At 35.3% G+C, this 288358-nt stretch overlaps 5 protein-coding genes and 1 pseudogene across 12 annotated transcripts; 4 read left to right on the top strand and 2 right to left on the bottom strand.

The window, feature by feature from the left end:
- Positions 1–54661: 54661 nt before the first annotated feature.
- On the top strand, positions 54662–223200 carry LOC128015996 (voltage-dependent calcium channel subunit alpha-2/delta-2-like). 4 transcript variants are annotated; one of them, XM_052600286.1, is made up of 39 exons: positions 54662–55016; positions 66599–66680; positions 93221–93337; positions 133010–133069; positions 156559–156603; positions 163011–163146; positions 171496–171627; positions 171719–171776; positions 182098–182148; positions 183432–183531; positions 186641–186802; positions 189049–189159; positions 189435–189513; positions 192320–192369; positions 196299–196388; positions 201541–201606; positions 202457–202531; positions 202606–202680; positions 202818–202889; positions 205454–205525; positions 205622–205683; positions 206428–206504; positions 208209–208226; positions 210738–210798; positions 212806–212903; positions 213233–213323; positions 213480–213542; positions 213638–213741; positions 214486–214584; positions 215544–215638; positions 215721–215768; positions 215947–216018; positions 216106–216258; positions 216815–216867; positions 217108–217163; positions 217234–217357; positions 217444–217553; positions 217977–218059; positions 218331–223200. In XM_052600286.1, the coding sequence occupies exons 1-39, from the start codon at positions 54901–54903 to the stop codon at positions 218436–218438; spliced, it is 3324 nt and encodes a 1107-aa protein (XP_052456246.1). In that variant the 5' UTR covers positions 54662–54900; the 3' UTR covers positions 218439–223200. The 4 variants fall into 4 exon arrangements, with proteins under 4 accessions (XP_052456246.1, XP_052456245.1, XP_052456248.1 ...); XM_052600285.1 differs by having other exon boundaries at positions 163008–163146; XM_052600288.1 differs by lacking the exon at positions 208209–208226.
- Positions 223201–223973: 773 nt separating this feature from the next.
- Positions 223974–225121, bottom strand: LOC128015206 (putative protein-lysine deacylase ABHD14B; annotated as a pseudogene).
- A 3927-nt stretch (positions 225122–229048) lies between these two features.
- On the top strand, positions 229049–239692 carry LOC128015995 (hepatocyte growth factor-like protein). 2 transcript variants are annotated; one of them, XM_052600284.1, is made up of 18 exons: positions 229049–229192; positions 230167–230311; positions 232036–232151; positions 232297–232411; positions 233001–233137; positions 233226–233346; positions 233564–233682; positions 234577–234748; positions 235175–235305; positions 235887–235989; positions 236066–236202; positions 236674–236706; positions 236794–236908; positions 237021–237098; positions 237189–237335; positions 237560–237666; positions 238162–238301; positions 238940–239692. In XM_052600284.1, exons 1-18 carry the CDS (start codon positions 229138–229140, stop codon positions 239099–239101), a joined length of 2133 nt encoding a protein of 710 aa, XP_052456244.1. In that variant the 5' UTR covers positions 229049–229137; the 3' UTR covers positions 239102–239692. The 2 variants fall into 2 exon arrangements, with proteins under 2 accessions (XP_052456244.1, XP_052456243.1); XM_052600283.1 differs by having other exon boundaries at positions 237186–237335.
- Positions 239693–242746: 3054 nt separating this feature from the next.
- LOC128015994 (high mobility group protein HMGI-C) lies at positions 242747–248950 on the top strand. 2 transcript variants are annotated; one of them, XM_052600282.1, is made up of 8 exons: positions 242747–242866; positions 243078–243218; positions 245314–245475; positions 245682–245765; positions 245868–245915; positions 246397–246429; positions 247466–247565; positions 248045–248950. In XM_052600282.1, the coding sequence occupies exons 3-7, from the start codon at positions 245371–245373 to the stop codon at positions 247529–247531; spliced, it is 336 nt and encodes a 111-aa protein (XP_052456242.1). In that variant the 5' UTR covers positions 242747–242866; positions 243078–243218; positions 245314–245370; the 3' UTR covers positions 247532–247565; positions 248045–248950. The 2 variants fall into 2 exon arrangements, with proteins under 2 accessions (XP_052456242.1, XP_052456241.1); XM_052600281.1 differs by having other exon boundaries at positions 242749–242866; positions 243078–243237; positions 247466–248950.
- Positions 248951–249248: 298 nt separating this feature from the next.
- Positions 249249–257103, bottom strand: LOC128015993 (uncharacterized protein C3orf18 homolog). Its single transcript, XM_052600279.1, has 5 exons — positions 256760–257103; positions 252427–252812; positions 251694–251719; positions 251403–251529; positions 249249–250626 (listed from the first exon to the last, which is right to left on the bottom strand). Exons 2-5 carry the CDS (start codon positions 252697–252699, stop codon positions 250546–250548), a joined length of 507 nt encoding a protein of 168 aa, XP_052456239.1. The 5' UTR covers positions 252700–252812; positions 256760–257103; the 3' UTR covers positions 249249–250545.
- Positions 257104–261297: 4194 nt separating this feature from the next.
- On the top strand, positions 261298–287935 carry LOC128015992 (guanine nucleotide-binding protein G(I)/G(S)/G(T) subunit beta-1). 3 transcript variants are annotated; one of them, XM_052600276.1, is made up of 11 exons: positions 261298–261678; positions 275591–275698; positions 280631–280669; positions 280807–280913; positions 281312–281375; positions 282054–282216; positions 282717–282783; positions 283450–283651; positions 283783–283999; positions 284907–285050; positions 285623–287935. In XM_052600276.1, the coding sequence occupies exons 2-10, from the start codon at positions 275642–275644 to the stop codon at positions 285011–285013; spliced, it is 1023 nt and encodes a 340-aa protein (XP_052456236.1). In that variant the 5' UTR covers positions 261298–261678; positions 275591–275641; the 3' UTR covers positions 285014–285050; positions 285623–287935. The 3 variants fall into 3 exon arrangements, with proteins under 3 accessions (XP_052456236.1, XP_052456237.1, XP_052456238.1); XM_052600277.1 differs by having other exon boundaries at positions 261310–261678; positions 284907–285022; XM_052600278.1 differs by lacking the exon at positions 261298–261678 and adding an exon at positions 265418–265459.
- Positions 287936–288358: the final 423 nt, after the last annotated feature.

Raw genomic sequence — 288358 nt, 5'->3', positions numbered from 1 at the left:
ATGACAAAATTAAATCCTTATGTCAACAACAAATATAAATGTTATAATTTAGAAGTTAATTTAAAAACTGAATTATGTGCAATTTTATATGAATATATGAATATATTTTCCATACTATGGAAGTCAATGGCTACCGGCAACTGTTTGGTTACTAACATTCTTCAAAATATCTTCTTTTGTGCTCAACAGAAGAAAAACTTGTACAGGTCTGGAACAAGTGCTTTTTGTCATCTCCGTTTCGGTCAACATGTATTTTTTTGCCCTTCTTTGCTCTCTCTTCACCTGCTGAGCATCTGTACACAGAACATTGCCTTCTTCTCTGCTGTTTTTATTTATTCTCGGTGCCAGTCCAGTGACGGTGCGTCCGAGCCTCGCATTATCGGCGGAGGAGGCCGGCTTAATCTGGCAGCCCATCTTTTAATGCCTGTTCATAATTGAGATGGTTTTTCTGAACAGGTGATGTCTGTCAAGCGTGACGAATGGGATCTCTCTCACTCTCGCCGACTCTCTCTCCGCTCTTTTTCCAGCATTATTAAGCGACCTCTGCCATTTTCTTTCAGCAGGAAAAAAAAAAAAAAACCTAAATGGGAAATTAATGAAGATGGTGCCTGTCACAGGGAGAGGACTGGTTAATTGGTTGTTTCCACTTTTATTACAGATAGATGAAGTGTCTTACAGCTATCTCTTCAGCATCACTGTGACCCTGAGTGAGGAGTAAAACACTGATCCAATACCAGCAGACTTAGGGAGTTTATATTGTCAGGAAACTTTACATTGGTTGACTAGCATTGTCTTTTGTTTAAACTGGCTGGTTAGGATAGTTGGTGGCTAAGGATGATTGAAAATGAAAGATTTTCAGTGGCAACATCTCAACTGTCTACTGTGTGCGTGGGTTACTACAAACTAGTGTTAACTTTATTTGTTCAGGTGAGATGTGATTTTAAAAGCTGTGTTGCAGGCTTTGATCTCCATCAGGCTGAGATAAGGAGATTAAAGAAATGTCATCCTCTGGTAACCTTTTCGGGTTGTGTGCATTTAGACGACAGATGCTTTTGTAGAAAGCCCTTCAGATGCATTTGGGTATTAAACAGTCCGAAATGAGATGAGTTCATCTTGGACGCATTGTGATTACCATCTTGTCATGTGTGATTGTGATTCCTCGAGAGCATGTGCATCTCAGATTAGGCATAAAACACTCTTTATCATCTCAAGGTCACCCCATCAGAGCGGCTCGCTAAAAAATCTGCACCCCGCCAATCTTCGGCTGTCTGCTGTGCTCTCCATCCCATCTTCAGAGTCTGTTTATCTTCCTCCCTCTTTTCCATCACTGCTCTTTTGTTCATTTTACCCCCCTCCCCGAGTGCAAGTGTTCTAAACCAGAGAAGTCTGTGTGAAGCTCTGTGATTGGCTGCGTTGGGTGGCGGTGTTCACAATCGATTATGCCATGCCGCTCTCCGACTAACAGCTTCTGTGTGCCGTGTGCTCTTCTTTTATACCGCCATGCTGCCTGCACAAATCTGTAACCCCTCTGCCCTCCACCCCACTCACCCAATCTGCTCTTTTTCCAATGTCTTTTTCTTCCTCCTATTCTAGTCTTCCCACCATCAGTTCAGGTCTGGCCAAGTCACCTGATGCAGTCTCCTCTCTCTCTGTGTTTGTCTTAATCACCAGTTCTCCCCATAGGAAAGAGACAAATCACAAATGAGATCTCGTGTAATGTCTCGAATGCTTCTCCTAGACTGAAATGAGATTTAATGGAGCAAGAACATGAGCTCCAAATGGACCCCATTTACTTTAATACGTAGCATATAAAATAGATCTTAAAGTGCACAAGTCATAAATGTTTCTGTTATGCTAAAACATTAAATGTTAGCTTAGTTGCTTGATCATCATCATTTGATTTGGAAATATATATATTTATACCAGTAAAACGGATCAAATTAGGGCAAATACATTAAAGAGAATTACCAAAAATGCAGCCAGACTCTGTCAAAACGGTAATCAACGAATTTCCAGATAAAGCTTCTAAAAAACACATGCATAATTTTCAATGTCAACAGTCAGCATAAGCCAATTTAAATGCAAAACGTGCCCATTATAAGTGTTCGGAATAAGCAGCGTAGCAGAAATTCAAGCTCGTTCATGCACACACCATGACCAATAAAAATAAACTACAATAATGTGCTGACCTTCATGTTGAATTTCAGGATTGTAATGATATTAGAGCTTCATGTCATCTCCCTCTACAGGTGTAATTCACATTTTTATTAATTAGTGATCACCTTGTGATCTCTTGAATGTAAAGTTATACATTCGAACTCCGATATCTTATCGCACAAAAAACTTCAAACAAATTATTTCAAAGGGCCTTACAGCCTAAAACAGCAAAATAACCAAAACCCACAACGATCAATGCTTTTATTTTATTTTTAGCAAAAAACCCCTGTGTGTGGCTTTCTCACACTTAATTTATCAGCTATTAAATTATTACCCAGCCATTTCTCCCCAGTGATCTTCCATCATCTCTTCTTCAGCCACAGGGACAAAATGCCTCTGAAAACCATTATGAAAATAATACGTCTTTGTGTTTGAATTTTTTGGGGGGGGATTTTGTTCCTTTGTGTGGGTGTGTTTGTGCTGCACTTGTTGAGGTCAATGTGTATCGAGCAGAATTGCTGGGAGAACATGGGATGTTTCTCTTTTTTTCCATTTATTTATTGAAAGGTAGTGAAGCGTTCCCATAGAAGCAGTGAGATGAGAGCCAGACGGGGAACGCCTTTGTCTGCCTGGACACAATGTTCTGTCTCTGCCTCACTGTCTTTGACTCAGTTTCTCTAAGACAAACACACAAGTCAAATGTACCTTGTGAAAATGAGCTAACTCACCTCATTTGTTTCCTGTGTGTTACTCGCTGCTCTGTGTGTTATTAGGTTAGTCATATTCTACTAGAGTCTTAGTGCAGGGCGTTTATAGCTAAAAACTAGTTCCAAAATATTAGTTTGTCAGTTTTTGATGATGGTATCAATATTAGGTTTAAATTCTCAAAGTAACTTTAATACCACACAAAAAGCTATTGATTTAAATTAAATTGAGAAAATAATGAAACAATTGAATGACTAAATTACGTGTAATTTAATAATATTAATATTATATTGTTATATTTATGTTAAATATTTCTTTTTTTATTTGATAATTATTACTTTTTGTTTTGTAGATTTCTGTGGGATGGTGGATAATTGGGTGACGCAGAAAGATAAATCTATCTTTATTAATTATATTTATGCAACTTTCAGCATCATATATACAAACTAGCCGCAGTGGCATCCCTACAGACAGCGAGATGGGATGATCATCGACTGATAAGGCGAGCGGGGAGATTTCTTCAGGGGTTTGGGCCGGTGAGAGGCTGGGAATTGGACAGTTTGTGTGTGGAGTGTGTTGTCTTTTTTTGATTCTTCTAACTGAAGGATCCATGGGAAATGCTGGAAAAGGTCATCGGCGTCGGTAACAGCCAGCATGGATTCCTCTATTAAATTAACTCGCTAACTCTGTGAAACACTGACTTGATAGCTTTCTCAAGGTCAAAGTGCATCAGCATGTATTTCAGCGCTCTCAGGCTGCTATTGATTGGTGTAATGGGGTTATTGGAGATTAGACTGAGAGCTAATGCAAATAATCTTGGGAGATATTTGTGATGTTTTCTGGAGTAATATTGAAAATGTTATTTCTGTTTACTTGCGCTGGTATTTTACACACATTGTTATTTAGTAATGACAGGAATTATAGTGAAATATCCAAGCTAGGCTCTTGATGTGGCTCTTGATGCTGGAAATCAAAATGTGATGTAATCATGTAAACCAAGACTTGTTTTTGCATTGTGACTTTTCACCTGAGAATTTATAAAATATGCAAATTAGACTTTTTTTGTTTGATTTGTTTTGCATATTATATCAAAAGTTATTCCACTCTGATAAACAGTAGATGCCACAGATATTTTATTTCAGCTTTTATTTGTAGCTTTTATGTTTGTATTGTGATAAGTAGCTGGTCTACTTTAAAAAAATCTACATTACTGTTCAAAGCTTCAGAAAAATTTAAAATTCAATACTTTTATTCCTTAAGGGTGCTTTTAATTGATCAAAAGTGACAGAAAAGAGTTAAATATTTTAAGGAACTTTCTTTAGAACTTTCTATAAAAAAAAAAAAAAAAATCCTGAATAAAATAAATCGCAGTTTCAACACTGATGATAACAAGAAATGTTTCTCGAACAGCAAATCAGCATATTAGAAAGATTTCTATGGAGTAATGATGCTGAAAATTCATGCTTTGATCACAGGAATAAATTACAATTGATTATCTATTCAAATAAAAACAGTTATTTTAAATTGTAATATTTCACAATATTACTCTTTTAACATTGCATCTAAAATTAGGAGTGTGTGCATATGAGATATATCAACAAAATGTCACTTTTAAAAGTTGTAAAATGTAATTTTTAACCAAAGTCCAAATTGTTAAACGTTTCTAAAATCATTTGGGTTACACCTGTAATAGTGTACTGCAGCTAAATAATGGCTGCTTTTGCTCTCAGGATTACATTAAAAGGGTTTCTGTATTTGAACTTCATACAGTGTAAGCTTGAAAAGTTACATGATATGAATGTCTGATAATATTACCATAATTACTGGTTGATTTGATCCTGTAGGCTGCCTTTGTATTTGTGAGATCAAAACACTGCATCCATTTGCTATGAGCTAGATCCACCGGGACAGCAGCGGTGAGTAAGGTAGATTATAGCTGACAACTAATGCTATCATAATGCATGTGTCTGCTCATCACTTTGAACTCCTAGAACTCTCCATATCTCATTTCTCACCCTCTTTAGTCATTTAATGTGCAGACAGGCAGTCTGCATATTAGCACATGAAAGCAAAACACTGAGACTATTACAGACTCATACACTCCAATCTGCCTATTTATAAGAACCAAGAAGCACAGAACGATGACTCAATTTTTTTTATATATCAAATATAAAGTAGTTTACTAAAATGCTACTTAAATTCAGATTTGAAATGTATTTTTAAATCCCCCAATTAATTTTTAGGTAGTGTTGATAAAAGTAATCAACTTTGGGAAATGCATGTTGCATATTTATATTTTAAAAGAAACAGTTCACCCAAAAATGAACATTTGCTGAAAATGTGCTTATTCTCAGGACATCCTAGATGTAGATGAGTCTTTATCTTCATCAGAACAGATTTGGAGAAATGTTTACATTCCATCACTTGCTCCCCAATGGATGCTCTGCAGTGAATGGGTGCCGTCAGAATGAGAGCCCCAACAGCTGATAAATACATCACAATAATCCACACCACTCCAATCCATTGGTTAACATCTTGTGAAGTGGAAAGCTGCTCGCAATTAACAGGACAGTGCTGTGGTTCTATGGATGTTTGTCCGCTAGGTCATGTGACCGAAAACTGAAAGATTTATAGGCTATCATGTTGATAAAGTTAAAAAAGTCAAATGTTCATGACTTTTATTTGCACCATTAATGCAACATTTTGCCTGAAGAATGTGCATAAAATGTGCATGCATTTGCGTGAACTTTTCCAAAGATTACAACCAGATGGTTTTGTTTTTTAATTACTATTTTTTTAAAAGCCACATGTAACACTAGTTTAAAAACCTTTTTATACCAAACCGTTTAATTATAGTTGAGTAGGTAGTGCTTTCCCTTTGTCCAGGATGCATTAGAATAATCATCATTGTTAATTTGCATTAATTATATAGTTTGGGTAATTGAAAATACACAGCATGCATGCACAATTATTAAGAGGATCAAGTAAAAAAAGATTTCAATGAGGGTGAAAAAATTTAATAAATACTTCTAGGTACTGAATTAATTATATTATATTGTGTAATTCTGGACATATTTTAGCAAGTTTCATTGAGTTATGGGATTCTTTTAGGGTTATTTTTGCAGGCCAACCCAGAAGTGAGCATCACCCTGGTATCACTCGACACCAAATGTAATTTTTCATTTGGATTATCGCAGAAAATAAGCTCTTTGACCCCCAAACGTAATGCTTCTTACATGTTTTGTTTATTATGAATGAATACAACATTTATGAATCTTGAGCCTAAATACAGTCGTTAGAAGTATAAAGCTAAACATGGGCTATAAACGAACTACACCATGGTCACATGACTTGGTGTTGCTTCTGACAAACATTTAAACCTCTCTTGTCTTATATGTAGACCCTTGTTAGCAACCGCCTTTTACAAGACATGCAAAAGCTTTGCACTGCTGATGTATTTTATTTTGTAGAATAAAATGTGAAAATATATTGAGCTTGTGTTCACCACAGACAGCTTTCAGTGTGGACGGATACATTACAGCACCTGGTTAGCTCACATATGATGCCTTAAAATGCTGTCTAGGTAGGCCGCTCACTAGGATTCGAAGCAGAGCTTATGTGTTCAAACTCGAAAGCTCGATGACATGAGAGATGTGTCTGGTCTTTCACGGCCTCCACCTCTTCCTCTACCTTCTGCCACCCCTGTTTTTCGCAGTCTGCTTCTCCCCAGCTTGTGGAGAGGTAATCACAGTGTGTCAGTGTGCCCTGTTCTAATTGGCCTGTCACCCTCCATGTGCAGGCAGGGAGGGGACGGCCTTTGTGTGGCTGCCATAGCGACGGGCCGAGTTAATGAGAAGGAGAGGGCTTGTGACTAATGACACTGCTCTGTCCATCTGAGAGGAGAGCAACAACAGCACATACCTTCTCACACAGCAGACGGGTGCATCTTCAGTTTATGCTTTACATCTTTTACATGCACTGTGCTAATACCATGGTAGTCCTTTTAAATATGCATCATGTAAATACCATGCTATGCCATAAAACTAACATGGTTTCATTACCCGTCCAAGCTATAGTGATGGTATCAGATGGCCATACTGTGGAACCTTAAAATATGCCATGTTACTGAAATTCTTGTACCTTAAAAATTCCAATGTACTTCCAAGAAAACCATGGTACTACTATGGTACACACCTCTAGTGACTTGGTATCTTTTTTTTTTTTTTTAAGTTCATTAAATAAAAGTACCATGGTATTACCATATTTTAGACACTATCTTGATGGTTATACCAAGGAATTGCTTAAAATACATTATAGTACCATGTTTTTGGACATGTGCCGTGCAGCGTTATTTTAGTATAATTTTGTGCTTTTTTCATTTTTATAAGTTTTAGTTTTATTCCTTTTTGATATATTTCTATTTAGCTTAAGGTTTATTTTATAGTACATTCCTCTATTACCATGCTAACTTTAGGTAGTTTTTTTGTAAGTTCAGTAAGTACTATTACCATGGCATACCTTGAATACATTAGAGTACTATACTTTTGGGCATGTTTTTATATTTTTATATATTTTTTAGACATTATACAGTAGTTGTATTATTATTGTATTAATCAATATGTTTTAAGAGGAATTTAATATAGATTAAAAAAACGTTTATACTGATTTTGTTACGTGCAAAATGTGTAAAATGAGTTCGTTTTGTCTTTCATTTTAGTAATTATGAAAATTAATAATGAAATGAAACTGAAATAAAAAAGATTAAATTTCTCGTCTAATATTGATATTTTATTTCAGCTTGATTTAAATGAATAAAAAAAAAAAACACTAATAATAATATTGTGATAATACTATAGTATTCTGCCTCCATACTAATGTAAGCTAAGATATGAATATGGTATTGGCATTTCTTTCTAACATTTACAATTTAACATCAATGCCTTCTTGCCCCTTCAGCACATCGCAGCAGAGCTTCAGATGAATGTGGAATGACTTAATGTAACACAGATTGATAATCTCTGACTGCATGGCTAACTCTCATTATCTGTGGTACAGAGTTCACTGTAAGGAGACAGATGGTCATGCCGTGTCTTTACATAAGAGAAACCAACCGTACAGACAACAAGCATTGACAATAGATATTATCCTTGTCATTCATCTGCCTCTTTTCATTTCTCCTTTTAAAATTCCATTATGAACAATCCTGCTGCAGAATCTCAATTGAAATTTGACATTTGTTGTTGTTTGTTTTCAATTGAATTGTTCTGATGTTTCAGGTCTTAGTACATCTTTTCTGAGCCCTTGTTGTGTTTTTGTTATAGAGCATTCATAAGTTTCATTTAAAGAATTATGTGTGCTATATAAAAATCGATAACTTTTTCATAATATATATATATATATATATATATATATATATATATATATATATATATATATTTTTTTTTTTTTTTAGCACAGAATAAAGTATTATTATATATTATAAAGTATAGTATTCAGAATGTGTTGACTGTTCTGGCATTAATATATCGGCTCTTAAAGAAGTACTGTTCACAGATATCATGAACTCAAAAGAACAGCATTTATTTGAAATACAAATCTTTCGATACATTATAAATGTCTTTACTGTCACTTTTGATCAATTTAACGCATCCTTGCTAAATTAAAATGAACATACAGTACATGCAGAGACGAAGGTCAGGCTCGGTCAGGTCTCTCTCTCAAACACACACACACACACACACACACACACACACACACCACACACACACACACACACACACACACACCCGTCGCTCTGAATTACAGATATACCTGCATCATTTCTGGCAGTGATATATTTCAGAACTGACTAGGTGTGACTCCATTTCCACACAATTAAACTCATTCCCTTTTAATTACTGTCTCAATTTGATACCAAATGTCCCACAAATCAGAGTAGAGATTAACATGCTTGGAAAAACAAGTCAGAGTTGAGACCATGATTGAAATGTTTTTGTGGAAACATTCCTAATGTCCTTGATCTGCTCACACTGACAGTGACCCCTGTGTAGGGAACAGTATTTATCCTATTTGGTTGTTTTCAGAGTATTTACTGCATGTTGGAGTGTTTATTATATTTATAATATTGTTTGATTGTTTCCAGAGTATTTATACTGTCATTTGATTGTTAGTTTTCGTAGTTTTTTACAGAGTATTTATACTGTCATTTGATTGTTAGTTTTCATAGTTTTTTTTAACTGTGGAATATTTATTATGTTTTTAGTATTGATTGATTTATTGCTTTCAGCGTGTGATTTTTAAAGCTGCAGTCGGTAACTTTTGACGCTCTAGCAGTTAATAAACAGAACTGCTTGCGTCTTGCGGAAGAACATCGTAGCCGGAACTACTTCTCTCTGTTTATGTCTATGAAGAGTCACAAAGGTACTGGGTTACTCCGCCGCGGTATCCCGAAGCAATCTAAAATAGTCCGAATATAAACACTTATTATAGGTGCACCCTAGTGATTCAGGACAAGCCAAAAACACGGTTTGTAAAATGGATTCATGGTGTACTCACTTATTATATACATTTTTCTACATTTTGAACACAAACAAAGTTACGGACCGCAGCTCTGATTGGTTATTTTCTTACCGGGAGCGATGGAGTTTCTGCAAATGGCAGTAGGACCACTGGGAGGAGCCAGAGGAGCTTGAATTTTTCACAGATTATCTGTCTCATATTCTACTGTCAGGACATAATGACAGGTTTAATAAATATTTTTTACAAAAGTTCCCTACAGCACCTTTAAGTATTATGTTTGTAATATTGTTCGATTTTGCTTGTTTTGGAGTGTGTATTTATGCTTAGAATTATTTCATTGCTTTCAGAGTCATTTTAATGTTATTAATGTGGAGTTTAATTATGTTTCTGACTTCTATATCTGAGCCTGAGCAATATTTTTATAGTATGGTATAACTGATTGTTTTCACAGTATTTATTGGATTTTTAAGTGTTTATTATGTTTATAGTATTTTGTGATTGTTTTCAGAGAATTTATTGGATTTTGTTCTATTTATGTTAATAGTATAGTTCGATTGTTTCAGAGTAGTTGTAATGTTATTAAATGTGATTATTTTCTGACTTTCATTTCTGACACAAGGCAGAATTTGATTGTGTTGAAAGTGTTTTTTCTTAATTTTTGGCATTGCTTCGCATGGATTGAGCTTGCTTATTCTGCTTTCTGCGCATTCAGTTATCAGAATATAGACAGCCAAAGTGACTTTTTACCAAGTTACTGAAGCATCTGAGAACACTTTCAGCACACTTTGTGTTGCCAGACCCCCGTGTTATGCGCTGAGGGGAGTGGTAACCATGGTGAAAAAGAACATTGTCCCCATGACATCGTTCTACCTGACCGCAGTTGACAGTTTCAGTCAGCGTGTGACAAATTACCTGTCATTAGACCCTACGCAGCAAACAATACAGTCCTCGCCATGACATTAGTCAGCTAACAAACACGTAAATCCATCTGCAGCAACAGGATCCGGGCATATGCTCCAGAGAGATGTTGGTGCATAAAAGTGCTCTTGTAACTCGATGATAGAGCATGTGTGTCATTTGTCCACTCATACACCTGTTCACACACAGAGCTTTCTGGTGTGTCACAGATGCAGGCTCTGCCCTAACCCAAAGTAGCTGCAACACGACTTAACAGACTGGTTTCAGATGGGCATTTAAAGCTCCATCACGTCATATCTGGTGATTGAATAAAGTGGTTTTCAATTGCTGGGTAGTGACCCATGGGGTGTAGGTCTACAACATTTAATGTAAATAATAAAATGCATCTAACCATATACTTGTGCACAGCTTTAAATAGGCTTCTCATGTCTGTTGATGTCAGAGGTAATGCTCCAAGTCAGTTGTGTTTTTTGTGCCGTGAATTACTGTATTTGATCCATAAACCATAACATTGTCGGTTATTCATGTTTAACATTTTTAGCTAATAATTTAAATAATAATATCTATGACAAGTAAACCAAATTTAGGTGAGAACTACTGTAAATGATACAGTTGACCTTTAAACAGTCAAGCAAAATCAAATATTCTGTTGTGACAATGTTTGCATGTACGTGTGTGTATACAGTACATATATATATACTTAAGTGCTGGTTGATATACTGGTTCAAACAATTAACCAGCTTGAATTACGTATCCAGTATGAATTTAAAAGACTGCATCGTGAACTGAGCGTTAACTGTTAACTTAACCTGCAAACACTAGCTGGCAGCTTCAGATTATTGCCGTTTCACTTTCAAAGCACGTTAAAACATCACATTCTTACTTAAAGAGATTAAAGACTCCTGCTTCGATATTTGACCACTGTTATGATACTCGATTGCAGTGACAGTAAGTTCTTAATTTATGTCAGGAGTGCAGAATCAATCGGTAATGTATGATATTTTGAATAGAATAACAGCACCTATTCTTATTCAGTCATGTCTGCTGGGGTTTATTTGTTTTCACAATAGCTGCACTGAACAACACTCATTAGGGCTGATAATATAAAAGTGTGCATACTTGGAGAAATTTTGATATATTATGAAGGATGTGTCTTGGTTCTCTCGTAAATGGCAGCAGAGACTGATCTGGAAGAGAAGAAATCGATGAATAGGTTTGTTATTTTTGCTTTTTTGCACAGAAAGTATTCTCGTAGCTTCATAACATTAAGGTTGAACCTATTGATATCATACCATCTACTGTTTTAGTTCAGTACAGATACTGTATTTTTTATGTAGTAAAGTTACAAAAAGCTGAATAAAGACCGTTCTGTTTTTAATTTAAATTGTGAAATTACACAATTTAATTCAAATCATAAACTGCTCTTGCAGCTTTATATGCATAGTGATTAAAATGCAGTGGTTCTGAAACTGTTTCATGCATTCTGATTTATATGAAGGCCCAGTCAGGGGAAAAACATTTTAAACCGTCAAACTGCAAAAAAAAAAAAAAAAAAAAATTACAGATTTTTGGTCACACTGCCCAGCACTAATAAAAATATATATATATATATAAACATGTATAAAAATATATATATATTATATAGCACATTCTTATTGTGCAATTACAGTGTTAATTCGTTATTCTATAGTATGCAATTTATAGACAACGTGATGTTAATGTTATTATAAGTGCATTTTGTCACTGTTGCTAGGTAATTTGGTCTTATGGGATATGTTGCTGTATAAATGGAAAATTTAGCGGAATGGATTTGGTGCAGTCACTGTTTCAGTGAATTGGTGTGACCAAGCAAGCGGCCCACCGCTCAGCGACTGAATTATACAGTGTCATACACTCAATTTACCCTTAGAAAAATACACTTAACAAGGGACCCAGCCACACAAACACTCTCACTTGGGTACGCCACACGCAATCGGCTTTTCTTTTTAGTATGTTTCTGAGGTTCCTGCCATACTAATATCACATTCAGATGAGCTTCACAGAGCACTTTCTGTCTACAGTATTACTTCTGCTTAGTATTTAAGGGCACAGACCCACACAGCTTCATTATCAATCTTGCTTGGGCATTAAACAATTTCCTCCTGCTGCAATTCCACAAGCAATCACTCAGACCTGTGCTACTGACACAGCATTTGACTTTTTCAATCTGCATTTAATGTGCCAGCACTTAGAAAATAGAGGGAGAAAGAAAACTTTTCTTTTATTAAAACTGCAGTGTGTAATTTCTCTGCTTGCAGTACCAAACGCGACTGCAAATCATTCACTAAACATTTCAGCAGCTCTTACCGTTTCTGGGGTGTTTGGGTGGTTTGTGCTGCTAAAGTGTTTTCAATAGTTCTGTATGCATTTCTAAAGCTTCTAGGAACAACTCCATCAGTTTCTTCTCAAATGGCCTGAATGTGTTTGCCCCTTCATACGTCTCTTGTTCTTTAGCTGTTTGTTTGTGACTGTATGTATCAGCACCCAGCAGTGTATGTTTCCATGGCTGTGTGTATTTGTCCTCATCCATCTGTTTGGGTTCCTCTCCTCCTCATGCTAAGCGCTCTCATGTCTCTCTTTAATGCGATCTGCTCAGTATGAAATATTCATTGTCATCACATTGGCTGCGGATCATCAAGGTGTTCTGCCCCGGTCGCTAGCTGCTCCTCTCTGGTGGCATGGTGAACAGCTGGTGGAAATTAGACACCAGATTGTGTTACTTACACCAGCCAGTACCAGAGACGCTGATGGCTCCATAACCTGTCTGCAGTCTGTCAGATCTCAGGCTTTTGGGGTATGGCGGCCGACCGCAGACATAGCTGTGGGATTATTTGTTTGTTTTTGTTTGGTTTCTGTGGCGGTTTGACCTTAGCCTGTAAGAAAGCGGAGCAGCAGCTGTCTCTGTTAGAATGGGTTTGACGTGTCTGAAATTGTGACCTTCACTTGTAAAACAACTTCTTTTAATTAATTGCAATGATTTTTATGTGATATTGCAAAATCATGGTAAAGGAATAGTTTTAAATGATTCATTATTTATGCTTTATGACGTTCTGTCAACTTAAGAAAATAGTTTTATTGATGAATTTCAGGCAGCTCTTGTCCACGCAATAGAAGCGGGTGGGAGACCAGTTGCTGTAAAGCAATTAAAATAGTCCATAATACTTTATTTTTTAAATTAATTAATTATTGTTATTATTATTATTTTAGTTTTTTTTCCTACGAAAGCTTTGTATGGTGAATAGTTAAACATTTCAAATTACTATGCACTGAAAGTATACATTACATTAATGATGGGAAAGTACAAGTGATTTGACTGGTTTATGGTTTGCTGGTTTATGGATCTATGTATCATGTTTAGTTGGTTAGATCAGTTAGACCCTGCTAGTTGTCCTTTACTAGCGACTATCCTTAGCGGGGATGTCAAAGTATTTTCTATTTTATTAATATTAATATTTATTAATACTTTGAATGGCAGTCACTTGAGAAAGCTTTTTTTTTTTGCAGCAGAACTCGAATATACTAACCATACTATTCTGACACCTGTGATTGGACTTGTAAATTGCTTAATACTATGTACTCAAAATTACATTTTGATGTAAGAAATGACTGTTTATACTGTTTACAAAGATTAAATGTGAAGATAATGGAACTGATGCTAATACAGTGTGGTAAATCTTAGCAAATAAAGGCACCGGTGCTTGCTTTGCTGAGAGTGATAAATGATATTGAAACATTGCTGTTAGCAAGTGTGTGCCAGATCAAGTTCAGTCTCATTGGCAACACAATAGTGGCGTTCACTGCGGTGAATGCTGGGATTGACAGCTGTTGCCCTGTAAAGGGGAAAGCATTCGGTGCATCTAGCTGTGTTCAACAGCACAAGTTTTCTTTTCGACACCGTGGCCGTAACACATTTTGTAAGCATATTTTACAGTCATCAATCAACAGTATAATCTACATTGACAGTGTTGCTTGTGCTAAGGCATTTTTGGAGTTTGCTTTGATTTGATGAAGGCTGCAGTCAATTTAAAGTGGCCTGAGAACACAGACTGACAGTGGCAGACAGACAGAATTGTACTGAGAAAGAAATGTACAAGAAGAAGAGTTAAAAATACAGATTCTTAGGATAACAGGTAAAACACCACGATGATATGCAGTTTCTGCATTGTTTAATGCAGTGCTATACATTTGTTTATTATAATATAGATCTAGATTTGATTAGATTTGATTTAATATATATACGTATGCACACACACACACAGACACACACAATATATTTATATAAATATATTTTATTTTTATTTATATATTATGTAACAGTTATTTTACTGTTACTATCTTACTATTTTACTGTTTATATTAACATAAACACATACATAATTATATACATAAACATATTGTCAGTAATAAATTATTTTTATAAAAAATCACATAATTTAGTCTGAATAATATTTTAGAAAAAACATTTAACGTTTAGCCAAAATGAATTTTACGATTTGAATAATATTTAATCAGTTATTTTGTAATATATTTTGCCATTTGAAGTTTAAAATAAAATATTTTTTAATTAATTGCTGTTCACATATTTAGCATATACTTGAAAAAAAAAAAAAAAAAAAAACATATATATATATATATATATATATATATATATATATATTTTTTTTTTTTTTTTTTTACACATACTGTAGCTGTGTAATAAAAAAACACCCCGACAAGTAAAAAACCATCCACCCTTCTGTTATTAACTGGCAGGTTGTAAAAAGTGCTGTTACTTTTCCAAAGCGAAACCTAATAAATGAACACTTCTTCTTTGAGCTTGTCAGCCTCTCAACTGTTATTTCAACTGAAAGACGACACCATGCTAATGCTCTCTGAGAATATTACAAACGATGACCTTTAATAACCGCCTCTTACATTCAATCAGTTTTTAATTTTTCATCCTCAAAAGAGTTGGAATCGCAGACAGTCGTATTCCAGCCATCATAATGTGAGTAGGACTGTGATTGATGAGTTTTTTCTCAGACAGTGACAGCTAGCAGATTGTGATTCATTTTCTGACAGTGAGAATCTGCTAGAATCATCCTCCCCAAAACGGGTGTGGTTGACCGGATGCGGGCGCTGGAGCTCTCTGTGCTCTCTTTAACGCTCTCTTTAATGCATCTTTTCATTTGCTTGTGTCACGGCACCCGAGGCCCATGCCTCTGCTTGTTATGCAAATTACTGAAAACCATTCAGTCGTGCGTTCATATCATTTAAATGATTCTTTATTACGAGCTGGGGTTTTTAAGATGAAAACGAATTACCCTGTGACAATGACTTCCAATTTGTAGAAGCTTTAGTACAGTGAGATGAATTGAACGACCTCGACTCAATCGAAAATGGATAGTTCCCATTGTGCACGAGTTCTATTTTTGACACTGGAATAAAATCTTTATAAGCACGAGTGAAACGTGGAGAGAGAAGTGACTTCGTTGCACATCTTGAAACATTTGGTTTGATTCGGTGCATCTGCTTGGCGTGACTTGAAGTGGTCTTTTTTTTTGTCTTGTTTTTTTATGTCTGTCAATGCTGTAACTCAGACAAATAAACAAACAGATTTGTATGAGCTGCCGTCATAGAGCAGATGCATTAAAATTTACGGCTGCTCTCTGCCAGGTTAGTAATTGCTCTTTTTATGATGGTAATTATTTCCTCTAAGGAGCACACTGTTGCACAATGCAATTATACATGTGCCACTATCGGCGAGTGCTGGAGAGGGTAGGGGACCTTCATTTGTGTGTTTTTGAGAAATAGTTTGTATTGACGATGGAATGGAATGAGAGACAAAAGCCATTGACTCTTGGCTGCTCTTAAAATGGTCCAGGAAAACTATTAAACTACTAACCAAATAGTATTAAAGGGATAGTTCACATTTAGTTGCTGGTCTCCATTGACTTCCATAGTATGAAATAAATAAATAAAAACTCTAGACAAGTCAATGGCAACTGAAAGAGAACTATCCCTTTAATTAGTGGTGTTAGCTAAGTATACACAAAGTATACTCAACTGCAGATTAGCATGGACAGATGCGTTTGACATATGCACAACACTGCCCAGAGACTGTACTTTCAACTACAGAAAAGTTGAGCCAAAACATCCCAGAAATGGCTGCTGTCATCCTGACTCAATCTGGAGCTCAAACTGCACAGTAGTGATTCATCTGGAGCCAGAGTTGGTGAAGAAGTGATTCATTCAGTGCCCGAAACTGTCTAGTAGTGATTCATTTGGAGCCCAAATCTGAGCAGTAGTGATCATGAACTGGAGTTGCCCAAAGTCAAGCCCAAACTACAAAGACCCAATCACACAATCATGACACTACACACCATTTTTATAACATCAAATAATGGGGTGTATAATTCCCCCAGATTTACATTAAAGAGGAGATCTTAGATTAGAATTGAGACACTGTGTAGCAACACACACACACAAAATAAAAACACTATGCAACTATGTAAATAGCAGTACCAATAACATTTTATCAATAGATAGCAGCCCAGTCAAAAATTGCTCAGGACAACTTAACAACACACTCGTCTGGCCGGAGGAGAACTGGACCCCCGACTGAGCCTGGTTTCTCCCAAGTTTCTTTTTTCTCTCCATTCTTTCATCAGTGGCGTTTTGGTTCCTTGCCGCTGTCGCCTCTGTCTTGCTTAGTTGGGGACACTTCATTTCCAACGATATCGTCGACGTGATCGCACAGATAAACTGAACTAAACTGGAACAATGACATCACTGAATAACAATGATGAACTGCCTTTCACTGAAAATTGAGCGTTTACTATTGTTCTTTTCGCATTTACACACTATTTCCCATTTTTGATACTGTAAAGCTGCTTTGACACAATCTGTGGTTAGTACGGTTTGCTCACATGATCTGCATGTTGTGTCAGACTTCACAGTCACAGTGAAGCACACGACTGGAGTCACTCTACAGAATCTAAAGGGCTGAATTTAGTTTGAAAACATTTGTTGTCTGGATCCACTGGAGGTATGTCAGCTGAATTAATCACAAATTACATTTTTAAACACCATTTTACATTTTAAACACCAGCCAATAATCTCATGCTTCCTTAAACATCATTTCATGCTAATCAGAGAGTTAATGCAGTAGCAAAAACTTTCACTGTTATGGGAGCAAAATACAACACATCTGAAGTTACAGTTAGTGATTGTTTTCTACTCTACTATTGATTGCTTAATGACACATTACGCAAACAACAATTTCACAGAATATTGTCAATTATTTTAACAAAACCAATGATATTCACAAGATGGTCAGTTAATATATATTAGCATCCACACCCATTATATTTGTAGTAAAATCACTGTTGCACAACCTCTCATGGCTTATTGCTTTATGATATAACTCGAGATCATTAACAGTTTTTACTGTAAACTATCAGCGCTAATGCTAAAGTGAGCAGGTCTGTCATCTCAAATGTTGTGTGCGCTCATTGGTTTTTGTTGACAATCAGCAGCAGATTGTTATTGTGCCACTACTTTGTCAGTTCCGCCACCTCCTGCCTTCTCATCATTGTGATTGATTAGCTCAATTATCCTGCCTTCATCATGAATTTGGTCTGGTTGCTGTTGCAGCATGCTGGGAAACACTCATAAGTGGGTAAAGCAAACAGGTACTGGTAAGAGAGCAGCATTTAAAAGCACCAGCGTTCAGATTTAATCTGATTTCAACGATTCACTGCAAATGCTTTTTAAGAAATTATCTTGCATGGACAATATTTTATTTGAAAAGAAGATTGGATGTTTTATTTGGATAATCCATGTATTTTAACCTCAATAAATATATATTTATATTTTGCATGTTATTTTCTGTGTTGTGTGTGTGTATATGTATAATATATATATGGTTTTTCAAACAGGTGTCTTTCTGCCATTGGTGAGCCAATCACAGTCCCGCCCCCAAACTCGTGCTCTTTCCAATAGAGAGCGTAGAACCACAAAGACGATATCATACGGTTTGTGTTAGACAAGCCATGTCACAGATGAAAGAAAGTGCCAGTCTTTCCATAACTATGCAAAATCACACATCTACACTTTATTACCGCTTCAACCGTGGAAATGTCACTGCATGCTTATCATTCAGGTATGACTCCTCGACTGGGAATGTGATTCAAGGAAAATTGGCACTCTAAACATTGAGAGCAAAAGGTTGAAAATATCCTGAATGAAAGCGTCATCTATCCATGTTTTCAGGATGTGCAATATTTATTGTCAAGGCCAAATGCTTTGTATGTTTTTACTTTCAAGAGTTCTGCGCTCCTTATCTTCCTGGCTCGCTGAGAGCTTTAATGGCGGGTTTGTTTGTTTTTTTACCTAAAAATGTGCATGAAGGTAATGCATGTGTATTGTGCCTGGATGTTTGTGAAAGTGGGTTGCTGTTATTCTCTTTGTAGAAAGTAATAGCAGCCGTCTTTGCCATATGGTGAGTGCTTCACAGCTGTGACTTTGTCTTTCATATTCTGTCTGCTTGTGTGATCAAGGTTGTATCTGTGTTTTAAGCAGTTTATGTTAAAGCAACTTAATGCAGTATTTTTTTTTTTTTTTTTTTTTTGGTAGGGAGGAAAGAGGAGTGCAAGTAGCCCTTGTCTCAAATTCTGATTGAGTTGGGTTTAACCTTGAGTGACCGCAATCTGCTGCCACATGGTCACTGGTGTTTGATTCAGTGCATACTGGAGAAATATGCTAGATTGTTCCGAGCATGCAGTGCATACTAAATCCTGATTTGAAAATAAATGTTGCCAGTATATACTGTAGTGGTCACTAAAAAAAACATTCTTTGAATGTTCTGTAAAGATTCCTAGCATCCGGTGCATACTAAAGAGACATGCTTTGGACATTGGCTAAATGTTATATAGGCTGGTGCACTTAAATACTGCTTGATTTTTCTGTAAATGTTCTAAGCATGCAGTGCATACTAAAGGTTAGTGTTCCTGTAGCTCAATTGGTAGAGCACTGCATGTACTGTAAGTCGCTTAGGATAAAAGCGTCTGCTAAATGCATACATTTAATTTAATTAAAATGTAAAATTGTATTTGAATTTAAAGGGACGTGTGCTGAAAGTTGGCAATATGTATTTGTATATATTCCATGCTAAACAAACATTTTTTGAATGTTTCATAAATGTTCCTGTACTGAAATGCTTCCTAAAGGATCCTGATTTGAACATTGGCTGTATGTTGCTAGTACATAGTGTAGTGCACACTAAACTGTTAATGTTCCTAGCAGTCGATGCATACTAAAGAGGCATGCGTTGAGCATTGGCTAAATGTTTCTGTGTATTGCATGTCAAATAAATTATTCTTTTGCTGTTGTGTTCCAAAAAAATTTGTGCAAACTAAAAATACACGCTTTGAACATTTAGATACATGATTTCAGTATAAAGTCCAAGCGAAAACAACATTTTTTTTTCAGTGTTGTGTATGAATGTTCCTAGCATGCATTGCATACTAAGTTATATTTTCTAGTAAATAGAGCACACACCAAATAATCTTGTATTTGTACAGTAGCAAAACTTTTTTTCTCTAGTATGCTGTGCATGTGAAATAAATACTTGAATGGTCTGTGTAAATGTTCCAAACATGTAGTGCATAGACAAGCTTTGAACATTGGCTGAATTTTCCTAGTATATACTACATTCTAAACAAACATTCTTTGAATGCTCAGTTATTGTTCCTCAAATGCAGTGCATATTAAAGATATTAAACACTAGCTAAATGTTCCTGGTATTAGTATATATAGTGCATGTGATGCAAACTTTCTTTATACTTTCCGTAAATATTCTAATCATGCAGTGCAAGCTCGACATGCATGCTTTGAACACTGGCTTAAAGTTTATAGTATGTACTGTACACTAAACAAAAATTATTTGAATGTTGGGTAAATGCATTGCAATAAAAGGCATTGGCTAAATGTTTCTAGTGTATATAATGTGTGTGTGCTAAACATTCTTTGTATGCACCATAAGTGTTCCTATATAAGTGCACAATAAAAAAATCCAGATTTTTTCCAAATTTATAATGCATGCTAAAGAAACATGGTTCAAAATGTTCCTAGTATGCAGTGCACGCTGTTTTGATTCATGACTTTTCCTAAATGTTTGGTAAACATTTCCCATTTTCTGGGGACATGTACTGGGGTGTCAAACCAGCAACAGATACTCAACAAAGAGTGTCTGAAATAGGAAAAACCTTGAGTGAGGTTTGTGCCTGTGTGGGCTGTGTGTATATATTTGTTTGAAATAGTTCCATTAGTGGAGACTGTACTGTGGAGTCTGACAGGCTGAATTGATTTGTACTCAAAAGATAAAAGCACTTTTAGGAAATCTAAAATTAATGTTCCTCTTTTACAGGATATGGCATGAATTTTTTGCTATCTTTTTTTTCTATTTTGTATCACATTTTTGTGACAAGGATTATTTATTGTAATTTATTTTTTTTATTTTTATAATTGTGTTTTTCTTTTGTTTTTTTTTGTTTTTTACTGAGAATTTGCTGAATTTATTAAATTTATATTCTGCAAAATGTTAGTTATTCCAATCTTTCTCCGTACTGATTCTAAAATCACAATAATATATAATATAAACACACACACACACACACACACACACACACACACACATATATATATATATATATATATATATATATATATATATATATATATATATATATATATATATATATATATATATATATATATATATATTATTAAATGTTACTATAAATTGCAATAATGAAATAAGTTGAAGTATTCTTAAAGTTGTATTTTTTTTTTTTAGTGCATGTCTGGTAGTTTGGGAACAAAGTATTTCCAAATTGATCTAATTTAACTATGCATTCAATCAGGAAAATAAGCGATGATATGGTTCTTTTAACAGAGTCTATGATGTTTGGATTGAGATTGTATTTGTCATCACTCTCCAGTCTGGATTATTGCTGTTCATCTTCTATAAACCTGTCATGTCATCTTAGAAACATTGTCTTTAACAGTGGAAAAAACATCTTATCTGTTTTAGTGTGTGTATTATATTCAATCTCTCTCATGTGCTAGCTATCGTTCTCAGTCCAGATTATCATCCTGCGCCAGATCTGCTATCATAACCTTATTTTGTAAGATCCAGTCTTGCAGGTGAATCTCTTTCATCTGCAGCAGAGTGGTTTGGGAGCAGCTCACAGCTATATTTATCATTTCTGTCTCGTTTTGAACACTTGAAGACTTAGTTATCGTAATTCATCCTGAGATTTGCCAAGCACCTCCCAATTAACCCACCTCCCCTCTCCGGGTGACCTCATAAGTGACAGCGTTACACCCGCGCGCACGCCAGGGCCTCTGAAACACACACACACACACACACACACACACCATACACACGTCTGACAGTCTCAGAAACAAGGCGGGTGAGAAGTAGTCCTTACGACATGTGCACTAAGTCATATGATAGCTTTGTATGAGAAACAAATTTTAATTTATTTATTTGTGCAGCTCTTAAATCTCAAATTGTTGTATAAAGTTTGATAATGTTAGGGTTAGGCTATTTGAGATATTATTGACATACTATTGTAGTTTTTGTTAATGTATTCAAATTTATTTTTAAATATTATTTTATTATGCATCTTAAAATCACTAAATGCATGTTATATTTATACATATTTGCTAAATATTACTCTGCAAGTGTGAAAAGTCACTTTTAAGAAAGCTAGTTAACATTTATTCTGTTAACGTTATCTTTTATGGGTATAGGGTTTATCATTTTATTATTTTTATTATTTATTTTATTAATTTCCCCCCCATATTGTGTTATAGAAAATAAACCTGTTTTAGTTTATTCATTATAAATGACTTTTTTTTTTACAATTCCAATAATAAATAAAAAATTTGTTTTTTTTGTCATCATTTCTAGTTTTGAATAAAAATGTCTCAATTTAATGTGATTGTAAATGTCTAAATTTATTTTCAATGATACATTTTCCCTTTTTCGCTAAATCATGGCCATGATCCATACCAAATGCAAAATATTGTGCAGATTGTAAATTGAATGTGTTCTGCATTCATGCCATGTGCATTATCACATCGCTGTGAAAGTTATGTGCACTGCATGTCACGCATGTCTCATAATTCATATAAATGCCCTTACAGCTTTGATTTCGACCTCTGCTGTCCTACTGTATGTAAATTATACTGAAATATTTATATTCGACAGCAAAAGGGAGGCTAATGACAAAATAAAGATTCCCCTGTAGTTGAACCAAGGGACTGTTTGGTGTAGAAAAATGACACCAGATTTGACCCTTGCTAGTGCTCATATTCTGAATTAGAGATTGTAACAAACCCCTAACATCACCTTTGGTGTTCAGAATATATGTGCTGTTGTTCTTTAAGGACTTTTTTTTTCTTTGTCAAATTAAGAAAAATGAAGATAAAATATAGTAATTTAATAGTAAGCTTTTTATTTTATAGTGAAATATAAAAAATTTTGCAATCATTAAATTAATTAAAATTGAAATTGTAAAGCACCATAAAATATTTATATTATATTGTCTGTCTTGACATTTTTAGTTTATAATAATATTGCATTATTTATAATATAATATTTTAAATAGAATTCTGTAGTGCAAAATAAAAATATTAATATTAGATTGTATTAACAATATAACAATAAAATAAATAAAATTTGCATAATAATGTTTTAATATTGCATATTTTGTCCATGATTTTATTATTAACAATAATAATTAGTATTCTAATTTTACAGTTATAATTTAAAATAAAATTATTTAAGATTGTATTCTTTTTCTTATTTTAAATCTCATCAGAAACTCCTCAAATCGTGCAGACATAATTTAAAGTATTCCCACAGATCACCATCACCTACTTTCATAAAATGGAAAAGAGCAGCAGTGAACGTTCATCAGAACATCTCCTTTTGAGCTCATGTCTTTGTAGTGACATATTGGAAACACATTTTATTTTTTTGACTGATTTATCTCTGCATGGTATGTTTTGAATAAATGTACTGTACAGTATGTGCATGATTGAACCTGTCAGCAGTTCGTACCTGCAGCGCGTGTGTGTGTGTGAATACAGTGAGCAGTGGTGATGGATCAGACGGAGATAATGAGAGATTAATCACAGGGATGTGATAATCACAACTGTCTCTGTCTTTACAGTGCAGCAGGCGGACGCTGCTCTTATCAGCACGTCCCATTTTCTTAAGTCATCACCCCCTCCCTCCATCCATCCCATACCCCTAGAGCAAGATAAGAGAGATCGTGCAACATGGGTGGAGGAACAAATGGACAATAGATAGAGAGTGCATGGTACAAATAGAGAAAGAGAGAGAGGCGTACAGATGCTTGGCTGGCTTGTATTGAATTGCATCGACGGCTTTGAGGTGATAAGACAGAGGCGCGGGAAGGCCTAGTTAACATGAATCTTATGCTCCGGAGGTTGTCGACACGGTTACTGCTCAACTGCCCCCTCACATCCACCCAGTCCCACCCTTAGCGGCCGCCCAGGACCACCGTGTTGTTCCCGATAAACGCTGCGGCTCTAGTGTGAGGTGGCATGACGATGGCGTGCATCTGTGTTTGATAAAGCGCGGGTTGTACAGCAATTTGTTGCTGCCTCTGGTGTCAGAGGAAACAATTATTACACTCCCACCCCAGAAATAAGCCATGGGGGCAAAAACAGAAATCTTTCAATTTTAAAAACATACGAGCGATTAAGTGTTGTTTGTTGTTGTTATTGTGCCAGCACTTGAGCGCGATCACGGAGGGTATCATTAACGCTAATATGTAGTTTTAAAACACAAAGCTGATGAAATGTCTGCACTAAGCGGTTATTTATTTCTCTTGAGCTGGCAGGCATTGTAATACAATAAATGCTGCTGATGATAGAAAGTAGATTTGTTCATTTGGCTGAATTATCAGTATGGATGCCTCTAATGGTGGGATGCAGTACGTGATTGCAGTTAGGTGGAGCTGTAGAGTCTTAAAAAGTGATCAGTCCAAGAGCTCATCTAAAGAGTTTCATATGCCTACATGTTGAAAGCATATTTTGGGTTTAATTTTGCATGGCACAAAGGTGAAAGTATATATAAAAAAAAACAGAATTATAACATTTTTAATTTGAAATTTCAAAATGGACAAATAAGCAATTGGTAGTAAATGCACATTTTACAGGCTATGTAAAAAGTACACTTAAACTTAAGTAAACGGTTGTACTAACCCAGAATTGGGGTTGAATATTAAAGCTACCTAAAAACACCACACGCACGAAACACTATATAAGAGTTGCTTGTGTCTTGAGTTGAGTTAAACTGGTTCTAGATCAGTTCGCCGTCACAGAGTCCCACTGGCTCTCGAAGCAAACGGCCGAATCACCAGCAGGGATGCTGCCGCATTGTGGGCCGTAATTGTAATCCCAGAGCCAAAGAAAAGGCTTGTTATGTTTGTTAATTAAAACCGCAATCAAATTTCTCCTTTTAACCATCTGCAAAAGCAAATATGTGTGCAATTCAATCCAATCACACCTACAACACACAAACACCAGGGAGGAGAGAATGGAGGGGGGAAATTGTGTCACATGCTAGTCTATTGTGCAGTTGACTGTTCCCATTTGATCAAATGGTCTTTGTGTAACATTAGAGAGAAATTAGCTTCAAATGAACAAGAAAAGTAGTGAGCTCGTTAGTGTTTTTAGTATGCATTGTTTTGATGTTAACAGCTGTAAACCTAGCTATAAACATACCTACAGTTGAATTAATTTTAACTAATCTGCTTGGCAAGATTCTTTTCAATCTGTAGTTAACTTGAACGAAGAAGACAATAATGATAATGACAATGATAATGTATGCACATTTGTGTTGCCTTATGAATTGCATTGACGTATCCCATAAAACATTTACATCAAATTGGGTTTGCGTAGTTAAACTGATTTAAAATTACTTCTTTATATATATTTTCATAAAAAAAAAAAATTCAAGTAATTATTGTTATTATTGCTTTTAGTTTAACTAATTTTATAATTAACTCATTTTAATTACTAAACCTGATTTGGTCTCTTTTATACAACATTTTTGTTTTTATGCTTACGAGCATCACATTATCATTTATTACCAGTTGTGATTCGAGTCTTTCATGTCCATGTAGAAAGTTCAAAATGATTAACATTTGTTTTTAGTTTGAATTCTAACTAAAAGCTTAGATAGTAGCTGTTTATATACGCAGTGCATTATTTTGTAGAACAAAGCTTGTAGTGTTTGTGTGCATCTGCATGCAAGTGTGTGATTCCTCCAAGTGTATTTATTGATTGTGCTGGATTTGATTACATGCATATCAGTCAGCCTCACTGAGAAAACACACACACACACGCACACACACAGAGAGAGAGAGAGGACACCTGTCACCTTTGATAACCCTCACTCCAGTAGATGGCCTTTGTTTGCTGTCCTGCTAACCTTCACCTCCTTCCCTTCACAGGCGTGTTATATAACAGCATGTACACGAATGTGATGCTCCTGTTTGCATGATAAGTGACGGATGATCTGTACTGGTGTTTGTCCTGCTAGTTAATGTTATACATTAGAATCGAAATCTTTTAGAACAAACAAATCAGCTGCCTCAGGCAATGAGAAAACACAAGGAGGAAACTGATCTTATGTTCACAGCAAGTCCTGCAGAATTCACGCTAATGCTCATAGAATTCTTACATTCAAGATGCATATTCATATTTCATTCATCATTTTTGTCTAATTTCTTTAATAATATCTTGTTTAATTTCATTGAATTCTTTTCATTTTTTAAGTATTTGATGTGATATCAAGGTATTTAAGTTACATTTTGTGAAAACTAATCCCATTTTGATCAGTGGTTCTCAACCTGGGGCGCAGTGGCATTTCTCTTTGTGCTGTGTGATATACAGACCGAACGGCGGCTCAGAACATCTTACCGCTGCATGTGATACGCAAACTACAGCTCTCGGCTTTTATTATTGATGTGCAAATAAACTGTGTGGTCTGTCTGCACTCTTGGCACATTGATTACTATAACATCATACTTCTGCTTGAACACAGTTCAATAAATTCTAATTGTGGTCAAAATTAGTGTACAGTTTTATAATGGATGCTCACCATAGAACCGAGTTTTGGAGAAGTTTGTGAGGATCACTGGTGTTTACAAATGGGCATCAGACTCTCCAAACACAGACAAGAGTGCGTGTTCTTACAGAATAACTTTTCACTGATGACGTCGAGCTGCTTTCAGATTGCTGAGTTTCCACACATTCAGAATGTCTATTTTTTTTCTTTTGTATTTTTGTATTTTATGTTTGGGCAGGATTGAGCTTTATGTAGCCTTTTAAGTTGTAAAGAATATCTGCAGAGACATTTTTTTTGCAAAGTATGTTTGCAAAAAAGAACACTGAATGTTTAAATATATCTTGTATTTTCTTTGTTTAAATTTAATTAAGGGGATTTGGAAAGTAATATCATTATACAATGTTTTTTATTCATCCATCCACAATCTGTTGTTCCATCCATTCATCCATCAATTCATCCATCCATCATCCATCTGTCTCTATCCATCCATGAACTTTTGTTCCATCCATCCATCCATCCAACTGTTATCTGACATTCTATCTATCCATCCGTCCATCTCTATCTATCTATGCATCCATCCGTCCGTCTCTATCTTTCAATACATCCAAACAACCATTATATGACGTTCCATTAATCTGCCCGTCTCCATCCATCCATCCAACCAACCTTGATCTGTTGTTCCATCCATCCATCCATCCATGATCTGTTGTTCCATCCATCCATCCATCCAACCTTGATCTGTTGTTCCATCCATCCATCCATCCATGATGTGTTGTTCCATCTATGCAATCATGATATGTTGCGCCATCTATCAATCCATCCATCCAACCATGATCTGTTGTTCCATCCATCCATCCATCTATCCAACCATGATCTGTTGTTCCATCTATCCTATTATGATCTGCTGTTCCATCTATCAATCCATCCATCCAACCATGATCTGTTGTTCCATCCATTCATCCAACCATTGATCTGTTGTTCCATCTATCAATCCATCTATCCAATTATCTGTTGTTCAGTCTGTCAATTCATCCATCCATCCATGATCTGTTGTTCCATCTATCCTATTATGATCTGCTGCTCCATCTATCAATCCATCCATCCAACCATGATCTGTTGTTCCATTCATTCATCCAATCATTGATCTGTTGTTCCATCTATCAATCCATCCATCCAACCATGATCTGTTGTTCCATTCATTCATCCAACCATTGATCTGTTGTTCCATCTATCAATCCATCCATCCAACCATGATCTGTTGTTCCTTACATCCATCCATCCATCCTACCATGATATGTTGTTTCATCCATCCATCCATCCATCCAACCAACCATGATCTGTTAATCCATCCATCCATCCACAATCTGTTGTTTCATCCATCCATCCATCTAACCAACCAACCATGATCTGTTAATCCATCCATCCATCCATCCATCCACAATCTGTTGTTTCATCCATCCATCCATCCAACCAACCAACCATGATCTGTTAATCCATCTATCCATCCACAATCTGTTGTTCCATCTATCCATCTATCAATCCATCCACAATCTTTTGTTCCATCCATTCATCCACCGTCCATTCATTGTTCCTTTCTTGCTTCATTTTTTCCCTTTTTTTTTCTTTCTTCCTTCCCCTTTCCTCATCACTTGTGAAATGTAATAATGGCTCCTTCATCACTGTAAAAGACAAAGCGCTGCCCAAAAATCTTCCATACACTCTGCTGTCAGGTCTTTCAAGAATTCATATATTAAAAATTCAGTATAGCTTAGTACAGTTTGACCTCTAAAAATTGCACTGAATATATCAACAGCTACTTTGAATGCAGAATCGTAATTCATCTCTAGAACATCAGATATTCAAACGTCGTATCTAGTGTTCTCCACCTTACAATGACGGCTTTCATTATAGTACGAATTTCACTGCGTTGCTTGTTGCAACATCATTTTGTGTAAACAATCAACATTTTCACCTCCATTGCACTCTGTCCAGCATCTCCTACTCTCTTTTCAAAAAAAATTACAGGTTGTGTACTTGGTGTGCATGTGTCTGTGAATGTGTTAATGTGTGTGTCTGTGCATTAATGGCTCCAGTCGTGTCTATAGAACTGAAATGACAATGAGCTTTTGCAAACAGTTAATAGAACAAGTTCATGCAACAATAACACAGGATTGATTTTGCTTTGTTACTGAATGTTTGTGCATGCATTTAAGTGTGGACATACACATTGACTACAAATTATACAGCATTCATTCATGAGATTTACTTTAGTTTGTAATCTAACCTGCACAGATTGTATAGATTAAAATATCAGTTTCTAAAATTATAATGCATCAAACCAGGTAATAATTGTATATTTTGTAAATGGGAATGTTATGTTCACACATGTACAGGGCAATTCATTTGGCTGCTGTTGAGGTGCTGTGTGTTTCTTTATGATAAGGACTGGATGTGTGTGTGTGTGTGTGTGAGTTTTATCTCTTTTTCCCATAAGCAAAGATGGACTTGAAATGTTTAGAACAAAATTAAATGTGAATCATTAGTATACATTTTTTTTTTCCTTCATTGTAAAACTGGAACTTGTGATTGCCGGAATGTTATATTAAACTTTCAGGCATCACTGAATGGGATGCTAAATTGGAGATTACTACATTGTGCACAGTTCATAACTGTATTCATCATTAACTGATGTAATATGAACGTACAAATGTACTTGAACTACATAATGCAAGCTTTTTATTTTATTTTATTTTTTAAATGTGATGTCATTCAGTAACTTGAATTTCTACATAAATTATAAGGTGATCCATACTTCAAACTTCTGTTCACCAAGGCTGCAACTATATGATCAAAAATCTAGTAATATTTCCATTTGAATATATTTCAAAATCAATAACTTGAATGCCCATTTCTGCATGAATTATAAGGTGATTCATACTTAAAACATAACTGTACGAACATATCATTTCACCATACATTTATACAAATATTACACTATTGCATATATTTGTATACATTTATATTTTGCCATCTTTTTAGTAATTTAAGTCATTTATGTATTTATTATTCTGTAGATTTTTTTAATAACCATTAATAATTCTGTCAAAGTTATGTTCCATACATGGACTTTGTTTGTGTTTCTTTAATTTCCTGGACTCCTGTTTAGTTTTTTTCTTTGACCTAGTTTTCATTAGTTCCCCTTGATTAGTTTATTCTGTTCACCTGTGTCCTGTTCATTTAGTCATTAGTCCCCCTCTTGCTTTTGTATAAGTCCTCCATGTTTCTGTTCAGTTCTGGCCGGTTATTGTTTGTTTCAGTGTACACTGCGTTGTCTTCCTGGATTTCCTGTCTGCTCTTCTGTGGATTATTATTAACCCTCTGGGGTTCTTCATTTATGAGTCACACTCAGGACCTTCGGGTCAAAAATGACCCAGAGGGCGGGATTCAGGTATACTTTTTTTCAGTAAAATCAATCAAATGTATTTTTGTTCATATAATATTTTTTCTTTCTTTTTTGGTGTTTTGAGAGAATTTTATGATAATAATGAATTTTTATGCAATAATTATGATCCATTTTTTCCCATTGAATATAATAGAAAATTTATATATATATGTATTTTTATTTTTATTTTTATTAATGCTGTATTTTATTTTAAAGTACAGCCAAGGCCTATAGAAAACAATTTTTGAAATTAGATTGGTGCCATCTGGTGTGGTTACAAAATTAAGCATTTTTATCATGCAATAGCACATTTTTACCACTATAGAGAATGTACAGCTCTCTGTAGAAAGGGCTTGTGAATTCTAGTGATTTTTGCACATATTTGCCTATTTATTTCAGGTTGTGGATTTTAATATATAATCACAGATTCTCAAAGACTATTTTTGTCAAGTTTTTTTTTTTTTTTTTGTTTGGTTGATTTAAATGGTAATTTCAAGTGCCAGTTTTACTTTATAATACAGTCAAACCTGAACATTGCACTAGAAAGAGAACAAATGGAAAGCATTTTGTTACCCATTGTTTTAATTCTAACTTAATAAAAAGCATTACATTATTTAAATCATAACATATTTTTATTTACCTTTTATTATAAACATTTCCATTAAAATTATTTTTTGCAATTCAATGAACCAGTAACTCTTCAAAATTGCCAACAGCAATTATGAACAAAAAACAAAAATAACAGCAAACGTATAATCATTTTCAAACAGTACATGTAAATGGAAAATAGAAAAATAAAAAAGTGTTTTAAATATTATCATAACTAAATATTTACATATTATTATGTCCATATTATTTAATAAACAAATGCTGTGATTGGCTTTTTGTTTTCATAAACAAGTGCTGCAATACGCCTGAAGGTTACTAGGGAAGAATTCCATCCATTCCCACCCAATGTCTCCCCTTTATTTTATTTATTGATTTTATTTCACATATTCTCATATTTCTCTGTTACAGGCTCACCAGTCTAGTATTTCCTTGTGTGTGTGTGTGTGTGTCGTGTCAACAGATGCTGTGATTGGCTTCTTGATTTTATAAACAGGTGCTGCAATAGGCCTGGAGGATACTAGGGAAGAATTCCATCCTTTGACCTTACTCTGTTGTGCGTGCGTGCGTGCGCATGTGCTTGTGTGTGTGTTTGTGTGTGTGTGTGTGTTCAAGAGAGAGACATGGTGTGTGACTTTTGCATTTTGGATCCAATGTCTCCCCTTTATTTGATTCATTGATTTTATTTCACATATTCTCTCATTTCTCTGTACAGTTTCACCAGTCTCATATTCCCCTGTGTGTGTGTGTGTGTGTGTGTGTGTTTGTGTGTGTGTGTGAGTGTGTCTATTTTGCAACCTTGATGGCTTACAGCCTCATGCTTTCATTGCTGTGCACTTTATTTCTTACATTGATGAATAATTGCTTTTATTTCACACATTTCAAAATCAGCTTTTGCAATGACACACTTTCATTTGTGTGTGCGTGGTGTTTTTGTGTGTATAAGTGTGTGTGTGTGTGTGTGTGTGAATTTTTTTTGTTTATATTTTGCCATCTTTTTAGTAATTTAAGTCATTTATGTATTTATTATTCTGTAGATTTTTTTAATAACCATTAATAATTCTGTCAAAGTTATGTTCCATACATGGACTTTGTTTGTGTTTCTTTAATTTCCTGGACTCCTGTTTAGTTTTTTTCTTTGACCTAGTTTTCATTAGTTCCCCTTGATTAGTTTATTCTGTTCACCTGTGTCCTGTTCATTTAGTCATTAGTCCCCCTCTTGCTTTTGTATAAGTCCTCCATGTTTCTGTTCAGTTCTGGCCGGTTATTGTTTGTTTCAGTGTACACTGCGTTGTCTTCCTGGATTTCCTGTCTGCTCTTCTGTGGATTATTATTAAAGACTGTGTATTAGTTAACTCATGCATCGTGCACTTTATCTCCCATCAGCGAGTGTGATAAATTCATATTTTTTCAGTAAAATTCAATTTTTTTGTTTTAAATATAATATCTAACCATTAATTTTTTTTTCTATACCATATATATATATATATATATATATATATATATATATATATATATATATAGTTTTTTTTTAAATTGTAAATTAAACAGACAGTTGGAATGTTTTACAGCAATATTCTAGTCTTTCTACTTCAAAATTTCATGTTTAATTAAATGTTTCTTGCCGTTTCTTTGTTATTGGTTGTGAAATTTACTAAGTTTATGATGAGAGAGAATTGTGTGTGTGTTTGTCTGTGTTCTTTATCTCTTTGTTTATGTGTTTGTGTGTTTGTTTTATGTGTGTGCGCGCGTTGCGTGTGGTTTGATGTCAGTATTATTTAACCTTATGGCATATTATGGCTCGGCTATTAACCCCAGATTAACCTCAAACAGCAGAGGTCAGTGAGGAGAGAGAGATGACCGAAAGACTGCAGGGCAGCCGTCTTACATCCGCAGATTTCAGATTTATGAAATGTATATACTCTGTCTTTCTCCCTCATTATCTAAAATACTAATTCATAAGCCTTGTCTACCCAACTGCCATAAAACTTCGAGATCTCATATGTACAGGGACTAACTGAGCCGCAGAAATACAAACCAAACCATTGACAAAATGGTACTTAAAAAAAAATAATTTTTTTTGATTAGTTCACATAATGTAGAAACATATTCCCATATTTTATTAATTTTTAGTTTGGCAGGGAAAAGTGAGATTTACTCACTTTAACTAATAACCATAATCTGTATTTATTTAAAGTTCAGCACTTTTTATTTTTCGGAGTGAATCATTTTTTGTTGGTGTTTCTGTTGGTCTTTTTTGGCAGCTAAGCGTATTGTGGAGTACATCTTTGGCACACAAACACACACCCACTCATTTACCCTACTGTCCATAAATATAATCCATAAATTGGTTTAAAAATTATAACTCTAAATCCTGTTAACAGAGCCATTTGAGATTATTGTACCTAATGAACAGTTTCAACACAATCATGTTGACCAATCGGAAGGCATTCGTTGCCATTCTACTGCTGTAACTCAAACACTGTGTTTGTATGACCTTCACTAAATGTGCTTGATTCCACCGGGACTTTGAGAGAGTGCAGCGGGACATATTTATCCAGGAGTTTTAGCGTGCGACTCCAGAAGAGTTGGAGCAGGATTTGTTTTATTGTGGCCCCATGATGGAATTTCAGGAGAGGGAGGAGGCGGTAAAGCAGCCATGAAATTGGTGGTCGGATCAGATGTGAATCAGAGCGCAAGAGCGAAAGGAATAGAGAGGTAAGGAGAGGAGAGAGACCCTGTTGGCTGAAGGTGGGTCGGGATTAGAGGACTTCTGGGCTCTGGAGAGCCGCTTGAGAGCCAATTTTATTCTCTGGTAACTCGATCGAAGAGAAAGTCACTGGAGCCCTTTGTGTTTCGAGAGAGAGAGAGAGGGCAAGAGGGAAACACAACAGTTTAGGTGTTCAGATGATCAAAAACACAGTAAAAACTGGAAAAACTAGTGAAATATTATTACAATTTAAAATAACCTTTTGTTCTATCTGAAAAGTAAATAATGCTGTGATCAAAGCTGAATTTTCAGCATCATTACTCCAGTCTTCATGTCACACGATCAGCATTTATTTAAAAATAGAAATCTTTTATTAACATTAATTTATACATTTATTAACGGTCATTTTTGTTCAGATTGTGTCCTTGCTGAATCGAATTGTCAAAAAAAAAATCTTTGAACAGCAATGAGATTGAGGAATAACATTTATTTTTCCATCACATTTTTTCCCGTTTTCAGAATTAACTTTTCAATTTTGTAGTATTATGAACACTTAATAACAACAATAATAAACAACAATAACAAAAATTTACAATAACAACATTAATAATAATGAATAATAATTAAAGATTTTTGCAATGTTGGACAATTTTTCCTTTGCTAAGCTCCACCCACTCGGTTACTGTTGCTCGGTCAGACATGTTTTTAAGCTTCTTGGAACGAATTGGAGATTTTTGCAGACAGTGCTATGATTTTCAGTATAATCTGCATACAAATCTAAATGCACTGGACTGACGTTCTAAAGCATATTATCTGCTTTAACTTGCTTTAAGGAAATGTATTAAATTATGCACTAATGCAATTACAAAAATCAAAGGAAAAAGTCTCAGTTTGCGCTCCATTTAATCTGACTGCTGTTTAAAGGTGGATAAAAAAAGAAAACTTAAAAGTAATTGAAAAAATTAGAGCAATTAGAGACCTAGAACAGTAGAGGTTGAGACTCCGGTTCAATCTTATGCTTTTAGACCTAAAGATGTGCTCATTTACCATTAGCCTCTCGTGACCTCTTGAGCTGGACGACAGACGGTTACAGAACATTAACGTTTGTCTGAAGAAACTCCGTCTTCCTTTGAAGCAACTTCTCATCAGTCCACATCAGACTAGCAGCGGGATGTTACTGTTACCATGGCAGCTACAGAACACCTTGAGTTTATCACTGCCGTCTCTCACCTCCACAAACACTCAGACTCCATCAGTCTTACAGCTAGGACCTGCTGCAGTGCTTCACAGTTCAGAATGTTGATTATTAAAAGCTGTGCAGTGAAGACACAGACTTTGATGTGGTTCATTTTAGATAATAGCTTCATTCAGACAGTTCATTTCAGTGTACCAGTTAACAAAAGATTTGCTGATTCACTTTTTCAGTTGTGTTCGCAAAGTCATTTTAGACTTTGTTTTTGGCGATTCAGTTGGTTAATTTTAGTGAATACTTTACTGGTAAATAGTGTTAATAAAAGTCAGTTAGAATAGTTTATTTTAACAAAATAATAAGTCCTGGTGGTTTATTTCGAGGAATCAGTTCAACTAGGTTAGTGGTTATTGATTGCCAGCAGTTCTCTATGTATTTGAATGGACAGAACTGAGTTTGAGTTATCGCTTAGTAGTGCTCAGTAAGTTCGCTTGTGACTGGGCGGATAAATAGATTTGAATTCTCATCAATCATTAATCACACATTCGTTTAATCCAACACTCTCAGTAGAGTTCAATAAGTGAATCAGTTTACTGATCGGTTCACTTAAGTTTTTTACTTTTTTTTTTTTTTTTTTATATAAATGTCTATTACTAGAATTTTTTATTAACTTTTATTAAGTGCATTTAGTATAAATTGATTTCATAGTTTCATCAAGTTTTATGCTGTCACCAAATTGAAATAAGCATGGTTGTTAAGCCTACAAAAATGTTTTTTACTATTCATTTAATGATAATCTAAATGATATTATGCTCTGTATTAGCTTCAGAGCCACTGCTTTTTGTTAGTATCTTGTATGTGAAGTGGACTGCTTTTTCAAAAGCTTGTAATTGAACTCATTTTAACGATTCCTGTAGTTTGATCACTGATATGAGTGTGTGTGTGTGTGTGTGTGTGAGGTGGTTAGTCTGCAGTGTCACTTTACACTCTGCTGATTTAGGATTCGCTCTCATCAGAATTCTGCTCTTGTCAAGCATTAAAGTAGGAGAGAGAATTGACTGTCAGTCCTTAAAGGAACACTCCACCGTTTTTTGAAATAGGGCTTATTCACATTATTTCCTACATTTAGATAGGTGGGCAAATGCATTTTTTTGTCAGTGCATGCATTGTTTTAGTTTGACTGGGTCGGCGTTAGCTTAGCTTAGCACAATGAATGGAATCCTTTGTTGCCAGCTAGCATGGCCTGAGTAAAAGTGATCAAAAAAATAAAGAAAACCCACCTAATTACTTCTTGTGGACTGCGTATTCACAACGAGTACAAATAGCGATCCAGATTAACACTAGGCGATTTCCTAGGCGGATATTGGCTTGGGACTATATTATGGGGAAGCACAGGCGAAGCACTGCTGCTTAGGCGAAGCACTGCTACTTCGGCGCAGAGATATCACGCAACACATGAAATCCCACGACTTCCGTCAACATACCGGCGTGAATAGCAGCTGCCTGGCTATTTTCCTTACAGTACACGAATGGCGATGAACATGGCTGGTTTTGAGAGAGACGAAGAGGGTGACTTCTCAGACAGTCAAGAACCAGAACCATACCTGTTTGAACCAGAGTTTACAGAAGACGAGCTGCGTGCTTTGGAAATAGAACGACAGTAGGAGACTGCGGTCAAGCCAGCCGCACTTCAGAAAAACACCGTCAAGCCAGCCGCGAGTGAAATTTATATGCGCGTGTATTAGTTGCGATCGCTCAACAGCCTGAGGACGTGAGGATGAGAGCCAACATGAACTGGTGGTGTGAATGTGGGGGAATATGCCAATCTATGCCGACGGAAATAGAGTGTCTGTGCTGTAGAGAGTGGGACATGTTTTTGCCATTGATGACCAGGCTCAACACGTCAGATCAAGATGAGCGTGCCCGAAGTTGTGTCACATCTACAGAGGATTTCACGGCGCTGATCCATTCTGCAGTACTCGATTTTTTTTTCCGGTGTGACAAAGTGAACTGGAAAAAACGCCCCACGCCGAATGGACCAAATGGACAGCTGTCCACAGAGTAAGTGATTATTTTAATCATGACGCATGTATAGATCGACCCATATTATACCTGTATTCACATAGAGTTGATGTTTTCATGTGTTGCGTGATATCTCTGCGCCGAAGTAGCAGGGCTTTCTTCTGTGCTTCCCCATAATATAGTCCCAAGTCAATATCCGCCTAGGAAATCGCCTAGTGTTAATCTGGATCGCTATTTGTACTCGTTGTGAATACGCAGGCCACAAGAAGTAATTAGGTGGGTTTTTTTTATTTTTTTTGATCACTTTTACTCAGGCCATGCTAGCTGGCAACAAAGGATTCCATTCATTGTGCTAAGCTAAGCTAACGCCGACCCAGTCAAACTAAAACAATGCATGCACTGACAAAAAAATGCATTTGCCCACCTATCTAAATGTAGGAAATAATGTGAATAAGCCCTATTTCAAAAAACGGTGGAGTGTTCCTTTAATTGATAAACTCAAGCTCTCTCCCCTCCATGAGCAGTAGCAGCTGCCAATCAATAATCATTGAGCCTCTGCAGATGAGGGAATGTTTAGATACATATAAAATCCTCTGTGTGTGTGTGTTTGAGATGTATTTTCAGACATGCTGCCTGCAGTGAACACTAGGACAATCCCTGCTCCCTATGACTCAAGGGCAAATGTGTGGTGGTGTGTAAAGGGCAAACGAGTGTGTGGGATGTGCAGTGTCTGTCAAACATTGTTCTTGTGGATTTGTCTTTGAAAAGAAATTGTATGTACATCACATTTGTCACCTGTGATGGATGCAGAAAAAAATAGGGGGCCACTATATTTCTACGATGTCAAACACTAGGGTCTAATATACAGTATATGTACATTATATATTAGGGTCTATAGTTAATATAAATATTTTATATATATACATGTATGAATTACATATTCAACATTTTTAATTTATTTATTTTTTATAAATTTACTATATAAATATATTTATACGTAATATAAATATTTCACACACACACACACACACACAAATAATTACACATAAATATTCCACAAATATTATGCATGAAAAAGATAGATTTTTTTTTTTTTTTTTTTTGTGTTTATAGTTTTACAGTAACAAAACCGTGGTACAGGTGTCCCATAGCAGTATACACAGTCATCCATCATACAGTCCATCATACAGTTATACAATGATAGTTCAAGGGTTGAATGAAGGGTAATAGCACCAGTCCAAACAAAAATCAAGAAATAAAGACAATCAACATACTTTCTCAAGGAAATTCCAAAGAGGGGACCAAACACGCCAAAAGTCGTTAGACTTCCGGTGTAAATCACAGGTTAGTTTTTCTAAAGGTAGATATGTGGCAACTTGACTCAACCACATATTGATGGAAGGGACATGACAAGTGGACCACAACAAAAGTATACATTTTCTCGCCAAAAAGGCACAGAAATGTAACACACATTCTTGATCATGGTTGAGATGTAATTCAGCTTTACAGTTCAAGAGATAGATACTTGGGGATAAAGCAAAAGATTTACCAATAATCTTCTGAACAGCTTTATGTATCTCTTTCCAGTAAGTCTTGATCATATCACAGTCCCAGAACACATGCATGACCGTACCAATATTAGACTTACATTTGAAACACAGTTGGGAAGCATTAGGAAAGATCTTGTGGAGGCGAACCGGTGTTAAATAAGTCCTGTAAATGAACTTGAAGCTTTGCTCATGGTTTGATATTGATGCGCCTCTAAAGAAGATGCCAGAACAGGCCGAAACCCAGTCAACGTCACTGAGATTAGTTCCAAAATCTTTTTCCCATACTAGTTTCAGAGGATCTAAGGAGGAGGAACCGACAAAAAGATAGATTTATAATTGTCAAAAAATGCTCATTTAAATTTTTTGCTTTATTATTAATTTTTTTTAAATATGGCATCGCTACTAAATATATTGCACCAATTAAAATCATATATCCTTCATTAAAATACCATTAGTTTTGTAAAATTATCTAAATTACTCTGAAGTTCATCATATTTTTGCAAAATGTTATTTATTATTTAATATGAACTAAGTGCGCAAGTCATATGAACCACTTTTACAGTAATTCATAAGTGCTATTGTTGTTATGAAGATGGACACTCCAGTCCTGATTTATTTTTATTACAGTATATGAAAATTAGAGGCCTGGCCTGGTATTCTCCAAAAACACCTTGTGTGTTTCATGGAACAAAGAAAGTAAGAATGAGTCAATGAAGACATTTTTATCTAAGAATTTAGCATGTGACTTTATTTTTCATGTATAATTAAGCTATTTGAAGCAGTCACTCAGAGCATACAAATATTATTGCTGTGAGTTTTGCATCATCTGGCACCACTCACATGTGCTTTAAACATTTTTTTAAACTTTCGTTTTTTTTTTTTTTAAACCACACATTACACAAAATCTATGTGATGGCTTCAGTAGTCTGTTGTGTGTAATTTTGTAGATATGCTTTAATATGTAAATGTGTTTAGCAGAAGTGTTTATCTGAAGAGATTCAATGGTAAATCCTGGAAAATCTCAGCAGGGAGCCACGCTTTCTCTAAACAACCATCTTACCTCTGCATCTGAGGTGTGTGTGTGTGTGTGTGTGTGTGTGAGTGCGTGTGGGTGTGTGTGTTATGCCCACTCAATGACTTTAGCATAATTGTCTCCAAGGCTGCAGCACTTATTTCTTAGCAGACATTATCTGTCATCTAATTAGAGGGAAGATGATTGGGAATGCCGTGAATATACAGACTCTCACGTGCATTTATACAAGTCTCAACCAATCAAACATCAGTTACACACAGTTATCTCTGTTGGTGGTGTTTCAATTCGTCAATTTCTCAAAGATAATGAGACACAATAATTTGCTTAAAGCTAACATAAAAGCTGTTCACAACCAATTTTACTTCTGTATGCTTAAAAATAATGGTTCTTTATTGCCATTGATGGTTCCAAAAAGAGTCTTAAAGATCCACGTACATTTTCCATTCTTTATTCAAATGTTCTACACAAACGCACACAGGTTTCTATTTTTTTTGTGGAAACATTCCATAGATAGGTAATGGTTTTTATACTGCACAAAATGTATTTTCTATCCCCTTACCCTGAACATACCCCTCACACGAAACTTTCTGCTATTTCAGTTTTTTTTTTTTTTATTCTATATGATTTATAAACTTGTTTCCACATGGGGACCAAAAAAAATTGGCCACACAAGGTCAAAATGTGCTGGTATTACTTTTTTTTTTTTTTTTTTTTGCAATAACATACATCGGTTAATCGTTTAACATAAAAAAACGGTATTTAAGAGTATTTCAATGCATTTAAGAAAGTAAATATGGCCAATTTGATATTAGTAAATCGTATATTTCTAAAATAAGGAAACAAAGACTTTTTTATATTACAGTAAGTCCATGTTGTGAAGTGTGCATGCTAGAACATTTTGCTAGAGCATTGTGCTTTCATGCATTCTCACCATGGTCTAATTTGGTTAAATATATCACTGGATTCACCTTGGCATTCGTAATGCTATACTTTAATGATTTTAGTATAATATAGAGGCAAAAATCATCCTGGAATATGGTCATTTTCTTGGCCACTTTTACTCAGCACGACAAACCCAGCCTGTTCTCCAGAAATAAAAGCCACATGTGTATTTGGGAGAGACAGAGTGGTTTGGTGTATGTGTATGCTTTCATGTGTTTTGGCTTTAAAAAGCCTGCATGCAAGATGAGCATCGGTGTTTAATGTATGTTTGTGTGAGTTGATGAACACTGGTAATTGATGATGTGCTGCCAAAAAATGTCTGACATATTCCCAAAAGTAAAAAGATATTTTAGAGCAGATAAACGGAGAGGATTTTTGAAAGCGCTGGTCTGTTCGCATAGAGAGCCCATTAGTCTAAATGTACTGATGGACGCTTGCCACAAAGTCCAGCCTGATTCAGACCTCTTATGAAGCTGCCGCGCATTTAAAGGACACAAGGAAACATTTAATGGCTTTGCAAATAAACAAATGAGGAGTATAGGAGTATGAGTTTGTGGTTCAAAAAGATAGTTTTAGTAAATGACATCTTGTCATCTCAAACTGATGTGAAATATCATGTCAGGATGAAAATATGCCTTCAGAAAGATGAGGTAGATGTTTTACAGTTTATTTTAGCATTGCAAACCTTGTACTCAAGGTCAAGAAACTACACCATGCACCTTAGAAAGTTATTCTGAGGAATATAAATGATGCTGTCAAGACTGACAAGAACAAAATCTGATCAAACTGACTTTAACTTGTCCCTGACGAGTTCAAAAACACTTCAGAAACAAAAAAAATAAGAAAAAGTTAATCCCCAAATTCTCTCAGGCCAACCAAAATGTAGAAGAGTTTGTTTCATTTTCAGAACAGAGTTGGAGAAATGTAGCATTGTATCACTTGCTCACCAATGGATCCTCTACAGTGAATGGGTGCCGTCAGAATGAGATTACAACAGCTGATAAAAACATCACATTACTCCACACCACTCCAATCCATCAGTTAAAATCCTGGGAAGTGAAAAGCTGTGTGTGATGTGATGCAATGCAACATTTCTCCAAATGATTTTTCCCAAATCTGTTCTTAAAATGAAATAAACTCATCATATGTCATGGATGGTCTGTGAGTAAGTAAATACTCTGTTGATTCCATTTTTGAGTGAACTATTTCTTTAAGGAAGTACAAATGATGACAGGATTTTCATTATTGGCGAAACTGTCTCTTTAAAGCTCATGTGGATTATAACTAACTGTTGTTTAAGTCAGATCCCCATTAATTGCTGTACAGAAAAGTATGTTCAAGTAATAAACAGTGTTCATTATTGGTCTGTCTGCAGGCTGTAAAACAAACAGAAGCACAGTTGAACCGTTTCTGTGTTTACATATCTAATTAGACTGCAGATCCAGGTTTAATTATACAGATATATCAGTTGTGCAAATTGTTATTTGTGTGTCTGCTCCATGAGGTCTCTAGTGTCTCCTTGTCGGACACAGACACAGATCCACACATCACGGAGCGCACATGGTGTGTATAATGTGACCAGCTCAGTGTGGGTTAGCATGTGTGCCATGCGTTCCTGTGGGACTGAGAGATGCATCTGCAACAGTATCACTGGAAAACCAGACCTGCAAACACAGTATGACAGCGAAAGAGCTATCAGATGGTGTTTACATTTTTTTAAACTATAATAAGTCAATTAATGCACAACACTTCGATCCCTGAAGCAGATGGGCTACAGCAACAGAAGACAACACCTGTCAGCTAAGAACAGGAAACAGAGGCTACAATTTTGGGTGTGTCTCGATTTCTGCTGTAAAATTCAGATGGTAGGGTCACAATTTGGTGTAAAGAACATGAAAATATGGATCCATCCTACCTTGTCTACCGTGGTGTAATGGTGTGGGGGACATTTTCTTGGCACACTTTGGGCCCCTTAATACCAACTGAGTATCGTTTAAACTCCACAGCCTACCTGAGTATTGTTGCTGACCATGTCCATCCCTTTATGACTATAGTGTACCCATCCTCTGATGGCTACTTCCAGCAGGATAATGCACCATGTTAGAGAGCTCAAATCATCTCAGACTGGTTTCGTGAACATGAAAATTAGTTCACTTTACTCAAATGACCTCCACAGTCACCAGATCTCAATCCAGCTTTGGGATGTGGTTGAACGGGAGATTCCCATCATGGATGTGCAGCCGACAAATCTGCAGCTACTGCGTGATGCTATCATGTCAACATGGACCAACATTTCTGAGGAATGTTTTTAACACCTTGTTGAATCTATACCACGAAGTATAAAGGCAGTTCTGAAGGCAGAAAGGGGTCCAAACCGGTACTAGCAAGGTGTACCTAATAAAGTGGCCAGTGAGTGTGTGTGTGTAGGTATGTGTATATCTGTAAAAGGTTTTTGGTTTTAACTAGGTAAAATAAAAGTTATTGTTCAATTTAAGGCTGCAGTAGGGAACTTTTGACGCTCTAGCGGTTAATAAACAGAACTGCTTGCGTCTTGCGGAAGAAGATCGTAGCCGGAACTACTTCTCTCTGTTTATGTCTATGAAGAATCACAAAGGTACTGGGTTACTCCGCCGCGGTACCCCCGAAGCAATCTAAAATAGTCCGAATATAAACACTTATTATAGGTGCACCCTAGTGATTCAGGACAAGCCAAAAACACGGTTTGGAAAATGGATTCATGGTGTACTCCCTTATTATGTTCATTTTTCTACATTTTGAACACAAACAAAGTTACTGACCGCAGCTCTGATTGGTTGTTTCTTACCTGGAGCGCATGACTTTCTGCAAATGGCAATAGGAGCACTGGGAGGAGCTAGAGGAGCTTGATTTTTTTTTTCACAGATTATCTGTCTCATATTCTACTGTCAGGACATAATGACAGGTTTAATAAATATGTAAAAAAAATTTTTTACAAAAGTTCCCTACAGCACCTTTAATGTGTACTTGTTTCTTTGTGACATATACTAGCAATTTCTAAATAAAAATGGTTCCTATATTTTCGACAGTTTGTAATAACTACAATGACCAGCTAAGAAATATAGTTTGGAATGTTTACAGTTGACAAATTAATAAAGAAATCAACCAAGTCTGTTTTATGAAAACTGTTTTACTTATTTGACATGATGAACCCTTGATAAATGGCTTTTCAGACATGCTCTGCTGCTTAGTACCATGAACTCATTAGTTAACTCATAATTAAAACAGATTACATATGCATATAGATAAAGTCATCACCACGAAACGGCATGCCTTGGCTTTAGGGGCTTGCATATGGTTCCTCAGAGTTTCTCTTAAACAGATTTACCTCTTGAACTGCTTTCTTATTTGACTTTACCTCGTGAACTGGCCTTTTGTTCATTTCTTTCAGTGTTTGTTTTCTATGATAACTTTAGTATCTAACTGAACCCCAGCAACAGCATTGGAAAGTCTGCCTTAATACTAGAATCTGTACTATTAATAATACAGTTCAGCCCTAATTTTGACTCTTATAGTTGCTAAACAGTTAATTTGCAGTCACAGGTGTGTGTATGTCATATAATTTCATTAAAGCTTCAAACATGGCTTATCCAGTCAGGTTTCAAAGTCTATTTAAAGTCCATTTTCCTATAAAGTGAAGCCTGTGTGTGGTAGAATTAGACCTTATCTCTTAATCCCCTCATTAGGACATTATCAATGCTTTAATGCTACTGTAATTAATGGGCTGTTTAAAGTGACATCAAATGAGGAACCAGATGCAGTGGTCACTTTAAACCGTTAGCACATATGTGAGCATTCACATTACTGCAATTAACACACGTGCACTATAATGAGTGCACAGAACAGTCACACACTTTCATATCGACACGTGAGCATTCATATAAACAGTCTCTCTTACAGATCTACACCAAAATGTCTGTTAGTGTCCCATTTTCATTGTAGCCCTCCGAACACCGGCCAGCCCTCGGTTCGCAACGGTCTTCAATTAAAGCCAGCATGTGTTGCTCAGATCCTCCTCAGTAAATGTCCACTGACTCTTTTAAATGGCACTTTTCAATGCATCTGTTTGATGACTAGCATTACTCAAAGCAGAACTTCTTGTCGGCTTGAAACGGCTCTCCAAATGCACAAAGACTGTTTTGTTGAACTACAGTATATTGCTAGGAATTTTTTTAATGCCCTGGAGGCCAAATGTTTGGAATGATTCAAATTTTTTAACAGTTTTTGAAAGAAGCCTCTTTTACTCACCAAGGCTGAAACTATTTAATTAAAAATACAGTAAAATCAGTAATATTGTCAAATATTTGTACACTTTAAAATGACTGTTTTCTATGTTAATATGTTAATCTAATTTATTTCTGAAATGCAAACAAAAATTTCAGCATCATTACTTTTGTAGCATTATAAATGTCTTGACTGTTGCTTTTGATTAATTTCATGTTTCCTTGCTGAATAAAATGTCAATTAATTACAACTTTTTAAAATTATACTTAATCTACCATTTAAACCTTTAAGGTATCATGATTTCCATAAAAACATTAAACAACATTAACTTTTTTCAAAATTGATAATAATCATTAATGTTTCTTGAGCAGCAAATCATCATATTAGAATGATTTCTGAAGATCATGTGACACTGAAGACTTGAGGAATGATGCTGAAAATTAAATTTTGATCACAGGAATAAATTACATTTTCAGATATATTCCAACAGGAAACAGCTCTCTTAAATTGTAATAATATTTCACAATATTATGGGTTTACTGTGTTTTTGATCAAATAAATACAGCCTTTCTGAGAAAAACAACAAAACAAAAACAACAAAACAAAACTTAATTATTCCAAACTTTTTTTGCCACCACTGTATACCACAGTGATTCCTTTATATATTTAACTGTACTTTGCAGTACCATGCAAATAATATTATGTACAGGTTTGAGGGTATTTTGGACTGTGGGTGTCTCTCTTGTGTGTTTTGGGGGTCTAACCAATGTGTTCTAGCGCGGGACAGACTTAGTTCTGCTCTCCGCTGGAGACGGATGCGTTACAAGCTCAGGCCTGACATCACTGTAGGTGTTATTAAGATGGATGAAGATATAAACAAATGCAATCGGGTGTGTTTAACAGCATAACCCTGAAGCTCTGGACACTTTTGAAATCCTGAGATGCCGTATCTTGTTAGAGGTGTTTGCTAAGGCAGCAGCACTGCTGTTATTATTGCTCAGAGATTTGAAAAGTCGCCAAGTACATTTACGCTTACGCTTATGCATCTAGCAGACGCTTTTATCCAAAGCAATTTACAAAAGAAGAACAAAATCAATTTGTCAAAATGCCAGCAATATTTATAATATTCAGTCCTAGGTTTAGACAGCTAAATTAGGAAGCAAACTACAGCAGTTTGCAAGTGGTTGAAGCAAGTACACATACAAATATTAAACTTCATTGCATTGTCTTATTATCTGTTTAATATTATTAGCATTATGTCTTTGGACTTTATATTTCAAACTAAGAAAATATTCATATCATTAATATCACAAATGCATCATTTATTATATATGGTTGAAATAAAGAGATGCTATAATGTCTTATTTGGCTTCATAATATCAAAGAAACAGTTTGTAAAATTATTCATTTTAATAAATTTAATATGTCTAAACATTCAATATATAATATTGAATGTAAATGTGTGTGTGTGTGTGTGTGTGTGTATATATATATATATATATATATATATAATATGTAATGTGACCCTGGACCACAAAACCAGTCTTAAGTATCAGTATCAGAAAATGATCTTTACTTAATATCCTAATGATTTTTGGCATAAAAGTAAAAGCAGTAATTTTGTTCCACACAGCGTTTTTTTTTTTTTTTTTTTTTTTTTTTTTTTTTTTTGCTATTGCTACAAATTGACCCCAGTGACTTAAGACTGCTTTTGTGTCACATATATGTATCTGTACACATGCATTTTTAAATTTAATTAAAATTTTAAGATTTGTAAAAGTTATGTATTTAGAATGTGTATTGAATATAAAATATAGGATTTAATTTTCACATGTATTTATTTAGTCAAAATGCTAGTAGTATTTTATATATTATGGATATGTTATCACAGTAACTACTGTAGCTATTTAAGTCTGAGAATTTCCCCTTATGTGTTGGCTCTGTTCCATTTTTACCTCTTTTCATTTATCTTTCCTTTTGCTTTTCTCAATTAATCAGTTTTTCTTCCTGTCACACACACACACACACACACACACACACACACACACACACACACACCTCCTCTGCTGAGGCATGCATGAAAGAGGATTTCCTGAAGACCAAAGAGGGCCATTACCCAGGGGTCATTAGGTCTCAAGTAGAGCATGTCAGCGCTGTAACTCTATTTATGTATGTGTGTGTGTGTTCATAACATGTGAGTTCAGAAATGACTGTAGACTCTCCAATACAAATGCTCTTCTTTAAATTCAGTGTTTTAAATCGCCAAATAATGTTTGGTCTTAATAATTTTGACTTTAAATTTGTTCAGTCATTTTTCTTTTCTGTTTCAGCTGGTCAGACTTTGGTTGTCGTCTAATTCAAAAACAGCATTGCATTTGTTTTATTCTTGACATTTAAGGTGGTCTTTAGAATAATCGCCCCCCCCCCCCCCCCCCCAAAGTACATTTAGCCCCCGCTGGTTCCCGCCGGTTAAAATTCACAAGAAACAGCATTAAAAGCATACATATTTTCATTGCTCATGCAATATTCAGAGTAAAATGTCTTTTATAGTCACATGTCATCGTGGGAGTTAAAAACAGGATGGAGAGAAATCTTTCAAATGCACAAATCTTATCATAATAGAAATGAAAATTGTGAAATTGCATTTTTTCTTGTCGAACACATTTAAAAGCATTATTCAGAAGGGGCTACATTTCCCTAAAGAGGTACATTTGTGTTTCACAGACAAACTTTGTCATTTCAGTTCCATTCAAGCTTTCAACTTATTCTGCTTCACACATTTAGGATAAGATTGAGTTGTGAAATACAGCATGGCCTTTGTGTTTGCAGTTTTTCCCAGGTTTCCTCACACACAGTGCTCCACACAGAGAATAAAGCTAGTGTTTCTTCAAATGTTATTGCTCTGTTCTTTGCTGCCATCTTGATGCACATTAGTAAGCGTCTGTAACCGCCACATCCAGACTATAAACCAGAGATCCCAGTCCTGTCTTAATCAGTGCATGACAGATGTTCTGTAAGTCAAGAGAGCTCATTCAGTCCAAACAGTGATAAAAATGTCTTCAAGCCATCTCAGATCAGCTCCCTAGTGCACTTCCTCCAGCTCTAATGAATCTGACTGATGAAACATCACTGCTTTACGCCGTCTCTGAGGTCTAGCTGAATGTGTGTGTGTGTGTGTGTGTGTGTGTGGGTGTGACTCATCATCAGTTTAAGGCACTCTGGCATTTGAGCATAAAACTCCCAGAATGCCCTGCAGCTGGTGGGAAAGGTCTCTGCTAATGTTCGCCGTCTGAGAACAACACCGTTATCTTCTGTCAGCCGCCGATTAATCTTTATTGTAAATCAGATGATGCCCACGACATTTCATTGACTTGCCATTAGGTGTAATGACAGTGTATAAATTCAGATAGTTTATGTATCATATGCATATTTAAAGCACTACATGTACATAAATGCCAAGATTTTTCCATGCCAGGGAGTTTCAAACAATTGGAAATTATTTAGAGAGAAAAAAAGTGTTTTTAAAAGTGTGTTTAACATTACAATTTCATTTAATTTTTATTTTTGTATTTTGTATTTTTTTTAAGGTTGGAAGTGGTTGGAATTCATGAGATACATTGTGATTTACTATATATAAAAATATTTATTTATATATGTGTACTGTATTTAGAGCTACAGAATTTGACATTTACATTTTCATTTTTCTTTTTAAAGATTGGTTGGAAATCATGAAATACATTATGATTTAATATATAAACTGGTTAATATTATTTTTGAAAAAAAAAAATGTATTTATTTATTTATTTATTTATGTAATTGTTCAACAAGTGTTTGTATGTACTGGTAAATATTATTTATCATAATTTACTAAATAAATATTTATGTGTGCATTATTATTATACAAATTATTATATTTATTACATTATATTATTTATTCAACAAGTGTTATTTATAATAAATAGATGAAAGAATAGAAATGATTCAATATTTGGGCTGGATATGCACAGTAGGGTGGATTCTCTCCCCCAAATCATTTCCCTATTTCACAAAATGCATCACATTATGGAGTAAATGTGGGTTGTGTTTTTGCTTTGAAGTTAACTTTAAGTGTGGAAAACTATAGTAAGTGCTATTTTCATAGGTCCTTGTTTTCCCAGGCTTATAAATCAGCAAACATGACTCTGAGTGGTGTTGTAAAGCAGTGTTAAACAAAGACCAGCACTGAGTGTCTTTTTTTTCTCTTTCTTTTGTGCTGAACATAATACTGCACGGCCAGAGACAGGAGAACAAGTGGATAAAGATATGTTTGTTGGCCGCTGGAAGCCGCATGTCAATAGGGTAATTTAGTGTTAGTGAGAGAATATGTTGTGGCCTCATTCTATCTTAGAGGCAGAAGCCATACACTATGATTAATTTCTCTCCAAGGATGTCCTACTTGCGTGCCTGTGTGTGTGTGTGGCCGTGCATGCATGCATTTATGTATCCATGTATACATGAGTATGTGAGTTTCCCCCTCAGTGCTGCCTTCAGCATCTGCCTCTTTTGCTTGATCAGTATCTGATGGTTACTGACAGGCTTTTCACCACTCGCAGGCTCTCAGACCGGCTGGGATCGATTGAATTTGAGGCCATTCATCGTAGTGTTTTACTCTCGTCTCATTCCCGTATGTTGTGTCTCGTTGAGGAGCAGAACGATTGCTGGAGAACTGTGTTGTCTGTCTTTCTGCCTCCTGTAGGAAAGGACGATCCCAAATGTGATCTCTTTAACATCTCACTTCTTTTTCATAGACAGCATTCAGTTTAAATGGTGATTTTGAAATCAAATGAATTGTATTTATGTTCCTGGTCTTGTTGTAAACAGTTCATTGATGCATGCAGCTCAGAAATAATTTGTCTTCAAAATCTTACATAAATTATAATTGCAACTTGTTCTGCCTCTGAAAGAACTTTACTGTAGATTTTGGAAGATCTCCTAGGCCCATCAGCTTCAGGCATCAGGCAAGCCCTTTTTTATTGAACTTTCTGTTTTACTCAGAAATACTGCATGATTAATGGAAAAATTAACCCGAAAACATGATTTGGCTTTGTGGAAATATCAAATATGAATATTTAAATTTTTAAACTTTTTAAAATTAATTAAATAATTAAAAAAAAAGTTCTTCTTATTTTTCTTTAATACTATTTTATTTTCATTTTACAGTGAAATATGAAAAAAGTAACAATTATTTTTTTGGGGAAAAATATTAATACTAATTCTAATACTGAAAACTGTTATTATTCCTAAATTGTAAACAAACAAAAAAATACTATTGTAAAATAATAATTATAATAATAATTTAAAAATGTATTACTACTAACTAAACATTTAAAACAAACATTTTACTATTATGCAATATAATAATTATTATGATTATTATTATGTCATTAATATATTATCACACCATTTTTTTAATCAAAAACAGCTTTGAAAGAAATCAAAATCAAATTTTTTAAATCAGAAAAATCACAATTCTATAGATTTTTCCCCCAAGTTGCGCAGCCCTAGTCTTTGATATAATGACTCTAATTTCCTGCGTCTCAGATCTTTCTCCTGGGTAAGCAATCCCAGTTTTGTCTGATGTGTCTCCTCTAAGACTTTACGAGATCTCGAATGTCCCAAACTGTGGTCAAGTCTGCCATTGAAGTTTGGAGGTCTCAAGATGAACTTCTCTATTTCTAATGAAACTCTCATTAAAAGACCAAATAATCTTTGTGAAAAATAAATGGTGACACTACAGTCATACTGTATGTCAAAAGAAGGAGGAGCAGCCAAAAGACCCAAGCAACTACTCAGAAACCCCAACACCATGGAGGTGAGAAACACTCTCTAGTTTCTATTTTTATTTCTTTAGGCATTTTAGGGGGACATCTGAGAAGGCTGATCCTTAAACGAAACCGAGCTGTGAACACCATTTAGACCAGCCTCAGGGCTATGAGATTTAGGTCTAGGCTTTTCACTTTCTCTGTCTTTTCCTCGACACAATGTAAGACTCAATTAGGGAGAACAGCGATCTACAGCAATGCCAAACACACTCCATTGGTCTCCTCTATGCTCAGTTAAGCTGCTTGTGTGTCAGGCGCGTCTGCAGAGGAAGAGGGATCAGTGCCTGCTTCTCATTTTCAGCATTGGCCACTTCCCAGGAATCAATGCTTTTCTGATGGTTGGCTGGATTCAAGAAAGGGGGCAGTGGGGTCTCCTCATTACACTTTCACTAAGGGACTGATGCTTAATGTGTCTAAGCTGAAGGAGGCCTGCTCAACCCATTTACTCTGGTAAAAACAACATTTACACTCACAATTATACTGAGATTCAGTGGCAGTGTAATTTAAATAAACATATTACACATTTGGTTCAGGATGGTACAAATTCTGTAACCTATTCATCATTTATTCAGTATTTATTTCATTTACATGAAGTACAATGGTACTGTCATGTTTTTGACAAAGTAAAAAAGTAATACCCATTTTATGTTATTTTATTTGTTTTACTTTCATTTTATATTTTATAATTTTTTAACATTTTATACTTAAAAATGTAATATTTTATTTTACATATGTATATTTTTTACCGTTTATATGATAAATTTTTTACATTTTAATTTAATTTAAATGTATTTTAGTCTTTTATTTTGTATTTTATATTTTACACTTAATTTTTTTCATTATATATATGTGTGTGTATGTATAAAAAAAATTATTTAACATTTTTTAAATATATATTTTTTTAATAAAATGATTAGCATTCCTTTATTATTTTAAGTATTTTATCATTTTATTTTCTTTCATTAGTTTTGTTTCGGTTAATTAATTGTAAATCAGCGGTCAGTGTTATTTAAATGTGAAGATGAATACAGTGATGGCTCTACAGCTGAATTTACACAAAGTGTCAATACAATAAGCAGCTTTCTTTCACTTTAGGTCTTTCCCAAAACATTTTCTGTGCATCTTTCTCTCCTTACATGCCACATATCTGTTGTCATATTTTCTTGAATCACAGTGCATTTTCATTCAGTCTCTCTCTTCTGTCTGTCTTCTCCTTCACGCTTTCCTTTCAGCAGAGGTGTGATGTGCTTTTACAGCAACCCTGATGCATTGGACTCTAAAAAAAGATGCCATCATCATGCATTAGACAACCTAATAGTTTACACATCCATATGAATGCATTCTTATATCCAGCCAATCAGTTCTTCTCAATTCAGTGTCAATCCTGCTTCACGAAAGCTGTAAATAAAGGCAGACAATAGTTTTTAATGACTACAAAATTTGTATAAATCAAATAAACCTTAAAGACTATAATTATCTGTCATAATATCTGATCTATGTCTATGATTTTGAATCGTACTCTAATTAGGTGCCAAAAAATGAAGGAAAATTTCATTAGCATTTGTATTTGCACTTAACATTAAGATGAATTTATTTGAAGTATGATGCTTGATTTTTTTATTCTTCATTTTTTTTAGTGCCTAATTACTTATGGTAAGAGGAAAGCTATAATAATATATTAATTATAATGAATTAATGATTAGCTTACTATTGAATATTTAAATGCATGTTTTACAAATCCTTTCCATTTAGTGAATATCATAAATAAATGAATAAATATTTTGAGCATTATCAATAGTAATGATGCTTGATTTAGCCAATTTCAAAGTCATGTGTTTAATACACTTTATTTAATACATAACATGCATTTTACATCTCATAGTAATTGGCCGACATTAATTGAAGAAAAAATCATTAATCCTCATTATTACTGTTGCTTTTACTTCACATATAATTATTTTATAATTTAATTTTAATAATAGCTATTTATATGTAAGCACACTGTCATACAACCATTTAATATTAATATAGTACATGCCTTTAAATTACTAATAAAATTTATATATTCTTTATTCCCTAATCTAAACTCAAATACTTATCAAGAAATGCAACAGACAAATGTACAGTGACTATAATTTTAGTTGCAATATTTCTAGAGATTTTAAATTGTCATTGTCAGCCTCTTCGGATACAACTACTGCTTTCAAAATGGACAAAAGAGGTTTACTTTCTTTGAAATCTTTCGAACTTGTAAATGTATAATTATAAACACACGGCAAGGAGCAGAAATTGAATGGAAAGGAAGGCTGGCAAACTGAATCATGTTGCAATTATCCATCCTGCAAACACATTGGAAATAAGGATAAACTGAATGCAGGAGTGACTGTGTGTGTGTGTGTGTGTGTGTGTGTGTGAGGCTGACACTGTGTTTTGTCTGCTCTGATCAATACTGAGTCAAGGGCACCTGAGACAGCGTGTTTGAGGAAGAGGCAGTGTGTCGTTTGTCCCTTTCTGATCAAATTGTGCGATAACATCCTCGTGATGCAGCGGCCCTGAAGGACATCTGTGTTTCACGCTCTAACTAGTACAGACAACAAGAGAATAACCAACTCATGAATTAGGGAATTCCCACAAGATGGAATGATTTCAGGCTTTCTGCTCATTGAGCACAGAACACAAAGCCAGTGTGTGTGTGTGGATCCATCTATGCATTGATTAAATGAATTTAAATGTCATTGGATTATGTAACAGTATTGATGCTGCAGGATCTTTTCTCTTCACTGACTTCACTGTTCTTTATTTTTGCACAATGTCTTATGATCAACTGGTGTTTTAGTGATTTTTAGTGTTAATTGAGTTCCTTGCAAAAAAATTGTTTTCAACACTTAAAATATATAGTATATCTATTTTTCTTATCATCGATAGCATATCAAAATTTGCTTTGTGAAAAACTTTTAGACCATTATGCACATGAATTCTGGTACCATAGTTCTTAGTTCTTCTCAAAGTACCCTAGTATTACCACGTGAAACTATGATATTATAATGTTGTCAAGTCACCTTTATTTACAGTATATAGTGCTTTAAACAAAATACATTGTGTCAAAGCACTGAACAACATTCATTTGGAAAACAGTGTCTCAATAATGCAAAATGATAGTTAAAGGCAGTTCATCATTGAATTCAGTGATGTCATCTCTGTTCAGTTTTAATAGTGTCTGTGCATTTATTTGCAATCAAGTCAACGATATCGCTGTAGATGAAGTGACCCCAACTAAGCAAGCCAGAGGCGACAGCGGCAAGGAACCGAAACTCTATCGGTGACAGAATGGAGAAAAAAAACCTTGGGAGAAACCAGGCTCAGTTGGGGGGTCAGTTCTCCTCTGACCAGACGAAACCAGTAGTTCAATTCCAGGCTGCAGCAAAGTCAGATTGTGCAGAATAATCATCTGTTTCCTGTGGTCTTGTCCTGGTGCTCCTCTGAGACAAGGTCTTTACAGGGGACCTGTATCTGGGGCTCTAGTTGTCCTGGTCTCCGCTGTCTTTCAGGGATGTAGAGGTCCTTTCTAGGTGCTGATCCACCATCTGATCTGGATACGTACTGGATCCGGGCGACTGCAGTGACCCTCTGATCTGGATACAGACTGGATCTGGTGGCCATGATGACCTCGGAATAAGAGAGAAACAGACTAATATTAGCGTAGATGCCATTCTTCTAATGATGTAGCAAGTACATCGGGTGTTATGGGAAGTGTTCCCGGTTCCGGTTTACCTAATTAATGCAGCCTAAAAATCCTTTAACGGATTTGGATATTAAAACCATATTAGTATGTTATGTGTAAGTTGGTACATGAATATCACAATATGAACTGTCATCGATTCTCTTAGCTATCAATATAATTTTGGCTGATACCTCAAAACATGCCATGATATGATTATGATTACGATTTGATTGAACATTTAATTGAGTCTCTAAAAAAATGCTAATATTGTGTCCCAATTGGGAAATCATAATATCTATCTATCTATCTATCTATCTATCTATCTATCTATCTATCTATCTATCTATCTATCTATCTATCTATCTATCTATCTATCTATCTATCTATCTATCTATCTATCTATCTATCTATCTATATATATATCTATCTATCTATCTATATATTCCTCTATGATAGGGAAAAACAAATAAAGTTACTAGCACTTCATTTTTACACACTGTGCATCTGGATATGTTGCACACATATGTGGTTGTATCGAAGTGTGTATACAGTCTATGGTGTTTATGCACGGCTTTAGAAACAGAAAACGTAATAAATAAAAATATAAATAGATGAATACATCATTTTACATTTTTACAACGAATACTTTTTGTTAGTGTATACAACTCCCATTGCTTTCCTGCAGAGACCTATACTTGGATTTAGTGAGTATAGTTTGGATAACTACTACTAGACAAGATGGTCTTCCTTAGTCGCGCGCCCCCGTCTGTCACGCAGTGAAAGCGCGCTTCCCCCGTGTGTGTGTGTGTGTGTGTGTGTGAGAGAGAGAGAGAGAGCGAGCGCGCAAATAAGGCTCAGCAGCGGCAGCAGCATCAGCGCATCTGCGCGTCTCCGGACTGCCTTGCATCGCTCCAATCAATCCCTCAGCCCCGTTGCAGATTGAGATTTAATAGCGGCTTTGGATCTTAACGAGCCTTCTCTATCCTCGTCGACAGCTCGGCGTCTGCCTCCGTTGGCTTGACTACCGGTTCCGTTTATATCTACCCAGTTTCTTGAAATTTTAATGGAAAATGGCGATGTTGGCTCAGTCCTCCAGTCTGCTCTGCCTTCTCTCCGTTCAAACTGTGCTGCTCCTCAGCCTGTCCTCACCGGGAACGGCGACGCTCCTCTTTCCTCAGCACTACACGTAAGTAGCTCAGAAGCGCGAGCGCGGATCGAGGCGTCGAATGCGCGCGTTTCACAGCATCCCAGTTTCGCGAGACGCTCAAGATATCTCCGTTAACGCGTCATTCTGTTTTTATTTGTAATCGCCGTTCGTATTTGTAGTCCTAAGCAATTGTACATGACTGTTTACCATTTCCAAGGAGGTTAGTCGTTCAATTATTTATCGAAAGAGTCGTGACAGGAGCACGGCGATAGTTAGGGCTTCCGCGTAGATTGCTTGCTGTTTTTGCTGTCATGTTACCGAGTACGGATACGGTAACGACTGGAGTGTGTTCTGCACGTTTTAAAAAGCAGCTACTTTTTGACGAAGCGCATCGCTCAAACGAGGTTTTATTATTGTACTGGTTTCTATTAGAAGCAGGATTCCATCAGTATTTTTTTTTTTTTCAAGTAATTGGTCAAAAAGGTCTGGGAACCCTAAAACTTCTGTTTCTTTAAAACATATGCTAGTTTTAGTTTTGCCTATGCACTGAAAATACTTGTGTCTCAGGTTGAATTCAGATATGGAGAGCATGATGACTTTTTTTTTTTTTTGTATCAGTGACCTGTTTGATATTGATTATTGCATACATAGAAACTACCCATGATAACTGCCTGGAGGAAAATTTCTCTTTCATTTTTCTTTTGTTTAAACATCAGCTTTTCTCAAAATTAGACACAAGCAAGACAACTGTTGACATACAGTAAGAGAACAGAGCTATAATGAGGTTTACTCTGAATCTGATGCATTTATTTGTGTTAAGGTGAAACAGTGGTGATGTTAACGATTTCTCTTTCCTGTGTTTGTCAGTCAGTTCTCCCTTTTTTTCTTCCAAAAACAGCAGTCGATTTCTAATGCATTTAATCTGATATGATATGCAAGTATCCTCCCATTCATGAAGTTTAGAATTGGTGTACCGCAGCATACTATCAGTTGTTTTTGCTTTGGAGGCATGTAAAGCATCTTTTATTTATTTATTTATTTTTTTGCTGTGGACCAGCCGTTTTCTCTAGTGAGGGTGTTGGGCCCATGCCAGTTGTGCGCTCGCATGGGGCAGACGCTGGATTTGTCCACTGTGTGCCCACACATGCCAGTCCCCAGTGGATTATCTCGACTCCCATGCCGTATGAAATCACTGAATTTTGATGCTGTTTATGTAAGGTTTTACGTAATGTGAAATGAAGTTGTTTGTGATCTCATTACTGACATTTGCAGCTAAAACTTATATCTCTTTTTAGATGTATACATTCAGTGTTTTTTATTCAACTGGTGGGTTGCAGTCCAAAAATGGGTCACAAGTCCATTCAGATAGGGTTGCAGTTCTGCAAATAACTCTATGATCAGGCATAGTAAGGATAGTATAACAAATTAACTTTTAGTTATAAGAGGATAATTTTTGTTTTGTTTTAATGTCTTTGGTTGCTGACATCAAAGTACATTTTTATATGATAAAATTGTTGGTACAGTGGTACAATTTGACTACTCAGTTTAAAACAAAAAGTATCTTTTATCTGGGCATTATATCAGAATTTGATATAAATGTAATAAAGATGTATTGTTCCATGCTTGGCACGATAATAACTAACCTATATGTCTTCAAATAATTTCTGCCTTGCATAAGAAAAGTGTCGCAAATTTGAAAGGATTGTTTCACTTTGCAAACAGCGCAGCATATGTAATCTGTCAGCCTTGATAAGCGATGTCTATCAACCTGTCAGAATCACAGAGATGCTGCCAGAGAACAAATAGCCCATGTCTGGATAGTATTATGCACGGTTAATAACTGATAATCTTCATAATACACTGGTATAGACTGTCTTTTGCTCTCTCTGTTTGTGTGTTTTCTGCTTGCGGTGTTGTGGCCTGTAGTCACAGAGATTTGTAATGCTTATTTTACACATCGCTTTGAGCCTTGAGGCCTGCTCCTTTTTACCAAACCCAGTAAGCAAGCATGACCACCATGGAGAAGGATTTAACAAAAGAAAAAAAAATCTATCAATAACCAAAACTAAATCATGCTTACGTTTATCAAAGCCTATTCCATTCAGTGTTTCAATCGTGTAAAGGTGATAATAGGCAAGTGGTGATGTATCCTTTTTGTTTTTAATATCTTTTAACCACGGTTTTACTGGCATAAAAGAAAGTGTGTGTCATGTTGTATTTAAAGCATTGTTCCAAAATCTAGTGAGCTGCTTACATTGGCAGTCTTTTAAGGTGTCATGTGCACACTCCAGAGACAGGAGCTATTTTAAAAATCAATAATATAATGGACAACACAATCGAAATGTTGACTGTAAATGTATTGATAAAACGATTTTCATCAAATTAAATCTAATTCTAATTAATCTCCGTAAAACGTTCCACAGTTCTCAAGTATAAAGTTCATTGGTCAAGTATACTTCCTTATAAGCCCACGATACAGCTGTCTAGGTTATAAGTCAGCTCACTCGTTTCACAACAGAGCCTTTATGTCTTGGAAAAAGTCTGGTCTTTTAACTGATAAACATCAGCTATTGAGATAAATGTGTACCTTGTTATGTAAGTCATATAAAGGCCACAACAAAATTCTAGTTGATGATAATGTTTTAGGGTGTTTTATGTTACAGATTTGCATCATGGTGACACAGAATGAGTGAGAGGCATGCGCTCTCGTGGTACAGATTACCTCCAGTCACACGGCAGGCTGGTTAATGGCTAAATGACTCAGCATTTAAATAATTAATTTGGAGAGGAAAGTAACCTCTTCTTAGTGACAGAGTCTCTAGACAGAGTCTAACCGAGTCTCCTGTCTTCTTTCATCCGTTTTTTTCCATTTTATTTAGACGTAGCTTTGAGTTCATGGTTGACAAAGACTTGTGAATGTGGTTGTATGGTTAAATGTAACTTTAAAAAAGAAACGAGAATCCCTTTTATATTTGTTATTAAATTTGAAGGTCGTTAACAGGATCCAGTGAATACATATAAATATAAATGAAAAAATATAGTGATTAGTCTAAATTATTAATGTAATTAATTATGTTTTGTCACAAAACTCTTTGAATACCAAATTCAGCGGATTCTACTTCCTGTCATTCCAGTTCAACTTCCTGTGAGGGTATGGCCAATTTAATTTAAATTCCAATTTATGTATTATATGAAATTAGAAGTCAGTTCTTACAGTAAATTCTGAATTTAACCATATTTTTTATTATAAGTATTATTGTTATTAGTACATAATAAAGTGTAGAATTTGTTTTTTACTTTGTAATTGCTAGTAAATTTTACAGTTAACAGAAACAGCACACGTTAAATTAGACATGAATTTAAGCAGAAAGACTAAAATAATATTTTCTCTTACTAGAGTAATCTCTGTTTTATTTACAACTTAAAAATATTGCATATTGTATGTTATAAGATTATTCATGTAATTATGCAGATGGTGAAGCTTTTAAGCTTGGTTAAATCAAGACACAACTCCATGAGATTTAAAAAAAATAATATTTGTTTTAGCTGTCAATAATTAAGCTCTGTACAAGCTAAAATATTTCTCATAAAATGTTTAAAAATATAAAATAGTCTAAAAGTCTCAATGTTATTAATGTCAGTGTTATTGTGTAGTGCGCTCTCCGTGGTGCTGAAAGTCACAGTTCAACCACATTGACATGCATACTGGAAATTTGAGCTCTTTTTCTTCAGAGAGAAGGAGATATATACAAATAAAACTAAAAAAAAAAAAAAAAAAAAGCTTGTAATGATAAAATGTCAGCCATGCACAAAACATACTTTTTTCTGTTTTGAAATGGTGAGCGTTGTATGTAGAGTTTGTGTAAATTGGGTATGTTTATTACGGTGCCTAGTGGATTAGTAGTAGGCAGTAAAGTTTAATGTAAGTTATTTGGGTTATATATGATACTGAACACAATGAAATAACATGTAGAATCTACTAGTGGTAATGTGAGGATTACTTCCTGTCTAACATGCTTTAGGCAGCAGTTTTGTGATTGGTTTTCAGTCTTTGCTCTACCTAATCTGCTTTCTTTCTTTCATGTGCAGTGAATTTGAAACCTCACTTTGAGTTAGCACCTATCTGGATCTTACTGCTGGTTTTGTGGTATTTAACCTGGATATTCAGGCTGGTTAGTAAGACAACTTCAAAGACGAGAGATTTGTAAAGAGAAGTTGTAAAAAGCAATAGATGAGCCAGTGTGAGAGAGTTTTTTTTTTCAGCCATTTGAGAAAATTAACATTTACCAGTGCTGTGTTTTAACTGTATTTTACAGTTATTGATTATGTAGATGTGCTTTTTTTATTTCTTGGAAATTTTGTTTAATTTTCTGCAACATACTGTATTGAATGTTGTTTCAAATGGTCGCTGATTTCCAAGATAACATTATTATGAGCATATGGCTTATATATACTGTGTGTGTGTGTGTGTGTGTGTGTGCATATATATGTTGATATGTTTGACATGATATAATATTGTCAATACACACATGTTAAAGTCTTATATCTTATATAGTTATTTATTTTATCATTTACATTTATAGATATATGTGCGTGTATGTGTACATATTCATTACATACATAATATACATTTTATATTTATTATATGTAATAAAATATATAATATAATATGTAATGTATATATAATATAATAAAATATAAATATTTTATTATATTATGTCTATTATGTGTAAATTTTATATAATAATATAAATATAATAATAATAATAATAATAATAATAATAATAATAATAATAATAATAATAATGATGTACAGTAAAAGGTGAAAAAATCTACTAAAATCAACATCGTGGTTAGGCATTATATAAATGCGTTTGGATGATGGAGTCATAAAGCATGAGCTGGCACATTTTATAGCCTGTCTGAGCATAAAAGAGCAAGCATTCTAGATTCCTGCACATGCTGGAGGTGATGTCATTAGCGGTTAGCATCAGTACTTCCTCACTCAGAAAAACCTTTAATTCTCAAACTGTGACCTTTTTTCTGTTGACACGTTTCCTTCAGCAGTGCCATTGTCTCCTCAAACCATTTATTACCATCTTGTTAAACTCCTCTTATATCATTATGAGCTGTGCAATCTCATTTCTTTCTTCACTTCCTGTGTATCTGTCAGTATCAGATCGACAGATTACAGGAATCTCCCTCCGCAGTGGCTCGACCGCGTGTATGTGCATTAGGGGTTTCTGAGGTCACAGTACTTATAATAACAGGGTTTGGCTTAGTTCGGTTAATTACGTTTGAAAAGCATGAAATGTGAGAGGAAGCAATGAGTCAGAGACTGGTCTCGTGGAAAAACACATTTGGGAAAATTTTAAGGAAATTATGCCACTTTTTGATCCGGCGTGTTTTTTTTATGGTAAAATCTTTTAAGGTAAAAGCAAACCATATTGGAGATTTGTTCTTGCTTGAAAGATGCTGAATTGGCCACAGAGTGAATCACTTTGCTTTTTCCTTGAGCAAATTGAATCTCAGCTGCCAAAAGATATTTAACTTAACTGAATCAACTTCTAATGGATGTTTTGTAAGATGACACTAAACCAAAGTAGCCTTCAAACTGAATTGACTATAGGTAACTGCTTATTTCCTGATTATCACGATTACCATATCTCTTTGTTAGAATTATTGATTTGAACACACCCCTAATTTATAAGTACGCAAGGCAGCATGCATTAGACAATTTTTTGTCCATTGCTTTTAGGGGTGGATGATATAAGTTAAAATTCATACCTAACATTGCAAGCGCCATGCTTTACTAGAAATCTACTACTACACACGTGAACACACACACAAGTTTGTGCTATGGACAAAAGCTGTGTAGCAATGAAGAGATTGTGCTGCACTTTTATTTGTGATCAGAATTAGGTTTAAGATACAAGACAATAGATCCACTTGAGCACACTCAGAACAAAAATAAGATTCAAATAAATATATAAGTAAAAATTTGATTCATATACATAAAAATTAAGAAGGTTTAAATGAATTCAAGTTGCCAAGCCAACACTTGCAACACTTGCTCCGCCTTCTGGGTCTTCTGATTGGTCCACTGTTTAGGAACTGACATTGATGAGTAGTGCTGCGTGTAAAAATTTAAATTATTTTCTTGACACAGCAAAAAATCAATAAAGTGGTGTAACAGAAATGAGTCGAACCAGACAAATTAAAGAGTCTATCAAAGCTGTGCGTTGAAACACGAGCCGAATTCCTCAGGAAGTCATAAATCAGTTCTAGTGCCACAAGAACCAAGCAAGATGACCAACCAACTTGTTCACACAACAGCTTTCAACATTAACACCACTAGAACAATTATTGACAATTTTAATTTGCAGAAGAGATTGTCAAATTTGTTGTTCATAATTGAAATGCAACGCTGGACATCACATGGAAACCCATGAGTTAAACACTTCCATTGACTAGCAGACCCACCTAGCAGAACCAGGCTGAAGGGGGGGGGGGGGGGGGTGCTTTAAACCTCTGTCTTCACAGAACATCCCTTTGTCAGAGAATGGCAAAAAAACTGCTTTTGTACAGATATATGGACCAGAATGAACTCAAAAAGACTTATAAATGAATCAGTCCATCGCTTCACTCCATATTCATTTATGTGTAACCCACACATTTGATAACATCATATTTCACTTATTGTGTCTGTTTTTTTTATAACTATGGCATAGTTTAACGATTTGTAATTATGTTTGGTATGTCTGTGATCCAATCTGCTTGCTTGAATTAGTTCAGACAATAATTTATTTGTCCCATGTATCGGTGTCGTGTTATAGGAATCATGTCCAAAATTAGACCCTGCCAGAGCAGGAAAATTCGGACCACATGCTTGGTAAGATAAACATATGATTTATGATACCCCCCGAGCCAAGACAATATCTGATTGGTCAAGACAACATTTGAGGTGTGGCCAACAGGCCAGTTTAAAAACTGAGGACATCATAAAATCTCTGCTATTAGTCATGCCTGCTCTTAGCTTTTAGCTTGTAGCTTTGCTACCTAGCTTTAGCTTTTAGCTTCTAGCCATGCTGTTTAGTCATCACTGTTCTTTGAGCGCGGTTGCAGCGTGCTTCAGCCTGCACGCCTGCTGCTACTTAGCCATGATGAGAAGGAACACAACCTAGTCTCGTCAAACTTTATTTATTTTCTTTTCCGTTTGAGAGTTTCGTGTTCTGAGTTAAGTTTTGTAACGTCGAGTCTCCGATGCCTGACCTCGGGTGCCCGTTCAACTTCGACCAGCGCACACGACTCTGCACCTTCAGCCAACGCCCAACAACCACGGGCTTCCCAAGACGTCACTTCAGCCACTACTGAACTTCCAGCCAATCAGCGACACCGGGATAGCCCTTTCAACGGGAGTCCCTTTCACAGGAAACGAAGGCAATGTATCCCCAGATATTTGTTGTGCTGGTGTATCTAATATAATTTCAACCCCACTGAGGAACTCAATGCGAGCGATAATTAAGTGATTGATGGTTGCTCATGTCTATGCAATTTAACGTATTGCTGTAAACTTGGGATTCCATATTTCCATTCTCTTAAACTCATCTTTCCCTAACTTTATATATTCCTGCAACTTGTGTGAATGTGTGAGTGCGTGCGTTTATGTGTTAGATTAGTTTATATGTCTTAGATTTATCTAATAAAGCCTTATTCATATTGAAAAGAGAAGTATCTTGTGTTTTGTGCTTACAAGTTAATGTCTTAAACTGTCGATCTTGTTACTATGCTAATTGATAGTGTTTCACTATAGTTTGGATATTAGTATCCAGCGCAGATTTGATGTTAAATGGCTCGTTCACTGAATCGCAGGGCGTCTCAGTGATCAGCCGTGAAACAGTGATTCTGTTCAAATTCCCTTTAAAATCTTAAATGATTCCCTTTGAGCTAAATTGACCTGTTTCCGTTACAGTGGTTCGTTATGTGTTGTTTGGCACTCTAGAAGAAATGAAATGCTTGTGTGCTGTATGTACTTTGTTGTAAATCCTGTGTCTCATAAAACATGGTGAGTTGTCACTTGCCTTTGAGGAAAACAGTGCTTCAACCGCATTAGATGCCAGTTGTGGATTTTTGGAGGAGTGTTTTCTTTGTTGCCGTTGTGACTCATTCTTATGCTGATCTTTCTATCCTTGTTATTCAGATGAAACTGACATTTCATGTTGACATTTTTTTTTTCTGTCCTATCATTCAATGACAAATTACCATGTTGTTCAGCTGATGGTGGAGATAGATGGGAGAGGGTCATATTGTTACCGGCTTCTTTGGATTTGCAGTGAAACAGCTGTTATAGAGAGAATAAATATCTGAAATCAGTGCTCTGAAAGCACTGGACTATTTATGGGTGTTTTAAGGTTTACTCAGCACTGAAAGAAGTTATGATTGCGTTCATGCATGCCATTACTTTGGTCTCAGTCTGTGTTTCTTAGTGCTTTTTACTCAGCTCAGTGTACATTGAGATGTAGGTGCTAAAAGCCCCTAAAGCTTTTAGTGTCAATATGTGCATGTATTAGAAAAGTCTCTCCATTCATTGTGTATTCTTACGTGGGCATCCATTATCTTGTATCTTAAGTGCAAAATTGGAAACATATTCTTAAATTAATGCTTATGTCTATACTTAATATGATGCATGATTGTTCCCACAAGTTCAGACAGCAGTTTATAACATTATTCCAAAATTCAGCTATTTCATATAACTAATTTCATGTTTAGTTATTTTTGCGTCTTGGTTAAACCAACAACAACAAAAACAACAATCTTTATTTCTTCCTTTATCTTTTTTGTTGTTGTTGTTGAGTCTCAAACATTTTTCATTAGTTTGAAAACAGTTTTCTTGATGAACATTGATTTATTTATTCATTCATTTGCTTCCTTTTCACATTTTTTAATTGGTCTTTCCACTGGAATAACACTCTTTTTGTAATTTCCAAAAAGGGATATAATATAATATAATATAATTTTTTTTTGTAAATATGCAATACTCTTAAAGGTATTTTACAAGTTTAAGCTATGATAAAATAACATGAAAAAAAAAAAAAAAAAAAAAAAAAAAAAAATATATATATATATATATATATATATATATATAATATATTTTATATATTTTTATTTTTATTTTTTATTATTATTATTTAAATGATACAAATGATAACAAGTTTCATCCATATAAGTACGTACAACAAGATGCACATTTACAGTGCAGTTTGTGTTTGTGTCCTCGCATACAGAACGTTTCTGGCCTAAGACAGCATTTTCTTACTTTCCACTCTCTTTCCATCTCTCTTCTGCTGAATCTCATTGTGTTAAGAGCCTTAGGATCTGCAGGCAGATATATAGCTCTGATTTGGGGACGTTTGATTGCTTCATTCGGGTTTAGCCCAGTTAGTAAGTGTTGTTGCTGCTTAGGGAGGCACTTCTGTCAGAACCAGGCTTTCTTTATCATTCGGCTCCTTAAACATCCACTCTTACCTGCCAACAGCCGAGCAGCCCATTGCCATAGAGAGAGAGAAAGCGAGGATGAGAGTTTGGAAAGGTAGTGATTAAAGTCAAGATTAATCCAAACTGAGCCTATTTACTTTCTTAAAGTGACAGTTACCTCAAAATAAAGATCCTGTCGTCATGTACTCATGCAAATGTGCTGTTCTTATTCCTCCTAGGACATTCAAGATCACAAGATCAGAGTCTAAACAAAAACATGTATATTAATTGTTCATTATCACCCCCGAGTATGAAACAGACTGTCAGTTTTCTAATATAAAATCACTGTCAAATTCTAATAAGTCATAAAAGTCCTGCTGAGTGTCTGAAAATACTTTTTTTTGTCTATCTGTTTTGATTGAATGCCTTTGACTTCTTTTAATTTATATCTTTGATGTTACTTCACACAATTAATGCTAACAGTGTCAATGCCATTTATTTGCCAAATCCCAAATAAAATACCTTTATTAAGCACAATAATTGCATTAAGCACTGTACTTTTTCTGTTAATCTTAAAACACAGTGCAATGTAGTGCGAAATTAGGTAAAACAGGTAAAACAGCTGTAAAATGTTATTACAGTAATGTGCCATATTTTACTTTTTTTTTTTTTTTTTTAAGCATGATGGTGAAAGATACTTTCACTTTGTCAACCCCGGGACAGTTGGTGTCATTCCATTTTTATACGATTTATTTTAATTCCTTTTTTAATTCACTCCTTATTGCTGCCTGGTCAATGCTTGCAGGGTTGGAAAGAATAAGCAATGCGTTTCTAGTAACTGAGTTTTTAATAGTTTTTTAATTTAATTTTTTATGTTATCCTTCAAAGAAATTAAAAAAAATTCAGCATCGTTCTTGTCAGTACAGGCTCATCTCTGGTCCTTCATCACCCAGAAATATAGTAAAAATAGTTTATACAGCTCTTTTGAAGTCCCACAGGCAAACCACGAACCATTTAATTCATTTATTTAATTTATGAAAGAAGAAGCAACAGCTGTTTGGTGAGCGAATTGTTCTTTTGAGTCAGATCTTTATAGTGAATCAGTTGATCCAGTTCACAGAGTCACTGGTTCTCGATTCGGTTTCTCTTGTTCAACTGGATGTCAGTGTATTGGGAAAAACAGGAAAATTGACAGGGAATGTGCACTCTTAAGAAATAAAATGTTTGTTTTTAAAAGCATTGTATTATTAAATGCTAATGGAATAGCTGAGTTCATTCATTCTTCATTCTTATCAAGTAAATAAGACTTCTCAGTCAGAAACACACACATACACAGCATTTCTTTTGGAGCTATTCTCAGGCTGTGTATCACAGATAAGGGTTATTTATTACCCCGGGCCGTGGTTACAAATCTCTGACCATTAGGCACTAGCAGATAAAACTGTTATAGGGTTTGTGTGACACTGCTGAAATTCCCCTGTAATGTTCTCCATCAGTTTCCCGAACACTGAATATTAAAACACCTCATGACACCAGATGTGCTCTAGTAGATATTAAGCTTTTTATGAAGTTTCACACTGTCCGTAAACGCAAGTATATGAATATAGAGCAGTAATATAGTCCGTTTTCAGATCGCTCACTGGAGTAATTTAAACATAAGACCCAATGAAATGACTCTGAGCATGGTTTTATTTAATGCGTTGACCCATTTTAAAGCTAATCGACATGCACTTAAAGCAATGCAACTCCAATTTTGATTTCACTAAAGATTGTAAAGTTATCATTAGGAAGATTTTACTATATATATATATATATATATATATATATATATATATATATATGAGACATATGAGACATACAAGGTCGCAGTCAAAATAAAAGCACTTGTTTTAATTGAATTAAATTGGATTGAGTTGTTTTTATTAATTAACTAATAATATTTATTTTTTTTAACTCCCAGACAGCTGGGGAAAAAACAAGCACTGTCATTCTATTCTATTCTATTCTATTCTATTCTATTCTATTCTATTATGTTGCCATGCACACACTATATACTGTAAGACAGATAGTATGTGAATTGGGATTTAGCCATCGTGTGAAGGTAATCATTACAGATGTGATTAAGCAGTGCTCTCTGTGTCTAACAGGATGATGCACTGGGCAGGTCGCATAGAGAAGGAACTGGAGAAGGTGCTGCAGCTCGTCACTGGAGTCCAGCAAATGAAAGGAGTAAGTTGAACATCTTTAACTTGTTTTACACTGTACTGAAAAATATTGTGACGTTTCAGAGCTTTAGGACAAAGGCGTCTCTCTTCACTAAATCAGTGTGGAATCGACCATAATATTAACACTGTATTATTTACCTTTGTTGTGACGCCTTAGGAAGAAGCTTTAACTTGTTTATGATGTTATGATAACAGTGGTTGCATAAGATGATTACAGTAATAGCAGTGTTGTTTGTGGTCACTTCAATAGTGACATTTCATAACAATCATTTTCTGTTGACAGCGGTCAGATTCTTGAGAACCAAGCAATTATTCAACCAATAGATTCTGAAAGCCTGAAGTACTATATATTTAGTATTGTATACAGTATTTCACATGTATATTTCACTTGTTAAATTAGAATTCTGTATCATTTGTTGAATTGTGTGAAATAATTTGTTAATATTTAAATAGTCTGAGACCATGAAAATGCAGTTTTTAACACACACACACACTATATATATATATATATATATATATATATATATATATATATATATATATATATATATATATTATTAAATTATATCCACGCATATATATATATATATATATATATATATATATATATATATATATATAAACACATTTTTGAAGTAAATCATATCGCTGGCTATTTCTATTTTTAAGCGCTGGCAGTTTTTGTTTGTTAGCATTGAATATATTCTTCTGGCATACACAGCAGAGTACCTGATAGGGAAGCTAAACATTCTCAGTTATTTGCAAGGGAAAAAATATATATTTTAATTTGTCCAGTCGTATGTGTGTGTGTCTTTTAGAAAATCAGTTTGGGACACTGAATGCATACAAACCTGTGTTTGCACTCTCAGGAGCCGGAGATTGCTGAGTCTGTGGTCCGAGTGTGTGTGTGTGTGTGTGCAGTGAGTCTGTGAAAGCACATTTATCTCCGGCCCAAACAGGAGTCGTCACAGGGAGTGCTAAATGGCCCAGCATGTGCAGAAAAAGACATTTTCTAAATGGATGCCTCTCCCTATATGTGCATGTGATAGAAACCTTCCCTGGGCCACGGCAGCCCGCTAACAAGATTGCTTTCCTTTGTCACTCTCTCTTTCCTCGTCATGCCCAGTTTATTCCGATATTCTTTTCCAACCTTTCTGGAAAAAAAAATAAATCTTGCAAATGTATTCTAAGTTTTTTTTTTTTTTTTTTGCTTCTCAAAGTTATTTTGGTGAAAGTAAATAGAACGGACTGGCTGCATTCAGCGCACAACAATCTTAAATACAGATTGCTTGAAAAATTGTAAACAGGTGAGTTGGAAGTATTTGGAATGGAGAGAAGGAGACAAAATGGAGAAAGAACAAATCAGAAAGATCACTATGTTAATGCAAGCTGAACGTTAATACTTGACCATAACGGAAAGTCAGATAGCAGATGTTATTCAGACCTCTGGATAGATAAACTCAGTAAACATGGTTAGGACTACTGATAGAATCTGATGACATTTGGCCTTTTTGAGATCAGTATGGACTGATATCTTTACCTGTTTAGTTGAATGAACTTGAATTAAGTTTATTTTATTTTATTTTGGAGTTAATTATGAGTAAATATATTGTGTGGCAACACAATAAAAACGGGCAAACTTGAAAAACTGGAATTTTACTGGGAAAGTGACTATTGTATAATTTTTATTGTTAATATTTAAATGAAACCATGAAAATGATGTCTTTAATGATATCTTTAAAACATTATTTATAAATATATATTAAAATTTCAAATATATATATATATATATATATATATATATATATATATATATACATATATATATATATATATATATATATATGTATATATATATATACATATATATATATATATATATATATTTTTTTTTTTTGTATAGTGCTTTTCACGATGCAAATCATTGTAAAGCAGCTTTAACGAAAATGTAGTTTCTACATTATATTTAGTAATATTAGCAAATATATATTATATTATATTATATTATATTATATTATATTATATTATATTATATTATATTATATTATATTATATTATATTATATTATATTATTTTATATTATATTATTTTTTCATCTGGGGAAGGATGGATGTGGAAATATGCTCTGGGTGCTGAAAAAAATATATCATATTGCTTGTCATGGTTTAAAAAAAATAGTTAATTTTGTTAATTTGCTACCATATGAAGCAGATTTTGTTTTACTTGACAAAACAGTGTTACTGTGTGTGTGCTGGGAACTGAATAATTAAGATTAAAGAGATGCAGCTGACAAAAAGAGTTTTGGAACCCCTGAGATAAATGAACATCCTCTCTGCTGCATCACTTGCTTCCTCATTTACTTTGCTTCTTGAAATTAAATGGAATGGACATGGAAGCGCTGCTCCCTTTCTTTCTCTCTCTGTTTCTATTTCTGTCTGTCTCTGTGTCTTTAGTCATTGATTGTTAGATAAGCAGATGTACGACTTCCATCCCACACACACTCCTTAACAAACTACACTTAGTTCAGTAGTGCGGCTAAAAATAGAACACACTTGTGTGGCTGTTTCTGGGCTCGTCTTCAAGGTTATGACAGCTCAAGTTGGGCCAGTCATCTGCATATTTTATGCCTTGTCCTCAGTTTAGCTATTTCTTATTTAAATCTTCTTTTCTTCTTTTTTTTTTCACACAGAAGCCAACTGTGTGTGAGTGTTTGTTGGGTGTTTGAACACCTGGACTGTTGTGTGTTTTGTGTAAGAGACAGAAATAGACACTGAGTCAAGAAAAGCTTTAGAAAGTGCTGCTGAATGCACGCTACTCTCTGATTCAGATAGAAGTTTGAACTACATTTGCTTGTCCTGAAGTAAAAATACCATGGCTTTCAAGAAGAATAGCGTTAACATAGTGTCTTTCTAAAATGTGAGCAGTGCATCACACCACAACCAAACTAAATCACGTTACTCATCGAAGCTGGTAATTTGACATGCTGCACACTACTCTAATATATATATATTTAATCAAGTCCTGTTCATTTTATGTGATAAACAATAACATTTTGTTATTGAATAACTGTACACATAATAGTCATAGTTGTAGTGTAACATTAACATTAACAAAAGTCATAAAATCTGTAAAAAAAAAAAAGGAAAAAATAAAGAAATCAGTTACAAAATCTAAACCAGTTTTATTTTAGTATCTCTTACATTTTTTTTTTATTAATATTATGAATTAATTAAATATTAAGTATTCTTATATTTTTGTATAATATTGTTTTTGTATTAATATTTTCTGTTTTCGTTTTAATTTTAATGTTTTTCAAATGTTGTGTGCTTTTGTCATTTTTATAATTCTTTTAAAAAAATGTCTACATAATTTGTTTTATTTTTTATCTGTTATTCATTGTGAAAATTAGAAAAGTTGGCAGGTGTGTGCGTTTGTGTGTGTTTGTATGTGTGTGTGTGTGTGTGTGGGCGGTTTGTTCTCAGAGGTCTTTATAATCAGCTTCAGGCTTCAGCTGACACCAGCGCTTTGAAATCATCATGAATTGTTCACACACACCCAAGTATTCACACAAACACACACACTCTTGTGGACGTTGGTGTTTCATCAGGGACTGCAGATGTAATTGCTGATCGGTGGTTTGGTTTAATTAAGTTTCTAGTTTAATTGCACTTAGTACTGAAGTCAACATGAAATTAAATTTGGCTGAATGATTTAAACATTGATAGTAATCAGAAATGTTTCTTGAGCAGCAAATCATATTAGAAGGATTTCTGAAGGATCATGTGACACTGAAGACTGGAGTCATGATGATGAAAAGTCAGCTTTGCATCATAGGAATAAATGTTAAAATGTTTTAAGATGTAAAACATCTATTTACATTTTTTTTGTTTTGCTTTATTTTTGATCAAATAAATACAGAAATTAAATATTAAGATACTTTTCTTATATTAAACTATCAGTGTTCTGTTTTTTCTCGCACCCTGAGGCCAAAACAAAATAAAATCACATAGACCTCAAATATGCCAGGAGCACTTTTCTATCTTTCATTGATGAAACCCTAAAGCAAACCCGGTGAACCAGGTTCACCCGTCAGTGTGTATATGCCTGTCAGTGTGCACACCGTGTCTTTAAATGTAGAGTCCACAGTTTGCCGGGATTGTCTCTCTCTGTCTTTGTGTAGTTTTGCATTTAGGATTGTCTTGAAAGCATAATTGATTCAAATAAAATTCTGTCATCATTTACTCACCCTCATGGCAGAATTCACTAAACTAGTTGACATTGGTATTCACGTCATAACCCATGTGTGATGCAATATCACACATGAGATCTCTTTAATATCTCATTTGTTTTGCCTAGACTGCAATGAGATTACATAGAGAGCAAATGGAGAGTAAATCTTCTTTTCTAAGATGTTTCTCCTGAATCTCAAAGTGTATCACTTGCTCACTAATGGATCCTCTGCAGTGAATGGGTGCCGTTAGAATGAGAGTCAACCTGCATCTTTTCCCCACCTAAACTGTGAGCAAACGCAGGCAAGTTCCCGATAGGAATGAAAGGACACGGCAGCTTGCAGGGAATGCTGGGAAATCTGCGAGCATTCAGCTGAATTCAGATCAGCGTTCCGGTTCCTATTGTGTAGGCTTCTACTTGTGGAATCTTAGAATGCCCTCTCGATCCATTGTTATGCTCCTTAAGCCGCTCTGAAGCACCAGCCCACACCTCTTTTTTCTTGCTTTCTCCCTCATATTTGTTTATTCACTCTGACTTCTCTTGTTTCTCCAATGGATCGGTTCGGATACACTCCACATGGTCTGTCTTTTCTCTCCAGCATGCACACACTCTTAAAGCTGGCTTTGGTTCTGATCTGTGCCACTGGCCCTTCTCCCAGGTTTTGTTGTTTGATGGGATTTGTGCTTTGGCATTACAATTGCAACAACTCTCTATCACACACACCCACACCCACACACACACACACTCATTGACTTCCTGCAGTACATACAATAAAAATGATTGCATTTAGAAGCTATGCACATGTATGCCAGCTTATAAAAGCTAAATCAGACAGTTGCATGCACTTCCATCACTGTCAGATACAGAGCAGCCCACATGCACACATACTGTATGCAACAAAGGCAAAGAATGGCTTTTGGATGCCGTTAAAGTCCAGATGCAAAAATTAATGCATAAATGAATCTCACTCAAAACCAAAATTTCTTGCTTCAATAATAATAATTATTGATTTAATTATTGAATTAAGGATTTAATATATATGTTTGTTTAATATACATTTAAATTATATAAATTAATATTAGATATATTTTTATCATTTTTTAAATTTTGTTAAATTTTGTGAAATTCTTTGTGAGAAATTCTACTGAGTTGACCATGTGAGTGTGACTGTAGAGGAATGTGTATTTTTGTACATGTACAGCTGTATTAGATATACTAAGTGAGCGACATAACACTTGACATAGAGAGAACCGTGTAGCTTGTGTGTGTGTGTGTGTGTGTGTGTGCATGGGGTGGCCAGCAGGGCTTAAACAAAATCTATATTTTAACATGTTGAGATTCGGTAAATTTATCAAACTAAAATGAATAAAACTGTAAAGCTTTTGCAAGATAAAGAAAACTATTTTCTGCTGTCTCAGTTTTCGTTCCATGAACTTCGGATCACATTAAACCACCAACTTTTTTTCTTTTGTTTCGTTAATCTGTCAATCATTTAAGTGAAAAACATTCTGTTTAGGCCAATATAAGCTATTCCTTTTTAAGTTTTATTCTGTTTTCTCCATTCACAAGTGCTTCAGGTGCGCATGATCTGTTGAATCCATCTTACACTATCATTGGATAAGCTCTAATGCATTGTCATTGCGACTTACCTATGCTATGATGGATTTACAGCCGAGCGCGGCCATTTCACGTGTTGGATGCGTCAGCTTCACATTTGCAAATCTAAATTCCTGATTGGTTGACAGCAAATTTCAAATATTAAATGGAATGATAAAAATAACGTTATTGACCAGTTAATATCCATTTAAAATGTTCAATTCTGTTCGGGACTATAACATTTGATTTTGTGTCTGTTTCTGGTTCTGTTCCGGTCAAAATTTAGTTCATTTCCAGGTGTCGTTCCTTGAACCGGTTCAGAGCCCTGGTGGCTGGCACTAGCAGCTCATTTCACACACAGCCGAGACTTCAAAGGCAGCCCACATTAACCCGGTGTGGCAGAACCCTGCATGAAACCGCATTTCCCATCATGCCTTGCTTTCCATCTTCTCCCTTCACACCCGCATTCATATTGAAATGACCTGATGTGAGCCTCGTCTGTCGAAGATAAAACTTCAAACGAGTAAGGCACATGATCAGGTGTATAAAGTCCGCACCTCAGGTGTAAGACGACGCTCAGGTGTAGCATGAAAAGGAGGATCTGAATGGTTCTGGAATCAGTGTTGTTGATATTGGGAAACTGTGACATCAACATAGAAAGACACCGTGGTAAAGTCAAAGCAAAGAAACAGAGCTCAACCAGTTAATCTGACAGAGCGTTAAATAATTGTGAGAGGCCTGATGATGACTGTGTGACAATTAGGCTGATTATAATGATGGTAGTTAAGATGTTGATAGTCTTTACGATGACACCAGAAAGCTAATGATGGTCACTTAACTGTGTGCTAATGAAAATGATAAAACTTTGTAATATAATATGATACTGATGATGGTCTAATTATGGTGATAATGCATGTAGTCTAGATGTTCAACCATCTTAGAGTCATCTCAAACTAAATGTCTTGAATATCTTTTAAAGATTTGATGACATGTAGCTCACAAACTTTGCCAAATGCCGCAATCAGTGCATGTGTGGAAGCGCTGGATGATGTGCATATATTTAATTTTATTTTATACATTGCTATTTATTGTATTTTTATTTTAATTTATACATTTTATTTTAAATTGCTTTTTATTTTATTTTAGAAAATATTTTATGGAAATTAAATAATATTAAATTATGTAATAAATAAAGTAAACGGAGTAAAATCCACCTCGTATTTATTTACATCATTAAAATTATTTTTAATTTCCAACACCCAAAACATTTTAGAATTACTATTTTTTTTAACAAAATCAAATGATTTTATGTAATTTATTTAGTTTAAAATAATATGTATGTATTTTTTAATTTAATTTTATTTAATTTTATTTTGCACAGACAAATTTCTTTGGAAGTTTTTGGTGTTATGCATGTAATCTTTTAAAGAAACTAAAAAAATAATAAAACCTAGGTTAAAATTAATATGCGTGTCGAAAGAGATTGCAGAGTGAGAGACATAAATCCAGTGCATTTTAATGGCCATTATAAAATATTATTTAATTTCAGAAATATGTTGAAGACCTTGGTTAACATAAAATAACCAAACCATTATCTGCACTCTGTATCGTTTCTCACAGATACAGTCTCTCTTGTGACTAACGCTGGTTGATCTCAGCGGTGTTGGTGTAGTGTGCTATAGATTTGTCTTTCTACAGTATAAAGTGACTGTGTTTGGGGCTGAACTGCAGGGCTTTGGCTCTCGATGAATTATAAATCTCAATCTGGACTGGTCTGTTATGGCAGGGATAATGTTGTGTGTGTATGTGTGTGTGTGTGTGTAGCTGGACCAGTCTCAGGCAGGGATGAAGCCGTTTGTATTGGATAGGATATGCCCCAGAAAGCAGATGATATAAACGATGGACAAATCTCTGATTGAGCTGGATAATAGAGTTTATGTGTTTGGAAGCATGTGTGTTTGTATGTCACTGGGAATAAATATTAGTTATATGTTATTTAACATATGTTTTCTTTTAAACTCACAGCGACTTGCAGTGCAACTTGAAACAGGTTAGTTTGGTGTGGAGCAACATACCTGTAAGGTTAAGTGCACAATCATCAGGACAGAGATTTACAATAAATCTACCGGATATGTGACTTGATGTGGATTACCAGAAATTAATTTCATCCTCGGTTTGTAAAAATAATGTGTTTACACTAATGCACTTTCTGTGGGTGTCTACGGGGAGAGAGCTATTGCACAGGTATTATTAACGTTAAATCACATGCTATTTCAAACATGTAGCCACAACATGTGACATTTTATTGTAGAGTTACATCTGATATTATACAATTCACAGGAATATGAAAATAAATTCATATTAAACAGCGTTATAGAAAATACAGTTAAACCCATCAAGCATTTATATATGTCATTAGAAATAAGCTTGGGGAGCTCGAAAATTATTTCCACCACTAAACATTGCTAAAAAAACTAATTACCTCAGATAATGCACTTTTTGTGCAGAATTATGTGTCAAGTAAAGTCACCTTTATTTGTTTAGCATTTTATACAATACTGATTGTGTCAAAGCAGCTTTACAGTGTCAAACAGGAAAATAGTTTGTCAATAATGCAAGAAGACAGTAACATTGTCATTTTTCCAGATAAAGAATATAAAAAAATATATAATAACCTGCTGTTTAACTATCATAAAGTTGTCTCAAACTTGAATATCCTAGTGCTGTGAAGCAAACTTTCTCAAATGCATCAATTAGTTCTTCTGTGGAAGCGTGTGAAGTGCATAACCTTTTATAAATAATTTAAATCAAATTTTATTCATTTCAAACAAATATTTTCTTTATACATTATTTTTATAAATATTGTTAATTGAATAATGTTATATTTTTAATATACATTTTAGAAGACACTTTTATCCAAAGTGACTTACAGTGCATTCAGGCTATCAATTTTCTCCTATCATGTGTTCCCTGGGATTCGAACCCCCAACCTTGCGCTTGTTTACACAATGCTTTACCATTTGAGCTATAGGAACACTAAATATTATAAATAATAATACAAAATAAATAGAGTAAAACCTAGAAAACCTTATTTACATCATTGCATCTGACATGAAACAATGAATCTTCTTGCACAGAATTGATGTAAGATACAAAAATACAAGCTGCATGTTTTCTTGCTCTAGAACGTCCGCAGACATCCTTTCTTAGTGCATTAATTTAATGTTCTGACCTAAGCCACAGAAAATTACAGGCTTTTTAAACTAGAAAACTCTTTTTCTGTTCTTCTTTTATATATATTTTTGGAGTGTCTACATGTCTGACACATCTTCCAATACAGCCACTGATGATTCCACTAGGTGTGTGTGTGTTTTATGTGAAGGTTTAAAATGTCTAAATCCTGCATGTGTGCTCTGTCGGCGTTATCCAGTGAGACGTTACTGCTCTAATTAACAGCTTTTAGTCATGGCTTCTTGAATGACCCCATTTAGCACAGTCCTGTGAAGTGTTACAGTGACCGCTTCATCATATGGTTCAAGCAAACAGCAGACTGAAACGGGATTTGTGTAGTACATAGTACTTTGTAGATTATATTTTATTTGATGTGTTATTGGAGAGAGAAAAAATATAGAACAGTGTTATAAATAATAAATACATATAGTAAAATCCACCCAGCATTTGTGTGTCATTACACTCTCAAGAATAATGGTACAAAAGCTGTCACCTGGGCTGTACCTTATCAAAAGGTACACTGTTGTTCCTATTAGATTCTAATATGTACACTTTAAGGTACCAAAATTGACCCTTTAGGTACAAACATGTACCTTTTGAAAAGGTACTGCCCAAGTGACAGCTTTTGTACCTTTATTTATACGCGTGTAGAATACGTTTGGAGAACATTATTTCCACCACAGAAAATCCCTTTAGAAACCTCAAATAATGCACATCATTGCACATAATTAATGTAAGACATAAAAAGACAATGACCTAATGTTTAATTATCATAACTTCGTATCTTAGATATCTTTTTAAGATATGATGCCATAGTGCAAACTTTGCCAAACTAATGCTATTTTATTGTAACTGTTGTTTTGAAGCTTTGAGCATACGTTCATAAGTATAAGTGCTTTTTAATTAGCTGAAAACTGACCTGTAACACACACAGTTTTTCCACTACATTTCTGTAGGCAGAAAGGGTGATAAAATTCACAAATTTTGTGTTAGTGTGTTAAGCATGTAGCAGACTTACAGTATGAGACTCTACTTCATTTACAGTAAGCACTCATCATTACTGCGCTCTGTCTTCAGTTTTAGTTCCTGGTTATACTGTATATCCACTGAGAGCTTTACCTCTCTTCTCATTTGTGTTTTGAGCTTGTCTTTATTCCCTTCCCTTGTTTTGTCTCACAGCTGTGGTGAAATCCTCGTGCTTTCGTCTGGAAGGCAGCATGCATTCTCTCCGATTACGCTTGTCTTTGTCAGGTCATTTGTCCTGCCGCAATTATCATAGTGATGGAAATGAAAGACACAAAAGAAGGAACATGATTTTCAATAGGCAGCAAGTCTTTGTTCGTTTCTAATATGACCGAAAGATTAAGCAAAAAGGGGAAAACACGGGAGAGAAAAGGCACGTTTGTTTTGTAAAACGTTAACATGTGAGATGTATCTTTTGCATTACGGCCATGTTCATCTGCCATCTCTGTGTGTCTGTTCCTCTTCCAGACAGGCTGAGCTTTTGTGGAATTTGTAAAAGCAGAAACTTTCCTCGAGTCTAAATGGATCAGACACACTCCATAGTGTCGGTTTTCTACATCCTTTTTAGGGTGGATATCTAGTTTAAAGGAATGTTCCGCACACAAAACTCTACAGATTACAGATTTGTGGTTTAGTGTTGATTACCACACAGATAATAATTTTGACTAGTCTTTTATTTTACAAACGTATCACACTTACAGTAATGTACTTACGATGGAAGTCAATGGGGCAAAACATGGAGGCTTTAAAGCAGAAATGTGTCGTGCAAAAGTGCTTATATCCATTCTTCCATACTGAAAGTATGCTATTTGAGCTTTAAAGTTGACTAAATCGATTTTCTAGCGGTGGGATTACTGTCGAAGAGCTTCTAGATGCATTACCAACCAACATCAACCTTTCTGTAAGTTGCTGTGATAACCAGCTTTACATGGTCATTGCAGGTTAATAACTTTACACAGACAAGGTTAGCAAGCGATTACATCATGTTTACCCTCATAATGCTTGAATTTGGTGCCTAAACTTACCAAAAAAGTGCATTTTCTAATTTTGTTCCATTGAAATAGACTTCCTTTCTCCCCATAGACTTCCACTGTATGTGCATTATTGTTAATAGTTTTGGTTTGTTTTTACTAAGAAGTTGACATTATTTTCAGTGGTAAATGTTTGCACTTCACAGATGTTAATAATAGGTGTTATAGAGATGCAGCATCTTTTCATCTGTATATTTAGCAGTCAGTGGCTCTGTAGTGAATGACCCTGTATTTTTACACCTTTCATTAGAGCTCTGCTTTTGTGTTCAGAGAATTTAATTGCTTCGTAATTGGGTGTTTTTTTTTATTATCAAAGTGGGGTGAAATTATAGGCTTGAGGTTGATAAACAGCAGAAAGGGCTGTGAGAGAATTAGCCATGCTTGGCCAGGTGAATACTGAGTCACACCGGCAGAGCCAAATTTCCCACAATTCATTGCCTGCTTAGTGAGCTTCTTTGAAATCTTCTTCCTGCATGCATGTATATTTACATGTTAATTTATGCATTTAGCAGACGCTTTTATCCAAAGTGACTTACAGTGCATTCAGGCTATACAGTTTTTTGTTTTTGTTTTTTTACCAGTATGTGTGTTCCCTGGGAATTGAACCCATGACCTTTTGCACTGCTAATGCAATGTTTTATTAGTTACATTTCATCTAAAGATTAAAATAATAAAATAAGAAATAATTGTAAAATTGAAAAAAAAAGCAATAAAATTGAGCATAATTTAGCTTCTTTAAAACCATCTTTTGTGATATTACTTTCTTGATCAAAAATACATTTCCCCTCTGAAGTATCATTAAAACCCATTCTTACTATATTAAAGTGATTAAAATTACTCTTTGCAACGTGTATGTTATAGAATAATTTTAATATAACTTTCTGTCAGTCCATAAAGAAGAAAATTGTTTAAAACAAATACATTTTTAATTGCTTTTTTAATATTTAAGTGGCACTTGATACAAACCCCATTACAGTCTCAGGTTAATTTCAAGGTTACTAGCACATATAAAATCTTTAAACAGGGCAGGGGGGTGCTCCATTATTTCAGTTAACTGAGCTTCCATGATGCATGGGATTATCATATTATTTATTTCTGCGACTGGTTTCTATATGGCTTTTTCTGGACGCAACAAAATAGGCAGCTTTTTAGGCATAATGCACCATAAAATCACAAAAATACTTTCCGACAGCTCTCACAAGGCAAGATAGAAATCAAAAGCTTTCATAAAAAGCACTTCTGGCACAGGTAAGCCATTTTAAGATTGCACATTTGAAGCCGAGTGAATATCTTGAAATGGCAGTCTCTAAAAAATCTCCCTGAGCAGAAATGGTAGTGCATTTGAGAAGAACCCCAGGGTTATGATGCCCTCCGTGGACGTCTGGGAGTTTCTCTGATAGCGGTTTAGAGAAATGAGCGCCGGCCACATCTTCAGTCAAACCACCAAATGAGTTTGTTTTAATAGTTTATGTCTGTGCTTCCTAAGTGGCTTTTAATTCAATCTGACACTGAATATAAAAACCCAGTCGGCACTGAAACGCAGATAGCACTCAGCATATTAATATTACCCGCCACCTTCATTTATAATCATTCAAAATCGCAAGCACCACTGTTTATTTTTTTCCATTCGGCGCTGGATGCCGGTTGTAGATGAGATAGGGGTATTTCCTATTCCATAGTTGTACGATCCCTCTCCATTGCTACGGTGGGAAGAACGAGGCATTAATCTTCGCCGGTTGGACAGAGGGAAATTAATGATCATTTGCACTGACGACATAATCGGGCTTCACGCTGTCCTCCGATACTAAATTGCCGTCTTTGTTCCACGTAATATCTCTCTCTCTCTTTCTCTCTCCCGCTCTCAGTCTTTGCTCGTTTCCCGGTCGTTTGCCGTTATCAGTCATTAAGTGGCTGGTTTCCATGGCAATATCGGTCTAGTAGGGTGTCAACTGGCCTCTGGTCTAACGTGGTGAGATTACCTCGTCATGCATGCAGCTGCAGCAACTGTTGGTTTACATGTGAAGGTCACAACATGCATGTATGTGTGACACGGAGTGGAAGGGTTAGCTCACCCACAAATTATGGTTCAGTCATTGCTTGCTCAACTTTGTGTTGTTTCGAACCGCTTTCTTCTGTAGGACACAAAAGGAGGTGTTTTGCAGCATGTCCTGGCTGCTCTTTTCCATACAATGAAAGTGAATGGGGACTGTGATACATGTGCATACAAATAATACCTCTAGATGCATGGCATATGTTTCTACGCTGATCATGAGATTTACAAAAACCAATGAGCTTTGATGTTAAACCTGCGGTGGCATGATTTTAGGCACCATTTTGGAATTAACTTCAAAATACTTTTCCATACAATGTAAGTGATAAATGACTGGGATGCATTCTTGTACATTGAAACGTATGTGTCACGCTACTTTTGAAGTAATTTAAAGGACGTGACAGATGATTGTATTTAATGCCATTGACATGAAATGTGTTTTTGAGTTGCCTCAGTTAAATGTACATGGACATACACATGAATAATGACTTTAGTTTCTTTCTGTTCCTCACATAAAAGTATAGAATGACTTTAGAAGAAGGTAATGTAATGCACAAGTCATATGCTTGTGCTAGTGCTTTTTTTGTGTCATTTTTGGCACTTGACAGCACCTGGTCACCGTGCACATTATGTATGGAAAGGAGCTGCTTCAACATGGCATTTTGCATTTATGAGTTTGACTTTTATGCAAAGCAACTTCCAGTGCATTCAAGGTATACATTTTATGAGTTCATACAGTTAACTGAAACGATCAAAACCATGAAAAGAATTAAAAATAAAATTAATTTCAACTGAAATAATATAATCTATAAAAAGCTTAAACGTATTTTATTTCAGCTAATTGCCAAGGAGACATGTAATTTCCATTAAGTTTCATATAGTAATATCAAAGTTGCTAAAATAACTAAAACCAAAATTAATAAAATCTTAAAAAGACAAACATAAAAACAAACATAAAAAAACAGACAAAACACAACAAAAATCTTTAAAAATAAAGTGAAAGCTGAAAATAAAAAGATTCTGAATATTAATAAAAATTAACTAATAATGCTTTTTATGTGCATTTAAAAAATGTATGTGCATTTTTGCCTTTCCTTCCAGAATTTTTGTTTTGTTTTTGTTTTGTTTTTTTACCCAAAATTCAGATAACAATACTGTACATGGATGGAATGATAGCAAATTATACTAAAATAGTGCATAGAAAAAGGAAATTCATACAGGCTTAGAGTGACATGAGGCTTAGAAAATGATGAGTGAATGCTCATTTATGGGTGATTTACTCCTTTAACAAAATCAGGATTTCTCACAGATCACGGTCATTGCATGACCTCCTCACAGACCCTCGTCCAGTCTGTATTTACCGTAATGGAATGTACGCATTAACACAGCATGCTGAAAGCCTTATCTCCTTACACTTCTCTTTAAGTGTCCTCTCTTCTCGCCAGTCACTTATAAAGGGCTTTGACCCTATTGGCGTTTTACATGGGCGGCATGTCTCTGGTTTTGTCTCCCTACACTCTCTTGCTTGCTCTGTCTGCCTCACCAGACAACACGTTAAATGTCGTGTGTGTGGGTTCGTGCATTTATGCTAAACGCTGGTGTCAGGGCTGCTTTGTAATGTGAGACATGCTTGTTTTATACATATTTGTGATGGTCATCATGCCTACATAATATATGAAAATGCTTTTTAGATGCCAGTATATCTATGCCTAAATACAATTTCTGTTTAAAACAGACTAAAATACACTCATAGTTGTATGCACCCAGTCAAGTGCAGTGATGTCGCACTGCAGAAAGTGTTTTCTGAAGCTTTATATACACGGATATGGTTTAAACAGTCAAGGTCATTGATGGAAAAGCTAGTGATTAGGTTTTTAGTACTGTCCCCTCTCACATAGTTTTAGTTTGTGTGTATTTCTTAAAAGTTTTGCTTGAACATTCAACATTCAAGTACAATAAGAAATTGTAAATGAAATAATAAAATGAAGCTTATTTTTTGTAATTAATTGTTGTTGCATATTGTAAAAATAAAACAAACATTTATTGACTATTTAAAAATAGTTAATAACAATATTAATATATTTATATGATTATTATTTAAAAAATACATAAAAAAATGATCAAAATAGCCAGAAACTTTACAGAAATTTGTGCTTAGCTAAAATCTTAATATTTCTAAAAATATTTTTGCTCATACAATCTTTTTTTTATCATAATTTTTTTATATATAAATGTAATGTACTTGATACAATATGTGGAACATTTTTTTGTTGTTGTATTATTTATTTTTCTGAAGCATCTATGAACAGCAGTCTTCAGTGTTTTTCCTCTAGTCCGCTCAGGAATACAGCCATTATCAAGTGCGAGTGATCCCTGCAGATCTTTAGCTATCACCCTAGAGTTTTCTGTCGATTGTTTGAGGATTCTACAGTGTGCCCTTGGACTTACTTTGTAGGACAACCACTCCAGCGGAGAGAAGCAGCTGTGCTGGATTTCATTCTAATTGTGAAGCGAAATTCTTTGGTAACCCTTTGCAGTCTTATGAGCTTCAGCAACCCTTCTCAAGGCTCCTGAAATCTTCATTCTGCACTTTTTGTGAAGGTCTGGTAAACACACTGCTCATGCGGCAGCAAAGGTCAAATGAACTTGTATGATGATTGGAACAACTCGCCTAAATTATTGTTTTCAATAAGTCATTATATTTTCCTCCAGTGACCTTGTCAGTGTGGTTTGCTAAAACTTGCATCCAAATTACCATCTCTAACCCCAAGCGTTAAATGTAAAACATGCATTGCATTATATATTTATTAGTGAAAGATAAACTGCTTTTATTGTGAAATAGTTGATAACATCAGTCAATAAACCTACCATAAAAATTACAGACCCTTTATTTCTTCGTAAAAGAAAACTTACAAAATCAGCAGGGAATCAAATAAATATTTTCCCTACTGTATAATGGTGAGCAATTAAAGTCTGATCAGATCTGTCATTTCACCAGCGGGGTGCACATCTGGCAAGCCTTCATCAATCTCCTCCTCCTCGGCTGTCTGGGTTTGCAAACTTCCTGTCAGAGTAGTAGTTGTAAAGCAGTGTTCTTTTGCGGTTTGATTTTAACAGTATGTGGCCATCAATTATGTGCTCCCTTATCAGGATAAGAAGGAGAGAGAAAAGAAAATAGCCAGTAGGGAAGATTTTAACCGTTACAGGGTGGAATCTTTTTTTTCAAATGGGTATGCATGTTTTATTTTATTATTTTTGTTTTGTTTGTGCATACATATTAAAGTCAGCATGAAGTTGTACTTTTTTCTTGTTGTAATTCATGCATGTTATAAAAAAAGACAATTGCAGTAAACATACCTTCTATAAAATTACACATTTCTTAAAACATGTTTCAAAGTAACATATTAAACAAAGATTTGAGATCAAAACAATGTGGCACTCTACTATGTGAGTAAAATGGGATACAAATGCCATTTCATGTTTATGTTAACCTGCCTTTCTTTTCCTATTTTCATACCATACCCAAATTTCTCAGTCACCCCATCATTAGCTGTCCGCGGGGCTAAAAACAGTCAACCTCCCATATACATTACATTTGATGCTGGTCCGGTTCTTGCACTCGCTCATGCCTCATCGCGCAGCTGAATAAATCACTCTAAACTGAATTTAATGGCTTCATATCTGAACGGGTTTCTATGGACTGAGACAGGGATATTTCCTTAAGTGAGAGCCAACTTTATTGACTTAGCCTGCACAAGGGCAATGGCTGTGCGCTTAGAATTCATTTGACATTTGAGGTGGCGGGGGACTCGTTTGGTGACATTTTGCCGCCATTTACAGAAATGCGTCCAGCAGAATTCAAAGATAAGAAAGACTGCGATTACATCGGTCTTTTCACATATTGTCCAAGGACACATTTGTATGTAATTTTACCATCTGACCCAAACATCCTCTGTAGGTCTCTTTTCCACAAATCCCCTCATGAAAGTAGAAACTGCTCTCATAGGCATCTAAAGTCGTCTTTTAATGCATTTTCAGCATTTTATGCATATTCAGATTCAGAAATATATATATATATATATATATACTTCGGTATTTTCTACTTGAAAGTGTCATGTTTCATTCAATTTGTTCCTTGTCTTGTGATTTTTGTTTGATGTAACATTTTTCATTGCAGTTTTTCATTTTACATTTTTGTGAAATTTACTAACAATTTCTGTAAAAAAAATAATAATTTCTACACCAAATTATAAACCTTGTTATAACAATTTACAATTACAATTAATATCTAATTTTGTATTTTTCAAGCATCTTTTGGGGGGAAATATGGAGTTACTTGACATCTAGTATTGCAATTAAAAGAAAAACTATTTGATCATTGGGCTAATACCATTTCAGTCTTTGTACTTTTTCTCATTCACTTTCTCATCACTTTTTTCTATTTCTGAGTGAAAATCATTTCAAAACAAACCCAACACTAATTAAAAATCATAATTAATGTCTAATTTTTTTCAACTAGACAGAGGTGGTTATTGAATGGAGATTAAATCGAGACTTTTCTTAAAACTGTCCTGCTTCTCATAGGTTTCTTTTAAAAATAAATAAATAAATAAATAAATAAAATTCCATGTCAATTTTTTAAGTTATTTAAACAATAAAAATGATTTTTAATTGCAGATAACATTGTCTGCAACCAAATGTTAGAGTTCTTATTGTGACCATGAACATTTCTTAACAAATTCTTGTAGAACCAGTTATCTATGCTATTAAATTATTAATTAAATAAGCATTCATTCATACATTAATGATAGTCTCATTTTAGTCTTAGTGTCAGATAAAACTGATATTTAAATAAGTCATAACTACAATAATAATCTCTTTTATTGAGTGATGAAAGATCTACTTTTGGGTGACTTGATGAGTTTGGATCAGGCAGATTGTGTATCTTGGCACAAACATTAATACTTTTGATTAGCTTGAGGTTTCTGACTAATGATTGTGATTCCATCCACATCTATTTTCGGTGACAGTATGAGTGATATATTAATTCATTCTGGCTTCTTTGAAGATTTAGTCTATGTTTGGTTCCTTGCGTATGGACAATCATAAAACATGCCCCAGTCGTGTGCCCAGAGAGGATTAATGATGAATCATTGAGGTCTGGTCTGCTTCTGGGAATTCTGGAAGAGTACATTGGGTTTAAATTAAGCAACTTAATCCAAAAAAGGTTTTTCAGTAATCGAGAACAATTAGGAGCAACATCTCTACATGCTCTTGTTCTAAATCACACACACTTTAATTTGAGCTCAATCCTGAGCAAAAACCTGCAGGCTACGGACTCACACAGAAGCCAGAGAGAGGAATGGAGACAAGATGAGACTAAAACAACTGAAGCAAACGGAAGTGGTGTGAGAAACACTCCAGCATGATTCTAGGTGTTTTCTGGACATTTATCCAAGTACGCACTTCGCCTCAACATGACACATGGTTTGTGGTATGATATTTTGTTGTTGAAATTGATTTAAATGCCAAAGTTGAATGCTTAGGAGCTTTTAAGATCTGTAAGCACACGTACGAGCTTTAGTAATAATGATGATTTAACAAATATAATTAATAATACAGTGATTCAGTGGAGGAGAAGAGACTAAACATGTGCAGTCGATAGATTGTGCTCACGTTGATGGACAGATGACGACCTTCATCAGCAAAGCAGGAGATAGAAGGGCGATTAGCATGATGAGCTCAACACACACACACACACACACACACCTCTTAGCTATTGGTACAATCAGCTCACCAGGGGAGGCTTCAGGGTTTGTAGCTGTGAGAGGTTGTGTGTCAAACTCAATCAAAGACAGCCTGAAGTGTGTGTTTGTCTGCTTGCGTGTGTGTGTGTGTGAAAGAACTTATGTGTCACAGCTGGTTTCTGTTTCCACCTTCTCTACATTAATTAGTTGTCAGCTCTATCCAAGGAATACAGACGTAATTGGCAGATTACAGCACAATTTTTCTTAATTGCATCCTGTGTTGTGACATTGACTTTAGGTGCATAACTGACATACCCACACTGAACCCAAACCTCCATCAGCCCCTTGGCCTCCAGTTTAATGTATTCTTTCATTATATAATGTTAAAACAATGTTTATATGTGGGACTTAGTGCTTTTGCATTTCTTCTGTGTAAATGTTTATTTACCCCAAATTGGCTTTAGTAATGTAGTAATTTAATGTGTAAAAAAGGTTTACAGCAATAATAACAAAACTGAGGTTTGTGGCTTGATAATAAAAATGTAAAATAGACAAAATATTAAATATTAGTCAAATTAAAATAAAATATATATTTTTATGAATAAATAATAAAATAATTGTATATATAAATAAAAAAATTCTAAAATGAAAAACAAAACCTGAATAAAATTCTTTAATAAATGAATGTTATATTTGTTTGCCTGCGTGTCATGTGACTGTTAACCAGCACCAGAGATCTGTGAACGTGTAATCTACTTAAAATAATCTGACAGCAATTATTTAAATAGTAATTTCAAATTGACCTTCAAATAGATATTTTAAGTAACAGTTGTCATCTCCTGAAGTTTGTGAATCACAGGCTGAATTTCGTTTCATGTTCACTTGAAATGAATCAGGCATGAATGAGTGAACTTTTGCACTTCTAGAGAGAAAGAAAGAGTGATTGAGTGGTGGAGGACAAAAGAGATTCAGAAGAGATGAAGCACACACAATAACTTATTTTAGCAAGTTAATAAAGAGCTGACATTCATATCCGTCTCAAAGACTGATACTATAAAGAGATGAGGACGTAGAGATAGAGGGTTTTTTATCCTCACTGATAAGTGTGTGACATCGCCATCTTTTATATCCGTTCTTCTGACCCTGACTTCATGTGTTTTATGGCCGTATGGTGTATGAGTGAATGTCTGTCTGAAACAACCAGATCAACAGTATATTTGAGCGTTTGAGTCATAGCCGCTGCATTGGTACTTAGCATCAGCACACACATCTAATAGCCCATCTGCTCAAATGGTCAGTTTCCTCATAGACACTGACATGAGCCAGCAGTTAATGTGATATCTATCAGAGTTTGGCTCAATCAGACACATCATCGCTGAAAATGCTTCTGATTTATTGCCATCCCTGCTGTAGAGTTCAGCTAGAGACTAACATGAATTTGCATGCTGGTTTTTCTTCAGGCAACTTTTATTTCCCAGGAGTTGATTTGTATTAACACAATAGATAACAACTTTTTCCTTTTTGTTATAAAGGTCTGTTAGAAAATATGAAATATGAGACACATTGGCTACGTTTACATGCACCCAAATAATCCATTTTTAATCGGATCAATGGCTCAGTCGGATTGAAAAACGTTCATATAAACACCTTAATCAATCTGATTGAGCTCGATTGGAATGAAATTTCGATCGGATTGAAGGGGGTGGTTTATTCCTCTTCTAATACGATTGAGTGTGCATGTAAACACTCGATCGGATTGAACCATGAAACTGAAAGAACTGCGCATGTGCAATGACGCACAAATAACGTAGGCTAATGACGTACTGTATGACGCACGGAACTCTTGCTTTTAATGTTGTATAAATGCATGTCCTGTCATTATACAACTCTCCTTTCACTCGGCTTGTTAAGTGGAGCAGGACAACCTTGTTTTGGATACTCGTTCACAGTTTATATGTATATTTATCCATAAACGGGTAAATATTAATTCTGCTGTTAAGAACAAATAAAGAAACCATGTAGGAGAGTTGTTATTATGTGCAAACAGTGAGTAACTCGATATTATCCATATGTCACTTTCACTTTTCACTTCCACTATCTGAGCAGTGTTCGCATGTCAAAGAAATCTATTCCAATTTGAAGCTTATGACATATAAATGTGCACATCAACCCGATCTCTTTTTTAGCGTTCATGTAAACACTACATTCAGATTCATCAATCATAATGAATTCAGTCTGATTGACATATGTATATTATATGTGTATATATAAAATAGTTAATATCTCTTATAAATAGAATGTTTTTCATGACATTTTAGAACATTTTATAACCTCAAATTATGCGAAAAATTTGTTTTTGTTTCATTCAGGATGTTTACAATTTTAATCTTATAGCCTTAGCATTTGAAATGAATCTACCATTAAAATATAATTTGAATTGACAGTATACTGTAGTAAAAATGCTCATGACTTTCTGGCAAAATAAAAAAAATGCTATATGTATTACACAATTTTACATTTAATCATTTTATGTTAAATATAGAGGATAAATTAAATAAACCATTAAGAGTATAAGAAAGGAGAGTTTATTTCCTGAAGAGAGGAAACACAGAGCTTCTTTAAGCTGGTCAATGCAAAACTTGTTAACCAAGGATGGTATGCTGTTAAAGCTGCTATATAAAATGATTTGCTCTTCCTCTCAAATGACTTTCCTTGAGCTGATGTCATCAAGACCTCTTATTTTTAGCCCCTCCCCTTTTACCACCTGTCATATAGAGACCATCTAGTTTATTCCTGATAAAAAAAGTCCTGTTGAAAGTTCTTTTGTAGAAGTAAATTGGTTTGAACGGCTTTTTATGTTGACTCCAGCATTTAAAACACAACATGGTGTGCTGGTATAAACAGCAGCCATGTCTGTCTTCACACAACAAACGTCCATCTCTCTTTCTCCTGAGCTCCAGTTCCTCGTCCACTCTTATCCTGCTTGATCTATAGACCTCCTTTTCTATTAGTCAGTTGTCTCCAGTCTCTGTGGGAATATCGCCCACATTATATATGTTTTTTGTCACTCAAGTCCCTTAGTTCTTTCCGTCTCACCACATCTGTATCGAATCTCTCCGTTTGAATCTCTGGAGGCCATATCTTTTTCTTCCATTGACTGCTTCTTTTTAGCATTGTCTGACTCAGAGTTTGGCCGTCTCCCTCCCTCTTGCTCTGTTTTATTGAACTGTTCCTGTGCCTGGCGGGATGCGTGCGCTGTCTGCTTGGCGGAGTCCACTAATATTCCTTAATGACGCAGCATCTGTCTCTGTCAACAGACCGCCTTCATGGGCTGATAAGCGGAGCCGTTTTTCTCTCAGACGCAAGCAAGTCGCGTAAAAAAAAAAAAAAAGAGAGAGAGAAAACCTCAAACAAATCTTTTTGTAAAGAAAAATTTAAGACACAAGGTCAAATTGAAACTGTTTTGCTGCTTTGTCTCTGGAGTTTGGAAAAGGAAGCTGGCTGTCAGGGTGGGAAAGTAAATCTTCTGGAGTGTAATTACAGATACAGTGTTTACTGAGAGAGATGTTGTAGGTTATCGTTGTTTACTCACCCTCATGGCTTTCCAGTCCGGTATGACTTCATATATATATATATATATTAGGGGTGTAACGATACACGTATTCGTATTGAACCATTCGAGGCTTTCGGTTCGGTGCACGGTACGCATTATGTACCGAATGGTTCGTTGGACTAATTAATTATATTTGAAAAAAAAAAAAGAAATTGTGAAATATAATGATATGCGTTCAACAAGGTAGCCCAATAACCCTAACGACGTAACAGGCAACGCCCCTGACACCCCCGAAGAAGAAAAAAAACACCAACTTATATGTTTTATGTTAGGCTACTCAGTCAGGCGCTCGCTCACTCAGCACGCACTGAAGGCTCGTTGCAACATGGCCAATGCGTTTAAAAGACCAGAAATAGAAGATCCTCCAATAACCAACAGGTCTGGTGTTTGGGTGCACCTTACCAATCGATCGGGGCATCCAAACAAGTACGGTAATCAAAATGGACTAGTACTGTACTGTGTCAGAATTTCCTAAGCAGTACGATACAATTAACAGGCCTGCACGTTACTAGATAGAAGAACTGTTATAAATAGAACGTATGCACGGGCAGTTTTGAAAACTCCACCTACTTTGCTCTTGGCATAGTGCAGCGCAAATCGTGTTGTATCTGAAGAGCAACGCTGAGCCCAGGGTCCAGCGCCGCGTATACCGCGTCCTGTGTGAAAGACCCTTTAGCCATTTCGCAATGAGCCTTCAGCGCGTTCTGAGTGAGCGAGCGCACTCTGTAGTGGAAAACGCAGGTTTTAAGAACATGCGTAACTGAGCCCCGTTACAATATTCCTTCATGAGCCCATTTCATCCAGACCGTAATTCCTGCTTTGTTCCAAAAAACATAAGCCCTATGGAGAACCAATTGAGTAAAAACACACAACTCAATATAAAGAGTTATAGAGTTCCATATAAAAAGTTACATCTTTGCATTTGTCCACAACTACTACAACAATATAACATTTTCATTTTTTTATATAAGGAGCTATTTTTGTTTTATACAGTATGCTGCTAAGAAAACACCATAGAAGATGGGTAAAGAATAGCTCCATCATTGTTCAGTGTAAAAAAAAAAAAAATACTTTGTTAGTTTTAATAAATAAATATTTTTTTAAAAATCAAGGAAATTTATCTGCCAATTTTTTCTTTTTGCTGTATCTAAAACGTACCGAACCGTACCGAACCGAACCGTGACACCAGTGAATCGTATCGAACCGAACCGTGAATTTTGTGAACCGTTACACCCCAAATATATATATATATATATATATATATATATATATATATATATATATATACAGAAGGTAATGATGAACTGGGGTAGAATTGTCTTGATGGATAAATAATTTCCTTTCTTTCTTTCTTTCTTTCTTTAGTGTGATCTCAGACCATATTTGAGCTTTTTCCCTTGTTCTCTTTCTCTTGCACCATCTGTGTGTTTATACTAGCACAGTCTCAGTTTGGCATACTGGGACGCGTCTCTTCACTAATGAGACACCGTGTGTTCTGTTTCTGTCCTGTTATTGGAGATCACACTAGTTTGTGTTGTGTGTGTTTGTCTGAGAGTATCGTTATGTACTTATGTGTGTGTGATGTGTGACTGCCAGTGGAAGCATATTGAATTGGACGGGCTTTTGCTCACTCTGGTTCAGTGTGAGTGTGTTTGGCCCAGTTCATCTAGATCTCTTGGCCCGACCCAGACAGCAGACCCTCCTGCCTGCTGTTCCTGCTTCCTCCATCTCAGCGCTCACACACACACACACACACACACACACACACACACACACACACACACACACACACACACAACATCGAAAGTATATTATTTTATAAACATTTTGACTTAATTTCTTTGCATGAAAGCTAAAGTCCATGAGTCACTTCAGCATTTCACACTTTACTGAATACAAATGTTTACAGATTAAATTTAAACCTGTTTTTTTATGATTATTATTAATAGCCTCTCAATAAAGGCGGTTTAGCATTGACTATATATCTAAATGTTTTTTTTCTTTTCCTTTGAACATATTGAAGGCATTACAAATCTGAAAATTAAAAATAAGAATGATTATTTATTGATTCTTGTATCTATCTATCTATCTATCTATCTATCTATCTATCTATCTATCTATCTATCTATCTATCTATCTATCTATCTATCTATCTATCTATCTATCTATCTATCTATCTATCTATCTATCTATCTATCTTCAATATTTTTAATTTGTCTAACATTTTCTGGTCTAGGTGCTTCTAAATGTTTGATGAAATTAAATTATATTTAATTTAGGTTTTTTTTTTTTTTTTGCTGCTATTGACCTTCCTGGCATTTAGGGGGCAGTATTTGTGTTCAGACAGGAAATGCATATCAGTAGAACACATTATGTTCATCACATCCTAAGACAGAAAGAAAAATACAAACATATTTAATTAATGAATTTATTAACTGAGTTTAAATGGGAACTGTGTCCCTGTTTTATGAGATCAGTATCTCAGTGTTTATCAAAGACACTAATGACTTTTTCAAGGGCTTTATAATTGTATTCCAAAAATAACAAGTAACACGGTTTTAAAACTAGGTTACGCTAATGTCCCTTCCCTCTCTAGTCGCCAGCCCATTCCATGCACTGGCCACTATTCTGTCCATTATTCACTCAAGTTGACGTAAAACAGTGCTTGTGGTTTAGCCATTATCTGGTGACAGGGGAGCACAGCTTCAAACATGGTGTTAGAGGCCGAAGCCCTTACTAAAGCCTCCACCAGCTGTGTGTGTGTGTGTGTGTGTGTGAAAGAATTCCTCTTTCTAGGGGGATTGCAATTGGCTTTTTGCCTAGTCCTCAGTTTGACATAGATGGATTTGTGGGTAATGGTGTCCCTGGAGTGGAGGGGATAACTGGGCGTCCCGGGGGGTCAGATTACGGTGGACAGCATGGCGGTGTGCTGAGTCAGACTGTAAGACCAGACCTGCTACTGTATGTGTAAATCACTGGGAAAAGCACTGACATCAGGAACAATGCTGACCCATAAATCCAGATCAGATTATGGCATGACTTGTACTCTTTTTCTTTTAGTTTAATTTAATTAAATACATGTTCGTGTTTTTTTTTAAATGATACTTTTTAAAGGATACTTTTTATCATTGTTTTGCACTGTGCAGTTAACCCAGTCCATTCGGAGATCTTCTAGTTCACATCTGTTTAAGTTTTGAGGTTTCACTATTTATATATATAATGTGTTTATGTTTAGTTGTTTCACTTGAAACAACTAAAGGACCTATACCATAAACATAAGCTTACTGAATTTACACATATGAGCCTGATTAAGATGCTAATTTTAGAAGAAAATTTCAGATGGCACTTAGAGCTGCATATATATATATATATATATATATATATATATATATATATATATATATATATATATATATATATATATATATATATATATATATATATATATATATATTCAGAATTATTTTATTTAATAATCAACAATTTTTGGTAAAATATGTTACCTATACATTCTAATATATTAATATTTATTTATACTAAATAATGTATATTTACATTTATATAAATATTAATATCTAATTGAACTAAGAATAAAAAAAAATATATATATATATATATATATATATATATATATATATATATATATAAATGATAAGGTAAACAGTTAAATTAAACAACTTAAAGTATAGTGTAATGATTTTTCTTGACGATTAATTGTCTTAGAATATAGCAGTAGTTTCATGGTGGCTCAGTTTACTGGATCATATTAACTAAGATATTACAAAAGATGAATGCTTTTAAATGTATCCATCCATCCATCGTTGACAAAAAAACTCTTTTAATTAATGTATTAAATTATATATATATTTTTAAGAAAATGGATAAATGTTTAGATTTCTAAATATTGAATTTCACATGTAAACTATATATTAGTTTTGAGCTGCAAAGGTCTGTCATTTTTAAAGTAAGTGGATACAAAGGAAATGAATGTGTGCCTGACGTTTGACCTTTAACCTCCCACAGATTTATAATGAGAAGAGGAATCAGTTTTCTGTGGAGCGAAATACACCCAAGCAGCTGGTGGAGAAGGTGGCAGGAGACATCGCCAAACTGCTCAACAGGAAACGCAAAGCTCTGGAGGTGAGCAGCGCTAACTATCGCTATCTCCCAGCAGGAAGTCGAGCCATTGATAATCGTGGTGTAAAACTCTTATCTGTTACATTAAAACGTTGAATCGATCCACTGTCTCTGTTAATCAGAAAAAAATTGGATTTCTAAAATATTATTACCAATGCCCACTTTTCTCTATTAGCCTGCTTAACTAAGCAGGTAATGGGTTTGTCTTCTTCCAATCTGCTCCCTCTTCAAATCCACAGGACATGACACAGTGACACATAAGATGCTCGTAGAGGCTTCAGGGATGAATGGAGCATCAGATTTACCAATTTCCATAAAAAATGCTGTGGTACTACCATGATATTTGGACATATGCACCATGATATTCTTTGAAGATTTGTGTTGGTTTAAATCTTTTAGAGGCTGATTGAAATATGCAGGCACACGTGACAATTGTGTAATATGCAGGCACACGTGACAATTATAGCTGAAAAATGAGTGTTTATTAAGCTTCAGAAATGAGTCATGTGTTTGGTAAGTGAAGTACTTTAGTACTTTTGACTAAAAGTAGCATATGAACACTGCCTGAGGTCTTTCACTGGGAGACACTCAGAATGTCTTATCATAAATTGGTGTTCGAGCGAGATTAGCTGAGATTCTCCAATGTGAGTCATGCCATGCAGACAGGCAGGCGACTCAGAAATGATTGCTCCTAATTCTAGTTTGACGAATTCTTCCTATTTAGTCAGTGACTTTCTACTGCATCCTAATTGCACAAATGCTACTTTGATGGTGGCGTCTTTAAAGCACATGAGAGTTTTCCCATTAAAACACTCAATGAGACGTTGTGCCTCTTTGGGATCTCTTTGAGAAGTGGCGTCACCTTTTAAAACTCCATTGCAAAAATATTGCAAAAATATTAAGGCAAGATACCATAGGTTAATATGGTGAATAAATGTAACCAATAGAAATCACCATACTGTCCCAGCTGACTGTGTTTACATTAAGTATTGGAAAAGTTTTTTTTTAAATGCAAATGAGGTGATATTTAATTGAATATGTAGTAATTTGCGTACATTTCCAGAACAAAAATGTACATTGGATAAAGCCAGGTTCAAAATTATTGTTTTAATTTGTTGCCAAGTTACAGGTTTTTAGAGATGAGATTTTGGAGATCTCTTTTCATCATTTTATAAAGAAAACACTGTCAATAGCCAAAACAAATAAATAAATAAAACAAACAACAAAAACGATAAGAATTAATAATAATAATTGATAAAAACAACAACAGTGATATTGATGATAATAGTTATAATTATAATAATTTTCTCCATGTTTTTAAGAATAACATTTTGTATAAAATCAGGGAAATGCTATTTTAACAAACCCCTCTATAAAAACTTTCTTCAGACCATGTATAAAAATATACAGTATATACAATAAAAAATAGATTTTGAGAAAACGGCCTTTAAAGAAAATAAAGTTAGTGTCCATGCTGGAAATATTAGATTTAGCCATGGATGCCATATCCTGTCAGAAAATATATTTTTTGTCTGGTGTCCGTCATGTCTTCGGTGGTAGCCAAAACTGTATTAACGGTCTTCTATCAGCCATGAGAGTTTATTGAGTAATCTTAGTTGTGTATGTTTCAGAGCTCAGATTTCTTGCCTTAAACCTGTTATCGGACTTATAGCTTCATTATACTAGCTCAACAATTCTGGCCCATCCCTACTCTACTCTACTGATGAAAAATTGTTTGTTTACAATGTTGCAGTTTGAATTCTGTTTCGACAACACAATCAAACTATATTTCCTTCACCATTATGAATTCATTATAATCCATTTGGTATTGGCTTTTCTGCAAATGATGCGAGTGATGCTTGTTTAAATTTGTGCCAAAATGAGGCAACTGGTAAAGCGATGTCATTTTGCTGCCTGCTGAAGATTGTTGCATGGTACAGACTTGCTAGGCAGCTCGGTAGGGTTTGGAACGGAGCCGATGTTTCAGAGCTTTGGAATTGAGTTGGTTGGCCGCAAAGTTGGCCTCTGAGTGCTTTCTTGACTGAACAGCTAAAGATAGGGCCCGCTGCTATCAGGGCCAGCAGTATGCTGGTGACTAGACCCAACCATCACCCAAAGCCCAGCAGACTCCTGATAACTGAGAGAAAGAGAGATGGAGAGAGAGAAAATGGGCCCAGAATGAGAACACCCCTTCAGGCGTTAGGAAATGCAAGGAAATTAAGTTCTGAAATCATTGATTTCAAAATGAGCTGAAGATGGAAGAAATCGAGAGGAAAGAAGGGACGATGTAGGACATTGGATGTAGAACAAGGTAAAGCAAGAGAGAACAAGAAAGAGAGGAAAGAGGAGACATCTTGTAATCTCATGATAAATAGTTGGCGGGATGAGTTTTGATCGTGTTTAATAGAAGCTATACATATTAAATCTTGTATTGTGATTTATGGCTGTTTGCACAACTGAATCAGTGTTTAAATGTCGATAAATTAGCTGCACATCAGTAAATGATGTGCATAGAATCAACAGATTTTGGGCCAATAAAAAAAACTTATTAAAAAAAAACTTAATTTACATTACAGGAGTTTTCTACATACAATTTGGTTTATGTTTACTATAGTCATTGAAGTAGTTTTATGTGGAAATTAATTTTGAAAATTGGGTAAAACAAAACAAAAACATGTATTTTTTATTTGAGGTTCTACAAAAAATGTTTGTTTCAAGAGCTGCGTCGACCTGTTTATTTGCACATGTTTCTTTAGATCACCGATAATGAGTGTGATAGATAGACCCCTGCACCCCAATTCATGTACTATCTGGCATAAATAATATGTGAGATTAAGATTAGTATGTCCCAAATCATAGTCCATTGAAAATAGTTCACCAAACCGCCAGGAGGATGCAATTTTTCCAGTGGCTTTATTTATTAGCAGAAATGCAAGCAGAATGAATGCCTATGTAAATGATTTGTAAAACCATTCTTATATACGTTTCCCCAATGGATTACAGTCTTAAACAATTCTTATATACATTTTCTCTGAACATTGCCAATTTCAGAGTAAGTCGTTTGTCAAAACATTCCAGTGTTAGCTGTTGCATTGAAAGTGCAAAACTAATTTCTGAGTAAGTAGTTGTAAATCGTCGCATTGAATTGATTATGTACATAATCAATGCCTGTGTAAATTGTTTGTAAAAGTTCATATGTAAATTGTCGCTTTGATTGGCTGTGTACATAGAGAATTTCTAGGTAAGTCATTCATAAATTCACATCAAATTATGTGCATAATAAATAAGGATAGATTGTCTGTAGATTATTTCTTATTTAAATTGTTTGCTATATAAAATGTTTGTAAAATAAATTTCTGCATATTATGTGCACAGCATATTTCTATATAAATTGATTGTAATACATTTTATTTGTAAATTGGCTTGCATTAGTTGCACGTGTAATTATGTGCATATCTGTATAGTCTGTGCATCAGTTTTTACATAAATTGTTGCTTTTTAATTATATATATTTTTGTAAATCATTCGTTAAATAGGATAGAATTATGTGCATATTGAACTTTTGTCCTTATTTGTTCATCAAACATTTATTTCAATAATGGTTGGATTTGCTTGATTGTGCACAACAAATATTTATGTAAACCGATTCAAATTCTTACATAAACTGTTACTTTCCATTTCATATATGACAAATTCCTATGCAAACCATTCTTACATAAACTGTTATATTCAGTTGTTGTATGAATGAGATCCCTCTGTGCTTCTTTTTTGTGTTCTACTCTAGAAACTCAGTGTGCATTGGGGTCATCCATATTGTCCTGAAATGAGTTGCTTCCTGTCTGGTAGTTTTTCTGGCTGCATTTATTAGTATTTTAATGACCCGATACAGACTCTTCACAAAGGGCTGATGTTGTCCTCGTGGAGAGATGGTGCTCTTCTGGAGTGCCCTGACTGTTTCTGCCTGTGTCTGTGTGTTAGTGTCCTGCCGCCTATTTTTGGAAGCTCTTAAATCTTTATTACTGTGACCGCGGTGCGTGTGACTGGCAGATGTCAAGGCAGGGCCTGGGAAGCTGTCATGTAAACGAACAGTGCTGCAGCCGTATGGATCTCAGCTGAGCTCAGCTTTGTGTCTCTCACCCTCTCTCTCTTTTATGGAATCCAGCTGATACTGCAGAACAGAACCTGTCAATCAAACTCAGCACATGGCATCACTTACATTATGTCACTTACAGGCTTCTGATGCCATATTCTCCTTCTCCTAATACAAACCAATGCAAAAACAACATCTTACTAGTAAGCAGCATTTCCAACGGCTGGTGGTGTGTGTGCTCATATATGATGTAGATTGTGTATGACTGACCCTGATGAGGACTGCTATGATGAACTGGATCGTATTGACTGGACGTTGCACAGATGCAGCATGTGACTAAGTGAATCTCTCTCGCACATGCTATGAAATCCAGTATGACATGGTGGAAGCAGACACGTAGGGGAAATGGGTTTGTTGTCGTGTACACCTAACACACTTCATCATACTGTGATTTGTTTTTCGGACTGAGGTACCCTGGTGGACTCTCCTCTGCCCGTGTATAATTGGCCGGCACCACAGATCTTCATACATGCTAAATTTAGCCCCGTGCTCTCTGACATCCCTAAAATTAAACACACAATTAGTTACTCCTGCTGTTTCACTAATGAGAGGACGGTTTTGATCGGCCTCATCAGACAGGAAATACTCAGTAGGGCAAAACGGCGCTTTTGTGTTTCTTTAGGGGCACATTAACAGGGACGTCAATATCACAAATATTACAGTGTAGAAAATAAATAGTCCAGACTCTAACAAAATATATGATTTTTAAAAGGGGGGCTACAATGGTGTTTCGTGTATTCAGAGTTGTTCACAGTGTTAAAGAGATGGATTCTCATGCTAAACATGGCCAATGTTTTTTTTTTATAATATGGACGAATGACAGAGAATACCTGTGCTGAAAATCTTACTTCCAGGTTGGTACAAGTTTCGGCTGTTTTTTTTTTCATGGATCTAATGACGTAGACGATGGTGGAACTCCTTAAATGAGCATTTCTCTCGGAAAAGCACGCACGCGCACACGTCGACCAGAGGAGAGCGAGACCGCGCACATCAACGCACTTCATCTGGAAATCGTCGGCAATTGCTGCATAGGATTTGTTTGAGAATGTCTCCAGATAAGTGTGTTTTTGGATGTCAGGGAAAGTTTACCGTGTTCAGCTTCCCAAAGAAACCAGCATTACATGAAACAGCGGATGCAGTTTGTTTTTCCGGGGCAGCAACGGAGTGTATTAATGCCTTTGTGTGTTCTGGTCAGGTTAGTGATGGCATGCCTCCAGGAGCTCGGCTTTTATATGATAAAACGAAATACTTTTTGGAGATATGAAGGATGCAGTACTACTCTATAGGTACTTAAGATTTACATGAGATTAGGTGAAACTGTGTATGTTATGTACCCTTTAAAATAAGTATTTTATGCTCACTAAGTTTGCATTTAGTGTATTTGATCAACAATACACATTCTGAAATATTACAGTTTAAAATATATTTTTTCTATTTAAAAAAAAACCAAAGATATAATTCGAGATAAATGCAGATATACAAAACGTAAACAAAGCAGCGCTTGCTTACCTTTTGAATATCAGTAGCGTTGATAACGTTTATTATTTTAAGCAGCTAATGTTGTTATGAAAACATTTACACATTAGAATGATTGGGAAAGATCATGTAAACTTTAAACAGCCTTCTGTCTTTGCCTTCATTTACGTGCTTGTTTTCATCACTGTCGCTTTAATTCTCGAACACTGACTCGGTTCACTAAACTGAACATCCAGTCAGAGTTCTCACTCTAAAAGTGTTGCCCCTATTGTCTTAATGAGTAATGGGTGTGTTTTGGGGCATAACATGTCTTAAACCGATCAGAGTCTCATCTCCCATTCCCTTTAAAAGCCAGATGTGCTTGCGCCATGATGGATTCGCTATTTACATGGCAGAATTTGTAATCGGAAAAACACAGGGAACGGATCTGCCTCTGCACATAATTCTGATACATACAAAGGTTATACATTATGACATGTAGGTATTTTTATATTTATGTACACAATGATAATATTTGACATTTTAATCCTTTAATTTTTATAATTGTTTGTGTGCTGCTGCACACCCCTTTGTGTGTAATAAGCAGAGTGTACGCATGCTGTGCACCAGCCTATATTCACATATACTAACGCAATTTTTAAATAAATCTTTTTTTCAAATATTAAGTCAGACTTTAGACCAGGATTTAGTTGGTAAATGGTGCCAACACACCTCGTTTTCAGACCAGCATGCCAATGGGCACACAAATGGGCGCAAAGGCATTTGCAATTCAAACAACGTGGCACTGCATCAGGCTGAAACTTGCAAAAAACACTTGCATCGTGCCTCGTGCCACATTGCGCCGGGTATATGATAGCTTCCTATGTCTATAAGTTTCAAAGATATGTTGTTTTTTCTTTAACTCAAAAACTTACGGAAAGCATATTGTATAGTACAATGAACTATTTAGGGTTTATTTGAGGTATCGGTTGTCTTTATCTGAGGTCTCTTTATTTAGGAGGTTTTCTGTTTGTAGACTTAGATTTCTTTTGTATATTTTGAATTTCTGAATTAAAGCTAGGAAACATTCTATCTAGTTAACTGACAAGCTCTCTAAACCTGATGCACTGTAGTTACCAGAAGTTTGTAAATATTCACATTGACATTGATTATTATTCTTTAGGAAACACTGTATAATTAGGCTGGTAACTGGTGTATTCCTGATTTTGTACAGAATCCATTAGCAGACACAGTTCTCTGTATATTTAATAATTTCAGAAAATAGTAGCGTCACAGCAGATACTGTATTATTCATCAGTAGAATTGAGTTTATCATTTGAACAGTTCTCCTGACCATGTGTCATGCCATGCGGTTTTCCCCTCAGGGTTCAGTCTGGTCATGTAATCGCTCGGTGAGTGATGATGAATAAACTGATGATGTTCATACTGACAAAATACGCTTAGCAAATTTACAGTTGCAGAACAAGGTTCACAATTACAAAATAATATTCATAAATATATATACAAGCATTTGGGAATGTAAATTTGTTTGTGTATTTGTGAAACGTATTCTATCGATATGCGTTAGGTTTGACAATCGGTTTTGTAAATATATTTCATTTTTTTGTTTAGGCATTTGTGAATCATATTTTGAAAACGCACTAATTTTAGAAAATTCTCTTTTTAGCTCAATGCTGTGATGGCTGATTTAATATATTATATATATATTTACATTACAGAAATTTTATGTTATTTTAAAGGGATAGTTCATCCAAAAATGACAATTCTGTCATAATTTTCTCACCTTCAAGTTGTCCCAAGCCTGAAAAAAAAAAAAAAAAATAAAAAAAAAAAATTCCAAAAAAAAAAAAAACTGTATGGAAATCAATGGGGGAGCAACAACTGTCTGGATAACAACATTGAAGGTGTGTAAATTAGGGCTGTAGCTATCGAATATTTTAGTAATCGAGTATTCTACCAAAAATTCCATCGATTAATCGAGTAACTCGGATAAAATGTGTTTTTGCTTAATTATATTGACGCGATATTGAAAATCTGATGGGCAGGATAAAATGTCAGGACACCAGACTTTTATTTAGACGGGTTGACGTACCTTTACAGTTCTGCGTATGTGATGTGACGCTAGTTTTACTCAAATCAAACGGTCAAATGCTCATGAAGTGACTGTCAGAGCTGTTCTGGAGACATTGTTAATGCGTCCACGTCCTTATTTAGTGAGACAGCAGACGCTGAAATTACCGCGAGCGTCACGCGCTTCAGTGTGCTTAATAAAGGAAGACGCGCTTCTGCTCCATTCATCAACAGAGACACGCAGAACATGCAGGATTTATATTTAAATAGACTGTTCCGGCTTAATATTTACAGATATTAGTCCATATCGTGATTTGATGTAAGTTCAATTACCTATTTTTGATTGATTCATTCAAAATTTCGCAAATTTAGTGCCATTCCACGTTAATCACTAAATTGAAAAAAAAAAATGGACACAAGTCATTGTAAATGATGACAAAATTTTCTTTTTTGGGGGAACTATCCCTTTAAACCTATTCATTTTCTGCATTTCAAGCCCTGTTATTTCCCTCTGAAAAAGTAAATCTAATTAATTGGCATTTGTGTTTCAAATGGTATAAAATCGTCTTCAAGCTAATGGTAACAAAATATTGAGTTCCTGTTGATCTGTGGTGCAGAAAAACTCCAGGAAGCGGAGCAGTACTTGCTTAGTCAGGAGGAGGCGAGTGTGACGATGACAGATGGAGGAGATATATTAAGAGGAAGGCAGTGTTGGGGGCTGTTAATGTATGCAAAGCAATTGCACGACTTCACAACGCTAATCTACATACACTTACGCACTTACTTTCAAATAACTTTCCACCGTTTGTAGTCTTGCCGTAAACCTATTCTCTCACCGTACTGTTCCCAAAGTTGTCGTTGGCCTGAAGTTTCTGGGTCCACTTGTACGGCGGAAACAAAAGCAGTGCGATTATGCTTCCCCTCCATCCAAGTGCCTCTGAAAAAAGAATAAGAAAAAACTAAGAAAAGCAATTTAGTTTTCAATTTCCTGCAGGCCCACTGTGAAGCGCTCCAGTCCCTTTGGAAAGGGAGAGAAGTAGGCCGCAGTCACCTTGATGAAAATAGCACACATCAACATCAGCTTGTAAAAATCACACATAACCGCTCAAACCATTTGACTTGAATAGCTGTAAATTATCTGTACGCATCCTGTTCAGATCATAGCAGTCATTAGAGCACAGTTCTGTGAATTACAACATCCGTCTACCACATCAAAACAACATGTTCCTTGCAGATCGAAACAGCTTTGTCTTAATTTGTCTTAAAAAATCCCAAATGAGACTGCTTTAATATCTAAAAAATATTTCTTCACTGATACCAATACTACTGATGTCTCTATGAAATAGTCCCCACCCAATTATTAACCATTGACTAGCCATTCAGCATTACAGTATAATTGAGAGCTATCATTTGAACATCTATTAGACTTTAAAAAAATAACAGCTTTAATTTAAGTGAACTTAAAACAATCATCACATAAACCCAAGATAATAAATGTCATATTTTACTTCCTGTACCCTTCAGCAAGTAGGAAATATACAAAAAATTATATACAAAGCTAAATTCTAATGTAAATAAAGATTAATCTACAAAAGTGATTTTGTTTTCTTTTGTTCTTTGATGAACAGACATCACAGCATGGTTATTGCCTGTGGTTATTTTGGCTGTTTTAAGAGCTGCCATTGCTAAACATGATGTGGATCTGACACACATCCTATTTTTTACAACTCTTTACCTTTTCTGATCGTCTTCAGTTCTTAAAGTCTCTATACTGAGCCGAGTTGAATCGGATGTGTTGGATGAGGGAAACAGGACTTGTGCTCCAGGACAGTATTGATAATCATTTCAGAGACATGTTCTTAAATTTAACTCATATAAAAAATACTTGCATGCACAGTTTCCATGCAGCTTTAACAGCCTATTTGATATATATATATATATATATATATATATATATATATATATATATATATATATATATATATATATATATATATATATATATATATATATATATATATATATATATATATATATATATATGTGTATATGTCTATGTGTGTATATATATATATGTATGTATATATACGTGTGTGTGTGTGTGTATATATATATATATATATATATATATATATATATATATATATATATATATATATATATATATATATATATATATATATGTATAATATTTATTAATCTTAGTTAATGGTTATTTTTTGCTAATATATTGTTAAGTTATATATCAAATAAAATAAATAAATATAAAATAAAAAAATAAGTTGCATCTATTATTTTAATTTAATATTTTTATCATCTTAATATATTTAAATAATCTCAATGATTTTGCCATTACACTGACATGGACTGACAATGAAAAATACTTATGAAGTATTATTAATCTTAGTTCATGTTGAATTACTAACACATAATTAAAATCAAAAGATGCATTTGTTAATATTATTTAATAGTCTTGATTTACCTTTGTACAATTAGTGTGTCAACTACTGATTCAATATAAATATTTGTAAAATTTTAAGTTACATGAAACATTCCATGAAGTTATATGAGCTTTGAAAGGGCAAACACAGAGCCAAACCGTTTTCCATTCTTGTTATCTTTTTCTTCAGATTTGTATGTCTCTCCATCTCACTATTTTGTGCATCACACCACCCTCTAGCCTGTGTCATTCAGATCTATGAACATCCATTAGCAACCATCTGTTACCACCTGCAGCAAAAGCCATTACACCTCTTTCCTGGCCTCTCTTGATGTCTCTCTCTCTCTCTCTCTCTCTCTCTCTCTCTCTGTCTCTCTCATACACACACATTCTGCTCGTTGCCATGCAAAACCTCACTCTCCTGCTCGGCTTATTAGACAGATGAACACCTATATGATGTTGAAGCTCCAGGTCAGAACATCCGCCGATCGACGAGCCGATCTCACTCACCTGCTGGCTGTCCAAACATCACAAACCTTGAAGCAAATCAGCTAGACACTTCTTGAATTGCACCAAACTCCCAAATCTCATCTAGTTATTATGTAGTATTACATCCCTAGATGTAAAAAGCTGGATCTGGTGTTACCCCAAAAGCAAATATATATATATTATTTTTTTTATTGTATTTTATACAGTCTGGATGTTTTTTGCTGTTGTTGTTGTTGTTTGTTTATATAAATGGTTATATTCTTATATTTAAATTTTTGTATTGCAGAATTTTTTTTTTATTACAGAAAGAAACTACGGAGCCCCGCACATGACATTCAGAAAAATATAGTAGGCTAAATCATTTGCAAGATTTACTAATTAGTTCCCTCAATGTACTAAAACATGCACGCGATTACTATTGCGATCCCTTGATTTACTATTTCGTTCACTCGATTTATAAATTGTGCGCACGATTTAGCAAATTGAGGGAACGCAATAGTAATCGTGTGCACGTTTTAGTACATTGAGGAAACTAATTAGCAAATCGTGTGCACAATTAATTTTTTCTTGCATGTCATGTGCAGGGCTCCATAAGAAACAATCGTTATATTTTTTGTTTTATTTGTAATTAAATTAGGTGTTTATAATTTGTTTTATTATTATTTAAATCAGCACAGATTAGAGCCAGTCTAACATGCTACCATGATGTAGAAGTTCTTGGTTGCTTGTTTGTTCGTGTATTTATATATTTATTTTCCATAATAAGAATATGTGTAAGACATTTATTCAATAGTAATTGATTCAAAACATGAAAAATAAATACAATTATTATTATTATATTCAACATTATTTTGAGAGTTTTTTTTATCATAGCCATGCATTTACAGTATATATAATCAATATCTTGAAACAACAGTCTACCAGTCAGAGTCAAGATTTCAACTATTAATTAATTAACAATTAATTAGTATAAATAGAGAATAACTTATAATGAGTCCAAAATCCACAAATAGAATCTAACACCTCATAAAAAAGGTCTGTCTGACCGACAACATAAATGATTTCTGTTTAAAACAGCTCTAATCCACTAAAGCTCTCCTTAGTATTTCACTAATAAAGTCTGCATTTCTTCATACTATTACAGTTTTCTCTCAAACATAATGCAGCATCTATTTTAATAGGAGTACTGCATCATCTGACACACTCCTGGATTGCATTGGCTGTATGTGCGCCTGACACTATTGATTTGACGCCTTAATTGTTACGAGATGCTCTTGACGAGTCAGAAATGCCTCCTGTGTTTGAACAGTTGTTCGACTAGCATCTGTTTGCCGTACTCCTGTGTTTCCTGTCGAAGAGCGAGATTAATAAAATTTTGCACTCTTAGCATTTTCTGTAGAGACACGTGAAACATATATTAAAATGTCTGAGTGTGGCTCGACAATTATAGAGTGTCTCCTAAGATACCAACTGTATCTGAAGTACATAAACAATGTTTTTGGTTAATTTTTTCCCACATTGTTGTCTGTGAATGCATTTGGAGTTGATTCACGAGTCTATTCAGCCTGTTGTTTTTCTTGGCTGCAGGCTACAAATGAAAGAGATCGCTTTGTTCGAAAATGGGCTTTTGAAAATGTTCCTCTTTACAATTTAAAATGAAGAGCAAATCTCTGCTGAATCGCAAATAAAGAGTAGTGAAGAGGGAATGTAGCACTTGTGGGAATGAGAGAGAGATATAGGCATGTGCAGGTGTGAGATTTGCATATGTGGGATAAGAATATTTTTTGAGTAAATGTCATATACAATCAGCATGAAATGGCCTTCACAAACATTTCACTTCGGTAACCATAATATCAGGTGAAACAGGATATGCAACAAGAAAAATTTCATCATGGGGTTTTTATTTATTTATTTATTCATAAATTATTTAATTATTTAATTAATTTATTGTATCTTTATTATAATGTACTTTAAAAGAATGTACTTTTATAGAATTTCATTAATGTGCATTGAGGATTCATATACAGTTGTTAGATTTGATATTGACTTTAATTTGACAAAGATAAACAAAAATAAGCTGAGTTCAGATTAGCTTGCTAGCATCATACTACTCTTACTATTTATATTGTGTAGTAGGAATAGTATGGTAGTCTTTTCACTTTGCCATGCTCTTGTGTACTTGTGTTATCTGACTAAACATTTAAAATTCATAATAAAAAATATGGTTTTGCACGTTCATTATGAACAAAAAATGAGTTTGAATCAGAATTTGAAGCTGACTTAATTTATGCTTCTTGCTGTCTTTGCCAATAAAAAGGACAAACAGAGCAAAAACAAAAAAGCTGAAGTTAAAGAAACATTTTTTCCCCACAAAGTCATCTTTTCGATGTTTATCATTAACTGAACAATATAAGATCTTGTATTCACAGCATAGTTTACTTACAATAGTGAACTTATTTGAGAGTGGATGAGTAAAAATAAGAGGAAACTTTTCATGTGGTCTTACTTTCTGTAAGTAATCATTGGTTATGCATGGTATGCAAGCATTTTCATTATTATAATTTGTTTAGTTTTTTTGTATTCATCACATGCATTTGTGTGTTTGAGTTGTCCTTCTTGAAGAGTTGAACTTTCACTCACATTTTATTCTACTTTTCCTCTTGTTCTGTCAGTGACTAGTAGGAGACAGTCGGGCTGCAGTCGCTCTCAGACAGGATTTGATCAGTAGTCTGTGCGTGACACACACACACACACACACACAGAGAGAGAGAGAGAGAGGCGGAACGCTTTCATGTCACCATATAAAGTTGTTTGATGAGCAAACGGCAGCACCAGAGGGTCGGTCAGAGTCAGACAAGGTCTTTGATTTCCATTTGAGCAGCTAAACGAAAGCACTTGTGTCAAAGACAGAAATCACAGCTCTGGTCCGAAGGATTAAATCAGTTTTTTATGAATTAATTTTAAATGTAAAAATGAATTCCTTTTCTTACCTATTAATGTTTTTATTAAGAATAAATTAGAAATAAATGTGAAAATAATAAGCACACATTTTAATTTTTTATAATACATTATAAAATGTTTTTGTTTTAGTTTTTTTTTTGTTGAAAAAAGTTAAATTGTTTGCGAACAAATTTTCTTACCCATTAGCCAATGATTTCCTTTCCTTGGGTTAAATTAGAATACCTTTTATGCAAAAAAAAAAAAAAAAAGTAAAATGGTTTGCTAACAAATAACTTTTCTTACTTATTAGCAGACGTTTTCCCTTTTTACAGTAAATTCTAATATATATTTTATAAATAAAAAAATGGGGGGGGGTTGCAAATATTACATTTTCTTATCTATTAGCAATGGTTTTCAAGCATAAATTAAATCCATAAGACAAGAGTAAGACAGAGTAATATGTTTCCATAGTTTTTTCTTGTTTCACTGATTTACACTAGAGCTGATAAATGATCATTCAAAAATGAATTAGACTCCATGTTTTAATCTTGTATTGTCTTTTTAAGTGGATCCTTTTAAATTGGCCTTCATTAGCAGTCGGCTGGCTCTACAGATTGAACATTATTAGTTGAAGTGCTGACCTTTTCGACTCGTTCTGTAGCCGTCCTATCTCTTATGCCTCGGTATTTGGCTGTGCAAATAACATGAGACTTGAGGTCAGTTGTGGACATTAGCCTGGGTTTCTGTCCACGAGGACGGCTAATCTGCGCTTCACCTCTTCTTATCTTGCCGCCTGGCCGCTCATGGCTTCCACGGGCTCCGCTGAGGGAGAACGCTGCTCTCCACTGCCTTCAGGCTCCAGAGACTTCTGCCGAATTATCATCAGCGCTTCCCCTCCTCTCCTCGCTGCGAGATTGTCCATCTCTCTCTCCTACTTTCCTCTCTCTGGTTCTGTCAGATTTTCAGACTTGAAGGTCAGCGTGTGGGAAGTCTGGAGGCTTAGTTTAGCTGCACAAATAGTGCGTCTGCACTGGAGACACGTCTAATTTTCTTAAGAGAGCAACGAGCATATGCCTTGACAAATGCTGACTGTTTTGGCCAAGCTGAAGCGCTTGAGTGTTTGAGCGCTGGTTTAGTTTCAGCAGTTTCCTCCAAGGTGATTTTCTATGTGGAGATGAGGCTGAGGCCCGGAAAACTTACACCCATCTTGTTGAATATGGTGCAACTTAAAATATTTTTCTTTAAAACAATGCACAATCTTCTATCTTTTTTCTTTTGTTTTCATTTGCTTTGATGCTTCTGTATGCTATATATAGTATGCTATATATAGTATTGTTTAAATGCTTAAAATGATCAAAAATACAGTAATACAGTTTTTTTTTTATATTTTATGATTTAACATAACTAACTTAAATATAACAGTTTTCTACTGAAATATATTTTAAAATGTAATTTATTGATTTTATGCAAAGCTGTATTTTCAGCATCATTACTCCAGTCTTCAGTATCACATGATCCTTCAGAAATATTTTTAATCTGATTTGCTGAAACATTTCTGATTATTTTTTAATGATGAAAACAGTTGTGCTGCTTCGTGTTTTTGTGGAAACAGTGACACATTTTGTTTTAAGGATTCTTTGATGAATAGAATGTTCAAAAGTATAGCATTTATTCAAAATAGGAACATTTTGTAACTTTTAAAGTTTACATTTATTGTAACATTTTGTAACATTTAAATGTCTTTAGCATCACTTTTTGATCAGTTTGATTAATCATTGCTGTAAAAAAGTATTAATTAAAAAAAGAAAAATCTAAATCTAAGCGAGGAATCTCGGGTAATATTTTTTAAATATGTCTACACCATCATCATAATAGTGATGCTTGTCTTAAAAAACAGTTAAACTCCAGTTTAAGATGTTTGCTGCTTTGACTTCGTATCAGACAGCAGCTTGTCTGAGAGTATTGCAGAAGCAGCGTTTGATTTGTTACACCAGCACATCATGTTATCGCTCAGAGTCTGAGTTTGATATTATAAATGATTGTCTATTAGAGTAGATGATTGTTTATCGTGCCCTAATACCCCCATAAATAAAAGAATGCTCAGCCAGTTTAGAGCAGCAGTGAGTCTGCGTTCAGCCTCAGTCTCAACCGATCACTGTCAGAGAGCGCTCCAAACGCCTGCATGCGCCTGACAGCTTGTCAGTTTTTGGTGCTATCTCACTGGGTGAAGACCTGACTGTTATATTGATTGGCAGAATGCGTTTTTTTTTTTGCATGTGTTAGTGACATAATTCAGCCGCTTGTACATTTCCTAATTTCCTTCATGTGTTTAGTTGACATATTGCGGATGTTTGTGCAGGGCATAAAAAAAAAAAAAACACAAGTATAAAATATAATTGGTAGAGTCGCTTGCATAACAAGCATTTGAAAATGCAACATGCGCCAATGATTGAAATGATTGGTTTATGGCTTATGTCCATGTAAAGCCTGGAGGAGAAAGGCCAACTTTGACCTTGACTAAATAACCTATAGGATGCGTGTAGATTGCCTCTCGCTCCTTTTCTACCTCTGTTTTTCTCTTTCCCTGTCCTGCATCTCATTCTCTCTCTCTCTCCTGAGATCTCTGACTTCAGTAATCCAAGTGGCTCAAGATAAAAGCGCTGGCGTTGACTCCAGTGTCTTCACTGCTTTAATACAAATTAATCCCCATCATTGATTACAAACGTACAAGCTTATGCACAGCTTATCAAAATAAGCCTGTACCTGGTTTAAAGTGTGCCGCGCCACTCTTGTGTCCGTTTGCACGTCGATGCATGTGTCGCTTAAAAGACGCTTTTTGTTTAGCGGTTTTAATTTGTACATCTCAAGAGATTTTTTTATCCTTTTCATGGTAATAATGAAACATCTCTGGTGTCTCCACTAATTATTAGCGGTATTTGCTAAGCAAAGCATAACTATTCTCATTGTTCACACACGGTTAGGGACTGAACATTGTTGTAACCCGCTCTTCACTGCTTGTGTTTAGGACATTAATGAAGCAGTAAATAATGCAGATTATTATGCTTCTGCTTTCTACATTGATTTCTAATGTTTGTATTGCAGCAGTATGCAAAGGTTAATATTAGATGTCATTTACAAAAAGGGTGGAAAATGGTTGTGAAAAACTAAATTATATAAAATTATATAATTCTTATTATATTATCTTCTGGAACATTTGCTTTGTGAATAATGAACATTGCATTGCTTTATATTTTATTTAAAAAATGATTATCATGATATTCTTTGAATATTTGCTTTTGGAATAATGACTAGTACATTATCCATTGCATTTATTATTTTATTTTGTAATTAGTTTTATAAATGTATATTCTATTCTATTCTATTCTATTCGATGTCAGTTTGTTTTATAATGAATCATAGAATTTTCTTATTCTCTTCAGTATTTGCTTTCTGAATGACCAATGCTTTATCCCTGGCATGTATTATTTTATTTCATAATTAATTTGTATATTATATTATGAAAGGATCATGATTCAGAAACCAACATTAGATATTCCAAATAGGCATTTAAAATATAATATATGCAGTGTGTTGGGAGAGAATTAATGCAGTATAGAAGTGTGTTTATTTTGTGGTCATAATACTGGACTGATGCAGTGCTAAAATCAGAACATTTAATTTGAATTAATTAGCATTTGCTGGTAATTGGAACATAATTCTAAGGATTGCTAGAAAGCACAACAGCAGCTAATTTCGCAAATATGAGAAATAGATAGAGAGATAGATACAGTTGTAAAAGTAATGTTGTGGTAAGTAACTATTGTGAAATCTAGATTTGGCTGATATGTGGATAAAAATATGGATAATATCCACAGTAAATGACTGTAAAATGCGGTAGAATGCGTTGTGAAATTCAGCGGTGTGCTTGCTGATCCCACATGGTACTCAGGAGGCTTCATATATAACGAAGAACTGTGAGATTTTATGGAGCACAGATACATCTGGGACACCCCAGAACATTTCAAAGATTGCTCAGGATGTAGACTGCATTTACCTCGAGTTGTCTGTCATGTTTCATTACGTATGACTGATTTTCCAGCAGTGCTTTATCAAAGTGTGAACATTTGATATGTGCTTATGAATTCAGGCTGTATTTTAGAGAATACACATCCTTTCAACATCCACTTACTGCATAAATAAGTGTATTATTGTTCATTTATGTTGTTTTTATAATTATTATGTACTGCAAATTATTACAAATAATATTATTTAAATATATTGTCTGCAGGGTCATACACTGGATATCTGCAAATGATGTCTCTTTATAAATCAATAAGATTTGGTTCTTGAATATTAATTTGCTTATGTGACTGGGTGGCCTTTTGAAGATTATGAGCAACATCAACATGAGCTAGTTAATATTAATGTGATGCCTTCATCTTGTCGTGACATCACAACCCGTTCATCATCTCCATCACTTTTTCCTGTCTAAGTGAGCAGTTCTTGACCAAAATAAGCTCTAGCTCTAACAGTTTAACAAGACTAGAGAAGGAAAGAGAGAAAAGAAGACAAAAGAGGAATAAACAGAGAGGGAGGGAAGCAGACAGAGAGAGAGAGAGAGTCTAACCTTGACGGAGAGAGTCTTCTGACAAGCATCTGGCTGCTGTAATAATTTGGGAAATAATCTGCGCTCACAGAGGCCCAGCAGCCTGACTGCTTCAACGCACAGCTCCTGATCGATCTCTCCATTCAATCCCCACATTACATCCATCAGAGAAAGAGAGAGAATGAAATGACTGAGACAGATGGAAACAGACGGATAGAGAAAGGAAGAAAAGTTCAGACAGATGGAAAAGGGACGCCACTGGCAGTGAGATCGACTGAAATGATACGGCCAAAACTCTCCTGCAGCCGGAGAGATTTCTGGAATTTCTAGAATTAACATTCATGCAGCAATTTAACTGTATAACATGTAGCTTTACACCAAAAGAGAGGGTCACAAATATGTGGCATACAAATATGTGGCATACAACATATATATATTAGCAGACAGTACCTATACAGACTAAAAAAAACACAGGACTAACAGAAACAACAACATGACAGATGATTTTCCGAAAGTAAACACACATGACATTTCTCACTAGTGAGGTAATAACATCGCTGGTTAGAGATGCTGCTTCAGAAGACTGTTGAGGGACTCACAGAGGTACGTTAGCCTAATTCACACAAGCTATCTCTCTCTCTCTCTCTCTCTCTCTGTGTGTGTGTGTCTCTGTCTCTCTTGCTCTCTTTCTAATAACTTCATTAATAACTGTGTTAGAATGCTATCAATCCTCCATTACCAGCTTTAAATGATGTTTTGGGACCAGCAAAAGAGGCATTGGATGAGATGAGGAAGAAATAATCCTGTCACAATAGCAATTTAAGTACAAAAAAAACCGGAAGAATTCCTTTATCCCTTTATCAAGGCTGGATTTGTTTGATAAAAAATAAAGAAAAAACTGTAATATTGTGAAATATTATTACAAATTGAAATAATGTTGTTTTGTTATAGTATACTTTAAAATCTAATTTATTCCTGTGATGCAATGCTAAATTTCAGCATCATTACTCCAGTCTTCAGTGTCACATTATCCTTCAGAAATCATTCAAATATACTGATTTATGATCAATGTGCAAGACAGTTGTACTGCTTAATATTTTTCTGGAACCTGTGATTTTTTTTTTTAGGATATTTACAATCAATTTTTATAAATTTAACACACCATTTCTGAAAAACACACCATTCCTGAATTCCTGAAAAAAAAAAAAAAAAGAAATATATATATATATATATATATATATATATATATATATATATGTATTTATTTATTTCAAAAAAGAAAGAAAAATTTACTGACCACAAACTTTTGAATTGTATGGTATAGTGTTACAAATTATTTCTATTTTAAATAAATGCTATTATTTTAACATTTTATTCAACAAAGAATCCCAAAGAAAGTATCACAGACTCCAAAAAAATATTAAGCAGCACAACGTTTTCAACATTGATCATAAATCAATATATTAAAATGATTTCTAAATGATCATGTGACACTGAAGGCTTGAGTAATGGTTAATGAACATTCAGCTTTGCTTCACAGGAATACGTTACATTTTAAAGTTAATTAAATTAGAAAAATATTTGTCATAGTGGCGGTCCGAGTAATTCCTGTTAGTGTAAGGAATGCATTTCAACTCTGCTGGAGTGATTATCATCACAAAATGTGCATTATTTGCCTGAGACAGAAATTAAGAGCCGTTTTGGATGTAGATTTTATAATTATGCAATAGCAGGTTTACAATTGCCATCCAAAAACACAAATATCATCCCCATTAAAATCCTGCAGGCTGAGCAGCCGTTAATCAGCTTATGTGTTTCCTCTCAAGTCATTACGCTGCTCTAAACATTACTACAGAACGAGCAAGAGACTTTACCCACTAAAAGCACATCTCACTCATTTCCTACTGCATATTCAAGCAACTTTAGATGAAGGTGTTTATATTTCATTAGGGTTGCACGTTTGAGTTAACTTTTCGAGATTAATTAGCTGAGTGTTTAATGCCGCTAAATAGATTTAATGCAGTTTATGCATTCACCTCATTTGACATTTAAACCAGCTTTATTTTGTTCTGTCCTCCTTCTAAAGACTGATGGGAATAGATGCTCAAACATGCATGTTCAGTTTAGTCTCATTTATTTATTAATCTATTCCAGATAGGACTTTTAACAATAATAAAGTCATCTGCAGGCTTTTTATGGCATAATTATTGTTGAACATAATTCACATTGAGCTGAACAGATATACTAAATATCACCTGTGAGCAGAATCCCATGAAATCTGCACCTGCAGATTTACAACGCCCCACATTCAGTTTTCTACATGTCCCCTGTACCTTGTGTTTATTTATGATATTGTTTATATATGAGATATAAATTTGGCTGATGTTCATTTGAGAATCATTGTGTTTTTAGACCCTCTCTTGTCCAGACCTTTTAACTCTCTTGTCTTCTATTGCCATGCTAGTCTGATATACAATAACATAATTAGTTATGATGTATGCTAGGAATTTTGTAAGCTTGATTTAGTTTTGGACAGACTGGGTAACTATTGCAGGAGATAAAGCAGGTTAATGTCAAATTATCAAAGAACTGAAGACCATTACAGTATTTCAGTTTGTATGCTAATTGTTCTATAAATATCAGGCAGGTTTACAGAGTGTGGAAAACGTTTGGAAAGACCTGTGATGGAGCTTTAGAGTGATGAAACGCCAAACTGTGAACAAATGTTTGATGGTGCTGAGAGGAGAAAGACACCACGAGCAGGAGTGAGAGAGAGAGAGAGAGAGAGAGAGAGAACGAGTGAAGGGGAAAAGAGAGTGAAGGAAATGGATAAGATATGAATTGCTTTCTCCGGAGAATAATAAAAAAAATGAGATTAGATCAGAAGTTTCAAGGCAGCTATGTAAACTATCACAATACAAACAATCTCCTCAGAAAACAGCGATCTCTCCATACCTTTCGAGTCTGTTTTGTCAGGAAATGTGCATGAGAGTGTGTAAATGTGTGTTCTTTCAGACCGTTTTTTATTTTAAATGACATAATTGATGTGTATATTCAGAATGAAATGCAGGCAAACTGTGTAATGCACAGTATGTTATACAGTGCGCTCCATAAGTATTGGAACAGTAAAGACAAAACTGCTTTCTCTGTCAAGACATTTGCAAATATGATTAAAAGATGAATATGCGACAAAACTGCAGAATGTCACATTTCATTATTAGGTCTTTCGACACACACGTTTTACCAAGCACTTTTAGAGTTCATCCCATTATTTGATGTGAGAATAAGTATTGGAACAGTTGAATTTAAGGCAGATGTAAAAGATTAAAAACGAATATTTAGTTGCAGATCCCTTATGCAATCAGAGCAGTGAGTCTGCAACCCATAGACATCTCCAGACTCTTGGTCTTATGCTTTAAAATGCTTTCTCCAGCCTTTAATGCACCCAATTCCCAACTGTTGCTTGTTTTGAGGAGTTTCTGTCTGTAGTCTCTTCTTCAGCTGGTGAAATTAATGTTCAATCGGATTTAAAGCTGGAGATTGATTTGGACAATCTAAGACTTTACATTTCCTTGCCCTGATAAAGTCCTTGACTGAACTGAGAGGATGTTTTGGGTCATTGTCTTGATCCAATATGAAGTGCTTTCTAATGAGTTTGGTGGCATTTTCTTGAATATTGGTAGCCAAGATGATTTTGTACCCTTCCAAATTCATTCTGCTCCTGCCATCATACAATAAGTCATCATTAAAATGAAGAGGTCCTGTTCTAGAGACAGCCATGCATGCCCATGCCATGACACCACCTCCACCAAGCTTTGCAGATGAGCTTGTGTGCATTTGCAGTTCCATTCTTTTCTCCAGACTTTTGCTTTCCAATCACTTAAATAAAGGTTCATCTTTGTCTTATCGGTCCATCAACTCAGTTCCAAAACTCTACTGGCTCACATTTGTGCAGAATCTTGGCTTTCTATTTTTGGTGCTGATCAGAGGTTTGCATCTTGTTGTGTAGCTTCTGTAATTCTGTGTCAAATTCTCCTGTGGACTGTAGATTGACAGAGATCTCCCCAGCTTTCTGGAGGTTGTTGGTGATTTTACTGACATGTATTTTAGGGTTCATTTTCACAGCTTTTATGATTTGTCTGTCATCAACCACTGTTGTTTTTCTCAGCCGATCAGGTCATCGTTGGCTGCTGATGTCACTGGTGGTTTCCAAACTCTTAATTTCTCCATGCCCTTTGTTTTTTCTGTTGTTCTTCCTCTTTTCATTTAGCATCCAAATTGCTTGCTTTTCTTTCATAGTCGGCTTCCATGTGTTCATCCTGGTTTGTGTCGTCATCGTTGAATGCAAGACTTAGAATGCAGAAGAAATGGATATAACTGATGAGACACATTCCCTGCTTTTAATATCTGAGGAATGAATGTCAAAAAAATATATTGTTATTGCATGATGTAAACTCGCAATTCTGAGGGAAAATACTTCAGTTGTTGGATCTAAACTCACAACTGTGAGGAAAAATTGAGAAAAAGTCAGAATTGTGAATTCCAAAAAATCACTATTACCTTTTTTTATTCCATGGTGCAAACAAGCTTCCATAAGGAGGAGATGTTTAAAAACCATGATTAATATTTCAGAAAGATTCATACTTCTGATTCATATGCCACAGTAGAAATAGAAGGTCAAGCTCTTTGCATTCTGGGATGCTGTATTCCAAGCAGTGTGCTCTAACTATATATTTCTTATTTTGCACACTGTGCAATACCTGCAATACAATACAATAATGCTGCACACTTGAGTATGTCATTCAGAACATACTATGTCAGTTCGTAGGGGTGTTATGATATATACCAATACCACGGTATCGCCACTTTGGAGCCACGGTTCAGTTCTGCTCTGTTCCCTCTGGGGTGTAGGGTTCATGGCATGGCACCAGCAATGCTAAACAACACTAGATTCTGTTTTAACTTAATAATAATATCAATAATTGTTCTGTAAGTTCATGTTTATTAATGTATTAACAATTAAGACTTTTTCTCAATTGAGAAAAATGTTGCTTTGTAAAAATGTTTCCCAAAAAATCTAATGCATAATTTATTTTAAATAAAATAAAATAATGCCTTAATAATGCAAACAAGTAACTGGAAAACTTTACTTAGGCTACAGTGGTTGAGAGCGCATTAAAGCCCATCTCTCAGAGAGTGTACGAGTACTTTATGGGTTAAAATAGCTTGAATGTTTCAATCGCGCTTGTATTGAGGCATGCAGCTCACTTTCAGAGCAAACTCTACGTGGCTATTATGAATGGGAGGCCATTTGAGCATTTTGAGAAAGTGGGAGAAGACACAGTACCACTCAATCCCAAGCACTTACACTTTCTGTGAAATTCCTTCTCACAGAAAGTCGGATCTGCTCTGATAACCTGTTATAGTGCTATTATGCTATCGTGCATAAATGTGCGGCAATTTTCTGCTCATTAATATGTTCTCATTACAGTGTTATGTATATGACAGTCCCAGTCAGTTATTAATATTCTGCATAGTTGTTAGGGTTAGGGTTAGGGTTAGGCTGTGCGCTGAGGAGATATTCACTGTAGTAGGCCTACAATGAAGAAATATACGACAGTGTATATACACGATTTTCCATAAAAATGAACTGATATGACATATTCTTTTACAGTCGTCTTCTTAATATAATTTTATGTAGCCCATATGACAGATTTGTTCTGCACGTTGTCCTTAATGGTACTTTCCTTTCCAAAGTGATTTAAGCAATTCAGTTTCAGAACAGCCACACACATTTTAAGTGTCTCAGCAGGGGACAGGTAGCCCAAGTGACTATCATGCTAGGCCATGAAAGTACCGCGGTACGTACCGTAGGTGGTGAATCGCGGTTTTTCTTTTTGGTTTGAATATCGTTACACCCGCATCGATGACACATGCATCTTAAATGGGCCACTTCTATGCCTGAATTTCCGTTCTGCAGAAAGTGTGCCCACTAAAAAGACAGACAAGTTTTCTAAAAGGTGTCTGCAGGAAGTTTGCTGTTAGATCAGGTTAAAATCCAGGCCAGTTGTTCTCAGAAGACGGTGACAATTTAAAAAAGCTCATCCTGGAAGATTAGAAACTGATGTTGTGAATCCTCTGAGGTCCTGCAACACGATCAAAGTATGCTGTAGAGTAGTCTACCTAGAGTTAGTACATGTGCTTCCTTCACTTTCTGATGTTCTGAAATAGGTTTCTGATAAAGATGGAGAATATGTGTCACTAACAGTGGAAGGCCAATCATTTGATTAATTATTAAACTTCAGCAGATGTGTATTTAATCTGGTAACATGATTTCTTTAATGCATATTTTATTACATGTTTTGTAATAGTAACATGTTTAAGTATTGTTATTGTATATTTTATATTCTAATTATAATCTAATTCTAATAATAAAAAATATTCTAATATATGCTCACTTTGGTATTATGATTTATGCATTGCATGTTTTATAATAAAATGTGCTGTAAAATATATTTATATACTACAAACTATACATATTATATTTTATTGTATTTGTTTTATCTATATTTTATTACATATATCATCACATCATATTATATATATGTATATGTTATTTGGGTCAGCCTTAATATTTCTGTTGTATCTTACCCATTTAGAAACCCTAATCCATGTCTATATCTGACACCTATTTCATTTATTACATGTCTTGGTTGAAAGTGTCCTTTCTAAATCAAGGTCAGCCAGTGCTTTTTAGCAGAGGCCAGTATCTGTCTTATTTTTTTGTAAGCTTTTAGACCCCTTTATGTCCTGAAAAGATACTCTATATATTCTTCTGGTCCCTCGTTTGAAAGCCCAGCGGTGGGTCTTGGCTTGACATTAGCAGTGTCTCGGCGTGAGGAATTCTCAAGGGTCTTTTACCTGATTAGACTTAGATTAGAGAGCTCTTTCGGTCTCCCACATACACACTACATCTCTTAATCTTTCCTTTGCACCTTTTCTTTGCAAAGTCTTCCAATTACATCTAATCCCTCATTTACATCATCAGATGAATAAATGTATTTTTGGAGCAGTAGACGACCATCAGTGCTGTCTGGAGTATTTAAACTCACTCATTCTGTCTGATCTGTCTGATTTTACAGATCTGTCCTTCGTTTGGGCAAATGAAGAATCCAGCACGAGTTTAGACTCATCAGTGCTTTGCACTAGCAAATAAAGTGTCAGGAAACTTTTTTGTAAAATGTACTTTTGGTGCACTAGTGGAGCGGAATTCACTTTCACTTCACTTTAAAGAAATACTTTGGGTTCAATGCAAGTTCAACTTAATTGACAGTATCTGTGGAATATTGTTGATTACTAAAAAAAAAGAACATTTTTAATCATTTTTCTTTAAAAAGGCCAATGTTGAGGCTATACTATTGATACAGTGAGTATTTAAACATTCACTTTCATTATACATATGTCTCACCAGATTTGTAGCTTTTTTTAAATAAAAAGAGGGTCAAAGTCAAATTATTATTATTATTTGTTTGTTAATTTTATTTTTATGCTATACCACAAGTGTATATGCATATTTTGAATGCTTTTTGACTATAAGAAACAACTTTTCTGAGACAGTTAATGCGACAGATCACACTTTATTGCTGTTTTGAAATATGTAGTTAAAATGTGAGTTTGGCAGACTGTTCCAGATTTTGGAATGTCCCCATTTAAGTAGAGGTGTGTGGCCGCCGAGGGAAATGACTTTTCTTGAAAGGGTTTTTATTGAGCTTGACTTGGATCCAGAATATTCATTTAAAAACTGCTTCTGAAAGATGATTTTTTTTTGTGGTGCTCAGCAGTGTTATTTTAGTATTATTTATAAACAATTATAGTATTATCAATATTAGTAATTTGCTTTTACCTTTATATTTTCGTTCTTTAATTTTTTTATTGTCATTTATTTTTATTTCTGGTTTGGTAATTTTATTTCTTAAACTTATTTCAGCCAAGACAAGTTTTTAGCTTTGTTTCAACTAATGAACGTGGTTCTCAGTAGTTTGGGTTAACAGCAAACAGTACTGGTGCTAAGGAAAGCATTATATCATATACCTAAGTTTGCCTACTTCTAATGCATCATGTTAGCATACTAAATTCCAGCATGCTATAGCAAGTAAACGACTGACTGATGTAATATCCGCTGTTAGACTGGACCGTTTTCATGTTGGGTCTTGAAATAGGCAGGGACTGGTATGAAGTCTATGTAAATGTAATGAAGTGAGCGAGTGCTGATTTTGGAGTTGGGATGTTGAATTGCTCTGAGCTGCTCGTATCATGGAAATTATTTTGCCGTTCTCAACATCCACCCGTCTATCCACGTTTCCATGCTCCGTTTGCTCAAGGCCTCCATTTTAATTTGCCAATCTGTTGTAATTGGTTTGAGAGCTGGCTGGCTCTGCATATTTTCTTAAAACCCCAAATCGAATCTGACACACATGTATGTGTATATGTGTGTGTGGGTGTAAGTCTGTTCGCTCGTGGACATCTCAAACACCAGTTCCGACACACACGAGCACACACACACACACACACACTATCGCATGTCCACGGAAAACACGGCCGACGCAGATTGTCAAACACAAACGCTGTCTGTTCACCAAAGCACCGCCATCTCACCACAGATCTTTCCCTCCTGAATATGAAAAATACAATAACTCAGAGGCACAGATATCTGTCACCACGTGCTCCAAGTGACCTTTCTTTTTTCTCACAGCGTTTCATGATTGCCGCCGTGGATCTGAAGCTACATGAACGTGATTGAAGTAAAGGGCAACGAGATGGGAAGCAAAAATAAACAGTTTGCCCTTGAGCTCCAGACACTGTGTGTGTGTGTGTGTGTGTGTGTTTGAGACGAGGTAGGGAGAGAAGGACGTGGAAGGGTGTGGGGCGGCTTGATAGACTAAGATAACACTGCCATGTCAGTACCTAAAAGAACATTGTTGGCTGTCATCTCTCTCCAACTATCTCGTCCGCTCTGTCTGTCTCTCTCTCCTCATCTTTACTGCTGTGTATATTACCAGACTCTGTTCGAAAGCCTTGTACGCTGCCTATCAAGACAGCGTGTTCTGACTGTATGTATATTTCTGCTGTCCAGTGATGTTGGTGTGAAAAGGATAATAATGAACAGTGTTTCTTTTTGTTTCCAATACTTTTTATAATTGTATGTAGTTTACAAATGATTTAATTAGTACATCTGAGCTATTCTAAACCCAGTGGGAAGATTGAAATGTTTATTGTTAAACTAAGTGTGCAGTTTTCAGAAATGTGTTTGGTGTTGCTTCAGTAGTGTTGTTTTTCTTTGTAGCTTTAGATTGGAATTGATCTTGCATGACTGTAATAGTTTCTTCATGTTGGGTCTTTAATTATTCAGCTACTGGTCAGTTTGTATTTTCATTTCATGTTTAATATAGAAAAAACATGAGGAAGATTTAGACAGAGGAATAAGGAATATGATCAGTGCACATAAAATATCAAGAAGAATGAGATAGCAGTAATTTTAAAATGGACAAATATTGGCTGATTAAACTGTTTTGGCTATTTAATATTCGCTAAATAGTATAACTACATAAAAAAATTACTTTAACTGCATATGAAGTGGTGTCTGTTAAATTAAGCATCACCGTTACTGTCCTTTGTAATAATCTGAACAAACTAAAATCTGAAGTATTGAATTTATGTTTCACATTTTATATAATACAGATGTAAATGGTATCTAAATCATGTGTTTTCTAGAAGTGGTATGCTGATAGTATGAAGAAAAACAAAAAAACAAGCAGTTCAAAACAAACCTAGACTTCCGCAGTGTTATTTTACTATTAACCCTTTTTAATAACCCTTAAAAAGCCATAAAAATAATAAATGTACATTTGACAAGTAAGCAAGCACTACCCAGAACAACCTAGCAACTGTTTTGACTTTATGGTATTCTTAAGAAAAGTATTGAGTAAATATTTAGAGTATATTATGCATTATTTGTCTTATGAAAGTATCACATTTTTGGTATAGCAACATTCTTGATATTCTATTTGAAATCAGTTGTGTGTCAAGTGTTATAAGTGAGAAGTGCAAAGTTGTTGCATATGTAGTATTTCTGAGTAAGAATGCTGTCTTAGAAGATAGCTGTCTATGTAGATAGCAGACAGGGAGGATGCTGACTCGCAACAGAGCTTATGAGACCTTGCTGACCTTCTCTTCTGCCTCTAGCCAACCGCACATCGAGATGATATTCGGATCAACATCAGAGCGCCGCGGAGCGGTTTTCAGGGTGCCGGTGTTTGTGTGTGAATGTGCGTGTTCTGTATTTGCTTTACAAGCACAGGTGACAGACTCAATGTGGCGACATGTCTGTCTCTGTTTGCTTGTGTGGAACACGACGGCAGGCAGCGAGTGTCCTCTTGCCGTCCTCTTCAGCCCACGCTTGGATTATATTCAAAAACTGTTGAGGCTATTCAGCCGGTGTCAGCACTTATGCTACCTGCACAAGCGTGTGTGTGTGTGTGTGTGTGTGTGTGTGTGTGTGAGTGTGTGTTTGCTATCTTTGTAGGGAACACATGTAACAACCCTGCGTTGCGAAACAATATCTTAAGATGCCAGTGAGTTAAACCTCTCATAAAGGGACTAAATTAAGATATATTTCAGAAATACTAATGTTATTGTCAATTGCATTGTGCTATCATAAAATGCAAAAAATTGTCAGAACTATATATATATTTTTAAAGTTTATGGGTCCTCTGAGAGATGGGTTTTGCTCAACTATTTAGACTCATATAAAAATGAGTGTTAAAATGTATCAGATATCAATCAAAAAAGTGGGTTTGCACCAAAAAGTCTTTGTTTTGTCTTTTTAGGATAGGTGAATTATCTTCATTTAGGTGAAGTATGTTGTATTTTGATGTTTAAGATTGACAGCGAACATGTTTTGATGGAGGGAAAGCCTGTCTGAGACTGAGAACAGACGGAGACATTCAAAACTCAAGGGTTTTCCGGAGAATGGGCTTTCTCGATTGTCTGAGCAGACATGTAGATTAGTGGTGGATTTCTACACCCACTCCACTCTTGTGTGTTTGTCTTGTTTACTTGTCATCCGACCCATTATCCTGTTTATTCTTGTCCACTTGAGCTTGTTGTCTGAAAAGAGTTTTAGTTAAATTCAGACAGTCGTGAGAGTGAGAGGAAGAACAGAGGAGAGGAATGAAACCAGGAGGAGGAACAAGAGAAGGAATTCTGCTTTTGAAACCAACAGATGAAATGTAAAGCTCTGATGTTAATTAAAGTGTGAAGAAAAAAAAAAAGTTTGAAAATGAGTTGTGTTTGATACATGTCTCACATAATAGATTAAAGGATAGATAAATAACATAAATTAATGATTCAAAAGTTTGAAGTCAGTAAGATTTTTGTTAAAAGAAGTCTCTTTTGCTCACCAGGGCTACATTCATTTGATGAAAAATACAATAAACCAGTCATATTTTGAAATATGAAGATTTAAAATAACTGTTTACTATTTGAATATTTCTAAAATATAATTTATTGCTGTGATTAAAGAAACGGCATTAATTTGAAATAGAATCTTTATTACATTACAAATGTCTTTAATGTCATGTATCCTTACTGAATAAATGATTAAATATTAATTCCTTTCATACTTGCTGAATACAAGTATTAATTCCTCTCCAACATTTGAACAGTAGTACACACAATAAACTGTTTTATATTTCTAAGTATGCAAAACTGTATGTAATATGGAACATTTCAAACAGTAGTATTCCACATTGTTGTCACATGGCCTGACCATTTTGCATGTTTAATTCAGTGAATATCGTTCCGTTCTGGAATAAATTCAGTGATTTTGCATTTCAGTATATTTAGTTTGACTAAAATGTGTTGAAACATAATGTGATATTTTAAGCAAAATCTGGAAGAATTTTGGTATGATCTATTGGAAACTGATTGAAGTGGCTGCTGTGAGGGCAAATGAGTAATTAACAAAGAGGGAGAAAGACACACACACGATGGCCAGAAGCTGAAAGTTTTGAATTCCTGTTTCTCTGTTTCTCTGTGGTCATATCTATGTGAGTGTGTGCCCATCTGTTGTTGTGTGTGTGTTCCGATTCAGTGGCTGTAGTGATTGGGTTTAATCCCAGCTGAGCGCTGAAGAATGAAGGAAGGGTTTAGAGCCTCTCTGTTCCACCACGTCTAGAAACATCTGAGACCTGGACACTGCTGCATCTTCCCTCAGGTTGAGGCCAGATCTTCTAAATTTGTTCATTGGGAACTGTGGGAAATGTTAAAGGTTCTTCATGGAACCATCTATGCATATAAAGAACCTTTATTTCTTGGAGTATCATTTACCCATCACTGAGAAAACCTTCATTTTTAAGAGAATAATTCAAGTTTATTTGCATAGTGCTTTTTACAATACAAATCATTGCAAAGCAACTTTACAGAAAATTAAGTTTCTACAATATTTAGTTGTTGCTTATAAGTGGTGACTGTCAGGTTATGTGCATAAGACAGAAATTATCAGGAAAATTAACACAAGACGTAGTCAACCAGATGATAAACACTATTAACAGCAATTATTATATCATGCAATCACACTTGTAGCAATATTTGGTAGTTCTGTATGTTTTAGGGTTAGCATCATCTGAGGTCCTCTGAGGGGTTGGCATCAACTCTTCTCAGGTGTTCTGGATCCAGACTGGAGCTTGTGTAGGTAAAACAGAGAATCAAATAGAGACTAATTAGCATAGTAGCTGATCCAACCAAGTAAAATTAATTAGTTTAACCCAAGCTAAATAATAATAATGCGCATTAGATCAGATATAACTGCAGTCACAAATTATGAGATGCATTATTTGAATGTTTGGCAAAAGAGATGTGTTTTTAATCTAGATTTAAACAGAGAGAGTTTGTCTGAACCCCGAATATTATCAGGAAGGCTATTTTTGACTGTAGAGGAAGTAACAGTACATCCGATGAGTTTCAAATTGCAATCTACTAGATTCCGTGTACTGTTTTTTGGTCCAATAAGTAATACCTCTGTCTTATCCAAATTTAATAGGATAAAATTATTGGTCATCCAAACTTTTACATTTCTAACACACTCTGTTAGCTCAGATAATTTAGAAGTTTCACCTGGTCTCGTTGAGATATAGAGCTGAGTATCATCAGCATAACAGTGTAAACTAATCCCGTATTTTCTAATATTATTACAAAGGGGCAACATGTATATTGAAAATAGCAGAGGATCTAGGACGGATCCTTGTGGCACTCCATATTTTACTGGTGATAAATGAGATGATTCCCTATTTAAATAAACAAAATGGTAGCGATCGGACAGGTAGGATCTAAACCATCTTAGAGCCTGCTCTTGAATACCTGTATAGTTTTGTAATCGATCTATGAGTATGTCTATGATCTGTGGTGTCGAACGCAGCCCTAGGATCAAGTAAAACTAGCAATGAGATGCAGCCTTGATCTGATGCAAGAAGCAAGTCTTTTGTCATTTTAACAAGTGCAGTTTAAGTACTATGGATTAAAATGATGAGTGGCCCCAGTGACATTTTGCTTGACTCCAAAAGAGTTTATTAGGTCAGTAAACACAAGTCCTAATGCATCATTTGTATTATCAATGTGAATATTAAAATCTCCAACAATTAGCTCTTTGTCGACTGTAACCAACAAGTCTGAGAGGAAATCTGCAAATTATTTTAGGAATTCTGTATACAGCCATGGTGGTCTATAAACAGTAGCCAGAGCAAGAGATACAATAGATTTATTTTGCATTTCTGACAGTGTAGAAGTATTTCTAATGAGTTATATCTATATCCTTTATTCTGGGTAACATTGAGAATATCACTATATATTGTTGCAATGCTCATGCTTATAACAGTAGTTCGGTGGAATAGACTCATTTAGACCAATAAAATAATTTGGTTTGAGCCAGTATAGGAGAAACAACTGAGAAGCATTGATGTGTTTTGATGAATTCTCCTTTTAAGAGAGACGATTAACATTTTCAAGGGATCTCAAAAATCTCCATATCATTTCAATGGTCTCCAGGAGAAACATTTGATATATTAAAGAAATCTCATTTGTGAATGTATTATCCTGTGGGCCAGTTAGACTATCATGTAGGCCTCATGAAAGCTTCTTTATGTGTTTTTAACCTGTACTTCTTTTTAAGTAAAGGTTGCATGTATTTGTTTGTTCAAATGTTTTACTTTTCCATACAGTCATTTATCTGTCTATCCATCTGTCTGTGTGTTCATCCATGAAGAGCCACAGCAACAGAGATGTTGACTTCTCTTGCACACGTTCAGCAGGAATTGTGTGTACAGAATAAGCCTTGAACTCTGTTAATTGACCTCAGTGCATCAGATCTAATGAGTCACATCCTGATGTGTCATGTCTGCATATATTTGGAATAACATGCTGCCATATTACTCTATATACTGTACATGCTGAGCACTTAATGCAGTATGTTGTTTTCACTACCCAACCAATTCCTGATACATAAAATCACTTTTCAATCAATTCAATCTGTTTTTCACTGAATATCCTGTTTAAATTGGAAATAGGTCACATTATGAAGGTAAAATATGTTGCAGATGCCATTTCATTTCGATTTAAAGATATGTTTTGCTTAAACTTTGGATAAAATTCTAAATAATCATATTTATTTACAATATACTGTAGTTGGACTGCACAGAATTAACCATATAATTTTTTATTTCAGTTTATTTATTAAGTGAAAATGTATATATGATACCAGCATTTTCCGCTAGCATTCTGAGCACTGTCATGTGTGTTGAGCATGAGAACACAATGGCCAATCAGAGCTGTTTAAAAATCCACTCAACAGTGCTCAGAATGCTTGCGTGAAATGCTTGTATCGACACATTTTTTACATTTCAGTACCGATTGATTCTGTCATTGGTACTTTTCACAACACTAATATCAAGTAACAAAAATATTTCTTGAATTTCTTGGAGAAAACAGAAAAACTATAGGATCACATACAAAGGAATATAGGCATATACACTAAATATATTTCACTTAAATCATATTGACAGATTAACGAAACGAAAGAAAAAATGTGCTAAATGATGGTTCATTGTGACACGTTCCAAAGTTTTAGGGAAGGAAAGCGAAACAGCAGAGAGGAAATCTACTAAAGATGATGCTGTATTAGCTGTGATAGCTAAGTGCAGCTGGTTATTGGCTAACGTTAGATCTCTATTTTTTCCTTTTCTTTTTGAGTAAAAAAAAATAAACACTATACTTTATTATTATTATATTATTATTAGTAGTCAAATTATAGGCACATAATAATGTTTTTTAAAAAATAACATTATTAACCAATTTTCTTCCACCCAAACCAGTTTTGGAACGGTAATAATATCAGAGGAACACAGAACAGAAACATTAAAATATCGATTCTGCTCCGTGAACCAATTGAATTATTTTTTTTTTTTCATTTTCAAGCCCTGCAGTAGGTATTGTTATCTTTATTTTGTGTAATGTAGTATGCCTACAGTCTCTGTGTGTGTGTGTGTGTGTTCTCTTGTACATGAGTGATTATAGTTTAGTTATAGTTATAGTTATAAAATAGATTTTTGAGTTACTGTGAAAAAGCAGTTATATGAATATTAAGATTTTTCATTTTTACAGCTCTTGGAAAGATTTGATTTTCTTGGAATAGAATAAATCTCTCTCTCTCTCTCTCTCTCTCTCTCTCTCTCTACAGTATATATATATATATATATATATATATATATATATATATATAGAGAGAGAGAGAGAGAGAGAGAGAGAGAGAGAGAGAGACGGAGAGAGATGGTAAGCTAAGAGAGAGAAAAGGGGGAGTGAAAAGAAAATGAGGCACAAGAAGAAAATATCTATCTGTTATCTGCCTTTAGTTTTTAGCCATTTATTTTGTGTAATGATGTCAGCATGGTGCGGATCATTCCCCCTGCTGGACGGGTCACATGCTGCAGTTTAATTCTGTGGGTCAGGGGTTTGGGGTTGTTTAAATCTCTGCCATAGTAATACTGAAGCGTGCTTTAGCAATCACACCAAATAATGTCTAAGAGAGAGATGGAGCGCAGGAAAGACAGACAAAACGAAAAGGAAAGACGATGGATTGATAGAAAGCAAGTTGAGGCAATAAGAGGAAAACAAGAAGACAGTACAAAACAATAAGTCTGAGAGATTGAATTGCTGTGACACACGATTACTGATCAGACAGATAAAGAAGAAGCCATATTGAATTTTCACTCTGCAGTTTCGCTGACTTTTAAAATGACACTTTGTTGTCTGCAAAGTCCAGGACAATGCCTTAATTAAAAGAAAATATGAAATGACATTCACATCTTTTTAATTATGCCATATTTTCAACTGAGGGGGTCATATGACGTTGCTAAAAAGAACATTATGTTCATTATGACCAGAGAGATTTATTAAGACAGTACACAGGATCAGTTCTGACTTCACTTTTGTCTTTGTGTATTACCCTGTGAATGCCAAGCTAAACACACTTGACAAATTTGCTCTCTACTGTAAATATTGCTCCAATCAGAAGTGTCATAGGTGTTTAACTGTGCATGTGTGATTTGTGCACAGCTTAGCGGTCATCAATCAGTGATCCAGTGGCCTCTCAGAGTTAAATGTCAGCTAATGTAGTCTCGACATTAACAGCGAATCCCCTCAGGTTAACCGTACTGAGCTGATTAGATTCATCCGCAGATTTTATAATACTGTGAGTGTGTGTGATACAGTCTTTCGCATGCAGCTTTGTGTAAACTATCTGTTGCATTAAATTGTAGCACTTTCACAAGTAAACTGGTTTTAATAGTGGTGGCTAATAATCCAGGTGACTATTTATGTATTTAATATATTACTTTATTTATTTTTGTTTCCTTTCCAACTTTATTGTTTAAATTAACTTTTTACAATAACTTGTATTAAATTTTTTGTTATGTTTGTAGTTTGAAAACTACTAAATAAACAGCTAAATAAACTAAAATATAATAATGGAGATAAAAAATGTTTATGTATTTATATTTATTTATTTTCCCTTTCCAAATCAATTTAAATAATAAATAATTTATATAATTTATTTAGCCCCTTCAGCTTTAATTAATTTAGTTATTTGTTGTCTAAAATGTGGACAAACAAATACATATATATATATATACATACATATATATATATATATATATATATATATATATATATATATATATATATATATATATATATACATATATATACATATATATACATATATATATATATATATATATATATATATATATATATATATATATATATATATATATATATTCAAAGTGTATTCAGCGTAGTTGTTTGTACACTAAAAAAGCAAACAATAAAATAAAAAATGTGTATAAAAACTAAACAATATAAAATAAATGAATACAGGTCTGTTTGCTTTTGCTGATTTCTCCAGGTTGCTATTTTTTTTATTGCTTGACTAATTTATTGATATGACTCATATCTATTTTGTTGTTCATAGTCTGAAAATAATAATATTAATGTTAATATAAAAATAAATAAATAGATATGTGTCAAATCAAATCCCTGTGTGGAGTGAATTTGATTTAAATGCGATTTATTAAAATGTGTTTCAGTCTAAATCGTCAGATCAAAAAGTGTTTTCTGGATACTTCATACACAATGCACACATTAAAACATAGATTTAGCCAATTTTTTATTAATTCCTACCCCATAGTTTGAACTTTGCAGCTTTCACTATGTAGTATGTAGAGATAGTGTAATTTTGCGCCACTAATGGCACCAAACACAATTGCAGTGATACTGATCACTGCCAAACATTGCAATTCCATTTAATGCTGCTAGTGATGCAGAAATTACATACTTGGACCAGTTTGTTTCATATTGAATGGAAGTCTTACTTATAATCTTACTTATAAGCACAACTGTGACTTAAAATGCATATAAAAGCATATGAGAGTGTATAGAAATCTGGTCAATAAGACATAGTGTTTAATAGGGTTTCAATTGGCACCCTGGAGTGGAGTGTTATTTGGCGCTTACATTACTCCTAATGGTGTAGCCATTAAACGCAACTGCCCTTGAATTAGACTCACCTCTCGAACGCTCGCTCTGTTATTTCTCTAACATTAGGTACATTACCGCAGCCAGTCTATTAGTCGTTTAAGCTGCAGTTTGAAAGCTTTTGAATGCAGTCAGTGAAAGGTATGTAATTGATATTTTTGAAGGCTTTTTATGAGTGCTCTTTTGTTGAGAGTCAGGTGAAGGAGATTGTCTGGAAGTCTGCTCACATTCCCGGTGGAAACGAGTGGGAGTTTTTGCACCTTGAGCCCGGAGACGGGCGGCAGGTGTTCGTGGGTGAGTCTGGATGCAGATCAGGTGAATCTCCCCAGGAGAATCACGAAAAACAGGGCTTGACAGAGAGACAAGAGCGCGTGAATCACCTGTGTGGGAGCAGCTCTGATTGTGCTACGTCCGATGGTGTCCAAAAATGGAGATGGAAAACAATATCATGCTCCCACGCATGATTAAAGCCGTGGTTCACCCAGAATGGAATATTCTGGCTAATCTTTTACTCACGCTCATGTTTCACCTTTCTTTCTTCTGTGCTGCACAAAAGGAGTTACTTAGAAGAATGTCCATGCTGCTCTTAGCCAAAAAGGCTGATGTATATGCATTTGACAGATTCTTTGCACAATTCATGACTGCATTCAAGTTATATTTTATCAGTTTGTCTGTTGCCCACGAATATAACCCATGATTTTTCTGGGTTGTGCACCATTCAGAACTGAATTCAGACTGCCTTGCAGAATTGCATTTTGAATTTGAATGTAGGAAGACTTTAATGGAATTTAAATTCAGTGCTTTGACATCAGTGGAAAACAGTTTTCTTCCTATTACTACTTATTTTTAATGTTAGTATAATTCTGGTTTTATACAATCAGGTTGTTCAAGTGGGTTGATTGATTGTTGGATAGACCTATTTATTTATTTAATTAATTATATTTTTTTAACTAATCCAAGAGAAATTGAAATATATATATATATATATATATATATATATATATATATATATATATATATATATATATATATATATATATATATATATATATATATATATATATATATATATATATATATATATAAATAATAATAATATATATTTGAATTTGTTTAAATTATAATACTGTAAATTCCCGTAACAATAATTCAGTTTCAAATTCCAGTTTATTTGTTTGTTTGTTTTTTATGGGAAAGAAATAGGAGGATTTCATATCCTGTTGTCCTTTCTTTATTTTACTGACATCTCAGCTGTGAACCTCAACCAAAGTGGCTCTCGTTAGGAGAACAGCTTGTTCAAAAGTCTGAAGAGTTCTGGTGATTATTAGTGGGGAAAAACTTTTGCAAACTTTCCTCTGTCCTTATCCGGGCGAACTCACTGATCTGTGGTGCTGTCTAAAGCTGTCAGGTGTTCGTTTCTCCTTCATGAGCACAGGAAGTGAGAACTGCATAGGTGAGATAAAAACTCTACTTTTTACTTCCAGATGGGGAGAGCATCTTTCCCACAGTTTTAATAGGATCAGCTACTTGTACATTTTGCATGGTCCACATTTAACCAATTATAAGTTCTGATGCAAGCAATATGCAGCCAATTAAACACTTTAGAGGGCAACATGTTGGACAGGAATCAAGTCAACTCAGAATTTCCTGCATCCTATTTAGAAATTTGCAGTAGCATACAAATATAAGTAGGAATATCTCACATCTTAATTTAAAATATTAGGCTGCATCCTAATTTGCATACTGTGAATTCTTATAAGTATGCAAAATTAGCTTTAGTGCATGCTAAATCATATTGATTGGTTCAGTATTTTCATAACATGCATGGTGTTTGAACTAATATTGACCACACTGGTGTTACTGATTAGGACTTTTTAAAAAAATATATATTTAGAATGCACTAATGCAAATTTAGCATTCTACAAAGAATGCATGTAGTACGTAAATTAAGATGCAGTCTAAAATTGTTTGTACTGTAACACCATTTGTACATTAAATGTACTTTATTGGCCAATATTACCCAAATCATGGTGTGCTATGATTAGAGATGGTTATTTTGTGTCAGATTTCAAGAAGCATTTTTAGACGTGTGAATTCATGAATGATGGATTTAAAAAGAATGCAGATGCTAAACTTACATGCAAACACAAATAGTGTGCAACAATAAGCTTTTTCATTTCATTTGAAAACACACTTTGAAGACTGTACTACTGTATGTGCCAGTACTTCCATACTTTGACTACATACTCAAAAGTACATACTTGCCATTATCAGTGAAGCACGTACTTAGTGTGTAGTAGAAGAATGCTAATTGTGCAGCAGCCTGTGAGTCAGTGTAGTGGAAAATAAATCTGTTCATGAATGTAGATTTCTGTGAAACATCTGTCACACTGACTTTCTGGGAAAAGTTTCCTGACATATTGAGCAGGTTGAAGTGACTTATCACCATTAGCACAGAGGAGTGGGTTGTTTCTGTAGAGCTGGAGCTTTTCAATGATGGTGACGCATGTAATGAATCTATAACATGCTGAGCAGCCCACGTGTTCTGTGAACTGTGTCAAGAGACGATTTATCCTACATTTAAAACAATACATTCAACACTTTATATAAGATTTGTTATATTCCAGTGCTGCATTCTTTATGCTAATTTATAAAGACTTTTTACATCTTATACCCTACAATGAAGTAAATAAACTGATAGGCAGCATTTGCAGAAAATAATACTATAATGCATGTAGTTATAGCTGAATTGATTTAATTGCATTGCATTTTATTGTAGATAAAATATGTACTCTTGTGTGTATCCTTTTGCTACCAATGAGTCTAGTTGATGTACTTTTGAAAAGCATTTCCTGCAGTTTGATGTGCTGTACTTCATCTAAATTGATTAAAATCATATGCTAATTTATTTATAATTATTATAATTATTTGTGCAGCGTGAGCTCATATTAATTAAAAAACTTCATGGAAAATTTGTATGCATAAAAATAGATTTCTCACACCTCAGACCTTTTTAAAATGAACTAGTGAAGACAAAAATGTGGATGGCTCGATCATTTTGAATCTCTTTGACCCAGAAACACTTTGGAGATTTAAGCGCTGGAATAAAAAGTGCAGTATTAGCCATCATTTGAATAATGATGCGTCCGCAACAGTCTGAAGTAGAGAAGTAAAAATAATCATAAAGTTTGTACTTGAAAGCACAAAACTTGTGTGTTTCTGAGTCGAAGTGATCCAAAAGGATGGACCAAGTTCAGACTTCATGTCATTGTTGTACTGTTACCCATTATTCTTCACCTTTGACATTTCTTTCTTTCTTTCTTTCTTTCTTTCTTTCTTTCTTTCTTTCTTTCTTTCTTTCAGAGGTTGGCTAGAGAGGCTGAAGACATCCAACGGGAGCATCCATGGCAAGACGGAATCAAGGTAAGATCAACTGTGACAATCTTACTCAGTTTACTCAATCGTTTGCTTTCTTTCAGTAATGGTAGAAGAGAAACAATTATCTATCTATCCATCTATCTATATACACACACACACACACACACACACACATATATATTAATGTTAGTATAATTCTGGTTTTATACAATCAGGTTGTTCAAGTGGGTTGATTGATTGTTGGATAGACCTATTTATTTATTTGATTAATTATATTTTTTTTAACTAATCCAAGAGAAATTGAAATATATATATATAAAAAAATAATAATAAAAAAATTAAAAGAATAATAATATATATTTACGGAAGTTCTAAGCGGCCATGCATTAGATTTTTTTCCCTTTTTGTGTGTGTGTGTGTATATATATATATATATATATATATATATATATATATATATATATATATATATATATATATATATATATATATATATATATAGTTTAAAGCAAACAAAAACGCCCCATTGACTACTCGAAGAGGCTTTTTTCAGTGCAGTCGACTGGCTAAGTTAGTCATGTTGTCAAATGCTAGAGTAACTCTTTCAGTGGAGCTCCTTGAGCAAAACTCCCAGGCGCCCATGGAGGGCCGAGCTCAGATGCTACGGCAGTATTATGAGGAACAGGTTGAATCTGTGAGCTTATATGCTGTGACAACCAAAAGATGGTGTAGATTGCTGATTAGTTTGATATTTCACATTCACTTGTAACCATCACATTTTGTATTATGTATTAGTAATAAAGTTGTCCGAGCTTGTTTTTTAGAGCAGGTTTGTTCATGGCTACAAAAACACCATACCAATGCACTCTATACATGCGACTCACACAGACATAAACACACATTCATGACACACACACACACACACTGCTGTGCGATGTTGGCTGTCTCCATGGAGACCCTGCCTTGCTGTCATGCTACACTTCCCACAAATGGATTTTTAACCCCGTTGCTCCCGCGGGATATTTGAGAAAAGGCTGTAAAACTAATAATTATGAGACCTCCTCTCTGAGTGCCCATCTCTATTCATGGCTGCTTAGCCACTTAAGTCAGCAGTGAAGGAGGGAGGCGATGGAGGACGCAGGCCGCTGTCTGTCACCCTGTATGCCGCCGCATCAGCTCAAACGACCTAACAGACTTCAGACTTTATACAGATCATATTATAAACGTACAAGCACATACTTTGTCATTTTTTTTTTCTGTGTATCACTAAACAGTGGCTATTTCGGAAGGTTTTGTAAAGCCTTGGATGTCTTTGTTGGTGGGTTTTATTTTTAAAGTCAGCATGAAATGAAAATTCCCCCATTCTGTAGTCTTAATGCATGTTATTGATCTTATTTTTAATGATTCATCCATATATACTTTTTATAAAAAAAAAAAAAAGTTGGCAAAAAATGGAAATTGACCCTATGGTGGACCGCCCTGAATGTGGATCACAGCTGAGATCATTTGAGAGTTGAATGAGAAATGTTTCAAGCTCATATTGAGATCTTAGTCTTTATTATCGTAATTACTGAGGTCTGTAATTAACAAAAACACACAATAATCCACAAGTAATACACACCACTCCAGTCCATCAATTGACATTTTACGATGTGAAAAGCTGCATATTTCTAAGAAAAAAAAACTTAACTTTAAACCATAACTTGTGGCTAAAATAGCCTAGTCCACAATCTATAATAGTTTTTCCTCCAGTGAAAAAGTCCATCTCCTGTGGTCCTGAAATCCACTGACATATTAGTTTAGTAATGTTTTGGACTGTTTATGGTTGTAAATCGAGCTTGGCTTTTTCAATGGAGAAAGTATATTATGAATAGGACTCAATGGATTGATTAAAAATGTCTTGATGGATTTGTTTCTAACAAACTAGCAGCTTTTTATTTCATGAGATGTTAACTGATGGACTGGAGTGGGTTTCAATTACTTGTGGATTATTGTGATGTTTTTATCAGCTGTTTGGACTCTCATTCTGACGGCACCCATTCACTGCAGAGCATCCATCAGTGAGTAAGTGATGTAATGTAAAATTTCTCCAAATCTGTTCCCATGAAGAAACAAACTCATCTACAACTTGAATGGGCTGAGGGTGTGCAAATTTTAAGTAAATTTCCATTTTTGGAAGAACCAATCCTTTAAGTAAAAAATGTCCATTTAGACTGATTGCTTGTTGCTTGGAGAAACAATTAAGACATTAATGAGATCTTGTTTATGCATTGGAAAGTATTGCTAGACTATTGAGATCGGTCAAAGCACAAACACCTGTTGACTTGTGCTTTTTTTCTAATGTTAGAGGTCAGAACTATTGCACATTTCAGTCTGTCTTTCGTCTGTCTATTTTTGCAGTATTCATTTAGCCGTCTTTCATATACGTCTTCTCTCTCTCTCAGTTTTCTTCACTCTCTCCTCTGTGCACACCTTCCTTTTTCACTATCTCTCTCTTTCCTCTCGCACCTCCTTCTTATCTGTCCTCGTTTCTAATCAGGCGTGAAAACAGTTTGAAAATATCATATTGTTGCAAATACTGCAATTGAATTCTAATGTTGTGCGGACATTAATAATGTATTTCGGGGCTGATTTCATTTGCCTTTATAATTAGGCCAGGTAATGAAGCACTGTAGGGGCCAAACCAATTCACTATCTTCACAGGAGAGACAAGAACGAGAGGAAGGGCGTTGGGGATGCTGGAATACAGCATGGGGTCTCTCTATTTGTCGGTTTTAGATTTGTAACAGTTTCACCGTCTCTTCTGGAGCGATGCTGTAATTAGATTAGTCTCACATGCTCTTTAGCACATTAGGAGCGCAAAAATGCACACGTCTCAGAGCAACAGCTGGAGGAAAACCGAGAGATGGTGAGAAAAAGAGGCCATTTGTGTCACATGGATCAGATGCAAAATGGTAGCATTCTTAGAAGTACAACATGTTCCAAATTATTATGAAAGTGACATATCAATATGATTCCGGTACAATAAAGAGTCAGATTTCATTTCAGCTAACTGGTATTAATCTCAGACTGGTTTGGTCAATAGTTTGTCAGGTTTTCTTAGGTAAACAGAGATTATTGAACCGTAAAAAGATTTGTGAGTGACTCTTGGTCAGACAGGTGTTTGAAGCATGAAGATCCTCTCCGTGCAGACTGGCATTTTCAGTCACTGCGAACCAAACCTCACAAAGAGAAACCTGCGCAGTGGCTGTAGAAACACATTTTCAAACTGTTTTGCACCATGGTATTTATGCAGCATGAGATAGTGTGTTATCCTGCATGAAAATCCAAGAACAATATTCTTCATTTTATACCACAACAGAAAATGGTCAGTTATCTTGAAGAAGTCATTTTGACACCCTAAAATGACCTTACATCTCACTTCCAATATTCGAACCATTCCAAGCATCACCCAGCGCCTCCTCGCTGATATTGCAGTCTCAGTGGAATAGGATTGCCATTCATCAACTATAAGAAATCCATTTATCTGGACCATCCTTTGTCCTGAAGCATTCGTAAGTGAATAAAACGATTTAAAAACAAGTCTTGTTTTTTCTACAGCCACTGCGCAGGTTTCTCTTTGTGAGATTGGGTTAGCAAGGACTGAAACTATCAGTCTGCATCGAGATTATTTGTTACTGAGATCATGTGAATTTGTCTGATCATGTGTTCTCAAAATCATGTGACAGTTTAAAAGGGATTTTATCCTTTTAAAACGTGCACTGCTTTTATTAGTAGCCTGTTATATTCAGTGGGTTTGACTGTTGTTTTACTACTTTAAATAATGGGTCATTTTAAAGTAGCTTCCCCATCTCCCCAAATCATACGATATATGATATGATATGATATGATATTTGATATGATATGATATGATATGATACGATATGATACGATATTATATGCATGTGCTCGTTTTCTAACTAGCAAAGCTGGTAAAATCGTGTTCCTTTAATGGTCTTTTCATGAGCCCTGACACAAATGAAATATCATTAGTATATGCAGTCGTGTCTGTTTGTTAGTATACGTCCATGTGTGTTCTTCTCTATGCATGGCCAGCTGTGGGAACGAGAACACCTGCCCGTCTGTGTGTGTTTGCAAAGCTTTTGTTCATTACCTGCTTCAGTCCATATGTGCTTTGTGCTAACAGAGGTGACATCATCGGCCCAGATTCCCCGAATACCATGGCTGCTGTTGCCGTAGTGACCGGCGAGGCAGCTCGTACTTCATTGATTGAGTCACCATTACTTTGCCCCGCGCGCTTCCCCTGATGGCCAGACATCGCAGCTGCTATATACACTTAATTACCATGACAGGCATGATAGATAACCGCACACCTCATCTGTTCCGAAAGTCCTGCGTCTGTCCTCGCCGTCACTCTTTTGATCTACATGATTAATGTACTGTTGTAAAACACTATGAGACACTTTACAGAAAGTCAATTACTGACATAAATCATACTGTAGATTTTTATTGTTGAATATTAATATATAAAACAGTACTTTTTAAGATCGAAATTGTATTCATTTTTTTTTTTTTTACATGAAAATGCATTAATAAATATTCTTTCTTTCTTTATGTCCTGGATAAAATATTAAAGTCTGCATTTTTAAAGATAGAAATCAAAGAGGTTTTTCTTTATTATATATATATATATATATAATTTTTTTTTTTTTTTTTTTTTTTTTTTTATCAAAATGTTTCTTGTGAATACCGTTTTAATTGGGGATCAATTTATAGTTTTTTCTAGAGTTCTCTATATCACTTTTCATTCTGTTAATCGTTTGTAATACCCCTCTAAATAACAAAAACCAGTTCCTAATGACAAAACATTTTATAGTTTGTTATAGAAAAACAAGTTATTCTCAGAGTCCAGAGCCTTGATCATAACATCATAACAGGCAACTTCCTATTAGCAGTGTGTGTTGCGGGACAACACTTGTTGTGTGGGTAGAGACTCTTTTGTGCGGGAGAATAATTAAGGTGTGCTCACACTAAGCAATCTTAACCCCCAAAGCCTGGTTCGCTTGACTAGTGTGATCGCTCCGTTTAGCAGTCCCTGGCTCGGTTGGAAGAGGTGGGCAAGAGCGCGGTTCAGTTAAATATTGATCAGTGAGTGTTTTATACCTTATTTGATGTATAATTTTTTATTTATTTTATAGACATTTAAATTTCATGATAAATATATTTAATACATTTTTATTTCAGTTTAAATGTTTATATTTTTAGTTTTTATTGAGTTATAATAAATATTGTTAAATATTATTACATATTATTCTTATTATACATTATTGTTTAAAATATAAAGAAATGAAAAGTGTGTACAAACTTCTTTATTTTTTATATATATTTTATACCAATTTCATATATTTTAGTTTTATTATTTTTTTTTATTTATTTAAGTCATATTTAGTTTTAATTTTCTAATATATTGGTACAATTTAAATTCATGTATCATGTATTTCATGTATTATATATTAATATATTTATATATATATATATATTTATTTATTTATTTATTTATTTTTTTCATATAATAACTATAGTAATGCAATTAATAATATAAAATCTTAAATATGCCAGAGCTGCATAACAGGTATGACCTGATTGTTCTTGTCAATATAATGAATTGTGGATCATCAAGATCGCAGCAGTGGTAGTGTTAGCATTATATGATTTCATATCATACTATATGTAATGTTTGACATGTTGCATTTGTTTGTCCAGCCACCTGTCTCTGTCCACAATACAGAATGAGCTGTTTTTAATGCAGTGCTTGTCATGTTTAACCACAGTATCGAGCTCTCGTGGCTTGGCTTGTAATAACAGCAATGCAAGTCATGGCACGCTGGCCTTTTAAATCCATCTGAATGCAATAGTGTGTGAAATAGTCGTTAAATTATTTTATTGCGTCTTATTTCTCAAGGTCGTTTAGGCTAGCCTCTCTGTCAGAATTGGTTTGAGAGCCATTTCTTGGCTGATTAATGCGATTGTCTCATTTAAACTGGTGCATGCAGCACAACGACTACCAAAAGACTACATCTTCTCTGGCTCGATGCCCCGCCACTGTTTCACTGGATATTTTAATACCATATTTAATACTATTCAATCCTGTAACTACTGAATGCTTCATTTGTCAATATTTGACTCATAAGAGTAATTTGTTAGTGAATTTGGTAGTAACCAAAGTACCTTTTGATGCACATCTGCGTAGACATAAAGGAAATAAAAGCCTTCTGCGTGTCAAATAAGAAATAAGAGTCAAGATACAATAAGATACAAATAAGAGTCTTCTGCGATCACAAACTGTAGTTGCTTTTTAATAAAGTTCTGCAACATGCTATTATGATAATAGCTACATTTGTTTTTGCTACGCTTAGCACTATAGTAATAACTATTTTCAATGTGACACAACCCATTAATGTGGCTGTAATCGTACCATCACTACAATTAAAGCTCTAATCACTACCAATGAATGCATTTGGATGGTTTCGTCCATATCTGTTTCTGCTAGTGTTAGCTGTGCTTATCAGCGTATGTCACAGTACTTGTAGCTGTCAGTTTGAAGGTAAAGAGCTGCGAGGAAGCCCAAGCCTGTTTGATTAGATGCGTTTGAAGAGTGTTGTGAGGAAAGGCTCGTGCTGTGTAAGACAGCAGTGAGAGGAGCGAGAGACGGGGAAAAGATGTGCACTTTCCATCCAACGTGTCAGCAGTATGTTTGAAATGCATTAGCGCTAATAGCTGTGCCATTAGAGGAGAGAGGAGAGGAGAGGCGCTCTGTGCTATGAGAGCGACTGCTGTCTTCCAGGCCATTTGCCATAATCATCATTCTCTAATCAATCAAGCCTTTCATCAGAAAACAAGAAGCTTGCAGTTCTTCTTTTGACATTGCATTCATGAAAATTTCCCTCCGCATATGTTAGGATGTATTCTGACTTTAGGATTATGGTTTGGGATATGCATTCACTCGGATGTGGTCTGTTAAATTTAGGAATTTGATTACAGTGTGTACTGTATTGTGTGACTGAATTACATTTGTAAAGATTTGTAGGAACTTGCAGTGAAATCAAAATTAGCTTAGCAAAAATATCTATAAAACACCTGCACAATTGAATGGAGACTGTGAAAATAAAAATAACTCATTTTTGAAAATGTGCTCCTTTTGCCAGCACAGGTCATGTATTTGTGATTTGTTATTTGATCAGGCTGCAAGTTTTACCTTTGTAACATTTTTGGATGATTTAGACAACACTTCCCTAATCACGCATTGTGAAAAGGTCATGTGATAGTGGTGTAGTGTACTACTATTTGAAATGTTTGTCACATTGTTTGGGAAAAAAACATATTATTAAAGTTTTTTTATTTCAGTCAGAGTCATACACACAACTCATTGTATTAGACAGTCATACATGATCAGTAACATTAGATGCCTGAGGGAATCACTTCTCACTCTTCTGTCATGTTCATTTTGTGACTCTCTTTCCTCTGGAGGGTCACTAACACGGGTCGCATGTTCCATTATCTCTCCCTTGAATATGCCTCATGCCTCTAGAAACTCAACCTGCAGCTATAAAGACTTACAAAGAGTTCACAGGCTCCTACGGCACTCAACATCATCATTTTAAACCTGGCAGCAGATGCATTTCTTAGAAATCGGCTCTTTGAAAAGGTGCCTTAAACATTTACTGATCATCCAGTTTTTCCAAACCTGTATGGGTTTCTTTCTTCAGTTGAGCACAAAAGCGATGTTTTGAAGAATGTTGGTAACCAAACAGGTGACTGTAGCCAATGACTTTCAAGTTATGAAAAAAATAAAATAAATATTATGGAAGTAAATGGTTACCAACTGTTTGGTCACTCACTGAGTGTGATTCATAAACCAGTTATTCAGACCAGTTTGGATCAGTTGATTTAATTATTTGTTTTACTTTCTACTGAAAATTCAATCTGTTCCCCAAGCAAAGCACTTTTACAGATTCAAAGGACTTGTTTGGACGATTTTATAGTGCTTTCATGTCCATTTTGAAGCTTTAGTCCTAGTTGTAATTGCAACAATCTTCATGTGTTTGAAACAACAATTAATGACCAAATATAATTTTTTTTACATTTTACAATTTTCTTTACTCCACAAATTGACTGAATTTTATTTATTTATTTTATAGGAGGGTGATTAAAAAACATGATTTGACATTGTGTTAAACCAGATTATCAAGCTGACAGATATAAAATTAATAGCATAATAAAATAAGAAGAAAATGCAACAGCCAGAACAAATTCACAGCCACACACACTATGCGCTCAAGGACATATGGAAGAGGTCCAGAATGGAGGTTGTTCTAATACATCTCTACTTTTAGCTTGATTAAAGGTCTTTAAGATGGCCCTCTAAAGCCAGTAATGTATGCAATGGCTAATGGACCCCAAGCACTTAGAGGGGCTGGGGAGAGAGAGCAGTTTTGTTCCACTTTGAAGAGCCAATTATCTCAAAGACTGTTTTTATTGTGGCAGAACTGCACTGCTTGGCTGCGGGGCAAAGCTGGCACCAACTGTAGTACCGATCCAAGCCACTTTCATTAAAACAAAAAAAAAAAACTTTCACTTAGCATTAATTTTAAAAAGGTGGGGGGGGGGGGGCAGTTGGGAGTGAATGACCAGTGCTCTTCCACCCTCAATACCACACTGAGACCCTTGATCAAATGCACTGAACCTCCAACTGCTCTCCTGGCGCCACAGCAAAAATGGCTGCCCACTGCTCCAAGTGTGTGTGTGTGTGTGTGTGTGTGTGTGTGTGTTCATTACTCACTGCTGTGTGTGTGCAGAGCACAAATTCCAACTATGAGATACCATACTTTGCCACACGTCACATCATTTTCACTTTTTTCATTTTCATTAGTGGTCAGAGAGATGGATGTAATCTACAGATACTGGAGCACATCTGGCAAATATGAAAAATATGACAAAACTATTTGTAATGGAAAACTATAGTGTAATACTTTTTTGAATAGCATGTGAATCAGTATGCAAAACCTTTTAAACATTTCCCATGGCCTCTTTCAGCAAGTGGCGTCCAGCATCTGCATGCATTCATTCATTCATTCATCCAATTATTCATATAGTATAGAGTTTACTTTTAGCATGTATTATTTATATTTATACTACTTTAAAAATGTTGGCAGATAAAATAAAGAAATCATGTATATGTATTTATTTTTAATTAGTTTGTTTATTTAATTATTATTGTTTATTACAAAATATTGTTATTATACATTTAGTTTGTTTATTATATATTTAGGTATATTTAGAGGTCATCTATAGCTTATTTATTTTATTTATAAAATAATATTACCTGGTTGTATTTGACTTTGAGTTATTTTGTATTTTGTAATTAAAAGAATAGGTAGGTTTTTTTATTTCACTTTAATCAGTTCCTCAGTTCAAGCCTCAAAATTGCTTAAGATTACTTAAAAAAACTGTAGGGAGGGAAACTTTAATTAATTAATTAATTAATTAATTAAACAAAACATACAATATATGTTGAATTATCACCTTAATTTCTCTATTGAAAATTACAAGACCCTTGATTCATTTTTTACAGTGTATTATTTGAAAAATGTTGGCAGATAAAATGAAAAGATAATGTTACTAATGTTAAAATCATGGCAGCTATTGCTCAATTTGTCACATTTGAAGGCATTGCATTGTGGGATACAGTATATTGTGCATTTTGATGAATGTTGTAGGTCATCTGTGATGCACAAATCTGCATACAGGGCACAGTGTACATATACTGCATACTGTTAAAATGGTGTAAGTAGTATGATATTGTGAGCTGTACTGTGAACAGCCTGAGAGACATAAGAGCCTTTTTCATGATGAAATGAGTCTTAATCTCGACCTATAGTTTCAGTCCAGCGCACATCAACATGCATGTCGTCTGCACCCTCTGCCTCCAGTGGTTGCCTTGGTGACCCTTCAGCTTTTGTAATTTTAGCATCCTGATTGGAGTCGTCTCTGTAATTTACTGGAGTGTCTCTCCTCCAGGTAGAAGCACTCAGGCTGCTTTAGCTCTCAGCCTCCTCTGCACTCCTGCAAACCACGTCTTCACTGAATATTCTGACGCTTCTCTCCGGGAGCCATCACACTTCTGTAGGCTGTAGAAGCAGTTAGTTTGTGTCAAAGTCAAGGAGAAATAGAAAGGTCAAAGAGAAAGAAAGAAAGAGAGAGAGAAACTGACTTTTTACCTGCACTGCATCCATGCAGGCCTAAAACTAGAGTACTCGTCTTCACTTTCTTCACTACTGTCTGCACTTTTACAACTATGCATAATTTCAACCGAAAAGTGAGGAAAAGCTTTTTAAAGAATCCTTTACTCTAGTTCTTGTGCCCTGTGCTGTTGCTTTTTTCTTTAATCTCTGAAAGACTTTATAAAGACACTCAAAAAGCATTTCTTGATGACATGAGAGTTTTTGTAATCTAGTGTTCTGCTAATACCATTAAAGATGGTTTATTTTGAAGCGTGTTCTCAGAAATGCTATTAGCCCCACGTATGTAACAGTTCTCGTCTTGGTGTCTGATGTCTCGCTTTATTACTTGATTCGTATCCCTTGATATACCGGCTTTAGTAGCTGCCACTTACACCACATGTGCACTTTTTTCAAGTCGCTTTTGTAAGAAAGCATCCGCAGGGAACATAATTGTAAATGATTGCACAGTCTATATAAATTGTGAGGTGTTTGAGGTCTCCCACGCAACTTCGCAAGGCCGGACCGAATGAAGAGATGGGGCTCAGGGGTTGAGGTGTCTCTAAAGCCTCTCCATCGATCCCTCAATACAGATCGATAGCTCCCTAAATCCACCTTGCCACGCTCCAAAAGACAACAGCCCATCTCATCACACGCTAAACCCCCATGAAGGGCTTTCTCTCCATCAGTGTGTGTGTGTGTGTGTGTGTGTGTGTCCAAGACTGGAGGCGAAGTGAAAAGAGAAAACTAGCTCTTTTGAAAATGGTTGAAATTACACAATTTTTCTCATGGACGCGTTCAGTTGGTTGATGAGTTTTTTAACACTTCCGTTGAATTGAATGGTGTTGTTTGCAGAGTAATTTTGTCATACATTTGATGCTCGCAGATTTAGATAAAGTAAAGCACCACATGTTGATCAGCCGTAATATTCTGCTTCTTTTAGCATAAAGTCATTTTTGAAAAACAATCAGTAGTATATTTCACAGCTAGTTAGTCGGTCGATGCAGCGTTGATTCAAGTACTGCAACAATTTAAAGCATGTTTGAAAGTTCAGCACAAAAGCATGAAGTCTTGAGGGGTTTTCTTGCTTATAAAGAGAACATTGTTTATCAGGTGGAAGACTTGAGACCTGTTTTTTTATGCAGCATGTTCTTTTTTTTATCTGGCCTTGTTCACATTGAGGCAAATAACACAAAAACCCCACTCACTTCTGTGCCACACTAAAAACTAAACTGAAATTACTTCTGATGAAATATAATTGGTCTGTCATTGCTTATTTTATATTCTCAGGTGTCTAAATCTTTGTGAATGTTGTATCTGGTTGTAGATCAGTTTGCAAGATGATGTTTTTAAAATTCCAAAAATAACTTTTTACAGTGATGTTTTCTAAGAAGGCATCATTCAAAACTACCATTGCTCATACATGTTTATTTCAAGCAGTTACCTTAACTATTTGTGCTACAGCCGATAAATCCTATTGATCTGTATTAAGTAAATACTTATTACATAGAACCAAAATACTGTAGCAAATGAATTCCAGTGATTAGGAATATATCAAAATAACATCTGATACCATCATCAGTATTTTTTTTTTTTTTTGCAACAGGAAGTTTTTTTTTATTTTTTTTTTATTTATTTTTTTGAAAGGGTAGAGATTATAAAAACTGTAAGTAACCAACCCCCCATAGCAGTTGCATGGCACCGGCCTGCCAATCACCCCTAACATCCTTAGCAACTATCTAATTAAACTAATCATTTATGTATTATTAGTGTTTGATAAATTGTGAGGGCAGATGACCTGTGGGTGATCCTTCTATTAGAATAACTTTTCCTTTTATTCATAGTATTCTTTTTTACATTGTATAATTACTGAAGTGTTTTTAAAGGATAGATGATTATAATAGTTTTAAACTTTATTACCTTTCTGTCACTTTTTGTATTTATTTATTTATGATTTATTTATTGCATTTGTGTCTTTATTTTTGGATGAAATGTTACATTTGGCATAATTTATATATCACTGTTGGAACTTGTTAGATCTGTGTAATTGTTTAATATGGTAAAATCAGTAAAATAAAATTAAAAGTTATATGTTTTTCATTTATGAGCACAATTTTATTTACAACACAACTAAAATATCTAAAAACTGGAGGAACCTGCTTTATATTCAATTCCTTTTTTCATCTTCATGGTGTTTTTCACCAAATGTTTCTCTTTCTTTGGATCTTGCTGGTGTAAAATAAGACGGCATTCAAGGAGAAACCTGTTTTGACAGCCATCTAACCGACTGCTGTATGTATAAATATGTTTGTGCTCATATGACAGATAACAATTTCGTCCCTTCTATATTGCTGGACATTTTGAGCACATTCACACTTTTCAATTGTAAATTATATGCCTGGGAAATGTTAACAGGCCATTTGCATGGTGATTATGCAATGTGTGTATGTGTGTGTGTGTGTGAGAGAGAGAGAGAGAGAGAGAGAGGATGGCTTGAAGATGATCTGGTGATGTGTTGGTCTAGTCAATACATTTGTGTATGAAATGAGCCTTTTGTACATCTACTACAGCTGGACTGACATGCATCCATCTCTCTCTCGGTGTCCTTGACTCGATAAGTATTCTCTCTGAAAGGTTGCCTGTGATTTATATGTTGTCTGCAGATTTTATGGACATCGCTGCATTTTGATGGAAATGATTACAGGGTCGCAAATAACAGGGTTATGACGGCAGCGACTGATTGTTGATTGGCCGCTCTCAGGACGGCTCTGAAGAGGGCCAGCAGCTCTTTGGCTCTCTCATGGAAAAGCGCTCATTTAAAAACACTTTTAAATAAGTAAAGGCGGGGGGGGGGGGGGCAACAAATGTTGGACAAAATGTGCTATAATAGTGAGGAGAGATACATTTTGCATGAAATGTATCAGTACTGTTAATGCTGATGTGTTGTTTGTTGAAATGTTCAATTTGCCTTAATTTCTCTGTTTTGGACTTATCATCCACACAGACTTTTTCCTCTATAATTAAGAATTTAAAATAGTAATAATATTTATTAATACGGTAGTAGTAGTAGTATTCTACTAGCATTTTATACTAGAAGTATTTTTTTATTTTTTTGCATTGTTTTTTATTTTAAAAGCTTTTTTTGAATATTTGAGCTGAATATTTCATTCAAAATGAATGAATTTCTTTTTTCTTTTTTTACATTCGAAGTTATTTGGCTGCTAACTTTGACTTATTTTTACTTTTATTTATTATTAACAAGAAAATAATTTTCTGATATTCGTACAGGATTATTCAGTATGTAAAACATTTTTGCATAGAATTTCTGAGAAAAAAAAAGTGTATATATTTGCATTGTATTTAAAAAAAAATAAAAAAAATAAAATCGGACTATAAATCGCCCCTAAGTATAAGTCACATCAGTCCAAAAATACGTCATGACGAGGTAAAAAAAACATATATAAGTTGCACCTGACTATAAGTCGCAAGATCAGCCAAACTATGAATAAAAAGTGCGACTTATAGTCCGGAAAATACTATATATATATATATGTATATATATCATATTGCTATGGTTAATGTGTTGTGATATCATTTTACACATACTATAATGTAAGATTTAATAGACGGTGGCCATCTCTAACTATTGCTGTGACCCTTATTTAGAATTAATGATTAGAACAAACCCATTTTTACACAAATGATTTCTCAAATTGTAATTGTTATATGTTTACTAAGCAACCATCCCTGAGATTTCCGACTGGAAGATAATCAACTATTGAAAAAATCCCACTGAAGGAAGGACCTGAGTATCATAGATGCTTGTGGGTGGGCTCTTTTGACTTTTGATATTGATCTTTGTTCGTTAAAACACTTTTATCCAGATCAGTTTAAGCTTGTTGCAGTGTGTGTGTGAGTGTGTGTGTGTTGCCGTGAATCATGCCATTATCAGGCAGTGTGTCCACGCCGTGTTACGATTTTATCTGCTGCTAGACACAGACTCCTCAATGGAACCCTTTCACAGAACAATAGAGGACCGTATTACCCACAATGCAACGGGACAGCATTCCCTCGCCTTATCAGAGGATTGGAATATTCACAGAGCGATTGTGCTGCCTGCAGCTCCAGTGATCTGACGGCAATAGAAAAGCCACAAAAGGAGAGAAATTAGGAGGAAATAAGGTGTAAGAAAAACAGGTTATGAAGGAGAAAAGGTGGAGAGATGCATAAAAGGATTGGGATTTTAAATTAAATGGTTTTAAATGAAGAATGACAAAAAAAAATCAGAATTGAAAATGCATAATTTGTATGCAACTTGCTATACATAATATTTAATTATATATTGTCTTATATTGATACACATGCACACACACACACACACACACACAAACACACACACACACACACATATATATATATATATATATATATATATATATATATATATATTTATATATATGTGTGTGTGTGTGTGTGTGTGTGTGTGTGTGTGTGTGTGTGTGTGTGTTTTCTCTATATTTCTACTTCGGTATTATATATATATATATATATATATATATATATATATATATATATATATATATATATATATAAAATTTAACAATATTTGTATGAGCTGCCAGTTGAAATGAGACTGTGTCACGTGCAGCACACTGATGTGTTTGTTACTCATGGCAAATGGCATTCACTGCATCCAAATTTGTGCCGCTTACTTTAGCTGTTTTATCCACGTTTATTTGTGTATTGGCAATAAAATGAACATCTGTGCACTGCTCAAACACAGTAATTGTTTAAAAACCCTGGGATTGTGATCGTATGCTAATAGGGCTCCGGACCCTCAGGCCCCTCACACACATCTGCATTTGCTGTCAAACTAAAATTGATCCTATTTATTTCTTTAAAAAATGGTCTAGTTATATTGTGCACAGTTCATAGGTGCATGTTACTTTAAAGAAAAAAGATCCTACTAATTTACTACTCCTACTTTACTGATCCTTCATCAAATTATTATTCACAGCATGTTTTCTTCCTGCTGATGTATTAACCAATAATAACTTTTCATGTTCCAGTCGACTGCTTTATTTCCCATTCAATTATTTAGAAATACCTCAGTATTGATATCTGGATAATTTGCTTTTTAATTCTTCAGTTGAAACTGTTTCTGAAAACTTTGCTAACTCTAGTGATTTTCAAAGAAAAATCCAGACCTTCTTTTAGATCGACAAGTACCAGGGTTATTACAGTAAAAGTAAAAAAAAAAAAAAAAAAAAAAAAAAAAACACTTTCACTACTTGGAATAAAATCAGTGTTGACTGAAATAAAATCAAATCAAATGTATAAGTCAAAAAAACAAAATTTGTATTTAAAACAACAGCCTGGCACTACAATGGAAATGAAAACATCAAAATATTAACTAAAACTACACAAATAAACTGGTGTAGAGTGATCATTGAAGAGCTGACACTAGAAGATAAAGAGCTTACAAAGTGCTGAAAAGTGCCTTAAAAAATTCAATACATTCACATCTCTCTCGCTATCTTAGCTGACATGTGTGTAATGAGTTAATGTAATGGCTTTTGATGTAAAGTACAACAGGGATCGATCATCTGTATGTTTCTCTGCCTTCCTGTCACTTTGTCTTATCTATTGACGAGTCGACAGAATAAAGCATGCAACGTATTGATGGATTCAGGAAACAGAAAACAACTGCATGTTAAACTTTAAACACAAGCGTATCTGCAGGATTGAGGTTTTTCTGACAGGAATGTTTCCCAGCAGTAATGTATTGTCTCCTCCGCTGTGGATCATCCGTCAGCGTTTGTGTGACAAATACAGAGTCTGACAGCCGCTTTAAACTTAACACAATCACGATTCAAGATGAGTTGTTTCCCGGTGTGAAATCAGAATTGACCCTGTTTACTCTCTTTAAATATTCCTGGTTTTATTGTAAACATTTCGTCGATGCATGTTAAGATATATAGAGACACTTTCACGAAACAATAGATTTATCCATATTTTAATCATTTAAAATATAATACAGTTTTGTATGATCACTTTTTCTTATATATATTTTATGTTAAGATTTGACTATTTCTTTCATTCGCTTCAGTCTTTTATATATCAGTAAAGATCAAAATAAGTATGTTGTTTAATTTGAATGCTGAATGATTAAAAAAAGTTATTTCACCCATATTTTTTACATTTTATGTTCATAAAAGTTATTTGAAACATTAAAGGAGACATACAATTATAAGTTTTATACAATTTATATTTATAGAATAATTATTTTTCTAATTAATTAATTAATTAAGTATAATGAAGTATTTATATTTATTTTATGATATAAATATTTAATGAACATTTGATATATAATTAGGGGTTCGAGCACAAAGTGCTGAAACCTTTATGCAGTTTATTTGTATATCAGCTCTGAATCTTTTGCTCCAGATTACTTTTATACAACGTTCCTGATATTTATACTCAATGTATATTCTTGTCATTTATATTCTTTGTTTCATAAATTCATAACTTGCTCCACTCCTGGAATAACTTTCCTTTTCACAAATGCCTCTTAAAGTATATTAACCAGCTGTTAGAGCAGTGCTATTTTATTACTACTACTACTATTGTATTTGTTAATAATTTGATTTAGCTTTTTTCTTTTTTTCTTTTTCTTTTGCTATGTTCAGCTTTATTTAACAGTTTATTTATTTAATAACCCTACGATAATAACCCTTGTAGACACTGTTCAGTTTGTGACTGATATTGAAGTTTTACGGCAGTGCTGCATTTCAGGACACACAGAATCAAGAATATTTCGATAATAATTTTTGCTCCCAGATTGAAATCTAATCAGTTTGCGATGGACAAAATCGAATCCCGCCCAGTTCCCGCTCATATTCTAGTTGAATATCCCATTTCACTGGGAAATCCATTGGATTCCTTGAATAAGTGAGTTGCGTACTGTGCAATGTGTGTTTTAAAGATCAGATCGGGGGGGGGACGGCGTCTGTGTATGTGTGTGTGTGTGTGTGTGTGTGCTGTAATTATGAAGCAATTAGTGTGTGTCTGGAGGAGATAGAGGCTCCGTTCTAAGCTGTCTCCATGGATAACACAGAGATCGTTTGTAATTTAAATGTCAAAGTCTCTGAGGCTGCTGTGAATGTATGTGGATGGAGATGATCAAATGAGTTGAGCTGCATTCAAAAGAGCCTTTGAAAGATGAAAGATGTGTTCATTTGAGCCCATGTATATTCATTGACGCTGAATATATATTAATTGATAAATAGCAGCTTGTAATTTGTGTTTTGTTGCAGGTGTCAAGTCATTTGTGTGTGGTAATGTTGCAATGAACTAGTGTACTGTTTTCTGCATACTGTGCAGTATATTCTGTATAATGTTTACTGTGAATTTAAAAATAGTAAAAATCAGATATTTCATAATTTTTTGGTTGTTTGTTTTTAATTCGGAGAGATCCGCGTTTTAAATGTATTTACTTGAACATATGCATATTACATCTGCTAAAATGTCATAACTGTTTGCAATATCAATTATGACTCCAGGATGAGAACATTAAAAACATTTGTCTTTTTCTGAAAAAGTTTGTCTAGAGCATTGCATCATGGGATACAGTCTTCCATGTTCTAGTTATATGCTAAACATTTTAGTGAATGTATTAAGTCAGTTTGACTGTATAATGGAGAATTAGTATTAGTATGGTAGTTTGCTATTATGAACATATCTCCCCCTGCTGGTAGAAACAATCACTGCTCATTCATCACCAGTGTCAAGCATGAAACAACAACCAACTTAACTGCTTAAAAAAAAAAAAAACTTTTGTCACTATTTGCTCTCCATGATGATTTTCCAGACGTCTATGATTTTCTTTCTCCTGTGGAAAACAGAAAGTCCATGGTTCTCTGCTTTTAAACATTGGATTTTTAGTCTCCTTCAACAAAAGAAAGCTGGGTTTCTGACAGGTACAACATGTTGATAGAATTTTACATCTGTATGACCCAGCTGTCGAATCTGAGAACTAGTGAAATGACAAGAAGGTGAAACAGTGAAATGAAAGGACAAATCAGGATTATTATGGATGTGGAACAAAGACTGTTTCTATAGCAACAGAAGCTGACCTCCAGTAGCCTGGCTGTAATCACAGACCGAGGAGCACTGAACAAGAACTGTGTTGATATTTCATTTGTGTTTTTATTGTTTTATTGACTGTTGTCATTGTACTACTTTTGACTTGCACGCAGCGAAACTACAAGCACTCTGGCAGGAAAAATGCACACACTGAAAAATAGATTTGATGCATCTAGATAATTAAAATTAGTTAATGCACCACAATTCTTGAAGATTTTTTTTTTCACAGTTTTATTTTGTGCAATAAATTTTAATGAAATAGATTTGTGGTATTTTCTAAACTAGCATCATCCATCCTTGTAGTCTTTAATTAAATAATCTACTAAATGAAATTAAATTATATTTCTTTTTATATGCCAGTAAACCGTAAATACTCATCTGTATGAATGTGTGTTTATTGTGAAGGGATGGAGTGAGTTGAAACGGGGTGCAGATGAGAAACAGAGCGGTTATAACAGATGGGCCTTGATGGACTCGAGTGTCCCGGCAAAACTTACCATACTCGCTTATTGGAGAGATATTTATTTATTTATTTTTATATTATTTTCATTGCGATTTTTTTGTTTGTTCTTAGTTTCATTCTTTCTGAAAATCCTGCACTGAATTGTTCCATGTGTGTAAATGAAACTGCAGTAAAATTAAGTGAACAAAGAACCGAGTTTGTACTGACGTGATGTGGATCTTTATTAAAAATATGTTGATCGACTCTTTCCTAATGTTAAGATCAGAAAGTGTTTTCCACAGCTTGGCTCTGCACAGTGTCTTGGTGAATTCTGAGTCATTTCTTTTGCTTAGTTTCCGCGTAGACCTGCGTAAACTTGCCTCTCATGCATCTCTCATGCATTTGCCTGTCATTTCCTCTACGTGTGTGAATAAGTGGGCGGGGCTAAACAGGCAGTGATGTAGAAGTAGGTGTTGGTCTTCTTCTGCGGAGGCGGGGTTTATCCACACTATTACTTCATAAAGTGGCACATTCTGCGCAACCTTTCCGTTTTGGCAGATTTGCTTCAATATAAGCTGATTTTAGACTAAAGAGAACGTTTTGAGTTCTTAAACTTAAAGCATGCTTTTATAGTGCAATGACCTATTATATGTCAAAAGATCAAGGCAATTTTGATTTCTCAGTTCATGACCGTTTCAATGTTTAATTTATTCAATGTAATTTTATGGGTTTATTTTTATGTTAATAACCCTGAATATCATGGTTTACCTATAATAGATAACCATACACACATACTTTGGCAAAGTATAGCGATGTGCAAAGAACATGGTAATACCCTTATATCTGTTTTTGCTAGGAGAGAGAAAATGTAACATTATGCTACATGTGTGTAGTCCATTATTAGTGTTTGACAGGTGTGTTAGTGTGTTGAGCACAGGTGTGTGATGACACACTGCTTGTGCTGAGCTGCTGCACGACTGTAAGATCACAGTTCACATGTTTACAGTTCACACACACACACACACACACACGCCGCAGCCCACTGGCTCACTAGAGACACCCACACTCCGCCAGAGGGATTGTCTCTGCTGAGAACTTCTATTAATAGAGTCTACTGCCGCCCATCCTCTTCTGTCCTCTCCTCCCTATCTCTTGCTCCTCTTTTCTCAGCTCTTATTGCTCCGTCCCTCTCTATCTCTCTGCAAATTCTGTCTTCTCTTTCATTTTCTGTCCTTCTCATTCTCTGTTGCCCGGATCCCTCCTTTAAACCCCTCAGAGAGTGTGTGACCTTTCCACAGTGTGAGGGTCATTTTACAAAACGTGTGCCTTATCAACATATGTGTCATTAATGAATTTAACAGTGCATTTTGCTTTGCGCTGGTATAAACAAAATGTATCAGCATAAATTCAGTAACCCTTTAAAGATTTTAATTTTTTCTTTACTTGCCTTTTTTCATGCATTTTTTTTTTGTTGGCCTGACGTTATGCACATACAATAAATACAGTTTATTTATTTAATTTTTTAAATAATTTTTTTTATATACTGATTTAAATTTCAGTTATACATTTACGCTATAAATAAATAATTAGAAATATTTATTTATTCCTAATATAACTGGGTAATATATTAAAATAGTAATGTGTGTGTGTGTGTGTGTGTGTGTGTGATATATATTTATAGATATTTATAATCTATTCATTTTACATATAGAATAATATATTTATAGGATAGTGTATATTAAAACAGTATCATAAGATATGTTTAATACATATTATTTATATAAATATATGTAATATTTATATGCATAATATTTATTATTTCATCTCATGGTTCATATTTTGTATATTTAAATTTTATATATTTAATTTATATATTTTTTATTTTTTTCAAGGACTACAGTAGGTTTATTTTTTTGTTGTATTTGTCAGAAGGTCTCAAACTTTTAACCCAATTACCATGATTTTTGTAAATGTAAACAGCTAATAAAAGTAAGACAGGCATTTCTAGAAATTTCAGAATGAAAGAACTGATCTAATAAATATCTTGAACTGAAGGCATCCTTTAATGCATCGATTAACTCCTTAAAATTCCTTAAGGATGAAACAATTCCATTTAATAAAAAGATTATGTCTAATATAAATGTAAATATTTTATTTACTCTTAAAAATTGGGAAATGGAAAAGGCACCTGTTTTTATAGAATGACATCGGTGGCAGGAGTGTGTTTTTGTGGAAAGAAGCTTGAGAGACCCAGAGGGGCCGGAAGAGAGGTTTGGGGAGGAGAGGGCGGGAGGTCATCGCTCACGACTGACTGGCTTTTTCATTTGAAGGAATGGAACTTTTCTCTCGCTCTATTTCTGTCTCTATCTGCTGATCTCCTGACAGAGTCTCGCGGGACGCTGCTGTGCGCGGGTGTGTGTGTGTGTGTGTGAGTTGCAAGGTTGTGTAGATTTGTCAGCATTTTGACCGCCGCCTTGTGTCCAGCTCAGACGCTGTGGTTGTCACTGTTTTTTTGGCGCTTGTTTGTTTGGATTGGCACTTTAGACAGTGACGGGAATAGAACTGGCATGGACCGAGAACCGGAGAGAAACAGGGTATTTCGGAATCGCATACTAGCATTCTACCCATTCTGTTTCTGCAGTTTGCAGACTGCTTATAGTTATTATAATCATAGAATACTTTGATGAATCTACACGAACAACTATATTTCCAGATTAAGTAAAATAAGCTCCAATTTTTGACATCTCTTTCTTGACACATTAACTGCACTAACAAACATCATTAAGACCATTTTCGAAATGCAATGATATCAAATGACTGCAGCCACTGAACTATTCATGCATATGTATACATACAATAACATAATACTGTTTGAAGCGTGCTATTTTGCATATATGTGCAGTAATGCATTATACAGTATACTCTGCTGTGTGCATGATGGAGTATGTTTCTAAATGTATCAAACAGTGGTATGCTACATTGTCACATGATCTCATTATGTTGCATCATGTGTAAGTATTCAAGTGGCATCCAGTTATCTTAACAGTAAATACAATTACTAGTATTTTTACTTCAATCTTTCGTCCATCCAATCAAAAATGAGTCAAGAAAGAGATCACTGCTTATACGGTTTGGACTCATTTGTCATTTTGGAAATAGAAAGTGAAGTGTAGTTATTATTAGATATATACACTGGACTACTGGTCAAATCTTTGGGAGAATTGGAATTGTTTTTACATTTGACAATATTACTGTATTTTACTGTGTTTTTGATCAAATAAATGAAGTCTTGGTGAGCAGAAGAGACTTCATTATTCCAAACTTTTGACTGCCTGTGTATATGCACAGTATTTTGTGCAGTCCATACAGAAAAAGAGGAAGTAGTTTGCTGTTTCAAATGGAGAAAACAAGTGATCGCTTGTGATGGTTCCCCCTGTGTGTACACGAGAGAGTGAGGAAATCAGACAGAGACCCCCGAGAGACATCAGGACTCATGATCATGCTACTGAGAGATGCTACAGCACTGATGCTGATCCATTCAGATCTCAGACACAACATCACTCGCATTTACACAACCACGGGATGCTTCTCTACTCCGAAATATGGCAAATTATGTCCCGAATGTTTCTAGGAACATCCTTTGGTCTATTTCAGCTTGTTGTGTCATGAATGCTTCTCTCATTTTTTGGAACAGTTTCAAGCACACTTTATAATGTTTCCAGTATTAGACATGAGGTTAAATTTACTTTTTGAGTTTTGGTTTTTGAGTAAAGATATGTCAGTATTTAATGTGAAATATATCTAACATTAAATACCAACATATATTCATTGAAGTGGCGAAAAACGTTATTTTCTGTTCTATTAAATTATAACAAATTATGAAACTCTAAAGCAATGGATGTTTGCTCCAGTTTACTAAAGATGTTTGTTCAATAAAGATTAATATATAACTTTATATTTGTAAATATTTAATGTATGTATTAATATTATTAGTCCTGTTTGTTTTCTCACAAATTGTTTGTTTTTTCACCTTTAATGTCAAATGGAAAAGCAGTGTCTCAGTATTTATATGATATGTATTGTATATTGATGATTAATGTATGAATTGTGAGGCTGGTGTCAGCTAAACATCTTAATCGATATAAATGCTTAGGTTTAGATGGTTGGGTGAGATTTGAGTGAGTGAGTGAGTGATCCTATAATGTCATCCTTTTGATAAAATAATAAGAAGAAAAGCATGATTTTGTCAGAAGATGCTAGTGATCATCTGGTCAAACTAATGGCTTGTGAAATTTCATCTCATGTCAAGAGTCAGTGAGTTATTATTTTAAAAGAAGGCTCAGTCTTTCTGCTTTGCGATCAGATGTCTAATTCAGAAAACAAAAAAAGATTTGCATGTGATAGTGAATACAAAAGCAGACAGCATCAAAACAAATGGTAATTACTGTCTCACGACAGCGGCCCCAGGACAGCGCTGCAGTTTCATTATTGCTTTATTTTCTTGGCAAACCAATAAGCTAATAAGCTAATCTTTCTTTTTTTTTGGTCTCATATGAAAATATAATGTAGAAGGCAGGGGACATGAGCTGGAAAGTTATTAATGGTCCTTAAGGCAATCATTTTTACATAAATGTTTACGTCACTAATATTTATGTGTTGTTTCATTTTAGGAAAATGACATCCAGTACTACGACTCCAAAGGCGACTCGGATGGTGTAAGTGACCCATATTTGTGTTTGTTTTGTACTGTTTCAAATGAAAACTCTTGGTTTTTGTGTGCTTTTGTCAGGAGTAGTTTCTTGTATGTTTAGTGTTTAATAGCTGTAGAGGTTTTCCCTGAATCTTTTTCCTCTGATCTCGAAGTGTGTCATCACATTAGGATAAAATCTGAGTTAGGCCACAAATAGCATGTACTGTAACGTTATTTTGTAAATATCGTGTGTTTATACTAGTGTTCTAAATATTTACTTTATTATTATTTCAAAAGTTAGGTGTGTTCAATATTGGTTAACATTAAATATTTATATTTATAATATTATAATAATATCTATGTATTTATTCAATGTTATGTATTATTATTACTATTCTTATATAAAAAAAAATCATACAAAGATTTATAAAAAAAAAAGTAAAAAGTTTGTTTATACTAATCTTCTAAGGAAGTATTTTGAATTAATCTGTTATTATTTTATTTGTTTATTTACTGTTGTTGTTGTTATTACTATTATTTCTATAAAACTATATAAAAAGTAATGCTAAATTGAGTTTAGTTGCCAGTAAGAATATTTATATATTTTTATTACATATTTGACAATAGGCTTGTTTAGTTTCCTTACATAAATCATTATTAATTTAAAGGTCCAGTCTTAAAGTCAAAGAAACCTAAAGGATTTTAGGAGAAAAGTGAGACGATGTTGATACTTAAGTGATGTGAAAGAGCAAACTTTGAGCAACTAAGTTCTCCTCTGGGACACAAATATACATGTCACCGATTTTTTTTTTTTTTACATATTTTATACTCAGTAACAACCTTTTCACTGTAAAAGTGAAAGGTCACGGTGACTCTCTTCTGCGGTTGATTGATTTGACAGCATGCAGAAGGACGCGGTTATATCAGGCCGGATGAGTAGAGGAGGAATGGAGGAATTGTAGAGCCAGAGACGTCATAAATCAGAGAGTGATTTTGTGCAGTAGAAGCACGGCAGGCGTGTGATTAATGATTGGGCGCTTTAGGGGCTGTCAACGTCTCTAATTGGAGGACATCGCTCATCATTAAAGGGGCCAAGGGGACGGCAGCCCACCGACACCCTCGTGACCCCTGCCAGCCCACGAAACACAGGGTCAGAAAGAGTGCTTTCATATCCACGACTGCAGTCACACACCTGCATAACTCCAGAAACTCTCTGAACCAATATCAGCACAGCTCCTACTGTATTAATCACATTATTAATACATTATTTCTGTATTGTGTTGTTTTGTTTTTATTATGTTTTGAGGTTTTATAGTTTGGTTTTATTATATTTATAATTAATTAGGTTCATTAGATTAATTAAATGTGTTTAATAACATTACAGTTAACATATTTAGCTTGTTTATCAATATAATAGTTTAGGAGTGATTTCTAAAGGCTACCAGGAATCATTACTTTTATTAATTTCAATAATAAACAAATCGGTTTGCCATTTTTCATTACATTTTTCCAGTTGTCAGAGGATTTGGCAAAGATTATTATAAAAAAATAAAAAATAAAATAATAATAATAATAATAATAATAATAATAATAATAATAATAATAATGCTTATTTATTTATTTTTTAGTGTTTTATTACATGTACTACTCTAAAGAATAATAATAATAATAATAATAATAATAATGTTTATTTATTTATTTTTTAGTTTTTTATTACATGTACTACTCTAAAGAATAATAATAATATAAATATAAAATACAAATAGTAATAAAAATAAAAATGTATTATTATTATTAGTATTAGTATCCATTACGCTTTGTCCAGCAAAAAAAAAAAAAAAAATATATATGTATATATATATATATATATCTTTATTTATTTCATTTTAGTACTTTTATTACATTAATAATAATAATAATGATTATAATTAAAAAATATATTTGCATATATTTGTATCTGAATTTGTACAAATTAAAAAATTTACATTTTCAATATATTGAGATTGTTTCAGTGGCTATTCAAATGTAATGAATATCTATGAGTATGAATGCAATAACAACAGAGGAGTTGCCGTCGCAAGACGTGTTTTAGTCGACAAAGTCAGACAAAAGCTGTTTGGTGTTTTTCTGACTGCCAGTGGAAATCAGGTCCATCAGCTCAACCTGAGGTTTCTCTTTTTATCATCACGGTCTTTTCTATCTATTTCGTCTCTGTCGTCTCGCTTGGCAAACTGTGGCATGGTGCCATTCCGTTCCCTCCCACTCTCCTCCTCTTCCATGCTGTTTTGTGATGCCCTTTGGAGCTTTGCTCTCCTCCACCTACTGCAGGAAAGATCTGCTGGTTTTCCTGCCCTGGAAGTTGTAATCTTCAGTCCTGCAGGCAGATCTCCATCACGAGCCGTTCTAATGATGTTGACTCTTCCTCAGACCCACTGAAGAAACCTTTGGCTTGATGTGCCGCAGGAAACTTTTATGTCTTATTTTTGAGATGTGTTTCAGATACTTTGCAAACAGGAAAATCAAAAGAAAAATTATCAGAAATCCAGATGGTTAACCGATATCTAAAAGAGTTCAAAACTGAAGAAAATAAATTGTAACGATCGTAATCCAGATGGTTCAGTGGCTTCATCTTTAATTGATTACATCGCCACTGAACACACAAAGTTATTTACATTAAAACACCAACATCTGCCTTCTGGATGTCAAGTTGCCAAATGCTCTGATGTAAAAATAACAGATTCGAGGTTCACTTATGCCATGTACATGCATAAAGAGGTTTTAAATTTTTAATTCACAAAGTTTTGGCATTAAACGTTACATGTACTGCAAAAGAAAAAAAAAAGATTTAAATTAGGGTTAGGGTTTAAATAAATGATGCCATTTTTGTTTCTACAAGTCATCATTAGGGTTATTATGTTGCTAAATTTGACTGTGCCACTAGCACACTAACCCTCAGAAGGCAAAAGTGGAAACAGCGTGTAATTTTGTTTGTGATTAAAATGAACCCTTGAAAGATAAAGGTGCGATTGAGAGAGTCCTCAAAATGTAGTTTCGGGTTCTCTCAACATTTAATTAAACCTTCAAAACAGGGTGATAAAATTAACAAATGAGGTAATGAACAGAGTTAAACAGGTGGTGTATGAACAGGGAAAATGAGCCAATCACTCCGTCCTGTGTGGATTTTGAGCTAATAATTAGAAGCTGTCTTGAGTAATTATGACTGGCTTCGTCTGATGGTGAAAAACACTCGAGTGAAGGATAGTCAGGTGGAAGAGTAAACAAATAAAGGACATCGAGCTGAGATCCCCTCAAAGACGACTTTTCCAAATCAGTTAACTGAAACGTGTCTGAACAAGCTGAAAATGGGGGGTAATTGTGTGTGCTATCTTGAAAAACACAGAAATGTCTATTATCAGGGTGGTGCGGTCATTTATAGCTTTCTTTCAGTTTAATATCTCAGTTTAACAAGCAGACTGCAGTGATTTTATGCATCAGATCAAAATTGACTTTTATGTACATCCTTTATAAATGTTCCTAGTTTTATTATACATTATTCATCCCTGCATCAAAGAAATTCACTGTTTGTTTTTATGTTAGCATCTTCTCTTCTTTGCTTTTTCTTTTCTTTTTTCAACATACTGTTGCCTTCACCTTTATTAAGTAAAATGTATTAAAAATGTCATTTTCATGTTGGCTTTGTTCAGAAGAGCATGCTTGCATATTACTATATCTGCAGTATACAGTACTTTGAATGCAATGTGAAAATGTTTATGCATGAAAATGCAACATGACCTTCTGCATTTGCCAGAATATGCAGTGCAGAACTACTGAATACTGTATCCCTCAATGCAGTGTCCCCCACTTGATCTTCCATTTCCAGTGTGACTAAAGAACCATAAGTAATATCAGCCAACATTTATTACATCATCTTGACTCATCGTTTGATCCGAATGCCAAAAGTTAGGATATTTCTACACAAAATTGAATTGAAAATATGAAATCCGTTTGATATTGATATCTTTGTTTATTTCACAACTTTACAGCACTACGGATTAAACATGCAAAATAGTGAGGCCATGCGACAAGTGTTGCACACTACTGTTTTCAACATTTATCATGACATATTGCATACTATTTCATGTACTAATTTTCAAAACTACATTACCCACTATAATGTATTCTGAACACAGCTGCTGTATTTAAAGGAATAGTTTGCACAAAAAGGACAATTTGCTAAAAATGTACTCCTCTTAAGGCCATCTAAGATGTAGTTTATTTATTAATTGGAACAGATATGGAGAAATGTAGCATTACATAATTTGCTCACCAATGGATCCTCTGCAGTGAATGGGTGCCGTCAGAATGAGAGTCCAAACATCTGATAAAAACATCACAATAATCCACAAGTCATCCACACCACTCCAGGCAAACATCGTGTGAAGTGAAAAGCAGCGTCTTTGTAAGAAACAAATCCATCATTAGGGCATTTTAACTTCAGACTGTTGCTTCTGGCCAAAATACCACTCTTATTCTGACGGCACCCATTCACTGCAGAGGATGTGATACAAAATTTCTCCAACTCTGTTCTGGTGATATGTTTTCAAGATGAGTACATTTTTAGCAAATTTTCATTTCAGGATGAACTGTTCCTTTAAGTTTCTCTACTAAGTATCAATATTTGAAAACTAATTTTTAAATAAGTGGTTAATCCTGTTAGTTCGGCAAAAAAAAAACATTATTAGCTAGAGTCAGATATGAGCTAGTCATGAGTAAAGTCAGTGCACCGTGTCATTTCAAATTATTTGCAAGGAAAACTGAAGGAAATCCCAAAATGCTTTTCGATCTCCAAGAGGTTATTTGCGTTCTTTATGTGTGTCAGTGTGTTTATGTCACATTGAGGGGTATTGGAAAACCACTGTCCCCATGTTCAGCTCAACAACAGTTTATAATTGCATTTTAATAGACGATTAAAGTCAGGCCATATATCAGCCCTCACACTTGGCAGGAGGCTTGAATTTAATTTTTAGGAAAAAACAAAACAAAACAACAAAAAAACAGTGTTTACTATGTCAACCCCAATTAACTCCTGCCACTCTGTTACTGTACACCACACTTCACCCTGCCACGAAGGCAAGGGTGTTTGATCGTGAGATGAAGAATCAAAGACAAAGAGAAAGATTAATGTTTGTATAATGATTATTGAAGAAAAGGTCAGACCGGAGATTAAAGACGACAAAATTTGCCATATTCTTGTTTATTTTGCATGTTTAATTAAATTTTGTGTAAGAATGTCTATGCTTGAAATAATGAAAGGGATATGAATCAGGATTATCATTTAAGTTTTTTTTATCACACTGAAAATTATAAAGTTGAGCGCATTGCATTAAGGGATTCTGGTTGCATCTATATTTTGCAAATGTATTTTGCAAATGTAGAATGATTTCTGAAGGATCATGTGACACTGAATATTTTAGTAATGATGCTGAAAATTCAGCTTTGCAACACAGGAATAACTTACTTTTTAAAAAAGAAAGCATTTATATTAGGTTACAATATTTTACAATATTACACTTTTTACTGATTTTTTTTATCAAATAAATGCAACCTTGGTGAGCAGAAGAGACTTCTTTCAAAACTTAAAAAAATTAGAATTATTCCAAACTTGTGTTCGACATTATACATAATATACATATTGGACAAAATTGTATGGAAGAGCAGCATTCCAACTAAATGCAATTATCATGCAGTTTATGCATAGACTCAATTATTATGCTAAGCACACAAGACTGTGGTATTTAATAAATGCAAACCATTAAAATCCTGTGATCCTGCCATTTTTTTTTTATTTTTTTTTTGCTGGCTTGATACTTTCACTCACTGAAGTTCTTTGAAAGCCAGACTTTTTGAGTCAAATTTTGATTCAAGATGCATTAAAATGCTAATTACCTGCTTGTGTGGCAGATTCAAGTCGAGGGTAGAGCAGCCATCATTCGCCAAACACTCTGGTGATTTATTGACATGGTTAATCATCTGAAGGACTTCAGTGCCAATGTGATAGCCATCACCAACTCTAATTGATTTTCTGTAATTTGCAAACACTTTGATACCTGCTGTTGTATTGTGTCGTGGATGAATAGACTGGCGATGTATTACGCTTTTCCTCCAAAGAGCCACCACCTTTGAGTTGTGGGGGCATGATTACCCCTGTCATGTCAGTGCAATTAGTGTTTGTCTAATTAATCATGGATGCATGTGTGTATGTGTCTAAATGATTTTTTGGTTTGCTGTGTGTCAATCAAAGCCGTGTGTGTGTGTGTAGAGCGATAGTGCCCTCTTAGTAACATAGACATGTGTGTTTGTGTGTGTGTGTGTGTGTGTGTGTGTGTGTGTGTGTGTGTGCTGATGTTTCTCTGCTTCTTCTCGTTGCAGCAGGATGATGATGATGGAGAAAACCTCTTGCAAAATCCAAACTCTCTTTCTTTGGAGTTTGTGGATGATCCCAACTTCAAGAATAAAGTCAACTACTCGTACACAGCCGTGCAGATTCCTACTGACATCTACAAAGGCTGTGAGTACTGACAAGAAACACATACACTACTGTTCAAAAGCTTGGCAACAGTAGCATTTATTTTTTTCAGCAAGGATGCATTAAATTGAATTAAAAGTGATGGGAGTGTCATTTATTATGTTGCTACATATTTCAAATAAATCCAGTTCTTTTGAACTTCCTGGACATCAAAGAATTTGAAAATAAAAGTGCATCATAGATTCCAAAAAAAAAAATATATATATATATATATATATATATATATATATATATATATATATATATATATATATATATATATATATATATATATATATATATATAAAACAAACTTTTCAGAATTGATAATAATCCTTAATGTTTCTTGAGCAGCAAATCAGCACATTAGAATGATTTCTGAAGATCATGTGATACTGAAGACTGGAGTAATGATGCAGAAATGTATCTTTAATCACAGTAATAAATGATGGTAACACTTTATTATAAGATGTCTGTGTTACATGTTATATGTTCTTACGGTTATAATAACAATTAATTATGCAAAATTACATGCAAGTAACCCTAAGCCAAACCGAAATCCTAACCCTCCCATATAGTGAGTACATGTAGTTAATATTACTCAGTATTATATACATAATTACACTGTAACAAGGACACCTAAATTATATTTAAAATATATTTAAATAAAAAATAATTATTTTAAATGGTAATAATATTTCACAATATTACTGCTTTTACTGTATGGAGACTGTTCTTCCTTCTAAAATGAACAAAAAAATAAATCAACCATATTACTGGACTGCATTGGCTCAGCAATTTGCTAAATTGAATGTATTGTGTTATTCTATCACATTTTACACTTTTACTGATGGTTTTTGAGGATAAGAGCGAGTCACACAACCTGTCAATGTTGACATCGGTCTACTATAACTTAACATCCACACAGCATATGATTAATAAGTCTATTTTGCTTATTATGCATTAAAGCACTGCGAGTTGCAATTTAGTAATAGTTGCAGTAGTGATTGCATTGTATTGTTTTTTCCCTCTTCTATCAAATCAAACCTGTAAAAAGTGGGTCTTGAATCACCAGCTGAGAACTTCTGATCTAAATGAACTCTAGTCAGAACTCTAAATAATAAGTTTTAAAGATCAGTTACAACTCTGTATACACATTTTCTTTTATTGCAGTGTCTAATGATCGCTAGCTGTGTAGCTGTACTGTTTAGTAGGATTTATTTGGACGTGAACCTTGTGTGAACCTTGTTTTACCTCTTTCCTCGTGGGACTGAAGCATTTTCATCTCTCATTTTAAGTCGAGTATGTGAAAATATCCAGCGGTTTGTGTGCGTGATGTGATATCTCTCTGTCTGATGTCTGTGGAGGATTTTACAACTGAAGTCTTGTGTCTTTGATAACATCTCCCGGGAATCCCTTGAGCAGTCCTTCGAGATGATAGCAAGATTCAACGTGCATGGTCTTAAATGCACACAGAATGTTCTAATGACAGACAATTGTAAACTACACACACGTATAAACTACATTTGTAGAGTACAGCTTTAGGAGAAAAATGTTCACTCTTTAGAAAGTGTTTCTGCGTCGCTCTGTGATTTGTAAGTGTGTTGACTAGGATAGATGTTTGTAGAATGTCCTGAGTGCCTCCTTCATCTGTCTGTGGATGTTTGTGGGCTTATGGGTAATGGATGATTGTTGAAAGATGGATGCTAGAAGAGTGTGATCCAACATTTGGACTCTGCTCTGACACATACCCATCACATGTCACTCTATAGAGGGTCTCTGGAGTCTCAGAGCTCTTTGATGCATAGCATGGACGCTTCTCTGACTGAGAACAATTACACAGGTTATTTGAGATGTGAACAACATACATTTCAACTGTGTTTTAGATGACGGTTTACTTTAAAAACAAGCACATTATTGCATAAATAGAATTAAAACACATTGGATCCATGCCTTAGTGGTTTACACACATACTGTACATTTATTTTTAGTTTGATTCTATTTTATTTAAATTTATGTTATTTTTATTAGGGGCACATTAGGACCAGGAGCATGAATTAAAACAAAAATTATATATATATATATATATATATATATATATATATATATATATATATATATATATATATATATATATATCATTTTCTTTTCTAGTTGACTTTAATTTAATTGTATATGGAGTTATTGTTATTCTGAACTGAAACTAAATGAGAAATACAAACATAAAAAACTTTATTTAATATTAATTAAACATTAACAGAAATAAAATGTAAAATAATAACATTTAAAATGTAATAAAATACAATATAAAAAATAAAAACTGAAAATCCAACAGAAAATATAAACTTTATTGTAAACAAATTATAAATACAAGTATTTCTTCTTTTCTTGAATTATATAATTATATAATAGCAAGTCTTTCTACTGTGAATTTTAATCAGGTTTTTTTACTTTAGAAATACACTATTTTAATCCGTGAACTTTTGTGAGGTCTTGACTGTCTGCTGTAACTTGGTGTAACTGTGGGCTCATGGGAGTTGTAGTTCAATAAAGGCATAAGAGATAACCTCTCACAATACAATATAGCCTCTCATACCTTATTGCTTACGTAAAAACCTCACTAATAAATCACAGAGAAACCACAAACAGGGATGTTGTGTCCCGCCAGAAACTCTCCAGAGCTCCCACAATCCACACACAGGTCGAGTGAGGACTCAGTCAGGCTTTAGCCGGCCGTTTTGTGTAGCGCTGATGTGAGCGGACGTCTGAGAGACAGAATGAGACCAAAGCAGAAACTTTCCTCTAACCGCAGTGGATCTGACTGAAAATGTTGTGTGTGTGTGTGTGTCTCTCTTCATGCAGTAAATGGGCCGGCATGTGTGTGAGTCCTGCTTTAGCGGCTCTGCAAGGCATCCTCGGCCATTTATTGAGATTGAGAACATTTCCTTGCCCGTCTGTAATGAACCGTTTTATGATTCATTATCCCGCCGATGAATTCCGCTGCCAAGTCTCCAAACTTTCTAATTAGCACGGGTCAAACAGCCACACAGTTTCCGTCTAATTATCGATGCCTATTACTGAAGGGACACTGGAGGAAAGCCATAGTGAGGTGGGTGGTGCGATGCTCAGACGAGGTGTTAGGAGAAAACCAGCAGCGCAGCCGAAAACTCTAGTGCTCAGATGTTGCTCTTTCATAACTCGGGAGTCTTAATGAACATCTCATTTCGGCGCAACTTCTCAGATATTTTAATAACACTTTACAAAAAAGTTCCATTAGTTAGTAGTTAAAAAATACTTCTAAAATAATTTATTTGTCTTAGTTAATGTTAATTTCACTATTTATTAATACATTACCTGAAGACTCTTCTGTCCGTTAGTCCACTATCACACCGTCAGCTCAACTCCAGCTGACTGAGAAACTCACACATAGTCTAATACAGATCAAGTTCATTCGTTATTATTCTGAGCAAATGTCTTTGAATTGAATCTCTGCTGTAAGAAACTGTCCCTGTCTCAAGTTGTTTTTCAGGCCTCGGTTGTTGTTGGAGATACTGTAGGAAATGGTGCTTATTAAAAGACTAATTGTGTGTGTGAATGAAAGGCGAGGAGGAGCAGCTTTCATTTGTCTGAATGAACAGATAAACACCTCCTGTGAATGATCACAACCTTTTCTCACCGTTCCTCTCAGACTTTGGGAAAAACAAACCAGGAACCAGTGAAAAGCAGGTCTGGTTTGATTGTAATCATGTTTATGTTCCTTTCAGATGCCATCTGTGGGAAAAAAGACATGCAGGTTGACATACCAATATAAGAAGTGATATTGTATTTACATTTACACATCACTTTTCTTTAAAGTGACTTGCATTGCATTCAAGCTAGATATTGTATCAGTTCAGAACCATTTCCTCAACATGGCTAGTTTATTTTAGACAAAATAAGACCAGAAGCATGTAAATGTATCAGGAAATATTTTATATAATACATTTTAATGTTAATTTTATTTTATTTTATTAAAAATAAGTCCAGGAGCTTATTCATATGTAAAAGTAAAAATTAATTCTGAGCAATTTTAATGTCATTCTTTTATAACCATCTTGGCAACACTTTATATGCAGTCTGTCTTTCAGTATTAATATTAACGGTTATTAATATGAATTCATTTTGAAAATTAATGCATAAAGTTATTCATGAGAACTAACAACTGATTTTACAGTGTACTATAAGGCATTATGAATGCATTATAGTGAATTAAGAATTCCGTTATAATGCATAATATAATCCTGGTTTCACAGGAAGTGCTACGACCACCTCTAATGGTGTTTTACATGCTTACAGTTTCTGTATAGTCTGACCGTGTCATTACCAGGACTGTACTGTAATATCAGACCACCGTCAATCACAGCATCTGTGTGTGTGGCAACCCAAGATTTCATTTTCTTCCCTCTGCTGGAAGCCAGATATAACCGAGATGTGACTCTACAATAAGAAGTGGGACTGCTATAAACAGTGGATTTAAGTCGTTTTTTCTTCCCTCCCTCTTCAACGCCTCCTCGCTCCACACGCTCGTCCAGCTCAGTGAAGGGGCACTATCGCTCTCCGCCACACTAATTAAAAACCTTAACGCAGCCAATGCCTTCCTTCATTCACCAGCACATTCACAAATTATATTTCCGCTGTTTATTGGTTACAGTATCATTTTAATTAGATTTTTTTTTTCGCTTTCCACTTTTCCACCAGCAGTCTGAGATTCTGCTCTTCGTAAGCAGTTGTGTTTTACCCCTGTTGTTCTTGCTGAAGCCTTTTTTCTTTTTTAGAATATATATATATATATATGTGTGTGTGTGTGTGTGTGTGTGTGTGTGTGTGTGTGTGTGTGTGAATACTATATGTGGTCAAAGCTGAACTGGACACATGCTTTATTTAGTAAACCATAATCAGCCTTTTTCAAAATGTTTAAACCTATGTTAATCATATAGATATTTGCATTAAATTGTACCTATTATTTGAACTTTTAAAGGGGACATCATCCATTTTCCACAAGTTAGTATGATTCTTTAGGGTGTTTATGAAATGTCTGTAACATACTAAGGTTAAAATTCTTAAATAGTCTTGTGAAACAACACTTTTTTTACCATGCTAAAAACAGCTCTCACATCAACTCGTTTCAGTGCATGTCTCTTTAAATGATAATGAGCTACTGCTTACCCCACCCTTCCCTTCTGTGGGGCGTGGCTATTTGAATCAGGCGGTCTTATTCAAATAGCCAGCTTTGTATGTAGAAACCAGCTGCAAACTGAAACATAAAACAGCCCATAAAAAACTTGCTGTGTGTTTTCTTTTTAGCTTTTCTGAGCAGAAATTTAACTAAATGCAAAAAAAACCTAAGAAATTGAAAGTTTCATCCATTGGCTCTTTTAAGAAAAAAAAATGTGTAACTTTTTCTCTGTAAAATCTAATCAACAGGGATCGTGGTATTTTTTATTTTTTTTTATTTTTTCATTTGTGCTGTGAGGTTGATTCAGTCATACACTATGAAAGAAATCGGGTCATAGTAAATAAAAGAAAGAACACTGTAGTGTGCGTTATTAATGCGTGTGTATGTTTGATGGGCTGATGGCTGGTTGATGCTGTGGCAGATCATGCATTGTGTGTCTGTATCGTGGTGTTCGCTCCATCACCTGAGGTCAGGGTGTGTGTGTTATGATGTACGATCCACTGTTCTGACAGATCACTGACACTGATAGTGGATGTGTCTCGCCGTCTGTGGCCTTGATGTGCTCAGGATGAGATGTGGATGCTAAGGTGAGCTACAGTTTGAGAGCTGTGAATGTGATTGTGCAACAAATAGAGTATGTTTGTTCCCTGTCTTATTTGTTAAACAGCAAAATTGGAAATAAGATTGGGTTATTTTACTCTCTTACAAACAAAACTAAAAAAAAGTTTATATGGGTTGGATTGAATGGTAATCTTGTGGGCATTTTACTTTTTTTCTATAAAGTTGTATATAACATTCTCATAATTTTGATAAACATTAAGAAATTATAGAGCTGGCTGACCATTTTTTAAAACTTCTTCAAACAGTACATGGTTATTTTTTTAAATAAATAAATATAATAATATATTTTATTTATGGGTCTATTTCATGACACTCAATGACACATTATGAGCGCAATAAAATAGTATAAAAAGAAATAAAGCATAATAATAAAAAAGCACAAATAGCATAGAAATGTGTGGCATATATAAAACAGACACAAACAGTGAAAAAAAATCTAACAGAATAAGCTCTTCTAAAAATATTGGTTTTAAATAAATGTTGTAAATTAAGTACTTAAAGAACGAAAGAAATATTATGCATCCTGTAACAGAATTTTGTAATATATATATTATTATTTTTAAATATGATAAAAAACTATATTCAATTTTTTTAATCTATTTTTTTGCAAAATGCATTAATTAAAATTATTTAATTAAATTACAATTGTCCGTGTACTACAAAAGTGTGGTTTTGGACATGTTTGTGGTAAGTTGATGTTAAAATTATTAAACATAGTTTAATAACATTATGTAAAAATATTTTAAATAGATGTTTAAATAGAATTAATAAATAAATATATAAAATAAATAGTATATATATATATATATATATATATATATATATATATATATATATATATAATCATAAAATATTATATAAAAAATGTATTATATATTTGTAAAATAGAAAAATATTACATTTTTCATCTAAAATATTCAAATATTCAAATATTAGTTTAGATTATAACTTGACTAGATAGACATAGTGGCTTTGGAGTTATTTATTTTCAGTGCGTCTTAATGACTGATTCATTCTGACTGAATCAATAATGAAAGTGAACTCTGATCCAGACAGAAATTATAATCAGAATTATCCATTTTATGTATTTATTTATTGAAATGGTTTGTAACAGTTATTCAATAATGAATAACAAGAATCTAACCTCTTTTGTATATGATGAAAAGTGTCTATATTACCATCCTCCATCATTCAGCAGCCGTGCTGAACAGCTCTCATCCAGCACACAGAGTCCGGTAGCGCTGCTTTACTGGGTAATAATAAGCATGACGGGATACGGTATGAAGGATTTCTGGCTCTCAGCACAGCCCATAAATCGGCCTCGTAACCTGGGCTGCTCCTCGTGTGGCGCTTTGCTCCATAACAGACCGAGCGTTCAGCACAACCGCTGCTCTTAAAAGTGTCTGAGGGATTGTGCATGATGGATTCGCACACACACACACACACACACACACACACTCTTATTCTGAAGGATATCCCCATGTAGATCCACCCCGCCACACACAAATTCTCCCTCAGAGGATATTTTTCTTTTTATCTATTGTCCGGTGCATGCCGTGTCCTCAGTAAATAAATCAACCAGGGCCTTTGTTTTGCATCTGTTTCCTTATCTTCCCAGCCCTCGTAATTCTGCTTAGACAACCTGCCACAGCCCTGTGTGTGTGTGTGTGTGTGCGTGTGTGTGTGTGAAAGAGAGAGAGAGAGTTTGTCTCAGCTGCTGTCCACTCTGGCGTGGTTGAATCTGCATATACCACCCTGTGTGTGTCTGTAATGCTATAAACAGTGTGTATCCTTGACTCAAAGACACACTTATACACACCCTTAAATGTCAGACACTGATATATAAGAGTAAAAAACATCATATATAGATTTAGAATTAGTGTACTTTAACCTGATTTTACTAACGTTTAGTTCTATACAAAAGATTGGTATTTCAAATAAATGCTGTTCTTTTGAACTTTCTATTTATGAAATAATCCTGACAATTTACATGTATCACTGTTTCCAAAAAATATGAAGCAGATAATAAATCAGAAATGTTTCTTGAGCAGCCAATCAGCATATCAGAATGATTTCTGAAGAATCATGTGACACTGAAGACTGGAGGAATGATGCTGAAAATTATGCTTTGCATCACAGAAATAAATACAAATTTACAATATATTCAAATAGAAAGCAGTTATTTTAAATTGTAATAATATTTTTAAATGTAATTGTTTTTAACACATTTTTTTAAATCACATAATAGCTGCTTTTGTGAGCATAAAAGTCTTTCAAAAACTCTCACAGACACACACACACACTTTTGGCAATTTGAGGGAGAATAATAGTGCAATGTGAACTGCAATGCATCGTGGGATGCAGTTTCATGTGCTCTGGATGCATGCATACATTCATGCACATTTTGTCAAATTTGAAAAATATTAATTTACTATTTCAAACTGAAGCTTGTCCAGTTTGAAATAGTAAAAGGTTTGTCCACAGACTGTAATGTTTGGTAATGGTGTCTCCTGCAGCTCCCACGATCCTGAACGAGCTGAACTGGACTCAGTCTCTGGAGAGGATCTTCATTGAAAACAGTCGTGAGGATCCTTCGCTGCGCTGGCAGGTGTTCGGCAGCGCCACTGGAGTCACCAGATACTACCCCGGTAAAGCTCTTCTGTAGGAAACTCTTCTGTAATCCACACTACATCCATTTCTGCCAGCAAACCCTTAGTGTGTTGTGTTTTCCCTCTCTAGCCACAAAGTGGAGAGCACCCAACAAGATTGACCTGTACGATGTGAGGAGACGCCCGTGGTGAGTAGCGTCAGCTGGTAGAGGATTCAGTCTGACTTTGATCTTGTTGTTTTCTCTGCTGCGAAGAGCAAGCAAGCGTGTGAAGTTCAAATGAAGCCAGAGGGGTCAGTCTGTCCCCATGTGCTCATGACAGATCTATAGGGAAGACTTTACATTATGATTTCCTGCGTCGTTGCGTTCCTACACCAGTAAGTTAATGCTTTAGCAAGCTTTTTTCTGTGTGGGCACAAGCCTGGCTCAGATGCAACCTCCAAAATGAGAATAAAACCTAGCTGTGAAGAGGAAATCAATGGAAAATTGGCAGAATTCATTTTTTTAGCCGAATTCATTCATTCATTCATTCGTTCATTCATTCATTTATTCAGCTGAAGTAATTTTTTATTGAGCAGAATTTATTTAGCTGAATTTAAATGTAAAATATTTAAAATATCAAGTATTAAAAATGAGTATTAAGATTTAAATTATTTTAAATAATTGTTATGTAATTATGTTTTATTTAACAATTATTTTTATATATTTATATATTTGGCTGAAATTATTTTATTTTTATTAGATTTGATTAGATTGATTTATGCATGTATTTATGCATTTATTTAGATGGCTTAAAAATATGTATTTATCATTATGCATTTTTAAGCTGAAGTCATTTGTTAATCGGTTTAATTCTGCAAAGTTATTTATTTATTTACTTGTGTATTTATTAAGTTATTGTGTTTATTTAATTGAGCATAAGTTGTTTATTTAGCTGAAGTTGTTTGATTTCATTTTATTCAGACATTTTCTTTTTATTTATTTTGCTGACAGTTTTCATGCCTTCTTTCATGCACATTTATGAAGTGGAAATATACTACACTATACCTGTCACAGGAACAGTCCCCTCAGGTTTAGCCCAGGGTTAGGTGTCATGATCGAAGGCATAACTTTAGCCGCTACGCCACATCACCCCTGCACACAGAAATACATATTTGTCAACTTAATGTAGAAAGAAAAAGCTATTTATGTGGAAAAGCAAGGTATTTAAATGGAAAACAACTTGTTATCGGGTGCTGGCATGTTAGCCGGCTGGATGAGCGTGCAACGGTGTTTCCCAGAGTATGGGAGTCTAAGCGAGCTGCTAATGAGCCTCTTCTTTGACAGAGTAATTAAGTTCACACTCAGGGAAAGTGTCTCTGGTGCAAAAAAAAAGCAATCCCCAATATACCTGTAAGAAGCTTTTAACCTAAAGACAAACAACATGAGCAGGCAGCTAGTTAGCTTGTTTGGCTGACAAAGCGCTAATGTTGCTGATGAGCCGGAGCGAGCTCTACATTGTTTTTGTTGTGATGCAACACGCTCTGCAGACATAATGAGTTGCTTTTAATGCTTTTGTGAGTGTGTAGGCTAGCGGTGCTGTACAGAATACAACAGCTCTATAAGCGCAGGGATGATGAATGCTCCACATGCTGCTTCTGTTTTCATACGTCTACAGTATGCGGGTTTGTGCGGTGTGAGGTATCACCAAACTCCTCCTCAGATGTCTTAATAAGCAATTCATTTCATGATTATGGTGCATATCACAGGATAAGCATAAAAAATGTTTGTATATGATGCATCCATGTAATCTGATATTCCAGAATATTAAATATCTTTTTATACAAATTCACAGTTCACATTTACAGATGAAAGATATTTTATTTGATTTTATTTCTGCTTTTGGTCAAAATTATTGGACTCAAATCAAAATAAAATATGATGAATAAAAAATAAATCATGTGAGGCATCAATGCAATAACAGATTCTTATTTTGTGACACTTAAAACAAAAACAAAACCATCAGTACAGCAAAACTGACCAACTGTCAATAATTATGGGATAAGACACATTTTAAAGCTGTTTTATTTACAAAAATTCTGTAAATGTATGATTATATTTATATTAAATTATAATTATATTCATTTAATTTTATTAGTCAACCGGTTCTTGACTCGAGAACGAGTCAATCTTTCTTTCGTTATCTGGTGATTAGTCTCATGGCAGTTAGTGCTCAGGTGATTCACTTGTAAAACAAACTGGGCCAGGTGAGCAGAGATGGCAGAGGAAGATTACTCTGATTTGTGTGAATGCTGAATGGCTCTTTATAGGTATTACAGCGCTCTACTTTTGGCACATTTGTAGCAGCAGCGCTAGCATCTAAGCATGTGTCACACTAGCCGTCTGCTTGCTGCTCTTTAACCCCCCGCACACATCGCCAGAGCAGCTTTGAGACTGTTGCTTGGCAACCTGCACTCGGCTCTTCTGATTGGCAGAGCTGTGTCAGCAGGGGAAGTCAGGATGCGTCAGGTCAAGTTGGCATGATTATGGTCTTTGTGTATTACATTCTTTGCACTGCTTGACCACTCAAATAACAGCCTGCTGCTTAGCTCAGCTAATGTCCCAAAGACACTAGAGCAGGAGTTTGGAAGGAACTTTTAATATACTGTGCTGTTTTAAAACAGATAGTTCTGGTACTGGATGCTGCATTGGTTTATATAGCGTTGCAACTAAGCTAAACACAATACAGCTACAGTTTACTCTGTTTTCACTGAGAAGCATCTAACATCTATTAGCTACTATTAACCACAAGTTCACATGTCAAGGACTTTGTCTTGAAGCAGAAGGATGATATTATGATAAAAACACTTTGTTTAGAATTATAAATGCAGTTATTTATGAGATCTTACAATAGATTTTGACACACTATATAAATACTATGTTTAAAAATTTAATATATATGTGTGTAAGGCAATATTTCATATTTTATATAGCTATTTAAAAATGTAAACTGGAGAAAAATATGTTTTTATATATATATATATATATGAAAAAAATAGTCATATATTTACCTACTGTTTAAAAACAGGTATTCAAATAGTACCTAATTAAATTGGCATATTAATGCACAAATAATTGTCTCCTTTTTTCGTTTTTCTTTTTAAATATAAAGACATTTCAAACACATTTGAGCATTTTTGCAGCTTTTGAAGAAATCTTTGGTGGAGGTGATCAGCACTCTGACAGTCTCTTCATCATCTCTGACTCTGGCTGGAAAATGAATGGCCCAGTCGACACACTTAATTGTCTCCAATTCCTCTGACATGAATTATTAACATGCCTCTATTACAACGTATGTCTGCACACGTTACAGAAGGATGGTGGGAGAGTGAAGGAGAGAGCATGAGTGACGGCTAAAGGTGCGAGGATTGATTGGAAGAGTTTGAAGGAGAAACAGAGAGAGGTGTACTGTATGTTTTGTTATCGGAGTGTTACAGAGAAGCCATTACCATGCAGGTTCAGCCCAGCGTAGCAGATATTCAGCACAGCCAAAGCACATATTGATTTCTGAGAAAAGTCAATCTGGCTCCTAAGTAAATATTATGGCAGCTGCTCAAAACGCCATGAAGAGCTGCCGAAACTAGATGGAGGCCTGTCAGCCCTGCTTCTGCTCTCCAGTCAGATTAAACACTGATGGTGAAACTGTCAGTCTGTTTCAGTGCAAATGCACTCTGAGAAACTGATTTGCATTAATATTTGTGGTCGAGTGATAAAATCCAGATATAGAACGAGGGATCTGATGCATATTTCAGTCCCATATATATTTTAAAGTACCATAGTCTGATACCAGTATTATACCATTGTTCTGCCACAGTCCATTTTTTGTAAATGAACACTTACAAAACAGTGAAAAGGTATATGATGGTAAATTAATTTTTAATTACATTGGCATATTTCAAAGTAGTAATGGCAGCAAAAGCACTGTTTTTACCATCGGTGATGGTATTTTTGCCCATGTAAACATCCTGTTGCATGAAGTATTATGGTATTTTTCAAAATATCATAGTACTGCTATAATACTTTTTTACATGTTACTCCAAGGTACTTCAATGCATACTCTGAAATTACCATGGTACAAGTCTAAATATTAGGACCATGTTCACATGTATACAATACCACAGTATTTTTGGTATTTTTTATTGTAAATGGTGCATACATTTCAGTATTTCAAAGTATCATAGTACCATGGTAAGCCACAGTACTATTGTACAGGAAAAGAGTACCATCGTTTTTCAGACATGTACTATGATAGTACTGTGGTATTAATGGAAGTACCATGGTACATGAATTTCATTACAATGGTATATTTTAAAGTACCATAGCATTACCAGTAATTACCAGTTTTATATTTTAGTATTTACATAAATTGCCATGGTATTCTTGGATATGGTAAAAGTACTGTGGTATTTAGGACATGTTACATGTTACACAATTTTCAGTACCATAATATTATCAAAAATGAACAAAAATAATGTCAAAATAAGATTTGAAGAGGTTCTGTTTTGAATTCATGAAACGTTTTATGTTTCTCCTCTAGTTTAATCTCTGTAAAAGCCTAAAAGGACAAACTGACTGGTCATCCATCCATACAGATCTGCTGATCTCTGCATCAATTTATTGAATAATCAAGCAAATAAAAGTGGAATAAACACACGACAACATCTCTTTAACACAGCTCACCTGCTTCACAGGCCTCAGTGTTTTAATCTTAATTCAATCTGTTGAAGAACACATCCAGAGGAGAGCTAAGAGAGCAGCGGGCCATAAAATAAAAATCCCATCAGCGCATACACACACACACACAATTCCTTTAGCAAACACTCATGTGCTCCAGACACACGTATTTAAAGGGAAGTGAAGTCAGTACACTTCAGTAAACCCCGTCACGAGCTGCATCGCACCTGCAGATGTGACAGTGGGAAACCAGCAGCTGCACACGTGTGGAAGTCAACCATATCATTTCAGCCGTGATAAGCACCTACAATTGACTAATTTTTAGTGTGAGAGCGTGAGAGCCAGGAATAGGAGAGCGAGACAGGGAGAGACAGACAGGCAAGGTCAGAGAGCATAAACACTCTCGCTCTCGAGGTAATGCATTGATTTTTACCCACGCTGCACCGTGATAAAAGTACCTCATGAATTCCAATGTCTTTCTCCTATTTGAGGGAATGCAACACAATCAAAGCGGCACGAGGCACATTACAATGTCAATCCGTGCTTTTACTCTACCAGCACCTTCCCTGGAAATGTGTTTTCTGTCAGCGCTTGGAAATGGGCCGTTTTTGTGATGAGGTTTTTCAGCCCCTCCAGCCTTCGCTTTCATACAAACGGCGAGATTGTCTCTCCTTTAGCAGTGTTTTACTGGGTTAACCTGTTTACTGTGCATGATGATGCTGAAGTATTATAGTGAATGCTTGGCATTTTCTGGGTTTCTGCTGCTACTTTATTTTGAAATCACGTGTCGTGCGTACAGTGTTGTCTTTTCCATTCTGTCTAAAATGAGCACTTGTCAAAAGCAAGTTAAATTTTGAGGAAGTGTTTTTTTTTTTTTTTTTTTTTGTGCTATCTATGGAACATTGTACTGTTTCTGCATTATTTGGTTTATAGTATGCAGAAAAATATGTAATATATTATTGAACATTTTGCTGAATTTGGTTGTTTCTCACAATGCATTGCATTTATATTGACCTTTTTTTTCAAAATTATTTTACCAGTTATTTGTTAAAGTACGTTTGAATAGAAAAATAACAAACTCATAAATTATTTCCCCAGATGATAACTGGATATCACTTGCTATTTTGATTAATTTATCAAATGAAATTAAATACTATTCAAAGTATGCTAACTTTACTAGAAAATGTGTAAAAAAATATTTTAAAAGATAATGCGTTACACAGAAAGGCTGGTTAATGTATGACGTTCAGCTGGAAAGAAAGGAAAAGCAGCTAAATAATGTAAGATAACAACAGAATGTATTTATACACTCCTGTAGCTGATCTGTGTGGCAGTAGCAATGCAAGCGTTATGGGTTCAGTTCCCAAAGACTTGATCTATTGATAAAATAATAAATAGATCAAATGTATACCTTGATGATCATAGAAAACACTCAACACAATATATGCTATTATTTTAGCTTATTTTATTTTATTTTATATAATATGCTCTTATTTAGTTTAAATAAATGTATTTATATATACATTTTTATTTAATGTATTTATTTAAATAAAATATTCAAATATAAAATTATTTATTAATTTATTTATTGTCTTTCCTGCTTTACACTTTTGATCCAGTTTATACTTTAAACATGGCACTACGAATATTGTTGGCTCTTAAGGAAAATTGTTTGTGATGTTCTTCATTTGTGCATTGCTTTGAATAAAAGCATCTTCTGAATGTATAAATTTAAACATCAAATCACTTGCCATTTGCAAGTTTATTTTAGATCCAGGTTGTCTCCATCTTACCAGTCGATTTAGGACACACTTGACTTTTTCATTATTTTTTTAAACATTAAAAATCTAAAGCCGCACTTTTACTTTTATACATTTGTAAATTGAATTTTATTTTGCATGAATATGAATTGTATTTTTTTGTGAAGGAAAAACATCATCATACATGCTCCGTCCTGTTTGAGAGCATCACATGGTGCACTTCATGAAGCAGAGATGGAATATAGAGGAAAAACTGTTTGGTCACTAGTTTTTATACTCCATTGTGTTTTTCATAGCTAGGATGGCTTCATTATTTATATTTATGATAATTTTTGAATAATAAAGATTGAGTAGGTGGGTCCAAAGGTTTGGCGGTGCCGCAGAAGACGCTCTGGATGACCGTGCTGCTGATAGTCCTTCTTGAGCGTGTGTTTAGTGATGGCCCATCTGCATGTCACCTGGCCGGGGCGCTGGGGATTGTGGGTAATGACTGGGAAGGAATGGCATCGCTGGGCTTCGGTGGAGGGGTAATTACAGAGTGCAATCCATGCAGAAACTGCACATCTGGATCCATCAGGCTGATCCACGGATGGTACAGTGAGCTAAGCAAAGATCAGGAACGTCAGTGTCACAGAGTTGAGAGGAATATAGACTGGAGTGCGAAAATTACCATGATACTGACAGTTAATCGTACCTTTTACTGTCGACCAAAGACTTTGTGCTAGTTTTGTCAGCTTTTCTCATGAAGTCAATAGGGAATTTTACTTTTTTGTTGTTATTTTCCAAGCCGTTTTTTTCACAAAAAAAGAAAAGAAAAAAGACTAAATCCTGAAAAGCCTCTGTATGAGAATTAATCAAAAAATAAATGAATCAATTTAGATTTTATGTTGATTTTAAGGTGCATTCACACTTATGGCGTAGCTATACTACAAATATTTGCTGACAAATTTTTTTTTTAATCATTTATCACATTAATTGGACATAAATCCTGATACATTTAGTTTAATATTATTAATAAATGTAATATAAAAAATAAAAAATTATATTTAGATAAAAAAAATTTTTTTATATATATATATATAAATAAAATAGTAATTTTCAACATAGTTTACATGTTTTTGTGTTTTACACACACACACACACATATATAATCTAATTTCCTTCATTTAGTCCATTGATTTTTCATCATGCGGTATGCTTGGAAAATTGGATTGTTTTTTATTGGAGTTTTATCGTTGCTCCTAATGCTCTCCTCTCAACCTCCAATTATGCCTCCTGTGTTTACTGAAACTGTATTCATGGAAATGTGTGTTTGTTTGATCAGAAAAACAGGGCGGCACTATTAGAAGTGAGAACATTAGCAAACACGGCACAAACTGAATCCAGTGCGCTTTGGATTGATTGCATAAAAGCAAACAGAACTGGGAGGAATTTTAAATACCTCTCTGTTTCTCGCAGAAATTAATTTTGGTGCCTGGTGTCATACTGTGTACTTTGCTGTTTGAGAGCACTGAGGTTAGCGTGTTAAGCTATAAGATATGCATACTGTAATTAAATTAAGTAATTAAACTACACTCTCATATCGTTCACAACCTGTGTGACGTCTTACCATGAAGCGCAAAAGGACAGAGCGGTCTAGGCTGGATATGCATTTAGAAATAAATAAGGACTGCAGCTGTAAGCTTCAAAAATATGGAAAATCACCATAGATAGATAGATAGATAGATAGATAGATAGATAGATAGATAGATGTCTGACGACACAGACGAGTTAGTCGTCACTACTTTAAGATAGTAAAATGATTTGGATAGACAATTTGTTTAAAATAAACGTAATAGACGTTCAAATACTTCCATACTGCTGTACCAGAAGCATAAAAGTTGTCTCCCTTTTTCACTCACATTAAACTCATTCAAATGAAATACTTTGGTAATTAAACTGATAAAGGTAGTACCACTGTACTTAAAAAAACACTCTTTTTATAGCCAGCTCTCATGGAGAAGGTCTAACCTTTCAGGTAGCATCTTCAGTTATCAAGAACTAATTTCATTTCACCCACTTCGACAGCCAAAAGCTTTGTACTCATGTCTGAGCACTGGTATTGTGAGCTACAGTCTTTCAGCTGTGTTTGTCCTTTCAGCCAACTCTAATAGTCCTCGTTCCACATCTAGCACCCTCCAGTGGCATTACGACCGGATTGGCTACCAAAATGAGGGTCAGAGTTCAGCGTACAGGTTTGCAGTGGAGTGCGCTAGTTAGATTTGTGTTGTGTTGTTGCTCGCCAGGGCTTTTCCATTTTTCCAGAACTTAGCCATCCTTCAAACCCTTCCTCAACGAGCCGCGGCCACCTGGCACCACTTCTCACGTCGCCTCTTCAGCCTGATTACCGCGACAGAAGAGACCCTAGACGATCGGTCTGCTCCTGCGAGCACAAAGCGCTAACTACCTGTCTGCACTACAGCCAATCACCTCACCACGTTTTCCAGCTCTTTAGACTACAGCTTTACGACGTCCATCAGTCTCTCGCTCTGATCGTCAGGTGTAATGTGTTTTTAATTGCACGGGGAAAAGTGAAAACGGCTTCACTAGTGTTTTCTGTGTGTCAGCCTCTATCAGCGGTGGACAGATGCTGCATTAGGCCCTTTATTTATTTATTTTGTTGTCGGTGACACAAAAGTGCCATGCATCGCTCATTGTCTTTATGCACTCAAATTGAGCACCTTGCTAAAAATGGCTAAAGACAAAGTGTTTCTACTCGCCGCACGATCTGCTAGTGCTTTCACAAAGACACAGAGAGACGGGCGGACTGCATAATGTGTTTGTCAGATGAGTCAGGCTAAGAATAAACGCCTGACGTTTCACCTGACGCTGTGCTTCTCAGACTTAGAAGTTAGCTTAGCGCAAACACAAGACAAGTCAAAGCTTGATTTGGGATAATGAGCTTGAAAATAGGACTTATGATAAGCTTTGGTGAACCATTTCTATTAAAATGTGCTTAAATGTATGTGAAATGACTTGATTTATCAAATGATAGTCAGTTTTTTGAATATGTAGACACAATATACTTTTTTTTTTTTTGCATATATGTCTTCTGTTGTGTATCAAATTTGATCAGGCTTTTATGTCTCATATAGTTTGATATAGATTGGAGAAAATGGAGCTCAAAATGGAGCTCAAACTCAAGTACAAAAAACACTCTTAAATAGCTAAAATATGCAATAAGTCCAGAAAGTAAACTAAAATGTAAAGCAATGAGATCTTTATAACAGTATCACAAATTATCTTACAATAAATGCATTTAAATTTTAGTTTTCGCAATATATTGTATATATACTGTATGTCTATGATTATAGTAAGATGATATTTAAATGCGTAGTTTTATTATCAAAGCTCTGTCGTCACAAAACACATAATGCAATGCAATGCAGTGATGATTGAGAGATGATCAAATAAGCGTTCCTCAAAAGCCTGATGATCAAAGCTGATACTCACATTTGAACATCATTTTTCAAAAAAAAAAAAATATATATATATATATGTACAGATAATAAGCTTAAGCTAAACCTAAGTTGCTTCAGTCTTCATCTTGTGTTCATCTTAAAATATTGCCAACGATAGAAAAGTTATTCTTGCGTTTATAAAATCAGTAAAGATTTCACATCAAAAAGGCACGTGAAGCACCAGCTTTACAGTTAAAGGTCTTTAGCTTGTTAAATAGTGTAAACTGTCAATCAGATGACAGAAGGCATGTATTAGATTGTGTCATGTGTGGTACAGTATGGATCATAGGCTAAGTTGCGCTGTTTTTTGGCTGTAAAACACCTTTAGTTTGGCTTATTTATTATATTACTTTATATTTGTTGTTTTATAAAAGCAACTAGCAACTTGAGTCTGGTTAAACCATCGGTAAGACTTCATATTATGCCTTTAATCATGGTAAAATCACCGTAACTCACAGCCTCTATGGCTTATTGTTTTATTTTAGCCATTTAAATCAAATATCAGCACTGACTAGTCTTGTTTTGTACTTTTGCTAGGTACATTCAGGGAGCTTCTTCCCCAAAGGACATGGTCATCATTGTGGACGTGTAAGTATCCTCTTGACCACACACACACTCTCGATCCATCTCTCTTTGTGTCTCATATGCCCTGCATGACCACACTGTCTGTCGTCTGTGTTGATAAATGTGTTGTTTATGATGCCTTAACACCAGTGTGGTGCTGTACTGCCACCTGTCTGCTGAGAAGAACGTTATTCCATCTTATTAACCTCATGCCTCAACATCAAAATGCTACAGTGTTCCTCCAAATATGACTTAGAGGTTATATGCGATGAAAAATGGCATTACTGTTGCTGATATCTGGGCTGCTGGTGGAGAATATAAAGCTTCCTGCGACTCCGATCTTATCTGACCTTTAAAATGCATAATCTAAAAAACGCTTTTGCATCATACATGAACAGATGTGTTTACAGATGCAATCAGTGAAAAGTATGCATAGCATTTTTTTTCATTGCATCATAATTTTAGCTATAATGTAATGCAATATCGAAATAATTATTTTGTTGTTAAATGCCACGTTTAGTGAATCATCCTTCCTTTGAAATGTTTTAGTTATCAAACCTTAAGTGCTGTGCATTTAGAGTCATTAGAAACACTTTTGCATAGTTTAGCAAATAAGTGATTGCCTCAATCATACATTATGTGCATAATGTCCAAAAAAAAAAAAAAACATTAATATTCTTAAGTAAACCTCTCAAGAAAAACTGCTTAATGGAGGTTAATTGTCACTTGTTGGCAATCCTCCATAGCCTTAAATAGATACCGATATCTAATTAAAAAGTACACCGATTGCAGCTGTCGCTTTGCCAAAGCAATCTCATGCCAATCAAGAGCACCATCACACTGAACGTTTCTGACAATCTTAGACTGATCTCATTGTGACAACCGGAAGCATGAGACAATAGTGCTGTCACCAGGGGTTTATTTTCCCAGAGTGCTCTGCTTTATTAACCCTTATAACTCTGGAAGCCAAATGACACATGAACTCGTGCTCTGTGATTGCTTTTTCAGTAGCTGCTGTAGGCTATTAATAAATCCAATTTGCAGCATAGAATTTAAATGTACTTTGTTTTTGCAAATCGAATGTCTTCATTCTCTTTGTGGAGATTGCACTTTTTAATGTGCCGTCTACGGTTTACTTTTGATGGACAGGAACTGGGGAGACACTTAGCAACAACGTCTGCTTGGCAACGGCAGTTTTGGGCTTTTGTTTCTGTACAGTGCCATTTTGAGACATGACGGGTTTGATAGATAAATGTTGCGTTCTGTGCATGTGATGCATTTGATGTGTGTTTTCTGTGTGTTTGTAGGAGCGGCAGTGTCAGTGGACTGACCCTGAAGCTGATGAAAACCTCTGTCATCGAGATGCTGGACACACTTTCTGATGACGACTACGTAAATGTGGCTCGGGTAGGTTTTTTGAATAGTATCAACTAATAATGGCATAGCCCAAATTTCATATATTGTTTATACAGTACATTGTATTTTAATTATCATTACTGTTTTGTCTTATTATCAATATAAATAATTATATAAATTAATATTTAATAATTATATAAAGTAATACTAATAAATATTTGTATTATTAATTTTATATATATATATATATATATATGTGTGTGTGTGTGTGTGTGTGTGTTGTGTGTGTGTGTGTGTGGTAATATGTAGTAATATTTAATAATTATGTAAGGTAATATTTCTAATGAAATATTTTGGTAACACTTTACTATAAGGTCCATTGGTTGACATAATAAACTACTTTAGTCAACATGAACTAAGAATGAACAATACTTCTACAGTATTTATTAATCTTAGTTAATGTTAATTGCAACATTTACTTATGCATTATTAAAATCAAAAGTTTTGCTTGTTAACATTAGTCAATGCACTGTGAAAATAATATTAACAAATATATTGTTCATTGTTTGTTCATGGTAGTTAATATTGAAGTGTTACCAATATTTTTTATTATAATATTTCATATAATTATTCTGCCACATACATATAGGATTTTTTTCCCACTCTATATATTTTCTCATAATAACAAGATACTGAGATACTTCTCATTAAAATGTCATTTTCTCATAATAACCAGATGTTATTTCATTGAAACGATATATTTTATCATAAAAACGAGAGTATATATTATTAAAATGAACATTTTTCTCATTAAAACATTTTTCTTCTATTGACATTTTTAAAATATAGTTTTCCCCATTGTGACAGTATATTATATTTCTTTCTTTGATTAGTAGCATAATCACATTTCTACATTATTGTCAGAGGAGTTGCCAATTTTGACAAGAAACCTGGTTGAACTTGACATTAAACATCAGTGGAAAAAAAAAATTGTTTTCAAAAATATAAAATCTTGTTATTATGTGAAAAACATTTTTAGGATATAATATGTTGTTATTATGAGACAACATATCATTTTAAAGACACATTATCTCGTTATTACAGGGGGGAAAAAAACATTTTAATGACAGAAAATCTCATTATTAAAAGAAAATATGAAGTCTTAACAACAGTGTCATATATATATATATATATATATATATATATATATATATATATATATATATATATATATATATATATATATATATATATATAGCTGAAGTGAGTTGCATCGCTTGATAATGGAGAATATGCTGTTATTCTGATTGAATACATTTGAAACAACACTCAGAAATATTCAGAACTGTGAATCCTCCATGAATCTAAACCTGTATGATAATTAAATGCAGAATGCACAGTAACATTTAATCTATGGCGGGTTCATTATTGCAACTGCACAATAGCAGCCCACAAATGCAACCCACACAAGTATGCATGCACATATACAGACGCACACACATAATGAAACAGTAGCACACCAGTAATCCGGGTTGATCCGGGGCTCTTAGTGTGTGTTTCCTAATCCTGGCTCTGAGAGCGCAAAATGAGCATCATAATCTGAGCCGGAACACGGCTCATTCTACAGCCCGCTGAAGAAAAGCAGTCTTAGACCACATAAGAGTCACTATGTGTGTTCATTGCCGTTGACCTCCAGACGCCTAAAGTATCATGAAATCAAAGTGAACCCTTATGGCTTTTTAAAGGAGCATTTCAGACTTTTACAATTAGGTTTGTGTCACGCATTCTTCTTTATTTGTGAAACACAAAAAGAGAGATTCAAACTCTTCCGGTGACTCTTCTCCATCCAGATGCTATAGCAATAACTCTGGTCTATGGTCTGTAAAAGTAGCCCATGATAGTTTTGTGTGATAAATTGGCTGAAATATAAGTCAATTTTTGCTGATAATCTCCCTTAAAGTGAGCTGAGGCATCACTGAGTCAGTGATCTGAACTCAAGAACCGAATTAGTCCAAATCAAAAACATGGTTAGTTAATGAATCAGAGTAGATTTTCTCCCTTTAATCCCGTCTCTTTTAAAGAAGAGTAAAAGGCATCTCAAATGGAGTTTTCTTTTCTGTAGGCAGTTTTAGAAAGCCATTTCTCTTTGTTGCATTGGCATTTTCTTTCCTCCGCACCTGCAGTGTGAAACCTTGTAATCAAGACAGCCGGATGTACCTCACAGCTGTGCTTCCTCACACACACACACACACACACACACACAAATGCTTTATGCTGAGTTCTGTGCATTCAGTAAGTAAAGCTGTACTGATGCTACAGGTATTTATGGAATCTTGTTTCTGCCATGGGATAAAAATAAAAAATAATTGTAATTGTAACTTTTATCTCACAGTTCAAAATGTTCTTGGAATTCAGAGGGAAAAAGGTCAGAATTGTGGGATATAAACTCAGAATTATGAGATAAAAAGTAGCAATTTATTTTTTTTTTTAATTTTTTTTTTAATCCTGTTGTAGAAACAAGCTTTCAAAGATATTGTGTCAAAAGAAAAAAAAAAGAAAACCTTTAGTACTAGTGTAAACTGTTTTTTAAGTGTAAATAATAACAAGTGGGATCTGTGTTTATGATTGTAAAATAAACAATAAATAAAATAACAATTTTCAGTTAATTGTAGATAAATTCATTTCACATATCTTACACAATTTTGCTTCTTAAGAAAATGCATCTATTTGTGTATGCTTTCAGTGAAGAAGTGTGCTATTTCCTTTTCTCTTGACAGATGATAAAATGGACAAAAAAACAAGTAACCGCCCAGAACACTTTAGCAACCACATAGCAACACCTTGTCAACCACTCAGGACCCTTTAACATAACAGCAGTGTGTTTTTCATGATCAAAACAGACTCGCATGTAAAGATGTTCCAATTTGAGCACTATTAAACCATCCAGATGATTAGTGTTGTGAAATAGATTTGAAATAGATTTCAGGTTCCATCCGAGTTGATTCATCTGTAGTGGAAGCAAATTATGAATTGCGAAGAAGTGACTCCATTAGCGAGTGTTAACAGCAGAAATGATGATGCTGTGAGATCTAATGGAGATGAATAATGAAGCTTTAATGGACTTGCTGAAGCAGCTGCTGTCTGTCTGTCTCTCTGTCAGTTCAATGAGAAAGCGTACGCCGTGGTGCCCTGCTTCACCACGCTGGTCCAAGCCAACATAAAAAACAAGAAGATCTTTAAAGATGCTGTGATGAACATGCAAGCCAAGGGGACGACAGACTACAAGACCGGCTTTCAGTTTGCCTTTGACCAGCTGTTAAACGTAAGACACACACACTCATGTCTTCATAGTTATCTACATGTAGATACACTGGAATTTTGTATTCAGATTTTAAGAGGACATGTATCCTTTTTCTTTTTTTCTTTTCCTGTGATGTGAATTAATTATCTTTAATTTGAAGTGCTTGATCACTGACACACAAGTAAGTTCAGTTTTAATAAACTAACTAAACTATCTGAAGTTTGGGTTTGGTGCCGTTTTTTCATGTTTTTGAAAGAGTTCTCTTATGCTCACCAGATTTGATCAAAAATACAGCATAAAGAGCAATATTGTGACATAGTATTACTATTTTTTTAATAATTTTAAATGTAATTTATTCATGTAATGCAAAGCTGAACAATAACATTCATTTGAAATAGATATATTTTGTAATATTATAAATGCATCCTTGCTGAATAAAATTCTATTTAAAAAATAATTAATTGTGCTTTGAAATAGAATGAAGAAAATTGTAAACTCAACAAATAAATAAATAGACTAGAGAAATAGATGAGAAAATATTTTTTTCAATGTTGAGAAAATCCTCTTTGGGCATGCATATCAACTAAAATGTTAAGTGAAAAATAAATAAATAAATTTTTAATTAATTAATAATAATAAAAAATATATATATATATACATATATATATATATATATATATATATATATACATATATATATATATATATATATATATATATATATATATATATATATATATATATATATATATATATATATATATATATCAGAATATAAAAAATCTGATTTACTTCAGTCATTTTACCTTTGAGAAGATCCCTGGATGTTCCCAAAGAGAGTTTTTTTTTTGCTAGATTTAGTTGGATTTGGCTTAGTTAAATTTGTAAGTGCCAAAACATCCTCTTACCAACTCAGCGGAAAATTGTATTCTCAGATGCTGCCTTTTCAAAGTGTTCAGAGATTTAACAGAGTTCACAGTTATATTCAATTTAAGTGTCAGCTTTTTCTCATATTTCTGAGCAATAAAAACAGACAAAATGAGGCGATAGATTCAGTAAGCCTTAAATGATCTTGCTGAAAGAATCTGAGGAGAAATGTTTGAGACCACAATAAATATAATAATGCAGAAGCATGTTGATGGAGTGTACAGATTTGTGTGGCTTCCTCACAAGTATTTTAGTTTTGGCCGACTGCTGCTCAAACAGATCGTGATGGCTTGATTGGTGAGGTACAGACTGACTGTATTCTCTTCAGAAAGACTCGTTCTTTCTGACTTTCACTGTCGCTCTCAGATCCACAAGCCATTTAAATTTTTCTGCCTGCTGACTCCTGATAGGCCGAGAAGAGAGCGCTGTAAATTTGTAATTGCAGCAGTATTATTTATCTTTATTAGAATCTTGTCAGAGTGATGTGGCGTAGGCCGAATGTCAGTGACAGCTGTGATTGGATGGGATAGGGAGAGGGGACTTTTGGGTAACTCATCAGAGATAGGACAGTCGCCGGCAGCTGGCACAAAAGCAGACGTATGATTAGAGGAACAGACGTGCCCGCACACACACACGCATGGATAAGTGCTTGGACACATGTGCAAGTGCCAAATGGGAAACTGTTATAGCCTAGGTCATTTGTGTAGTGAATTCTGTGAAAATATGTCTTATTTTGGATCGATGCCAAGGCTTTTTAGGTCAGGTAGAATCTGCGATCTGTAATCCAGTTTGTCTGTTGGCTTCTGTGACTGCAATACACTGTGTTTTCCACTAACTGGCAACCCAGGGTGCCAAATCTATTGGGTAATCTGGAAGTGGGCGGAGTAGTAGAATAACTGGACCTTAGCATTGTTTTTCACAGACTACTTTACTGAATAGTGGTTCATGATGTATTTAAACACGTATCAGATACACGTAACAAGCATCGGTTATTATAAATGGATATTTCCGGAGCCCCGCACATGACATGCAAATAAAAAATAAAAAAAAGTCTTGAACATGATTCACTCCCTTGATGTATTAAAACCTTCACACAAATACAATTTTGTTCTCTCGATTTGCTAAATTGTATGCACAATCTACTAATTCATTCTCTCGATTTATAAATCGTGTGCACGATTTAGCAAATCGAGGGAACGAATTAGTAAATTGTGCAAACAATTATAAATCAATGGAACAAATTAGGAAATTGTGTGCACAATTTATAAATCTATTGAACAAAGTACAAAATTTGTACCCTAGAAACAAACATTCTGCATTCCTGTTTCTGTTTCTCCCAGGAGACCAGCGCTCCGAGAGCATACTGCAATAAGATGATAATGATGTTCACAGACGGTGGCGAGGATCGCGCTCAGGACATCTTTGAGAAGTACAACTGGCCAAACAAAACAGTGAGTCGAGGCGATTCAGTTCAGACGATTCAATACTGGTGTTTCCGTCTGTGTGGTATTGGCCTTCCAGTAACAAGCAGTTTTTCTGTCCTCTCTAAAATAGAAAATAACACGTGACACAACAAAATCACAGCTGATCAAAATATTTAGATGTTTAGCTGTGTGGAGCAAGTTTTCAGACCAAAGTGATAACATCCAAGCCGTGACTTGAGAAGGAACTACTCTGTATTTGCTACACAGATTATGTGATCTAATAAACTGTCTTCCATCCACAGGTGAGAGTTTTCACATTCTCTGTGGGGCAGCACAACTATGACGTCACTCCTTTGCAGTGGATCGCCTGTGCCAACAAGGGTAAGAGAGTGAGCATGTAGATTTGGTTAAATCTGAACTTTTCAGCTGTTTCAGACTAGAAACACCTAGCGATACCCTAGAAACAGTTTATGTTAAGAACAGCTCGGCAAGCAAATAGCAACTTGCTAAAAAAAAAAAAAAAACATTTTATGTTTCTTGATATGCTTTTTTATTCTCAAAGACAGGCAGCCACTGATTTGCATTTAATGAATCGCCAAGGACTACAGTTTCAGACAAAAATATCTTCTTTACTAATGTATTCAAGAAAAAAATCACCTACATCTTGAAAGGCCCGAGGGTGAGAAATTGACAGCATTTTGGGGTAAACTATCCCTTTAAAGCCAAAATTTAGTAAAATCACTAAGAGGTTATATGTAATCCTGGTCAATAGCGCTCGAGTAATTTTGACCTATCTGACCTAACAAGTTAATTCCAGGCCTGTAGCCAAACACTCTCACTCTCAGCAGATTAGTTAATAACAAATGGTTGCAAAACACTTCTCCTGCCACCCTCCTTTCGTTCTAATTAATTAGCCGAAGAGGAACTGCCGTCGCAGCGATAACCACGTCCGCAACTTCTCGGCGCCTCTAGCCAAAAGTGCTTCCACTTAAGGATTAGTCCTCTGTGCGGCTGTGTTCTCCGCTGTAATGACTGGCAGTGAGGGGACAGAGTCTGGCACAGCAAGCATCACGCTTTTCTCAGCGGACTCCAGGCTTTCATTTCACTCGCCGATATCACAAAGCGGCAGAGAAACGCCCCTGACACCCTCACAAAGCCCACATCCACGTCCGCTTCTCTCCCTTCGCTGTAGAATATGTGTTCAACACCATATCTGACTGAAAGCATTCGCAGCCACTGCAATGTTAGCATGCATACACAACGTTTCCTTCTCTGAACATGCACAAAGTGCTCTTTGACGGGCTTGTTAAGATGTGGATTGCATCGGATTGTCTGCGTCTTATTGTTTTGTTGTACATGTCGCCCGTGAGGCGGAGACAAATGGATTCAGTGTTTTGTAATCATGACCAAGTCAAGGGATCGGACTGGTGGCAACAATGAGAGACATGTTTGTTTGACACGGCTTAGTGTGTGTAGTCACTCCACCGGCTGTCTCTCAGCGAGCTCGTTCACACTCCACTGACACAGACGAAGTCTCGTATGGCCACCGCTGAATCAGAGCCTCAGTCTCTTTGATTCCCAGCGACTCGCATTCATTTGATTAGAAGTTTTAGTTTTTATACTCTAATTCTCGACTTTTATATGCTTTTAAAGACTTACCAAAATACCACCCTATTTTTTCATTACAAAATTCTGTTGTTGTATGTAATAGTTAGATAATTCTTCAAAGCTTTTTCATACATAAAATATGAATTTCATGTTTTTTTTTTCTTAAACCCTCAAAGTGCATGGCCCTGTTTACCTTCATTATAAGTGAATAACTAGTTTGAAAGAGTTGATCAGATTATTTTCTTTGGTAACCTGACGTTATACCTCAAATGTTTTCACTTGGGCATGTCTTATATTGAACCAATGACATTTCTTTAATTTAGATACCGGATAGCAAGAAAATCACAGCCGTATTTTGCTGGCCCAGCCTTTAGCCACTCTACACCCGAGCTCTGCGTTAATGATGGTTTCAGCTCAAATAAGCCACAAAATGTTTGGTCCTGAAGTTATCAAGACTGAAATTGTTCAGTGACCTTTACAGCAATAACAGCACACCGAGTGAAGGCTGAACTGAATTCATGTTCAGCCGAATGATTTCAACCACGTCTGTGTTTTCACCCTAAACATAATTAGAAAAACATGGTACCTGTTTAGAAAATATCCACATTCAAAACTACAGCATCGGGGGAAAACTATACTATCAACCTAAAATGCCTACGTATTTCAAGATTTTATTGATTCTGATGAATTTGTGTAAATATAGATTCAGATTAATGAGGATTATATAAATCTGTTTTATTTTAAGATTGGTTTTTGAGTTTTTTCGGTATGTAACAAAAGCACTAAACATGTTTACAATTAATTATTCTCACGTCTGAGTGTTAGTTTTGAACATCTCTGTGTTATATGCTATGCCACACATACAGTAGTTTGATTTTTAATGCATCATGACAAATTCACAAATATACAAAAAAGTCAATATCTAACGTAATACTTTAACATGTCAAATATGCAAGTATTCATTTTTCTTCTTGTGTGTGTTGAGAGAGTTTGAAGCGGCAGTCTGAAGTTTGTTGAGACTTTGAGGACAGCACCTCTAATGTTGTGCTCTTTGTTCAGACTTGTGTCTGATAGTGTGTCGAGCAGCCCATACTGACCCTGTCTGTGTGTCCACTCTCTCAATAATCATCATCTGAATACTTAACGAGGCACACACATCAAACCGCTGCACGGCACAGTCTCTGGCTAACATACTGTATGCATAGCACTCGGTCAGTCTGTCTGCGTGCTGAAATATAATGTGTGTTGCTAAACTAACAATTAAACACATTCATGAGCACAACTGGATGAAATAATGTGTTTTTAAATGAAAAGAATCTGTTTTCTATCAACTTTTGAATAGATTACATTTATAATCAACAATTCCCTTAAAATGATTGCATTCAATTTGCCACAGTGAATACTGCTATTCAAAAGAATACAATAAAACTGCTTTAGATTCTTGTCAGAACAAGGTAATTTAATAACACATGCACACTCTTACAGTTGTTGCCTAGTTAGTCAGCTCACTATATTTAGGTGGGGAGCAAATACGCCCAGATTAACTAGCTCTATTAATGGTTTGTTTATTTCTGAACAGGTTACTACTTTGAGATCCCTTCCATCGGAGCCATAAGAATCAACACACAGGTTAGTCTTCTTTACTGCTGCTTGGTTTATTTTTTACATATATACACAATACAATACATTTTAAATGTTTGGGGTCAGTAATATGTTTTTAAGAAATTAATATGTTAATAATTAATCTCAAGGATGAATTAAAAGAGACAGTAAAGATGTATGATGTTACAAAAGATTTGTATTTCAAATAAATTCAATTATTTTCAACTTTTTATTCATCAAAGAATCTCTAAAGATATCAAAGATTTCTGAAGCATCATGTGACACTGAAGACTGGAGTAATGATGAGGAAAATTCAGCTCTGCATCGCAGGAATAAATTACATTTTACAATATATTACAATAGAAAAAATATATGTTTTGAATTGTAATAGTATTTCACAATATTACTGTTTTACTGTAGAAATGCAGCCTTGGTGAGCAGAATAGACTTTTAAAAATATTTCTAACCTAATATATATAATTTGGGGTTAAATAGATTTTTTTAACATTTTGAAAGTGCATGTTATTGATGTTTTATTCAGATTGTTGTTAGACATGAAGTAGAGTACTTGAAGTGAAACCCTTTTAATGGTGGTAAAATCACTGTAGCACACGGTCTCGAGAGGCTCATTTCTTTTATTAAACTACAACAACAGCCATGTGAGAGTCAATACTGATGCATTAAAATAAAGTATTTATCTCGTTCACACGTGTGCTCATATCAGCTTCAAAAGCAGCTGCGGCAGCCAATCAGATTTTCCATTTTAATAAGGCCTCCATACATGAATCCAATTCACTGTAAGTTCATTCAGCTTCACCAGCTTTGAAGCTCTGTGATGTTATCACCAATTTTAGAGATATATATGTCACGCTAGAGAGCATAGAGAGAACTATAAAGATCAACGGATAAAGCGATACAGACTTCTATATATAGTGTCAGTAAAATTCAAACGGGACTGTGATTTCTCTAATCCACTTTCCGTACAGTTTTCATTATCCTCCAGCAATCTTTCCCGAGGCCCATGAAACCTGCCGAAATAACATCGCTCTTCCCCGAAAGCAGTCGGTCCAATTTCCCCCCTCTTCTGTGCGATTATTCAGTGCCTTCACTTCTCTCTCAGCCTTTCTTCTTTATCTCCTCTCTATCACCTTTTACTATCTGTTCCCCTCTTTTTCCATTCCAACTTTGCTTTATTCATTCGTGTCCCATTCCGCCTGCCTCTTTCTCCCTCCCAGCGTACGTCGAACCTCTCCGCAGGCGAGCTGATCAGGTGCTTGAATAAACCATCAGCTGTTCCATTAGGCTGGGTGTAATTTTATTCAGAGAGCTGCCACTTATTCTAACAGCCTGCGTGAGACAGGTGTATATATCGCCACACCTGTGCAGCTCCTCAGCACCTCCTCCCTGTGGACGGCCCGAGCCAAAAATAACTGCGCTTCCACAGCGATCGCTTGCACATGCTGGTGGATTTCTGACAGGAAAAACTATCCAAGCTGCAAAAAACTTCTTCTAATGAATGTCTAATTTCATGGAAAAGTCAAATTATTTATATAGTGTTTTTCAAAACTGCTTCACGGTAAATCATGGAGTTGAGGCTTATAAGATCTTGATATCTTCATGCTTTATAGTCACAGATTATAGCTGGGCGATAATATACAGTAGTTTTCATTTTAAAAGGATACAAGCATTATTTTGTGTAAATTAGGGTGAACTAAATCCATTAGAAAAGATTGTTACTTGAAATAAAAGAAATGGAAAGTTAAAAGTAATACAAATGGCAAAATAAAAGAATAAATACAAATTAATTACTGGAACTTTAAAATTTTAAAGGAAAATGGAAAATATGAAATAAAAACGTTAAACTTGAATAAGATCTCAATGTCAGTGGTCTCAAATATAACTAACCCCAAACAAAAGAGTATATGAAGTTTTGGGTTGATTTTTTATTTTATTTTATTGAATCTTGTTCACCAAGGCATTATTTGTTTGATTAAACATACAGTAAAACCAGATATATTGTGAAATATTATTACAATTAAAAAAGCTTTTTATCTGAATATTTTAAATATTAATATATTTATGATGCGAAGCTGAATTTTTCAATCGACATAATCTAATATGTTGATTTGCTGAAAAAACATTCATTTCTTAAGAAAAATATATTGTTGATGCTATACTTTTCAACGGTAGTGTATAAAGGATTATTTTATCATACAGTACAGTTAATTTGAATGAATCACATGCAGCATAAATATCCAGATTATTAGCATGATTGGAAAGCTATTGAGGTGATTATGAAAGTGATTGTGAAACCTTTACTCTCTACTTGTGTAACATTAAAGTGTCACATTGCTAAGTATAATGAGAACGATATGAACGCAGCTCCTTCATAATTGAGCTGCTGCATTGAATTCATGAACATTTATGGACAGACTGGAAATCTACAAGCGAATCTGTGCGGTGGCCTGCTGTGTCACTGCTCTTTATCCCCTCGTACCGCAGAGAGCACCATTACCGGCCCACCGCTGTTTACCTTTCTCCTTTCTCCCGTGTGAAAAGGTCCGCCTGTCATCGTCTCTGCTGAAATGTTTCCCTACGGCACGTTAAACGGTGTTTTAGTGAGCTAATAATAGAATAGGTTACGCCTGTCAGCACTTCCATGTTCCAGCAAGAAATAAAAGTGGCCTAATGCTGCAGTTTGACCAAAAGGCCACACTTACACAAGTGGCTTTCATAGAGACAAATATTCCCCACATGAGTTTCTGGCCCTCCATCAGTTGTGTTAAGATGTTGAAGCTGGAAGATTGCATTTTTCAATGTGTTTGCCCAGCCCGCCATCCACACAGAGTGGTGAAATTCATGAAATGTCACAATAAACATGAAAAAAATGAATTATATTTTGTGTAAAAGCTCTCACAGTCACCAAAAACATGCACAAACAAACAAAAAAGTGGTGAAATTCAAATTTTTTATGTTTATTAAAAATGTATAATAATAATTGAAAATTGACAAATAAAATATAGCAAAACGTGGATATTTCTATAGCAAATGTAAGTTTATAAATTAAGATAAAAGTATTTTTAGGATTCATTTGAAACTGTGAATCTATCTGTCTATATATACATATATTTAAATATTTTTAGTATACACATTTTTCATTTCAATTTTTTTGGCTTTAATGTATATTTATTTCGTTTTTTTATTGCTTCAGCTTAAACTTATTTTAATAATTATACTTATTTTACAATTATTTCTCATTTTCAGTGTTTAGATTTTACATGTTTTCATCTAAAAATTATGCTTCTATTTATTTAAGCTTCATTTTGATTAACTAATATTTTGAATGATAGATCTATAGATATAATAATAAATATATATATATATATATATATATATATATATATATATATACAGTGATGAGAATGAGATTTTGTCCTAAAATAAGTTTAATTTCTTCTTTTTGACTCTTTTGGGGTCTAATATGACCCAATTCTTCAGTTTTATTGAAGCCTCCCAAAGAGTGTTGTGTTGAAATCCAAAGTGTCATTTATAAACGTGTGCTTATTGCGACCCAACAAGTGTGGTCCTGTGGCAGCCCACCCTGCCCCTCCGGAGCGAGAGTGTGTTTTCTAGCAGCTTTAATAGCTGCTTTATGATGATTTGTTACGGCTGGAAGTGCCTCTGTGCAGCTGGCTCTACTGGCCCCTCGGGCGGACGCTTTAACAGCGTGCTTTATGTAATGGAGCGGCGAGCCGCAGTCGTTTGCTTTATGACAGAGGGAGGTGTGGACTCCTGCCTTTAGTGTCGCACTTGAAGAGCTCAGAGTGTTATTAGTTGTAACCTGTAGAGAATAGATTGTTTCTATTGGTGATTCTGGGTGTGTGTGTGGTAAGACTGATCAGTAATAAAGTACTTGTAGTATTTATGTTGAATTCTTTGTGTTTTTTTGTTATCAGGAGTATTTGGATGTTCTTGGACGGCCAATGGTGCTGGCAGGTGAACGGGCGAAACAAGTGCAGTGGACCAATGTTTATCAGGATGCTCTGGTATGGATGATTACCATCATCATCATCATCATCAACTCAACAAACTCAAAATTGCACTGTATAATTTCAAAAATGAATGAATGAATTATGCATTTATATAGCGCTTTATTGTGTATTGTTGTACACCCAAGGCACTTTTACAATCATGTGGGGGTCTCTCCTCAACCACCACTAGTGTGCAGCATCCACTTGGATGAAATATGGCCTATGGATCAACCTGTGCAGTATCTGAGCCCACTTGATCTGTGTGTTTATTTAAACTTTGTTTGTCTTGCAGATAAATCAAGTATCTATATTAATATCATAATCAATAGTAGACGTTTATAATTCCATTACCTTATTTTGGGTTCATGACCCAAACCACTGATTAAGGGGCATTTACATAACAGCATTTTCAGCTAAAAACAAAAACCTTTGTATAAAGTGACATCGTAAACGTACCCTTACACATTTCTGGATGAAATGCTGATATCATTGCACAAAGATTTTACACACTTTTAGGCTGAATATTACAAAATAGCATATTGACAGTAAATAGTTGGATTTTATTTCATTTCTGTGTCACAGCTGGCTGTATAATTCACAAATAAATCCACAGATTGGTGCACTTCTTTCAAATGATTCACTAATTAGTGACTCAGTCAGAATAGAACACCAGCACCATCGGTCTGAATCATGAACTGAATCAGTCAGGTGACTCACTTTCTGAGTGAATCAGCTTGGATGACTCTCTAACTGAACCGCTCTCTGTTAAATCTGAGTCGTAAACTTTTTGAAATGTATGTCCATTTGTAAGGTTAGTAAAACTTTATTCAGTCTACTTTCTGACTGGTTGGTCCAGGGACAAAGTGTATTTAAATATACATATGCACAACAGAGCTCTATTAAAATAAGTCTTTTGTTTATAAGTTGTTGTAGAAATGTTGTTTGGCGCGTTAGGGGTTTACAGCACCCCTCTGCAAGAACTACATTCTGTAGGAAACACTGAAACACACAAGCATTGATTTAAGACTCTTTCAGGTTGCATTGTTTGAGGCAGCCACTGGCTGGGATATTGTGTATTCTTTGGTTTCTTTCCAGAATGCACTAATTTGAATCTCCACAGCTAGTTTGCTTTGTCATTGACCATATAATTTTACTATGAGTTGGATGGCGGTTTATAAGCGTCAGTCTTTTATTCATGTGTGCAGTGTACTGTGAACTTCTTTTAGTTCACAGCTGTTGGAAACTCAGAAACGAAGACCAGGAGACTCTTGGGTAATCTTCAGCAGGATTCTTTATTGAGAACGCTCTGCGTGGCGCTGCAGTCATCAAGAGGTCTTAATTGTCCTTAAGACATTGTAGATTATATACATTCAAGTGGGAGGGATCCATACAGTAGAGGTGGAGACCATTTTAACAAAGCATGCAAATGCAATCAGGAAGATACCAGACACTGGCATCTTCCCAGCCTTGATCTTTTCAGCATAACAGTGTCATTTAAATACAGAGGTGCCTGACAGTATCACGGATACCTTCACATTATCATAGAGACAAAAGGCACAGCTGTGCCTTGAGCTTCAAGGAAGAACACAAAGACAAAAGGTTAATGTCTCAGACACTTGATTCTCCTGATTTGAGCTTCTTGGGTGTCAACTTTATTACCCCAAAAAGTCTGCTATTATATTGGAACCTAGATTTAACATTTTCTAAATTTGTAATCCCACAGTCCTCCCGTTGAGAGTTCTAATAACTCTCACATAATACAAATTTAAACTTTCATAAGTCCATTCTATGGCCTATGTTTGTTAACACAAGCCCCATCTTCAGTCATGTAACTTGAAAAGGTTACAGGCACGTTTAACTTATTCTGTGTCTTATACTAGATTTACTTAGGTGTATTTTTAGAACCATAACTGTTGACACATATGGCATGGATGGTAACACGTTGTAAAAACTACATGATGACACAGAAAAAAATCTTGTAGCATAAGAGTGGAAGTCTTGAAGTCCATGGCGTAAGAATAGCTGTGAAGTCTGTTTTCTGTAGTCCATTTCGCATGTTGATTCACTCAGATGACTCTTTGTCCTCATGAAGCTTGTTCATGGATGTCTGAAGTGATGCTTTACACCAGGGTGTCACATATGGAAATGACTTCTCATGCACGCATACCTGCAACACAAGAAAAACAAAGAAAACAGCAGACAAGCAGTATTCATGCATAGACATTTTTAGACTTCTGTTGATCGTATAGTGGTTTTAAGTCTGGTGATCGTATAGTGTTTTTCTCAAACTAGTTTTAAGTAATTTGACACCTATGGACCAGTGAGGTGGGGATAAAACTACGGATAGGGGAAACCTATGAGGAAGTCTTCACCACAGGGTTGGCCCCCGAGGCCTGTTGCACTTCGGTTCTTCCCTGGGCTCCTCACTGGTCTGTGCATGTCCTAGTCTGTCCCTGTAGTTGTTGTACAAACTTTAGTGGGTGACATCTCCATCCTCTAATGAAACATCAGTCATAACAAGACATCATAACCCAAAAAGAATAGGAGTGACTGGAGTGTGCTTTAGTATAGCTTTGAAGGCTGTGAGTGTACTTAACGTTCGCTCAATGAAAGGAAGTAACAGTAAACATATTTACAAAGGATGTTTCATCTTTGTTGCACATTACTGGGGAAGTTAAGCACTCACAGCCCTTACAGTTAACACCTGAGCAAGCTGCTCCAACAGTTAGGTGACGTGGGGAGGGGCAGATTCAGTGTGGTAAGTAGACTGAGTAGGAGCTGAGTAAAGCTGTTCATTTCTCTTAATGTCTTCTTGCTTTTTCTACACTCTTTCATCCAGTGTCCAGTTTTACCACAAAAATGACAACTACCCTCCTTCCTAGGACTTCTATGTTTCGGTCGGTTCTCTGTTTTGACCTGAAAAGATGCTGCTGCAATCTTTACTCTGGCTTTGACATCAGAGTTTCTTTCCCAAGTAGCTAAACTGTCTAGATTACTTCGGAGAGTTTTGTTAGACCAAGTTAGATCTAAGAATGGCAAAGCTTTTCTGTACTCAGGTACAAGGCCATCTGACCAGATGCGAACTAATGGTCCCTTGTCCTCTAACACACTTTCATTATCATCAATTATTCCACTGTAAGTTACTGCTGACTGACAAAATCTTTCAGTGTATTCACTCACAGTTTCAGCCTCCTTCTGTACACAACTAGTGACCTTTGACCAATCCACTTTTGGTCCAACAATATTCTTTAACTGTCTCAGAACTCCCTCTCTCAATTCATCTTTACGTGCATGTTGTAGTTCAGAAGTAACAGCAGACTCAAAACTGTTGAATTCAGATTCAGTTAGAATTTGTGACATCAGCTGTGTGACTTCTGCTAACGACATGTCATAGAGACACATTTTGCTGATCAATGCTCTTCTGAATTCAGTAAAATTTGTGCGTACAGGGGGTAAGCTCTGGGATAGTCTCTCTATATCTTTAGGTCTTAGCCCTGTGGCAACAGTTTGTACTTGGACAACAGAAGAGTTGGCAGGAACACTTTCAGTTCCTTCAATCCTCTGAGATCTTTTCCTCGCTCCACATACCTTTACTGAATCTACAGTTACATCAGTTACTGACTGGATGGCTACATCTGTTTCAAAGAAAGCTTGTAAATCAGGATAATTGTTATCAGTCTGATTTACTTCTTCCACATCAGTTTTTGCTGCAGCTTTGTTGCGATTCAGTTTCTTAGTCAAAGACGATACTCTAGCTCTGAGCTCTTTGTTCTGTTTCTCTAGTTCTGAGGTACGCTGAGAATGTTGCGTAGCTAGTGCTAAACCAAATTCTCTGTGGCAGCAGATAATGCCTTTCGCATTGTTTCTGCGAATACATGATCCTAGTACCTTTTTACATTCTTCAATTGACCATACTTTTTCTGGATCAATATCAAATTTCTTTATCAAATCCAGTTTGACTGACTCTGTCACTATTGAGTCCATGTGCTGTCCTAACAATGATTTGAACTCACTGTCTGTCCATGAAGGAGTAGCTAGTCCACCTTTCTTAGTTGTTGGAATCGGATTAGGATTTCTTCTCAACATTTTGTAATGTCTTTCTGACACAAAAGGACACTTCTAACACAAACTATTAGCACTTAATGCTAAACTTCCCTGCCAAAACACAGAGGGTAGGAAAATATTAGCATGTGATGCTAATCTTCCCTGGCTAAACAGAGGATTATTTTCATCTCTAAAATATCCTTTTTAGAGGGTAACTTAACACAAACTTTTAGCACTTTATGCTAAACTTCCCTGCCAGACACAGAGGGTAGCAAAATATTAGCATGTGATGCTAATCTTCCCTGGCTAAACAGAGGATTATTTTCATCTCTAAAATATCCTTTTTAGAGGGTCACTTAGTTAACCAAACCCTACAGCTGTCTGTTAACTCTTCTCTGACGGTGCAGAGGCTAACAAATTTGTTCTGGTCTTAAAGGTTCTTTTGGATAGAGGTACACTCACCAACCATTGGTTGTACAGAAAGATTCAGTGTGGAATGAAGTCTGATCTTTGTTGAGGTTGCAGTTTCAATCTGGATTCAGGTGAGAAGCTCTATCCGGGTCACGGCACCAAAAACTGTTGGGAACTCAGAAACGAAGACCAGGAGACTCTTGGGTAATCTTCAGCAGGATTCTTTATTGAGAACGCTCTGCGTGGCGCTGCAGTCATCAAGAGGTCTTAATTGTCCTTAAGACATTGTAGATTATATACATTCAAGTGGGAGGGATCCATACAGTAGAGGTGGAGACCATTTTAACAAAGCATGCAAATGCAATCAGGAAGATACCAGACACTGGCATCTTCCCAGCCTTGATCTTTTCAGCATAACAGTGTCATTTAAATACAGAGGTGCCTGACAGTATCACGGATACCTTCACATTATCATAGAGACAAAAGGCACAGCTGTGCCTTGAGCTTCAAGGAAGAACACAAAGACAAAAGGTTAATGTCTCAGACACTTGATTCTCCTGATTTGAGCTTCTTGGGTGTCAACTTTATTACCCCAAAAAGTCTGCTATTATATTGGAACCTAGATTTAACATTTTCTAAATTTGTAATCCCACACAGCGATAAAAACAAACATTTTATATCGCAGTGTTTGCTTTTGTTTTGTATTTTACAGGGTTTGGGGCTCGTCATTACCGGCACAATGCCAGTCTTCAATCTCACCACTGACGGAGACTCCAAAGTAAGTCACGAGCAGATCCCTGTAAATGAACATCTAGTCATTTGTTTCTCGTTACCCACTGGATGATACAAATGTTGCATTATGGAGTTTTTGCATTATTAGTGTGATCACGTTCCAGTTCTAATTCTTAGCATGTTCCCTAACTGACATTGACAAACTGTTTGAGAGCGGTGTTGAAAAAAAGAAAAGTCGTGTTGATGCATATTGAATAAGTCTTGACCCTGAAGACACACAAGGGTGTTTGAATGTGATTCAAAGTTCGGTTTGAAGATTAACATCATAGTGCATCGAGTTGTATTTGAAAACTTTTGAATGCAGTTGCCATCACTTTCCATGATTTATATTTCCAGGTAAAACTATTTTTAACATTGTCTGTTTGGCTGGATGGATCAGAATTGAATCAGTAGTGCTTGCACAAATCTTTTATTGTGCATTGATAGATGAGTAATCTTTCCATTATATGATCAACTGTCCTGCCGGTGTGACTGATAAATGCAGAGCACATTATAATTCAACACTGCATGTCATCACATATTCTTTAGTTTCCTGGAGGCATATTCGCTTCTCAATTTATTTGTTCTTCATTTAATGGCATTAGCAGATGATTTCTTACCACAGCTATATTTTTTTGGACTTTGACAATGGTAATGATAACTATGATCCAACAACTCAATATTACGTATAACATAAAAATCAAGAAATGTGCCTGTTTGACAAACATTTCACTCTCCAGGCATTAATCCAGCTTTGTTTCAACTGTTTTATTGTTATATTACCTGTTGTTTTGTCAAATTCTGCCCCCTTGTGGTCATCTATTGTATTTTTCAGTCTGTTGGTTTCTTTATTGCAGAATCAGTTGATTCTTGGTGTCATGGGTGTAGACATCGCCCTCAATGAAATTAAAGAACTCACACCACGGTATAAGGTAAGCAAAATAAATCACTTTTTCTGTCTCTTCTCTTTTGATCATCAGTCATTAATTTGCATTTCTGTGTACAGCTTGGAGCCAATGGTTACACGTTTGCCATAGATCCCAATGGCTATGTGCTGCTGCACCCCAACCTACAGCCTAAGGTGAAAAGCATTACGTTTGTAGACCTTAAATTTAGCCCAAAATGTGGTTATTTTCGTTTTTTATCTTTCATTTCTAAATGCATTTTCATCTCTGTAACCATAAATATATATATACATTTCTCTTCGGATTTGTGTAGATCATTAACTTCAGAGAGCCGGTCACATTGGACTTCTTGGATGCTGAACTTCCAGACCGCAACAAGGAGGAGGTGAACATCTCTAAAACAAGTTCTTCCTGCAAATGTGCCGAATACATTATTAAAATGTCATTAAATTACTCATCAGACAACATGGTCCAGTTTAGCAAAGTAGGACATGCTTCTGGATGAAGAAAGTTTTTGGGTCTTGGAACTAAATTGCCAATTCACTCACTCTGTTTAGGATTAAGATTTTTTGCTAATACTTTTAATTAGCAAGGATGCTTAAATTGATCAAAAGGTGACAGTAAAGACATGTATAATGTCTATTTCAAATAAATGTTGTTCTCTTTAACTTTTTATACATCAGAGAATCCTGATATTAAAAAAATGTATCATGGTTTTCACAAAATTATTAAGCAGCACAACTGTTTTCAACATTGGTAATAATCAGAAATGTTTCTTGAGCAACAAATCTGCATAGAATGATTTCTGAAGAATCATGTGACACTGAATACTGGAGTAATGATGCTGAAAATACAGCTTTGATCACAGAAATAAATGACATTTTACAATATATTCAAATAGAAAGTTATTTTAAATTGTAGCAATATTTCCTGAAATATTACTGCTTTTACTGTATTTTTGATCAAGACTTCTTTAAAGTCTTCAGTTTCTTTTTACCAACCTCAAACTTTTAAACAATGGCGTACCTGGAAAACTTTAAAGCGACTTGAGAAAGTCACAGCTTAATTTTAAATCATGTTTAATTCCTTTTAATGTGTTTACAATCCAAGAAAACACTGCAAATGAGTAATCTGATATATTAATACGATGAGACCATTTTAAATAATGATAATGAAATAAAGTAACATAATTGTAACGATATTGAAACTCCATATACATTGGGAAGAAGGAGGCGGGAACCGGCGCACAATCAAAAACTTTAATATTCAAAAATAAATACAAAACAGCGCACCAGCCCCTTGCGGACGACTGGTGCGTGCAAATAAAAACCAAAACATAAAATAATGTCCCAGGCCTGGTCCTCTCTCGTCCTTCACTATAGTCGCTCCAGTTTTATATCCTTCCATCTCCTACGTGGGACTCAAGACCGGCGGTGGGGCGCAGGTGCAGCTCATCTCCAATCACTACACCTGGCCTCACTCCTCGTTCCCAAGCCTCTCGGCCCTGCCCCACTCGCCCCATGGCGAACGGCGCCGACTCCTCCGCTCCCTCACGGACGGCAGCCGCCCCTCCATATCGTGGGCGGCCGGCAGGGAGCTCGCACGTCCCCGGCAACTCGCTCCAGCCCACCGCCTCGAGCGTCCATGGCGGCACATACTTCGCCAGCTCGAGGGCACCGCGGATTCAACACAGCGGCGAGGGATCTTCAGCAGCGCGTCCCTCCTTCTCCCGGGCTTCGGCACCACTGTAACAATAAAATCTCCATACTCATCGGGAAGAAGGAGGCGAGAACCAGCGCACAATCAAAACATTTTAATAATTGAAAAATAAATACAAAACAGCGCACCAGCCCCTCACGGACGACTGGTGCGCACAAAATAAAAAGCAAACATAAAATAATGTCCCAGGCCTGGTCCTCTCTCGTCCTTCACGGTCGTCGCTCCAGTTTTATATCCTTCCATCTCCTACGTGTGACTCAATACCGGCGGTGGGGCGCAGGTGCAGCTCATCTTCAATCACTACACCTGGCCTCACTCCTCGTTCCCAAGCCTCTCGGCCCTGCCCCACTCGCCACAATAATCTTAAGGACTACAGTCGTGTTGCCCTAACATCTGTGGTCATGAAGTGGTTTGAGAGACTGGTGTTGGCTTATCTGAAGGACATCTCTGCACCCTTACTGGCCCCCCTGTGGTTTGCTTATCAAGAAAACAGGTCTGTGGATGATGGAGTCAACATGGGACTGCATTGTAACCTATAATCTAGTCAAACGGACTTCTCTGAGGATCCTCTTTGGGGACTTTAGTTCAGCTTCCAATGCAATCGACCCAGCACTCTTCCAGACCAAACTAACCCAGATCTCTGTTCCTAGCTCTATCTATCTATCAATGGATCACCAGCTTTTTGACAAATAGACAAGATCTAGGGAGACTGGGGAAATTCATTTCGAACAGCCTCAAAATCAGCACTGGCGCCCCCCAGGAATGTGTGCTCTCTCCACTGCTCTTTTCCCTGTACACCAATGACTGCACATCTACCAACCCCTATTTCAAGCTCCTGAAGTTTGCAGAAAACACTAAAGTCATCAGCCTCATCCAGGATTGTAATGAGTCTACATATAGAAGCAAGGTTGAGCAGCTGGCTGTCTTAAATCTTCTCCCCTATTGTTCACTAAAAAGATGTGCAAATACCACTTTTATTTACTTAATACTACCCTACAGTCCTTTTTTTTCCATTCCTTGTAAATTCTATTCTATTCCATCTATGTACCACAACAAATTTTGTTTATTTCTGTTATAAATGTGTATTTTCTTATTATCAGTGCCGTTGTTGTTGTCTGTGTACTGAAAGCTTCTGTTACCAGAACAAATTACTTGTACTGTATGTGCAAACACACTTGTCAATAATGCTCTTTCTGATTCTGATTCTGTCTTGTATTTATCTTTTTGTAGATCCGCCGTCAAATGATTGATGGCAGAGTAGGACAGAGGAGAATCAAGACACTGGTGAAGTCAGTGGATGAGGTGAGTCACATGATATCTTATTAAATATAATGGCATACAGTGTGATGATCTTACGACTGGTTGGTAATGTCTTGCTATTTCTGTGGGTATTTTCAGCGTTACATCGACGAGGTCCAGAGGACGTACATATGGAGTCCAGTGGAGGGTACAGATTACAGGTCATTATGACACACTCTCATTCAAACTGCATTACTGTTGATGACTTTAAGATTAATGATTTCAATCTCTTTCTATTAATTGTCAATATAAAGATATCAAGTGCTTTAAGTTGCCATTGTTTATAAAATGTGCTATATAAGTAAACTTACCTAAATATAACTAACAGGGTTACAAGTCTAGTTAGAATTTACTCAGTTACTTATATTACAAATAAATTAAAGAAAAATATTAATTTTATGATGTTGTGCTATCAGAACAACAGTATTTGAATATATATCTGAATATAATATTTTTACTCAGTATTTTTGTCTTGTTTTACTGTACAAATATCTAAAGATCTTTAAATAAAGATACATTTACTTAAGAAGCAAAGCTACATAATGTTTTCTGAAAAATGTGTCAAAACTGAGTTATTGCTTAAAAGAAAACATGCCAACCAGAAAAATAAAAAAATAATATTGTATTCCCTTCCCTTTTTGTTGTTTTAAGTATAGAATCACTTAATATATTTAGTCATTTCGCTTCTCAAATAATTGTTTGCTGATTTAAAAATGTTTTTTTTTCTTCAGTGCAGACCCTTATTTTTAAATGTTTTTTAAACATGTTACATTTTATGCTTTAAACTTGTCACATATCATGCACTGGCTTTAAAAAGTGTGATTTGTTGCTAGTTTGTATCCTAGAAAGTGCCAAAGGTGGTCATATGCAAATGATATTGAAATTCTTCCTTTCTTTCCTTGCAGTCTTGGTTTAGTTCTGCCGTCCTACAGTGAACTCCACATCAAGGCCAACCTGAGCGACCAGATCCTCCAGGTCCAGTGTAAGTACCAGGGGCAGGCTAACGCAAAGCCTGCTTACCTTTCTTTCTTCCCAAAGAGACTTCCTTTTCCCCCTCCCGCCCCTCTCGTCCAATCAACGGAAGCCCCTCCCCTTTCTCTGACATCACAGCAGTGTCGGGTCCGAGCGTGGATTCCCGGCGAGCGGCGTCGTGTTTCAGCGCTGGGAAAGCGAGAGTGGACGTGTTCTTCTGTGAAACCCCACCCCACCTCCTCCCTCTTCCCTCCTGTCCTCATGCTGTTCTGTACTGAGGTGATTTTTCTTTCCCTGCACGGATGAAAAGAAAAAACCCTCACTAAAAACCAGAGAGGTGAAAGCTGTGGTTTTACTGTGTTTACTGAGTTGAAAATAATGGTGACCATGTGCTATTATTTTTCCTTTTGCCGAAACATTAAAAAAATGCTCTCGTCTTCTCTCTCACAATGACGATTCTGAAGCATCTTTTGTCTGGACAGGTTTTGTGTCTTTGTTTTTCGTTAGTGAGATGTGAAAAGAGGCATGCTTTTGCTTTTCACTGTGTGCTTTATGTGTTCAGTCGAGTGTATTATTTGCTTTGATGCGTGTGGATGCTCATTGTGCTGTATTGTTTGCCGGCAGCTTTGGAATCAGTCAATAAATAAGAAAAAAAATATCCCACAATGCCCCCTGATGGGCCATTTTCATGGAACGCTTTTGGTTTTCCTTTCTTTCCTTCTTTTTCCTTGTTTTTTGATTGTTTTTGTTTGTTCTTTATATAAATATGTTGTATTTAGTTGTAGTAGTTGATTTCAGTCAGTCTCTCGTTTGTTTGAAATTTTGTTTATTCTCTTTCGTTTGGTTAATTAGTTCTTTATTTCTGTCTTATTCATTCTTTAGTTCTTTTGTTTGATCTTGAGCAGTTTATTCTGCTTTTCTTATTCTTTTACTTATTCTTTCATTTGATGTTGCTCATTTGATGTTTCATCAATCACTTTTGCTTTCATTTTTGTTCTTTGTTTGTTTGTTCACTTTTGTTTTTGTTTATTTTCAGTTGTTCATTCTTTTGTTTTAATTCCTTATTGATTTAGTTTTTTTTTTCTTTTGTGCATCTTTCATTCTCTCTTATCTCTCTTGCATTTTTGCAAGTTTGTTGTTTCAGTTGTTTTGCTCCTTTTTGTTTGTTTGTTTGTTTGAATTTTTGTTTGTGTTTGTTTATATATATTTTTTTATACGTTCATTAAGTATGCAGTTCATTCATTATTTCGTTCATTTTATTTTTTGTTTCTTTTAGTTAATGCTTCCATTCCTCTTAGCTTTAAATTTAGTTTTCTTTCTTTCTTTCTGTCGTTTTTTCCAAAGCGTTCCTCTCTTCCTAGCTCATATGTGATTCTCATTTTGTGACACTTTAATTTCCTCCATGTTTGGTCGTACGGTGAAGGTTCATTCGCTCTGATTCTGCTCACCTGTCCTCAGATGTTCTCTCCTCGTCTCCGTCCTCGTGGAGTTCGATCACTGCCTCCGTCTACTTGTTGCATATATTCTTTGCGACATGTCATTCATTTTGGTGTCCTGTTCTCAGTTGTTCATTACTGTTTTGACTGACTTGATTTTCCTTCTTTTGAGAAAAACAATATTTTTATTCAAACAGTCATTGAATAAAATATTGTCTGTGACCCCCCTCCTCCCCTTACCCGTCCCCCCTGTTTCTTTTCTGCTCTCTCCTCCTCAGACGGATCAGTCTTCAAGGGCAAGTATACACCATATTGGTCCAGTACCTTTGTTACTCTACTTCCTTCCTCGTACCCTTGTCCTGAACTCCCCGCTGACGCCCACCTCCACCTGTTCCAGCCTGCTTGCCTCCTCTGTTCCTCCTGCCCGCCTTGCCTTCAAGACCCTCCTCTTCCTCTCTCTCCTCCTCTTCCTCACTCTCTCTCTCACCCACCCACCCTCTTGCTGCGGCCTACACCCACATCTTTCTCTTTTCTCCTTTTCAAGCTCTCTCTCTCTTTCTCTCTCGGCTCGGACAAACGTTTAAGGTCTCTCCCTGACATCTCCTGAAGAATAAAATATGATCTTTCTCTCCCTGTCAAACGTATTTCTGCTCCCTGTGTCCATTACATTTGGGAATATTCTCCTCCATCTGTCTCCTCCTCCTCCCCTCATTCTTCCTCGGTGACAGTGTTAAATCCTCAAATTGGTGTATTTGTTGTAGAAATTGTCAGTTGTTATTTGTCATGGTCAGTAGACGTCCTAGTCATATAGATAGTTTGAAAGCATAGTAAACTTTAGTAATCCAGTATCACAAGTTAGTATTACGGTAGTACAGGTGTGAGCTTATTGTGATTGCACTTTGAGTCTAGTGTATCGTTGTCTGTTTGTTCAGAAAATTTTATCCAAAAATTCAAACTCATCATTTAGACTCTCTCTCATTTTGTCCGAAAATCATTTAAAAAAAAAAACATAGGAAGATACAGTCCAATCAATAGTAATTCAGTAAATGCACAGCTAAACAGTTTTTAATCTGGATTTATATGTATCTACTAGTTTTAGGTACCAGTGCCCTTTATTAATACAATCTTTCACTGAGAAAAGAGCAGCTTGAACATTATCCAAAACATCTCCTGTTGTGCACCACAGAGGTTAGAGGGTGAATAAATGATCTTGAATATTTATTTTTGTCCAAACTCTTCTTTTAAATCTTGAAGATTAAGCAGATCTTGATACCATACATGCTAATATTTAAAAAACTTAAAGATGTCTATGTGTATGTATTGTTGCCTTTAGTTTAGCCAGCCAGTTTATTCTCTTGCTATTAATATAATTACTAGTTCTTGTTATGGATTGGGCAGGAATAGGCTGCTAGATGGTCTCCTTTAGGTCCTCTTGTGCTGTTTTGGTGACGGAGCGCTTGGCAGCGTCCGGTTTGTTTGTCATCCTCCTCTTACACTCCTTGTTCTCATCAGCTTGACCCCTCTGTACGTCTATCGCCCCCCAGACTGCCACCACAGACACTCTGCTATATCTTCACATATCCTGACACGGAAGTGCAAGACATTGTGGAGGGAAAAACAACCGGGGCACAGCAGTGCTGTGGGTTTTATTGGATACATATATATTCTGTATATACAGATTAATTGCTACTTGAAGGCTGAATTTACATTACTATTTGTGAAATATCAAGACATAAGATATAAAAAATGACATCCCTGCCTCTTGAAAAAAAAGGCTGATTACAAAAAAAATCCTGTCGTTACCTAATTTGACAATGCTTAGTTCAAAAATAACAATAAAAAAATTCCATCATGGACAGGTTTTTTTTTTTTTTTTAAATAAGAAAAAATATATATTTTTTAATTTTATGTGTATATATGCTCCCTCTCTCTCTCTCTCCCTCTCTCTCTCTCTCCCTCCCTCTCTCTCTCTCTCTTCCTCTCTCTCTCTCTCCCTCTCCCTCTCTCCCTCTCTCTCTCTCTCTCTCTCTCTCTCTATCACTATATATATAATATGTTTTGGTTTTAGTGACAAAAATAAGTACTCGAAATCCATCAATGTATCAAAGTGAAAAATTACGTTCAAATACAATTTAATGACCTTTTTTTTTTTTATCTGTCATTTTCTGTCACTGTTTGGTGTAGTGAAACACTCGCATGTGATTCAGCAGGTGTGAGGCAGGACGATGTGCTGAAGGCGAATGCTGGAGTAACATCAGGGTAATGTGTAGTAGATTAAACTGGGTTGCCCTCTCTCTTCCCTCCACAATGCTGGGTACTTTCTCTGATTGAGTCTCTGGAGCGGCTCTGCGGTGCCAGTCTGAGGGGCGATCACCTCCATCAGGACCCCTGCCTCACCCACTCCCAGCTAAACAGTTGGCCATGTTGATGCCTGTTGAAAATGAAAGCGGCGCTCCACGCTGTTCGTGGGAAAGGCATCGGAGAACTCGCTACATCTCAGTATGTATCCAGAGGGTCGAGCCAGTTCTCCGATTTGCTAAAGAATGAAATTCGGATGAAATTTGAATCAAGCTAGAAGTGTCTGCTTTCCAAACGACTCCATTATTTCGGCCAGTGCGACTCCATTGAAGGCACCATAGTGGCTAACGCTGGTATTCCCCCATGATTCCTCAGTGTTGCTATGGTAACGCCCCCACTGCGTTCCTGCACCTTCTGAAGAGCAGCTGATGTTCATTTGTTTCTCAGAAGCCTCGGTGTGTTCTCCGTCCTCCGCTTCCCCTGGATAATCTTGCCCATTTCTGTTGCAGATTTTGAGTCTCTCCTGCCAAACACTTTTGAGTCAGAGGGACATGTGTTCATTGCCCCCAGGTAACTTTGTATGATTCTTGAAGCCACGTTACTGTTTTCGTGCATACGTCCATCGCTAACTTCCTTTACAACACACCGTAGTCACTGTAGTCTCTGTGTGTGTGTGTGTGCTGTGTGTAACGTGTCTTTCCATTTTAACTCAAGTCAATGTGTTTGTTGTGTCTTGTCTGTCTAGAGTCCTTGCCATCACCTGTAGGAAAGAAAAAAATCCTAATAAAATCTCAATTGTATCTCCTAGACAGCATTAAGAGCAAATGGAGGACTTTACTGTTCTGGGTTCATCACAAGTACACTTTTTTTTTTTTTTTTTGTATTGGCATTCATGGTTCCATGAAGAAACTTAAACTCCCGCTGAATATTTCTATGCAACAAAAACTTCTTTGTAGTGGGGGAAAAAAGGGTTCTTTGGATTTTTTAAATGTTCTTCAAAAATTGTTTTTTAAAGGAATAGTTCACCCAAAAATAAAAAATTGCTGTAATTTTGGTTTTAACTGTAACGGATAACATTACATGTGAAATGTTTAAGTAGAAACACTAAAATAGTGTTTTTTTTGTAAAGCATACATTTATTTACAATTTTGAAAAATAATTTTACAATGTAGTTGTACATTACAATGGTAGCAAAACCAATAATGCATTGCAATGTCTTTGCCCGATGAACTTCTATTGTTAGTATATTATCATAAATGAGTTGAGCAACAAACTGATCATATTTTCTGTGGTAATTATTTACAGCGAAGCTTAACTTGTTTTGAGCCTGGAAAACTCCTGCTTTTTACATTTTTAACCTGAGAAAAAGACAACATTAATCTTACAGTACATAGTCTCACATATGTCTCCTTTAGTGTCAGAAGAGATCTCAACAATGTCTCAAATTGGGATTAGATTTTCCAAGATACCAAAGTCTGCAATTACTCTTTTACAGCTAAATTACTATTTTAGAAAGAGCTCAAATGTTCCTCTGTGCTACTCTCAGTTTTATATCTCTGTATTCTAAATGTACATCAACATTATATTTTACTTAAATAAGAAAAAAACACAGGCGCTCTAAAGAAAAAACCAAGCGCGACCTCTGAGCAGTAAACTTTGTCATGTGCTGTCATGGATCAGTATCTTCTGAAGTTCAGTAGATTCTCCACATCTCACGCGTGCGTCTCTTCTGTATCTGTGTGTGCATGGCGTTCTCCTCACTTCCTTACGTACGGCATCAGTATCAAGGGGAAGATTGACTTTGGTTTGCATGTTAAATCACTGATGGATCTGGAGAAGTTCATGTGCATGTGTCTATGAATGATCATCTTTCTCTCTGTGTTTTTAAAGCATAAACACTCCAAAAATCATGTTCTTAGTCAGTAACTGTGTAATGTTTCCAGTAAAAATGTCTTTCAACATCCATGAAACTAGATTAGTTTAAATAAAAATAAAAAGTGCAATAATTATGACTGGTTTTCAGAGAATGAGCCTTGAATTTGAATTAAGTGAAGAAAATGGAGTAGGATTTATTTTGAAACCATTTTCACTCACAAAGTGGTAGTAAATTTTACTAATAATTTCTAAAACATTGAATTAAACACTAAATTATGAAGCAGAGAAACTGAAATTGTGTTTTTTTTTTTTTTTTTTTGTCAAATGTTCTAAAATACTAAATGTAGACAATTTCTACATGGGTTTAAATACACTGCAGTTTTACTTCTCATGTAGATTTATCTTGTCTCATTGATGGTTAAATATTTTTACTGGAAACCAGACAAAGATACTGGTTGAGAATATATGGAAAAAAAATTTTGTTTGTTTGTTTGTTTGTTGTTTTATTGCAGTGCACTTATGTTTCATGTAAATGTGGTGTTTTATGTGTTCAAGATGTATACATGAATGTGAAAAAATATTTCAATGCAAAACAAACTCTGACTGTCTGTTAAGGGTTTGCAGTCTATAATATAACTTTTTATGATGTTCATCTTTATCCGAGAGAGTTTTCCAGTGTGGAATGATGTGTGTTTTCCTCAGGGAATACTGCAAAGACCTGGAGCTGTCCAACAACAACACAGAGTTCCTGCTCAACTTCATCGCTCTGATGGAGAAGGTCACGCCGGACTCCAAACAATGTGAGGCTCACAGATCTTGTGTGAATTACTGAATAGCTTAACGCCCTTTTAAAGGACTTTCTGTCAGTAATTTTCAATGCACAGTCGGTTGAGCATTATCCAAACAACATATGTTCCTGTTAAAAAGAACATCTTAAACCTGCCTTGCTGTTTACACTGAGCTGTAAGACCACCTTAAATATATATATGGTATAATTATATTATTCATTTATTATTAGTTTTAGTTTTAGTTGACAATAACAACTGTAAGCATAATTCACATTCTGAATCTCTTTGAGAATTAATATATCTCATATATATAATATTTTCATCATCATTATTCCACACAGGCGACAATTTCTTGTTGCATAATCTGATCTTGGACACGGGCATCATTAAAGAGCTGGTAGATAAAGTCTGGAAGAACAAGGACCTCAACACGTATGTTATATTCAGGAAGAACCACTGACAATCTTCCAATTCATTATTAGATTGATACCTTTAGATGACATCAACCTAAACATCTCAAGCACAAAATATCATGCATTAGAGCTAGGGATAAATGGGAATGAAAATGTGTGTGTTCTGGTGCTCTAGGTACGGCTTCATAACAGTCTTCGCTGCCACAGATGGAGGCGTCACTCGAGTTTTCCCTAATAGGTGAGTCTGGTTCTTTTTTCTGTATTTGTCACTGTGTTGTTTTTAATAGCTGCTAAGGTAAAGTGTGTGTGTGTGTGTGTGTGTGTGTACATCAGGGCCTCTGAGACCTGGGAGGAGAATCCCGAGCCGTTTAATGCTAGTTATTACCGCCGCAGTCTGGACAACAAGGGCTACATCTTCAGAGCCCCCTACCGCACTGGTGAGAGAGAAACACACATCAGATGACTGGACACTCTACACCCTCTGTAAAAGTCTTTTGAGACAGTGTTTTCACAATGCAAAGTGTTATTAAAATTATATATTATATATAAAGAAAAAATAGATAATGTAAAAAAAGTATTTATTTAAATAATAATTATAATTCAATATAATTTATAATATTGTATATAAAATATATTATTCTATATTATAAATTATATTTAAATTATTCTTTTTAATTGTAATAATTATAATTGATTAATTGTTAATGAATATATATATATATATATAAATTCATAGTCTTTGAAGTAAAAACAGTTCAAATTTAATTTATATTATGTATATTTGTATATTAACAAATACATGCTATATTTTACATTATCCTTAATATATATATGAAATATCATTTATAAATTATATTTTTATAATCATAATCATGATTTTTATTAAATGTATTTATAAATGGAATAAAGGTTTGTATATTATTATTTAAATATTATATATATATTATATATATATATATATATATACACACACACACACACACACATAGATGTACATAAGCAGAATATAGTTAATTAGCAGAATATACAACTCTTCCTGTCTTTTATTTACTATGTATTAAAACTCAGTTCATCATTTCAGAATTTATAATAGCAGTTACAGTATAATTTATAATATATCATTGATTTTATAATTGAATAGTTTTTAAGAGCTGATTTGTTTGTTTCGTTATGTTGTCCAGCCAATGATGACATACTGAATCCAGAGAACGACACCATTGGTATTCTGGTTAGCACCGCTGTGGACGTTTCCATAGGAAGCAGAAACCTCAAACCTGCAGGTAAAACACAACTTCACGCACACTGTATGTGACTCAGGGACAGGCAGACGTCTGCTTCTGGTCCACATGGAGCCCTTTTGACAAAGTCATGGCCTAATGGTTAGAGAGTTTGACTCCTAACCCTAGGGTTGTGGGTTCGAGTCTCTGGTCAGCAATACCTCGACTTAGGTGCCCTTGAGCAAGGCATCGAACCCCCAACTGCATAAATGATGAACACTGCTCCGGGTGTGTGTGTGTGTGTGTGTTCACTGCTGTGTGTGTGCACTTTAGATGGGTTAAATGCAGAGCACGAATTCGGATTATGGGTCACCATATGTCCTTCACTTTATGTGTGCAAACAAAGGCAAGATCAAATGTGGGATTTGAGATGATAAATCAATAGCTTAAGAATTTCATCATAACTAATAGACAGTCGGTGGCTCCGTATGAATACTTGATCTCTCTCAGTACAATAAATCCTGAGACATTTTGCTATTTTTGACTTAAACCTTTACAAATCGACAGTGATATGCTGCGCTTCTTCACTGAGCTTGTGATCATCCTGTCACGTCAGGATTACCTGACATGTGGAGTAGAAGAGATAAATGCTGCTTTATGAATCGGGCTTAAGAAGAATGACATATTCTGCTCCGAACATTGTTGAAAAGTCGACTCTGGTGAATTATGTTGATGTAAATATGCCACCAAAGTTAAAGTGCCTTGTGACTTGTAAAGTGCATTGATAATAAATCAGCATATTAGAATGATTTCTGAAGGATCATGTGACACTGAAGACTGGAGAAAAAATGGTGGCAGGGCATGTCAAATTGTGAACTAACTAATAATGATTAAAATAAAAAAGTACTAAATGTTGTTCATGTAAAAGGAACAGTTGCAAAAGCCTTTAAATTGGAAAATGGTGAAGACCATAGGTTTTAGGGTTTCTCTTTTCACTCTGTTTCTGTCTTACACTCTCTTAGTTGTGGGTGTGAAGCTTGACCTTGAGGCTTGGACCGACAAATTCAAGATCCTGGCGAGCAACCACACCAACAGCAACCGACAGAGCTCTCAAACGGTAAAATGAACACACACACACACACACACACAGCTATACACAAGCACATGCTGCTCTAAATACTGTTGTTTCTGTCTGACAGTGTGGGCCAACCAGCGGCTGTGAAATGGACTGCGAAGCCAACAGTGATGTAAGAGACTCCTAATGCACTCAGATCAGTCAATGCTGAGATCTAAAGCGCACATCCATACATGCACATCCTTCTTTTCAGACTTTGTCCATTAAGTGTAGCCGATGAATCCAGTGATTTTCTATTAAAACGACTGATTAATGATGGCAACAGTAACAGTGTCCGTCTTTCTTTGCAGGACTTGCTTTGTTATTTGATAGATGATGGCGGCTTCCTCGTCATGTCCAATCAGAAAGACTACTTGAATAAGGTCAGGACGTTCAACAGCTAAGTAAAGTGAAAACAGACTGTGTTTGCTTCTGTTTCTCACTCTGTGCTCTTCCTCTCCAATCTGTAGATCGGGATGTTCTTCGGCGAGGTCGATGCCACCCTGTTTTACGCCCTCTATAACAACTCCTTCTACAAACGCAAGCAGTCTTACGACTATCAGTCGGTGTGTGACCCGGTGCCCAGCAGCAACACCGGGGCCGCCCCGCGAGGAGTGTTTGTGGTACGAGCGTGGATGGACGGGATAAGTCAATGCATCCTAATAACCAGACACCTCATTCGATCCAATTGTAAACTACTGTATTTTCCGGACTATAAGTCGCACTTTTTTTCATAGTTTGACTGGTCCTGCGACTTATAGTCAGGTGCGACTTATTTATCAAAATTAATTTGACATGAACCAAGAGAAATGAACCAAGACAAATAAAATACCGTCTACAGCCACGAGAGGGCGCTCTATGCTGCTCATTGCTCCTGTAGCCTACACTAAGCAGCATAGAGCGCCCTCTCGTGGCTGTAGATGGTAATGTTTTCTCTTGGATCTAAATAAATGCGACTTATATATGTTTTTTTTCCTCATCATGACATATTTTTGGACTGATGCGACTTATACTCAGGTGCGACTTATAGAAAAATACGGTAGTTGAAAGAGCTGGTATAGATTTTAAACAATCTGTTTAAAAAAAAAAATTGACGAATAGATGCATAAAGAGATGTGTGCATAGGGTAGGTGAGTATTTGGCATGTGGCATGATCAAATGTAATGTGTTTTCTCTCAGCCTACTATTGCTGATGTGTTAAATGTTGCCTGGTGGACGTCAGCAGCTGCCTGGTGAGTTTCTGTCTTAAAGTCAATGCTAATATCTGATTTCAATGATACTCATTCATTTGTGTGTGTCCTAAATTGTGTGGGAAAGTTTATAAATCATACAGAATTATTATTATAATTATTTTGAGAATGTAAAAATGCAGGAAGTTTTCTATGAGGGGTAGGTTTAGGTGTAGGGCAATAGAATATATGGTTTGTACAGTATAAGGATAGTAAACCAGACGTGTGTGTCGTCCTTTATAGGTCACTGCTGCAGCAGATGCTGTATGGATTCGCCTATCAGAGTTGGTTCATGACAGGTGTGTGACGTTTAAATTGATTTGTTTAAGTGAATCAATAAGAAGACTGATCTGACATGTGGTAATGTAGATGAGGTGGATGCTGAAGGAATGGAGTCTAGAGAGACCAGCTGTGTGACGGTACAGACACAGTTTTACTTCAGTAACATCAGCAGCTCCTACAACATACTGCAGGACTGTGACAACTGCTCCAGGTCAGACTCACAGCTGTCATGCGGGCGGGATACATCATATACATACAGACTACAGGCGGTTGTTAATAAGAATGTCTGTTTTACAGGTTAATTCATGCTAGGAGAATAAACAACACTAACCTGCTGTTTGTGGTGGCTGAAAAACTGTCCTGCGACTCCTGTGAAATAGAGAAACTGTCTCAGGTGGAGACAGAATGTATCCTTACCCATAAACGTGCATTTCTTGCATTGGTTTTATTTTCTGAAATGATGATGCATTGTACGCTGCTGTTCAAACGTTTGGGTTTGATTGCATTTATTTGATCAACATTTTTTTATTATTATTATTATTGCATATATGTTTTCTGTTGTAATATATTTTATAATGTAATTTATTCCTGTTTTTCCTAATTTATTACTTCAGTTTTACATGATCCTTCAGAAATCTATGTAATATGCTGATTTTCTACTCAAGAAACATTTCTGATTATCAGTGTTTAAAAACTGTGTAAACTGTGATAAATTCTATTTTTCCAGATTTTTTGATGAATATTAAAACCACCCCAACCCTAGACTTTTGAACAGTAGTGTACAATTAAAAAATAATATAACAAAATTCCTTAACACCAACGTTTCTCAGACAAAGAAACAAATACATGCGAGACAATAGCCACTGCTCGGTATAGAAAAGGAACCACGACCTGTTTCGACTACAGTGTTTTAGTGAGTACACATGCACATTTCCACTTGTTTATTCAAAGAAATCTTCTGGAATTTTTACAGTTGAATGTCTATGGATGGCATAATGAGCTCTGTAAACCCCGCCCACAAAAATAACATCAGTGATGCATAACCAAGACAGTTTAAGTAGCAAATAAATTAAACTTAAAATATGTGCCTAAATAAAAATTCAACTTTGACAATCCTGCATTTAAACCCACCAGAATACTTGTAAGTTCATTAATGGAGACACGTCTCTCTCTTTCTCTTCCAGGAGAACACATCAGACTGTGGGCGGGGTCACTCGTTCCGCCCCTCCCTCCTCACTTTACTCCTCCTCCAGTTCCTCCTCCTGTGTGTTGTGGCCCGCCCCTCTGTTTAACTCAATCCTCCTGTCCTCCTCTCCCTTCTTCTCGTCTCCTTAATTCCGCTTTTCTCCTTTATCTCCCCATTGCTCTAGTCATAGGTAATATAAAGGGACTTCCTCCTGCCCTTATATGGAAGCCCAGTCGTACTGCTTCATCCACTTAGCTTCACAGGTTGTTGCTTAGTGACCGTTGCAGAACTTTATCGTCTCCTGCCAATCAAATCATTTGTGGAAGGAGCTAAAAGTGTCTTTGCGAAAACTGGAAGCTTGCGATGTGGAAACCGACGGCCATCTTGGTGTAAAATGACCTGGACTGTTCCCTCCTGCCTTTGCGGTCATAAGGGGGTTGGGTTTTGTTTGACTCCGCCTTTAAAGGGGAAAGGTCATCCTCATCATCCTCATCTTCATCCTGTGACCCAATGTCGCGAGGCGACAGGACATTCTGACGCCGTCTAGCTTCCGGTAATAAGAAAATAACCAGAACTTTAAGTGATTCTCAAAAAAGTATCAATAACAACATGAGTATTGAAAACATACCTCCATATATTAGGGTATTTAATGAAAGGCTATTTACTCAGTTATCTTTTGTTTATTTATGCACTATATCTACTTCTTGCCAAAATGAGACTTGTTGTGTGGTCTAATTTTTCTAGCCAAATTAGGAGGTAAGAAAACCACAGAAAAAGAAAGTAGTGAAATTAAAGAGGTATTGCACCATTCCTTCATCCATCACAAGGGCTTCATATATTTCTTATTCTATTTATATCACAACACTGATCCGATTAGGTTAGGCTTTTTTTATGTTTATTATTTGTATCACAAGATAAACTATATTGATGCCTCGGTAATATAATAATAATATGTATTAACGTGTTCATTTTTAAAGGACTAGTTCACCCAAAAATGACAATTTTGTCCGATTTATTCAGCCTCATGCTGTTCCAAACACATTTGCTGTTATTTTTTGACCAAATGAGAAATTTTTAAGAATCAGGATAGTGACCGTGATTTCCAGCTCCAAACAAAAAACGTTTCATAAAGTCCCATAAAAAAAGCAGTGAGCATGAAGTTGTCTAAAGTCAAATGATAGTTTAGTGTTATGATCAGACCAATAAGCTACTGTATGGCTTCAGCCTGGAATATTGCGCATAAATCATATGGATTACTCTTATTGAATGGAAAACATTAAGGTGAACTGTTCCTTTAAATGAGATGTGCTAACGAAGAGATTTTTGATGGATTGAAATGCAATTTGAGTGTTTTTAGCAAGGATATGTGTTTGCAGTCTTTGTAATTCTGTGCTGTACAGTTTTTCACAATCTCAGAATGTCAACCACATTTTGCATCACTTCACAACACATGCTGTTTGTTTGCACCATTATTTGCACTAATGGTCTGTGAATAGCAACCATGATCCTAGTCAAAATGAACATTCATGTAGAACAGAAATGTTTTATTTTTCATATGTAGGTTAGGCCCAAAACATACTCAATGCAAACATTTCTAGATATAGGCTGGATTAAATGTTCAATAATGTGCCGATACAATTGAAGCATTTGTGTCTGCTTGCATACTTGTATAGAGTATGTTTCAGGCCTCATTATCTGTCATGACATTATATCATAGGTTGAAATGTTGATAATGCTATGAATCTTAAGCAAAAATCCTTGTTTTGGACTCTGCATCAACCTTCTTTTAGCTGTGCCTTGATGCACTTTTATATTGGACAGCATTGAGCTTCACTTTCAGGCAGTTTAGTGCAGTAAAAGTCTTTTATGGGCCTTAAAACTCACAGGTTGTGTTAGACATCGAATACTATCGTACTGCACATTACATTCCTCATGTTATTTAAAAAATATGCATTAATATTCACAAATTAACATTTAAGTTTTACAACACAAGTTTTATTCTGGTCACACACCAACTTTACATTTGTCAAAATAAGCATTACAATAAACTGATTACTATATTTACCATGATTAGTTGCGGCCTATTAAGAAAAACTGTTATTTTGCCTTTTTTTCTTTTTTTTTTTACCAAAGTTCGATTAAAAATGTCTGGTCAAATAATCAAGACAAGAGTGAAATAGTTAATAAGATAATAACAGTTGATATTGCTTCTGGTCATTCATCACACCGGAAATGGCAGGTCAAGTTGAGTGCATTGCATTGTGGGATACTGTATCAAGTGTTCTACACTTCTGGAAAACCTGCAGACTGTGTGCAATGTGCATACAGCAGAAATAGTATGGTTAGTATGCTAGTATGCTATTCCGGACACAGCTCGTGCCTCCAAACATCATCACCTGATTGATTTAAGGGAATGCAATTAATATGTTTTTTTTTTTTTTTTTTTAGAGTATTTTTGAGCCGCAGTGTTTACCATAACCTTCAGCTTCATCCCTGCAATGTACCCAAACTTGACAAGCACCTTTATTTTGTCAGTAAACGGGGCTAAATCTTAACCTTACTGGCTGATTCTCAGTTGCATTTTAGTGGCCATCACCTTCATTGCTCCTTTAAACATTTTAAGTTCAGTAGCAAGAGGTTTAAAGATGGCTCATCGGTTTTAGGATCATCTTTGTTAGAGCTTTTCATGCATTCAATGGAGGCGGTTCCTTACATAAATATGGCGATGGCTTTACTGCTGTAGTTTATATAAAATGAGAGGTTTGCTGTTGGTTGAGGAAGTGAATCTGTGTTTGCCGTTATGTGACATAACTGTGGAAATGGATAATTTTATGAGAAGTATTTTGAGAGTATTGTCAGTTGTTTTTGTTGAAGGAATGATCTGTGTCAAACGAATGTTACATATCTGTCTGTCTCTTGGCAGAATCTGTTAAACGCCTGTTTTAGTCGCCTGTGCAATTTTAAAAGACAGCACTTAACATGTTAAACATTCCCTCTCTCTGTCTATTTTAAGTTAGTTCACCCAAAATGTATCATTTATTCACCCTCATGTCATTTGGAAAGGACATCTCCATTTGTTTTATGAATGAAAGAAACTTATATATGCCATAAGGGTGAGAAAATTTGAATTCAGCTTGGGTGATCTATTATTTCTTTTCTGATTTTCTTGTCTGTCAGGATGTCATGAATTTTTTAACACACCTTATTTGAGAGGTGAAAATGCATGTGTGATGCTAGTGGACATGATTCTTACGTCACTTAGTTTGTGTGTCATCCACCTTCAGAACTAACTGGTTAAAGAGAAAATGAGGTATATATGTTAAGCTTGATTCAGTGGACTGTACATATCACTAATATCCTGACACTGTCACATCTGACTCCTGTTTATAATTCACATTCTGACTCGATTTATGAATCCATTTACATTTTTAATATATATTTTAGACCCCATTGAGTCCTAGAAATGAAAAGAAAAAAAAAACATTTCTGAAATACAAGTGCAATGACATATGTGGCACTGTTAAAAGAAAAAGAAAGTTTGAAAAAGACGGTTTAAGTTTCAGTATGATGTGCAAAGTTTAAGGGATAGTTCACCTGTAATTAATAATGTATCATTTATTCAAAATTAAAATATAGCTACCAGGGGCTTTCAAGGTCCGAAAAGGACATAATTCTCTCAAAAAAAAAAAAAAAAAAAATATCATAGAGGCTGTACATTTTGTTGTGCACTATATTACAAATTACTGAGAAGAATTTAAGTTATTCAGTTTTAGCAAGGATATTTGTTTGCAAGTTAAAATAATCCTCTCAAATTAGATTTTGGGTGCATTCAAATGGTTTGGACTGATTTGAGAGTAAGTAAATAATGGGTGAACAATCCCTCTAACTCACAATTTTAATGTTGAAACATGTTAAATGGCTAATGTGTACCTCTTTCTTTGCCTGATTATGGAAACAATCTGCTATTTCCTTTCATATCAGGGCAAAGAGTGCTCCGAAAGGTGGAAATATGCCTTTTTCTTTATTCTGGTGAGTTGTTTTAAAATTTGCCACACTTTTTTTAATTCCTGTATTTCATTTTTGGGGGGAAAGTGTGTAATTGTTTTAAAACTGGAACACTGTCGATGTACAGGGGCACTGAACTGCCCCTGTACTGAATTAGGGAAACACATTTTGGCAAGACACTGCGATTAAATGATCATGAATGTGTCGGTCTTGTGTCACAATTCCAAGTACACTGTGGAACAAAAGTCGTTGTTTTTAAGTGGTCTGAAAGATTTGCTTTTGCCAACAAAAAAAAAAAAGAGAGAGAGAAAAATAGTATTTAAAAAGAAAAGCTAAAAGAGGAAGCAGCTTACTCAAGGGGAGGGGCCTAATGCATAACACGCCCACTGGGAGGAGTCATTAGCTCAGACCCTCCCCTGGCCCCTCCCCCTCCAAAGCAACATCATTGTAGGGGCGTTTCCATCAGCGAGACGTGTGTATGTGATTATGTAGTCTTTAGTCTGGTGCTCTGTGACAAATGTGTACAAAAAATATATATTAAAAAAACATACAAAGGAGAAACTAAAGTGAGGTTTTCAAATGTTTTAACACTTAAAAAAATAGAAACACAGTACTGCTGATAATAATCATGAGTTAAGGTCTGAAATCATGGTGAGCGCTTTTCTTCGTTCGTTTATTGGATTGTGTGTTGGGGGCTCAGTGCCTCGTCTCTGGGTCCATGTTGCTTTATTTTTTTGTACAGACAACAAAAAAAGACATGGGAAAATTTGTAAAATATTGTGTCTGTGACTCCTTGTAAAATATTTTCGAATTGTTTATTACAGAGAATCAGTTATTAAATAATGTTCATATTTTTCACTTCAGTGCATTGTGCAGTGGTTATTTTTCTGATGCAATCAACATGTTTTCGAGGTTCGTTAGAAATATATAAACATAAATGTGATTTCGAAGTCATTGGTCCCAATTTTAACATTCTACATTCATAAGACATGCTTAAAATATATTGAATTATTAATTTTAGTTGCAGTTTTAATTTATCTGTCATTTGAAAACAAAAATTGCTGTGATAAAGGTAAATAATAAAAAGTAAAAAATTACACCATAGCCTATAGTTAAAAGTATGCTGACAGGCAGCATATTATCACAAAATCTACTGAAATTAATACTGCATCTGTTTTTGAAAAATAATGGTCATAATTTTAATCTAAATTGCCCCTCATTTACTGTAATATGAGTTTCTTGTTACTTATTGAAGTGATGAATGTTATGAATGTTACTTATTAAAATGATTCTTCATTGCTCATACTTTATTTTAAAAAAGGGTATACACCTAGTTTTCAGTCTAATTAGTTCCCAATGGTTAAAATCAAGTCCCGTGAGATTTTCTTTGACTCAAAAGTTATGTAAACTGGTTTGCAAACAGCGTTTCATGTTGATTTTTTTAGGTCTTTGACACACCTCTCAACACAAGTGTCATGCATCCACGTGAAAAGCATTGCAAATAATGGCACAAAAAAAAAGTTACATACAAAAATAAAAAGGTGACATAATCAGTTATGAAGTATGAAACTGGATGCACTTACGTAATTAACGTTTTAAATAGAACAATTTTACACTATGTTTTTTTTTTAAAAGATCATGATGGCTGTAGAAAGGTCAGGACTGCCTTATGCCAGGTCTCTGGATCTTCAAGGTAACAAAGATGCCCCGCCCCCTGCATTACCACCACTTTGTGATTGGGCGGATGTCTCAGGTTGCTTAGCAATGCTTCCAAGCTGAGTATCCTGTGCTGTGTCTAAAACCGCTCCCTATCCATCTGATCTGAGCTCAAAATGCTGCTTGAGCAAGTGTCAAGATTATAAAATTAATAAATACATAAAACTATGAACGTGTTAATGTGTGTTTATTTTTGTTCTCAGTATTTTAACAACATTGATAATTAGCATTGATTAATGATTAATAAAAGCATTCCAAAAAAAATAAAAAAATAATATACCATCGATGAAACCACGAAGCTGACATGGAGGTATGTATAATTACAATATAAAGTAATTTGGAGTATTATTACTATTATTTTCTAAAGGTACATGTAATATAAAAGTACATATGGCAATGTTTTTGCAACAGCTCCAAGTCTCACGCACATGTATACTTCTGAATCCATTCACTTATTTGTTCACTCACTGATAAAGTGATCTCAACTGCCATACACTGTATAAAGGTTAGTGAAAAAGTGAGCGATTTTGGACACAGCACTGGTCTCCATAAACTATAAGAGCTGGAGTCTGTACATGTACACAAGGATGAACATCTCTCGTTTTTTAGCACATTTTAGAATAGATGGATGTGTGTTTCAGTTTCTTCTCTGATGGATTCATTCCTCTCTCACCTGTATGCTGCTGTACTGCTCTAATATGAACTACTCTGTGCAGATGGGAGCTACAGGGATGTAGGGCTTGACCTGCTCAGAGAGCTGGATGAGGAACGGCAGCGAATACATGCAGCTGAGAGACGGACTGATGACCACCACAGGGAGAAACACGCTTAAAGCCAGCTGACCCACTGGAGCCGGAGCCGCCTAAGAATGACCCAAACCTGAGAGAGCAACGACACAAATGAGCGGGTTTAGGGTGAAATCGGTGCATGTGTTAAAGTACTATATATATATATATATATATATATATATATATATATATATATATACACCATGGGTATTGAGGGTGGAGGAGAGTGCTGTTCTTTCACTCCAACCACCAACAACTGCCAGCACTGAGACTCGAACATGAGGCCTTTGGGTTACAAGTCCAACTCATAACCATTAGGCCCCAGATTTTGGCGGTACCACTCAATGGTAGCGTCTGATCTTTGTGTGGAGATCTTTAGAAAGTAACTACAGTTGGAATAAGTCACACAATATAAAATATTCAATCAATTTTGGTTTGTTAAAGTTCAATAATTCACCCATGGACTTGACTGTGACACTGACTACGTTTACATGCTGTTAAAATTCGGGTTATGGTCGGGTTAAGGTCACTATTTGGGTTTCTGAAACATTCGGGATAACCCGTTAACATGCGTGAGCAGAGAGAGTTACTCCTGTATACATGGAATGTGTAATCAGTCGCCAATATCCCGATGTAAACAGTGACGCACGGTTAGCGTCTGGACGTAATACGCAATATGCGTCATTTCCGAAGGTTTTTAAAAACCGGGATATGAGCATATCCGGGTTTTTGCCGGTGTTTACATGGCCGTGCCCGACCGGGTTATTGCTAATATCCCGGTTTTGAACGGGTTATTGCCTGCATGTAAACGTAGTCATTGTAAAGGTTTTAACCAGTGTAATTAAACTGCTACAGAGATCGACTCCCGGAAGATTCTGTCAGTTTTACCAGAGAAACACATTGACCTCTAGCGGCTAACTATAAAACTTCAACCTCCATAAACGCTACATAAAAGTATTTTATGCTAATTATTAATTCATGATTTATTCTTAAATGACAAAACTGCAAGCAGCTTTTAAAATCACTATGCTGTCACTGCCAAACGATCCTAACATGTCATTATACAATTGTTTTGCCTTTTTTTTTATTATGGCAGGGTAAATGGCTCATATTTAGCGTTTCACACGTTTTCTACTTGTAATGAGATTATGACTAAAATAATACGCTGTTTACATTTTATCTATGGCTACTTGTCGATGCGAATGCTGATTTGATTTGACACCTTCGGAGAGAATCGGTTCCTGATCACTTCTGAGTGAATCTTGGGTTAATTTACACATGTTTAAAGTGTGGTTTGGGGTTATATAATTGTGATCAGATCATCTACAATCAGTAGCGGTTTTAGGCACGGGCGAACCGGGCAGCCGCCCGGGGCGTCATTTTTTCGTGACACATTGGGGGCGGCAGCACGAGCAGATAAACAAAAAATCATCTGTGTCGCGAAGCGGTTTTTCGCCATTTATATCATTTCACTGTGTGTGGAATTGGCAAATTGGCGCTCCCTGCAGCTGCCGGCGCCCCTGCTTGCTGAAAATATCCACTGAAGCTTTGTGTTGTGAGAGAAGTGTAAGGGAGTGGGGCGAGAGGCGCGTGCGACATTTCACCTCTGGGTCTCTCTTAAATGGAACGGACAGGGCGGGGGTGGACGGGGACGGGGGATCCACACTAGTAATATAATTAATAATAGGCTAAAGTCAGTCACACACCTCGACTTTCTTCCAAATAACGCACATTTCATTCATAATGTTATAATACAGGCCTATAGTTCCTGCAAATGAAACAAGGTAATACAAAACGATTATGCAGTCATCAAGGTGAATTGGTTTAGTCTTGACTTCTGGTCCTGAGTGACAGGTGGAGGGTGGGAAATCTGTTGATTGTCGAGTGCCAAATAAACAGAGATGGAGAAGAAAAGGTCAAAGCCAGGTGCCCAATTTCGAAAAAAAAGAAAAGAAGAAGAGGAGAAACGAGCAACAGATAGGTATGCAACTATTGTCTCTGTATGATTACAGTATCCATATCATGAATGAAGGGCTAATGTTAATTGGTGGTGGGTATAACTCTTTGTTAACCTTTTTGCTATGATGCTTGCTATGCTTATACAACAATAATTTGGTTTCAACTCAATCATGAGATCTAATTTATAATATTGTGCTTTGCAATAAAACTGTTAAAAGTTCAGTTATCATTTCCATCAGTTGGTTTAACATTAGGCCCTGTAAATAACCAAGGGCATTTTATTTGCTACACAGTATGCTAAGTATTGTTTCCTAAGTATAGTTTTACAAGTCATAACTAAAAGTGTGTCATGCGTATAATTTGAGGCAGTAACCTAATGGCACCTCCATGAAAGTTAGATTGATATACAAATTTTGGTTGAAAAATATCATGAAACCCAAAAAGTTTTTGTTTTTGCCTATACATATAATTTAAAGTCATTTTATTTTTTTAAACAACTGAGTCCCAGTGACCATAGCATAACGTGAATAAAATATATTTCAATGTATTTTTTTTACTATTTGTTTCTATGCTCTAAACAATGTGATGACATGGGGGGAAAAATGAAATGAATAAATGTTTTTATTTTCCGGGTCTAGGAGGATATAGCGTGTAATGACAGACATTTAGTGTGTAAGAGCATGTTTATGTAACCCTTCTATTATGTTTTGAGTTAATTTGACCCTAGGCTGTTTTAGCTTTATAAAACATTATCCTATGGTCTTTTGATTTCAAATGAAGTTAAATTGCAATTTCAGGGGCACTTCTAAAATATTTTGGAGCATCCTCTGCCACTGGTCAGGATGAGCCAACCACCTCCTCCGCTACACATATGTCTCCACAAATATCTGATATTGAGGATGAAGACCTCTTTGCCTCTACTTCTACCCAGCATGATCTTTCAGGTGTGCATATCGTGTGTGTGTGTATGTGTGTGTGTGTGGGCTACAAGACAACTGCAATTTAATGTAATTTTAATATTTCTGATAATTTATGAGTAGGACTGTGTTTTTTCACTGCTATGTGTTTTGAATAATATGTCAATATGCTGTCTGATAGAAATGCCTGGAGCTGAACCCCCACTGAGCCCCACTGGCCCTCACATCTGACTGACTGGATTCGGACTGAGCTGGTTCACAGAGGACCAAGTAAAGTGCCACCTGGCTTTGTTTTCCGTAGGAATGAGAGTAATGGGAGAAGTTGCCACCACTAATATTTTAATAAGACATTAGTAAGTGGTGAAAAGATGGCAAGAAGTTGGCTGATTTCTTCAATTAAGAACAACAGCCTCTTTTGCTTCTGCTGCAAATTGTTCTCCAAGAGGAACATCAATTTAACAAGTGCAGGAATGGCAAATTGGAAACATGCATGCAATGATCTCACATCATATGAAAACAGTTGTTATAATAAAATATTGCTGTTTGTGCAGAACTTTGTTTGCTAGTTTTTTTGTGTGTGTGTGTTGCGGGGGGGGGGGGGGGGGGTTTGGGGGGCGCTCGAAAGGGGTCTCGCCCAGGGTGTATTTCAATGTAGAACCGCCACTGTCTACAATCGTGTCAAACGGTGCTCGTACGTTTGTAAACCAATCTAGTGAATGAATTATCCCGTCATATTTGTTTGTTCACTGAAGTCAATAACAAAATATTGCTTAATCACCTATTTAAGCTACTATTATGTTTTCTTTTGTATTTTGATAAAGCATGCTCTTGGGAAAAAAGGAATTAAGATAGGAATATGTCCAAAGGCTAAATTAAAGTAACGAATCAATGCTTTAATGACTCACTCACGTGAATGATTAAATTGCTTGCTCATAAACAGTCGTCTTTGACATGAATGATGAAGAAATCCAAAATAAGATGATTAAGAAAAAAAATATGGTGGATATAAAATAAAAAGTAGTTATTTAATGTTAGTAGGCTGTATAGTAATATTTAATTAACAAATATGAAAAAAATATTTAAATAGTTTGATTATTAGGCTACCACGAGTTTTAAGTTACTACTAATAATAACTTAAGGCTTTGTTATTATTATTATTATTATTATTGCCATTACTATTATTATCATCACTTTCTTTGTTTTTGATATATGTTTGAGAGATGTTTACATCAGCAAGATTTATTGGGAAATGTCCTGTTCTGTCAAGTCAACTGAGGAGTAAACACACACACACATGCACGCACACACACACACACACACACACACACACACACACCACCCCCTTCATCAATTCAACCATTTGAGAAGAATCAAAGTCCTCAGATGAGCTCTGCTGTTGGAGTAAAGCAGCTCTTATACGATGATTCCTCTCTTCTATCTCACAGCTCTGCTGCTTTGGCCTGACACCGTTCATGGTAAGATCAATATTTTGATACATTAAACATTGTATTTTAAGGTGAATTGTTTTTAGTCAGCCTAATTGTTGACTCTTAAACATGCAGCGAACACTAGTTACTCCATTCAGCATGTTTCTGCTCAAACACCATAAGTACTAATATTATAATAAAACTGCGGGTAGTATTATTTACCATGCATTGTCATAAGACAAATTTACAGACAAAATATCAAAGTTCCTTAATCTTAGAGGTCCTATATTAATTAATTACTACTTTACAAGTAATTACATTCATATTTTGGCCAAAACAATGGTGTGTTTTTAAAGAACAGACTAGACTGAGCTAAACAAAACACTAGTGTATAGACTAGAGAGATGTACTGCACCTTCTTGATATTTGAGTAACTCTTGCAAAGATTCAATGTGAAAACATGGAATTATCATAGTAAATTAATATGATTCAGTGCCATGGTAAATATTGGTCACTTTAGGACTTCTTGTTCTTATTATTTTGTGTTATTAATGGTCTTTTTCATCATGTGTACAGGAACATATTCATATAGGTGTTTAATGTTTTTTATACATATCTACTCTGTAGTCATTTGGGCATCGCTTCATGATCATGCCATGACACTGGGAATTTTGTGGAACTGATGTAGTTTACAGATCCAAAGGTCATGTGTGTTTAAGCCCCTCTGACACACACACACACACACACAGAAGGAACATCACATTTTAAGAGTCTGCCAGATTCACTAACATCAATCCAAACAAGGTTACGTTTTATAGACTTGAGGCTTGTTTTTGAACATGCACTGTAACAAAGATTTCATTTTATTTTAAACCAAATAGTTTTTATCTAATAACCTCTGTCACAAAAAAGTTCTGTCCTTTCTTTTTGGTTTTGGGAGTTTCAGCTTGATTTTCTTTTTTACTAAATAAATCCAAAGTGGTCAAATAACTAGTGCATCTTTCTGATGTGTGTTTTCACAGCATTCCGCAGCGCACTGAATGATTTCCAGCGATCCGAGGGGAGAGAGCTGGTCCTGAAATCCTGGAACGTCAACCGTCTGACTGAACTTCCGGGAATCACTTTGGAGGATTGTGCTAAACGCTGCACACAGAGTCCAGAATGCAGGTCTCATATCCCTACTTTCCATCCCAGCATGCATTGCATGTATCAGCTCTGTACCCAAAACATAATTCTCACTATGTAGTTGAATGATTTAAAAAAGAAAGGGGAAAAAAAATCTAATTTGACAAATTTCATTTGTTTAGTACTTTTTCCTTATTTTGTCTGTAAATGTGAAAAAGAAATATATTATTAACTATACTTATTACAATACTTTTACATAATATATTTAAGTGCAAACTAAATGTAATGTTTCGGATACTTCATTTCATGTTATTTAAATGCAAATATACTATTTATTATATTAATAAATATACATTTATTTTAAATGCAATTAGCTAAACTTAGCTTTTTGACCCACTTAAGTAATATATCTTTGTATGTAATTTCATAATTAACTTATATTGTCCTTTGCAATTTTTTGCACTGTTAACTTTAAATATATAAAAAATATTTATATTATAATATTATTATAATATAATATTTATATTATAATATCAAATAACACACCACTTGTTCTTAATATGTTAGTCAACACATCAAAATAAGAGTACTTCCTTAAAGCATGGAAAAGTTTATTAAAACTGAATGATTTCAAATGCAGTACTTTCATTTGGCATTTTTACAAACTGCACTTCCTAAGAGTGTACGGTCTATGTTTAAGTACACTTAAATGGGCTTTTCAATCTTCCCCCGCCCATCGAGTGCTTGAAGTGCGTCAGAAACAGAGCGCGCACACGATCAGTTGTTGGTAATTTGTTGTGTAGCGTGCCCGACGCCGCATCCAATGTAGACAGCACTGCTTTTGTTAACACACAGCTCGTAGAAACGCGCCTGGCAACTCGCGCCAGTTCTAGACACGGTGAAAGTTTCCTGATTGTGACGGAAGGCCGAATTTACATGACACATTATAAATGAGCATAGTCTGCGATAGATACAGTGCCAAAAAAAGAGAAGAGGATAAAGACAGAGGTAAAGAGATGTAGTCAAAGAACATTTTATTGCATAGGAGTACGCTAAGATACTATAATTTCATGGCAGTTATTTTTACCTTAAACTTAATGTTAGCAGTTGTTCTGAGTTCTGAGTCCCCAGACTGTGATTTTGTACAGTCATGTCAGTTTTAAGACGCATTTTTTATTATCACTTTTTTATTAATGTTTTACTCTACAGTTGTGCAGTTTTGGGGGGACACAGTACAGGCCAAAAGTTTGGAAACATTACTATTTTTAATGTTTTTGAAAGAAGTTTCTTCTGCTCATCAAGCCTGCATTTATTTGATCAAAAATACAGAAAAAATGTAATATTGTGATATATTATTACAGTTTAAAATAATTTGTTTTCAATTTATTATACTTTAAATTATCATTTATTTCTGTGATGCAAAGCTGAATTTTCAGCATCATTACTCCATTCTTCAGTGTCACATGTGACATCCAGTCTATCACATGATCCTTTAGAAATCATTCTAATATGATGATTTATTATGAGTGTTGGAAACAGTTCTGCTGTAATGTGTGTGTGTGTGTGTGTGTGTGTGTGTGTGTATGTGTATATATATATATATATGCTAAATCATGAACACAATGACAGGGTGAAATTGGCTGTGATGCATGGGGCGCCAGGTAAAATCATGCCTAGGGCAGCAAATTGGTCAGGGCCGGCCCTGACACTTAAGCACACTTCTTTTACTCAAGGGAGTAGTATATGTATTTTTTTTTACTTTCCAGAGCTTTCAATTATGAGTTTCGTCCATCTTTGGTGTGTAAACATCTGCCCTCGGTGGGTGATGGAGACAATGCAGACATCGAGAGAAACGTGAACTGTGACCTTTATGAGATGAAAGGTGACAAATGAATTCTCAACATGTTTTTCAGTAGATTTTTTTAAGTATTAAATAGATTGAAAGATTATAAGGAGGTGTGCTATGTTATTAGCCATTAAAAACCATATCGCTTAACCACCACTTGTTAACCACCACCTGTACTCAGTCTATGTAAGGAAGTGCATTGTGGGTAAAGGAGAAGACTATCGAGGGAAAGTGTCGACGACTAAGAGTGGACGAACATGTCAACAGTGGTGGTCCAAATTTCCTCATGATCACGGGTATGATATGAAACATAGAATACAGAATGTTGCATAAACTTTATGTATATTTGTATGTTTTTACAGTACGTGTACTTATAGTGTATTTACAGTGTATTTATCTAAGATAAAGAAGTTCTGGTAATACAAGGTGACTACATGGGGTAGGGTTAGGTTTAGGGGTAGGTTCAGGGTTAGTACCTAGTTATTACATAGTTATTGTAATTACTATAATAAGTACATAGTATGTACATGGGGAACAGGACTGTAAAATAAAGTACAACCTATGTTTTTTTATTATTATTTAATTGTAACATAGCAGTACCTACTTTATACTTAGAATGTCCCGTAAAGTTTTTTGGACACTCTTGTTTGGGTGCACAAAAAGATCAAGAATGTGTATTTAAAAGGTAAAGAGGGTCAGTTTCATGTTGTCCAAATCAACTGTACATGGTTAACAAAAGCAATTATACTAGCAGTTTTTGTTTAATATGATATGATTGGTTTCAACATACGATTTAAAAGTTTGGAATTTTTAGAGATGTTTTTGAGGGAAGTCAAAACATGCTGAACTGCAGTATTAGAATGATGTCACCACTGTTTTGAGTAGTAGGACTCCGTCTGCTGCTAATGGCCTGGAGCTCAACTATTGCCGTAATCCGGACAGTGACCCCAACGGACCCTGGTGTTACACCACTGACCCTGATCACAGATATGAGAGCTGCGACATTCCCCAGTGCAAAGACGGTAAGGCCAGTTACTTACGTTTGCAGTGTGCTTTTACTTTCATAAGCGGTTTGTTCTGAGCAGATGTTTGTGTATGTTTCTCTATTAGAGGTTTGCATCACTTGTAATGGAGAAGACTACAGAGGTCAGATGGATCACACAGTGAGCGGGAAAGAGTGTCAGAGATGGGACCAACAGTCTCCGCATCAACACATCTACCAGCCAGAGAAGTGAATATAATATAACCTATACCACAGAACTAAAGTCACACTTAATAATGTGGGAATTTAATTACAAATTTAAAAGTTTCTCTATCTGTGCTAAAATGCTGCAGATCTATTCTCAGAGCTTTTTGGCAATTTATTTTAATTAGGTATTGCTGTGATTTTCAGTGGATGGTGATATAATAATGTAAAATAACATCATATCCGATGTTTGTGAATCCAGGCATCCTGATAAAAGTTTGGCTGATAATTATTGTCGTAACCCGGATGCGTCTCCGGTGCCCTGGTGCTACACCACCGACCCGACGTTGGAGAGAGAGCGCTGTGATATTCGCAAGTGCCGTGAGTATTTCTGCTCCTTACAACAAGGATACATATTTCATTTCATGGTATTAAATTTTTCTTGTATTTATCTTAGATGTTTTAGGTTTTTGGAAATTGTATGACTTTTGTTAAACACTTTGTTTTCACCATGAATATAGACTTACTTATGACAAGGTGTTAAAAAATCAGGCACCGGTAAAACAACTTTACTATAATAAAATATTAGCGATACATATGTTGCATAAAAGTTGATCTTCTTTGAGCACACAGCTATTTTTAAATGTTCATCAAAGAATAAACATGCATTTTATAACAACACCACATTAGATATCAAGACTTGTTTACAAGTGAAACATTATTTTAAAGTCAATCTCACAGAGATTTAACTTGAGAAAAATGTCAATTAAAATGCTTTTACAACACTAATAACCTTTAACAGTCGTTTGCATTCTGTTAGCAGTGCATGGATTTTAATCTCCATGCAAATGGTTTGGATGATTATTCATTCATTTTGTTTAAAGGACACAGATCTTCATCTTCTTGAGGACATTGCTGTCATTTCCAATCACATCAGTGCTGTTCGAAGAGACAACTATATAAACGAAAGTCAGAAACACGCATATGTTGTTCTGTTTGAGAGCACAACATTAATAGCAGTTCATTGCGTTGGGTTCATGAGTTATTAAAACAAAAGTATTATTCTTTATGAATATGCAATGATTGATCGGTCAGGAGCATGTGTGTGACATTCACACAATTGAGTTTTAAAATATAAAGGCTACTAAAGTGGAGTTGCTGAAATGTGTTTTTTTTTTTTTTTTTTTTTTTTTGACAGACAATTGGACAACAAATTACTGCATCTGTCCAATATATAGCCATATTTAATTTGCCTTCTTTCTTTCCATCCTACAGCTGAGTCTCCCAAGCATCATTCTCACTCCGGCTACACCACTGATTGTTTTCAGGGTCGTGGAGAAGATTACAGGGGCAAAGTGAACGAAACAAGCTCTGGAATCCCCTGTCAGCGCTGGGACGCCAAGAAACCACACAAACACCAATTTTCCCCCAAAACCTATGAGTGCAAGTGAGTTAAAGGAATACTTTGCCAAAAATGAAAATGAGCTGAAAATATACTCATCCTCAGGCCATGGATGTCAATGGGTGCCGTCAGAACGAGAGTCTAAACACATCATGGAGTCATATTTTGGCCAGAAGCAACAGTTTAAACATCGTAATGATGGATTTGTTGCTTACAAACATGCAGCTTTTGGCTTCACTAGACATTATTTGATGCACTGGAGTGATGTGGATTCCTATTATTGTGATGTTTTTTTTTGGACTCCTGTTCTGACGGCACCCATTCACCGCAGAGGATCCACTGGTGAGCAAGTCATGCGATGCTACATATCTCCAAATCTGTTCTGAGAAAGAAACAAATGTCATCAAAACAGTATAAACTGGTTGACTGTGACTCTTTATCCTTCTATTTCTTCCCTCTTTCCACCTTTAGGGGTCTGGAGGAGAACTACTGCCGTAACCCGGATGGTTCAGAGGCGCCCTGGTGTTTCACGTCTCTCTCGGCAATGAGGACGGCTCTCTGTCTGCAGATCAAACGCTGTGCTGATGACATTGAGGCAGAAGGTACAGCTGGCGCCTGCTAGTGATTAAAAACATCAACTACACTTTCATTTTTAAAGACATTTTGGCTGTGCTTTGTCATTGTGGGAAGAGAAAAATCTTAATGAATTATCAATGCACACTTCATATGTATTTAATATGCATACTGTATATACAGTACCATTCAAAATTTGGGGTCAGTAAGATAATAAAGGAAATAATACTTTTATTAATAATAACATTTGTTACAAAACATTTCTCTTTAAAATAAACACTGTTTTTTAACATTCTATTTATCAACTGAAGAAAAATATATCACTGTTTTCAACATTGGTAATTATCAGAAATGTTCCTTGAAGAATCATGTGACACTGAAGACTGGAGGAATGACGCTGAAAATTCAGCTTTGATCACAGAAATAAATGACATTTTAAAATCTATTCAAATAGAAAACAGTTATTTTAAATTCTAATAATATTTAACCATTTTACTGTTGTACTGTATTTTTGATCAAATCAATGCAGCCTTGGTGAGCAGAAGAGATTACCTTCAAAAGCTTTTTTAATGGCAGTGTGAATAACCATGTTTTCTTCTTCTTAAACTAGATTGCTATAATGAAATTGGCAAAAACTATCAGGGTGTTGTCCGCAAGACACGTAAAGGTATTCTCTGCCAGAAATGGAGTGTCAATACACCTCACAAAACCAAGTAAGAATAAAATTCCATTTAAAGTTGGCCTAAAGTGAACATAAATTTGAGATAATTTATGTACTTCTATTTGCAGGATAAACCCCAAAACACACCCAGATGCCAACCTGACCGACAACTACTGCAGAAACCCTGACGGAGACCGTCACGGGCCCTGGTGCTACACCACTGACCCCAAGACTGAGTTCGACTACTGTGCCATCAAGCAGTGTGGTGAAGCACCAGTGTCTTTTAAAAGCTGTTTTATCTTCTAATAACCAGGCTCTCACACAGTCTGTGCACTTTTTTGCAACTTTCTGACATTTTGTGTGTGTGTGTGTGTGTGTGTGTGTGTGTGTGTGTGTGTGTGTGTGTGTGTGTGTGTGTGTGTGTGACATGTAGCAGGAGATAAAATATGGTGAAACATGCAGAATGTACTAAAAGTCCAAATGTGCTATTTTCTGTGAAATTCTTCAATTCTTCTTCTAATAATCGTTAGCCTTAACATTTTACATTATTAATCTTTAAAAGATTTTATATCAATAATAGATTATTTATAATGCACAATAATTATAGCAATAAAAATAGTTAATAATACTAAATAATGTATAATATTTGTTTATAAATTATTAATGGTAATATATTTAAAATAAATACTGTTAGTTAATTAAACTATATTTTTTGTTCTTCTTCATGTTGTTATAGCTGGAGAGAAAGTGCCAATCATTGGGCCAACGAGTAAGTCAAAAACAATGTATAGGAACCAGTACAGATTTTGGTGTGTATGATTGTGCTTCTAACTTGTCCTCCACTGTGTGTAAAAAGCGGATGTTGTCTTTAACGAATGTGGAAAGCGGGATGACCGGAAAGTGAAGAGCAGGTTACGAATAGTGGGCGGCAAACCTGGAAACTCTCCCTGGACCGTCAGCCTTCGAAACCAGTTAGTCTTAATATAAACTGTTCCAATTATGTCACTTTATGGAAGTGAAATTGCTTTGCAAACAGTGTTTCTTGTTGACAAATATATTTGTGGTCACTAAATGTCTTCTCAGGAAAGGAAATCACTTCTGTGGAGGTTCTCTGGTCAGTTCCAAATGGGTGATCAGCACTAAACAATGCTTCTCATCTTGGTAAGTCAGTGTTCTTCAGTAATTAATGTTCAGAGTTGGACAGCAAGGGCGTTTTATGAAATATGCACATGTTTGTTGGTGTTTAAGCAGTTATGTGGACCTCACGGGATATAGTGCAATGATGGGTACCTTGTTCCGTGATCCAAAGGATGGCGAACCAGACAGACAAACTATTTCCCTCACCAAGATCGTCTGTGGTCCTTCTGAATCCCACCTGGTCATGCTTCAGCTAGAAACGTACTTCTTACCAAACACAAACACAGAAATTTACAACATTCTTTGGTTCTACACTCTTAAAAATAAAGGAAGGTAAATGATGGGGTAATTCTCACCCATGAACAATGAACATTTTTTTCTTCAAGTGAAGAACATTTTAACATCCTTTATTTTTAAGGCGTTCTTTAGAGTGTCTTTACTACACATTCACCCTCTAATAATCATATCTGGCTCTTCTCCTGCAGTCCTGCCCAGTTTAACGAGCGTGTGTCTCAAATATGTCTTCCTCCTGAGCGCTACATCGTTCCAGAGGGAACCGTCTGTGAAATTGCTGGTTGGGGAGAAACAAAAGGTGAAACTGTGAAACTGTGGGTTCAGAATGATTTAAGACATTAATATTGTCGCTAAAGATTTACATTTCAAATAAATACTGTTCTTTCTAACTTACTGTTCATTAAAGAATCTTGAAGAAAATGTATAATACTGATAATAAGAAGAAACGATTCTAGAGCAGCAAATCAGCATATTAGATGATTTCTGAAGGATCATGTGACACTAAAGACAGATTTGCATCACAGGAATACATTACAATTTAAAAATTATTCAAATTGAAAACTTGAACTTGAACTTCATTTAAATTGTAAAAATATTACTGTATTTTTGATCAGCCTCATCTTGTCGCACTTCTCTCATATAAAGCTGCAGTTCTGTCTGTACAAGTTGAATATAACTGTATATGATATATTCCTTTTGTGCATCATTCGTCATGCAGTGTGGGGTTAAATGTAAAAGATGTTTTGTCCTCTTTCGCTTCCCATCACTGATCCTCTCTGCTTCTCTCTCTCAGGAAAGGGGGATGAGACCGTACTGAATGTGGCTCAGATGCCTGTAATGAACAATAAAGACTGTAACACGTATTTCAAGGGCCGTGTCGGTGAGAATGAGATATGCACCATGCCCTTCGTGGCCGGAGTCGGTGCCTGTGAGGTACAGATGTGTGAACTGTTTTGTTCTCCACTTTTGCACATTTTAACGCCATGGATAATTGGATATCAATAATTTGGAAACAAATATGAGTTTATGTGACTGGTGATTCTGGTTACATGTGACTGACTACTTTTCTTCTGTATGTTCTGACAAGAAAAAGCAATTTCATTTACAATAAGATTTAATCTTTTAATTTGAGGGATTTTTAATTGATAAACCATTTTTGTTGGTTTCATCCAGTGTTCGGTAGGAAATTGGATTTAATCTTTTCATTTAATTTTAAGACTTTTTGTATGATAAATTATTTTGGATTGATTTCATTCATCTTTAGATAAAAAAATGTATGAAATCTTTTATTTTTAAGTTTTCTTTTTAAGATAAACATTTTTGGTTAGTGTGTAAAATCTGGCTGCTTAAGTTACACTAGAGAACCGCCGAACTAGACATTGCTTAACTTGCAAAAAGCTTGCAAAATGTGTATAAAGCATTAAGAACTTCAAACATTTCCTTTCTACGCGTTTATGTGACTGCATGAGTTTTAAGTTCTGCTTTTGCAATACAGATGTAAGTGAGGATTGTGAAATGAGTAAGACGTGCTTGATGCATGTGCGCTGTAACGTTCTTTTTCTCTCTTCCAGAGAGACTACGGCGGCCCTCTGGCCTGTCAGAACAGCGACTGTTGGGTCCTAGAAGGAGTGATCATACCAATGCGCCGCTGCGGACATCCTGGCCAACCGAACATCTTTATCCGTGTGTCTTTTTATGTGGATTGGATCAAGAAGGTCATGGAGATGACCTGATGACAGAACAGCTCATATCATAACACAACACACAACATCAGCACATCATTTACCAGACGGCTCATTCTCCTATATTCTAAAATCTAAATATATTAGGTAGATGGAATGTAATATACGTAAAAATACTGTGTTTTATAATATTATGTATGCTTTTTTGTAACATTCTGAATTTAGGGTTTAATTTATGTAATATGTGTTCTTGCATTTATGGAACATAGATATACAGGTGCACATATATTTACAATAAAACGATATAGAATTTAGTAGATTTTAAAAAATTCAGTTTTTACTCTACAATATTCTGCTATTATGTTCCATATATATATATATATATATATATATATATATATATATATATATATATATATATATATATATATATTACATTTAAATTTAGCCATTTAAGATTTTTATCCAAAGTGACTTATAAATGAGGACAATGGAAGCAATCAAAATCGACGAGAGCAATGAAATGCATGTTCTATAACAAGTCTCAGCGTTTTTTGTTGTTGTTATTGTTGTGGTTTTTTATTATTATATAATAAAAATAAAACAGGTAGAATAGTAAATGAATAGAGTGCAAGTCTAAAAGTGTCAAGTGTTTTTTTTAAGAATGCAATTAGAATAGAGATTGCTAGATTTGGATGGTAAAGATGGAAGAAATGTGTTTTTAGCCCATTCTTGAAGATTTCAGTTGTTTAGCACTTAGTGAACATGGGCATCATTCATGACTTGTGTACTTGCTACGTGACTATGGCAAGCTGTTTTAGCTTAAAATATTCCAAGCGTTACTCGTCAAAATTGCATTTTTACTGGTAACAATTAAATTAGAGAGCTCTACAGTTAAAATATTACTAGTAATGCCAAGTAGAACTCTCTAAATCAATTATTCACTAGATATAATTATAATAAGAAGGCTCTCTAATATAATTAGAGAACTCTGCAATTGCATTCTTACTAGTAAGAACTGAATAAGAGAGCTCTCTGATTTATTTCTTACTAGTAACAATTATGATTATAGAGGTCTCTAAATCAATTATTACTAGTAAGAATGTAATTGCAGAGATCTCTAATTCAATTTGAAATGTAAAAATGCAGTTACAGAGCTCTACAATTGTATTCTTACAAGTAAAATCTTATATTCATTAGATGCAAAACAGACAGATGTTATAAATATAAAAAACAAATACTCATACAGAGATATTTTTGCCCTCATAACTTGCATTCTGGCATCCTAACTGCAGTCTAATAGGCTTCATCATGCAGTAAATGCTTGTGGTAACAGTACAGGACCCAGCCTCAGCATTATTGTGTGAGTGGATAATGTAAATCTTGCAAAGCTTAACAAAAACAGGTATTTTACAACCAATAATTAAATATTGCATATTGCTGAGTATACATTTATATGCACGTTTTCTGTGCAAGTGTGAATTCACCTTTAAAATAACTTAAAGTCTACCTATATTTCTTCTCTGTAAAGCATAATCATTTTATAATGATTTTAATCAATATATAATAATACTTAACAGATCATTTGAGCCTCAGCGCTGCTATTCATCATTTAAAGCTGCTTGACTGAACAAGCTGCTTGAGTCCCAATTTTCTTTTCTTTTGTTAATTATTTTTGCCTTTATTTCAGTAGGCAGTGTAAGTTAATTTGGGGGAGGGGTGCACGATTGGAAGGGTCCACAACATGATCCGGGACTCTAACTCAGGATACCTGTGGTGCAACAGCGTTATTAATGGACTTCCCACAAGGCTATCGGAACAGACAGTTACATGTTTTATGAATATGCTCTACAATTACATTCTTACTAGTAAGAATTACAGTTAGAGAGATCTCTAGTACAATTCTTACTAGTAACTAAACAATTGAGAACTGGTGTGTGGGGGGGGGGCAATTGGGGTCTTTTTACATCACAGACCACAGGTTAAACCACATTATTAAAATATAATTATATTTTCCTTAAAATGTTCTTCCTAACGTCAGGCTTTATTGTCATGTCACATATAACTCTGATGTTCTGCAAAACTTCAAACTTTAAAACACTTTTTTCTTACTGGTGAAAATCAGATGGTCAACTCTGTTTTCTCTCAGGTACATCGCAGTGTAAGCTTCAAAGTGAACACTACTCTCGTCAACGTAGTCCATATCAACAACAAAAATATATCTTATAGTGGTTCTCTTTGTATAGTGATTATTCCATACAGTGGTTATTTTGGGGAAAACCATATAGTGGTTATTTGGGGAAAATCCCAGATATTTTGGCCAGTAGGATTTTAAAAAAATAGATTAATTATAGAGCTGTGTAACTTCATTTTTACTGGTAAGAATTAAAGAGGTCTGTAATGGTAATTGTAACTAGTAAACATTGCATTAGTACGCGTGGGAACGTCATATTATGTCGTGGCCGCAAGATCATTTTGTCGAGGGAACAACATCCATTTTTATTATTAGATTATTAGAGATGGATTCATTATTTTTTTATTTTGAATTAAGAAATTATTATATTATTTATACATAGAAATTTTATGCATTTATATTTTATGCATTTATGAAATTGTATGTAAATGTTGAGCATTTACAGTACGCTATTATTTACAAAAGTATTCTGAACATTAAGTAAAAAAGATAGAAATTGAAGCAAAAAAAATTATATAAACGAATTAAAAAATATAACCAATATTAATAGGCTAATAATAATAATAATAATGTACACATATTACGGTGGAAAGAATATCAGTTAATGAACTTACAAGACTGTAGGAAGCATTAATTATATTTTATTATAACCTTTATGTCATATTTATTTATGACAAACTTCAGTTGAATGCTGACGATCACATCCAATACAGCCCGGTAGCCAAAGCATATGGCAAATATAATAATGTTCAAATTTCTATGTATAAATAATAAAATAATATCTTAATTCTAAATAAAATATTAATAAATACATCTCTAATATTCAGGTTGCTATGGTCATGCAGGTTTGTTTACGCATTAAACTTGCCATGAGAAATGGATGTCGTTCCTTCAACATAGCATCTTAAGGCCACGACATAAGGATGTCGTTATCTTGACAAAATTATCTCATTGCCACGACATAATATGACGTTCCCACAAACTAATATCTCGTTCCCATGAGTTATTATGTCGTGTCGACAACAAAACTAAGTAAACTGAACAAGTCACCTTACGGGCACCGTAAATTAGAGAGCTCTCTAATTGGAAATCTTACTAGTAAGAATTCGATTGTAGAGTTATTTAAATGTAATTCTTACAAGTAAAAAAAAAAGTTGTAGAGTTCTGCAATTAAAAATGAATGGAAGTCAAGTGTGGTATATGACATTTTGATATATTATTTTGTAGAGCTCTCTTATTGGAATTTTAACTTCCAATAGCGCTCTAATTATAATTGTTACTAGTAAGAACTGAATTGTAGAGCTTCTAATTGAATTGTTATTAGTTAAAGTGCAATTAGGCTAAATCAGTAATGCTGGGAATAATTTTAAGCTAAAACGGCTTTCCATACGCGACGCCACTTACTGTACAAACAACCAAGTCAACCAATCAGGCCTGCCTTTCTCAAAACCATCGTTAGTAAACTATGGTCGTTATTTCCATTGAACTTTATTGGTAACGACAGAATTTGCCACCATCGTTGCTTTTGGGAAACGCGCCCCAGAATAGTCGCCTACGCTGCAAGTAAACGCGACAAACTGACGTCACCATCCCTCCGACTGATCGGATACTATTGGGTTGCGGTGAATATGTTGTTAATTTCCTTATATTGAATGCTAAATTCTTCATTCATCCTTTGTCTTTCCCCCTTTTTCTTGCTGAATTTGAGCTGTTGTTTCATCTCTTAAACTTACAAATAACAAAAAGAGTTCCAAATGATGTATATAAGATAATATGACAACTTTTCTTACAAAATCTTGTAATTTTATCTCTATGCTTTTCTTTTTCTTTCAGTAGGTGTAGTGCTCCAGTTCGGCACAGAGAGTACATGATTGACGTGAGGATCTGACGTAGAAGGAGGCGGGGCGAGCAATGATGTCAATCAAGTTATGTTGTTGTAGGTGATTGCGAAGTGCTGAGGACAACGTAAGCAAGGTAAAGTGGTCTACCCGAGGTATTTACAACTTATGATTGCATTGTTTTTTAATAACAAATCAGTTTTGTTTATGCTACAGTTGTCTTATTATTAGTACTGAAAGAGAAATCTAAAGATAATCACTATCTTTTGCAGGTCTCATGTCAGTGAGTTTTTGATATTGCATGTTACATGTCTGAAACATTTTGACAAGTATTCTTTTTGGTAATTTTTATAGTAAAAATATATATATATATATATATATATAAATTTCAAAACCATTATAGTAATCTGTTATGCTTAAAAATACCATGTAAATACCATGGTACATAATTTTGTAGTACTATTTGTAGTACTGTGGTGTATACTGATACTATCACTGTACTATGGCACCGCTACAATACATTTAGCAAGAAATGTGTACCGTATCAGAAGGTATTTTATTTTATTGATATACCATGGTATTTACATAGGACTTAAAATATAACTAAAGAATTATCATGTGATATGTCCAAAACTGGTCTACCATGGTATCTTGTCCACGAAAACATGGTAATGACATCGTACTTGAAGTTACTTTTAGTTATTTGAGTTCTGTTGTTGTGTTTATCACTGACAATTTGCTTTACTTTAGCCGCTGAGGTTGTTGTTGTAGTGTCTTTAACAATATTGTGCTTCTGTCTGTTTAAATGTTGCTAGGGCTGTGTTTACATCCTCAGGACACCACAAAATGTGCTCATTACAAACTGTAGTTGACGACCGCCCGCAACATTTTTCTGTAGGTCTGAAAGTATTTGAATATGTTGTAATTGCCCACCATATGGGCAAAGAACTTAAAGACCACTAAAATTCACACTGAGTAGCTCGCGCATCATTTCCCGCCATTCCAGACCTCCAGGTTTTATTTTATTTTATAATTTATTTGTGTTCATGTCATTGTACTTGGATATATACTGTACTACTGGATATATATTGTAGTACTCTGTCGCATTAAATTGCACTCTGTGGTTCTTCCAAGAATACCATAGTACTACCACGATAAACCACATGACAAGGCCATACTTTATGGTACTTTTTTGTAAAATGTTGCAGTACTATGGTACATTTGAATACTTATTTTGTGGGTGCTGCCTGGATAAACCTGGAAAACCCCTGTTTTCTGTAATCTGTCATAATGGGAATGAAGTACCTTATGTTGACTTTTAAAGACCATTGCAAATGAATATGCTAATCAAATAGTACAATAGTGTTGTCACATGTAAAGCTTATTCAGTCTACTTATTAGAAGCCACTGAGACGTAGTTTATGGCGAAGAGTGGTTAGTTATATATGCAGGGGAGGAACATGGAAAGTTCTGTTTCATGTGAATAGATGCCATTGAAAAGGCTCCTAGAAGGTCCTTCTCTGCCAGCAGGGGTTAAATAATGATGAAATTCATGTGTATGTACGTTCAAGGCCAGTAAATTACCTATCATTTGAACATGCAGCATTAGGTCTGAAGAGTCTGCAGCGAATACTATTTAGACACTAGAAATTACTCTTATGTTTTCTTTGGTTTTACAGCCTCATGATGTATAGAGAGCGAGAGAGACTTAATATTTCATATTCCCACACGCTGGGTTGTTTCTGTTTAAATTATGACTAATGTCTGTGTCATTGTAAGAATGAGATGATGTCAGAGATGCAGTGACCGTTAAAGATGAGAAGTTAATTATGAGAAAGATTTCTGGGCAAATTTAAGAAATGTATAAGACGTTATGCAAGTTGAGGTGTGATTTGTGTTGATTTAAACCTCCCACGCCTCAAACCGCAGTGATTTTTAATCAGCTTAACTGTTTCCATTTTCATGTGTTCATTTGGAAAAAGTATGTAGAGTAAAATATGCATGCATAGTTGAGATTAAACTGTAATTAATCTACATATAGTAGTTGCACCGGTTTCATGTCTTTCGTATTACTCCTCGCTCTCTTTCCTCTCACATAATAAAATCATTTAAAGGATAATGTACAGTCAGCTGGTCATTATCACAAAATAAAGAGCTTTGTTTTCTGATTTAATGCTATGCCTCACATGTTGTTGGATTTTACACTGATGGAAAGCTCTTACTTTTATCAGATCCATCTCGTTGAGGTTGTGTGTATCCATGCATGTTTGAAGAGGTTTGAACTCAGGATGGATGTGGAGGAGACTGGAACAGGTCAGATGGAGGCAGCGGTCCCAGAGGAAGAGGTACCAGCTCCCAAACGCGGGAGAGGACGACCTCGCAAACAACCACAGGTCAGAGAGATGCAGTGATAGATAGATAGATAGATAGATAGATAGATAGATAGATAGATAGATAGATAGATAGATAGATAGATAGATAGATAGATAGATAGATAGATAGATAGATAGATAGATAGATAGATAGATAGATAGATAGATAGTGAGGTTTAAAAAAGCTGATATAAATGAATTAAAACCAATTGAACTGAATCCCTCAGGAGCCTGTGGAAACCTCTGCTCCCAGGAGGCCGAGAGGAAGGCCGAGAGGCAGTAAGAATAAAGGCCAGCGGGTCACAGCCAAAGTAAGAGAACTTACTGGAGAGCACTTAAACTTAAGTTGAATGATTCTTGTTATATGGATATATAACAAGCTCTCTCATTCCTTCATCCCTTGTTGGATGTAGGTAGAGCCACCTAGAGAACGGAGACCTCGAGGTAGACCAAGAAAATGGGTGAGAATCACACACTCTTTCCTATAATCTCTGCTGCATGGTTAAATGAGCATCTGATGAACTCAAATATAAAAGAAATTACATGCAATAAAAATACATTTAAATGTATTAAAAATATATGACTGGGAAATTGTAATAAATGAGTGGTTCCTACAGCTTATGATTTGTAATTTGTCTACTCTAGTACATTATGTCTTCATTGTTCTTTACTCTTTCAAATGAGTAAACAAAATCCCTTTTTATGTTTTATTACCCTTTTAAATATGGATTCAAACATTACTCTATGTACTTGTTTGGATATTCATGGCTTTAATGTTAAGTGCATATTAGGCCAAAACGAAGTCTTCATTTTTCTTGCTTTGCTGTTTTTGTGTTGAGCTGGAGAGAGTGAAATCAAAACAAGTGGCAAGATCTTACTGGATCATAGCACTTTTCAAAGGTAAAAAAAAATGTCTTATTTTTCTCTCTCTTTAATTTATAGCCTCAGAAGGCCGTTCATCAGGAAGAACAGCAGGTAAAAACTAAACACATACAACATTTAATAAGTCCAGTATACACTTTTATCATTTCCAGTTTCAAAATATGTTTTTAAAATATTTTTAAATGAATAAATATATTCAAATGTTTGGGTCAGGGATATTTGAAAACTAAATTCAAACCAAGGCTGCAATTATTTCATTAACATCCAGTAAGATCAGCAATATTTGTGAATAGTATTATGATTAAAACAACTGTTTTCTTGTGTAATATATTTTAAAATGTAATTTATTCCTGTGATCAAAACTAAATGTTCAGCATCATTACTCCAGTCTTCAGTGTCACATGATCTTTCAGAAATCTTTCTAATATGCTGATTTGTTATGATTATTATCAATGTTGAATCCAATTGTGATGCTTCATATTTTTGTGGAAACTGTGATTTAAAAAACCTCAGGACTCTTTGATGAATAGAAAGTTCAAAAGAACAGCATTTATTTGAAATATGAATATTTTATAACATTATAAATGTCTTACTGTTGATCAATTTAAAGCATCCTTGCTGAATAAAAGTATTACTTAAAAAAAAAAAAAAATTCTCACTCATTTAAAGTGACTCAGCTTAATAATGAAAACCACTTTATAAAAATGCAACAGTTTTCACAGAAATGTTTTTCACTCATTTAAAGTGACTCGACTTAATAATGAAACCCGATTATTCGGGTCGATTATTTTCGTTATCGATCATATGGATTAGTTGTTTGCAACCCATAATGAACAAAATGAATAGTTCTGCATGAGAATCGCCTCATTCTATTAAAAACTAAACTTGATAAACGTGTGAATTAGTGACTGTCGAGAGTTGCAGACCTGAAACGGGCGATGTGTTCAGAAACCGTGTAAAACTCCCCGTTACTCATACAGTTCTCAGGTTAGCACCGAGGCAAATGACTCAGCATGTTTAAGGGAAATCCAGCACAACTCCTTACATTTCATGGTTTCCTGTCCCAACTGATATGATTCTCAGGTCATGCACACACATTCCTCATGTGTTCTCTTTCGTCTCCACCCAGCCTCATCCTGCGGTTCAAGGGGCGAAGTCAACAGAGGAGCTGTTTCCATCGCAGGAGAGTGACTAACTACCTCAGTGTTGACTTTGCCACTACATCAGGGGTAATTCTCCATCTCAACACTGTAAAAGTGAACATGTGTCAGTGCTCAAATTGTGGCCACAATTGAGGGCTCGCTTTGTGCCCTAGGCAAGATCAGACTACATTTATCAAAAGCGACCCTAAAATCTGTATACTTCCATGTCATTTTGTTGGACACCTGTCTTCAAGTTACACAGCCATTTTCTCTTATTTGGAAATCTCTGACATCCTCAGGTCATCCAAGATGTAGATGAGTTTGTTTCTTCATCAGAACAGTCCAGACAGCTAATAGAAACATCACAGTAATCCACACCACTCCAGTTCATCAGTCATCATCTTGAGAAGTGAAAAGTTGCATGTTTGTAAGAAACAAATCCATCATTAGGATGTCGCTTCGGGCAAAAAGATGAGACCATAATCTAGAATAACGCTTCCTCCAGTGAAAAAGTTCATCCTGTTTGTTTCTTGCATCAAAATACAATAAGTTTAGATCTGTTTCAGACGGCACCCATTCACTGCAGAGGATCCATTGGTGAGCAAGTGAAGCAATGTTAAATTTCTTCAAATCTGTCCTGATGAAGAAACAAACTCATCTACATCTTGGATCTCTTGAAGGTGTTTAAATGTTTAGCTAATTAAAATTTTTGGGTGAACTATTGAAGTCAACTTTGAAATCAAACTTTTATTGTGCATAATTTGATGGCCAGACTTGTTTGGCTCAATACATTTATTTAATGTTCCAGATGTTGGGATCAAAAAGAAATCCAAAGATGATAACATTAAGAAACTGTAATATGTATCACCGTGTATGGATGATGCCTGGGTTATATTAGGTTTATTTAATCTTCTCTGGATTCTGGAAACATTATATTGCCAAAACCTGTAATTTACAACACAATCAAATGTTGCCACTTTTTAAATGATTGATTTTAATGTATAATGTTCTTTTTCTTGTATTATTTTAATGTTTACAATGGAAAGAATAGATTCAAATGCATCTGTTTACACCAAATGAGAATAATGACTTTATTAATGATGTAAAACAGCAATCATTATAATTCACAACACGATGATAGTGAAATTCAGTACCTCAATGATTTTGTTTGTTCGTTCTAGACTATGGATGATTTGTCGTTTGTTTTTAAAGCATGTATTGTCAATGGTCAGGCTCGGGAACAGGATAACATTTTGGCTCTATATTTTCATAATTAGTATATAGATATTTTTGAATCATTCGATCTAATTTTTACTGCTATGAATTGTGTCATTGTGCTGATATGTGGGTGGTGTTTACAACATGACTGTTTAAAACTTCTCCTATCGTCAGTACAGTTGTGTTAACATTACAGTTCAGATAAAGTAGATGCACTTAAAAACAGGTATAATGATACCAATTTGTTTTACAAACATTTTTTTTTTCTAATCATAAAGTTTTAGATTTGAAGTCAATCGAGCATTGTTGAAACGCATCAGGGTGTATAGTGTCAGCTATAGAAGTCGTTTACGTATTAAAACATTTGACGATGTGCCTCAGGTACCTTACCTCTTTTTTATATCCTTCAATGGCCAGTAATGCTTTTTATGCAGCTGTATGTCAGTGAATAAAGTTCCTGTTTGAAACTCATTTACATGATCCATCAGTTATTGTCTTTATTGCATTTAGCCAAAACGATTCCCTAGTTTTCAAGAACACACCTGCACGTCATCGTGTAAATATCCTTTTATTATGTCCTTCATTGTCACAAAAGATAAAAATGTCTTTAAAATGACCCGCTGCTGGTTTGTGGTGCACAGAGAATTGTTACAATTTGCTATTTCATCTACTCAACCACAGACAGACAGACACACGCCGCACACACACAGGGAAAAAAAATCATCATTTATGCATATTCACATACAATGTGACAGCACTTTTGTGCTACAGTGTTTAACAGTGTTCTTACAAACAAAAGGAGTTCAAAATTGTATTTGGATTCCCTTCTTAAAAATAAAAAGGTTTTTTATCAATCATTCGGAAACACAGTTAGCCTAATTCAGTGTTTCTAAAATCATTGTTTTGTACATCGTCACATTATGCATATTTTAAAAACCAAGAGGTTTTAAGTGAGTCTTACAATAGAAATGAAAATAATACAGATCCAGCTGACTTCTGTAGTAGTAAAGAACTTTTTCTCTTTTTTTTTTTTTAGTGTCCTTAAAATGTGTAATATAAAAAATATTCTCATCACTGTGTATTTGTTGCAATAATTTCTGTCATTTGCACTCAGAGATTCTGGGTTTATGTTCTTTGTCATAGTTTAAAAAATGCAATGTTCTTAAAGGAACAGTCCTCTGGATCCTCTTCAGTGAATGGGTGCCATGAGAATGAGAGTCCAAACAGCTTATAATAAAAACATCACAATTATCCACAAGTAATTTCAAATATGAGTCGTCTGTTCATAATATTGCTTTCTGAAGTGAAAAACTCGCATAGATCAATCACCATTAACAAGCCAAAATAAATATGTCAGTGGGGATAGGAGATGGACTTTTTCACTGGACGAAGTAATATCATGAATTATGGACTTTTTAAAGTTAAAAAGCCTTGATGGATTTGTTTCTTACAAACATGAAGCTTTTGGCTTCACAAGATCTTAACTGATGGACTGGAGTGGATTACTGTGATGTTTTTATCAGCTGTTTGGACTCTCATTCTGACGGCACCCATACACTGCAGAACATCCATTGATGTACAAGTGATGCAATGCTACATTTCTCCAAATCTGTTCCCATGAAAAAACAAACTGGAAATCTTGGATGGCCTGAGGGTGAGTCAAGTTTCAGCTTATTTTTCATTTTGGAGTGAGATATTGCTTTAACACTTGGGGTCATATCTTTTATAACTACAAAAGCAGCAATTAACCCAATATCATACCAAATATTAATGCAGATATTCCTGAATCCCGGTGACTTGATGTCCAGTTTTCTGTACCTCTTTCTTCTTGTGCAGCATGAGAGTGTGGTCATGCATTAATGGCATCAGCCACGTCAGTGAAAACCAGTCGACTGGGCTTCTGAGTTGTTTCCTGACTTGTGGTCAGTGTCTGTGGCGAGAAAGAGAGAGTGAAAGTAAGTAAACAATGCAGGACATTGACGCCAGAACATTATAGAATATAATTAATACAAATGTAAATCTAGTTCTACAATGAAACATTGCACAAATATGAATTAGCTAAATAAAATGAATTCTGTTATGTTGAGAGTATGAGAATGAGACGAATGAGGATCCGAGTGCCAAAGCACAAATTAAGGAGAGTTCAAATATGGATTCATTCACAGCTGTAGTTTACTGATGACTACAAATGATATTAAAGGGATGTGTGGTAACTGACACGTTAACAGTGAAGAATACTTTACCACAAATAACAAACCACATGGCCTGGTGTCAGAACTTAAGAGAAATGAGAATGATAGAAATCGAAATTAAGAAAAAAACATTCAAAAAGTATGGCATACCTGTAAAAAAAAAATTCTGAGACTCACCATGCTGTCTTAGTTTTGCAATAAATTCCATATTGCAGTTTTATTATAATTATATATTATACAGTTTGCAGTATCTACAAAATTTTTTAATTTACTAAGATAAGAGGGATCATACAAAATGCATGTTATTTTTAATATACTGACCTAAATTAAATATTACACATAAAAGTTACAGCAATTAGAAAACTCCTTCAGGTCTCACAAAATCTATTAATCTATCCATCAATCTATCTATCTATATAAAATAAAAAATAATAACCATTTTAGTTTAGAATCAGCAACATTTTTGTTTGTTTGTATGTCTTTGTCTTTGACTCATGTGGTGGAGTTCTCTTACTTTGGAGTTTGGTCCTACTGGGCTTCCGTCTCGTCCATGATCCAAGAGTTCCTGCTCGAGATCATCCTGTTCTTCAGCTGGATCAAAGTTATACATGGGCATCAGCTGGTGTCTCAGTTTCTCCAGCCTGTAGAAGAAAAGCATCACCGCATCATTACTGACACTCTTCTATGTGGGAAACATCAGAGGCTTCCACTTAGACCCAAAAAGGATTTCAGTCTTGAATTAAATATTCACTGAAGAACCTTGAGTTTTTGTAGTGAAGTGATACATGAATGTGCAATTGCTCACCTTTTCTTTTTCTTGATGTATATAAACTGGAGAAGAAAAATGCATGAATTATATACATTTCATGAATTACGTTTTTAATCAATTAAATTGGCAAGAAATTCCAGGGTATCTAACTAAACAAGTATTAGCACGAACACTCAATGATAATCAAGTCTGAAGCACTACATGTGGAAAAGGTTAGTATTCTAGTCAAATAAATGTCTGTCATCATCTATGTAACTCAAAATATACATGACTTTAAGTCAATTTCAACTACATGACTCAATAATTTTGTCAGAAAAGAGAAAGTGTCATTTTAAATATAGATACTTGTATTAAACTTTAAAACAATATTGATTGTATCAATAAAATTGCATAAAAATTTTCTGCTGAAAAATACAGTGAAAACCGTAATATTGTAAAATATTATTTTAATTTCAAATAAGTTTTCTATTTGAATATACTTTAAAATGTCATTTATTCCTGTTGAATTTTCAGCATTAATCTTCAGTGTCGCATGATCCATCAGAAATCGTTCTAATGCTGATCTGCTGCTCAAAAACATTTATTATTATCAGTGTTGAAAACAGTTGTGCTGCTGAGTATTTCGTGGAAACTGTGACACAATTTCTTCTAGGATTCTGTAATGAGTTCCAAATAAATCCATTTGTTCTAAATCTTTTTATAAAAGTCTTCACAGGCGCTTTTGATCAATTTGATCTGACATGCTTGTGTTGAGCATTTTGGGGTGTACCATGACAACAGCCAGCCCAATGACTGTGATGATACCAAAGGGCACGAGCACCATCCCCATCCCGGTGCCTTCCACTGAAGCCATGGGCAGCTGTGTGGAGTTCAGGCCGGTCTCGTTGGTGGACGATGTGACGGAGCTGAAGGTGGTCCTGGATGTTATGTGTTCTGGCTCAGCTCTGGGCTCTGCTGAAGTTGTGAGAAGAGGAGTGAAGGTGGTGAGGGAGAGAGTGGGGGCGGGGAACGGGGTCAGGGTTTGGGTGAAGGTCAGATACATGGTTCTTGCTGGAGGCGAGCCAGGTGTGTTTTGAAGACAACCCTACTGTGATTGATTCCTCCAGCAGACCTCGGCCATGATGCTCATGATGATCCTAAACTCCTGGAAGAATCCTGTGAATGAAGATTTAATGTTAGATACAATTTGGCTTTGTTTTCAAAGACTATAAATGGTAATAAAAGTAGGTCAATATAATGACAGTTGGATTTCATTTTTAAACTCATATTTGTTTTATTTTCAACATTGATAAGTTTCCATTCTTTCTGAAGACTGGTTGAAAACAAGAGGATGAATCATTTCATTTTATTCTGTTGACAGATATAGATTTATTTATTTTCAGGTGCATGTATCGAAGTATATTTTGATGGTAAAGAAACCGTATAACCTAATTGAAACATATATTTTCTAGATAATATTTTACACATACTATAATATTTTTGTTATAAATAATATAATAACGTGGAAATAAAGATAGTTTTTCTGCTCACCAAGGGTGCATTTATGTGAAATACCATAAACAGTAATATTGTGAAATATTATTACAATTTAAAATAACAGTTTTTTTATTTGAATATATTTTAAAATGTTATTTATTCCAGTGATGTGAAGCTGAATTTTCAGCATCATTACTCCAGTCTTCAATATTTTTGAATAATCATTCAGAAATCATTCTAATATTTCTGATTTGAAGTTCTAGAAACATTTATTATAATGTTGAAAACTGTAGTGCAGCTTCATACTTTTGTGTAAACCATGATACTTTTAATCAGTATTCTCTAAAGCATAGAATGTTCAAGAGAACAGCATTATTTCTTACTGTCACTTTTGATCAATTTGTTCATAAAAATCTCATTGACCCCAAAAACTCTGCAAAGAATGTGCTTTGGTCAAAGGATGTTAAGACACATATACTTACTCTTATAAGAAAGTGCTAAAAGGTTTCATATTTCTTTATGAACATCTGAGATTTAATTAAGAAACATTCTGGAATCTTCGGTCTTTGAAAGCACCCAATCAATTAGAAACTCAAAAATGAGGGAAAAGGAATTTTAGATACATTCATGTTTGGAAAGCAGCAGCTCTATCAGTGAGAAAAGCTGTCTGATTGCATGATCTTGGCTGAATGTGTGTGTGTGTGTGTGTGTGTGTGTGTGTGTGTGTGTGTACACGAGTACAAACCCTGTGGACACCAAATGGATGTGTGAGCTTTTAAGATACTGTTGGCAAACCTCAAGCTTCCTTCCACATCACAACCGTTAGAATCCGTGTGTATGTTCGTTTGTGGATGTGGGGGCTGGAGGCAGGAACGAGGTTCGACGCTTAAAATAGAGAATAGGAGAATCTGCTCTTGAGATCTAGGTGGATGTGAGTGAGAATGTAGAAATCTCCTAAACCGCAGCCTGTCTCCATTCACAAAGAACTGCTCGTGCAGTTAAAGGGGCATTTTTAAAAAAAAAACACGAAAATTCTTAGCACTTTCATATCATTCCAAATCCTTATGACTTTCTTTAAATCAAAGTATGTAATTATTTTGAAGCCAAATGATTATTTAGCTATTTGCTGAAAATTTTACTTCGGTCTGTTCCTCACACTAAGATACTGTATGATCTCTGTGATGAAAACTCTGTGATTTTGTCATATGTACAAATTTGATACTTTTATTGAGATTATAAAATAGTAATAAATATAAAATTCCTCCATCCAGACATGACCATTTTGATAAATGATCAACAGCAATTTACAAAACTTTTAAAACAAAGATGCACAGCTTTTGAAGGCATGAATGACACTTGTTTTTGAATATAAAATTTGACATACATGTACAGTTAAAAAGTTTGTTGTGTTGCTCTGTATAGTCAGTGCAACCTTTATTCTGCAAATACACCACCATTCAACATTTTGAGGTCAGCAAGATGTTTTATAAAATAAACAAATACTTTTATTTAACAAGGATGCATCAAATTGATCAAAAAGTGACAGTCAAGACATAACGTTACAAAAGATTTCTATTTCAAATGAATCCAGTGCAATTGTTTTCAACATTGACACTGAAGACCAGAGTAATGATGCTGAAAATACAGCTTCAATCACAGGAATAAATTACTTTTTAAAATATTTTATAATATTCAGATAGAAAAGTGTTATTTTAAGTTATAATAATATTTCACAATATTACTGCTTTTACTGTTTTTTTTTTAAACACTAAATGCAGCCTTGGTGAGACTTCTTTCAAAAACAATAATGCATAATAATATTTCTCAAACTTAGAACGGTACTGTTTTTGTACAATATGGAAAGATGTATGTATGTCAAACTTCTTTTTAATAACATTTTGATATTACTTTGATAACAACTAAACATCATCATGCAAAAAAAAAAAAATCGAATTCTTCCTACTGTAATGTAAAAAGAAATGAAATAAGTGACTGGATTTATAATGGTATTTGTTACTGCCTTATAATTTAGCAGATTTTATACTAATGTGACTTGAGAAAAATGAGTGCAGATAAAGGAAAGTCATACAGGTTGGAAATACATTAAGGCAGGTAAATAATGGCAGAATTGTCATTTAAATGGTCCTAATACATTTTATATTTATAATATCTTTTTACTGTTTTTTTTTAAGCGAAGTTTAAATTGGACATATTTACATGAGATTCACCCATAGTTCTCCTGAAAGTGTGTGTGTGTGTGTGTGTGTGTGTGTGTATTTGTGTTGCCGTTATGTAGTTTTCTCCCTCGCTGCAGCAGCCGGGCAGAAGTGGGTGTCTTGGCAGGATGTGGGTACAAGAGTGGCACAGAGAGAGAGAAAGAGAGACAGCCCCAGTCTGATACTGTACCTAGTAAAGCAAGTACCCAGAAACTGAAAGAGATACGTTTCGTAAGAGATGAACACAGATGTGCTCTTGCTTTCCCTCGCTGTTTCTCTCTCTTTCTCTCTCACTTTCTAACAACAGGCCACCTGCGGCTGACATGCTGACACGCTGACTCTGTTTTCTGATATACTCACCCACTTGCAGATTTTAGATGAGACCAGAATATCAGTCTTGGACTCTTTAATTTAACCATCAGCAAATACCCATAAATACCACAGCAACCAGCTAAAACCAATGTAATTTAAGTATTATTTATACAGTATTTATGAATATTTTGAATGAGCTTTTATTCTATATTTTCTGTTTAAATGTTAATCTCAAATTTTAGCAATTTTGTTTAATAAAGTTAAGCACTTTGAAAATGTTCTTCTGTGCAAAATGTGTGTTATTTGAATTGTAAAAAAAAAGAAAATCTATTATGCATCAATTCCTGGATGACGTTTGCTCTATGCAAACACTGCCTTTTTTCGGATAGTATCCTTGCACGTACTGTACAATTTTTCCCTTTTTCATTGTCATTACAGTGTATAACACTGGGGTCTTAGCTCTGCATAGGCAAGCGATTCTCATGATTTCATTTTTTGCTAACACATTTAATGTTTAAGTCTTTTGGCTGTACTTTCAAAGTGTTTGTTTTAAATCGATCCTGGTGCAGTGAATTGCTCTGTAGGCTTCCATTGCAAGAGCAGTACTGTAAATGTGATTTTGTTTGTTTACATGCACTGAAACAGTCAACAGTCAAAACTCCTACAGATCCTTGTCTTCCTTACTCATCTTTGTCCCTGTCAAAGGGCATTCAAACACAGATATCTGCAGCCATTCCCTGTAATCTGTGCATTTGAGGGGAGTTAATTAGATTCTTATACATAATCACAGGGTGAACGGTCAGTCTTGTCTCTTTACTGTGTGTTTCACAAACAGTCTGCACGCTTAATAAAGAACATGTTAGTCCTTCGACCAATCAGAATGCTCGGGCTCTCTTAAGCCTGCCTCTTCGACCAATCACAGGCCTTTACAAGATAAAGATAGACATGCCATCATAGACACCAAAATAACATGCCTGCTACTGTGCCTTATCAGTAATAAATCTGTTTTCCTGCATGAACTGCATTTAATAAGTGTATATGTTCTGAAGTCTAATGAGAAACTGTTTGTCTCTGGCTGCTGATATGAGAGATACTGACCAATTCATGAAGAAATGTGACCGCGGCTGATGTCCTTCCAAGGTTTTCCAGGCAGCCTATGGAAAACCTTAAGAGGGAACTTCTCCTTTCACCCTCCTCCTTTGTTCCTCAGCTAGAACAGAGCAGCTGAGAGGCTGTAAATTGAAAGGTTTTTCCCCCTCCGGGTCCCTACTTTCACCACATGTTCTCCCTCTATACAAAGTCACATCTCGATTCTTGCTTCTCAGCTGATTTCTGGTTTCTTTCATAGCATTTTATGCAAAAGCAAAATGAGAAGAGCTACAAGGATGCTACAAACCCAAGCTGTGTGATCCAGTAATGTCCCTCCTCCTTTCCTGAACTGCTATTGGATGACTGTTGGGCAGCTGAATGTTATTGGCTCGTCTGGCTGTCCGTCTGTCTTGGCAGAGATAAGGACAGGATTTAATGGTTGGACACACCAGATGCTGTGACTGTGTCCAGGGAAGAGAGTTCAGGGATTTTAACCCTTTGCTGCCTCACAGGTACATTATGTGGACAAAGGTGAGATGTGTTATGGTTAGTATCTCAAACATCTAGGAAAAGCATTTTTGTTTATTTACTGTATTGATTAATTATATTAATATTAATGTGTTAGGAACATGCCGGGGTCACTTCAGTTTTCTTTCTAAATTCACCAGAAACCTCCTGATTCTTTCTCTCTCTCTCTCTCTCTCTCTCTCTCTCTCTCTCTCTCTCTCTCTCTCTCTCTCTCTATATATATATATATATATATATATACACATACAATTGTATGAGTGTGCATAATTGTTTATTATTATTGTTATATATTATATATGTTATATATTATTTTAACAGAATATATATAATGATGTAATTGACATGAAAATTTTATTATTTTAATAAATAATACAAAAATGATTATGAAAATTGTATTATGTTAATAAGCCTAGTACTGATCAAAACTGTATAAATACTGTAAAATATTTATAATACCAAATGTATTTAATTAAATAATTTATATATGTTTTTTTTTTTTTTTGCTTGTTCATTGTAGGCATACTAAAATTAAATTAGGCAATATATTTATTTAATTAATTATTAGTAGTAATTATTAGTAATACTAAGGGCTTTTTTTAATCCAAAAAAAAAAAATACAATATTATTGTGTTTGATATCAAAGCCCTGCATTCTGCATCCTGAGTTTTTAGCCTCTTTCATGGTACAGAGCCATCAAACCCTGGAAACTTCTACTTTTGAAGGTGCCTTTACCTGTCAAAATAACATTTTATTATTACTTTTAAACATCAGTATTATTAAAGTGCCTTTTATCCAACATATGTGTTGATACTAAGTGCTAGCTTCTTTATGTGGGACAACTAATCCTTTTTTTAAATTAATTCTTGACTAAAATTAATCCAAAAGATGGATGGATTATGAATGGTGTAATTCTAGAAATGGCCTCAAGACTAAAGCACATCAGTTGCTTAATGTTTTGTAACAATTATTAAAATCATGTACACACAACCTACAGATGGCGTCGTCCATATGCTATTAAAATATCTTTCTGGCCAACGCTGCCTCACGCTGCCTCCTAGCGGTGACAATGCCTTAGTGCTGATCCACTCTAATCCTCTTATTTGTCTGCTTGTGAAACACAGGCCAAACTGCTCTCAAATTAACTGCCTAACATGCTAAGAGGAGGAAATACAGAGTAAATATAATCCTTAGTTACAGGATAATAAATGTAAGCAACACTCGGTGTAGCATATGTGATTTTTTTTTTTTACTTCATTTGTGATTTCATATCCCTTCCATTTCTCTAGTGAAATGCTTTTGTTTTACATTGTTCATTGCAAATTATGTTATATATGTAGCAATTTTAGAGAAAAGTTAACATTTGAAAAAAATTATGGATTTCAGACATCCATCATTTTTGTTGTTTATTTACCAAAGCCAATATAAAAATAAAAATTCTATGCCAGAAGCACGACTTTTAGTAATCAACCTGTTTTTCAGTTATTTCTTTTAAGAAACATAAGATGAAAAGAATATATCAAATGCATTTATTTAAAAATTATTATTTTGTAAAAAAAATAAAATAATATTTTTTATTTTTTTATTTACAGATAAGTCCTACATGTGATCTGAAAGTGTCTTTCTCAGACAAAATACATAAAATTATAATCTAAAATATTATTAATTTAAAAAATGTAACATACAGCATAATGGATATCAAGCAGTATAACATACAGTAAATATTGATAGCATAATCATGGTGATAAATATGAAAATCACATAATAGCATGTTTATAGCATACAATAGACTTTGACATGTTCTTTACAGGTTTTCTGAGATTTAATATAATCTTCAAAATAAGAAATAATAAATTGTTTTTATAAAGAAAGGGAAAACTATTTAGGACCTTTTAATTTTCTTTAAATCATAAAATTATTTTAATTTATCTCTTAATTCATGTTACATTAAGTCTAAAATGGTGACACATGGTATGAACAGTATAAAGGTAAAAGGATTTCACAGGATGTTATTTGGTGAATTTCAGCTGCAAACTGCTAAATATATGTCAGATAACTATTTGAGCACATTAAAATTGAAATGCAATGTCATTAGCAGTCATTTCACATCCGTATTGTGACCAAAATAACTGTATTTCTGAGTACACCAGGAAACTGAAAATAAAGGAAGGGACTTGATTTTATCCATTGGAAATCAATCAGCCATTTAATTATCTCTGTATGATGGGTGGTTTGAGAGGAAGGGATGAAAAATAAGTGTTGTGATGTCAGCTGAAAAGGGAAGTACAACATTTGTTTCATGTTGTAGATATTCATGATGCCAAGTCACTGTGAGGGCCCCAAATCTAGTGAACTTAAAATACATTCTGGATAATTTTACCAAAGGCCCTCTCATTGTCACTATAAGGCTGGTGAAAATACTTCTCAAAAGCATCACATAATTGCTTAAAGTTCCTTAAAATTTCTGATTTCAACACTAAAAGAAGTGTTAAAATGCTCTGCTATTATTTGTTTTGGGAACATAATACTGAGGAATTCTTTGAAGTGCCTTGAAATACAATGCAAATACCTCGGTCAGTGATGGTCAGCAAACTAACAAATGAATACCAGCGTACTGCATGACTCACTGGACATGTTAATATCATGTTTAACACTAACAAGTGCTAAAATGTAGGCTACCATGGCACTACCATTAGAAACAAAACTTTATTGCATTGATAAATCATCATTTCAGTAGTCTCAAAACCAAATTACAGCTTTTCCTCCACTATTAGAAGTTTAGTTTCAGTTTGGTTTTCTCTTTTATTTGTTGTTGTATCAGGAGAATGGGGCTAGTTGTCACATGTCAATTGCTGATTTCAAACACATCATTCAAAACCATAGTTGAATGCATTCAGAGAGTCAACTATATAATCAAGGTAGATTTCAACCTTTTTAAAGGCAGGCTCCCGGTGTATAAGAACATGCATAGCTATTGGGCAAAGCTGTCATAAAAGGCCAACATCTGTTAAATAACTTTCTTCTTTTTTTTACAAAATATTTTCTCGCCAATAAAGTGAAAGAATTATCATTTAAAATAATAAAGATTTTATGATTACATATAAAAACAATATTAAGACAAGATGCTCATTTTGCCAAGTGCACACAGAAACTGTTTAGCATTTATTTTGGACATGTTTCTATACTGAACATCTATGGAAAGATATTGAAACATTTATTAAAAATAATATCCAACAAGACATATCTGTTACTTTTAAAAATATTATTTTTGGACACTGTTTCCGATTCTAATAACGACAAAGCTTGTTTTGTTATAAATTTAATTCATTTTCTTGGCAAGAAAATTATTTTCTATATCTTTTTTTTTTTTTTTTTAAGAATTTATATTGTATCTTAATACTATTTCATCCTCTTTAAAACAAAGAAAACTAGAAAAACAACCTCAATTTGAAATGACTTTAATTTGTATACTCTAATTGAAATGTAAATTGATATCTTACCCTCTTGTTCTTTTTTTCTTTATCTTTTTTTTCTTTTAGCAATTGTTGAATTGTTTGTTTGTTTGTTTTGTATGTTCAAGATGGCACATTGTTAATACATGTTGTGAACTCTACGCAAAGTTTTATATCATTGATGTCATCTTTGTATTGTTTGCATTCATAATAAAAAAATACTTTTTTATGATAACGGTGGAAATTTTACATTTCCTTTTATATTCATGTATTTAAGTTGTATGCCTATAATTTTTGATAAACTCATACAAATATTGTCTGGAGTAAAAAAAAAAATTGTGACAACTAGCCCCAGTCTTCTTTCTTACAAGTCTTTGCGCAAGCGTAATTTATAAGTTTACGTTATAATGGTATATCTTTTGTATAATGGTAAAAAGTATATGTAAATGTAAATGTAAAGTATGCCTCCACTGTGCAGCTGTGTGTACTGATGTTGCTAAATTGTCTTGGAAATATTTATGTCAATTCCATTCCTGCGTAAGAGCGCCGCTGTTCTCGCTCGCGCGCGCGGGGTTTCCCAAAGCAGACTGCAGGGTCACCGCGCCCATCTCCGTCTGATGGCCGGATGAGAGGTGAACTAAACTGGAGAGAAGTGCTCCTTCAAGGAAGGCAACGGGAAGTGGCCACCGACGGACTAATTCGTTGACCAACGTCTGCAATCGGACATTTATGACAGCAGTTTTTCATCGCAGTTGAGATCCCCCCCTCAAACAGGCTCATTTCCCGCCCGCTGGAGCGAGTTTTGTCGCTGTGGAAGTGGACTCGGTACTTCTCCCGCTGCTAGTTAGCGAGCTAGCTCGTCTAGTTCGTTGATGCGTGGATTTGACAGCTACACCATCGCATTTTTCGGTCAATGCCATATAAACAAAGGCCTTTTACGACTGAGAACAGGTATGGAACACTATATGCTTATTTCAAAGTGTGTGGAATTGGTGGTTTCGTTTAAAACGGAAGAATATGTTGAATAAAAAGCTGGTCACCATAGAGAATGAAGGGGGGTGGGGTGAGGCGCAGGTAGCGGCTAGCCGACCGATTTACATGGACAACAATACCAGGCAAATTGACCAACAACGGTTCTTTTAAACAGTTATATACGTGTATGTTTTTCCAATGTGGATTTTTCGTGCATTTAATCGCTCAAATCGTTATTAAAGCGTGAATGGAGTCGGCCGATTTCACTGGAGGCCGTTTTGGGCGAGCCCGCTTGCTAGCATCTAAAAACGGCGTTAAGTTACCTCAGAAATTAAACCGATCAAGGATTGTGCGAACTCGGTCGTGTGGTGCTAAGGGTTAATTTAAAAGTATTGAATGTTGAGCAAGGGTGATGAAGGTTTTGGTTGAGAGGCTGATCTGTAAGCTAACTGGCTAATTACAGGAGCTTCTGTTGGCAAAATATTCGGCTTTTCGAGCCAGCTAACGTTAGGCCTTCCTCTGTGTTACAGAATCGAGGATTTCTGCTCACCAAATGCTGGTTGAGACATTGCCTTGTACTAGATGTGAATATTGATTGAATTGCAGTCGGTAAATAAAAATTATGGTCATTTATTTCTTCACCCAATTGTGTATTAAAGTCTCCTACCGCAATTCTAGTGTGTGCGAGTTATATGTAACGTTATATATTAAACTTACGTCCAAATGGCTTCACATGAATCCCGGTGTGCATTTAAGCGACTTGGTGTGTAAGTGTTAGTCTTTATTGCATTAAGTTTGCGCTGCTGCTTTTTAACAAGACTTTAAACAACATAATTGGATTTCCTTAACTATTCCTAATTCTCTATTTAAAAGGCCAGATACAAATGTACACCGCCTTCCCTCCCGACATCTCAGTGATGATCCACTACGATCCTCCCTTTTGGGGATGTTTAATACATGTTAAATGTGTTTTCTCCGGTGATTCCGGACAACATTTATCAAAATAATGCAGGAAAAGCGCTGCGGTTCTTCAGATACGCGAAATGAATGGAGCCTGATGGCTTTTATTATCGCTGTTGGAATATTTTAAGAACGGGCGAGTAGCTCAGTATTGAGGTCACTATTAAGGGATTGGTCGGGGGAATATAGGCTATGGGATAAATGTGTTACTGCGCCCTCTTTTATCCCCCTAACGTTACCGATCGAGTTTGCCTTTCTCTTCGCTGGCATTTAGATAAACGAACACCGTTCATGAATAAATAAACGGAATCAATGAATTCTTCAATGTGGGGCCCAAGAACAAGATGGCGTCCGCCGTCTCTCTCCGGCTTCCCTCTCCGCACTCACATCAGCATGCCGTTCATTTAACCCGCTGAACCGGCGAGGAAACGCACCATTCCGCTGTAAACACGGCGATTTGTTTTAGAAATGAGCCCTGGTAAATATCCCGATGCAAAAGTTGATGCATTTTTAGATCTTTACGCGACTAGTGCACTACAGCTGCGCGCCTGTCATCATACTCGAAATGAATTGTGAAATAATCGCGTATCGAGTATTATTTCGAGTGTGTTGTGACGTAATTGTACAGAAATGAAACACTTTTTTTTGTTTCTAACTTGTGCTATTCAGTGCTCTGGATTTCTGCTGGTGTTTTATTTGTAGATTTCTATATTAAATTGCACATAACGCTCACGATAGCCTGTGGTGTTTAAGCAATGCGAATTTGTAAGGTTTATTCATTTAAAACGAAAGTAAAATGGTGATGCACTGCAAATATTGAATTTGTAGTTGTGGAAGCCACGCAAACATCCTGCTTTTTGTCCTTCCGAGTTGATTCCCTTAAGTTGATATTCATTTGTTGTATTTATCATATTCAATGTTCCTTTTTAATTTACTAACGCATTACTTGTAATCCATATGCATTTGCATGTTGGAAGTCCTTCTGATTGAGTTGTGTGTGATCTACATTGTTTGCAGAACAATTTTTAATTGAATACACACTGATTTATTTTTGTAATTGTGGGTAACCTAAAAGCATGAGTTTGATTCCCATTGGGTGCCTCAGAAGCTGAGAAATGGAAGGTTGTGATGGTAAAATTGACTTCTGTTCAGATAATGGAGTTTCTGAATATCCTTTTTAAAATTTCATGTTGACACCCATTTGTCATTCAGGTGTTGAGATTTGTTAATAGAAATTCTATTTCTTTCTCCTAATTCTGGTCTGAAGCATTTTTCTAGTTTTCATGGTGTTTCATGTGACATGGCCTGAAACAACTTAATTTGGTCTTTTCTGTAATAAAACATTTATGCATTTAGCAGACACTTTAATCTATAATAAAGTTCAGTGATTGGTTAATTTCAGAATGCTCTTTTAACAGTCTCACAAATTCTTCGACTGCAAGCCCAGCTCCGGACAGCTGTTTTTCCGTGAGTGACACTGAGAGGGATTACAGATTTACTGTACATGGATTTTAGCTTTTAGGATTACAGGCTTGAATAGTGATAGTGCTGGTTACTGTCTTTCCTGTGATCCAGCTTTAGCAATATGCATTTTATTTTACTTCTGTTAATGCCTAATAAAATCTGAATCATCCTCCAACAGTTGGAGTAATTTATGTTGACAGAATAAAGTTCTGTTCGGAGATCAGTGGCGATGTGCGTTACCATGTAAAACATTTTTAGAGTGTTTGGATCATTTACAAAGGTTTTTGTGAAATAAATGTTTTCTAAAAGGATCTAAGAAAGATTTGCCCTAAAGTGACCTGCAAATACGCAGTCTGTGGCACCTTTAGGCCATTTCTTACAGCTCTCTTTTTGTCCTGCAGTCAGCTGACTCTGATCAAGTGTTTGTTGAGAGGGTGAGATTGAGCTCTGCTAGCACACATGTTGATGCCTTACTGCATTCGACTTTGCTTTGTGCTATCTTATACTCTGCTCTTTGACACAGAATATTCAGTATTTTTCCATAATGAAGTTTAATTCCAGCAGACAATAAGAGGTGAACCCTGCTCCTGGTGTGGGTTTGTAACTACATCATGTTTGTGTATATTGATGACAATATCAGTATCAGCCAATATTTGTTATCTTCCTTTTTAAATGATCAGCGTCATATTGTAAGCCTGTTATATCCAGGTTTTTTTCCATTGCTTGTTTTCAATGGAAAAAAATGTTATAAATGGGTAATAAATGGTCTGTTTATTTTGTTTGACTTTTTAAAGGTGATCTGCAATAGCATGATTAGGTCAATATTGTAAGATTTTAATATCGGTGTTTTGAAATATTCAAGTTTATTTTATTTTTTCACATATATTGGCAGGGTTTGGATTGATATTAAATGGCAATAATATTAATTTTCTTATTCCCCAAATCAAGCAGTGATTTGGGGAAATCACATTTATATGCATAAAAAAAAGATATCTATTTTTAATATGGATTGGATATTATTACGGGTATTGACCAAAAAAAAAACAGTAATCGCAATCCATATCCAACAAACTTGACATATTGGTGCCTCTCTCATAGTATTCATGTTGGGTTGAGTAGTTGTGCTGTACTGAATGTGAGATAAGGGACTTACCTTTTGTAACCATGTCATTTTGATCAGCAAGATTAGAGGACTTAGGCGTATTGTCTTGATGCAGGCCCATTTAAGAGGTCAGCCTATCAGGAAGAAGCAAGTATATTGGAAAGGATAAGATGTTCACCAAGAGAAACATTTTCTGGCTGTCAAACACAAGGAGCCTTGTGCAAGCCACGCAAGGTAAGAAATTCAGAGTAACCGGAAACTTCAAGGAATTTTTAAAGGTCTTGGCCATGTGACAGTGAATCTGGTATCTCAGGAATTTCTAAGCAAGTAGCAGGAAGTTACTTGCAATGTGCTTGTCATCATCAACATACTTTTTAAATATCTTCTCTGTTAGACCATATCCATAGTCATTTTGAGTTGTGTGTTTTATTATCTTCTGCCTTTCTTTATCAGTTTTTGAGATATGTTTGCTATGCGTGTAACTTCCCAAATGTTCTTTAATCGTTTGATCATGCAAGAAACCCTACATGTGACGCTTAATTCTTTCTAGGGGTGACCCTGAATAGTCAACGATTTGATGCGTGATATATCGGTCGGCCGATATATTGGGCCGATGTTTGTCATTTTTTAATATATTGGCATCGGCCGATATCTGTGTTTAGTAGCACCGATTTAAAGTCAGGCACGTCGGCGGGCAGCCCCGTGTTATTGGCGCGGTGGAAAGTGCTGCTGCTGCCACTGCATGTGAAGCACCCCAAGCCAAAACTTTTGGAAGATTCAACAACAGACCTGGGAAATAAGGGTAGTCAGAGAATTTCACTCTGTAAATGGGGTGGAGAAGTTGGCAGCTCTCACAAACCCTGCAGCGTGATTGAGTGCTCCGTTACTCCAACCCGCTCACAGACAGCACCGCGCTCCGAGAGACCGCTGTCCTGGAGCTGTCCAGAACGGTGAATAACATTTGTCCGGAAGCATGGTTTGATGCAGACAATAATCAGTTTTCCATCCAACTCATTTGTATTTAGGGATGTCAACATTTGATAATTTCCATGATCAATCGTCGTTTAACGATCAAGTGATAACCTTAATTCTGCAAAATGCGTCTGCAGCAGTATTATTATTATTATGTGCAAAAGCCACTTGGAAAAAAAGCTTTCTCACACGAGATAAAGGGGTTTTAGTCTGAATAGAATGCTGAAATGAATAAATGTGATTATGATCATTTGATAAAACGAAGAGAGTGCGCCATCCGTTTAAGATTATTTTACTTTGTTGACCGTTTCCCGTCAAGGAGACCTCTGAATGCGCCTCTTTAAATGGTTTCATGGTGCTCGTTTTTCATGTATTTTAAAACGCAGTGTTTTCAAATGACACTATAGTAGTGGTGCAACGGATCATCATTGATCCGTGATCCGTTCGGATCAATATCTTCGGTTCGGCACACACGTGACCCGTGGATTGAATTATGAAAAAAAAAAAAAAGTTGCGCATGTTCAGTCCACACTCAGTGGTAATGCGGAGCGGAGGAGCTTAAACGCACCGCGCATTTAGGCTTTCCTGTCAGATATAATGATGAAGGAAACAAGTGAAAAGAATGTGCCAGATCTTTATGAACAGGAGAAGAAAAAAGTTGTGGATGAACTATCCCAAGCATCCCCTGTTGTGCTCAGGGGATTGAGAGCTATGTGACGATAACTGCTTACTTCATCACAGCAGACTGAGAGATGAGAAGTCGGGGTATTATGTTATAAAGAAGATATTATGCCAGTTTATTTCATATATTTTAATTTAATAATTTAATGTTAATAAAAAAAAGACAAAACGTATGTTTATTTGTCTTGGCCTTTTTTTTGCTGATCCGAAAAATGATCCGATCCATACGAGGACGAGCGAGCGCAGGTTTGACGAGATGTATTTGGAGGTTATTGCTCACCTCTCGTTCTGCACATATCCAAATGTTTCCATATTCGCAGTGTATCTGAATGTTAAACTATAATATATATATATATATATTTAATGTAAACTAGACGGAACAAATCATCCTCTTCACATGAGCAAAAACGTCCTTGGCATAACAGCAGAGTGGACCGGTATACGGTGTATTTAAACTGATCATTGTAACTTTTTAAATGTTTGGTTGACTGTACTTTATTTTAATAATGAACAGACTGCGATGTAAGTTTGAAATTAGAATGCACTTCAGATGTTCAACGGCTCTATGTAGTAACAGCTGCTCTATGTGAAGCACCTGGTGGAATTTACCACTGATTAGAGAACCTGCTTTACTGACGAGATGCGCATAACGATCAGACGATTGTGATCGGAGCACCCCTAGTCCTATTTGGTGAACTGGTTTAACTGGTTCACTAAGAAGAACCGGTTAAATCGAACGATTCATTCACGAACCAGACATCACTTGTACAAAGGGAAGATAAATTGATATGTAGTCTATTAAATGTGTGCGTTAGTTTAATGAGCCTTTTCTTAGAACAGTTGTAATCCTCAGTTACTCTGCGCTCTTGAAGATAGTTTTTGGCTGTAACTGAATGGAGGATGACGGACATCCGCAGCGATAGTTTATATGAACTTGAATTTAATGACTTCAATATTAATCTCTACCTCACATTGAACTATGGAACAGCTTCAGAACATAAGAGATGCTCTTGATATGCATTGTGATGCAGCTCTTGTAAATTATCTTTTTTGTTCATTGTATGTCTTTTCAAAGCTTAAGTTACTTAACGTTTTTCTTTAGTTTTAATTTGCCTAACTATTGACCTGACCCTGTAGACGCCATAATATCACTCTGTCTCTCTCCTGCTATCAGTATTTATTTATTTATTTTTTTATAAATGAGCATTTACACAGTTGGCTAGAGTAGAGCAGTGCTGATTGGGGAGAAAGGAGGTGCGCTCACTCTATTGGTTAGTAACTCTGTCACTCAATGCTGCAGTCATGCATATGCTCTAGAACAGACTAATATCGCGTCCACATCGCAGGCTTTGCGATTAGCAAATTGCAATGTCTCATTTGTTGCCTTGCCCCCAAAACATGATGATCAGTAGAATATCTGCAAGATTAGAAAATTCTGATTCCACTATGAAAATCCCTAGTCTTCGATTAGCGTATCCATCTTGCTCATTCACGCAGCCAACTTTCACTTTTCAAGCTGGGAACCATTGATGTCACAATTAGGACATGGCATAATGCACGAGAGGAATGGCAATTACAGGAAATGGATCCAACCAAATTTTTAGTGCTCCATTTAGATTGCTCAACCACAGATATCTGGGCGTAAAGAGCATATGTGTGGCTTCTCTGTTATGTAGTGCTAATATCACTCAAAAGTATTGATCATTGCCTTATTGTCCACAGCTGATCCAAATCTTGTAATTATCGTCATTTCTTCATCCTTTCTCCAATCAGCCCTTCCCAGGTGTTGTTGTTCTACTGGACAGTCTTTGCTCAAGCTTGAATCTTGAACGCTTGAATATTGTGCTTGTGCAAATTGTTTTGCAAATTGTCAAATTTTGATATTGGCCTAGAATAGTCAATTCACCCATTTGTATAACAACTCAAATAAATATAAGAATTTTGACCGATTAATACAGTCAGTTAAGCAGTTTAAAAAGTAATTTATTTATTTTTTTCAGTAATTTATCAAAATATTTAAAAAGGTTTGCTGCATGGTTAAATTACGCTATGGGTTTAAAGTGTTTTTCCCATATGTTTGACAAACTGTAACAGGCTGCATTGTCAAGGTAGCAATGCTTAACTGTGTGCGTGCATGTGGCGTCGGTGCAATCAATGAAAAAAATTAACCTAAACTCTGCATATGACGGCGCTGAGAGCTCTTGAAAACTCTCTTGTTCGTCATCATTGTGAACAGTTCTGTCTAATACGGATAATGTCTGTCTAATAATCAGAACGATTAAACAAAGGAATTCATGTATACAGAAAGTTGAGTTGCTGTAATATTAGGCCTATTAGTAATAGACAAACATTATAATACTTTCCTGTTTGCCTTCAGCATCAATCAAATATGCATTTATATAATTTAAACAAATCTTTGAATGACTAATGAACATTTCATTTCACAAACCTTACAAACTTAGTCGAATCCAGCTGTGAGATCTTGTAACGTGTGCATTTTTATCCAGCATGATCACGTGTTGTCTGCAGGACAGTCAGTCCATGTGAATTGAATGCTTTAAACTTTAATCTTGTGATTTCAAATTATGAAAGTGAAAGTCATGACATTTGCCAAGTATGGTAACCCATACTTGGAATTGGTTCTCTGCATTTAACCCATCCAAGTGCACACACACAGCAGTGAGAAGTGAACACATCATGAACACACACCTGGAGCAGTGGGCAGCTATATCCAGCGGCCTGGGGAGCAACTGGTGGTTCAGTGCTTTGCTTCAGCCATGGGTATTGAGGGTGGAAGAAAGCGCTGTTCATTAAAAAAAAAACATATCGGTTGACCACTAATATCCTGGATGTTGATCCAGTAACATGTTGTACTTGGTGAAATCATGCTCACCATACATATACCAGTCCCTCCAGAAAAACGCGATTATGCGATCGCCTGATTTAATGCATAATCAGCCAAAGGCCGCATATTTATGCGGGGTTGTATTTTTTCAAATACGCCGATCTTTTGCCGCATAAATTGCCGATTTTTAAGAAGGCAAAATAATCTCTGTATTTTCGTTGCAAAAAACTCACATATATATTAGCAGAAAGTTGAAAAAAAATTGCGTTTACTTCACACAAGTAAAGCTCCATTTTCCCCCTATTGCCATGGGAACCTTATGAAGTGACGTAATTTCGTTACGTGAACATCATCTGCAAACCCCGCATTGAAACCTGGGTGAAACTTGAAGCGCGCAAATCATTCTTATTTGCCAACAAAAATAAGCGCGAAGCAGTTTCCCGATTTTTTACATGACAGTGGAGCCAAATTACATTGCGAGAACTTGCGAAAACTGCGGTTTGATGAAATAGAGAAAAAACGGTGATTCCCCCAACACCCCCTTCTCTCTAGGCTACTAACACTGTTGTTGTTTCATTCGGAAGTTGATGCAACTTTACAGTTGTAAGATTGCACTTTTTTGTTACAGAACAGTACCAAGAACTTAGTTGTAATTATATTAGTAGTATGTAAAATAATTTACGTTGCAGTAAGAGATTGCAATTTAAATATTCTGTGATTTAGTATGCTCGCTTATCATAGGAAGTAATAAGAAATTACTCTTTACATTTAAGGTAGTAGCCTAGTGAGAAAAAAAAACAGTTTTTGCAAGTTCACGCAATTTCATAAAATTTCAGAAAATGTGCCGCAAAATCAAGGATTTTTGCCCGCAACAATCACAAAAAAAATCTGTGTTTTTCTGGAGGGACTGATATACACATATGTGTATTTGTATGGTGAGTGTGATTTCACCAAGTACAACATGTTCCTGGATCAACATCCTTGTTGATCCTGGAATAACATTCCAATTTTTTGGACAATAATGTTGATCCAGGAACATGTCTTACTTGGCAAAATCACAGCGACCGCATATATATGTGTGTGAGTAGTTGTGAGTAGTCTTGATTTATTATGTTTTTCTCCGGCTTTCAGAAGCATTGCAGGTGGGTGATGTGATATGAAGACCATGTGAATCTTCATGTTCTGTTGTTTGCTGCTTTTTGTGCATGTAAAATTAATCTGTGGGAAATTTTAGTATTTTTAATGGTTTACAGACTTATCCTTTCTATTTTAATTCAATTTTAATTTTAAAATAATGTTGTTGGTCAACGGTTAATAATTGGTTAACAAGCGAAATGAACATCCCTAATCAGTAGGGCTGAACGATATGGACAAAATTTCATATCTCAATTTTCATGCCAGATATCTCTATCGATACGATATGACCACGTGTTCTTTTGCTAAGCACGACCTGCACAACACGTCACTCTGGTTTACATCGTCTTTTCTGAATCCAAAATACTTCCAAATTATGGAAGATGATTTATGTTTTGGCACCAAGTCAGATTCTGCACTGCCACCGGCCGCATTATCTCCCGCACTCATTTCTTTCTTTCTAATTTATCCGCTTTCTCTGTACAGTGTGCATAGACGTTGGAACATGGGGGGCTGGGGGGGCGGCCAGAGACAGGCGCGCTCAGAGCTAGTGCTGTCACTTTTGTGAAAAAATCATTTTCGATTTTTAAGACATAAGTGTTCATTGAATCGGTTGTAAAATCGATTTACCATGTCTAAAAAAAAAAAAAAAATGGTTTCCTTTTTCAACGTCAAATAACGGCCGAACGTAAAGAGAGCGCTGGAAACGCACAAGTCAGCAATATTTCTTATTTATTGGCATGAACTTTCGTGAAGAATAACAAACGGCAACAGGAGTGCAACATTCTCAAAAATATATATGCAGAGGGGACGGCTGCCATAACAAAAGAAAAACATCACTGCAGGCTTTATTTATGATTTAGGCAATTCAAAAATCTCCAAGATTATTTTGTAATAATGATTCAATCCATTTAAAAAAAAAAACTGTTCAAAAAATGAAACTTTAAATGGACTTGAGAACAGGCCATGTGTGTTTTTTTTATTGAACGTAACCGGCACTAGGCAGGCATATTGTAATGCGCAAAAAGGCGCAAAATAAGGCCATTACAGATTCATTGGACAGGAAAACAAGTCGATCAACATTTTCGGAGTCCAGAGCAGAGCGTTTTTTTATTCACTATATTTCCAGCTGTTGAGAAGACGTGCTCCGACCGCACTGATGTCCCTGGGACACTCAGGTACAGCTGCGCAAGGTGGGGGTATTACTGCCAATTTCCACCACAAAAGCTGGTCGCTGTCAGCTTGCAATGGTCCTTTTCATAACTCATAACTCGTCTACTGCGCCGCGAGACCTCCAGACGCACGTAAACGTGTCTTTACATTGAAATCATTCGCGCCAGACGAAGAGGTCGCAACTTTTCAGTGTTTTCAACCAAATACTGTTTATTTTAGTTTTCAAACAAATAAATTCACATAAGTACTAAAAAACAATACATTTAGAGTTTGTAAAATACACACACTGATGTCTATGGAAGAGGTAATAATAATTCGACACGTTTTATTCATATCAGATACACATTGTGTAAGTAACTTCAGTGTTTACATATTCTATTCCCAGTTCACCAGCCACTTACTTTTAAGTATTTCGGGAGAAGTGGATGATTTCACGTGTTGTAAACATAGAGGTTGTAAATCCAACAGATCAGATTGTCTGAACTGCGTCTGCGGCACAAACTAACACGGCGGCACCCATCGCGCATACAGCTCAACTAAAGCGATCGTTATAAAGGAGTTTAAACAACAATATACTTCCACTTGCATGTATTTGACAATCGAAATATAAGATATTTCATGCCTTAACTAACACATTTGTGAATATTCTGAATAAAAGAAGAAAAATTATATAAAAGCAGATCATCATTCATTCAGCGCTGTTGCTACTGCAGTGTGTCACGTGACAAGCAATGACGCGTCACCATGGAAACGCGGCCCCCCCCTCTCACAATATAGTTCCTACGTCCCTGGTAGTGTGTGCGCACTGGCTTTAGCGCTGCAGTCAAGGGCACTCGTAAAACTGATGTTTGTTGTGACTGCCAGAGTTGTATGCAGGGCGAGCGCGGAGAGGGGAAATCTATATCGTCTATATCGTTGCTTTTTTCAATATTAATATCTTGAAAGTTCATATCTAGATATAGATACGATAACGATATATCATTCAGCCCTACTAATCAGTAATATTTTGTATTTGAATAGACCATAAATGCAACTTGGTCTTGTCTGCTCAACCAAATCTTCCTTACTATATCTGTGGAGTAACAGCCCATTGCAGTGCACATGACCATGAATGTGCCACAGTTGTACATGTGTCAATCAGGGATGGAACAGTCACTGAAAGAAATTTAGTCATCACCCGGGTGCTGATAGCGCACAGGTGAGACCTGAACACACACGTTGATATGTTTAAACTAAACTCATTTAAGCTTTGTCAGTTTAAACATTTAAGTGCCAAATGATGCGAGCTTGCATGCGCAGTGAGAAGATTTTTTATAGTTTTTCCATAAACATAGCACATACTGAACTGTACCGAAACCTTGACTCTAAAGCCGTGAAACAAACCGAACTGTGAAAAAGATGAACCGTTTCACTCCTAGTGTGAATTTGAAACGTTTGTTCATCATTGCATCTCCTACAGCATGCAGATCCTTTCCTTGCACTTCACGTTCCTTTAAAATTAATCCCATCTTTAGCTGCCTTTCTCCAGCGTTAGATGTATACACTCTGATGGCCCAGTAACACATCTGCCTTCATCAGCCGTTTGTCTGAGCGCATGAAGAATTTGGGTCAGCAGGATAGGTGCTGCTCTTCCAATCAGTGTCCCCGGTGTGTCTTAACTGGATTTGCCTTAAGGAGCTGAATCAAGCGTGTCCTAGGATTATGTCGATGACACTGTGGAGAGAGAGGTGTGAAAACACTGCTGTGGGCTAGGAACGCTAATAGGATGAGAGCTGGTCTAGAAGGACTTGCTGTTCGTCAGTCAAGTGTTTGCTCTAAATTTAAGATTAAATTGGACTATACATGTGCCGGTATTCTGTAATGTGATATATCACGGCAATGAATATTCACGATATTGTTATTGTGGACACTTCAAAATACCGTGAATAATTGTGTATGACAAATTATTCCGAATTTGGAATGCATTTTTGGGAATAGTTCACATCAACTGGTCAAAATGCATCACACCCCGTGTGCTGCTTAAGACAAGTGTGCCACTCTGATGTAAACAAGCACGCATGAGAAGCACATGGGGAACTCGTGAGAGACATTCACTCTCGGACATCAGATGGCGTTAAACTGCAGAAAATGCAGCCTTTACTCTGGAAACCCCATAAATAAAGAAGCTTCACTACTTTCTAAAACATATTTAAATGGCCATTTAAATTTGTGGATTTGCTATGGTGTTCATCAAGGCGTAAAATAGTTAAATAATTAGACTTAATAGGCTTTATTTTCATTTTAATCTGGACTACTGCATGCTCTAGTTATTGTTTGAAAGTGTTTTACATTTTTATTGTACGTTCAAACTTTACAATAGGTCTTCATTAATTAAAATTAGTTCATTCATTAGTTAACACAAACTGCCAATTATAAATTCTTCTGAACATTCATTAGGTGTTCCGATATTTAATAACGCGTTAAAATTTAAAGTTGCAACTGTGTGTATAATATATGTATTTAATTTATTGTATTTAAATGTTCAGTTATTTTTGTTATAAGAAAAAATATCAAACCTGTGATACTGTAATTATGACTACTTATACCGTTACAATACCGTATACTGTCAACATGAAAATTGGATACCGGCATATCCCTAAAATGGACAGGCTTTAAGGGTTTCAGAGTGTGTCGGTTTATTTTTATAAAGGAATTGCTGCGTGGAATCAGCATTTCAGCCTGGAAACCAGACAAAGAATAGTTGCTTACTATGGACATTGAAATGACATTAAAAGGAAATAACTTGCTCCGCATTTGAAACAACTGTCCTTTTGTTTTGTTTTTAGCTGATTTAATCAAGCTCATTTTTTTATTATTTTTTTCAGCCCCTCCCTTCAACCACATGACCCCATTGTTCGATGTAGTGCCCAGTTTTCATCCAATCAATTCCCAATAGAAAAAATAGAGTTCTGCCCTGCATCGTCATTTAAATATACTGCTTGTTTTTTTTTTTTTTGGCATTTTATTTCCATAATGTGCCAAATTAAATTTTAGTCCGTTTTTTTTCGAGCTCTAATTTAGGATATTGTGTTTGTTTTTTTTTCCATTGCTGGTTATTTACATAATGAAAGGACAGAATCACAGCTCGCTCATTCCTTGCTGTTGTTGTTTTTGTACTTCTGCATTTTTCATTAAGGAGCAACAACTCATTTCACCACAAGAGGAAATGGTTCTTTGGTTGCTTTCAGTAGGTAATGCTGCGGGGTGGGATCTTGAATTTACAGCCTTGTGTATTGATAAACACTCTACTAGCGATCCATTAACAAATGTTACAAATGTACATGACATGGTAAATGCAAAGATTATTCCTCTTGTAGATGCAGCTAGTGTGCAATGTTAGTGCAAACAATATGGTTGTTTCTATATCTGATGCTGAGACCAGTTTACTTGTTTTAAAACTGTGAATATGCACATTCAAATTCAAACTTGGTCTCAAGATGGCCAAATTTGTCTGTCATTTGAAGGGGGATAACATTTGATTCATAGCCTAAATGTCTTTTCTTTCTTTTTCTCTGCTGTAGATCAGAACGTGTCCCGGCAGTAGGAGTGAGGCTGAGCTTTAGAAGAGGAAAATGAGTGAACTGGACCAGTTACGCCAGGAGGCCGAGCAGCTGAAGAACCAGATCAGAGTGAGGACCTTTCTGATATCATACACAACTGCATTATACAGCATTTTAAGTTGGGTAGTTCACCCAAAAATGAAAATTCTAATTTACTTACCCTCTAGTTGTTCCAAACCTGTACATCTGACTTCTGCTGAAAACAAAAGATATTTTGAAAAAAAAAATTGGTAACCAAACTGTACCTGGTCTCCATAGATTTGCACTATATATATATATATATATATATATATATATATATATATATATATATATATATATATATATATATATATATATATATATATATAATATATATTATTTATTTATTTATTTCATATTATGGGAGTCAACGATGGCCAGCAACTGTTTGGTTACCAACATTCTTCAAAGTATCATCTTTCATGTTCAGTCGAAGAAAGAAATTCATACAGGTCGGAACAACCTGAGAGTGAGTAAATGATGACAGAATTATCATTATTGGGTAAATTATCCTATTAAAGGGTTAGTTCACCCTAAAATGAAAATTATGTCATTAATTACTCACTCATTTCGTTCCACACCCATAAGACCTTCGTTCATCTTCGGAACACAAATTAAGATATTTTTGATGACAGAATGCTGTCAGAGCGAGTAAAAGCCTAAATTATATCTTTCCGACCGTAACAAGCGATCGATTCAATTCAGAAAATTTGAACTAAACCGCTTGGTTCATATGGATTAGTTTTCCAATCTAACATATTTATATAGTATTTTATTAATTTTTTCACCACAAATGCTCATCTTGTCTAGCTCTGCGAGGCACATGGCGTACTCTGTCTGTTTACAACTGTTCAAGACAGGGTATTTCTTAAAACTCTGAACATTTTTTTTCCTACATCGTTATTTTACCTACTATTTTTATTTTTTGGGGGGGTAAAAGGTGTTTGACCCTCTTTGCACGTTCACTTTGTAAACTCTGGGTCTGTGCTTCTGCATTGATGTGGGATGATTTTGAAGTTGGAGGAGAAATGAATATATATAATATATATATATTAGGGGTGTAACGATACGCGTATTCGTATTGAACCGTTCGGTACGACGCTTTCGGTTCGGTACGCGGTACGCATTATGTATACCGAACGGTTCGTTGGAGTAATTAATTATATTTGAAAAAAAAAAAAAAGAGAGAGAAAGAAATATAATGATATGCGTTCAACAAGGTAGCCCAATAACCCAAACAACGTAACAGGCAACGCCCCTGACACTCCCGAAGAAGAAAAAAACACCATCTTATATGTTTATGTTAGGCTACTCAGCAGGCGCTCGCTCACTCAGTACACGCTGAAGGCTCGTTGCAAAATAGCCAATGCGTTTAACAGACTAGAAATGAGAAGATCCTCCAATAACCAACAGGTCTGGTGTTTGGGTGCACTTTGGATTCCCTTTAAGCTATAATGGTGATGGCAAGAGAGTGGTGGATAAAAAAAACAACGGTATGTCGCATCTGCAACATGACAGGGTACACCAGCGGGATTACAAAAAAAAAAAAAAAAAAAAAAAACAGCGGGAATATCTGGGATATATGCGTCAGTACTATCTGGGAAAAGACGAAAAAAAGGAGAAACATGCACGCAGCAAACTATCCCTGCAGCATTTAGACACTATAGCTTACAGGGAATCCAACCCAAACACCAGACCTGTTGGTTATTTTAGGATCTTATATTTCTGGTCTGTTAAATGCATTAGACATTTTGCAACGAGCCTTCAGCGCGTGCTGAGTGAGCGAGCGCCTTAGGGGCCGTTCACATATCGTGCCTAAAAACGCATGGAAAACGCTAAGCGCGTCTTTCTCCTCCTTTCCAAAGCGCTCGGGCAGAAGCGCTCATGAGGCGTCTGTCTTTGCTAAGCAACAATGACGTGCTCTCTCCATGAGACACGGAAATTTCAGCGAAGGATAAATGGATTTGCAGCTCTAAAAATCGCTTGCAGTAGCTCTGCTACTGAATTTATTTCAAAATTGCAATCCATATACAACTATGATCAGCTGTTCCTTCATCTTGGCTGAGCTCTCAACGTTGTTACGGGAAAGGATGAAGCTGATTGGTTGGTTCTTGTCACATGACCCGCGGTGCGCTTGCGGCATTCTGAAAAGTTGAGATGTTTTTACATTTTGCTGTATCTAAAACGTATCGAACCGAACCGAACCGAACCGTGACATCAGTGTATCGTATCGAACCGAACCGTGAATTTTGTGAACCGTTACACCCCTAATATATATATATATATATATAATATTTCGGCATTTATAAAAGAATTTACCCTCACAGTGCAGAGCACAGCATCTTCTCCACAGGAATATGCTAAGGTGTTTGAGGAAGGGGAGGTTCAAGGTTTCCCATGCAAGTGGGCGGGCATAAATATGCTAATGTTTCATGTTGACGTGAACTTCAAACAGCTTAAGATTTTTTTTTTTTTTAATGAGTCGTTTTCATGAGTCAATATTTCTTTTGAAAGACACTAACTTTATACATTGCACTTTTAGATTTAAAACTTTGCATTATTTTTTCATTCACTTGGAGCTGTGTTACACATTGCATGAAAGGTAATTTAAAAAAATCCATAATAGGGCCACTTTAAAACTCCAGGTTTAAAAGAGTAAGTGTAGCCTCCGGTTGTTGCTGTGTTAAATTTCAACCACCAGAAAGAAAAAAAAAGTTTGCGTTCATATTAATTGAGATTTTGACATGTCTGCTATATTTAAAATATCAGTTGTATTAAAACTAGACATATTTCCAATCAAGCTATTAAGTCCTATGAAGTATGTGCGTGTTTGTTTTTATTTTTTTTATTTTTTTTCAACCCGGTTTACTCGGTAGTCTCTTGTTACCCAGACGTATTTGCTTAAACAAAAGACATTTAAATACAGAGGGCGGTTATTTACATAATTCTACACTATGCAGGAAAAACATTTACTGTAACTGTTCTGTTCTTATTCCTCACTGAGTTCCAGAAAACATTTACACCCGATACTTCCTCCATGAAGCCGCTTTACATTTTATGTCGGCCTGAGATAATTTTACCAATTCTCAGTTCTTATGTTCTGAAATATCCTCATTTGTGACCCTGGAGCGCAAAACCAGTCATAAGTCGCTGGGGTATATTTGTAGCAATAGCCAAAATACATTGTGTGAGTCAAAATTATTGCTTTTACTTGTATGCAAAAAATCATTAGAATATTAAGCAAAGATGTTCTGTGAAGATGTTTTGTACATTTCCTACCGTAAATATATTAAAACTTAATTTTTGTTTAGTAATATGCATTAAGAAATTAATTTGGACAAATCCAAAGGTGATTTTTCTAAATATTTAGATTGCACCCTCAGGGTCCAGGGCCACATTTGTATAAAATCTTTGACCTTTTAGCCCTAATCAATCAAATCAATGATTAAATTAACCATAACAGGTCAATAATGCTACCAGTTAGATTACTCTGTTTGATTCCAGATTTTTATTCGTCACATACATGGTTATATGGAGAGCATATGACCAGCAGTGAAATGTACGTCAGGTCCACTTCATGGACAGTGCAATAATTAAAGAATATACAGGAGTGTACAAGAGAAGAATGTGCAAACAGGTTGTACAGCGTCTTTACATAGCAGCAATAGAGGAAAAAAAAGTAAATAAAAACAGAAATTGCCTGATCGCTTTCTGTGTGAACGCAATCAAAAACAAAACAGACAAGTATTTTGAAGGCAGATCAACGTTCACAATGAAACAATATGTGCAAACTGTAATGAAGCGGAGATCAGGTAGTTCCTCACTATCCACGCTGAAGCTGAGATCATTTGCTAGTTTAAAGGAACGTTAAATTGCCTAGCGTTTTCGACTCGGGACCTTTACGGGGGATGTGTGTGAACGCATGCACATATTCTGTGAAATCACTGTCAGTGTGAAAGGGGAATCTAGCAACCCAGGAACAATTGCTGGGATACATTACCCGTGTATTTTCCAGAATTGAAGTGTGAAAGGGGCTGTTTTTTTTGCCATCATGCTATGGAAGCGCTTACCAGATGGCAGCAAAGTGAAAAGACAGTTACCAGGGTGGTTGGATACCTTAATGATTTGAACAGCTCTGCTTTTGCAGTGTTTGAGGTAGATGTCCTGTAGAGAGGGGAAAGCAGACCCTGAGATGCGCTCAGCTAAGCACACAACTCTCTGCAGGGCTTTGCATTCTTGACTGGAGTGGTTCCCATACCACACTGAGATACACTGAGTCAATACACTTTCTATAGCCCCTGAATAGAAAGTTTTCAGGATTGCTGGCAAAACCCTGAATTTTCTCATCTTGTTGCAGATGGTACAGTCTTTGCCTGGCTTTATTAACTTGAGTTTGAATGTGTGATGTCCAAGTCAGGTCCTCAGAGATGTTTACACCAAGGTACTTCAAGCTGCTCATCCTTTCCACAGGGGTCCTGAAGATCATAAGAGGAGAATAGGGCAGCTTCTGTATCTTCTTAATTTCACAATCAGATATTTAGTTTTAATAACATTCATAGAGAGACAATTGTCCTGGCACCATGATGTGAGTTTCTCTAACTCATCCAGGTATGCGGTCTCATTATTGTTGGAAATGAGGCCCAGATCCTCAGTATCATCAGCAAATTTGATAATAGATGTGGATCTGTGGTAAGACACGCAGTCATGTGTGTAGAGAGAGTAGAGCAGACGTTCAGGGTGATGGAGTTGGAGGAGAACTGGCCTACTTTCACCACTTGAGGTTTACCAGTGAGGAAATCAAGAATCCAGTTGCAGAGTGAAGAATTCAGGCCGAGATCCATGAGTTTACAAGCTAGCTTGATGGGGACTACTGCATGGTTATTATATACTAAACATTAAATGTTTTGTATATTCCATAATCATGAAATAATGCCTCGTTCCACAGCATCTAAACTTTTCTCCTTTTCTTTATTTTCCTAGGATGCAAGGAAAGCTTGTGCAGATGCTACACTATCACAGGTAAGAAACAGTTTTATTCAAATTTTCTGTTTAAATATGTCAATTTAAGTAACAGTTATTTAAATCAATGGATTAATCTCTATAATTGATGCCATCTGTGTATATGTTTTTTTTTAAATTTGCATACTTGTTTTCAGATCACAGCCAACATCGACCCTGTTGGCCGAATCCAGATGCGCACAAGAAGAACACTGCGAGGACATCTGGCTAAAATCTACGCCATGCACTGGGGCACCGATTCCAGGTACAGAACAGCTCCATCACCTTATTTGCATGATGGCATGACCTTATTTTTAAGCCCTTTGAAAACATCCTTCTACATCAGGGTGAGATACACCGAGGGGTTTCCCTTACACTGTGGAGGTGGACAGGTTCATGGCTCATGTGGTGGCCACTGCATGCTATCCCTATTGAATTGAATCATGTTCTTTTATTGTGTTTGTGTAGGTGGTGAGCGATGGTTATATGTAGGTGTTATGACTAAGCATGTTGTTACTATTATAGCCACAGCCAAGAAAAATCCATACCATTTTTGTGCCGAATGGTGCTGGGAATAGTTTGAGATTTGTTCTGGGAGACAATCCTCCTGATTGTAGTTGTGTAAACCGCACTCGCTCACCTGTGGTCTTGTTTTCTGTGCAGGCTGCTCGTCAGTGCCTCCCAGGATGGAAAACTCATTATTTGGGACAGTTATACCACAAATAAGGTATTATATCTGTCATTCTTTTCTTGAATTTTGATTTCATATAAAACATTTCACTAGCACAGGATGAGTTTTAGCAAGTTGCACCTCTTTTCTGGGGTGGAATTAATTTTTACCTTTTTATGGCCTTTTTTTTTTTTTTCATTTTTTTTTTCATTTGAGTAAAATTCTTATTTAAATCAGTCAAACCACAGAAACCACACATTTTCTAATTCTTATTATAATGGTTTTGTTAACTTTTTTTTGTTTTTGTTTTTTTTGGGTTTTTTTTTTTTAAATGTGCATTATACATCTTAAAAATATGACCATACATTCATCTTAATAATCAACCACATAAAAAAAAAAAAAATGGAAATATATATTTGTTCAGTGAACTCCTGTTTATTTTCTTGAATTAATTCAGACCAAGCATCACTATTACTTGGGAAAATAAAAAAGCAAAACAACAATTGTTAAACCTAGTAACTAGTTGTGAGGATGTTGCAGGAAGGGAATGACTAAAATCTCAAATGCTCAAAAAAAGTTGCAAGCAAGTTCCTGATCTTTGCATGGACATGTTTTGCCCTAACAGGAACCGATAGAGACCCTCTGATGATCAGCTATTTTAAATTGTTTCTGCTACAGATTTTTATTAGTTCCTGTGCTCTGTCTTTTCCTGAGCATTCATGTGTTGTGTTTCAGGTCCACGCCATTCCTCTGCGCTCCTCCTGGGTGATGACCTGTGCCTACGCTCCTTCAGGGAATTACGTTGCTTGTGGAGGCTTAGACAACATCTGCTCCATCTACAGCCTCAAGACTCGCGAGGGGAACGTGCGCGTCAGCCGTGAGCTGGCCGGACACACAGGTACAGGACGTGTCCTTCACAGACACAAACACACACACACACACACACACTCTCTCTCTCGGATCTTGGCTCTTGTGAATATACACAAGGGTCTGTGTTTTGCAAACCTGTTATTACAGCATGAAACTGCACTGGGGTTTTCTGCACCCTCTTTAATGTATCTCATCTGATCGACTTTAATGGCAGCATCAGCGATTACGTAATGCACTCTCATTCTGTTCAGTTGATGTGTGGATGAGGTAATGTCCAGGTCATATTTGACCACTAAATCAAGAGAAAAATAGGAAAATACATTTTATATTAATTTAAATGTTTTGCTGCTTTGTGGTATCTGTTTAATGACATTAGCTGTAAGTAATACAGCAAGTGTAAATAATCCTCCACACAATGACACATTGTTCATTCACAGATTACTTCGATTTTAAGTGTAATAGATTTCTTAAGATTTTGTGAAGAAATATTGGTTTGGAATCATGTATTAAACTTCCTCCCCTCTTCAGGATACCTCTCTTGCTGCCGCTTCCTTGATGACAACCAGATTGTGACAAGTTCTGGCGACACCACCTGGTGAGTGTGAGGAACTGCGTCCCAGCGACCCAACGCTTGGACATCTCCGATACTAAAGCTTACATCTGAAGTTAGGACCAGATTATGCTGTCAATGCCTAGAGGAATATTTGTATTTTTTCAGTCAGGAAGCAGATTATGCATTTAAAAAAAATATTAATTAAAATGTCATATGCTTCGTATTTGTTATATTATGTCTGTATTTTCCTATAAAAAATGGCCCTTCTATAAAATCAACTTTCAGGAAATTACATCTTTTGAACCATTTCTACAACATTATGGGGAAGACAAAAAATAATTTCTCCCCACTTTTTTATTTTTCAAGACAATTTACCTGCCACCTTGTGCTTAAGAAAAATGGATCTTAATTTGTGTGAATAACTAATATTATCTAAAATTATTACATTTGAAAATACATTGTTGCTTTGTTTTATCCATTGAAACTTCCTGTAAAAATGTACTATAAAAAATGTAATAAGCGATACAAGAATAAGCAGTATTTAATTTAGATATTTTATTATTGTTGTTATAAATGTTGACATGATCATATTTTCCAGCTCTTATTTGCATCTCTGAGAAATGTTGCAGTTCACTTCTTAAGGCGTTTTGATTTCTCAGTTATGTGTCTGTGTTTTGAAGCATCTGAATGTTGTGATCTGTCCCGCAGTGCTCTCTGGGACATAGAGACCGGTCAGCAGACGACCACGTTCGCAGGTCACACCGGTGATGTGATGAGTCTGTCCCTGGCTCCAGACACCAGGCTGTTCGTGTCAGGAGCCTGCGATGCCTCCGCCAAACTCTGGGACGTCCGTGAGGGCATGTGCAGACAGACCTTCACTGGCCACGAGTCGGACATCAACGCCATCTGTGTGAGTATTCCTACCTAATTCTGATTAGCAACAGTATAGATTAAAACTTAATTAGGCATTTTTTTTTTAAATATGCGCTATAGTGTATGTAATTTCTAGAAGTATTGAAAGAGCCCATATTCCCCCCACAGTTCTTCCCCAATGGAAACGCGTTTGCGACTGGCTCTGACGATGCCACCTGCCGGCTCTTTGACCTGCGCGCTGACCAGGAGCTCATGGTCTACTCTCACGACAACATCATCTGCGGCATAACCTCCGTGGCCTTCTCGAAGAGCGGCCGCCTGTTGCTCGCCGGCTACGATGACTTCAACTGCAACGTGTGGGATGCCCTCAAGGCTGACCGCGCTGGTGAGATACACACACACGCACGCACACACAGATGGCTGCAAACATATGCTACTAATAGTGCTCTAGTGACTGCCCTGAAAGCAAACAAACCAACCAACCATACGACACACACACAGTGCTGTTGTTTTACATATGGTTCAGTGCTTGCATTATAACATGCCACATGTTTGTCTCTTTTGCATACAGCAACCTGCACAGAGTAAGAGGTCTGTTGAGAAAAAATGCACATTTTAAAGCCTTTATAATGTTGAAATATTACTTTTTAAGTCTTCAAATGAGTTGAAATGCTATTTAGTGGGTTGTATGCACTAAATTGAGTAAAAAGCTTTTCTGTTCCCAGTGTTATTAGTGCATGCATACAGTACAATGCTGGCCACGTTTCAGCTCATTTGAAGATTGAAAACATTAGTTGAACATTGTAACGGCTTTAAAATGGGATTTGTTTATTAACAGACTTGGCTTAAATATTACGTTTCCAATAAGTTGCATGGTTAGATCTTTTTTTTTTTTTTTTTAAACTAACGTGCAATTTTCACTCAGAAATTGCTAGTAAATTTTAGGTAATTACAGAGAAGTAAAGAAAGTAACATTTAATTATTCATGACATTTTGGAGAAGACTAAACCGAATGGTATGATCTTGTAAAATGTACCACAATATTCTGTTTTATTTGAGACTTTGACCGTGTAAAAGCAAAACTTTAAGTTCATCACTATTGCAAAAACTCTTTTCGGCATCCTCTCCCTTACACAGAAACAATTATGTAGAAATTTTTTTCACTCAGCCACTTTTACATTTAAAAGGTATGTAACATTTGAAAGTAGGAAAAACTGAAATAGTATTTTTTTGTCAAGCATAAAATGTTCAATAAAACATTGTGTGATTTACTGAGGTTTGGACTCTTTCAGGTGTGCTGGCCGGCCATGACAACCGAGTAAGCTGTCTGGGTGTAACTGATGATGGTATGGCAGTGGCTACAGGGTCCTGGGACAGCTTCCTCAAGATCTGGAACTGAACGCTGAAGGTGCTTTCAATACAACATGTCCGACACAGTAAGAGTCAGCCTCTTCCAGCACAGCCTAATGTCAAACAAGAGATACTTTGTGTGTTTTACCCGCCATGTAAATCTATCCTCGTGTCACCTCCTGCTATTTTTGGCTAGACTTTAGTAAAGATCAGAGGGCTGACCTGTAATGGCCAGCTCTTTTGCAACTTTATAGTTCTAGAGAATATACCTGTGATAGCTGATATAGTGCTATATTATGAACAGTCAATCGATCATAATGTTATATTGTTATTATTTTAGTTTCAGATTTACTTTGAAACAATTTTCCCTCAAGAATTGATAGTAAAGTTTTACAAATACAAGGAAACTGCAAAGAACAAGCAGAAATACTAAATACTTCAGTAGTTTTCAACCTTGCCATTTTAATTATTTAAATTCAAAAATATATTTTTCCAACCATTTATGCCTAAATGAGTTTAGTTTTTTCAGTGTACCTTCTTGCAATATAATAGTAATTTGTGCATTTATCATGCAAGTTTATATGAAGTTGTCTGATCTAAATAAGTAATTCTCTGAATATCTGCTTTATCGTTTTCATCTCTTTTTATCTGTCCGCAGATATCATTTGAACTCCAAAGTTGACTGGAAGACCATTCCAACTTTAGAATGTTAAATTTCACAACATCGTCAACAACAAAACACCTTCTAAAACTGACTGACACCACCATGAAAAGAAATAAAACTTCTAAGGGAATACAATGCCTTTCCTACACCAAGAAGAGCACAATTTGTTTTATCACCCAGCTTAAAAAAGAAAAAGAAAAAAAAAACAAGAAGAATTCCTGTGGTATTAAATGAATAACTTGCATTCCCTCTCGGACCATTCTGTGTCACCCTGTAAGAGAAAACACAAAACACTATCATCCCACGCTTGTGTATCATGTGTCTAGAAAGCAAATGTTGGAGTGTAATTGTACAAATTATTTAACTCTTATTTTTTCTTCTTCTTCTTTTGTTCCTTTTATCTGATAGTCCATCTTCTAGATCTTTTTCCCGCCTGTTTTATCTGTTTAGATGATATGTTTCAGATTAGTAAAACTTTTAATCCTGTTATAAAACCATGTGAAAACAAGAAGAGTCATGTAAAATGCTGAAACTAGACCAGGATGGAAGAGCAGCTTTTTTGACCATGCCAATCATGTGTTTTGTTTTATTTGTTCTTTTCGTGTGCACTAGGTTGCTCTAGAGGTTGTGTAGTTTTCATGAGCTTGCCTCGAGCGAGAGGTAAAGTTCACGCGCCCTCTTGTGAAAGCTTAATATTCACATTTTGGGCGTCCCCCAAACAACATTCACCTCTGATCTGTTCCGATTGTTAACATCGCTGGGTTATTGCCGATCACCGGCTAATAAGAACAGCCTTAGCTTTCTACAAAATGTAATCCTGATCTGTGCATTAGTTAACTTTCAGTGTGCATCCTGGTCCTTTGTCATTAAAGAAAAAAAGAAAATGCCATATCTCTTTGAAATACTTTGCCATTTCTGAGTACGAGGTACTCGCTTCATTTATCTACGAATGGCTGTTGTAAATATGGGTATCCGACTTGCACGCGAATGCAGCATTATATCCTAGCTAATGTTTCTTTCCAGTCTCGTCACAGCTTTGTTTGCACAATAAGAAACTTGACTAACGTTTTAAGCGTTAACTAACCAAGCACATGCTGTTAATCACATTGAATGCTAATTTTAATGTAGAAAATGCACAAAAAAAAGTAAAAAAAGAAAAAACTTACCGAAAAAAAAAAAAAATACAATCCTCTCTTTCATTGGATTTAAAACGGTTCAAACTAACCCCTTAGCTTATCTTCTGGTTTTACGTTTATACGTTCCTTTTGAGCTTTTGGCTTCAAGTCCGAATTTTGGGATTGTTTTGGTTGGCGGGTGTTAGGGAGGTCGGGTGGGGAATGTTTAGTTTTTTTTTTTTGTTTTTTTTCCAGTGGTGTCGGGATGGGTGTTTAGAAAAATGAAACCTTTTTCTTTCTTTTTAGCCCAGTTCCAGAGAGAGAACAGATAGCCCTGTCTGTGCTTGGAAATACAGTTACTACTATGTGAATGAAATGTTGTACAAATCAGTGTCTGAAAATAATGATAATTCTGAATTTTTTTTTTTTTTTTAAGTTAAGTGTTTTATTTCATCTGCCATGAATTAACGTAGTCGCATGCTGTAGAATTTGCTTAAACAGGAGCTGATGTCTTTAGGCCCACTTACCTCCACCGGGACGGCGAAACCGATATGAAATTGTTGATTCCAGATGTTTAAGACATGCTGTGCATACATCCTTTACTTTTACTGGCGAAGCTATGCACCAATGTGAGAAATCACGAAGGAGATACGACACATATTTCCTGCAGACGACCTGTAAATCATGGCCATGCCTCCTGAAATTTTCCCAAATTAAATGACAGTTGCGAAAAGTCCCGTTCGAGACGCTCGAAAAGCCGCGAGTTTTCTAAATCAAAATGTTCGATCTGAGAATCGCGAGAAATTCTGTCTTTTCTTTAAACGTTTTTAAATTGCATCTGACATGGCAGTCTTCTGTTCTTTTTCCACTATAAACAGATGCACTTTCTTTAATAGTTGTGACTTTTTTTATTATTATTATTATGGTTTGTTTTTTTCTTTCTCTGCGATAATGTACAATAATTGTGATGTATTTGTGTGTGCTGCCACCAGTAAAGATTAATTACAGTTCAATTAAAATGGATTCCCCTTATTTTCTCTCTTCATTAATAACTGTAGATCTCAGCACTCCCTATCTCACCTTTTGTATTTAAGTTCAGTCTGTTGGTGTACCACAGAAAGCTGGATGCAACATAGATACTATATTAAAATGTACTGTTATTTAAGATGTAATAAAACAAGTTTGAGATGTCTCTGATGTGCTGATGTTTTGCTAGAGAGTTTGCTACAGCAGACAGTAACTGTAATAAAAGAGCTTTTTTTAAGGTCTGCTCAGTCTGAATTAGCAGTTCCTCATTCTTCAGACTTCCTGGAGTAAATGATGCCACTATCATTTGATATTTGGGTATGTTTCCAGTCTAATGTGTGCTGGCCTTTACTAGAAATGAGTTCAGGTAGACATTTCCTCATCGAGTCATAATAATCTTTTATGAATAACTTTTTATCAGTTTTCCAGGCTGCTGGGAAACTCGAGATATCTGAAAAGTTTTTTCTGGAAAAAAAAAAAACTTTAAATGTTTGCACTTTTGCTACAGTTACTTCGTATACAATTTGAAAGTTCTGGAAACTAAGGTCTAATAAACATTTATTGGTCAACAACAGCAAACAAAGTGTGT

This window comes from Carassius gibelio, chromosome A6 (assembly GCF_023724105.1).
Source record: "Carassius gibelio isolate Cgi1373 ecotype wild population from Czech Republic chromosome A6, carGib1.2-hapl.c, whole genome shotgun sequence".
NCBI lineage: Eukaryota > Metazoa > Chordata > Actinopteri > Cypriniformes > Cyprinidae > Carassius > Carassius gibelio.
This window is presented reverse-complemented; position numbering and strand designations above follow the sequence as displayed.

What these genes read in the sequence shown, in the direction of transcription:
- LOC128015996 (XM_052600285.1), top strand. Translation starts at nt 54,901, where the DNA reads ATGGCGATGTTGGCTCAGTCCTCCAGTCTGCTCTGCCTTCTCTCCGTT. An exon ending in AGTCACCAGATACTACCCCG is followed by an intron (nt 171,628 to 171,718) that starts GTAAAGCTCTTC and finishes TTCCCTCTCTAG; the next exon opens with CCACAAAGTGGAGAGCACCC. An exon ending in GTGGAGGGTACAGATTACAG is followed by an intron (nt 205,684 to 206,427) that starts GTCATTATGACA and finishes CTTTCCTTGCAG; the next exon opens with TCTTGGTTTAGTTCTGCCGT.
- LOC128015995 (XM_052600283.1), top strand. Translation starts at nt 229,138, where the DNA reads ATGATTCCTCTCTTCTATCTCACAGCTCTGCTGCTTTGGCCTGACACC. An exon ending in TGATGACATTGAGGCAGAAG is followed by an intron (nt 235,306 to 235,886) that starts GTACAGCTGGCG and finishes TTCTTAAACTAG; the next exon opens with ATTGCTATAATGAAATTGGC. An exon ending in ACCGTCAGCCTTCGAAACCA is followed by an intron (nt 236,909 to 237,020) that starts GTTAGTCTTAAT and finishes ATGTCTTCTCAG; the next exon opens with GAAAGGAAATCACTTCTGTG.
- LOC128015994 (XM_052600282.1), top strand. Translation starts at nt 245,371, where the DNA reads ATGGATGTGGAGGAGACTGGAACAGGTCAGATGGAGGCAGCGGTCCCA. An exon ending in GACCTCGCAAACAACCACAG is followed by an intron (nt 245,476 to 245,681) that starts GTCAGAGAGATG and finishes TGAATCCCTCAG; the next exon opens with GAGCCTGTGGAAACCTCTGC. An exon ending in GCCAGCGGGTCACAGCCAAA is followed by an intron (nt 245,766 to 245,867) that starts GTAAGAGAACTT and finishes TGTTGGATGTAG; the next exon opens with GTAGAGCCACCTAGAGAACG.
- LOC128015993 (XM_052600279.1), bottom strand. Translation starts at nt 252,699, where the DNA reads ATGTATCTGACCTTCACCCAAACCCTGACCCCGTTCCCCGCCCCCACT. An exon ending in TTGGGCTGGCTGTTGTCATG is followed by an intron (nt 251,720 to 252,426) that starts GTACACCCCAAA and finishes TTTCTTCTCCAG; the next exon opens with TTTATATACATCAAGAAAAA. An exon ending in TACATCAAGAAAAAGAAAAG is followed by an intron (nt 251,530 to 251,693) that starts GTGAGCAATTGC and finishes TTTCTTCTACAG; the next exon opens with GCTGGAGAAACTGAGACACC.
- LOC128015992 (XM_052600276.1), top strand. Translation starts at nt 275,642, where the DNA reads ATGAGTGAACTGGACCAGTTACGCCAGGAGGCCGAGCAGCTGAAGAAC. An exon ending in AGCTGAAGAACCAGATCAGA is followed by an intron (nt 275,699 to 280,630) that starts GTGAGGACCTTT and finishes TTATTTTCCTAG; the next exon opens with GATGCAAGGAAAGCTTGTGC. An exon ending in CCTCAAGGCTGACCGCGCTG is followed by an intron (nt 284,000 to 284,906) that starts GTGAGATACACA and finishes GGACTCTTTCAG; the next exon opens with GTGTGCTGGCCGGCCATGAC.